Raw genomic sequence first — 288358 nt, forward strand, 5'->3', positions numbered from 1 at the left:
AAAGAGAAGCTGACAATACTGCCATTCTGAAGCAACAGAACTTTTCCATCTGATTAATAGAGGCTGAATCTAGCAGCATTTTCCTGGTGCTCAGGAAGAAACCTAGGTCAGTAGCTTGCAGAGCTGAGATTAGGTTTTGCTCTGAATCAAACTACTCTGGCAGCACTGAAAGCTTGCATGTCTCCAGTTTATCCCTGAGATACTTGAATAGAACAACCCTCACTATCCTGAGAAAGTAGTAACAGAATCATTTCAGTTCTTCCTTTGAAAGGTAGGACAGAATTCAATACAAATAACAAGTTCAAAATCAGGAAGTAAGCTGGACAAACAAAAAAGAAAATCCCACTATAATGTTGGCAGGGGTGCTCAAGACACATACAAAAGAAAATAATTCTAATACATCTATAAACAATGATTTACAGAAAAACATCATTCCTCAAAGCATTAGGCTGCAAGAGTTTTTATTTTTTTAATTTGTTAAATTTGTTTTAATTTAATTTAATTAATTAAATTTAATTTCTTTAATTTTTAAAAAAATTCTTAAATTGGAACATTTAAGGTAAAAAATTGGAAAAGAAATGAGAGTTATGGAAGAAGAATTGGAAAGGGAATTAACAGCTTGGTACAAGAGATACAAAATCTTGGCCAAGTCACAACTCCCTGAAATTTAGAATGGACCAAAAACAAGCTAATGACTTTATGAGGCAACAAGAAATGTTAAAGCAAAGCCAAAAGAGGGGGAGATGAAAAGAAGAAAATGGAAGCTCTATTATAGCAAAAACAACTGATTTGGGAATTCAATTAAAGAAAAAAAATAACAATCACTGGACAATATGAAAGCTATTACCCCCACCCCCCAAAAAAGGGATTTTTGATAATATTTCAAAAAAATCTTAAAAATAAAACTGTCCATATTTCCTGGACTCCAAGGGCAAAGCAGAAATGGAAAGAACAGAAAGAATCTTGAAAGAAACATTAGAATGAAAATACTCATGAACATCATAGCCAAAATCTGGAGCTACAAGGCAATAAATGGACATCTGAGGAGGTGTTTTTAAACTGGCATATAAATGTCATGTTATGGTGTGTGTGTGTGTGTGTGTGTGTGTGTGTGTGTGTGATGGAATACTATTGTGCTATGAGAAATGATGGAGATAATTTTGGAGAAACCAGGGAAGAGCTTTATGAACCGATACAGAATAAAGTGAAGAGAATCAGGAAAATGATTTCTATAGTGACAACAATATGGTAGAGAAAAATACTTTGAAATAATTAGTAACTGATCAGCTTAATCACCAACCATGATACTATAGTACTAAAGATGAAATATGCTGTACACCTCCTGATAGAGAAGTAAAGGATTCAGAGGAACAGAATGATTTTTTTTCTTTTTGAACATAGCCAACGTGGAACTTTGAATTATTTTGCTATACAATTTTTGTTTATTATAGGGATTTTGCTTTTCTTTTGTTTTCATTTAGGGAAGGCAATTAGGGTGGGAAGTGAGAAGAGGATTTTTGCTGTTCGAAAAAATTAAAATATAATATTAAAAAACATAATAAACAGTATGAATTAGATCTCAAAATTTTGCTCAATTCAGTGGTTGTGCTCTCTTCTGTTCTCTTTTCTTTTACCAGTAATAATCTAGAAATGAAACTTTTTTCTGATATCATCTGAGAGTTTTATATTGCCTATTTTCAATTTTAAAAATCAGTAAAATTTTAATTTTTATCTCTTAAAAAAAGCTAAACTTTCTATTCTTTGTGGAATATTTGGTTGTTATTTTTTTCTCCCTTTGATCTTTAATAGAAAACAAGTTTTTCTAAGTTTATCCCAAAGTCTCCAAGATCCTCCTATTAGTCAGACATCTTCCTAAGCATCTTTATTCTATGCTTACCCTCCTTTTCCTGCTACATTCTGCATCATTTAACCCCTCATTTTTTTTTACTATTATTATTTTTAATTGTGTTTTACTTTTCCAAGTGCTCATCAAGATAATTTCAAACATTCATATTTGTAAGGTTTTGTGTTTTATATTTTTCTCTCTCCTTTCCTTTTTTCCTCCCCTCCTCAAGACAGCAAGCAATCTGATATAGCTTAAACATGTACAATCTTTTTAAACATGTTTCCACATTTGTCATGTTGTACAAGAAAAATCAGAACAAAAGGGGAAAAAAAAACTAGAAAGAAAAGGCAAATAAACAAACAAACAAAAAAGTGAAAATACTATCCTTTGATCCACATTCACTCTCCATAGTTCTCTCTCAATATGGATGGCATTTTCTATCCCAAGTCTATTGAAATTGTCTTGAATCACCACATTGCTGAGAAGAGTCAAGTCTATCATAGTTGATTATCACATAATCTTGCTGTTACTATGTGCAATGTTCTCCTGGATCTGCTCATTTCACTCAGCAAGCAGTTTAGGTAAGTCTTTCCAGGCTTTTCTGAAATCAGCCTGTACATCATTTCTTACAGAATGACAATATTCCATTACTTTAATATACCATAATTTATTCAGCCATTCCCCAACTGATTGGGGCATTTCCTTGCCACTACAAAACAAACAAACAAACAAACAAACAAACAAAGCCCCACTGCTACAAATATTTTTGCACATATGAGTCCTTTTCCCTCTTTTATGATCTTTTAATATTACAGACCCAGTAGTGATTCTGCTACATCAAAGCATATTCAGTTTTATAGTACTTTAGGCATAGTTCCAAATTGCCCTCCAGAATAATTGAATAATTTTACAAGTCTACCAACAATGCATTAGTGTCCCAGTTTTCTCACATCTCCTCCAAAATTTGTCATTATCTTTTCTTGTCATCTTAGTCAGTCTGAGAGGGATGAGGTGGTATTTCAGAGTGGTCTTAATTTGCATTTCTCTAATCAATAGTAATTTAGACCATTTTTTATATGAGCATAAATGCCTTTAATTTCTTCATTTTAAAATTGTTCAATGTCCTTTGACCATTTATCAATTGAGGAATGACTTGTAGTCCTATAAATTTGACTCAATTTTCTATGTATTTCAGAAATGAGGCCTTTATTAGAAACACTGGTTTGTAAACATTGCTTCCTAGCTTTCTGCTTCTCTTCTAATCTTGACTGTATTGGTTTTGTTTGTGCAAAACCTATTAATTTAAAGTAATAAAAAAAAATTGTGTTTCTTACCATTATGTTTTCTCACATGCCTGATTTGGGAGTCAGGAGACATGGATTCAAATCCAGACTTTGCTACTCCTTGTGAGAATTTGGCCAAATCAACAAAACTTTCAGAGCCTCAGATTCGTTATATGTGAAATGAAGAAACTAACCTGGATGATGTCTAAGGCCACTAGGTGGCACAGTGGATAGAGCACTGAGCCTGGAGCTAGGAATGCCTGAGTTCAAATTTGATTTCAGATACTTATTGGTTGTATGAAACCTAAGCAAGTTATTGAACTATTGTATGCCTCAGTTCAACTGGAGAAATGAGGATAATAATAGCACCAATGTTGTTGTGAAGATCAAATGAGATAATAGTTCTAAAGCACTTAACATAGGACCTAGCATTTAATAAATGCTTGTTTCCTTCCTTCATGCTTTCTAAGATCCCCTTCAACACTAAATTTGTGATGTCATAATCTAATTTAACCTATATATATATATGTTCTGTCTATTCTCAAACGCTCAGCTATTTACTTATATATGTATATAAATGTTATCAAATTTAACTACATGTATAATATTTTACAAACCTGAAAGAGCTAAGTAAATGCTATTTCTTTTTTGGATTATATAGTATAAATAATTGTATATATTACATATTTAATTACATGTTACATATATAATTATATGTACAATGTAATATTATCCCATGTATAATTATATTGCATCACTCAGAGGATATAAGCTCTTTTAGAAAAAACTATGTAATTTCTAATATTGTATCCTCAGTATTTCACATAGCTTGCACATATTAGCCATCTAATAAATCTTTGCTAAATTGAATAAGAAAGGATTGTATTTAATAATTTCTCATTTACTTATTCCTAGTGATTCCTATGCCTAATATATATATATATATATACCAAAGAATTATACCCACTTCCATTTAGTCTCCTCATCTTTCCTTTGGCAGGTCACCATGAACAAATTTACTGATGCAAAGTATGCTAAAACAGTTAATTACAGATTAACAGATTCAAAGTCGGGCAGTAATATTGATGGAGAACTTTTGATATGTGATCAGAGGACAAAAAATATATAGAAGACTCAGGCTATCTAAGTGATAATCAAAAATGTTTTGTTCTCTGGTGGAAACACAGAGAACTTGGGGAGATCAAAGACACACTAATAATGAGGGAGATAGTAGGATCAAAGTTATATTGCTGGAAAGGTCTTGAGATGCCCATTAGCCCAATTCTCCCACTTTACAGATGAAGAAATCCATAAAGGTCAAATAATATGACTATCACTCAGATAATAAGTTGCAGAGACAAGGATTCAGATGTACCATTTCAGGATTATCCCAAATGTAATCAAAACCTTTGCCTCTCTATAGTTATGCTATAGACTTGTAGTCTGTTGCTGAATTGTGTTCTTAAGTCTAACCATTCTCTGAGGGTCCCTTCCATGCTTATAGTTAAGGGAAAACCCTTAACTGTCTCTCTGGTACTTTTTTTTTTTTTTTTTTTTTTTGTCTTCCCACATCAGTTCAAGGATGTCTATGCATTTAGTCAAGTTTTGACAAAGGGAAGAATTTCATAAATAATGAATCTTCAGACAACTATAAAAGTAATCTTTAGCTATCTATCTCTATATGTGTGCATCCATCTATCTATCTATAGGTATCTAGGTATCTATGTATCTATCCATAGGAATTTCTATCTATCTATCTATCTATCTATCTATCTATCTATCTATCTATTATGGGTTTCTCTGTTTTTCTATCTCCACACACCCATGCATTAAAAAAAAATAAGTTTTGGCCTAAATCCAAATTATGCAGTAGGTGTAATTAAAAGTGTATCCAATCAACTACCAAGTTTTATTGATTCTGCCTTCATAACATTTGGTATCTTTTCTTTTCTCCCCTCCCATACCCATTATCCTAGTCTGGGGACACATGGCTTCTCACTTGGATTGTAGTTGTTGTTCTTCATGATCCCATTTGGGGTTTTCTTATCAAAGATCATGGGGCAGTTTGCCATCTTCTCCAGTCATTTTACAGATGAGGAACTGGGGCAAACAGGGTCAAGTGACTTGTTCAGGATCACACAGCTAGTAAGTGTCTGAGGACAGATTTGAACTCAGGAAGAAGAGTCTTTTTGACTCCAGGTCTGGAATTCTGCCCTTTGAATTTTTGTAAGAACTACCTAATTGATTTCACTGCTTCTAGTCTCTCCCAGTTCCAATTAATCTTTGATACAGGTGGTCAACTGACCATATCACTGTATTCTCAAGAAGATTCAGTGCTGCCTATTGGCTGTAGGATAAAACATATATTCCTATTTCTGCAATTCAAGCACATCACAAACAGGCTCCAACCTCTGTCTTCACATTGATCTCATGTCACTTTTTATACATTTCAGTCAAATTTGCCCTCATGGGCAATATTCTGTAATATTCTCCCTTCTCACTCTCACTTCCTAGAAATCCTCACTTTCTTCCAAGCCCTTTTCAAATCTCATCATAAAATCTTCTCTGCCCTCTCCCCCCATTCTTAGTACTCCTTTTGTTACTGAAATAATTTTGAATTTTCCTTAAGTGTTCATGCATATATATGCAGACACACATACATAAATATATAGAGATGCACATGTATGTGAATATGTACACACACACACACACACACAGTATAAGTTCCTTAAAGTCAGAGACTGTGAGGTTTTTGTCTCAGTCTTTAGCACCCACAGTGCTTGATTCTGAGGCACTCAACAAATACATGCACTGAACTTTATCATATACTCAGCCTCACCTTTCCATGTCTTTTTTATTTGGTTTTCACGGGAATCTGCATCTCAGAAATGGAAAATATATACTACCAACAGAAAGGTACTTATGTTATTTTTAGTTTATATAAACAGAGATTAGCAGGAGACAGGAATGGCTTGAAGGGAACTGTTAGCATTGGTAAATGTGGGTAAGGCTAATACACATTTTTCATGTGCAATAAAAGGTTTGTAGTCCTAAGGATTTTTCAAAATGATTTGCAAGGCTACTTGAAGATATTTTGCTGCATTCCTGTCTTTTGCCTGTACCAGACTCACCTATTTTGTTATTGATCTTTATAGATTCAAAATGTTCCATTTAAGTTGTTCTAGCCACCAAAGAAATTTTCTGTGTATCTCTATGTGTATCTCTAATCGGTGTATCTTATTTCTCTTTGTCTCTGACTCGGGCTCTCTCTCTGTGTCTCTCTCTTTCATTCTTTCTCCACAGATAAATACATATGTATTTATATTTATATATTACCAAAAACAGGAAAGCAGAATAATTCTGTAACTTCAAATGTCAAAATGGATGTTATGTAAGTTGGTGTTCATTGCACCTCTTTTATTTTCTAAATCCATAGGTACATTGTCTTTGGGGTGAATCGATATGACCTTGAGAGGGAATCTAAATTTAACATTCTACTATAATGCTTTTCCATTTTGAACTATCATAGGGAGCTAGTGAAAGCCTATCTGGGAATCTTGGGCCCCTTTTAGAGTAGTGATAGCCATAACAGTATGTGATAGTATATAACTATGAGTTATATTTTTTAAATGCTACCTCATTTTTGTCCATCACTAGAATGTTGTGTCACCACTGAATTATTTTGTTATTTTAACAACCAGTTTCATCATTCATTCATTTCGTTAAGTGCCCTTTATGAACCAGACATTGGGCCATTTGGTGGGGTTAGAGTAGATCCTGCCCTCGAGGAGTTTATAGTCTATTAGGGTAAAATAACATATAATAGATAAAAATGTACAAAATATGTATAATATTTATAAGTTTGAGGTGTTTTTTAATTCCAAATCCTACTCTTACTGGCAAGACAGGTCTCTAGAGCAAGGCTACATTTTCCCCTCAGTGTTCTAGGCTTGTTTTTGTGAAAGTGAGGCTCTTCTTTCTAGTGCTATCAGCCTGAGCTCCCATTCTAGTGTATTCTCCCCAATGTCAATCATCAATTTTTTCTTCAATGTCAATATCCAGTGCCAATTAACATCTCCTTAGCATTATCATTACCTTTAGTACCCCCAATTATCATTTAAACAATTAACATTAATTAGCTTTTTACAAGTAATTTTTACAGAGAAGTTGTAGCAAGAATGTAAATACAAATATATCCCTCCTAATCCACCTTCCTTTTATCACCTTGTATTTGGGAGGAGTTTGAACTCAAAATTATAGCAGTTATTACAAAGTTTCCATTCTATCAAACTCATTTCCAAATGAAACATAACTAATGGATGGAACTGATCCCTGTCTGTATCAGAACATGGAATTTTGGAGGCAATCTTTTGCTGGGTTGGGTCAAACAAATTACTCCTCAAGTCCTTGATAGTGGGAAAGAAAAATGGAAAGAGGTGGTAAGGAAAAATCATACTCTGGGCAGGGAGATAGGCAACTGACAGTAGGAGGCTCCTGCCACCACTGCTTCTACTCTCTCCCCACCCAGAGGCTTAAAGTAGTTATTGCATTACTCACCACCAGGAAAGAGAAAAATGTCATCGACTCAGTTAGTTCCATTTGTATCAGACTAAGTTCCTTTCTAGTGGTCAGAAACAGTCATGGAATATCTGTTCTCGTCCTGAAGTGGAGAACAAGACCAAATCATGTGGGGAAGCTTGGCAATGGTCAAAATACTTTTCTTATATTCTGAAGATGAGCTTCCATTGGCCTGCCTGTTGCATACACACACACACACACACACACACACACACACACACACACACGTATATATACAGCTATACATGCATATATGTGTATATGTATATATATTTGTATATACATATACAACTATACTATATATTTGTATATGTATATACACACACATATATACACATTATATACATTCACAATACCCCCCCCCCCAAATTTTTCCTGGTAATGTCCTTCCTTCTCAACTTGGCCTTGTAGAATTACTATTACTGTAGAAAGCACCACCAGTTATTCATTTCAGACCTTTGTCACTTTTGTCTGGACTATTACAATAACTTCCTCATTAATCCTCCTGATTTAAATGTCTCCTCTTCCACAAAGCTGCCAAAATGATTTTAATAAAGCCAGGTTCTGACTATATCATCTCATCCACAATAAACTGCAATGTCTGTCTTTCATTTCTGGATTAAATTGTAGATTTCTGTTTGGTTTTTAAACCTATTCACTTTTTATCTTTTTATTCAGCTTATACAACACCCCCTTTCACTCATTCTACTTTCCAACACACGGAGTTATTTGGTATCCTTCTCCTATCTCCAAGTTTTTGTATTGGTCATCTCTCATGCCTGGAACACTGTCCCTTCTCACCTGTGTTTTTTTAAATCCCTGGCTTCCTTTAAGACTGGGCTCAAGCCTTAACTACTATTGAAGGTCTTTCCCTTTTTCCCTCCAGTTGTGTCTTCCTTTCTAAGGTTACTTTACATCTATTTTTAATGTAAGGTGTAGATACTTATTTATGCATTATGATGTTCCATCCATTAGAATGTAAGCTCCTTGAAGGCTGAAACTGGTTTTGCATTTTTGTTTTTATCTCCCATGTTTAGCACAGAACGTGACAGATTGGAAGCCCTTAATAAATGCTTCTCGAATGGTTGAATAGTTTGGAAATCCAAGAACCTGAAGAAGTAGGAAGCAAAGTATGGGTAAAGACAAAGAGAGACATAAAAGGTCTTGATAGAAATTGCCTCTTAAGAGGGGGGAATTGTCATGCAGACCTCAAAGCTAGAAAAGAGCTGTGTGTATGTGTATGTGTGTGTGTATGGGGAGAATGGGGGAGGAAGGGAGACTTCAAACATGCAGAAAAACCATTTTGCTAAATAAAGAGCTTCTGATCACTTCTTGGCTTGCTTTACTGATCTTTCATTCTTCAAAAGGCAGAGAAATTGCTGGAGCTAGGAAAAGTGGAGCTTGGAAAGAAGTGAACTTTGCTATTTTGTAGTAGGTAACAAGAGCAAAGCTAGAAATAATCTGACCCATAACTGATTAAGGGAATTCCCTCAACTTTGGAACTTGACTGTGGGCCTCCAAAGTTATTAATGGAGAATGAGTGCAAACTCATGTAATCCATAAAATCCAGTCCACCCCAGACCATATTTCTCACTTCTTCCAGTCATCTACCTCAAGCATCTTGCCATAGCTTTTGTTTCCACTTCTCCCCCGCAGTACACTCATTACCCTGGGAACAGTACTCTACCATGGTAATTTTACCATTACCATGGCTTCTGGAAATTGCATGACAATTACCTACTCTGCTCCATTCATCATCTGTGACTCTCAAGATTAAAACTCCCTTCTCTGACCACTGCTGCCCATATGCATTACCTTTCCTTGTATGAATATAAGCTCCCTTGAGGACAGAGATTGTTTTACCTTTGCATTTTATTCCCAGTGTCTAGCTCATAGTAGGTGTTTAATAAATGTCTTCATTTATTCGATCAGTTCAAGGAGTTCAGAAAAAAATATAGGTAAGATCTCTTTGCTTGAAATCTCTAAAAGGGAAATTCTCTTTAGATGATAAGTTCTTTTTTTTTTTTTTCCATTCTATTGTTTTATTTTGAAGAAGGAAAAAATAACTAACCACAACTTGATATGGAAAAGACATTTGGGGTGGGAAGGAAGATGACTGGAGTGGGGGATTTGTGTGATAAAGCCCTCTAAGGAAGATGAGGCCTCAGAGAAAATCTGCAGTCAACCAATCTCAGAATAAGATATCTTTAAAAAATTTCCAGTAAAAAATACACACACACACACACACACACATTTTGAACCCCTGCATGCTGTGTGAACTGGGATCATTAGAAAACCTAGGGTTTCATGCTCTGGAGTTTTCTTAAAATCAAGGAGATACTAAACCATTGAGCTGTTTTTTAAATATCTAAGGGTACTTCTACATTTATTTGAGTGTTTCATTGGTAATGCTCAGTCTTATGAGTCTTATTCCTAATAATCTATAATGTAATTAGTGCCATCAGAAAGACCAACAATATGCATTGAAATGAGAATGAAGCTAAACAGATTGCAGATTCTATGAAAACCTACCTACAATGCAAAACTGTAACAAACCTAAAGCAGGGGACCCCACATAAAACCTGTCTGATCCTACTCAGCCAAGAAATAAAGACTGCCACATGGTAGGAATAGCCATTTACATTATGGAAAAGTATGGTCTCAAAAAAACCAACTTCTCTTACAGGAAAATGAAATGCTAAAATCCTTAGAAGTTAGTTGTAATGTTCTGGCTAGCTTTCTGGAGATCTCAGGACCAGCCTTGGTTCAGCAGAATAATCACCACGAGAATAGTCAGTCAGTCTCCTCTTTTGTGGCTGAGTTTGTCCCCAGTTTATATACTCTATTATAATTAAATCAATTTATGATACTGTGTATAAACCAATCATTATATCACTAGGGAATCATTATTTGTTGTAAGATTAAATCAATCATACTGAACTAGAGAACTATTAATCACCATGCTAAACTAGATAACTATTGTCTTATCAATTCCACTGAGTTAATACCTTTCTCCAGAGTTCTGGCCCATTAGTTAATTATGTTGGGTGCTGGATAACATGATACATTCATGCACTGGGTAATTTGTACAGTTAACAAATGTATAACTTGGGTTCCTGAGTTCATTTATTTCAGAATCTTTACAAAACTATTGTTCCATTCTCGGGTCATCGTCTTCTTACTTTCCTGTGTGGGAGACCTCTGACCCCCACAACCGTAAGCTCACTGTCATAGCCACAAGTGAGCAGGATAGGACAGCCCCTGGGACCACCATGGTAGAACTGCATGAGAAGTTTTTAAGAAGGAAATATTAAGGCAATTAAAAACATTTCATTAAAAAAGAGAAAGGAGAAATGCCTAATATGGATGATCTCAGATTTTAAAAGGAAAAATGATAAAACAAGAAGCTACTTGAGGATGAAGAAAAAACCATTACAACTGTTCTGTTCTTCCCTCCTCAATTCTGGAAAGCTATCTTTCAGTTGTCACCTTCCTCTACTTTGGACAGTTTATATGTTCCCTGCAAGTTTAATTTGGGGATTATCCCTGTTTCTGTCAACTCATCCCATTGGTCAGTGTCAAGGACTACTGTTCTAGGTATGATAGTGTTCTAGAAGTTCTAGTGGGAGAGGTAGAGGGTTGGAAGAACTCCTATCTACTCATTATTTTCTAGAACCTCTTGTAGAACTACAATATGAACTGGCCAACAAGTAGGCTAGGTTCAATAAGTTATTATTGACACTCAATCACAATCTTTGGGGATAATTTTCACTTTACTAAAAATGTAATTAAAGCACTGTCACTGGGGAGAGAGCTCCAGCTTGGGATCATGCATCAGTTTGCCTTATGCATTAATCTGATAAAGTTATTATATCACACACATATTTTCATGGCTCCCAATTTTCTATTAAAAATATACAAACTGCTAATCATTCAAAGTCTTTCACCCTCAGTACCAAATTATTTTTACAATCTTGTTTACTGCCATTTTTCTTCATTTACAGTTGTTTTTGACAAGTTAGATGGATGATTCTTGTGCAAATATATATTCTTCCTCCACCCCTCCAACTACTATTCATTGTGGTCACAGCAATGCCCTTCAGGCATGCCATTAGTAATATTTGTTCAGTAAAATTTTACCTCTCTTATGAAAGACATTTCAAATGTCACTTCTTCCATGAATCCTTCCCAGATGTGCCCTGATTCAGAAATGTCTTTTTCTTCCTTCCCACTTATGTACTTTTAAAAAATTAATAATAGCTTATAAAATTGAACATAAATATATAGTGAAATGAAAGAATTTCATAATTTAATTAAAAATTTAAAAATGAATTTAATTTTGCAGAAAATCTCCCATAACAGAGAGAACTATCAACACATATTAAGTTAGTCAGTCACTGAACATTTATTAAGTATTTATTGGCCAAGCACTATGCTAAGTGCTGGGGATACAAAAAAAGGGGCAAAAGACTGTTCCTACCCTCAAGGGAAGGGGGAGACAGTAAAACAAACACAAGTGTACAAATAAGCTATGTTTATGGAATAAAAAGGAAATAATTCAACAAAGGGAAGGTACTAGAACTAAGAGACACTGAGAGAGGCTTCCTGTAGAAGATGAGATTTTAGAGTGACTATAGTTTATGTGTGGAAAACTAGAAATGGAAATTACTACTCATGAATGTTTATGATACACTCTATTTTGTGGTTGATCTATTATGGTGTAATTTATCTATTTACTCCCATTCCTCCTTCCAGAATGAATTCCTTCCATGCCATAATAGATGACTTTCATGAATTAGGGCTTTTTAAAAAAAGGATTACTTGATGGACAACGTTCAAGTGACAGAATCTCTGAACTGGTGCTTAGACAATACATGTACACAGTAGTGCTTATTAATTTTTTTCTTTTCAAATTGATTTGCTTAGTATTTTCCCCAATTACATGTATAAACAATTTTAACATTCATTTTTTAAAAATTTGAATTCCAATTTTTCTTCTTCCCTCTCCACCCTTCTAATTGAAAAGGCAAGCCATTAGATAAATGTGTGGTCGTGCAAAACATTTTTTAATTGAATGAATGAATGATGGATGGGAAAAGGCCCACATATCACATATGACAACCTATCTATATGTGACAAGCTGTCTTGATTATTTTTGGAGTTTTTACTGTGGAAATGGAAGCTGACTCAATAAAAATTTTCACTCAGAACAAACCATTTAATTACATTTCTCCCTTCTACTTCTGATTTTAAAGGTACTACGTGGAGTGAATAAAGAGCTGGCCTTGGAGTCAGGAAGACCCAAGTTCCTCCTTGGCTGCGTGACCTAAAGAAAATTACTTAACTTCTTAGTGTTTCAGACAAATTTTTGCATTAGTAGGAAGTTACTTATCAGTAAATGACTGTACCAATGAAACAGGGATTCTTGTGTTAGGGCTACACGAGGATACTGAAAATTTTATAGAGTGGTATCTGCTTTAGATAAAAAAAAAAATAGAACTATTATAGAGCCAGAAATTATACTTCAAAAATTGGTAAAATCTATAAATCAGGGCATGACTTATTATCTTGTCAGTTGTCTAGATCTAACAAAGTAATGGAGAAAATTGTAATCATACAGATTAAATTGAAAATTGTGTCCTCCCTGGCCATCTTCAGCAATGAGATGAACCAAATCAGTTCCAATGGAGCAGTCATGAACTGAACCAGCTACACCCAGCGAAAGAACTCTGGGAGATGATTAAGAACCATTATATTGAATTCCCAATCCCTATATTTTTGCCTGCCTGCATTTTTGATTTCCTTCATAGGCTAATTGTACAATATTTCAGAGTCCGATTCTTTTTTGTACAGCAAAATAACGGTTTGGACATGTATACTTATTTTGTATTTAATTTATACTTTAATATATTTAACATGTATTGGCCATCCTGCCATGTAGGGGAGAGGGTGGGGAGGAGGGGAAAAATTGGAACAAAAGGTTTGGCAATTGTCAATGCTGTAAAATTACCCATGGATATAACTTGTAAATAAAAAGCTATTAAAAAATTAAAAAAAGAAAATTGTGTCGTGTGTGTATGTGTGTGTGTGTGTGTGTGTGTGTATTGGAGACCCCGTTGTTAAACATTTACCAGAATACCACTGCCATAGGGAGTGAATTATGTTAAAAAGGAGAGAGAGGAAACCTTAGGAAATTTCAGTTTGCAGTTTACCAGATTTAATGAACTATTAACTCTGATCTATGTGGATAGCTTCCTCTGCTCTAAGAGATTTTCCTTGAAAAAATTCTATTAGTTATCAAGTTGGATAAGTCTCATAAGAAACCTCATAAGAAATTGGCAGAAAGTAGAAATAAATCTGTTGGTGTTAGGAAGGCAAAAAATACAAATTTTTCTTTAGTAATTAACCACACCTCTCTTCTCCCTCATTCTACATCTCCATGTCCTCTCTCTCCCCAACCCTCTACCAGAGATTTTGACAGCAACTACTCAAAGACATTTATTTTATTAAGCATATTTTTCTTTCCCACCTTTTATTTTATTAATATTTTATTAGATCATAGCTTTTATTTTGTATTTCCTCAGTCCTCCATTCACTATAACTATTGTAAATCCCATACATAGTGACTTGAGCTCTATAAAACTACGGTAACATCTTTCTTTATTTGTATTCCTTCCTTAGCAATGTTTCAGCAATATTTTACTATTCTACATCCAGTGCAGATTCCTGAATCTGACCAACTCTTCTTCATGTTCTGGACAACAGAGAACATTAGTTCTTTAGTTTGAGGAAGGGAAGGATTCAATGTAAATAGTATTTTATTTTATTTTAAAAGTTTATTGTTTAGTCAGTGTTTTCTTCTGAGGTTAGACAAACATAATGGTGGACTATTAATTACAGCATTTTCCCTGATATTGAACATGAATACATAATGATAACTTTTTTTAAAAAAAATTTCTTTTGATCTGAGTAGAAATTCATGTTTCAATTTCAAAAAATTCTGCTTATCATCAATTTTTATACAGAATACAATCCTAAATTTCCCTTTTAGAATATAAACTTCAGAAGGTAGAAAACCAAATGGTTTGTGTTCCTTGTGTAATTCCATTTCTCTCTAAACCAGGGGCAGTTTTCCTGAAGAAAAATCTTGGTGATGCTTTATGTTAGCTCACTACTTAATATGGAAGTAGACATGACACTTGATAGGCTGGGAGACCTCTGAGCTTGTGGCTCTGTGGAGGGTATATATGAGGGAGATGTGACTTCAGATTATTGGAAAACATTTCAGAGAAGGAGTTTGAGAAAGATAGGTAGAGATTATAAAGGAGAGACTTTTAAATGACAAGACATATCTTCTTGGAACCACAATTATATGGTAGTTGCCACTTTTCCCTTTGACGACCTGTGCCTTTCAAACCTGAGAGGATTCTCTCCTCACTCCCATTCTCTCTTTTAAAGAGCTCATTTAGTCATACATTTATTTATCTCTTCTAATATGTGTTTATTTCTCCATTTCAGTTTATTGTATACTTTGATAAAGATGTAGTAGGTATTTGTGATTGTCTTTTGTGTAACCAGTGGGAGCTGAACTAACAAGAATGGAAGTGATTCACATTGAATTCAGACTGGAAACAGTGAGGCTCTGTTTCCACTTTTTTTCTATTCCAATTAGGATTTTTGTTACACATCTATATTATATTCATTAGGTACTTTAATCTTGAATTGATTTACTGATTTTTTTTGCTACCTCTAATTGTTTACTCACAACAATGTTTACTTCAATTCAATAAATACTTATTAAGCACATACTAGGTGCAGAGCACTGTGCTAGATTTTAGGAAGATAGAGCAATTAAAAAAATTAAATTTTCTAAAGTCTAGATAAAAGATAAAAAAAATTTCTGACCTCATGGAATACAGATTAATAAAGTAATAAGACATTCAGAGTAGCTATAATACAGAAATATCCCATAGTAAAATATAATTGAAAATATTAATCCCTGACATATATTTAATGATTTATAACATGCTTTCTTCATGTAAATGGTCAGATGGAGTTGAAGAAAGGAAACTTCTAAAAAGTCACAGGTTACCAAGGGAATACAAACTAGGGGAATCATCATGGAGGAGCTGAGACTTTAGGAAAGAGGCTGCTTTGTCCAATTTTGTATAAAATGTGGGGACAGAAGCTATGCAGCTGAATCTTCTATAGAGATTTGGAAAATGGCAGTGGAATCTTCTTTTTTCTCTTCAGATTCTCAATGAGACTAGTCTAGAGTCTTTCCCTCTAACACAGGGAAACTTGTTCTTTATTTTAAATGTTTACTTTGTCTTTATAAGCAATATTAAGTGTAAGCACCTGCTGATAGATACATACTTATTGGAGAAAAGAAGAAGAAACAGTAATAACTTATTGGGAATACAGTCTCTAGAGAACAAATGATCTAACACTGAGGTATTTTGCCAAAAATGTTTGTAATAGCACCCACCTCTCAGAATCATTATAGAAACCAAAATAACACAATAAATGTAAACTTTTGCAACATTAGAATAGTTTATAAATGTGTACTGCTTATTATCAGATAGAAAACAAAATGGTTGTATGGTTTAGAAGAGAGAAAAATACATGTGGACTTGTGTAGGAATTAAAGTAAGTTTTGTAAGAGTAAGATAGAAAGGAGGAGCAAAGCCATTTCTCCTTTGGGAGATCTCGAGCAAAATCTTTGTGGAGAAATTTTTTCACAACTCCATGATTACAGGAGGTAAGTCCCCTGAAGGTGGGGAACATGTCTGTGTTAGACTTTGTTGTATCCCTCATACCAAGCAGTAATTGGGCCTAATCTAAGAGCTTAACAGGGCAGTTTGTCTATGTCATAACATAGACAATAACATAATCATCCCAGATGATAACAATCATCCCAGATGTTCTACTCTACTCCAACCTCCCAGGGCCAGCAAATCTTTTGTGGCAAAAAAAAAAAAAAAGTTACATGCATCCAACCCAAACATGTACCAGTAACAGAGCTATTGTTATTCAATCATGTGATTTCTTTGTGATCTCATTTGGGGTTTTCTTGGCAGAGATAGTGAAATGGTTTACCATTTCCTTCTTCAAGTCATATGAGAGATGAAGAAAATGAGGTAAATACAGTTAAGTTAGTTGCCAGTCTCACATAAATAGTGTCTGAAGCCAGATTTGAACTCAGGTTCTTCTGGCTCCTCATCTACAACTCTATCCATTGTGCCACTTAGGTTTTTACAGTGGGTTAAACTCTGTTCTCTAATCCTGCAAGGAAGGAGAGAAACATTTATTTCTTCTCCAGGGCTAAGACTGATCATAATTAAAAACAAGTTTTATTAATTTTTTTCCATTATAAACATTTATAGATTATCTGCATTTCATGCATAATGTAAACAAATTAAGTAAGATCAATATTATAGTGATTCCTTGGGAAAATGCATTCAACATTCTACATTGGTAGCAAATCCCTTCCATGCCTTTATTTAAAAAAAAAAAAATGACCAAAATCTACTTACTGAACTCTACATTCATTCTATAGAAGGAAAAAGAAAAATTCCTTATAACAAAGATGCATGGTCAAGAAAAATAAATTCCCCTAATGACATCATGCAGAAATGTCTTATTCTCTACCCTAATCTGTCACTCTTAGTTATGGACAGTTTATTTCATCAATGATTCTTTGGAATCATGAATAGTTATTCTATTGATCACAGTTCTTATGGCTTTCAAAGTTACAGTATTGTTGTTATTGTACAAATTGTTCTCCTGGTTCCATTCCTTTCATTCTTCATCAGTTTCATCAAGTGCCTTCAAACCTGGTTGTTGTTTTGTAATATTGATGTTACAGTATGAATTGTTGGTCATTACAATTTTAAATAAGTTTTTAAGATGAGAGGAAGATGAGAATATACAATAGCTATTAGAATCACAAAAATGTCAGGTCAACCCTGATATTTTCCAGCAAGAAACTATGAAAGTTATCTAGTCCAAATATTTCATGTTGCATGTGATGCGGGAAAGATTCCAATCTTTGATTCCCAACCCCCCCTAGCTAATGTAAATTACCCTTTGACTCACAAATCCTGGTCCCTTTGAATTCCAATAGAAGATCCGGACCTGTCCCAGCCCCACACAGATCTGAGCCAACTTTGGGGCTATACCCCAAAGCCCCTCGAGCTAAGTCTCTGACTTAAAAGGGCCACACTGGGAACCCCTTTTTGCAGAGATTCCAAACATGGCAGCCATGTGAGGCCCCTCTGTCCACTGGACCCTCTGTCCAGTGCCCTCCTTATCTCTACCTTCACCTATCTCCTACTTCTAAACTCAGTAATAAACCTCTTTTATTAATCTAGCTCTCGGGGCCAATAAATGCTTTTATTGGGAATTCCGCGCCGTTACTAGACCTCATATACCACCGCATCCTTGCGCCGAATCCAAGGGGATTGCAGGGGAATTGTTTGACTCTTTGTACCCCAAACCTGCCTCTAGACCTAACTAAACCCTAATTTCATTTAGGTACCCCAAATCTAGACCTCAGCATGTGGTCTACACCTCAACATTTGGTTCCTGACCTCAACACATGTGCAGAAATAAAGGTCCAGAGGAGTAGTTTGATTCTCATGTAGTTAGTAAGAAACAGAGCCAGGATCAACAAGCATTTATTAGCTGCTCTATATATGCCAGGCATCCTGCTAGATGTTGGGTATATGAAGTTAAAGATTTAAGTAATTCCTACTGCCAATGCTGTATACATGTTTATGTACAATAAATATAAAGAGAAAAAATGCAAATAAGAACAAGGATGTTGAATGCAAGGTAGTTCGTAAGGGAGTATCATGGGAATTAGACCCAAAATAGACAGCGCTCATACTTTTGTAAAGAAACTAAAGCTAATAGGGATGAAATGTCCAAAGTCATGCAAATAGTAATTATCAGGGGTCCTGATTTCATATCCTGAGATCCCTTCCACTTCTCACACTGCAAGGCAGAAATTCACAAAATGACTATGCTGTAAATTTCTGATTGTATACTCAGAATAACTCAAGGTTTAGAACTCTTTACATTAAAGGACTGATGGTCTTGGAATATGATATTCTGGAGAGCAATGGAGCTAGGATTACAACCAAGAATCACCTACCCAGAAAATCTGATTACAATTCTTCAGTGGAAATGATCATCAACAAGACAGAGGATGATTATCAAAAGATATGAACAGTTTTTAGATGGAGTAATCAAAGCTATTTATAGCCATATGAAAATATGCTCTAAAACACTATTGTTTGGAGAAGTGAAAATTAAAACAATTCTGAGGCATTATCTCATACCAATTGAACTGGCTAAAAGGACAGAAAAGGAAAATAACAAAAGTTGGAGGGAATGCGAGAAAAAAACAATGAAACATTACTGCATTGTTGGTGGAGTTGTAACCTCTCTGAAGAGCAATTTGAAACTCTATCTAAAGGGCATGCATACCCTTGACCTAGTAATACTAATACTACTAAGTTTGTATGCCAAAAGGTATAAAAAAACAAACAAGAAAAGGAATGATATGTACAAAAAATATTTATAGCAGCTCTTTCCTGAGGGCAAAGAATTGGAAATTGAAGAGATGTTTATCAGTTGTAGTATGTGATTGTGCAATAAGGAATGATAAGTAGGATGCTCTCAGAAAAATTTGCACAAACTTACAAGAGGTTTTACAAAGTAATATTAATATTGTAAGATGAACAATTATGAATGACTTGGCTATTCTCAGCAATACAATGATCCAAAACAACTCTGAGGGACTTACGATGAAAAATTCTGTCCATTCCAAGAGAAAGAACTTGGTGTGTGAATATAGATTAAAGCATTTTTAAAATAACTTGATTTTTTTTAATCTATGATTTCTTTTACAACATGACTAATACGGAAATGTTTTGTACTACTACACATATGCAACTTATGTCAAAATGCTTGCTTTCTCAATAAGAGGATGGGGAGAGAGGAAATGAATGTTAAAAATTGTTTTCACATGTAATTCAGGAAAATAAATTAAACAAAAGTTTATTTAAAGGTATTAATTAAACTTTTTTTTCCCCCAAATGTATGCTTGAAATGCATAATGTACTTTTTTACTTTGGGCTCTATTTTTAGATTTTATTTCCACATCATTAAACTGAAAATCATAAAAGCCTGCTTTCCTTTAAAATTTTTTTCATTTGTTTTTGTTCTTCCAACATATCTTCAAAAAACTTTTTATTCTTAATGTTAAAAAACTTACTCTGAATCTCTTGAATTTTTAAAAATATGCCTATTTTTTGTCATGTTTCATCTTTTGTATGTGTCCTTTTAAAATCTAAGCCAGAGATTAGTCTATGCAGTCATAGTGATTTCAGATAATTAGAGATGGAAGAAACCTCAGGTTAGTTCAAGCTTCAGTTTTTATAGGAGAAGAAATGGCAGAATCAGTCTTCTTGACTACAAATACTTTGCTTTTCCCACTAACCAAAATTCTCTCTTTAGATGTCTCCGTTGTTTTCCATCAGGAATAGTTAAAATATTTTGAGAATTTAATTTAATTTTTTTTTTTTTTTGGAGATGTTTCTATCCCTCTTCAGCCATCTTCCTTTTTAGTACTTTAGCATTTGTAACTGTCAGTCAACCTGTGACTTCTCTGAACTTTTTGAAATTGCTTTCCTAAAGTTGAAAAGATAATTTCTTAACCATGCTATGTCCCCCCTTTCTTATCACAAACTACAAAGCAAAATGATCATCTTGATAAAAGGTTTTCAATATTTTCAGCCTACTGCTAATCAACTTTGTCTTTAAAGTACTTAATTACTTCTCTTCTGACTTTTAAAAGAGAAAATCTTCACCAAGGTGTAATTTTACAAGACACTTTTCTTTTGTTTTTAACTTCTAACAGAAATACAGATAATTCTTATCCTGCTTTCATTATTACATGCTTACTATTGGTCTTCTCTGCCACTTTTGCTGCCATTTTCAGGAAAGTATCACACATAATTTCTATCAGCTCAGAAAAGTATTAGAGGTCGGCATGTCATGGGTTGATAGTTTTGTTGAATCTCAACACCAAAAAGTCACTGTCAATGGTACTGGGGAAAGAAAAAAGGGGAAAGAGGTCTAAAGGAGATAAGATATTGAATGACAGATGCAGCTCAACTCAGTAGAATTTCCATAAGATACTCTTACATTAGCAGTTATCACTAGTTATTTCTTTGCAAAAACCCCAGAAAAAACATCATATTTGTCTCCTGAAGGGTTTTACAAAATGGAAAAAAAAAGTTCTAAATCAGATGGCACTTCAAGTGTTTCCTAACTATTGCTAACAATGAGAAGAAATGTGGATATTACTCTCCTGTAGCTTTGATTTGGTTGAATGAGGCTTTATTAGCTCTTAACAATCTCCCCAAGTCATTCTAGGAATCTTCCTCCTAGATGTAGTCCTCTCACCCTACCTTCACCTAAACAGAGAAAGCTTTCTTTGGAAAAAAATAACTTTTCAGTTCATTTTTTGTTTCTCTAACTCATTAGCTTTGAATTTTCTGAAAACCTTTAGATGAACAAAACTGAAAATCCAGTATGTTCAAAATTTTGGAGAAAATAGTGGAACTTTTTCATCTGTGAAATGGTATAATTCCTTACTTTCCAGGATGTTAAAAGCAAAATATTTTACAAATTCTAGTGTTACATAAATAGGTATTATAATTACATTATTACATACACTTTAATTTTACCTTCATATTCAAGGAAGAACTGGGTACTTATTGCAAGAATATTTTGAGGCATTAATGTTTATTCCAATTTAGGTCGTACATATTTACATTTTGTAGTAGAAAAATATTTATAGGCAGAACTTGAAGGTATTCCTTCCCTTCTGCCTTTTTTCCTTCCAAACCAAATCAATGCTGCTCTAACCAAAAAATAATTCACAAAACAAACATAAATCAATTGCTTAACAGCTACTTTTTTTTATTTGACTTAACACTGAAAAGTCAACTTACAATAAGCCAATCACAAGAAAAAATGTTCAACTGTTCAGAATAAGCAGTGATTCCACAGTGCACATTAAGACTTTCAAGGAGTCCTGTGAAATAACAAATACTGACACTTATTTATTACCTTTGAGAAAATCAGCATTTCTCTCAAAGTATGATTCAAAATTATGTAACTGGATTGTTGCTTAGCTGAGGGTAGTCCATAGAATTTTACAGTCAATATCAAAACAAGACATAATTTTACAATTAACAAGAAAAATTCTCAAATTGAGGTATTCTTTTAAGAAATTTTTTTTTAACTGAATATTACTATATCATGTGAGATACAATTAAATTAGATTTGGACTATTTAAAAACTTGAGAAAATATATAAAATGTTCAAAGTTTCCAATGGATGTGCTTTTTCTATGCAATTTAATATAAACCATAAAACAAAGTTTTTGGTTTTTTTAAGCCACCAAAGCAATTAAATATCATTGGAATGGGAGGGATATAAAGATTAAGGATTCATCTATGGTCAAGCTTTCACCATTAAATAAGACACAGTGATTTTTTTTCTTTTAAAATTAATTATGAAATAATTTGATTCAGTGCAAGATTAGTGCACTTTTGTACCTGGGACATGGATGTTATTTGAGAGATGCATTTGTACCAAGGAATATCAATTATGCCACAGTAAAAGACATTTTTAAAAAGGGAGAGCTTCAAAAAGTACTCTGCATATACTTATCACCACATGAAACCTGATGAATTATTTTGAAATTAAAAAAGTAGTATGCTTCCTTAAATCACATTCATAGTCAAGATTTTAGTATAATGCTCCCCATTCCTTTTAGTGAATTAGTATATTAGAAAAATGCCTTAGACCCAGGAGACATTAACCAGAGGCAGGTGTCATGCACAAAACTCCTGGACTTTCTCCTCTCTTAACATAAAGACCATTCTAAATGGTGTCTTTGAGTAGTTCCTTTTTTTGGGGGTGGGTGGGTAGGGAGAAGGGATATATATAGAGACAAAGAGAACACAGAACGGAGGAGATATTTGAGTTGGAAAGAGATGAAGGAAAGTGAAGAGTATTTGACTAATCAACAATCATTATTAAGTGCCAAATGTATGCCAGGAAAAAAAAATTAAACAGTTCCTGCATTGAACAAGCTTACATACTTGATGTGAGAAAAAAAAAACTATAAAGGATTCAGATACGGCTTAAACTCTTCTTTCTCCATTGATACCTGTGGAACAGACAGTAAAAATCATTAGGAGTTTTCATTGCAAAGCATGATTGTTACCTAGGAATAGCCAGAGGATATTTGTTAGAAATGATTATTACATACAAAATATAGATGTAATTTAAATAATATCTACAGGGAACCATTAGCACAATATAATTTTGCCATATAGAACACTTCTTGGTAATGTTACTTATTATAAGGATTACCTATTATGGGTGGCTTCATCTTTTCTTTTAACAAAGATGAATTTTCTTAGGAAGAAAACTGAATATGATGGAGGAACCAAACATGTTGTCTCTGACAGGATGGAATTACCTCATGTAAATGAAGGAAAAGGTGTAAGTTTTTAATTTCAATAAACTGAAAGAACATTGGTGTTCCAGGAGGGGATAGGATCTGGATATACAATTTCACTGAAAATTGTGATCCTGTGATCCACTTCCTGGATGAGGAAATCCCTCTACCAATAAAGATACAACATATTCTTTTTCTATGATTAATGGTCTCAGTGGGTTGCCCAGAGCATTTTAAGGATAAGTCACTTGTTAATGATTACACAGTTGGCCAAGACACTACCAGATCAGTGGCAGCAACTGAATCCAGGTCTTCACTGGCTTTGAGACCAGAATGCAATCCATTATACCATCTTCCCTTAGTAGGTGCAGCATCTAATATTGGTTTAAAATATGACCCCTTTGTTAGATGCAGTGCAATAAAGAATCTTCAAGAGTACTGTTTCAAAGATAGTTGAATATTAAGAATATTTCAACATAAAGATAAATGTAAAGCACTTTTTTGGGGGAGGAGAGGGGATAATATAACTCCTGTTTGAGATTAGACTCTTTCTTATTGTTGAGTGTATGATCCAGTCCCAAGATAATTTGGGGGTTTTCTGTACCTTAAAGGAGTGGGGAATGAAGAAAAAAAAAGGAAGGATGCCACACTCACCTTTTTTGCATGAATACAGCAAAAATCAGACCATGATTGGAGCAAGGGGAAGCCAAAACAGTTTCACAGCTTGGACAACACTGCTATCCAATAGATTCATTATCATAGGGATAAAAAGTCTGTGCTTCCTGCAAGGGGAATATTGAGTTTTCTAGGGGATCAAGCTATATGGACAGCATGTTGCTGTAGAGATCTAAACACCCCACCCTTCAGTGAGCAGGGGACTGGTCCTAGTGGAAGAAGAAGTATGAGGCTAAGAGATGTTATTTAGGAGGTGAGTGGTTCCTGTCCTCCAGAAATAAAAACAAAGCTTATTGTTTAATTTAAAAAAAATTATCTATGATTAAATTAAAATCTTTTGATGAACCTAGAGAGAAATTAAGAATTAAAAAAAAGTTAAACTCAGAGCCTCAGTTACTATCCCAGAAAAAAATTATAGTGCTATATTACTGAAGATCATGGTATATTGTTAAAAGCTAGCTTACGTATAGTCATGGTTATTAGAAGACATTCTGTAGAAAGAGTTAAGTATTTCTGTTTCTTCAACATTTATAATTTTATAAGGGGCATCAGATACAGGACTGATATACTACCCTGATTAGATTGTTTAATGTAAACAAAGGACTAATATGATATTAGAAGCAGACAAACAGCAACTATGATGAAGTCTCAATCCTAGATACACAGTAACTTTAAAAAAAGGGTTCTAAATAGAATATTTCTATGGTTTTCCTTTTACATCCACACACACACACACACACACACACACACACACACATATATAAAATTGTTTTTGCTGTAAAATGATTCTTACATAGAAAAGTACTACTGTAAACATTAACTTTGGTTAAATTTGCCCTCCAAAATATATGAAACATCTAGTTTGATCTTTACAATAAAAGACAACATGTAACAAAATATATGTTTAAGTATATAAGATTTTTACATTTTATTACTTCAACATTTAAAATTCAAAATTATTTTTTGTGATAGACAATGACAAAATGAATGTGACTGTCCCCATTTATCCCCCACCCTCCCAACATATACATTCACAGGCTTCAACAGCTGTTTCATGCCTGCTAATTCTGGTTTTCAAAACCATGGTAGCATAAAAAGTATTAAAGCTCTCCTTTCTCCCCAACCTGACAAAAAGAGTCATTCACCTTAAGATTTATCTACATTCACAGTTCTGAATGCACATGAACTATTTAGCATTATTACATAAGAAAAACAGAAAATCAGGAGGTACAAACATTCAATACAAGTCTGTGGATCAGAGATTTTTTTTTTTTTTTCTGAATATGCCCAATGACATATATCATACAAAAATCACTTCATATACAGACCTGAAAGAATTGAGGCAACTTCAGAATTGGGCTTTTTTTTTTTTTTTTTTTTGGTCCCTTCCCTTCAGGATCTCAGCTCTATTAACTTCATTCATTTACCATTTAAAAAATACCATATTTGAACATTGGATCTTTCTTTTAAAGGACACAATGAATATTTATTCACTATATAAAATATCTACTAATAACTTTTAGCTACAAAGTCCACATCTGAGTTGTTTTGTGTCCAGTATATCCTATGAGGCGCTGAAATTCATTCTAGTAGACTTATTTCACCCTTGATCTGAATAAAAAATAGAAATCTACATTCTTATACAGAAATTAGCAAAATTCACAAAAAAATTTGACTGGTTATCTAAATAGGACTACAAATTTTAAAGTTTTCAAAATCCTTACTGGTAGAAAGAAAAAAACAAAAACCTCAAAGATCCTTAAAGAAAATGAGACTTTTACTCTATTTTCCTGGATATGGCATTTTGTAAAGAGATGCCTAAGATAAAAAAAAAAATCCAGTTCTGTTTATAAATGAAAACTTTAGTCCAGAGGCATATATATGCGTTAGGAAACATGCTAGAACATGTGACCAATTATTGGACTTCAAAAATGAATTTTTGCTTAATTATGGCTAGAAAGGAATGGAAAATTATGTACCACAAAAAGGATCAAAGGGGAAACCATATTATTCTGTCTTCCAAACTTCCTGGAAGCATCACTTGTATTTTTATCTCTCTGACACAAAGAGAACAATTAAAAAAAATATATATATATATATATATACATATACATACACAAACACACACACACACACACACACACACATATATATATATATATATATCTTTTTTTTTTTCCTATACACATATCCCAGTAAGACTTTTTCCCTCCCCCCTCCCATATATGAAGGAATTTTTTCATCTATTTTACCAGGTGACACTTAGGGTTCAACATTTTAGAAGGTAGACAGTTAATATGGCAAATACATAAGGTTGCACTAGTGCCTGCAAACCAAACTCCAGAATCTCTATGCTACTATATTTTCTTCTACAGGACAAGCTCTGTTTTGACATTAACCTAATAGACAGATTTTTCTCTCTCTTGGAAGACTGAACAGACAGGAAAAACATTTCTAGTTCATTTTCCTTCCACTCATTCCTAGCCCCTAAGCTTAAAAATGATCTGATTGCATACAAATAATTAATTAATGGGGAGGGAGGAGCCAAACTAATTTGACAGAAAAAAATTCAAGATATTTATTTTTCTACTCTGAATATTATTGCAGTTTACCAAAGCAATTAAAACAATACAATAACCTGAAATGTCTTGAACTCCTTTCACTGAGTTATCTTTCACTTTTTTCTTGCCTTATAGATAAGATTTTCAGCAATATGCAAATACTTTGATCAGGGATTAAGCTATATTGAATTAAATCAATTTACAACAGAATCCTAAAGTTGTCAATATGAAATAAAAATTCACCAAATAGGAATCCTAACTCACAATTAGTGAAAATAGCCAAGATATATTTGGTTAGGGGCTAGACTATTAAAGAGTACCTTTATGAGCCAATAGACTTCAAGTGGCTAGGATAGCTTCCTTCAGTAGAAATCTATTTGGAATTTTAAAACAAAGCCAAAATCAAGAGTTTAGTACATATACTATTTAAAAAAAAACAAAAAACAAACCCAGAACTATAATTAAATATTCCCACACTTTTATGGGGTGGGGAGGAGGGGAGGAATAGGAAAGGGAAGAGGGGGAACATAGAAAAACAACTCCCTTTCATAAAAGTGTTGAATATTTCCTGAAGTATCTAAATGAAAATTATAAAAATATTTATAAGCTCCCACACAGAATTAGACACACATAGAAAACAGAAAATGCATCCTCCACATTTTGTATTTGTGGAAGATGGCAAGTCTTTTAGACTAGCTCCAAAAACACACACAACAAATTAAAATTTTCAAGTGTAGACAAAGAGTGTCTTGGGGTCAGAGCTCCCTACCTTTTTGCACTACCGTGGAATGACAGCATAAAAGACTATTTGTAATGTTTTAATGAAAATTAAAAACCAGATTTTAGACCATTTTGTGCCTTCCAAAAACTAAACAATATCCTTTGCATAATTTGTTGAATTCAATACTCTAGACAACCTGAATTTAACCGTCCTCAAACACAGAAAAACACTAATCACCAAAGTGCACTTAAGACCACAGCAGCTACATTATTATTCTCTATACGTGCACACTCTTTTAAGACACTTTGTACATAAAATTAAAACAATGGAATATGAATTAGGATGTGCCTTCTTTTCAAATACACATAAATTATAAGGAAGGTAGCACATTCACAGTCTTGGTGCTCACAGACTTTTTATAAAGAAACAACAACAACAACAAAAATCCAAACCCAAACCTTTCCAGACAAGTTTGAAGACAATAAATTAACATTTTATGGGAGATTAAAAAAAAAAAAAAGGGAAATTCTCACAAATGACAGGAAGTATATATGTCATGTGTATTGGAATGATAATGGAACCTAGGCAAGGGCTTCTCCTCTTCACCAGGAGAAGGAGATGATGCTTCATTATTAGTTCAATTTCTTCTGAAAGGGGTTGCTCTCATCTTCAGTATTTTTAGGGCTGAAGTCAGTACAGAAACCATTAGGAGTTGGAGCAGAGGGTGTCTGAACACAGCTTTCAAAACTTGCTTGATCTGGATATAAATATTCTTCTGCAAAGTCTGGGTACACTTCTGCAAATCTGCTGAAGTCAGCTAGAAAAAAACAAAGACATTTTGTGTTATGTGGGCTCCAGGTAAAAGGCAAAATTTTAGGGTTATGGGAGAGTATCACTGTGTTTTGTCCATGTGCCTACTTAGAACACAGACCTTTCCTATAGACTGTGACTTCTGTGTCTTTTCAAGGGGACATGGAGAAAGAACATTTGGGATCCTTCCTTGCTGAGATACTTAATCTATCACCCAGGGTGCAATTATACTGTGCAGGCAGGATACAGTTCAATGTGCGAATGTAGATAAATTTAAAATATTCCTTGCTATTCTCTCTACTACAATCACACCTCAGTCTAATGCTGCAACGTTGCAACAGTAGTATCCATGAATTCTAAAAAGGTGCAACTGTGGAACACAATTCTGATATTGCCACCTATCCTTCATTAAGATTTTGTATCATCATTCACAAATTGGAGGGGCTCATCATTTAAAGGTATGAGATGTGGGGGTAAGGGAAGCATAGAAAAATTGTCATCTGTATCAGTGAGGAAAGATGCAAGTCATAGTAAACCTTCTAAGGATGCCATTTTGGTTTAGGTGCTCAGATAATGAGAAAGAATGTTAGTAGATAGAATGCTAGATTCAAAATTACCAAAACCTGGATTCAAATCCTGCTTCAGACATTTACTAGCTATGTAACCTTGGTCAAGTCACAACAACATCTAACCTTTACATAGTGCTCTAAGGTTTGCAAGGTGCTTTACAAATATTTCATTTTATTCTCACAACAACCTTGAGTAGTAGCTGGTATTTTTATCCCCATTTTTAGTTGAGGAAATGGAGGCAGACAGAAGTTAAATGACTTGCTCATAGCCAAAGAGTTAGTGTCTGAAGCAGGATTTGAACTCGGGATTTCAAATGCCACTTCTCTACGCTCTGTGCCACCTAATCATCTCTTTGAATATTAGTTTTCATATCTGTAAAATGAAGACAATAAAAATCATCCATCTCAATGGCATCTCCAACTTAGCATGTCCCCAAAAGAATTATCTTCTCCCCAGTTTTTACCCTCCCCCCTTTTTGAAAGGACTACTTTCCTCTTGGTCATCAGGAGTGCAACCTCAGGGAGCAACTCTGTATTCTAATCTATCCCTAATTTATCAATTGCAAATGTTTTTGCTTCTACCTTAATCAACACACATTTATTAAGTACCTATGTGCAAGGCACTAGAGAAACAAAGAATGAAAGTTACTTTTCACTGGAGCTTCCCTCTATAGCTCTTATATTTATCCCTTCTTTCCCTCTCCTCTCATCTCAGTTCAGTCTCTTCCCCTTACACTTATTCCAACAGCCTCGATATCTCCTTCAATATCTCTTCTCACTAAACTGTCTTGCAACACAGCTCCTAAACTCTATCTCCAAAGCACAGATCTAACCACTGCCCTACTCAAGAATGTCTAATACTTCTAGCTTCTGAGATAAAATACAAGGTTCTTTGGTAAAATTCTTTCCTATCTGATCCAGTCTTTCCAGATTTCACATATATCATTCTCCTTCACACAGTCTATGTCCCAATCACTTCCTGTTTCTAGTGCTTGACATCTAATCTCTCATATACCTGGCATTGCACATTATTTCTTACACCTGAAATTCACTGTCCTTACCTCCACTTCAGGGAATTTTTGGCTTCCTTATTTATGCTCAGCTCAGGTGTCTACAATGATAGGAAGACTTACCCAATTCCCTACTTGCCAAAATCCATTCCCCAAATTACTTTGTAGATAATTTGGATTTAATTTTCTATGCAGCTGTTTTTACTCAACAGAACATTAAGCACTCTGAGTGTTAAGACTTTTAAGTTTTTGTCTTTATATATTCATAGTGCCTATCATGGGTGTCTGCTATAGAGGAAGTACTTAACAGATATTTATAATGTCAAATTATTATAATATTTTGAAAGTAGGTTGGCAGATCCTTGAATTTTGGGGTTAAGTGACTTGCCTATAGTCACACAACTATAAAGTATTAAGTGTCTGAGGTTAACTCAGGTCCTCCTGCCTTCAGGACAGGTGCTCTATCCATTGTGCTATGTAGCTGCCCTATCCTTGAATTTTTTAAAAAGTCAAATGTTTTCCAGCTGCTGTGTAGCTAAATCTATTATTTTGCTAATTCTGAATCATTCTTTCTTTAAAAAAAAAATCATATATTTGCATAAATTCTCTGTGTCTCTATTTTCAAGTAGAGATACTTTTGAATTGTGACCACCATGAAAGGAATGATGTTTCCTATGTTAATAATCTATTATTGAATTAGTACTAAGGTTTTTTCTCTGCCTTTTCCTTTTTTAAAAATCAGCCCCTGTAAGTTATTTATGCAACCTTTGAAGTACAGGGCCCATAATGACATGAAATCTTAGGCAAAACTAATCCAAATGAAAAACTCAGATCTGATCAAAAAGTACATGAATTTTAGTTTAGGTAACTTGGTAGCTTCTGGGCCCATTGTATTTTAATTGGACAAGTCTGGCTATTAGTGGATTTCCCTTTTGTCAACATTATCCTAGAGGAGGTAATATGGATATAGAGAACTTCCTTTGACTAAGACTAAGTAATCGGGATCCTGTCCCCCATACCCTCATTAGAATAACCACCTTCATTCTCTCACTATTTATTAACCAATCAGAACTTAATACCATCAAGAAGGCCCACTCTTCTAAGGGCATAAGTGTTGAAGGGATTCCATGAAGGGTTTTTGGTATTTGAGAGCTTTTATTAATTCCATTAATTCCATAATTAGTAAAATGACTAATTACTCAGAAACGATGTCTCTCTCCAATTTTTTATATATCACAAACAGAACAGATAATAAAAAGGACGCCAAAGGGGGGGGGGGGGGAACAAAGCTTGAGCTTATGTGGCTAAAAAAATACCTAAGTTACTTTTTAAATGAAGTTGGGAGTGAGGGGATTTTGCTGCAAGCAGATGAGCTTCATGTTGTATATATCAAATGGACATTTTATACATCAAAGTAGCTGTCCCAAAATAAATACAATATCTCTCCAAAGATGCTAGATGGTATTCTTGGGTCAGCAGCTTCAATACCTGTGGTCCTTCCATTTTCCTCCATGGCATTCTCCAATATTCATAGAACCACAGTTAAGATGAGTATTTAGAAGTAACATTAATTCTATTTATCCCTTCAATCTGACATTCTGGTTGAGCCCTTGCCATGTATGAGCACTAGCTAAGGAAAGGCTGGGAGAAAGATTCTCAGTCTGTGGTGTCATGAGTAAGGCAAGGAGGATGAATAAAGGATCAGGAGCAGATCCAATCAATTGTGCTTTAAGTAATGTCAAAAAGAGCCAAGCGGGGAGAAAGGGGAAATGATTTTCAAAGTATAAAAAACAAAAGCCTTGAGGATACTGGCAATTTCTCACTTGCCTCTTTCCCTTGCAATATATTCAATGTTAAAAAAAAAAAAAAAACAACAACAACAAAAAAAAAAACAAAAAACATTCCCTCATAGCCCTATTCCTAATAATTGTTAAATATATTTATTTTTATTTGGTTAACTTATACTGAAAATGCTAGCTAGCTTGCTTTTAAGCTCATTTTCCTCTGGGAAAAAAAGTCCACTAAAAATAGTATATTGTGAAAAAACTGCTTGTGATGGTAATTGATAGTGTTCTTTAGTAACTTACAGTATAAACTATTTTTTGAAGAATATAATAAATCTCAGGTTATTTTACTTTTCTTTTGTGAATATTATCTAAAGAAAAAAATCACTGGTTTGGACTTTTACACTAATAAGCTATGTCATACCCAAACAGTATAGAATGACAAGCAGCAGCTGTTCCAAGCTTTCTTCATTGTCAGTGCTCTCTCCACAGGGTTTTGTACAGACATCTTCACCTCTTATTTTACTGAGAAAATTAAATCCATCCGTCATGAGCACCCTCATCTCCTCCACCTCAAACCCTTTCCACATTTTTTCTTGCTCTCTTCTCCTTTGTTTTACTTTCTGAAGAGGAGAGAGTTCTTCTGCTGGCAAAGATTAACCCCTCTCCTTGTGTTCTTGATTCTAACTCTTTCTATCTCCTCCAGAATTCCCTATTGTGCATTCTGTCATCTCTACTCACCACGTTCACTTGTCCTTCAAACTTCCCTATTTCTATTGAACACAACAATACTTTCTGAGTCACCTAGGTTCTCAAGTATGGAGCTAACCTGGAATTCTTCTCCTTCCTTTACTATACTGTACCATTCAGTGAGTTACCATGTCCTCCATACCAGAAGAAACTTACATGGAACCCACTCCTGAGAGCTGTAGGAATCAGATTAAATTGTAATCAGGAAATAATTAACACCATATAAAGAAAAATAGAATAAACATAAATAATGTTAATATGCAGTTTTTTTTAGGTCAATATGCAGTTTGTGGAGATCTTTTTTGTATAATTTACTGACTCGCATTTCTAATTGTTTGATACCATTGCTCAAAATAGCTTTTGAATCCATTCCTCAGTTTCTACTCCCACAGCTACTACCCCAATAAAATCCTCATTGCCTCTCTTCTCTATTGTTATGGTCTTCAAATGGGCACTTTCTTCTTGATTTCATTCTCCAGAGTTGTCAAGTTAACTTTCTAGACACAGAAACCCAATTAGGTCATTTTCTTGCTCAAAAATCTTTAGGAACTTTTTTTATCTTACCTGGTATTTAAAGTGTTCTAACTTTTATCTTTAGATTTACTTTCTATTATTCCCAGGCAAACTGGATTATTTGGCTGTTCCTTCCCATAGCCAACACTCCTTACTTCCCCCTCTCAGAGTCTTCCTGGAGGGTTATCAACCTCAAACTATCTGGGCTATTTGCTTCTGTATTTTCAAGGTGAAATTTAGGTAAGACTAACTGATTATCTGAACATCTAAGAAGTTGAATTTAGCTCAGATCTTTTTCACTATATACTGCTATACCACTTTCTCCTTCTGATATTAAGAATACAGAGATAAAATAAGATGCATATTTTGTAGTCAAGAAGCTTATATATACCTGTAATAATAGGGTCAGACACATAGTAAATAAGCCAGACTGACACTCCATTTTCCCTTCATAAATTACCTTATATTTATTTACTCATTTCTTTCTTTGTGTACATTTTGTATCTTCTTCCCTCCAGATTACAAACCATGTGAAGATACAAACTATTTGGCTTTTGGCAAGATCTTTGTATCTTTAGTGCATGACTTGGAGCCCTATAAATATATAAGTCCTTCATAAACATGAGGTGAGAAGTGAATAGAACTTAAACAATCCAAAGTGATAAATTCTACCTGGAATCTGTTATTTATTAAAGGTTCAATCAGCCATCAAACATTTATTAAGCATTTCATTTAGGTCAAACCTTGGACTTCTAGGTGGCACATTGGATAGAATGATGGGCCTGGAGTTAGGAAGACTCATCTTCTTGAGTCCAAATCTGGCCTCAGACATTTAGTAGCTGAGTGACCATAAGCAAGTCATTTAACTCTACTTCAGTTTCCTCATCTGTAAAATAAGCTGGAGAAGGAAACAGCAAACTACTCCAGTCTCTCTGCCAAGAAAACCCCAAATATGGTCACGAAGAGTCAGAAATGAATGAAATGACTGAACAATAATGGCCAAATACTGTGTTAAACACAAGGAATATAAAGATGGATAAAAACACAGTAACTGCTCTCAAGGAATTAAATTCTAATGGGGAGAGACATGTAAATAACTAATACACATACAATATGTATCAGAGTAGAAGGGAGTGATATATACTCAACTCTGGGAACAACCCACACTCCACAAAAGCAAGGGAAAAAAAGATTGTATTATGAAGTGGCCACAGGTTTTGCTATGGTCTCCAAGGTCATGAGGGGTCACACATGACTGAACAACAAACATGGAAAGTCATTTCAGAGAAAAAAGGAGAAAGCATCTCTATAGCACTGCTATTTATTTATTTTTGGCTGAGGCAATTGGGGTTAAGTGACTTGCCCAGGTTCATACAGCTAGGAAGTGTGTCTGAGGCCAGATTTTAACTCAGGTCCTCCTAACTTCAGGGCTAGTGCTTTATCTATTGTGCTATCTAGCTGCTCCCCACTATGTACTTTTTATAAATATTATTTCAATTAATTTCATAACAATTATAGTCCGTAGGTACTTTTATTATTCCTATTTTACAGTTGAGGCAACTGAGGCAAACAGGATTAAATGACTTGCCCATGGTCACATAGCTAGTAAGTTAGGTCGGATTTGAACTCAATATTCCTTTGGTCCAGTGCTTTCTCTCTTCACTGTGCCACCAGCTACCTTCGAGTTAAGGAAGGTTTCCTGCAATTTCCTCCTGCAGCAGGTGGGAGCTGAATCAAGTTTTGAAGGAAGTCAGGCAAGTCAAAAGGTGGGACTGAAGGGTAGAACATTCCAGTATAAAGTCACAGAGTCAGGAAATGAAGTGTCAGTCTGGCTTATTTACTATGTTATGTGTCTTACCCCATTATTATAGCTATGTATTTGTGTATATGTATGTGTGTGTGTATATATATATATATATATATACACACATATATTACAATATATTATATATATATATAATTATTATTATATTAATATTATATATGTGTGTGTGTGTGTGTATCCTTGACTGCAAAATATGTATCTTATTTTATCTCTGTATCCTCAGTGACAAGGGTAGCTGGGTGATATAGCAGAGAAAGCACCAGGTTGGAATGAGAAAAATATGAACTCAAATCTGACTTCTTAGATGTTTACTAGCTGTCTGACTCTGGACAAAGCATTTAACCTCTATTTGCCTCAGTTGCTCATCTGTAAAATTGCGACATACTTATGAAGGAATTGGTAAACCACTTCGGTATCTTTGCCAAGAGTCAGATATGACTGAATGACTGAAAAAAAAATATCCTCAAAGTCAAAAATGCTATTTTGTTTAAGTAGGCAGTTAATAGAAAAGGAGACAAAAAATGACCTACACCTGGGAAATATCTCATAAGATGCATAGAAGGAGGGAGGGATCAAACCAAATGCTCAGCATGGGGTGTGAATTCTTAAAGTCTTTGATTGAATTCATGACGCCTAATAGACTTTTGTTCTTTAGTTAATTTGCCACAGTCTAGAATAATTAGAGAAGAAACCTCTTAAAAGAACTCAGTCTAAGCCTGTGTGTCCGTATTAGTTGGCTTCCACTAGATAATCATGGATTTTCCACCAAAGGAATTTATGTGGCAGATTACAGGAATCAAAAATATCAATACAATTTTTTCACTGATGAAATGGTTTATAGCCAGTGACACCTTGTGGAAAACACTGAAATGATTTTGCTTAGAAACATTCCACAGTAACAACCTGTTAGAGTTCTCATCTTTTCAATGAGGGGGGAAGGAAGGGAGTAAAGAACAGAACTTGGAATTCAGAATTTAAAAAAAAAATGTTAATTTTTTTACATGTAGTTGAGAAAAATAAAATATGAAAAAAAAAATTAAAAAGAGAAATATTTCACAATAGCTCTCTTTTTGAAAGATTACCCAGCCATTTTCTTTGGGAAAATAGCAATACCCTGATCATTTGTCATGTAATTTTTTTGATTTCTTGAAGTATTGGTTGGTTATAGCTTGTGTTTACCTTGTGTTTAAATTAAGACACCATCATTTTTAACATTTAGAAAAGAAAGACACGAAGAAATCACTTTAGATATACTTTGTGGAAAATAGCAACTGCTTAATTTTCATTAGTGATTAAAAAAAAAATCATCTAATAAATGGTGGTGAGGATATCGATAAGTATTTTTCCTTCTTATAAACTTAAGTGGTAGTAAATTGAGTTCCATACTTCTCAGTTCTCTGGTGAAATCTCTGAGTACTTAGTCTAAACACAGCATTATCTTAAATTCATCATTATCATGGGTTCTTAAAATGATACCATAATTTTGTGACATTCAAGAATAATGACTACATTAAGAATTAGAAAACCTAGGATATAATTTCTGTTTTCCCACTATTAATGTTGAGTGAGTTCCTAAAATGTTATGTTCCTTTGGTTTCCTTCATGTAAAATAAGACTCTTGATCATCTCTTTGTAGACAATCTACAACAAAAAACCAACTCAAATCTCAAACGAGGCAATTTCTGCTGTTTAGCACATCCTGGGGTCACTTCCGCCTGGACCATTAGTTCCTATGTGGTCAGGAAGAACTGAGTCTTAATTGTATTATATAACAAATAAAGTACAATTAGGAAGGCATATTTCAGTTATAAATATAAGTAGCTTTCTCATTATGCATTTAATGAAGGGAACCAGTCTCTGATAAATTCTGGAAATCCCCCCATTACTTATTTCTTTGGAAATTCTGTCAAGGATGAAAAAAGTAGTATAAAGATAATAAAAGATATTTTTTTTTGGGGGGGGGAGAATTTCATTTGTTGGAGATTACCAACAACAAATAATTTGTAATAGAGACTCTCTGGGACTGCCTGGAGTTTCAAAAAAACTTTGGAACTTACCAAATGTGATTTTCTCCTTTTCTTCCTCATCTATAGCTCTAAAAAGATCAGTTACATTAAGCTCTGAAACACCTATGGCAGTTTTCAGAATACAAGCCAAATCCTCTGCTTTTATGCTTCCATCTTCCTGTGATTCGTACATCTGAAAAGGCAAACAAAGCTTCATTTATACTCTTCCTTTTCCCTCTATTCAAATTCTATCTATCCTTCGTGACCCATGCCAAATTCTATCCCCTTTGTAAAGCATTGCCTGATATTATCAGACTATATATATGGATAATCCCCTTTTCTACATGTATCTAACATCTCTACCACTCATTTTGGAACTTACTGTTAAATGGATATTTACTGAACATATAAATAATATGAGACTATCACTATACTACAGGTATGTAAGCTATAGTCTCATATTACTTATTTTATATATATATATATATTTCTTTTCCTCCTTCTCTTTTCTACCTCCCTCCCTACTTAATTTCCTTGTCTTTGTCTCTCTGTCTGTCTTGCCAAGATAGATGGACAAGGTCAAATCAAAAACAATTTTAAGATCAAATATGTCAAAAAATGTGTATGCCATGGATATCTGGGTTAAATTCTCTACCCACTCCCTTCCAAATGCTAAATAACATTTATACTCATATTTAAGTTCCTATCTTCCTTTATCCCAATCCCCACCCCCCACCCCCACCCAGTGGTATTTCATCATTGGGACACATAACGAAGGATTACAGGGTACAAAGGACTTGGGAACTCAGCTCCTTATATCTTAACAGGACCTTTTCCACCTCCTATCCAATGATTCTTCTGAGTTTAGAAGTTTGAGTTTTGTATAAGAAGGAAGAAGAAAGAGACTATCCTCATGAGATCCCAAACACTTCCAGATTCTTTTTTGCATGCATTTGGATCTCAGAATGTATATTGTAGACACACACAACAACTATTCTAGGGATATGTTGCCAATCTGCAAAATGGCCAGGATTGTGAAACAGAACTTGGAGGAGCTGGCTAGTAAGTGATGGTCTTGAAAGCACCTACTGCACAGAACAATCAAATGTGCTAGGGAAGACAAAATGGAGGGAGGAATTCACTAGGCCACATGATCCTGCCACTCCCTGTCCTGAGAATTTCCTACCTAGATACTAATGATGCTGTTGGCTGGCACCCATGACTTCAATGACCTAGCTTCCTCCACAAACTGCAGCTGAAATGCTCATACTGATCACAGTCAATCAGATTTTTTCCATATCTGAACTAGGCTCTAAATTTATTGACTAGGCTTTAGCCTTGTCAACAAATTCCAGTGGCTCTCTATTATTTCTAGGATTGGATATACAATCCTCTGTTTGTTTTTTTAAAGTCCTTCATAACTGGCTCCTTTTTACTTTTCCAGTCTCACATTTTACTCCCCTCTACCCACTCTGTGATCCAGGGACACTGGCTCTTTTGCAGTTTCTCCCCAAAGACTTTCTATCTCTCTTCATGCCTTGGTGTTGACAATCTCCCATGGCTACAATACTCTTCTTCCTTGTCTCTGTTACTTGGTTCAAATAAATACTCTCTCTTTCAAAAAGCCTTTCTAAGTCTTCCCTAATGCCAGTACCTTCCCAGTGAAATTTTCTCCAATTTATCATATATATATATATATATATATAGTATGTATATAGCTGTTTGCATATTTCACTCCCATTAGACTGTGAGTTTTTTAATGACAGGGATTGTTTTTATCTTTCTTGGTATTCTTAGCATTTAGCAAAGTGCCTGACATATAGAAGATTCTTAATAAATTCTGGTTACCTGACTGTGCAAACTTCAAGAAGACAAGAAATACAGCTTATGATTCTTTTATAAATCTCACAGTGCTTGGTACAGAACTAAGAATATAACAAGCTCTTAGCAGACATTTACTGATCTAGATAACACTAATTCACATTTTATGTTACAGCTAGATCCTGATTAGTGTGAACAGAATCTTCTGCAGTGGTTACCTGGGTTCACATTTACACTATTTGAAGTTATAATTATGTACTTTGTTCTAGCCCACTGGAAATAGTCAGTGAAAATTTAAATGATGTAGCATTTCAGTGGATTTATCATGTACACTAATTGAGATCTGGCTGTATTTTGGAAAAATTACTGCCTTACATTTTGTGTTATTTTAGACACAAGCCATACTGAGGGACAAAAGACTTACAAGGCAAATTAATGGTTTTAATAAGACAAAGGTTAATGGTGCAGTCTTCTTAAGAGAATAAATTTTTTTTTTATTTTTTTTATTTATTTTTTTTTTATTTAATAGCCTTTTATTTACAGGATATATACATAGGTAACTTTACAGCATTAACAATTGCCAAACCTCTTGTTCCAATTTTTCACCTTTAAGAGAATAAATTTTTACATTAAAAACAATTTCTTCTTTATTAAGATGGGGATAATAAAATCTGGCATCACCTGCTCCACAGAATTTTTTTGAAGAAAATACCTTGTAAAACTTAAAATCTTAATTATTATTATTGACAAAAATTAATGACAGCAATAATAATTATCAACATTATTATTGTTATTACTAGGTAGAATTGAGTGATTGCTTTCTATGTTTCTTTTCAAAAGCTCTTTAATCTCATTTCTAGTATCAGAGAAAGAGAAGTGATTAGAAAGAAGAATACAGAAAAAAGGCCTGGGAATTTTAGAGAACTGCAAGTTTGGAATTAATCAAAAGTATGATGTTATACCCACAAAAACTAATTGCTCTTAATCTGTGGCGTTAAAACAAGAGGGATGACAATGGACTGTATTTAGTTCTGGCTGTACATTTTAGAAAAATCATTTATAACAAGGAGAAAACTTAGCAGGTTAATGTGAGATGTGTGCCAGAGAAGGGAATGGGAATGGGAATATTTAACCTGGAGAAAATACAAGACGTGAGGTTTTTCTTCAAGTATCTAAATGGTTATGATGTGAAAGAATGGTGAACCTTCCAGTTTGACCCAGTGGAGCAGAATTTATGAGATACAAGGATAATATAAAAGTTTACAGAAGGAGATTTTGTCTTATTTTCATCAAAAACGTAAGAATTAATTAGAGTCATCCTCACATAGAATAGACTGCCTTCACAAGTGATGCTGATTTCTTCCAGGTGGTCTTTAAGCAGAAGCTAGAGGGTTAGTTAGAGAGGAGAGGGAATTCTTATTTCAGGTACAAGTTAGACCATATGACCTCTAAGGTCACCTTGCAGTAATAAGATTTTATAAGTTCTTAAGCATTCAAAGCTATGTATTCAATTTAGTTTTAGTTTTCAATTCAGAAAACATATATATAATATGTCTTTTCATGAAGCAAGGAAAAGGTAATGGACTGGAGAGCCTGGGTTCTAGCTACTGATTTACTATGTGCAAGGGCATTCATTTTCCTTTTGATGCAACTCAACAAAATAGGACAATGGAGTTAATTCCCATGAAGGATACCCTCTAGTTCTAAAATGCTATGAATCTACAAAGGTACAAAGGCATTATGATGAATACAGCTTTGTATTTCAGTTTTAGTTCCAGAGAAATTTTAACTTCAACATAATGAAGTCCTGAAAAAAAATCAAAATAAAGCTTAAATGCAACCTGGTAATCTAACTTCCCTTTACAAGGACTATAAACTAGCAAACTTGCATTTTTTTTAGCTTCTGTTACTAATATTGTAAGACACCTGGGGGATAAATGAGGTAACATATACTGTGCCCTGAGATTTTCAGAAGAAATGCATGATTTCATGAGTGTGGGATATTGAACAAGTACTTTTTCAGTTTTTTAACAAGAAGGCTATACCAAGAGCCATGAGATTTTTATTTTTTCTAGGATCGGAAAACAAACAAGTTCTGCTATTGTTCCAGAGTAGTTCTTCATTGTCTCCAACTGAAAGATCAAAATTTGGTGTGACTAAAGCAATGAGGCAGTTTTTTTTTTTTAATTTCCTTTACTAAAATATTCATTGTTTTTTATTCCTTTAAATTAACATTAGCTAATATTTATATAGGGCTTTAAAGCTTTCAACTTGTTTTATATACATCATTTCCTGTAGATTATAACAACAAAAGAAGAGAATATTATCCCATTGAACAGATGGGGAAATCAAGGTTGAGATAGGCTGAATAACTTGTCAGCTAGCATGCAAATATCTGAATAAGGATTTAAACTCAAGTCTTTCTATCTCTACTTTCTCCATTATTCTCTAATATGGAAATGTCAGCCATAAAAATTTGAGCTAGAGTATGATTAGTGATCTCATCCTTTCTAGACATTTTACTTTGAAAGGCAATGTTAAACATGTATAAACTTTTATAGAACTGTTGTTCAATAAAGTAAGGAAAGGCAAGAAAGCAATGGACACAGTAACTACTACAAAGTAAATGAAAAGAAAATGCGAACCAAAATAGCTGAAATTCATGTTGTTAAGTTAGAAAGGGAAGAGAAAAGAGAAGGAAAAGGCATTTATATAGGGTACACTGTGTTCCAGATACAGGGCTAAGTGCTTCTTACAAATAGTATCTCATTTGATGCTCACAATAATCATATGAGGTCATTAAGTGACTTGCCCAGGGCTACAAAGTTACTAAGTATTTGAGACTAGATTTAAAATTAAGTATTGCCAGGGCCTGCTCCTCATTCATTATGCCAAAAAAAGTATATGAGAAAATACCTTTCCCTATTCCCCTGCAGAGGTGGGAAGTCCATGGGTGTGGAACATTGTATTTTCACAATTAAAAAAAAAATTGATCAGTTTTGCTGATTTTTTTTTTTTTTTTTTTGGCTTTGTCTTTGTTTTTGTCACTCAATTTTCTTTTTGTTTTTTTTTTTTTTTGTGGGGAGAGGAATTTATAAGGAATGGCTCTATATACGGAGAAACTGAAATAATGTTAAAAACAAGATATTAATACAAATTTATTTTAAACACTAGAAGAAGGAAACTTATTAAATGTTAAGAAGAGTTACAAGATCTAACATAACAATAGTTTTACTACAGGATTTGATCCATTCCTTCTATCTCAGTTTGCTTTGTGAATAACTACTACCAGTCTTCAGCTTCTCTCATTTTTAGGGTGAGATTTATTGCATGGCCTATCTTAGCTGCTTTTTTGTTTGTTGTTTTGTTTTGTGACTTTCCTTTTTAATTTTTAATTTACAAAGTGAACACAATTTTATGGATCTATGGCAATTAAATATTAATATATAATACATATTCTAAAAGTCAAGCTTAAGTTGCTTCTTTCCGGGCTTATGTTTGTAAAAACATTCATATCTTAGGAAAAAAATGTGACCAGTACTTTACTTTTAGGTTTTCAATTTATATTAAAATAATACCACTTGCCTTAAAAGCCAGCTGAATTGTTTCCAAAGTCTTGGACGGTCTACATACTACAGATAGTGCAATTACATATTCCCGTAAGTCAATTTTACCGCTTTCATCCTGTAAAAAAAAAAGGAGCCATTTGAGTAATGTTTCACCACACATGTCAGAATTTAACAAATAATTAGTAATATTAGTAGTAAAATTAGTACTAATTAGTAGCATTAAAATTTAAAAATGGCTATTCATGCAAAACAGCTTATACATACACATAAATGCACACATACACATGTATATACACAAATATGTTTTTTTTTTTAATTCAGTTGCTGAGACATAACAATAGAGATTTAGTCTTCAAATTTAGAAGACATTTTCAAGTCAAACTTCTGACATGTATTGGTAATATGACTCTGGTCAAGTCCCTTAATTTCTCAAGTGGAACTGTTTTCCCCTTCCCTCTCTACTTCCAAGCAACTCTCTAAAACTATATAGTACAGTATAGGGGCTATGCTGAAGTGGTAGAAGGAGTTTTCTTAGAGGCAGTTGCTTATACTAATGTTATCATATGTTTGGGGCAAAATGTTTGGTTTTTTTTTTTTTTTCATTGTAATCAAGCATAACTTTTGAATTAGTCATAGCATTATAACTTCTAAAATGCATCATGTATAAAGATATGATTCAGGAAGCATCACAGTATAATAGAGAGGTTGGTGAATCCAGTCGGGGGACACTGGGATAATACCCTAGCTCTGTTGTTTATTAATCGTTGTGGCCTTAAAAGAGTCACAAATTTTCTGGGCCTCAGTGTCCCCATCTAGAAAAGGAAGTTGGACTAGACAACCTCTAACCTTTCTTTCAGCTCCAAACTTTGTTTTCTATGATTCTTTCCCTCACCTAAAAATGTCTTGTATATAGCTAGTAATATAAGATTAGAAGTAGATGGAGGGAAAAAATCATGGTGCACTTTAAATGCCAGACTGAGGAATTTGCATTTAATCAGTTAAAAGAAGTTAGGGATGGTCATTGTAGAAAAAAGATCTAAGAGAAATACAACTAATTTCAAACTTTTGAAAGGTCATCATGTGGAAGAAAGATTAGACACTGTTTGTTGGGCCCCTAAAGGCATAACTAACAGAATAGGTGTAAGCTATAGAAAAGTAGATTTCTGCTAAGAAAAAAAACAAACCTATAACTTTAACAATGAAAGTATTTTAAAAAGTCAATGAGTTCCTTGAAGCGATAGGAGTTCAAGAACTTAAAATATATATCTATGTGTTCATATATAATACATATAAAATATACATGTACACATAAATATACTTACATATACATATTATGTATATATTTATATAGGAATGATAAGTTATTTTAATCACATCTGATTCTCCACAACCCCATTTAGAGGTTTTCTTAGCAAAGATACTGCAGTGGTTTGCCATTTCCTTCTCCAGCTCCTTTTACAGATGAGAAAACTGAGGCAAACAGGGTTAAATGACTTGCTCAGGGACAAACAGTTAGTAAATGTCTGAGTCACATCTGAACTCCACGTTCTCTGTTCTATCAATTGCAACATTCTGTGACTAGACAAACACAGCCATATGTAGTAGAAAGAATATTACCATTTACTTACTAGCTATGTGGAACTAGGAAATTAACAATCTTGTTGTGCCTCAGTTTCCTCACCATGAAATAACAGTACCTCAATTTTTTTTTTAATTTAATAGCCTTTTATTTACAGGATATATACATGGGTAACTTTACAGCATTAACAATTGCCAAACCTCTTGTTCCAATTTTTCACCTCTTACCCCCCCCCACCCCCTCCCCTAAATGGCAGGATGACCAGTAGATGTTAAATATATTAAAATATAACTTAGATACACAATAAGTATACATGACCAAAACATTATTTTGCTGTACAAAAAGAATCAGACTCTGAATTATTGTACAATTAGCATGTGAAGGAAATCAAAAATGCATGTGTGCATAAATATAGGGATTGGGAATTTAATGTAATGGTTTTTAGTCATCTCCCAGAGTTATTTTTCTGGGCATAGCTAGTTCAGTTCATTACTGCTCCATTAGAAATGATTTGGTTGATCTCGTTGCTGAGGATGGCCTGATCCATCAGAACTGGTCATCATCTAGTATTGTTGTTGAAGTATATAATGATCTCCTGGTCCTGCTCATTTCACTCAGCATCAGTTCGTGTAAGTCTCTCCAGGCCTTTCTGAAATCATCCTGTTGGTCATTTCTTACAGAACAGTAATATTCCATAATTTTCATATACCACAATTTATTCAGCCATTCTCCAACTGATGGACATCCATTCAGTTTCCAGTTTTTAGCCACTACAAAAAGGGCTGCCACAAACATTCGTGCACATACAGGTCCCTTTCCCTTCTTTATAATCTCTTTGGGATATAATCCCAACTGATGGATCAGGCCCTCCTCAGCAACGAGATCAACCAAATCATTTCTAATGGAGCAGTAATGAACTGAACTAGCTATACCAGAAAAGAACTCTGGGGAGATGACTAAAAACCATTACATTGAATTCCCAACCCTATATTTATGCACACATGCATTTTTTGACTTCCTTCAAAGTAATTTGTCAATAATTAAGTCTGATTCTTTTTTTGTACAGCAAAATAATTTTTTATGTATACTTATTGTGTATCTAAGTTATATTTTAATATATTTAACATCTACTGGTCATCCTGCCATTTAAGGGGTTGGGGGTAGGTGAAAAGGAACAAGAGGTTTGGCAATTGTTAATGCTGTAAAGTTACCCATGTATATATCCTGTAATAAAAGGCTATTAAATTAAAAAAAGTAACACTGCTGGATCAAAGGGTATGCACAGTTTGATAACTTTTTGAGCATAGTTCCAAACTACTCTCCAAAATGGTTGGATTCGTTCACAACTCCACCAACAATGCATCAATGTCCCAGTTTTCCCGCATCCCCTCCAACAATCATCATTATTTTTTCCTGTCATCTTAGCCAATCTGACAGGTGTGTAGTGGTATAACAGTACCTCAATTACCTACTCCACAATGTTGTCTTGAGAATCTAATGAGATAATGGATTCCAAGTGCTTTATAAAACTTAATGTACTCCAAGATGTATGATCAAAAACATCCCATTTTATCTTTCCTTCTTTATTGTTCTTCACTTAAATAAGTATCTGGATAAGGGATGGGAAAAAAAATTCCCAACATCCCAATGGATTTCATATTGAATTATGCTCTGCTGTTTTCTGAACCATAATTATCCTTATTATTGTTATTGAAGTTGAAAACAACTGAATAGAAGGTAACTTCAATTTTTGATTGAAAGTTTTATAAAAATGCAATCATACTACCTGTCCTTTGGCTTTAGAACAGAAAGATAAGTTTAAAGAAAACAAACGGATATATAAAATTTATTTTAAAAACTGAATTTTACATTATGTTTGACAAAGTTGAGAATTAATTAAATAACAACTTAAATACCTACTGTGTATAAAACATTGTCCTAGGGCAATATAGATTTAATCCAATGAAAAGCCCACTCATAAAAATGACCCTGGGCTAGAAGGAAAATGTAGTATTTTCTTCCTAAGGATCTTAGTGAGATTTTCATTTTAAAAGGTCTATAGGAAAAAAAGCTTTGATGTTTTAAGGGTGAAACTTCAGAAATCAATTAGCCAGAACAGCTCTCTCATCATTTTGCATCATTAAAGTTAAATATTTTATATTTAACAGTATTACATGTAACAATATTACATGTATGTAACAGTATTACATTTTTCTACTTTTTCTTCCCTCATGACTGCTCAACTTGGAGAAGACAATAGGAAAACAAAATAAAACTCATCCTCCCCTAAATGTTCAAATATCAAGGGAAAGGATGGATTCCTTACTTTTTGTTGATGCTCCATTCTTCAGAAGTACTGAAGTAAATTCAAGTACTTATTCCCTAGCAACACCACTCTTGCAAATATCAGGATAGAAGGCAGTTCTATGTAAAGATAGTCCCCTTTACCTTCCAGACAGAGTTCTTCTCAGATAGAGGTCCTTTACTACTTATTTCTGCTAGAGATTTGACAGGCCTCACTGAAAGAGTCATATGTGTTTCTTTCTCAATACTGTTTAGAATGCATGGTGATATTACCCTTTTAATAATGCAATGAAATAACATTTCTCTGCAAATGAATAAATTTTTTTTTCTTCTCCTTGGCATCTAATTTATGCTTTAAAAATTTGTATTGATGTCTTTTGTTATTATATCATCTAAATTTCCCCTTGTATTCCTTCTAAACCATCCCCCACAAACCTCTGCAAAGAAGTAAGGAGAGATATTCAAAAAAAAACTTTTAATTGCGGAATAATGATCCATCTGACTGCTAACATGATTTGCTTTACCTAAGTACTGGACAGACTCATATAAAGCATGAAAACTATTAGAAAGCATTATAAAACAAAATAGAGATTTGACTAAGACTAGGAGAAAATTGTAGCTTTACTCTAAGAGCCATAATTTTCAATGTATCAATTCTAAATAAGCAACACTGCATCTTTAAATTAATTTTCAATGGTGAGCAATTATTCAAAATGTTTAGCATTTACACGTCAGTCCTGATATCACTTTCAAAGCAACTCAGTGATAATGTAATCACAGCTGTAGTTATACCAAGAAAAAAAAAAATCCAAATCCTAAAAAACAAAATCCTCAAACAATCCTCCCCTCTCCCCAAACAAAACAAAAACAAAAGAATGCAAAACTGTGTATTTTATTCCATAGTACCTAAAAGCTATCTTTTATACTATTGATGTCTGTTTTCAGGAGAATTTTGTCTAGATTATAAAGTCTCAACAATACACTGAATTATACACTGCAAAAATTCATTAGTAAAACAAAAGAATGCAGCAAATTTATAAGAACTACAGATTCTACCAAACACTTGGGGGGTTGAAGAAGAGGAGCCAAACTGCTTATTAGTGTGTACCCTGTGCAATATGTGATCTTCTAATTAGCAAATCAACTAGAGTAACATCTATGCTGATGCATTACATTCATTTAATATATTCAAATGATGCTTTCTTCATAAAAACTTCACTAATCCTTTCTCCACCAGAATAGGTGGAAGTGATTTCATGTCTCATAACATTTTGAATTAACCTCTCTCCCTGCACCCTCCATCCTTCCATTTCTCTCTCTGTATGTGTATGTATGTCTCTCTTTCTTTCCAAACACACATGTAAATTTAAACCTTTAAAATTGTATGTGTCTTCTTTCTATCTATTGGATCAGGAGCACTGAGAGCAGGAATTATGATTTATTTTTGTATCTGACACTAAGTATCGCCTATTAAACAAAATAAATAACAAATATTTGCTTAATGAATGAACAAAATAAAATACCAATAGGATCTACCATTATCCTGAGTTTACTGACACACTAATCTCCAAATTTTAGCATTGGTATGCTTTTGTTTTGTGCTAATATAATTCTTACCTCATCAAATAGAGCAAACATGTCACCCAATGTATCAGAAACTGGGACTTCCATGTATGCAGCAAATTCTGAAAGATTAATTTTTTCTCCATTCTTCATCTTAGCACTTTCTGAATATCTATCCAGATCTTTTTCAAGTTTTTCTGGTTTTAACCTATATGCAAAAAAGGGAAAGATTTTGACAATAAAATTTCAGGTTATTAATGAGTTGTCTAAATTTTGATAAAAATATCAACAAATGATTTATAATGTAGTTAATGAAACAGAACAAACATCAACAAAGAATATTTCTTCCTAGAATGATAATTTTAATAATTTTGAGCCACTCCAAAATGTGGTCTTTGATAATCTTCTATGAAAGACTGATCTTCTCAGGCTCTTGATTGATTCCAATTTTTTTAGACAATGGCAAATTAAAGAAGTAACAAGTTAACAATCCATCCTACATCTTTTATTGGTATTTGTACTTAAATAATGATCATTTCAACTCTTCCCCATTTCTAACTCTCCCTTAAATTTTCCCTTGTGACAAAGGACAACCATTAAATAAAAATACCCAGTATGATGACCACATTAGATATATATATACAATATTTTTGTTCCAGGAGCCTCCTACTATAGTGAGGGATGTATGTTTCATTATCTGTTCTCTGGAATTTTGACTGGTTTTTCAATTACTCAGTATTCTACTTTTCTTCACTGATATTGTTGTATATTACAATGCTCTTTTAACTCTATTCATTTTGTTCTATATTAGCTAATAGAATTTCTACCATGATTCTGTGAATTCATCATAATTGTAATTTCTTAATATATAATAGTTTATGACCATAGTTTTGTCAGCTGTTCTTTAAGGAATAAAACACCAATTTTGTTATTCAAACTTTGCTCCAACAAAGAGGAGTGATGCTAGGTATCCCACAGTATATAAAGGGTATGGTTAATTTAGTAAACTTTCTTACATAATTCCAATTTGAAATCTTGAATTGTTTAGCCACTTCACAGCCCCACCATTAGTGTTCATTTTTCCTCTTAGAACCTTAGAATCTCTTAGAACATTGCTTGCTGTGGTATAAAATTTCGTAGTTGTTTGAATTTGTACCTTTCTCAATATAAGTTATTTAAGCATTTTTCAAGGGATCATTTATATTTTGCAATTTTTGTTTTGAAAACTGTTCAAAATCTTTAAGAATATATCTTTTGATAAATAGCTATTAAAAATGTGTCAATACATATATATTTTATGTATTCAATTTTTTTCACTGTTAATCAATAGCACTTAATGTTGATAAATGATAAGTACTGGCTTCCATTAACCAAGGTATAACCCAAGTATTCCATGTATTTGTTGTTTTTAGTCATTTTCAGTTGGATCTGACTCTTTGTGACTGCATTTTGAGAGTTTCTTAGCTTCCAGGAGCCAAGTAGTTTATTGGAGTTGTTTCATTTCATTGTATCATTTCATTCTTCAGTTCATTTGAGGAATGTATAAGGATATATCTTATCCATAATAAAGCACTACTATGTGATCTTGGGGAAAATAATTAACTTGTTAGTGTCAGACAGCCTTTTAGGGCTATAAATTGAAGAACAGTATTCAGTCTGCATTATTAAAGGGCATTCCTCACTGAGATTTCCATATTCCAGTGAAATCACATGTGTGAATTAAAAAAGGACCTATAAATTTTGAAATTTCTCTGATGTAAATAGGGAGTTGTAAACAATGTAGAAATTTTTACTTAAGGAATTATTTAAAGATAAGATAGACTGGAATTCAGTTAGAACTACACAATTACCTTGTGAAGAAATTATAATTATAATGATATATAATTATAATAACTGATTATGGTGAATCTAGTATGAAAGCCTTTTTTTTTTTTTTTTTTTTTTTTGGCCAGATGTTATGGCTGATACAAAGACTGAAAAATGTGGTATCTTGCCCTCAAGAATCTTAAAGTTCATTATAAGAGATTAAAACTATAGGATAACTTTGTATATAAGCTACTTTAAACTAAGGCACAATGTCTTGAATAACAAAAGAAAAATTCAATATCAGAGAAGGGAGAGAATGAGACTAAGACAGATGGTAATGTCAGGAGAGGATAGCTCAGGTAAAGGAAGCAAGAGCTTTCTATAGGAAATTTCAACTTATAGACAGCTGTCATTTGTTACCTATTTAATTAAATTGTGGTGTACTTGAAAGATTTCCTAACTTGGGAGTCAGGAGAGACCTAATTTCAAATCAAATATATTAATTATGTGATCTTCGGTAGATGATAGCATTTTTCTTGTAAGGTTTTTCAAAGGCCAAATGATAAAATGTATTTAAAGCATTGAAAATCTAAAAGTGCTAGGTAAACATGTTATTTTAAATAGCATTATTATTAGTATCAATGCTTTAATCCTTTATATGTATTTATACTCAAACACAGGGCCCTGTTTAAGCATGACACAAATATATTTCCTACATGTTGTTACCTAGACACCTAACGACAATGCATTGTTTTTCTGCATTAAAAAAACAAAAAAAAACAAAAAACAAAACACTCTCTTAGGCATGGAGAGCTGTTCTCTTGATGGAGCACAAAAAGATTGCTCTTAAGACTTTTGATCTGTCTCAAAACATTTGTTGACAAGTTTCCCTCAGCAATAGGGTGGAATAGCTGTTTCGTCCAGGAAGACAAAAAGACAAATGGAGTAGCTCATTTCATATCAGGTCTCCAAAGAGAAATCAGGTAACAGGTAACAGTTGCTGCTTAGAGTTCCTCCTTTTTCATGTAAAATGGAAAAGGATTTCAAGATCATTATACTACAAACTGGGATAAGAAATGGAGGGAGGACAGAAGAAAAGTGGGAGAGGGAGAGAGGAAGAAAAAGAAAAGGAGAAGAGAAGAAGAGGAAAAGGAAGAATAAAAAGGAGAGAAAGAGGAAGAGGGAAAGAGAAAGGGAGGGAGGGAGAAGGAAAAGGAGTGAGAGGAGAGTGAAAGGGAGAGGGAGTAGAAAAGGGAGAGAAAGAGGGAAGGGGGAAGAAGGAAAAGATGGAAGGAAGCAAGAAAGAAGAGACTATGATGTGTGTAGAATGGAATCCATTCTATTTTTTCCCTAAATAGTAAGGAATATATCCTCGAAACTTTATTAGTACAATGGACTAAGACTCAAGCTTTGGATGTGATTTTCAAACCCTGTATAAATAAAAATCAGTCAGTGTCTTTCAGATTTAATAAATACACACTGAAGTGAAAAGTGACTCCTGGCAGAGTATCCTTTTCCATACTTTTGTAAAGCAAACTTTTTGTTAAGTGTCAGATAGACTATGTGTGTCTCATTTCATTCTAATATCAATCTTGAACCACCAAACTGTCCTGAGTCAGACCTGGTCCAAAATATTGTAAGATTAAGAAAGACTTATTTCTGGGTAAAATGCTTATTTATCTGGTTGTTACACCATCTTCTCCTTTAACAGATACCTTCTCTCCCCTGCAAAGTCACGTAAGGAGGAAAAAGCAACCAACCCAAACATTTTTACATACTGAATGAGGACTCAGTTAATTGCAAAATAATACATTTCCCCTCTAAGGAATAATTGAAACTCAAACCAAAAGTAGTTGGCAGCAAGGAAGCAGTCTGTAAAGGAACTGATGGGACAGATAATGGGACTGATCAAATGTGTAGAGTTCAACTCTAGAAAGGGAGTACCATGCAAAATCAAAGGAGCTGGAGAAAACCAATCAGAACTGAATAAAGTTGGCATGACTTCAGAGAAAATCTGTCCTTTTGACACTGGTTCCCCTGAGAGGTATTGGTAACATCTAAACCATTTTCAAAATAAAAAGAATTCATAACTTCACTGATCACACCATAATTCCACAATTTCTCAAATTTCTACTAATCTAATCTTTTATTAAAAATGGCATTTTATGTTTTGTCACATCAAAATGAATAGAAATTAGTCTTAATCTACTAATTATATTTAATAGAATGTAAGATCCTCGAAAATAGGGACTGCTCATTTTTGTGTCTGAACCTCATAGTTCATAGTACTACCTGGCACATAGTACTGCCTGCTTAATACATGCATATTGATTGGTTCAAATAACCTAAACTATAGACCAGAAGTGTTATAAAATTAGGACTGAGAGTTACTGCTAGTAGGATAAGTCTTAGAAACAAAATTTTGAGGTTGGCTTAAGGATAAATTTGGAAAAGCAAAAATTTGTTACTCTATCTATTCAGAGGTTCTCTAGTCTGAGAGTTCAGTCTGTTTGGGTCTGCACAGACCAATTCTAAACTCTGACTGCAAATTCTTTAGGAGTTGCTGCAACTCTAGAGGGGTTAAAGATACTTTGAATTGGATAAATATTTATTTTAACATCTAAGAGACAAAGATTACTTCTTATATTCAGGCCAGCCTTTAAACTGTACTACCAAAAGAAAAAAAGACAAAAAAGTAAAAGAGAATGGAATAATGCCTTGATATCCTTTTCCTCTTTCTTGAAATACTAATTTCTCTAGATTAATTTTGGGGAACTAGTAATGTTGGGTAAAGGAAATATAACTAATTTCCTCATAAAAAGAATAAGAACATTGCTCACCCAAGGCTTCTCACAAGCTTGGCAAATTCTAAAAGACAGGTGTTTGAAGGGAGACGAAGTTGTCCTTCAGCCAATGCCAGCTGGCAGTCTTCAAATGTGTAATCTGTTACAGAAACTCCCAAGGCCCTTTAAGAAAGAAGACTGGATACAGTAAATGCAATTTTCCTTCTGACAGCTTATATATCAAAACTCCAGGATCTTGATTCTGCACACCTGCCTATCTCTCAACAGTTATGTACAAAATTTCAAAAGTAAATAACTTACAAAACTGAAAAAAAAAGTTTAAAAAATGGAAAATTTAAAAAATGCAATAAATGAGAAGTTCCTAGGCAGGCTTTTTCTTATAGCTTGCTCAAACCTTATATCTCACATGGGAAGAACAAATTTTTGCATAGTCAGCATAAACACAAAAGAAACATGAATAAAACAAGGGCATATGGTCTAGATCTGTGATTTTACTCAAATAAGGAAATCCCAGGTGGGAAAACTCCCTCTACTAATTCAGGTCAGAACTTTTTCTGAAACTTAATCTTAAAGAATTGCCTAGATCACCGAGTGAGCAAATGACATGAGCGTGTAACACAGTCAGTAGTTATTGGAAGCAACACTTGAATCCAGGTCTTCCTGGCTCAAGGTTGGCTCTCTATCCCTTGTATCATACTGACAAAGTATATAAGACTTTGTCTGACAAAGTCATACTCTGATAAAGAAATAAACATTCAGAATTTTTAAAAATCCCTCCAAAGGTTTATCTATTTAAAAGTTTTAAATTGATTTTTAAAAATTAACAAGCATTTGCTTTCTCTTCATCTCAAATATGCATAGTCAAGCGAAAGAAATCGACAGATTAGCCATGCCCAGAATGTAAATTTTATTTTATATGGGGAGGGGAGGTATGAATAGGGAATAACCAAACAAATTATGGTATATGAATATAATGCTACACTATTGTGCCATAAGATGATGAAATGGAAAGTTTCAGAGAAACCTGGGAAGACTTGTATGAACTGATGCTGAGTGAAGTGAATAAGAACCAAGAGAATAATTTATTTAATAACAACAACATTGTTAAAACAAACAACTTTGGAAAACATAACTCTTCATAATGTAATGACCAAACATGATTCCAGAAACTGATGATAAAGAATGCTTGCTACCTACCTCCTTATAGAAAGGTGATGAGCTCAATGTACAGATGATTAGAAAATACAAGTTAACACAGTTGTGCCTCTCTCTCCTTTTGAGCTGAATCACCATTTTATTAAACAAGGTATCAATAGTAAAATAGAAATTCTATTAACTGGAACTTTTACTGGAGTCATGGATTTCATACACTTCCCCATAAAAATGTCCATAAAGGACCACATTGTGGGATTGCCTCGGAGGTGAAAGAAATCACCTACAAGGAAGTTGTTTTGTTGCTTCTGTGCCTAGACTTCTATGGAGTGCAAATAAATAAACTTTATAAAAAAAAATTCCAGCATTTAATGATATAAAGTGCTGAAAACAAGATCTCAGTGTACTAACTACCCACAATTTAACATAAAGTCAGATATTCATATTTAGAAACAGAGTTTACTAGATGCAAAAATAGTGATCTTGGTGCATTTAGGAAGCAAATTTATTATAAGCATCACAGAAAATAAATTTTACTAGCAATGTGAATTAAAAATGAATACAATTAACTGTGTGAGAAATTCTTCACTGGTACAATTATCTGGTTCAACATCAAAATCGAAGTAACAATGGTCAATGGTGAATTGTAAGAAGGAGCAAAAGGAAAATGGCTAATGAAAAATGACTGCTAATCAAAATATTAATCTGTGAAGAATAGAATATCTATAGATAAATAGTTCTTTGATTTTTTAAAGCAAGTTTTGATTATCCAAGGACTATTTATCCAGTTGGAGGCCCCAGAGTCTCCTGGGACTTTTGACCCCTTTTTCTTTTTCCTGGTAGTCTTCCAGTTCATTAGAAATTCTACCAGAGAATAGAAGAAGACAACTGAAAAGAAACTAAGTTTAAAATTAAACTAATGGAATTTACCAAAATTTATTCTTTTTTCAGAATTTCTTTATTTTTTTTAGCTATGCATGCCCATATGCTATATTTAGACTTCCTGAAATCTTCTTCTTTCAATTCTGAGGAATTACTTCTTCCATGAAGGCTAAATTCCTCATTTTTTTCAGTTGAAACAAAGTCCTCAAAGTTTTTTCTAGCTTCTTTCCCTTCACCACCTCATACACCTTCCTTAACTCTCCACCTGTCCCTCCTGCACTTGACTCTGCCTTTTTCCTTAAAGCTTACCACATCCTAATCTGTAAAATACCGCTGGGGAATAGAATTATGTGCTATATTCCTACTATTAGCTTCTTGGGGAAAAGGGCTACTTGTTTTTCTTTGCCTTCCCTTAATAGATGTCTGTAGGCATGAATGGGTACTATAGCTATTTCCAGATATCTGTAAAACTCTTCAGCAGACCTAGATCTTTGAAAATGAGCCAAAAGTTTTACCAGAAGAGTATTAAACGTTTTGCATATATTAGCCTTTTGAGACAATTTCTGCTATCCTACCCACAATACTAGCCACACAGTGACTTAAGTTAGCTATCCTAATTTCCTCCACATTTAATATTTTTTGTTCTGATCATTTTAAAAGGAGTGAACAGATCACATATTTCTTTAAATATTCAGGGTAATAAAACAGTTATCTCTTGAAGTCTGGTTTCCCCAAAGTGTTTGCATAGAGGAAGGAACAAGCATATTATTATATATAACAATTTAGTCAATATACACTAATATAAAAACTCTATGCACTCTCATACTTCAACTATTCCAGAAACTATTCTAATGATTGATTTGTTAAAGGCTGGTATCAAATGACCAACATTTCAAATGCTAGTATGAAGGGCAATCATTGAGAGGTGAGAGATTAATCAAAATAATTCTATTGATTTGGAAGATTTCTTAGAAATACAAAGTTCTCATGGAGGACATGGTTCTTAAATGAAAAAAAAAAAATCTAGAGAATAACAGTCAAATTCTGGCAAGATGCTAAATAATTTAAATGACAAAGATATTAATAACCTTGAAAAAGTCTGAAGAAAAAAAATGATACAACATTTCAATAAAGGATGTATGCAAAATGGCATATGTTTCTTTGAGATCAAATTAAAAGCTGAAAATGAGTAGGAAGTTGTCTCCTTGGCAAGTTCTCATGGTTAAGAATGATTTTATTCCAAGGAGTGGCAAATTTACACACCTAAGCTGTCATGGTTACAAAGTGAAAAATATTCAGGAGAATTTGGATTTATGGCAGTTATACGCACACATATCTATATTGAATTTCTAAAAAAATGTTTTTTGAGAGAAGGAAGAAGAAATATTTCTGTCTCACAAATCTGAACACCTACACTAATATTGTGACAGGCACATTAGATTTTAAAATATGGGTGAATTTGAAGAGAAAATTTGAATAAATGTTTGTTGAATTGGATAAATGAGAGTGATAACACTCCAAATTAACTCTGAAAGAATTTACAAGTCAGTCAAAATCTGTTCTATGCAGATGGTCTTGATAGAATCAATGAACTTTAACAATAGATGACTGAATTTATCCCCCTTTTCCTCCACCAGGAAACAAACAGTACACTCAAAGATGTTATAATTGTTATTAAGCAGTCTTCATTTGCAAATTCATGGTACATTTTAATATATAGCTAGTAATAAATCCTCCTCAAAAATATTTTTCCATCAAATTTAAAATAGCATCCACTACCAATCATTTTCTCAATTATCATAAGTATTTATTGAATATCTATGCTGTGTTACATACTAAAGACATAACGCCCCTAGTTTTGAGAGTTTACAATCAATTTAGGATAAGACAATTAATTAAAGTGTTATTAGTACTATTACTCTCGTTTATATGATGACTTAGTGTGCAGTTTTCCTCACCATACTCGTGTGAATGTGAAGTATTATTCATGTGGAGTAGCTAGATGGCACAGTGGATAGAGCACCAGCCCTGAAGTCAGGAGGACCCGAGTTCAAATAAGGTCTCACTTCTGGGCTGTGTGATCCTGAGCAAAGTTACTTAACCCCAATTGCCTCAACAACAACAACAAAAAAAAATTAGTATTTAATCCCCATTATATAGATTAAGAAATAGGCTAAAAAAGTAACTTGCCCAAAGAATGGGAAATAGTTAAGTTAGTACTCAAACTCAGGTCTTCTGAAAGGAAGTGCTTTATCTACTATCCCACAGGTAGTATATGCTAAATGCCAATTAAGTCATACAGCCAAGTGCTACAACAGAAGGAAAAGACCAGGAGCTGAGGGTTAAGGAAAGCTTCATGGAAGAAGTGAGACAAACTGAGCTTTGAAGCACGGTCATCATTAAATTCCCAAAGAAGACAGAAAAAATGCCTGTTCTTGCCTGGGAGGTTAGTGTGTATAATGCTGTGTTAAAAGTTTGGTAGGAATGGTACTGTGTGGGATTAAGTGAAGAGAGGTGGTTATAAAGATGGGTAGGTACCATATTATGCAATATCTTGAATAACAAGCTAATCAACCAAAAACATTTATTAAGTGCCTACTATGTGTGCCAAGTACTGTGCTAAACACTAGGGATATAAAAAAAGAAATGGAGCAGCTAATAATATTAGAATGCATCTTGTCAGCAATAGGGACTAAAATTCATTCTGTGTAAAGGTAGTAACATGATTAAAATGATGTTTTAGGCAGAGACTGCAGTATTATGTAGAATGGATTGGAGCAATAAGGGTCTGTAGATAAGAAAGAGATGACAGAAGGACTAGAATATAATTGTAATAGGAGGAACTAAAAGAAAAGGTTAGGTAATAGAGAAATTTTATGAAGTATAGAACTGAATGAATTAAAATAAAGCAAATAGGAGATACAAGATGACCAACTTCAGTATTTACCATGAATCAGAATTAGTTCTTAACAAGGACAGAAAAGCTTGGGAAATGTCAAAGAACTATAAATGGGATTAAGGGATTAGCAATAATATTTTATGAGGAAAAGTACATTTTATATGGTAAACTCATGAATAATGACTATATTTGATAATTCTTTGCATGGTGCATAATTAAATCTACTTACTGTATGACAAGGAATACAAATAAAGAAAGTTGCAGCCTGGAGACTGAGTAACTTGATTAACATCATGCCATGATGAAACTGATTGGAGTACTAGTCTCCTGATTCCTGAATCTAGTGCTTAGCAATTTAGCTAAATTACCTTCTTTTAAAGGATAAGGTAGAAAGTCAATTTAGTGTGTAGACCCACACAACTAAAGAATCATGACACTATGATATTAATGTAAAGAGATAGATGACTGACCAAAGAGCAATTATAAAACTCACTGCCTATGACTATGTACTTAATAAAATCCATTTGATTCAAAGAAGGAACAATTAATTTCAGCAAACTTCTTACTTCTAAATCCATGAACTCCTATAAAAGGAATCACAAACAAAACAGCCTAAAATAAATTTATACAGGATTCAGAGATACCAACCTTTTAAACTCTAAAGAATAATATAATCATGTTAAAATAATAGGAAGTCCTCTGGCATTTAAATTCTTTCATAAACTGGTACCTGCCTCCCTTTCCAGTTTTCTTGTACCTTACTTATCTCCACATAATCTGTAATCCGATAACTCTGACCTCTTTGCTGTTCCTTGCACAAGACCCTCTATCTCTGAGTATGGGGACTTTCAAAAAACTGTTCTCCACGCTGGAATTCTTTCCCCCCTCAGCTCCTTATATTTTTTTCTTTGACCTCCTTCAAGACTTAGCTAAAATTCTGATCCTGATTCTATCTCAATTCCTCAATTCTCTTCATGCTAGTGGCTTCATCTGGGGATGATTAATAATCTATCCTGGCTATCTCTTATCTGGTTAAATTGGTCTGCATATTGTCTCTTCCATTAAACTATGAGCTCCTTGAGGGCAGGAACACTTTTTAGCTTTTTTTTTTTTTAAATTCCCAGGGCTTAGCGCAGTCCCAGGCACATAGCAGGCATTTAATAAAAGCTCGATTATTTGATTAGTAAACTTGAGTACATGTGAAATGGCTTCAAATGTATTCATATGCCATTATTAGGCTTAAAAAAAGAATGAGATTTTCCTCTGTTATTAAGGGACCAGAAAACATAAAAGAGTCAAATATAATTAAATGTGTGTGTGTGTGTGAGTGAGTGTACACACACACACACACACACATTATACACTGTGTTCTAAGGCAGTGGTATCAAATAAATAGAAATGGGGGCTTCTAAAATGCACATAAGGATCCCTGCAACTGCAATTAGAATTATTACTGATGATTTATTGTATTTTTATTTTGTTAAATATTTCCCAGTTATATTTCAATCTGGTTCTAGAAGAAGACAGCATATCTGACACCTCTGTTACAGGGGATACCTTCCTTTTATCTTTCATTTGTCTTGTATTTATATTACCTGATTACCACAGCTCATACAATGGCTTTTCCCCCTCCATTTCATTTCTGTCTATCCCACAGAATCTAACTATTGGCTTTGTAGTCAACCAGTTACCAAGGTGTGAAATTCTATGGAGAAAAAGTTTCTAGGAGAATGAAAATATTATTAAGCACGCTTTTGAATATCCTTCTCAATAATAAAGTTCTGGTAAGGTAAATCTATGTTTTTATTTTTGAACAATTTCATTGTTTCTTAAAAATAACATTATGATCAATTAAGACAAAATAATTAAAATAATTTCCTTTAAAGAGTAAAGTTCAAAATGGGAAGATAAAACGTGTCTAAATTTAAAATATCCTTTCTTTTACATAGCTATGCTGTACTTCTCTGATATTTGTGTTTCTTGATTTTCTTTGATTTTCTTATAAGACATTCCTTCTGAATGAAGGAGACAGAAGAAATGTTAGCATGGAGTGTATTTGGCTCTGCCCCATTATTTTGCAAATAAATGAAATTTGGAAAGGGTATTTGCTAGAAATTAAGTGGTTAATAAGTGATAAAGAACCCAAGTTTTCTGACTTCTAATCTATTGCTCTTTCTAGTAGTACTCTACTTTACCTTTACTATATTAATAAAGTTACCTTATATATTATCTGTTGATAGCAGCTACCCTATAGATCTTCTCTATTAACATATAATTAACTATATACTTATAAAAATTGTCCTCTACCCTACACTTTTTAGAAAAAGAAAGTCATAGTTATGACATAGAATTTTTTTGAAAAGGTGAACTGTCCTGATTCCTCAAGAGGTTAATAAATTATTTAAAGAAGTACTCCTAAAGTTCAGCTAGCAAGTATATATTCAATAACATGTTCCACCTTTGAAATTAGTCTTTAATTCTGCAACATGATGAAGCATTCTAATTAAGGTAGACCCTTCTAACAGGAAAAAGGAGAAGGGAAAGGGAAAGAAGTACTGGAGAATGAAAGATAGACAAAGAAAAGAGGAGAGTATTTGCCTTAACTATGCCCTTCATGCCTACTTTCTAGGAAATTTATAGACATACAGAAGAATCATTTTCAATTTTTTAGTTCATGTATGTCACATGCCAACATCAATTACTTTAACTTAAAAATCTTTAAGAGATCTATAGAAATAGGGAATATATTAACTATAATGAGAATATGGAATTTATTTCAGAAACCAGGATAATTTATCACTTAAGTAACAGTATCACTTAAGCAATAAGACTATAAAGTCCACATCTCAACATAATGGGGCTATATTTTGACTTACACAATTTCTCATCTTCAAAGCTATCCCACAATTTTAAAGCCACTCACTGTTTTAGGCGCTGCTTCTGCTAGTCTCTCCCGGGAATGCGATGGGCCTAATTCGGAGGCAGCCCTTCCTGACAGTAAATATGAGAAGAGAAGCAAGGAGAAAAAAGGAGAAGGAAAAGGGAGAGGATGGGACATGGAAGGACGAAAGATGGTTAGAGAGGGGAGAGGGAGTCTTGAACTGAACTCTACTCAATGACCATAATAACTGAAGAACTTAACGACAGCAGGAACTGGGAATATTTTCTAAATTTCTAACTGCATGCAGTCTGTAATCTTAATGTCATAGTAATATTATCAAAATCACCTTTGAAATGCTATAAAAATATACATACAACTATACAAAGCCGAGACAATTAATCTATAAATATTAATGGACTTTGATAAAGTGATAAACTAGTAAAAGCGAATTTTGATTTATGCACCCCACAATCCCAAACTTGAACTGGCACTTAATGTTCTTGAAATGGTTCTTCCATCCTTTGTTAAAAAAAAAAAAAATGCAAATGATTTAATGTGGAAAACTTGAGTATGATTGATATACCAACAATGCTTTACCCTTGGATACAAGATTCTTGTGCTGTAATTTTTGAAGACCAACGGTATGTGAATATAAAAAAGTAAATCTAAATTACTCATCTTTCATCACTTCCTAGAAACTTGATGTTACTACATCAGATTGACATGTTACTTACATAAACTGTTAGACTCACTGAAATCTATGCCCTATTCTCAGAAGGGCAATGTCTTGTTCTTTTTGTATTAAATCCATTTCCCCAAAGAGTTACACTAAATTTTCCTTTTCTACAGCAATGCTACAGGGGGAAAATATAAGATAGACAAGAATTTCTGAAACCTTGTTTACAGTGATAAATATTATCAATCCCTGTAGTAGTCTTACAAAAATCACCAAAATAATGAATGATGTTCCTAAGAATTTATTTAGTTACTAAAGATTAATCAATAGGACAATAAAAATATTTAATCTAGACTGTCTCTCTTGAATGGTGATTTTTCCAGATGAATGTCAAGACCATAGCAGTAGAGTATACTTACTTAGCCATTATGCGTCTCACATTATTTGCATACAATGCTGGATTTTTCTTTTCTTCTTCTGAAGGTGTATATACTGGAAGAAACTAAATACAAAACAGTGAATTATAACTCTATCCTAACTGGTTTCTTACCACATGAGAACAAAACAATTCTATCTCTGCTAAGATTAACATGACCTGAAATCTGACAAAATAATTGTAATTATGTAGCACCAAAAATACATCACTGTCTTGAAACCAAGTAAAACTATTTTTTTTTTTTTTTGAAAAAAATGGACACAGAGTTGAATTTCTCCCTGTAGCTAATGACATATCCTCAAATCAGATTGGGGTTTGTTTTGAATTTCACAATAGAATTGCATATATTTGAATATCATTTTCATGGTCTAAAGATGTACTAAGTTTATATTTTGAAAGCTAACATCTAGGTTTTTGTTTTGGTGCTATCATGTCCTTTAAAGCTACATAAAAAATTTAAATGGGCTATAAACATTTTTTTCAGTTATTTGACATATAGCCTGTTTAGAAAGTTAGCACACATGAATATTTCATACATAGGTTAAAAACTAATATACACTTTTAAATTATAAATTTCTACAAATTTACAGATCTTGACTTCTCAAAACTTTTAAATAACCAGTCTTGCACTTATTTACATGGATAACTCAGAAAAAAGAGGAAAATGTTTTAAATACCTAATCTTATTTCACTAATTCTATAATCACAAATATCAAAATTTCTAAATTATTTCACTGATTTTCTCCAAAGAGATCTTATATTAGTTTTCTATAAAATCAACCCATTACAGGAAGTAGTAATGTAAGCCACATTTGTCTAATGAATAATAACAGTTACACTTACATAGCATTTTAAAATTCTGAATTCTCTTTCCATTAAAAGAATTTCTCTAAGGTCTACAAAGTATAAACTTTAATTTTCTATGACCTTCTCACTTCTATGTTAATATAAAAATAATTAAGAGTTTCATGAAACTTCCTTAATTAAAATCAGTAATGTTCTACTATTAACACCACTAAATAGAAACCAGCTTTAAATAATTATCTCATTCCACTAAAAAAGACAATGGATGTATGCAGTTAAAAGCTAAGGTCTGAAAAACATATGAGAACTTTTAAACCACAATTATGATGTTTATCAAAACACACACATTATACAGTTCTTAAACCCATTCCTTTGTATTTCTTTCAGATTTATTACTATCACATACTTATGATCCAAAGGATAGGATAACTAAATCATAGAATTTTAAGGTGGAAATGTATTTTAGGATAAGCAAGAGGACCACTTTTAAGGTACCCTTAAACTCTAAGTGCTATGATGACCTAGTTTTCTAATTGAAGATTCTAGAAATAAAGACATAAAATGATTGGCCCCAAATCCCACAACTACTAAGTGGTAGAACCTGTTACAAAGTCTATATCTCCTGACTTTTAGTCTAGTGTTCTTTTAACTATAAACAATCTCTTATTTCTTTCTTCCTATTATGATAGGGAACATCCTACTAAAACAATGAAAACAGACATAATATTCTATTTCTGTATGTAGAAAGATTGATTTAGATGGAAACAAGCAGAATTTAGCTGCTCTTATCGTCTGTATTTTTCAGGCTTAGGATCTTGCTTTTACCAAAATTCTTGGTAAAAACTTGTCCAGAAAAATGCTGACAATATTTAAAGGAATTCAGAGAATTTCATGAGTCTAGCAGGTCATGAATTGGCCTATGACACTGATGTATTATTTTTATTGTCTAATTAAAAAAAAACTTGGGAAATAAGCATTTCTTATGATCAGAAGCATGCAATGATGTCAGTATGTATTAAAAGTAGAATAATTTAAAGAATTATAACTTATTGCATAAATACCTACTTATTATATACATAATACTTACATCCACATTAACTATAAAAATCAAAATTTTAAAAAGGATAAGTTTAGAGATAGGCTTCCTATTTGGCTTTAAAAATCTTATCCAAATAATTTTAAGAATTAGAAGAGAGCTCCTCTTGAAATGTTTGTGAAACATCTAAAAAGTCTTGAAGAATATAAAGAATCTTTATCATGTCTTTTCTACTGACCTCAATTTCCACAAAATTGTGAAACTGACATAGGGTAAGCCATAAAATCTTCAACCTTAAAAAAAAAAAAGAAAAGAATAATAATGAACAAAAAGTGAGATATTTTAAATTCAGTTTAAACATTCTAAGAGCTGATGCCAGAATTTTAGGCACAAACTTCCCTCTAGATGGCACTGTTGTATATTGAATTCTTATGAATTCTGAATTACACCTTTAGCCCAAGGTTTAGCTGTTAAAATTCAATCAGTTGGCAAACAATAAATATAAGAGAAGTTCTTTATTGAATTAAAGTAACCACCATAGTATATAAAGCATTCCTTTCAACTCCTTTAAATGTAACAAATACTGAATTAACAATGTATTACTTCTCTTTTTCTTCCCACTAATATAGTGATAGTTATCTCCATTAAATAAATATCATCTTAATTAAACTTTTACTCAAAAGTCTCATCATGGCATAAAGGTGACCCTGGGTTACTAAATGCTATATTAGAAGAATGCAAGCTATAGCAGGCCCCACACAAATTGAAAAAAATGTTCAAATATAGGTTTGGTGATATGACAGATTATTGAATATGAATAGTGTCTAGAGATGAGTCTGTTCAGTTTTGGAGAAACTAACACTGGGCAATTATATTGATCAAGGAAATTCATGTAATCATCTGCTATAAGTGTGTGTGTGTGTGTGTGTGTGTGTGTGTGTGTACAATATGTATATAAAAAAGTATAAGGATAAAATTATAGATCTTTTGAAGCACTGAATAAATACACAATAAACAAAATTAAAGAACAGTAATTCTTATTCCTCATTTGGGGTCCATTTAACTTAAATCCCTAGAAGTGGGAAGTATAGAAACAAGTCACAGTTTAAGTGTATTCAACATTATTATTATGCAACAAGCTGTTATTTATTCTTTACTTCTACAAATAAATTTGTATGGTACACGAGAGCGTTTGAAAAAATATCCATAGTTTCCTTGTTACCTTTTTGACTTTTATATGACATTTAACATAAAAAGATCTGTTCAGTTTTGGAGAAACTAACACTGGGCAATTATATTGGTCAAGGAAATTCATGTAATCATCTGCTATACTGTGTGTGTGTGTGTGTGTACACAATATGTATATAAAAAAGTATCTATAAGGATAGAATTATAGATCTTTTGAAGCACTGAATAAATATGCAATAATCAAAATTAAAGAACAGTAATTCTTATCCTCATTTGGGGTCCATTTAACTTAAATCCCTAGAAGTGGGAAGTATAGAAACAATTCACAGTTTAAGTGTATTCAACATTATTATTATACAACAAGCTGTTATTTATTCTTTACTTCTGCAAATAAATTTGTATGGCACACAGAGTGTTTGAAAAAATATCCATAGTTTCCTTGTTACTTTTTTGACTTTTATATGACATTTAACATAAAAGGATGGCTAGTAACTAGATCTGGTTTTATTGATAGAGAATTTCCAGGTGAGGAAATAAAATCTATCAATGCAGACTGACTAACTCAGGGGTACAGCTAGTATGTCAGAGTCAAGACTTGAATTCAGGTTGTCTTGGTTTTAAGGTTATCTTATTATCCATGATATCACACTTCTCTGTGAGGGAAGTGTGGCAAAATGGAAAAAGTATGGGTTGAGAATTTGTCAGTGAGCTCTACTTGCTACAGATATTCCCCCTTCAAACACATCATCCCTTTCTTTGGAAGTAACAACACAGAAGAAAGAAAAGAAAATTTGGATTGACTTACGCTCCAGGTCCTTGCCATGTCCAGGTAATTGTATCCTAAAGATAAATTCAATTGAATACAATTAATTGATTAAAATTTCATGATTCCAACTTTATATTCTTTGTTGGGTACTATGGCATGACTGTGTTCTGGGCAAACTCACTTTTATTTCTGACCTATCTTTCACCCCTTCTTTTTATTTTCTCTTGTTAAATAAAAATTGCTTCCCCCATGGTCTTTTTTCACCTGCTTCCAAGCTGTTGTTTCAATTAGAAAGGAAAATGAAAAAGGCAATCAACGTCTTCCATATTTTTTAAACACTTCTGTTTTGTCACAGTTGTATTGCCATATTCTATTTACAAATGATGAGTTTATTTGAAGACTTTAACATTCATTTCTATGAACCTCTTCATACTACTGCCAATGTTTATTCTGGGAGCAACCCCTCCCCATACAGCTCACATCCTACTTCTTATCTCTACTCTCCTATCCCCAAATAGCTTTTAAAACTTCAGTATCTATACTGACCAAGCTGTCTTGCCTCTATAGCCCTTATCTTTATGCCATATTAGCTGCACATCAGTGGGGTCCCAGCCTATACCCTAGAATTTATCATGAACCTTTTTAAGATTTCTAATCCCTAATCCTTTTTAAGATTTCTAAGAGTTCTAATACAGAGTTCCCTCATCTGATCACTAATATATCTGCCATCTCTATCACAGATAAACTATTTTCTGACTGGGATAATCTCTCACTGCTAACCTTTCTCCATTTAACCCAGATAATTCCTTTTTGGCTTGAGGGGATTTAATTCTTATATCTCATTTCAAGGTCAATTATAGTCTTCTTGGCCACTTAAAGTTCTCCTATGGTTTTCTTCAGAGTTAACCACACAAATTCCCAATCATGCATCATGTTATTTATTTATTTTTTTTATTTCTTTCTGCTCAGTTGCTGTGAGGTATTGAAAGATGCATAACCATGAAGATTTGGACCTATACAGAGCCATCCTAATGACACCTTTGCTCTCTCTGCTCCTGAGCAATCTTTTTACCTATTTGTGTAGGCTAGTCTCTTTATGACCTCTCCCTCACTTCACTTCACTTTTATTATATAATATAGATGTATGTAAATAATATATAGGTAATATATAAATTTATTCAAGTATATATATGTGCATGTAATTAACATACACACACACACACACCCCTCACACATTTCCATAGTTATAGGCCATTATAGATGGAAGAGCTCTAAAGATCATAAAGCCAGCCACTTCATTTTATAAAGGAAGAATTCAAGGCCCAAGAAATTGTGAGAAGCTATAATGACCAAGTTAAGTCTAGAATTCAAATCCCTTCACTGCTAGTATAAAGCTCTTTAAAAAAGTAACATTATAACTAGAAGAAATCCATATTTTTACAAAGTAAATCTAAATGTAAATTATGATTACACTTAAGGAGTTGCAAAACAAAAAAAAATTTATAAATTAAAAATTTATATTTATTTATATTTATATTCTAAGGGAATAAGAAATCAGTGAATATGTGTGCATTTCTATGTGTCTATATATACACACATATCCACTCCATATAAAATATATAAAAGATTTATATAAATAAATAAGTTTATAATATCTAAAGTTTCATTTACGGAAGGGATTAATCAGAGTGTTTGGAGCAAAAGGTGTTTTCATTAATATATTACTTGTACATTATGAACAACAAAACCTATTATGCCTCTCGTGACTTCTTCTGGAAAGATGTGTTAAACTTGATCCACAGTACCCTAGAGGATTTCCTACAGTTTGTTTACTACTGTTGTGTAAACAAAAGCCAATAAATGCACCATGGATACATTAAAACTCATTATAACTCTAACCATCAATTTACTGGTCTCAATGTTTAATCCACAATTGAACAGAATTTACCAGTTTGTTTGGATATCGTAAAACTACAGGTTGAACAGGAACACCAGGAATAAAAGCACCTAGAAAGAAAAATCACACATATAAATTAGGTCTACTGTATAATATAAGATGACCTAAAATATTCCTAACTGATCCAATAGAATATTGCTGGCAGGATTTACCACCTAAGTGTTTATTTGAAAATTTTTTCACCCATCTTCATAAATGAATTAAAAAGATAGATTCAATAGACACACTGTAGATAGTCTTCAGCCTATGTTAAGTTCACTTAGACTTTTGGGACATTTTATATAAAAACACAACTATGGCACTATGACATGGACTTGAAACAGTTGGAAACCCTGCCCTCAGGAGGCACATTATCACTGAACATGCATTTTTACAAAAGTTATAAACAAAAATATATGAAGACAAAATTTGCATCCCTATCCAATCCCAAAATCATGCTGACAGAGTGAAATCATACATAGTTGGGTACCAAGGCATTTTTAATTTTTAATAGATGCAAAATTTTATAAATATTAGAACTCAAGGCTACTCTTTGGCATGTTTGCCATGTGAGAACTGAAATTAAGGTATAGCATCACATCCAAAGAATGGAGTCAAACAATGTTCATAGCTACATAATGCCAATATAATAAACACAGTAATACTATCTAAATTAATAGATTCAAATGAATAAAAACTTTATAATACTAAAAAAAATTAATTTGGAAGAATAAAAAGTTTAGATTTTAAGGGAAATAAATGAGAAGCAATAGGAATGCATTGGCCAGAGCTTTACTACACATAAAAACTAAGTCATACTGGTTAAAAAACAGAAAACTGTGTAACTCTGTTCCCTGAGGTCATGTGTTCCAACTGCTTTATGTCCATGCCATAGTGTCATAGTCTAGAAAGTCTATAATAATAATAATAATAAAAACCACCCTTGGAAAGATCCAAGGTAGATCTGCTATATCTTGAATTCTTTGACAAAGCATGTTGTGGTTTTATATAAGATGTCCTAAAAATCTAAGTGAAGTCTTAAACTTGTATAGGAATGGAACAAATTAGATAATATAAAACAGAAGCAAGTAAAATTAGTAGCTAAAAATTCCAGCTGTTGACTTCCTCAACAAAGACAAAATAGCCTAGATTCACATATCTATTTCAACAGAACTTTGAAATTTTTACCATATCACATAATGATCCCTTAATTGTTTTTCATTGTTACAATGGTGAGTTCAGTCTAGAGGGCAAGAAAGAATGACTTCCTTCCCCTGAAATGCTTGCTACAAAAGTAATAGACATCAACAAAACATTTTATTTTTTTAAATTAAAAGCAAACATGAATGGTAGCTGTCTGGTGTACAGTAATGTTTGCTGATTTGACTATATGACTGAAATATGAATTGGTCTTAACTTAAGCTTAGTCTGAAGAATATGACCTAAAAGTAATATAGAACTGGAATGCACTGGTATGTTACAAAAAAATAGTTTCCAATATAATAGAATATGTAAGATGGGTTTTAGACCTTATCCAGTAACCTTATCAGTTACTAAAATAACTAAAAGGATTTTATTATGACAGCTTCCCAGTATGATCTCTAAGCTCAGAATGACAAATAAATTGTAACATATTTCACATTTAACATACCACTCCTTGTCAGAATTGTTTATTATGATCACCCCCCATAGTAGCAACTGAATTGCTCACCAGACTATCAAAGCTGTCCAAGGATGCAGTTTCAATATGCTTTCATTGGTATTTAGAAGTAGTTTTGCCTAACATTTGCATTCTATGTAATAATAATATTTAGATAACTCTTTGAAGCTTAAAAACATTTTCTATATTATTTAATTGAATAATATTTACCTATGAAAATAGAAAATGATACCGATTTTCCCAAGATAGTAATCAAGTCTTTTAGGTGTAAACTCTTTCTTATTATGAAAAATCATCACAAATGATATTATCTACATTGTAAAGCCCTAAAGAACACGATGTATATTTTTCCTGCTCTTTTCTGAGTTCAGATTATTAAGAAAGACATGAGTAAATACTTATTTGGCAAGCAGTTTTTGACCAAGAGCCAAGTTTGCAACATTAGCCTTCTTTAACTTTAGACGGAAGCCTTTTTTGCAATGATCATACTGCTTAAGATTAACCTTATAAGAACAGATTCATTCTCAAAATGAATCTCTTGGACAATCCCAAATCAACACAAGAATGACACAAAGCAAACCAAAAACATCTTTGTAAATCAAACCCAAAGTAATTCAAATTAAAGTTGAGTAAATAATATTACAGATTATAGTTGCTTTTCCTATGTAATAGAAATTTAAGTAGCCCAAGTAATATAACATAAAGTCTAAATTAAGGCTGAGAAAAATAAGATTGCAAACAAAAGGATTTTAGAAATAATTTACAATGTGGACTTAACTACAGAGGTCATTAAAGATAAAGCAACTGTGGCAATTCTATGCAGATACAATATCCAAATTGGATTTCAAGTAACTAAGAGTTTGCTCTATGAACTGATAGAAGAATAGAAGTAAAAAAGAGGAGAGTGATAGACATACCTTTTCTGGATATTGCCTAAATTATTACTTTTTAAACTAAAACAATCAGTGAACATATTTTGCTTGTCTACACATAATAGTAGAGTACACTGGTATCCTATTAAAATCATTTCTTGTACAATATAATTCATATACATCTCACAAGGGTTTTTGTGAGATGCATCTGAAACCTTATTCAAGGGAGTTTAGTTAGTAAAGGACCTCATAATTCCCTAGCATATCCCCCCCCACACATGACAAAAATAACAAAGAAAGAAGCTGCAGCATATTTCACATCCATATAACATTATTTGTCAGTGTTGTTTATTACAACTACCACCCATAGTAGTAACTGGATTTCTCCCCAAACTATCAAACTTTATCCAGGGATGCAGGTTCTGCACATTTTCATTGGTATTCAAGAGATATTTCTGTTTACTTCTGTTTACCATATGAATTCTGTTACCTCTCTTTCCCCTTCCCTTTTTCATAATCTCATACCCTTTCTTTAGGAATAGATAAGCAGCAGCTGGGGAGAATATCATTAGTACTGGTGTCAGAAAGACTAGATTAAAAAACCACCTCTTACACTTGCTACCTATAGGACCATGGTTAAATCGCCTTTCCATATAAAATGAATGAGTTCGACTAACTGACATTCTTTCCTATTCTAGAACCACGATCCTATATTATTGGTATAATACTTAGCCTGTTGACCTACCAGAGCCTCCCTTGAAGAAACCTATGTTACTTCAGATTATTATTTTTTTTCTTAGAGAAAGATATGTTGTTTTTTTTTTTTTTCTGAAGAGCAAAGACTCTGCTATATTTTTTCTCCAGCAAATCTCTTTAGTTAGAACAGAAGTCTCCATGTTGGATCAGAATATAAGATTTTTTCAGGTCTTGGCAACATCTTCTTATCACATACCTATTAATTCATTACAATGCTGTAGAATAGATTTCTATATCTGTTGGAAGGCTGAACTAGATGACTTTTAAGGGTCCCTTTTATGCAATGATTCCATGAAGTAATTCTAAAATACTACACTTCTAAAAGATGGGAGTGGATCCTATAATAAACTGTAATTCTTAAATACTATACTTCTACTTTTTTGGGGAAGAGGGGGTGCAATTGGGATTAAGTGACTTGTCCAGTGTCATACAGCTAGGAACAGTTGTTATTAAGTGTCTGAAGTTTGATTTGCACCCAGGTCCTCCTGACTTCAGGTTCAGTACTTTATCCACTTACTATCTAACTCCTAAAATAATATACTTCTAAAAAGTGAAGAAAGATACTAATCAGCTGCAAAGGGATCTTTGCAAGTAGCAAATTCTAAGTTATAAGTTAGTTATAAGAGAAGTTATAAGGGAATTTAGAAAGAGGTACTGCTTCTACTTAAAAATGATTAGAAACTGGGGGAAGCTAGACAGTACAGTAGATAGAGCACTGTCTCTGAAGTCGAAGGAATCCAGTTCAAATACTGCCTTAGACACTTAATACTGAATCTGGGCAATTGCCTTGCGGTGCCTACTACCCTCCCCAACCTCCATAGATGTTTGAAAGCGCCAATTTAGGTCCCTTGGAAGGGGTAGCAAGGGATACTAGAATGAATGCCCAATTTGTGGCCAGAAGGTCTGTGGTTTGAATTATAGTTCTTTTATAGATTAGCTAATCTATAAAAGCTTATCATACCTAACTTTTCTAAAATTCTATTTACCTCCTTAACTTCTTACGTATTTATTTTGTGGTTTAATTTATCTAATTTTGAGAGCAAGTTTGAGATACTCCAAAAAAATAGTATAATTTTGCAGATTCTTCTTGCAGTTGTCTTAATTTCTCCTCTAGGAATGTGGATACTATATCACTTGATGCATATATGTCTAGTACTTATATTACTTTATTATCTGTGGTACCCTTTGGCAAAATGTAGTTTTCTTCCTTGTGTCTTTTAATTAGATCTATTTTTGCTTTTGGTTGATCTGAGATCAGGATCGCCAACTGTTTGTTTGTTTGTTTTTTTTAACTTCAGCTGAAGCTTAATAAATTCTACTCCAGCTTTTTAGCTTCACTCTGTATGTATCACTCTACTTTAAATGTGTTACCAGGTGGCAAACTATGTACAATAGCAAGTTGTCTATGTGATCCCACATGGACAGTATTGTTTTTGTTATATTATATAAAGGGGAAAGTCCTTGAAATAAACAGACTCCATTTTTCCACCATCTTCAGGAGTCCTGCTTCATCCTGCTTCATCACTTCTCCACTAGGAAGGGATATTTTAATCACCCCGGTGTGGGGGCTCTAGAAATCAAGACACAATAGAAATTCACTTGTTTCATTGAATATCTATCTTTTCCCCTGAATAGTTGATTCTTGATTGCAATCCAAGTTCCTTTGCCCTACAGAATACCATATTCCAGGATCTTTGATTCTTTAAAGTGGAAGCTGCTAGGTCCTGAGTAATCCTGATTAGGGCTCCTCAATATTTGAATTATTTCTTTCTGGCTGTTTGCATTATTTTTTTCTTTGATCTGATAATTCTGAAATTTAGTTATGATATTCCTTGAAGTTTTCATTTTGTTTTTTTTTTTAAAGAGGTGATCAGTAGATTCTTTCAATGGCAGTTTTCCTTAAAGATTGTTGAAAAATATTGCCTAGGCTCTTTTTTTCATCATGGTTTTCAAGAATGGTGAGTAGATGCTATGCTAAAGATCATGGGACACAAATTCTTTTTCTCCCAAGAATACACAGTATAGTAATTTTAAAATTCTATGAACTTTTATTTATCATAAACTTCCATGGGTATTTGGAATTTCCTGAAGAGAAAGCACTTTCATGCATTTTGATATCACTTTCAAGGGTAAAGGAGATAAAATCTAAAATAATTTCCTGAAGAGAAAGCACTTTCATGCATTTTGATATCACTTTCAAGGGTAAAGTAAAGGAAATAAAATCTAAAATACTTTACTTTCTTTCCCTCTCACACTAAGTTTGTTTGACTACATACATGTTCCTTCATTGTACAGATACTTGGTTTCAATAAACCTTTGTTAATTCCCTTCTTTGTGCCAGGCATTGTACTAAATGCTGGGAATACAAATAAAAAGAAAAGATCCTGCCCTCAACAAATTTACAATAGGGGAAACAACACACAAAAGGAGACTAGAAAGCGTGTGTGTGTGTGTGTGAGAAAGCTGAGTGGAGTGGGCTTTTTGCACTCTACAAAGGAAAGCATTGGGAACAGTTGGATATTCTACAATCAGAAGATAAGACTAAGGGGAAGTAGCAATATCAATCAAGGCTTGAGTTAGCAACATGGTGGTTAGGTTAGAAGCAATGAGCTGATCCTGGGAGGGACATCTTGTTTCTTACACTCAGCAAACAACAAATGCCAAGAAGAGACCTCCTCAAAAAAAAAAAAAAAAAAAAAAATCCAGTTTCTGCCCTCTATAAAAGAAGTCTTTAGAAGGAGTTTGAACCTTAATTCCCAGTCCTCCAATTGATTAAGTATCTACTATGCAAAAAACACTGCAACAACACAGAAAAAAGAATAAAAGAAAAATGAAATCATTCTTGCCATCAAACTACTTTATATAATCTGAAGAAAAGGTAGTATACAGAAAACTCTATTAACATCTTCCAATGAACTATCCCTACAGAAAGCAACCTATGATTGGTTAGGTGAGAAGCCCGTATTCCCTCAACGAATGAGGCAAGATGTCTCTTCAGCTTTGTCTCCTAACTAGATGTCCAGAATTAACCGTGGTAAAAGGAGAGATCCAGACTTTGGACTCTAAGAAAAATTTGGGAATGGGAAAATCAAGGAGGGATTTTTTTTTTAAAAAGAGATGGCATTTTAGTTTGTCCTTTATTGTTCTTTTTTTTAAAATAGCTTTTTATTTACAAGATATATGCATGGATAATTTTTCAGCATTGACAGTTGCAAAACCTTTTGTTCCAATTTTTCCCCTTTTTCCTCCCACCCTCTCCCCCAGATGGCAGGTAGACCAATATATGTTAAATATGGTAAAGTATATGCTAAATGAAATATATGTATATATGTCCATACAGTTATTTCGCTGCACAAGAAGAACTGGACTTTGAAATAGTGTACAATTAGCCTGTGAAGGAAATAAAAAATGCAGGCGGACAAAAATAGAGCGATTGGGAATTCTATGTAGTGGTTCACACTCATTTCCCTGAGTTCTTTCGCTGGGTGTAGCTGGTTCAATTCATTACTGTTCTTTTGGAGCTGATTTGTTGTATCTCATTGTTGAAGAGGACCATGTCCATCAGAATTGATCATCCTATAGTGTTTTTGTTGAAGTATATAATGATCTCCTGGTCCTGCTCATTTCACTCAACATCAATTCATGTAAGTCTCTCCAGGCCTTTTTGAAATCATCCTGCTGGTCATTTCTTACAGAACAGTAATATTTCATAACATTCATATACCACAATTTATTCAGCTATTCTCCAATTCAGTTTCCAGTTTCTAGTCACTACAAAGAGGGCTGCCACAAACATTTTTGCACATACAAGTCCCTTTCCCTTCTTTAAGATCTCTTTGGGATAGTAGTAACACTGCTGGGTCAAAGGGTATGCACAGTTTAATAACTTTTTGAGCATAGTTCCAAATCGCTCTGGCTGGATGGGAACACAAGGTTTTGCAAGGGCTAATGTTGAAGAATTGTCCATGCATATGTTTTGAAAAATAAAAAAAACTTTAATAATAATAAAAAAATCTTCTTTATAATATCCTATACAAGTGACTATTCAAGATCTTGTTGAATATTTTGTGGGATGGGAAATGTCCCAGCGCATGAGGCAGTTGACTACCCAGATGGATAGCTCAAATCATGAAAATTTCTTCTTCATATTGCAATTAAGTCAACCCTCTAAAATTTCCACCCACTGGTCTTCATTCTAATTTATTCTGCAAATTATAACATTGAACCATTCCTTTACTGGGATGAATATAAAATGAATGTCATAATAACTTATATGCAGGTGAGATGAAATGATTTTTCCAGCATCAAAAACCCAACATAGTTATCCCTTCTATATAATGGAGTAAGCACAGTGTTGCACAGTTTTCATGATGTGAAAAATCTGTGTAAAACCTTTTGGCTCTCCCATTATACAAGAGAAGTCTGATTTTTTCTTTTCTTTTTTTTTTTTTTTTTATAGAATGTTTACTGTACCTTATTGTGAAATTTGGGTTATATATTTAGTCATAGGCTTTGTGTCATTTGCCTTTGCCTGTCATCCTTGATTTCTATAAAATTTTCTATTAATTTCTTATGTTGACCTGTGATATAGCAAAACCATAATGGAGAAACTTGCAACGTAGAAGAAATAACTGTATATTTCAGAGGTAGGGGTTAAACCTAGGTCTTCCTGGCTTCAAGGCCAGGTCTCTATCCACTAGTGCCCTATATTTGAATGCAATATCCTTTAAACTAAAATTAGAGACTGAAAGATGGCAGCACAGTAGTTTTAGATCCATCTGACATTCAAGTAGTAGTTCAATTCTCAGGACTCCAATTAGAGCACAGTGATTCGCAATGGTTGGATTTATTAAGGACTAAATACTAACAGGGATGGCTAGGTTGCACTACCATGTTCATAGCTGTTAGTGTCCCTTGGTTGGGGTTGAAGATTTTCATTATTGATTTAACATTTTGTTAAGAAGAAATACATTGATGAAGAGGACAAAACATATTAATATCTTGTTTTGTCTTTGGACCCATGTTCACTCATCACTGAATAAATTAAGGCTAAAAATATTGTGCAGAATAAATTTGTTTCTCCTTACATTCAATACTCCCATGCCCTGTTTCCAACAGGATTCCTAGAATTTTTATTAAGAATTACAGTTATGGGGTAACTAAGTGGTACAGTGGATAGAGTATTAGCCCTTAAGTCAGGAAGACCAGAGTTTAAATGTGACCTCTGACATTTAATATTTACTAGCTGTATGATCCTGGTCAAGTCATTTAACCCCAATTACCTTGGAGGAGGAGAAGGAGGTTAAAGGGAGAAGAAGGAGAAGGAAAAGAAAGAATTAGAGATAAACAATAACTTAAAGACAACACAATTCTTAATATCATGGTATTCTTTCTGATAACAACAGTTTGTTTCTCCCTCTTTCCATCCAAATTCTTTCTGTCTTTCAAAGTCTACTAAAGTAAAGATTTGTTTTTTCCAGAAAACCTCTTCTGACTAGTTTCCATTCATCTTTATCTCAAAGTCTTACTGTCCCGGAAGAAGCTAAGTTACTCAAAATCAGAGACTACTTTTCTTGTACACAACAGCATGTTTTAGGACTGTGCTGGAGAAGTTAAATAAACACTTTTTAGGATGATAGGAAAACCAACTGATTATTAGCCAAACTGACAGTATGACTATACAAATCACATACCCCCAAAACATTACACTGATTTTTATCAGATTCTATTGGGAAGTAAGAAAAATTACATGTCTTATAAAATGACTGTAATTTTTAACTAATAAAGCATTATTTTAACAACTTCTAAAAATTTAATATCCATTAAAAAATTCTCTAAAAAATAAACATAAAATTCAGCATAAATGTTTAAAAACCAGGTGGGAAATAAAGCTTACTCTTGCTTATTGCAGGATCAAGAAAATAAAATTCCACATTCCTAACTCCTAGGGCCATGTATTGTCCTATTTCCCAAAACAGGCAAATGATTTTTTTTTTCCCAGTGAGATGAGTTGGTTGTAGTTAAATACTGTAATTATCTTTGTTTAGCTCAATATACATGACAAGGCTGTTCCCAAATTAACAGTCAACCCTCTCCACACCCCTCCTCCATTTTGCACTTACAATCTTTTTTTTTTTAAATCTTTAAAAAAATTCTGGTTTTTAGAAAGTGTTTTGGGATATATAAGACATTTTACACACATTATTTCACTGGGTCTCAGAACAATACTGTGAAACAAAATGTACATATCTATTTGAATGAGGTAACTGAATTCCACAATGGCTCAAATATAGTACATGGAAGGGATAGAATTAATACCCATGTCTTAATTATATCAACTTTAACTCTATTTTTATTATCTGCCTGAATGAATGACTGCATAAATGACAATTTAACTTTAGGAATTATGTGATTGCAATTTTGACCATTCTCATACTCCTACAATAATTACTGTCATATCTTTAGAGACAATATGTCTTACACTTCTGGGGGTGGAGCCAAAATGGTGGAGTAAAGCCAGAGAGCTGCTTCAGTTCTCTGTTTTCCTCAAAAATCACTTGAAACTAAATCTCTGAACAAAGTCTAATAGAATGAGACTTCCTCCAACTCAAGATAGACTGAAAAAATTTCAACAAAGTTCAATCTCACAAGGATGTAAAGAGCCCCGCTCAGACAGATTCTAGTGAAGCCTGGAGAGAGTCTTAAACTCAGCAAATCAGAAGTTAAGACCCTCAGGCCTGGCTCAGTAGAGGAAAAGATCAATAGGGCAACCTTTAACCCCAACAAAACCAGGCTGTTTCCTGAAAAGAGCATGCAAAGCTATCCTCTGCAAAACCAAGGAACACCTGTTGTCAAAGCCAAGGCTTAGAACTGCACAGGAAGCTTGGGACAGTGCGCTCTTTACCCCAGCAGCAAAGCTCAACCAAAAAAACTTTTTAGAAAAGAGGAAATACCAAAAGAAAAGGAAAGAAAATGAGCAAGAAAGAGAAAAGAAAGCTATTATGGTGACAGGGAAGACCAAAACACCAACTCAAATGAGGACAAAATGTCCATAGAAGAAATCTCAAAGAGAAATATTAATTGGAATTGAGCCCCAAGCGACTTCTTAGAAATATTCACAAAAGATGTTAGAAGGCAAATAAGAGAGGTAAAAGAAAAAATGAAAAAAGAAATGAAAGGTATACATGTTATACATGTACACGTACAAAGGTATGCATATCAACATCTTGGAAGAGGAAGGAAAAAAATTGACTGAAGAAAACAACTCCTTAAAAAATACAACTGGTCAAATGCAAAAAAACAAACAAACAAAAAACCCCAAATATGGAAGAAAACAGCACCTTCAAAAGTAGAATTAATCAAATTGAAAAAGAGATACAAAAGCTAACTGAAGAAAATCACACATTAAAAACTGGAATGGAGCAAATGGAAGCTAATGATTCTATAAAAGAGCAAGAATCAGTCAAACAAACTAAAAAGAATGAAAAAAAAAATGGAAGAAAATGTGAAATAACTCACTGCAAAAACAGCCAACCTGGAAAATAGATCCAGAGAGAAAATTTAAAAATTATTGGCCTACCTGAAGGCTATGACCAAAAATAAAAAGCTTGGATAGCATCTTTCAAGAGATCATTAAGGAAAACTGCCCCAATAATTTAGAAACCAAGGGAGAAATGCTCATTGAAAGAATCCATTGATCATCTCTGGAAAGAGAACCCACAAGGAAAACCCCATGGAACATTGTTGTAAAACTCTAGAACTATGATCTCAAGGAAAAATTACTGTCAGACAAAAGCTATTCCAATCAAGAAGCAACTGTCAGGATTACCCAGAATCTGGCAGCTTCTACAATAAAAAATCAGAGGTCCTGGAAAACCATATACTGAAATGCAAAGGACCTACAGTTACAGTCCAGAATTAACTACCCAGTGAAACTGAACATCATCTTTCCAGGGAAGTGATAGGTGTTCAGTGAAGTAAGAGACTTTCAATCATTTCTATTGAAAAAAAAAAATAACCAGAATTAAACAGAAAACTATATGTACAATCACAGGACTTAAGAGAAGCATAGAAAGGTAAACCGAGGGAAATATATATTATTTAAATATTTAAATGTTTACATGGAATGGGAAAATGCTATCTGTAATTTTCAAGGACTGTATCTGTTACTGGGGCAGACAGGGCGGGGCATCACATAGAGGGTGTGGTTGTGAATGGACTCTGCTGTGATATTAGGACATTAGAATGCAGAAAAAGACATTAGGATGCAGAAAAAAGGTCTGTCCTGAGAAAAGGAGGAAAACGGAGTTGAATAGGACAATTAGATGGCATGAAGAGGTGCAAAAGACCTATTACAACTGAAGGAAAGATGGGAGGGGAGATGTTTAAGATGAAGCTTGATCAGTTTTGACTCTCAGAGGGAATAACTTAATCATTCAGTTGGGTACAAAAATGTAGCAAATCTTAAAAGAGGTAGGAGGAGGGAACAGGTAGGTGGTGCAGTGAATAGAGAACTAGTCCTGAAGTCAGGAGGACAATTTAATTAATAAATAAATAGGAAAAATCCAACAAAATACAAACTATCCTTCTTTATTGACTGGTGCTTTAGAAAACTATACTAATCTACCAAGAAACCAGGAATATTATAATTCCTTCCAATGAACAAAAGTTATTGCTATTTTTTTTTCTGTTGTTGCTGAGGCAATTAGGGTTAAGTGACTTAAAAGTCCCACAGCTAGGAAGTGTTAAGTGTCTGAGGCCAGATTTGAACTCAAGTTCTCCTGATTTCAAGGTTGGTGTTCTATCTACTCTAATTGCTAAATTTTAAGCATTACTTAAATTTTTGTTAAAATTTTAATTTCTAAAGCAAAAAATTGGCAGAGTAACAAAAAATGTCAGGCTCTTTTAACAAATAAGTCTATTTATTTGACTAATAACAGATATCTTGCTGTTCACCGAAACTACTAATTCTAAATAGTAAATAAGATTGTACCCAGAGTAAACAAAGACATTGTATTTACCTTTTAATTCCATGACAAACCAATGTCCTACTATATCCTAGGTTTTACAAAATACTATCTAATCCTAGGTTGAATTTCAAAGATAAACAAGTTTAAAAATAAGTTGGAACTTTTTTTTAAATGTCTGTGTTCTAGAAGGTAGAGTATTTCAAATTACCACATAATGAAGACAATTTAGAAAAGCTTAAGAAGCAGGTCCAGCACCTTCATTTAGCATTCAACTGAACTTTTCTCTGTAACTCTATACTGGGAATGGACAACAGTGTCTTTCAGACTCTTACAAAGAACCTGGTGAACAGTGTTATTTCAATTTATCTTTGATAATGAAAGTATAACATTGAGAATTATGCTTTAAAAAGTCATTTCTTCTTAGGTCTACTATACCACATATGGAAGATCAGAGTCACGTGTGTAACTAAACATCTACTTATCCAAAAGTTGTGAAATAAAAAGCCAAATAATATATTTCTCTACTAGGGAAATATAGCCGTTTTTATTATCACATTCAAATCTTTGGAAATGTACATTGCATCCTTTAAGTCTCAAATAAAATCCTAGCTTCTATAAAAAGTCTTCCCCAACCTCTCTTATGTCTGATGCTTCCCCTCTGTTAATTATTTCCTAATTATTCTATTCATAACTTGTTTTTTGTATATTGTTTGCATGTTTCTTATTAGCTTATAAAACTCTTGGTAACAAAAACTGCCCTATGCCTCTTTTTGTTTTCCCAGTGCGTAGTAAAGTGCCTAGCACATAGTAGGAAATTAGTAATTCTGAAAAAGATAATCAACCAGACCACCCTATTCCTTAAATGTTGAAAGAAAAATGGGATTTGTTACATGGGTGGAGGAACAAATGTATCAGATCCCCGTTTTATTGATTTTTGCTAAGCTTCATTGAAACCACAAAAGACAAGGAGGAGATAATATAGGCAGGTAGTAATTCAGATCTGAAATAATGTAGAGGGAAAAGGCAATTAGGTGGCCAATAGATAGAGCACTGGACTGACACAGAGTCAAGAAACCCCGAGTTCAAATTTGATTTAAGACACTAGCCATAGGGGGACCTCGTTTAACTGTTTACCACTGTTTCCTCACCTGGAAATGATCTGAAGGAAAAAAAAGGCAAATCACTCTAGTATCTTTGCTAAGGAAATCTCAAAAGAGGTCATCAGTCAACTGAAAAATGACAAAAGAACAAAAAAAGAGAAATGTTTATATTTTATAACTTCTTTATTAGGTGTGTAAAAGTGCTGACTAAAATACATGAAATTAGATGGCAGTTAGCCATTGAATGAATCGCAATGACTGGCCATGTAATAATTCTGGTGTGTGTGTTTAAAGATATATCTAGCCCTTGTTTCTTTTCTCAGCTTCACATCTTTCTCACCATCTGCTTACTGGACATTTCAAACTATATATTCTTTTGTCATCTCAAGCTCAATATGTACAAAACAGAACTCATTGTCTTTCACTTCTTCCATCCTGAACTTCTCCATCAATGTTGAAAGCAACATTATCTTCCAACCACCCAAACTCTTAACCATGGTGCCATATATTCTGTTTTCTGCTAAATAGTATCACCTTCCCCTCATTCTCATCACTTCTCTAGTTCAGGATATTGTCATCATCTTAGAGGAGTCACCTCAACTATCGCAGTAGCCTACTAAATCCCTCCCCACTCCATTCCATCATCCACATTGCTGCTAAAATGGCTTCTCTAAAATGTAAATGTGACTGTACCACCTTTCTCCCTAAAGTGAACTCCCATGGCTCACTTCTACCTCTAGGATAAAAAAAAAAAAAATGGCTTTGGCTTTTAAAACTCTTTATAACCTGATCCCTTCCTATCTTTCCAGTCTTATTACATCTTATTTCTTCTCTATGGATTCTTCTGTCCTGCCATATTATCTGGTTTGCTGTTCATTTCACATTACACTGTCTTCCATTTTCCTTCAAGGCTATTTAAATGTCACCTTTTGTCAAGAGGCCTTTTCTATTCCACCAAACTGCGGGTACTTTTCTTCAGGGTTACTTTTCATCTCTGTGTATCTTTTGTATGTACATCTTTATTTACATGTTGTCTTCCAATTAGAATGTAAGTTGCTTGAGGAAAACTTGGCTTTCTTAGTTTTAGCATAGCTGCTGATCCATATAAGTGCTTAATATATATGTGTTATAGAAAGAATATAGAAAAGGATTTAAGACAGAACACTGGGGAATGTCCATAGAGGATGAAGATCCACCAAAGCAGAGTGAAAAGAACCTATCAAACAAGTAAGAGGAAAACCAAGAAAAGTGTCATCAAATTGGAGAGGAAACATATTTGCCATAAGGAGAAGGTAATCAAATGTATTAAATGCTTTAGACTGTCAATTAACTTAAAACCAACCCAAAACTCTTAAAAATATTTATTGAGTATTTACAATACTCCACTGAAATTAACTGAATAACAATAATAATAGCTGACATTTATATTGTGATTTAAGGCTTATAAATTGTTTTGTACATACTATTTCATTAAATGCTCAGAACATGACTATGGGAATAGGCACTGAAGATACTATTATCTGCATTTTACAACTAGGGAGACTGAAGCTTAAAAAGGGTAAGTGATTTTCTTGTGGCCAGACAAATAGTGCGTTTTGAGGAGTAGGATTTGAATGTGGGTCTTTTTCATTCTAAGTCTAATGCCTTGTCCCTTATTCTACACTGCTCTTCCAAAAAGCATATCTTTAAAATTTATATCTAAGCATAAATTAACATTTTAAAGCTATTTTGTGGCCAAATGAATTGTGTAACTAAATTTTCCCCATGACATTTTATTGTTGTTATTATGGTAAGCAAGTAGCATAACCCTATGTTACTTATCTGAAATATATTTTATAAAAATAAATTTGGAATTTGGAGAGAAAGTATGAGCCTATCAGATTCATTTCAGCAAGTATAATGTATGGAATGGCACTGAGAGGTAAAGGGAGATATAATGATACAGAAAATGGAGAAGAGATTTTTCTTGATATACAAAAGCTCCTGAAATTATATTATTTAAATTTTATCTGAAGATGAATAGAGGCTGGGTTTCTTGACAATGTGATTGAAACTCAAAGAAATAAAGAACACTAGTTGAGCAGTCAGATTAAGGGAATTTGATTATGTAGCTCTATTTAAAAAGTGCTGAGGATTTTTACATGTGTATATGTATGTATGGATGAATGTATATATGTACACACACAGAGAAAGAGAGGTAAAAGCTGAAGATGATTAGTTGGAGCTGAATGGATTTGCAAGAAAAAGACAAGTAACACTGACCATCAAAAGTACAGTGAACAAATATAAAGATTTATAAGCAACAATAGTGAATGAGAGCAAGAGAAATTTGCTGAAGGGAGGTACTTTGGGAACGGAAATGTGGATCTCAGAATTACTTACATAAATTGAGTGTAAAGTAATACTTGCTGACTCTACTTCCTCTCTTCACACTACTTCTCAATCCTTTGCAATCTGGCTGTTGAGCTCAGATTCAACTGAAATTGCTCTCTCTAAAGTTACCAGTGATCTCTTAATTGTCAGATCTGATAATCTTTTCTTAGTTTTACTCACCTTAGATCCATCTAAGACCACCCTCTTTAGAATGTACTCTCTTCTTTTTGTTGTCAAGATCTTATTATATCCTAGTTTATTTCCCATGTCTGACTACCCCTTAATCTATTTTGTAGTTCTATTACCAACATTCTCATTCTCTCTCTCATCTCCAATTTTTCCTCTGAGCTTCAGTCCCACATGACCAATTGTCTATGGGACAGATCTAAAACTGAACTCATTATCTTCTCTCCTCCCCAAAACCTCCTCTCTTCCAAACTTCTCTATTTCTTTCTAAGGCAAAATCATCCTTTCATGATCTTGGCATTATCCTCAACTATAATATTCTCACCCCACATGTCCAATTAATTTCTAAATCTTGCCATTTCTACCTTTGCAACATTTATTTCCTTATACAGCTGTGAACTCAGTTTAGTCTCTCATAATCTTTTATCTAGATTTTGTACCAGTCTCTTAATTAGTCTCCTTGCTTCAAGTCTCTCATCACTCTTGTTCCTTCTAAACACTGATGCCAAAGTAAATTTCCTTAAGTACAGATTTGACTGTGTGACTGACTTCTTTATTCAACCAATTCTAGTAGCTTCTCATTGCCTCATATATAAAATATAAATTCCTCTTTTTAGCCTTTTAAAATTCTATACAATTTGGCTCCAAAATACCCTTTTAGCCTTCCTGGATATTATTCTTTTTCCCTAATCTTCATTCTAGCCAAAAGACTGCCTTTTGCTTCATCACTCAAAATATTCCCTCTCCTTCCTTACTCCAAAGTTTTGTACTGGCAATCTTCCATGCACTGTCTCCTTACTTCCAGGGTATATCCCCAAGGACTTTCACCTCCAAGCTCCAGTTGTATACACCCAAGCACCAGGGGTAAATCCCCAAGCTCTTAGGCTTGACCTTCAAGTCCCAGATGTTTATTCCCCTAACTCAAGAATACATCCCCCAACTGCTATGCTCTCAATGTTAATACTCTCCCTTTCCTCAGAAGATCCTGAAAACATTCCTTCTCCTTCATCAACCAATTAAAAAGTTTTTTCTCCTTTCTTAGGATGTTAATTTTTATTCATATTACATCATTTTCCTAAATACAAATTTTGGTGCTTTCTTATAGTGGTTTGAAGTTTGTTTTCAACATTTATTAAATAGATTTCTACCTTGTTTACATTGAAAAAAAAAGATTCATAGAGTTCCTGTTTTCCTTTAAGATGCAATTCAGCAGAAGTGAATGCAAGGGACAATGTTGAAAAATTATCCATGCATATATTCTGTCAATAAAAAGCTATATAGATATAAAAAGATTCTAATAAAAATATAAAAAAGGGGAAAAAAGATGCAGCTCAGGCACCATTTTTTGAATGAAGCTTTTTTTCTGAAACCCACAAATCCCAGTATTCTCACTTTAAAACTAGTGTCTATGTATCACACATGCATCTATATAAATATATATAACTTCTTAGTCTCTCCTATTAAGATGTAAGATCATCATGAATAGGAATCATTTTGTCCTTTGTCTTTGCATCGCTACTGCTTAGGCACAGTTTGCTTGGCATATAGCAAACATTTAAATAAACATGTATTGATCAATAAATAGACACTGCTGGTAGCAGCTGATAAAATGCATATAGGGTAAATACCAGGAATGAAAGCAAAGAGCCTAAGTTTCATCCTAAGGCAACCCTGCTAATGGGGGAGAGAGGTTTCATGAATTGGGATAGAATGATGTCACACAAGAAAGTCATTTTGTAAAATCATAATAAACAATATGTCCTAGTAATTCAAAAGAATGCTTTCTACTAATCTGGAAAAGCCGTATATTATTTATTTTAGGATTTTGATTTTTATCTATCTAAAGTAATAGTTTAAATTGTAAAAAAGTAAAATGTCCCATTTTGGAACCTGGATGTGAAACATTGTAAGGTATGCCCCTTTTTATAATCAATTCTCAATGATCTACACCAAAGAAAAGAAGCACTGGGATAATAGAGGATTACACATATTTATCCTTGCACCTTTCTTCCTTCTATTTTTACTTCTGGAATCATAATCAAGTAAGTATTCTCCCTGCTACTGGAAAGGGCATGTCATTCTACTCTGCTATGTTACCACTCACTTTCTAACTTTACAAAACAAAATACCTCTCTTTCTGACCAGTTCTCTTTCAAATGAAAGATTTTTTAGAATTTTAATTAGAACTATTAGAATATAAATCCTTGATGGCAGATCAAGATGTTTTTGCATTCACCTTTGTATCACCAGTGCTAAATCACATAGTAATATGAGGTGGGAGGAAAAGTTGAAGATGAGAAAAATGCTCCAAATTTGGGCAACTAAAAGGATTTCAACACAAAGAGAGAATTTTGAATCAGGGGTAGTATTATGTGGAAAATGAATTTTCTTTTGCAAATGCTTATTTTGAAGAGTATACAGGTCATTTTGTTATAGATTTTCAAAAGGCAATTGTTGATATGATGGGAAATCTGCATTTTAAGCTTTTAACCCTTCTCACTTGGATTATTATAATAGCTTTCTAATTTTTCTCTTTGCTTGACATCTCTTCCCTACTTCAATTAATCTTCTACTTACACTCCCTTCATGTACTCTACAATCTAGCTAAATTGTACCTCTCACATATCACTTCACATCTTTGCATAGATAGTTCCCATATCTGGACTGTTCTCTCTCCTCACTAATGCCTCTTAGATTTCTCTTTATTCCTTCATGACTTGGCTCAAGCAGCAACTGGTACATAAAGCTTTCCTGCTTCCCATAATAGGTTGTGATCTTCCTCAAATGACTTTGTATTAATTTTGTATATATTCTTTATGCAGGCAGTTTTTGATTTATGTAAATCTGCATTCTGCAAATTCAACTTTATGGAAAAAATTTTGAAAGATATGAAAAATTGTAACAGAAATGTGCAAGAAGAGGCTGTTGTCTGTAGAAAAAGCTTAGGGCAATCTTCCTTTTGCCTTAAGAACAGACCTTAACCATTAAAAAAGAGCAAAAAAAAAAAAGCAAAAAGAATTCTGAACATAGATAGCTTTTATGGAGAAAGAGAAGAATAGACCTCAAACCCTGAGGATCCTCCTTAAAGGCAAATCATCTCCAAATGAAGCCCCAAAGGGTGATATGAATTGGTCCCCATCTTACAAGGCTTTCTTGGAAGAATTCAAAAAGGATCTTAAAAGAGAGTTAGAAGAAAAATGGGGAAAGGAAAGAAGAGTTTGAAAAAGGAAAAACAGAAATTATCTGAAGAAAACTCCTTAAAAAATAGAATTTGATGAAATTGAAAAAGCATATAACGCCTTATAAAATAGATATGAAAAAGAAATCAATTTGTTAAAAAACAGAATTTGTGAAACGGAAAAAAAAATGCAATGAACAAAACACCTCATTTAAAAGTTCAATTGGCCAAATGCAAAAGATAAAAAAGCCAAATGAAGAAAATAATAAATACCTTTCTCCAATGGGTCCTTTTCATTTTCTTTTTATCTCTTTGAGGTATAGACCTGATAGTGATATTGCTGGGTCAAAGAGTCTGCAAAGTTTTACACCACTTTGGGTATAGATTCATTTGTCTCCAGGGAGTTGGAACTAGTTCACAGCTCTATCAACAATGCATTAGTGTACCTACTTTCTCATATCCCCTCCAGCATTTGTAATTTTCATTTTCTATTATCTTAGCCAATCTGATGAACATGAATTGTGTACTTCAGAGTTCAAATAAGTCTTTTTGAATTTGTAAAACTTGTAAGTCAATGGCACTATCATATTAAATTTCACTTTTACAAATTACATGTAAGAAAGATTCTTTTCATGCCCTGGACTTGCAAATTCTTATAGAGGCTTGTAGAGTAGTAGCAAATAATGGCATGCCCACTTGTTTATAGCCTATGATCTCCTTTTGTCCAAGCAAATCAGCTGTTCCCCGACTATCACCATTTAGGCATTGTGTATATGGCATCTTCCGGAAAGCTTTGCTTAATATACCTCTGGCAAAATATATTCTTTTTCTCCCTCAATTTACAAGCTTTATGAAATCTAATCAAAATAATGCCATCTTTCCCCAGAAACTCATTTATGCATTTCTTATAGACTCTACTTTCTTATGTTAAAAAACAAAGAAATGAATCTCATTTGTTTACATGTGGATTTATTTGTATTTAAGATCATCCACCTGTGATAAGAAACTCATTAGCCTGAATTCAGGTAACATGCCAAGGAATGATAAAATTTCTTCCTTGCTCAATTTACAATCCATCCCACAGAATAAGAATTGTGGCCTCTGTTCAGACTTGACATTAGCATTATGGAAGCCACTATCTTCTTGCTCTCCTCATTAATGGAATAACAAAATGGTTTACCTTATTTTTGATGCTTCTCTCCATCAGAAGAACTAATTAAGTAATGCCACTATGCCTCAATATACTTCTGTTATTTGTCTTTTATTTCCACATATTGCTTTGACTCTTTCGAATTAAATAGTAAGCTCCTAAAAACAGCTATTATTTTCTTAATTCCATTAATAACTGAGACTGTCTTACACTTACACACACACACACAAATACATATTAAAATAGAAAATCACAAGAAAGACATTTACATTCAAAGTGAAGAAGTTTTTGAGAAATGAAACACAAATCTCCATTTACATATACACTTAGTAATATAGCTGGGAACAATTTCCCTCCCTTTATCCCCATTTGAATAGTTGTCCATTTTAGTTTTTTTGCCCTCCCATCCAGAACCTAGAGACCAACATTTAAGGGGAAACAACAATATTCTAGGAGAAAGACATTTCACAGAGGTGTTGTCTAAAATAATTTCAAATTCTATTACAAAATTTATGGTACATTAACTCTAAGTGTGTGACCATTGAAATTCTGCTGGTATGCCAGATCAACTGCTTCCTGTTAGACTGGCTCCATAATTATCCACTTTCATTGCCTTAGGTGCAAACAATATATCCAATTTCTCATTCTTACTCTAATCAGCTCTTCTTTATCCCAGGCTCAAGCCTCCATGCTTCATCTATCTCATAATCCATTTCATTGTTCTGGGCAACAATAAACAGTGTAAAGGATCAGAAGACCTAGGTTTGAACTGTATACTACCTGTGTAATAGTCAATCAATCTTCCCAAGCTTCTTGAAAAAAATAATCTATAAAATGAGGCAGTTAAACAAGATTTGTAATGGCTCCTTCCAGCATCTAGTTTTTTCCATTTTGCTTTCTGAAGCTCTGCTCCATGCTTGCTTTTTGGCCATATACTCTCTCCTTTGGTGATTTCATTCACTCTTATGTTTCTAGTTATCAGCTCTATTTAGATGATACCTACATCTTTATCTCCAGACCCAATTTTTATGAGTTCCAGACCCCACATCACCAATTGCCTTCAGTACATCCCTGCCTGGATAAACTACTGTCCCCTAAAACTCAACACATCCCAAAAATCTCTACTCGCTGTACTACAATTTATTAATTCTCTCATTTTTTAGCTTTGGAATTATCTTTGATTCTTGCTTTGTATCACTGCTCATATGAATCAGTTACAAGTCCTGCTAATTTTACTTCTCCAATATAGCTAGCAGCTATGCCTTCCTGTTTGTTTTCATCGCTAGCATTCTGATGGACTTAATTGTCACCCACTAGACTATTGCTATAGTCTCTTAACAGACCCTCTTACTTCTACTCTTTCTCTAATATATCTTTCAAGATATTACTGTCAGAATAATGTTCTTAAATTAATTATGCATTTTTAATGTCTCTTCAATTAGATGCCATCTTTTTTTTTTTTTATAACAAATTGATTTGTACTAAATTGCCAGGTTGGTTTTACATATTATGTTTCTAAAGCTACTAAATGGTTACTAGAAAAATGACCTGATTATAAGAAATTATAGATTGAACAACTAGCAATTTTAAAAGATTAATAACTAAAATGAAAATTGAGGTAATGTCATAGGTACTACTTCTTTCTTCTTTGCTTTATATAACTAAAATCAAAGCACAGCAGCATATAGGATATTACAAATTATTAGTCTAGCAGGGGTTCATCCTCTTTTCCAGTAATGATAATAGCTTTGAGTGTTTGAATGCTTCTGGTAGTTTATTACAATAAGATATAGCAACAAGTTTTAGTTGAGTGGGCAACTTAAATTGCTCTGTGGACTAAGAGGGTTCAATGTGATACATTTTAAATTATTCATATTTAAGTAAAAGTAGATATAAAAATAAGAATAAGTAAACTATGAAGACAAAGTAGAAGAAACATTTCTAAGCCGTTTAGTGAACTTTTAAAACAATAGACTTCAATGATGTTAGTGAGAAAAACTTTTGTGGAACTAATTTGTTCATGGACTAAACTAATTCAGATAGAAACAGTAGACAAACTCTTCTGACAGCCACAACATAAGACAAGCCTACATATGAAGTTATACTGGATTCAGAGTCATAACTTTGGTTATGACTAATTCATCTAATTCAACCCTCTTGTTTGATAAATGAGAAAACTTTGGCCCATAAAGTAAAGTGACTTGCCTGTGGTGTATGTGTTTGTATATACACCCATAATGTGTATATGATATATAAGTGATATATGTAATGATATTTAATATGTAATGATACATACAGTTATCAGGAAACAATGATGTATTACAATCAACTATACAATTTAACTCAAAGGGTTTTATTTCTACAGGTCAGCACAAAAAGCACCTGTAGTTTGCATATAACATTAGCTTTTAAAACGTCTTAACAATAACAGATTCAATAACAGTGAGTTGTGTAGATATCTGGTAAAAAAAAAAAAAAAAACATCAGAATCTTAATTCATATATAAGCAGACTACCATTAATACAAAAGTATGTCAAATAATATATATATATATATAAGCATCAAATAATAATTCATACTTCTTTACATTTTAGATCTAAAAGTGCTTTACTAATACCATTCAGAAAAGTACTTATTCATAAAGTGGTAAGACCAAATAAGAAACCTGTTGTAGATTGAAACACCAAGTATCTAACTGATTTTTAAAAATAACATAAAAACAATATAGTTTTAAATAGGGTCTATTTTCAATGGTATACTCCATACAACTATTGTAAAAAGAAATTTTAAAATTCAATAATTCTTCAATATACACAGTTTTATCTTTCTCAGCTGCTTATATATGATGCAATTCTTAAACCAAGTTTCACCATGTAGCTCAGCTCAGTAGTATTTCTAAGATAATTAAATAACTGCCAGGATATAAGATATTTTCACTTAGTCAATCATATTGTAAAATGATACTTTTAAGGCATAAAATCTTTGATAAAAAAATTAAAGAATATGACACTATAAGAACCAACATTTGAGAACAGTTGCAATCTATTGAGGGAAAAAAACCACCAATACCATTTAAAAACAGAAGATAATGCTTACCAGGCTTGAAGGTAATGAGGCAGGTCCTGTTAGTGCAAGTTCCTTCTGGGAATATCATTATCTTTGAGTAAAAAAAAAAAAATAACATTATACAACATATACTTTAGAATTTATACAAAATAATGTTGATGTTTACTTTTTAAATTATCCCTTTATCAAAATATTCTGTAACATCTGAATAGTTTCCAGTAAAAAGGAATAAATAGAAACAATGTAAATACTACTACATACTTGCATACACACTTTCATGATAAATAAAAGTATCATTAAAAGTTAGAAGCATCCCAAAGAAGACAAATCTAAATGTGATTTTTAAAAAATTACATCAGTCTGTATTACACTAGAAATTAAGCCCAGAACATATTTTCAAAGCTGAAAATTATTTTATGGATTCATTTCAGTCTGGGAAGCAACAAGAATTGAAGAGACTTTTAACTTTTAATAACTTTCTAAAAGAATCACATAAAGATGACTAATTGTAGCTATAACAAGAAAATAGTAACTTTGGGAACTCATATTACCATTGTGGTATCTATGGACTTTTCATCTAGAATTTTCTCCAAATTCAGTTAAGCAAATTATGCAAAAAAAACTAGCCACTGAATAATTAATATTTTTTAAAGTGTAGAAAGACTGTGATCTGTATGTTGGTAAAATCATAGATCTTCTGCATGGCTAAACTTCTAAAATTTGCTTGGACTATCAAAAAGCATTGAATTTAATTGCATTTCTAAATAATCCTTGTTTCACAACTAAAAGGTATTTATGTAAGAAATGCTCTGCTTCCTTGATCCATTCTCATTCTAATTTTAACACTTTTCAAGGACTATGTCATTCAAATTACAAACAAAATTCTGAGTTACCTGTGGCCATTTGCCATTAGATTGTGCACGTCTCTTTATTTCTTCAACAGTTTTCCTTCGAGAATCCTGGTCAGATCGGGATACAAATACTGGTCGTATATATTTTATTAGAGCTGCAAAAAAGTTATATGAATTATGTGTAGCATTTTGAGGTGGGGTGTTATTGGGGAACTAGGGGATTACTTTGTCATTAATCTCAAGATATATGAAAAAAGAAAGAAATTCTAAAATTTCTTGTAGATTTTTAGACAAACATCCAATAAAGTAAACAATTACAAATGGACTAAAGGTTTAAGAGTTAATGTAATAAAATTATGATAAGGTTATATTACTGAACCAGCCTAAGCTGGTCAACCCTCAATTGTCTACAGCGGTAGAATAGAACAGAGGTACAAAGATCTTATAAGAGTATATATTAGCAACACTAAAGCATATTTGCCTTTGAAATAAATCAATTATAAATGAGCATTTTTAATAACTCATGAAATGGTGATTGCAAAAATAAAGTTTATTGAAAGAATATTCCTAAGAATATTGGGGGGAGGGGAAGTATCTGACAGGCATGACCAGAAAGCTCATAGGAATACTTAAAAGTGGGCTTAAAGAAAGAACAAACATCAGCAGTGAAAACATTGTTATAAACGTCTGTGAGAATTTTAAATTATAATGACATCACCCCAATTTCTAAAACTAAAACTGGTGAATGTGATCTTTGAAAATCATTTTAAATGAGACTAGTTATGATACCAGTTATCTATACTATAATAATTTAAATATGTAGATATGTATATTTTTATAGATATGTATATTTTTGTAACACTACAAAGAATAACATTGTTATAGATAGTATCTAAGAATAAGCAAATAGACATAATTTACATATCTACAGTACAAATTCATTAAAGGAAAAAACAAGAAGTCACTGCCTTTGTGCAAAGAACTATACAGGTATTAAGGAATATAAAGACATTGGCAGGTAGAATATAAACTCTTGAGGGTTAGCATTGTATTTTTTTTTCCTTTCACTTTTCAGTATCTAGAACAATGCCTTGTACTTATTGATTAAAAATGGTTGAACTGAATTCTTGTCTTATAATCAAATAATCAACAAGTATTTATGAAGTATGTGCTATGTGTTAGACACTATAATAGGTGCTCTTATTTTAGGAAGCTAATGAGAACTAAATTGAAACTGAGTCATTAGAAGCAACCTAATTTTGTTTAGTGAGACAATAGTATTATTTACTAATCATATCATGTATCCTAAAATTTCAAATAATTTACTTTGAAAGAAAAGAATAACCTAATACATATACCTTCCTTAAGCAGCTCAAAGTAACTTTTTTTAGATACTTTGTCAAAATGCTCAGTTTTCTTTAAATGTAAGTCATCTGAAATCTGAGGACCTATTCAAATATTTTAAGAATTCACTAAATAACTGAGCTGCCAGTGGTTTGGGAAAATGGATTTAGTTCTAGACCTAGATCCAGGAATCTATCCAATGCATCATTAAGCTGCTTTACACAAACCCTGACTATAAGTTTTCCTAGGGAATTCACCCAAAATAAGGTCATTGGAGTCATCGTCGTCGTCGTCATCATCATCATCATCATCATCATCATCATCATCATCATCATGTAATAGCAGATAAGATTATTTACTTGTTTTAAAATTTGCAAAGTGTTTTACATGCATTATATTTTTTGATCCTCATGACAATCTTGCAAGGAATCAATTGTTGCTACCATTTTAAAACGTTTTTATGCAGTTAGAAAGTATCTTGGGTGGATTTAGCTCTTCCTAGCTACTTGCTCTGTATTAAATGAGTTCAAGGCTCCAATCTTACATGAAACATAACCTAGTACAATGAGAGAACTTATAACTGTGACACACTATTAATTACCTCTGAGAGATCATGGAGAATGAGATCATGGAGAATGAAATCATGGAGAATGAGGGAGGTTTTAGAAAATTGAGAAAGGACCAATGTTTCAATTTTCTAAAATGTAAGTTCTGAGAACTACAGACCAAAAAAGTTGAAGCCTACCACTAGGCAATATTCTGAAATATACTATTAAGCACAATTCACTATCATTTAGGGAACAAAGTGATTACTGAGTAAGGGAAAGCAAGACTTTTTTAAAAATCATTAAATAACACTCCACAAACAACCCTCTTCATTTTCTTTTGTAATGGAATTATTAGATTAGCCACAAATGCTAGCAAGTTATAAACTTTCCATGTATCTACTGTATCCAAATTACAATGAGCTACAACAGTATAAAGTGTTACCATTTTAGGAATGCAGAGGAGGACACTTTCCTCAGATTGAAGGTATAACAGAGAAGCTTATCAAAATTTACAGATAACAAAGCTGGGAGAGAGCTAATAGATGACAGAACTGAGGTTCAAAAAAAAAAAAATCAACAAACTACTAATTATTCCCAGAACTAATATAAATTAAATTGAACAACAGTAGGTATGCATTGTTTCAGTTTAGCTTTAATACACTCGGGGCCCAGCAGAAAGCCTGGAATGCAGTAGGTGCTTAATATTTTTAACTGAATTGTCAACTTAAAGACAATACAATAATGACAGAATGTCAGAAAGACCCAGGGATTTAGTTGATTATAAAGTTAGTGAGTCATTAGTTTGGCTACAAGTGCCCCTAAACTCCAGCATAATACAGAATTACATGCTTTCCATATAACTACAATATTCAAATCACAATGACCTACAGGAGAGTACATCTTGAGGATACTAAATAACTAGGAGAAACAGCACAAATGAAGATAATTTTAAATATACAAGTATATATTTGAATATTTGAAATGTTATATATGATGATTGAATATGTATAAATTATATCAAAATGCTTACTATCTCAGGGAGGGAGGAAAGAAAGGAGGAAGGTATAGAATTTGAAAGTCAAAACTTATTCTATGTATGTAGAGGATCAAAGGATAAACATTATAGGTAGATGAAATTGTACTCAACATAGTTTAACAATTACGACTATACAAAAACAAATAGGCTTCTGTGTGAAAAAATGAGTTCCACATTACTGACAATGTTCAGACAAAGGCTACATTTCCATCAGGGTGGGAGGTTAATAAAGTAGATAACCTTTATAGTCTCTTCATTGTCTAAAAGTCTATTATTTTTGATGGTCAAACTTTATGTCAACTCCAAACAGAAAGATATGGGATGAAATAGTACTGGAAGGGAGAGAATGAATATTTTTTTCAGCACTCACTATACTTATGAATCATTATAGAATAATCTATTTTTAAAGATAAATTTATTGCTTTATCCTGAATGGCCACAATTATATTGTTGAATATGTCTTTCATGTAGATAGAAAAATACACACATTTTATTCTATAGTATAAGTGAAAGCATTTAACAGTAATACCCAGGGTTGCAGATAATAATAGCTTTAAATAATGGTCTTTTTAAAATGGCTGGCTCTGTGCTTAACTTGAAGCCAAGAAAGCCTTGGAGAAGTGAAAAACTTCTGTCAAATGCTAAGACATCTTAAAGGAGGGAAAGGAACACACGTGCAAAAATGTTTGTGGCAGCCCTTTTTGTAGCGGCAAAAAACTGGAAACTGAGTGGATGCCCATCAATTGGAGAATGGCTGAATGAATTATAATATATGAATGCCATGGAATACTATTGTTCTGTAAGAAACAACCAGCAGGATGATTTCAGAGAGGCTTGGAGAAGCCTACATGAACTGATGCTAAGTGAAATGAGCAGAACCAGAAGATCATTATACACAGCAATAACAAGACTATATGATGATCAATTCTGATGGATGTGGCTTTCTTCAACATTGCAATGATTCAAACCAGTTCCACTTGTTCAGTGATAAAGAGAGCCAGCTACACCCAGAGAGAGAACCATGGGAACAGAGTGTGGAACACAACATAGCATTCTCACTCTTTCTTTTCCTTCTTTCTTGATCTGATTTTTCTTGTGCAGAAAGATAACTGTATAAATATATATACATATATTGGATTTAACATGTATTTCAACATATTTAACGTGAACTACCTGCCAGCTAGGGGAGAGGGTGGGAGGAAGGAGAGGAAAATTTGGAACAAAAGGTTTTTCAAGGGTCAATGTTGGAAAAATTAGCCATGTATATGCTTTGTAAACAAACAAATAAAATGTAAACGAATAAATGTGATGCTTTAACACTTGAGAAAAAAAAGTTTTTTAAAAAGTAATTGTTGTTATTTTAAGGCTCAAAAGGTCATAAAGGAGGGCATAGGAACATAGGATACTTTAACCCTGACCCCCAAAAAATTTCCTTGTGAGTTTTTCCAAATCAGTTCTTGTTCCTTATATTTCTAACCAATGTTTCTCAAGGTCTTTTAACCTTCTGCATCAGATGCTTAAAAAAACTACTTATTATTGTTATTAGTTCTACTGAACTAATAACATAGCATCAATTTGGAACTAGAAATGATTTTTACGAATTGTCTTTATTGGAAAATGATGCCTAAAGATGTTACATGACTTGTGCAGGTGACAGAGATAAGTATTCTAGCTAACATAAATTCCTGTTTAGCTAAAGTACATTACAGTCTCTTTGGATTCTTCATTTGTTATGATATAGTTTTCTACAGTTTCTACAAAAAGTTCAAGAGGTAGGTGAAGTCACTTATCTTTGTTTGGGAGATGGTGAAACTAAAGGTGCAATGGAGTCCACACTGCTATTGCCTTCTTGTAAGGGTTGTGGTAAAGCTCCAATGGAATAATGTAGATTCATAAACTATAAAATATTATTTAAAAAAAATGTAATTTTTTTCATGATAATTTTGTTCCTAAACTGAAAAGGTGGTATAGAGAAAAGAATGCTTTACTCTGAGTTAAGAAAGCAAAGTGTTTGAACTGGCTTTGCCTCTGACTCATTATATGATCTTAGGTAAATTTTTTAATTTTTCTGTACCATAGTGTTATTAATTCTAGAATGAGCCAATTGAAAAACATGATCTGTAAACTCTGACATCCTTATTGTAAAAGGCTGTATTTTTCACCATAATGGAGTTATCAAGCAGTTAGAACAGAAATATATAAAAGTTTCTGTGATATACTGAATAAAAATCCCTATATTCTAGAATGAGCAACCTTAGAAGGTAAATCAAGGGCATTAAAAAGTCCTCCCTAAGCAGAAAATTCTATTATTGAATCTTTTCAATAATACTGGTTAACTTTAGGATAATTAGGTAGTGGCTGGATTTGAATAAAGGATTTTCAAATTTTAAGTGTATTTATCAGTACTCATTAAAACTTGCTCAGCACTTAGTGAAATTTGCTTTGTTTCCTTTATTTCTGTCTCTTTCTCTCCTTTCCTCTCCCTTCCTTTCTTCTCCTTTAATTCATGCTATCAATCAATGAATACAATACTTAGAAATGAATGCCATAAAGGGTGATGGATTTCTAAAACATCTTAAAAGCATCTCTTCCTTGCAACATAAAAAGGAAAATCGGTATAAGAGATAGGAAAAAAGCCAAAGCATTATAAATATTTTCACTTCTGAACATATCTTTTTTTCTCCCATCTGTCCTTCAATCTGTCTCATAAAATGGTCTAGGCTTTTAAGATCTTGCAGTTAAACAGGTGACAAAATAACCTTTAGAAAACATATTTTGATCTAGTACATTTCTGAAAAGGAAATTCATTAGTAAAATTAAGTATTCTCTAAAAATAAAACAAAACAGAAACCCACCCTGTTTCATCTTATATCTACTCCAAAGATGTATAACTTGAGGGCTATAAAAATGAACTTGTTAAATAGAAATAAATAGAAAAGTTTTCTTTCTTAATTGTAATGTAGTGGGGGGAAGCATGATATTTTAAATCAGAGGACCTGTATTCTCTGATACTTAATACTGAGTAACTTTGGATGTATAACAACCTTTCTAGGCCTTAATTTTATTATTTATAAAATGAAGAGGTTGGACAAGATGAACTTGAAGGGGGCAGCTAAGTGGCACTGTGGATAGAGCACCAGCCCTGAAGTCAGGAGGACCTGAGTTTAAATCTGGTCCCAAACATTTAATACTTCCTAGCTGTGTGACCCTAGGCAAGTCACTTAACCCCAATTGCCTTAGCAAAAAAAAAAAAAAAAAGATGAACTTGAAAGCCCCTCCCATCTCATTTGATGTATACCTAAATTATCCCTAAAATAAAACTATAAGAAATTGCAATATGCATGCATATATAGACAGGAATAGAAAATGAGTGAGTGAGCCTTTGGAGTGGTGATAGGAAATGTCATTGCAGATTATTTGTGGCCTGGGCTGACTTGAATGGTATAATGAATATAATAAATAGTAAGACATAACAACTGACTGAATATAGGCAGTGAGGGAAAGAGCCACAGATAATTCTGAACTTCATGACCAGGGAGGAGTGGGAGAATGGTGGTGCCCTGAATAGAAATAGAATTTGGAGGAAGGGTTGGAGTAGAGAGAAGTGATGAATTCCATTTTGAAGATGTAAAATCATACAGGCTAGTGGGACATCCAGGTTTAGCAGGGAACTGGTAAATCAAAGTTCGGGGAGAGATTAGGACTAGATATATGGAATTAGAAATTAATTGCACAGGAGACAGATAATATGATGGGAACTGAAAGTATTTTTTTCCCATGTAGCAGGAAGTAAAATGTCCTTTGTTCACTTTACATTACTTTCTCCACTAACTAGCTCTTTCACAGCAACAGAAAAGGAAAAGTTCTGAATGAAGACTATTTTTGTTTGGTCAAATATATTGTTTAATTCTATACTACACTTCATTACAGTGCTCCCAAAAACCTTAAAATTCTTTCTAATTTTTCTAAATTTAAACAGGTATCAAATACTTAGAAGATAAGAAATGGGTCTGTCCTTTGATCTGCCACTGAAATAATCCAAAAAAGCAATACATTTTGTTTTCAGGTTCTAGCTCAATAATTTTATGTTGGTTTTAATCATTTTCCTATTATAGAATTAATGAGGGAAAACAGTGACATAGTTTAAAACTTTTGGATTTGGAGTGAATAGTCTAAATTCAAATCTTGGTGCTAATACTTTGTCCTTTAAGGAAAGACATCAGTTTTAAATTCCCATGATACAGTCTTTGCTTGTTGTTTTATGTTTGAGTCAAATTGCTTTATTAAAATAAATGTTTCAAGTTTTTTTTTTTCACAGTTGAAAAATAATTCTGTATTATACATATATTCATGAATGAAATCTTATGACAATTTGGAGTCAAGCAATAACAAACCAATTTACATAAATATGTGAGTTTTATGATTTCATCAGAAAAGGGAATTCTACCAAAAAAATACTAATATAATAAACATTGAAAAAAATTTAAAAATGAAACTATTATAGATTCAATAACCAAAAAGATCAATTAACATAGGGGGAAATAATTCTTTAGTTATATATATTCTATTTATACCATTACATTAAGCACAAATGTTCTTTGTCCAAATATAACTGAATTACTTACTTCCCCATATAGGAATGTCTCTGCTTTCTGCTTTCATCACGATAGAGGACATAGTCATTGTTACAGGAATGGCATCAAAGTAGGAGGAATGTGGGGCTAGAGTCAGGATTGCAGCTTCTGTTGGTAAGGCCTGTCTGCCCTTCACACTCACCCAGTGAAATCCACCAACAAACCACATTGTTCTCATGATGGCTTTCAGCAGAAAGTCTACTACCCTGTAAAATAAGATGATGATTATAATATTTCAAATAAAATAATCACTATATAATTCTAAAATATGCTAAGAAATTTTTTTTTTTAAAGAGGCCACAGCAACATTTTATAGACCTATACAAAGTATTTTCCAGAGTGATTTTGGGTCAATTAATTATAGTTTAGTTGTAACTTTAACTACTAGTTCACTGAAAAGAAGATTATTTCTTTTTTTTTTTTTATTTCTCTGTTGTCAGAGAATTCTGACATTATCTCTATGTTAAATTAAAGAACAGATTACAAATATAACTAATAACTTTGAAACTAGTACTAAACTATTTCGTGCAAACTGCCCGCAACTTAAAGGAAGCAATAAGCTAAATTTGACAAATATGATTTTTCTATAATTTATATTTAAATCTTATATGAAATATGGTATTGAGAGATTAAGGTCAGGAACCAAGATTTACTGTCATTATTAGATCACTAAAGCTGCTTCCTAAGGCACACAGAAACAAAAGTTAATAGCATCAGGTTTCTGGATGAAATGGAAAAGGGTAATAGGTTTGGAAAACAATTCATTTAGAACAAAACTTTCTTAATCATTGGAAACACTGTAAGAGAGCATAAAATGTGACCATTAAAAAATCTCACTAATATGCAATGCACTATGTGAATGTGAGTTCCTAGGTTGTAGAGATTGTCATTTTTTGTATTTAGATTCCTAGTACTTATTACAGTGTCTGGCACACAGTAGTGCTTAATGTATACTGATTAATTGGTGCAACAACTTATACACTGAAATGAATTCTATCTCCTAAAAAGCAGTTACCTGAGGGATGGGAGGAGAATACTCTTTTTTTTAAATGATACCACTGCTAAAAACATTTTTTTGGAACTTGTTGTTTCAATTATGTTTGACTCTTTGTGACTACATCTGTTTCCTTGGTAAAAATACGGGCATGGTTTGCCATTTTTTCTCCAGTTTATTTTACATATAAAGATTTTACAGATAAACAAACTGAGGCAAACAGGATTAAGTGACTTGCCTAGGAACACAAAGCTAATAAATGTCTGAGACTAGATTTGAACTCGGATCTTCTTGACTCCAGGTCTGGCATTCTGTCTACCATGCTACCTCTGTGCCCTCTAGAATTAGGAATTATTCTTCAACAACGATTAAGAACTAATTGTAATTTTTGTGCATGTACCCACTGTGCTTTGGGATTTTAATTAAAAAAAAAAAAAAAGAACTTTTCTTCTCACTCCCCCAATATAAACCAGCTAATGATCATTCGGAGTAGTAAATATGTAACTTTAACTTTAGACTGATTTTCTTATCTTACTCTAAAAGTGACTGTGAAAGTAATTCTGAAGGAGATTCAAAAATATTTTGAGCCCTGACAGTCTCCTTGATATATGTGATTATTCTGAAAGCAAAATTAACCCATTATGTATTTTACAAATATATAGTACAGAGAAGTACAGAGTTGGCCTTAAAATTTAGAAGATCTAAGTTCATGAACCATCTCTTATTTGTAGCAATTGTATGATTCTAAACAAGTCATTTAACCTTTTACTACCCTCTGCACTAAGACTAAATATAAATCATAGAGAAGGTGCTGTCCTGAACTGGCAAAGGCTGCTTCTTTACCCAGTTTTTCCTTTACCATTGAAATCACAAGTTCAATCCTTATATTGTATGTTTTTAAAAAATCATTTATTTTATAGTCAGTTGTGTTACCAAGATACAAAAATGGCAAAACTAACCAGTAAAGATTTCCAAAGTATCATTTATATAAAACAACTTATAATGCAGACAATGATATTTTAAAAATAAAAATAGAAAAAAAACATTTAATTTGAAGTTGCTATTTCCTGCTCTATCAAATATGAGTCTGGGGGGGCGGGGGGGAGAGGGAGGATGGGAAGAAAAGGAGAGGGAAGTGAGAGATATGTAAACATAAGAAAAAGAGGCAAGCTAATTGGTCAGTAAATTAATTAAAGAGCATTTATTGAACATTTGCCAAGCACAATGCTGAGCTTTGGAGTTACATAGAATGGCAAAAGACAGATCCTACTCTCAAAGTGCTTACAGTCTGATAGTGTAATAAGACTTTATTATCCTTCAAATTTTTTTTTCACATCCTTTTTCATCCCTTTAACACATCTTCCAGGGTTCTTAACTTGGCCTTGTTTAGTTAGATTTACCAGTTCCCTGCTAAACCTGGATGTCCCATTAGCCTGTATGATTTTACATCTTCAAAATGGAATTCATCACTTCTCTCTACTCCAACCCTTCCTCCAAATTCTATTTCTATTCAGGGCACCACCATTCTCCCACTCCTCCCTGGTCATGAAGTTCAGAATTATCTGTGGCTCTTTCCCTCACTGCCTATATTCAGTCAGTTGTTATGTCTTACTATTTATTATATTCATTATACCATTCAAGTCAGCCCAGGCTACAACTAAACAAAAACTAAACATATATATATATATAGATGCATAAAGACAAAAATGAAAGTCCTTAGCTTCAAAGAAGCTTTCATTTCAAAGGAAATGAGACAAATATTACATTTATACAGAGCATATACAAAATAAATATAAAATATGTTGGGAGGAGTTTTGGGGAGGCAAGGAAAAATTAGAAAAAGCCTCATGTAGAAGAGAAGGTGGCGTTTCAGCCGAGTTCAGAAGGAAAAAAAAGATTCTAAGAAGCAGAGGGGAAGACATGGGGGGGTGGAGGGGGGTGGATTTCAGACATGATGGAACTTTGTGAATGAGAAGCAGCAAAAAGAGCAGTATGCCTGGATTATACAATGGAATTTCAAGAAAAATTGCTTCTTAATTAGTGTGTACTTAAGAGAATGCTTAAGATTATGGAGATTTTGCTGGAAAGAAGAGCAAATGCCAAAACATTTAAAAAGCAATTCAATATCAAGCTACTTCCTTCCAGAGACTTTTTCTGATGATCCCTCTTCTAGTCTTTAGTATAACCCTATCCTAATTTTTGTTAATATATTTTGTACATATCCTGTATTTACTATGAACTTATTATGTCGCCTCTCAGTAAGATGTATATTCATCAAGGGCAGGGCTATCTCATTTTGCATTTTTATCTCCATGGCTTAGTATACTGTAGGTACTAAATTAATGATGAACATTTTATTATAAGTGTATTTACTGTGGGGAGAAGAACAGGAGGAATAAGAAAGTGGGAGGTGAAAGATAAAATGAGGGAAAAAAAAGGTTTGAGCTTCTGAGTATATTGATTTATTAATCAACACATACCAACTACTATAAATTGGTCCCAAGCCTCTTAGCTTTGAAACTGGAACCTGAATACAGGGATAGACATATGTTTATGTATTAAAAACACTGACTCAAATAAGACCAATTAATTAAAAGAAAATGATCAACTAGGACACAAAATTGTCCTGAAAAAAATCTGAATTCTAGTTGTGGGAAAGATTTGGTACCTTCTATGTGGGGAAGAGGAGAACTAACAGATGTATTTCCCTGAAATCAGAAAAAGAAGTGTCCCATTCCCCTAACATATCTGTCTTTAATCAAAAGAATATTAAAATGAAACTGATCAACACAGTTTTCAGTTAAGGCATATGGATTGCCTGAAATGCATAATTATGGAAAAATTCTTTGGACTCAAAAGACCCAGTGATTTTTAGTCAGCACAACCGAAGTCTTTAGGTAAGGGCCTCTAAGCAGCTAGCTGGTAGAGGTAGTCCAGCTTCTCAGCCACACAGAGCTAGATTTAAACAATGCAATAAAGTTTTCTTCAACAGTACCAACTGAATAAAGCTTTCTTATGACAGAAATTGAAATAGATCCATAATTGAACAAAAAGAGGTAACTTCAGAATTGAGTCAAAAGGTAGTCAGTGTAGTTCACTTAATTCCCATTACCATTTACTATTATGACCCCTCCAATAGTCAGACTATATTAGATAATTCCAAACTACATTTTTGTTAATCAATGGTTCAAGATACATAGTTTAAAAAGGATGTTGAACAATAACAAGAATCAGAAGTAGAATTTATTAGGGAAAAAAAAGTAAAGCTTGTATTCATTGATTTCAGACAAGGTCAAACTTAAATGATTCCATCAATAGAGAAATCTACATTACATGTCAGCTATATTAATATGTATATTATTATTATTTTACATTTATATTATTTATATTTACAATTATATTATTATACATAATAATATGTATAAATGCATATGAAAAAGAAGAAAAAGGAGGAGATGGAGCAGGAGGAAAAGAAGAAACTGCAATTATGTATTATTTGTATAACTGTTTAACACATACTTTTGTACTTTATTCTTAAGAAAACCCAATGGGGTTGATATGTTTAATTAATAATAATAATAATGATAATGATAATGATAGAGGCACGTAGGTGGCACAGTGGATGGAGCACCAGCCCTAAAATCAGGAGGAACTGAATTCAAAGCTGATCTCAGACACCTAACACCTCCTAGCTGTGTGACCCTGGGTAAGTCACTTAACCTCAATTGCCTCAGCAAAAATAATAATAATAATAATAACAACAATGATAATGATAATCACTTAAAAGGCATTCACATATTTAATAAAATAAAAAAAAAATTGACAAATTTTAAAATTTTCCATTAGAAAAGTTAGATTGGTAAAGTAACTAAAAGATTGAATTAAAGATTAAAATTGAATTAAATTAATTGAATTAGCCAATCTAATTTCTGCTTGGCCCTAGTGGGCAAAGCTAGGACCAAGTGGAAGTTAATAGATAGGAAGATCATATAAGATTTGAAAGAACTGTCTAATAAAAAAAAAAGTCTAAAATGGAATAAATTGCTTTGTGGGACAATGATTTCCCTATCACTAGATATAATTAAGAACAGGCCAGGTGACTGTCAGATAGTAGATAATAAAAGGAATTCCGTCATTGAACAGAGGTTAGTCAGAGATGATTTCAAAGACTTCTTTCAATTCTAGGACTCTCTATAGTTCAAAGTTACCTCAATCGTCAAATTATGACTTCATTGACACCACTATGGAATACTTTCCAGATGCCTCAATTCTGCCCACCCCCACCCAAAAATAAAAAATACGTAGGAATGCTTCTTTGTACATAACTTAAAATAACCTGTCTAAAAGCTCTTCGAGTTTCTTAAAGTGTTTATTTAAAATTATAGCTATTTCAGCTTGTGCTCATAAGTTAGTGAAAGTTTGGTCTGAAGAACATAAAAGAGGCATAGGGTTACAGGCTCTAGAGCTGTAAGAAATCTTAGTGATTGTCTAACTCAATCTTCTCATTTTACAAAATGAAGATATCAGAGAACTGGAAAGTTAAATCTTTGTTTTCTGACTCCAAACTCAAAGCTTTTACAGGACAGTTGTCTTCAACTATTGGAGGATTATTTAAGTGGGAAAAGAATTAGATTTAGTCTGTTCCAAATCACGCAGGTTGCTTTGCCCCACTGAAGTTGGTACTCTTACTGTGTTGCTCACTGCCTTCTTCAATAATCTTCAGTCTATTTTAACCCCACATTCTGCTCCTCCCTGCCATTCTCTCCCATCAACATCACATTTATTTATTATTTTTCCCTTTTAGAATGTAAGCTCTTTAATAGAAAATATAATTTTGTTTTGTTTTCTTTTTGTGTGTGTATGTGTGTGTGCCCATAGTGCTTGACACATAGACATTTAAGCATGTCTTAATTAAGCTAATCTAAACTTTGGCCTCAGTGGGCAGAGCTAGAACCAAGTGTAAGTTAATAAATGGGAAGATCATATATGACGTAAGAGAAGGCCTATTGAATAATAAAAAATGTCTAAAAAAGGAATACATTGCTATGAGACAGTGACTTCCCTTATCACTAAATATATTTAAGAATAGATCAGGTGATGATTTGTAAGGTAGTAGATAATGAAAAAAATTCCTTCATTGGACAAGAGATTAATCTGAGATGATATCTAAGTCTTCTTTCAATTAAAGGACTGGTTCAAAGTTAGCTCAATGACCCAATTGTGATTTCACTAATACTATTATGTAATCTCTTCCAGATGCCTTATATTGTCCCAAAGCCCTTCCGGTTTCTTGGGATTTTTAACTTAAAATTATAGCTATTTAAGACTTCATAGTTTGTGATGATAATGAATGGAAATGTACTTACTTATAAACATTTTTCTATTTAACATTTTTATCAATTGATGACTTCAAGATAGAGATGGTACATTTATCAAATATATACAGAACATGTGGTTTTCGAGAAGGGTATTTGGCTACATGACAACACTCAAAGATCTTGACTGGCTGAAATAATTGTTCTAATTGTTCTACATTTTTTGCCTATTTAATTTTCTTTGCCGAGTCAAAAGAAAAAATGCAGTTTAACAGCTGTTTTGGGCACATAAATTAGATGATTTTTTTTTCTTTCTTTTTTTTTTTCTGAAGCAATTGGGGTTAAGTGACTTGCTCAGGGTCACACAGCTAGGAAGTGTTAAGTATCTGAGGCCAAATTTGAACTCGGGTCCTCCCGACTTCAGGGCTGGTGCTTAACCCACTGTGCTACCTATCTACCCCTACTAGATGATATTTCTAAGGCCCCTTGCAACTCTAAATCTATAATCAGATAAAGCTAAGTAATACATGGTAAAGAGTTAACTTGCTTACAATTATCTGCTACCTGTGTGATATTAAGACAACTTATCTAACCTCTCTGGGTCGCAGTTTTCTTATCTGTAAGATGAGGGAACTGGAATAAGATCTCAGTTCTAAAACTATTATTCTATGACCTTTGCCAAGTTCTTCTTCCTCTATGGGGCATTTCTCAGTACTTCAACCCTCTTTAATCTTTTTATTTGAACATATATTACACTGGTAATCAGGTTCAAATTTTACTTAATCATCTCCTAATTATTCCATGTAAATTAATTTATCTTCCCAAGTCAATATTTCTTAGAAGCTTACCAAGTATTAGACTGAATGTGAAATATTGGAGATACAATGAAACCAAAAAACATTCCTATATTCAGGGGATTCACAATCTAATGGTTGGAGATGACATTCAAACAATGTAGAAGCAAGATATGTATAGGCTAAATTTAGGTTAATTTCAGAGAAAAGACCTTATCAACTAATCAATCAATCACATTAAGCATTTATTATGTGCCAGGATCTCTACATCATCATCTATAAAGTAAAAGACCTCAGAAGTTATTTTGTCCAATAACACATTAGGAATCCTACCTAAATCATCTCAAAGGTAGTAATCATCTAACCTCTGCTTAAACCCATTAGAGTACTCATTGCCCATGAAGGCATCACATTCCATTTTTATATAGCTCCATTGTAAGTCTGATATCATATTTTTGAGGGGAAGGGAGGCAATTAAGGTTAAGTCACTTGCCCAGAGTCATACAGCTAGTACATGTCTGAGGTTAGATTTGAACTCAGGTCCTCCTGACTTTAGAACCAATGAATTTTCATGTCATATTGAGGCAAAATCTACTTTCTTATAAATTCCATCTTAGTTCTTCCCTCCCAAGTTCTCACTAATTCCTCTTATCCATGCCAAACTTTCAAATATGTGACTACAATTATTATGTTCCTATCCTTTTTTTTTCTGGGTCAAAAAAAAAAAAAACAACCCTAAGTTTCTTTACTTGACCTTCATATGGCATTGTCTTCCGTCTGCTTAACTTTCTGATCATTCTTGCTCTGTATATGTATGCTATATGTTCCTCCCCAAGTTTTTATCCAGAACTTAATACAAAACTCAGAAGTATACTGTGTAGGGTAGAAAATATGAAGAAAATCACTTCCTTCACTCTTGAAAACATACATCTATTAATTCAGCAAACATTAATTAAGGCCCTACTATCTGCAAGGTATTGTGGTGATATAGCTTAAAATCAAATTTAGCTTTTTTGGGCTTGCACAATATACTGTTAAAGCATAATGAACTTTTAGTCTTTTTTATATAAACTCTTTTTGAGTCACAACTCCCGATTTTTTTTTTTTTTTGGTGAGGTTAATTTTTTAAAACACAAGTATTGAATTCCATTGTTATCCCAATTGAATTTCAAGTTAATTTCAATCTTTTGAACTCTCTTTTTGGCTCTCTTTTCTATCACCTGCTGGATTAACTATCCTTCCCCGCTTCCTTTGACCTACAAATTTGATAAACACACTCTCTAAACTCTCATGCAAACAGTGGATAAAAATGCTGAACACAACAGAATTAGAGACAGAAGAAATGTGGAAAACTCCATTAATAATATCCCTCCAAATCGAAAACAATCCACTACTGAACATTTTCAGGGTCTAATTATTCAATTAATTCCAAATCCATCAAACTGTACTATTATCTAGGACATAATTTTTATCTTGTCCATCAGGGAACTTACTAAAAGTTTATTAGAAACTATGTACCATGATAAAGGTGGAAGTTTAATCTGGTGGAAGTGTGCAGAATGAATTTAGGGAACAGAAAGATTAGCTAGAGAAATTATAATTGTCTAGTTGATGAGGTCCTAGATAAAGATTGTGGCATCAAAAAAAGGGATGGATGGAAAAGAAGATTAAAAAACAACAGCAAAGAACTTTGTGATTGACTTGATGCTTGAAGATCAAATTAAGAAGGAAGAATCAACATAGACTCCAAAGTTAAAAGAGTAGGAAAAAATGTTAATGCTATTGACAAGAATAGAGAAATTGATTTAAAAGGGAGTGCAATTAATGTTAAAATACTGTTAGAGAGAAGAAAATCTGTCTTTTCAATTTCTCTCATTTCAATATTTTAAAAATCTCTAATTCTGTCAAATAGTTATTCATTCCACCAAATCCCTCTGAGACTTAGTAAATTTGTTACAATCCAGGCTCATTTCTTAAAACTACTCTATAAATAACTAGCATCCATTTAGTTGTTTATGAGTTTGCCAAGTGCTTTATATACGCTAGTTCACTTAATCCTCAGGACTTTATGAGATAGATGCTATTATTAACTCTATTTTATAGATAAACTAAGGGGAGAAATGTTAAGTTACTTGTCTAAGATTGAACAGTTCTAAGTGTATGAAAAAGAGTCTGAACTCCTTTGGATTCAGATTGTCTTCCTTCCTGATTTCAGTTTTAATGCTTTGTCCATAACTAAATCTCTCAGTGTCTTAAAACATTCTATCTCTTTAGTACTTATTTAAACATACATACATACACACACACACACACACACACAAGTGTACTTTTCAACAGATTCAGTAACTCACTTTCTCCATAAAGCCAGGGGCTTTTCAAGTTCTTTCTCAGCAGATCCCAGTGAAGCAACAAATGCAAATGGCCATGCCAGTAACATCATAAATGCAGCAAACAAAAGTCGGATTGGAAATAGAGTCAAAGTCATGAAAGCAATCTGGAAAGACAAAAAAAAAAAGTATATTATAGTTATTATTAATGATTATTATGATATTGTAATGAGCAGCATTTCTATTTATAGCTGTTTCTCTTTTTACATAAACAAGACAAAACAGAGGTGGAAAACATTTGTCCTATTAAATATATTCTTTCCAGATCAAGAATGCCACCTTTTAGTCTAAAGATGCAAAATACCAAAAGATTTGCAGAGCATATATCTTAATTAAGAAGCATGCTTCATTTGAAACATGTCTTCTGAACATTTTTTTTTTTACTTCTAAACTCCTACCTCACCTCCTTGGTTTTCAGCTAAAAATATCTTTGACACACACAATTTTAGAAACAAGATATTGGTGTTTTTTCTCCCACTAATTTAATTTATACTCTTTGCCCTGATCGCTAACTCACAATAAGTAGCACTATAACTGGCAGACTTGACACAAAAACTGCTTTCACATGATCTGACCTAGCAAGGTAGTTTTACACATCAAAGCTGCAGCGCTGTCTCAGAAAATAAGCCCCTTTCTTCCTTAACTTTTTCCAAAAAAAGTCATTTAGGAGAAATAAATGAGCAAAGACCATACTAAGTAGCTATTTGAGGAATCATTAAAAAAAAAAAAATTATGCTGTGGAATTCTGAAGGTTTTAAAACCCAGAACAGAAAATTGGGACTCTACTCCTAGAATTACTTATAGTTTAATTCATTTTGCCATAATGCCATGAGTACAAACAGGTTGAAAAATAAAAAGCTCTTGGAAATCAGAGAGGAGAACTGGAAGGGAAAGCCTTAGTAGAAACAAAGATAACCCTTTATGAAAAATAAATAAACATGAAAAATGAAAAATCAAAACATAGTCTTCAGCTCTAAATAGAAAAGAGGAAGCTAAGAGTCAGCTGAACTTGACCAGAAAGAGGAACTGAACAAGGTGAAAAGGAAAATTCCATCTAAACAAGGATATGAAAAGATGGAAGCTAAATCTAAGGTAGAGACAGGATTGGATTAAGGAACTGGGGAGCATTTTAAAGTAAGAAAAACATTTAAAAGAAGAGATTATAGTTTTTGAATTACTATGGTTTCTTAAAAACTGAAAGTTATTGTATCCTTTACGTTCAAAATAAAAGAAAAAAACAAACTACATCACAAGTTTATAAAGAGAGTTAAGGTAATCTTGGACTGAGTCTCTGCTCAGTTATTGAAAGAAATCAATGATAATATATATAAAAATCTTTGCAATTTTAAAGTGTTATATAAGCAATTATCACTATGAACAAATCATCTTAAAAGTAGTACTAAGAAGTTATTAAAGTCTTTTAAAATTTAAAATATAATATTTGTAATTTTAGATATGTAAAGAGACTGTCACTACTAAGATCTCGATAATATCTTCAATAGTTTAAAACTGAATAAAGCAAACAGGATATTCATTCATCCCATGAAAAATGAGGAGCTACAGTGGAAAAGATTTAGTCATAAAACCTAGATTCAAACTTCCCTAATACTGTGAACTATATGACATTGAGCAAGTCATAAACTTTCTAAGCCTGTTTCATCATTTGTAAGCTGTAAGATGTCACTGGCATATTTCTGGAATAAGAATGAAATAGTATTTTCTATATATACTGAAGGTGAAATAGAAAGTATATACTATATAAAAGAAATGGAAAATGAATTAAAAACAAATGAATCTGAAAACTAAACTAAAGTAAAACAGTGTCAGCAGAAATTGTTATATTTGAAAATTACTCTTGGGATATTTAAGTAGTGTTAAATAAAAAAATCCACCATGTCTTTGGCTGATCCAAATGAAAAGATTAAATATTACATAAATCACATACTCATTTCCCTTCTGTCCTCCATTCTCTCCAGAGTTTGTCCTTCATTCTTGTAAAGGACCATAACAATGAGGAAGCTATGAAAAGTCACCAGCCTCACTCTTCCTCCAGAGCCATGTGGGTCCAGTGATAAGCAATGAAGCAAGACCACTGGAGATGACCCTGGAAGCAATGGGAAATCTTGTCATTTTTAGGCTAAAGTTCTTTCCCAGATTTTAGCCAGATGAAGGTAATGCCCATTCAATGATTAAGGCTAGAAAAGAACTAAGAAAAAGAATAGCTTTTTTTAATCGAGTTAAAAAAAAAAAAAACCAACAATCTGGGATGAAAGACCCCCAGGATTTCTGACTGACCAAAAAAAGAAACAATTTCTGTTTATACTCACTCTAAGCCATTAGAGTCCAAACGGTGAGACAAATAATGAAATAATTAGGTATATAGGATCTTCTATATACAGAGAGAGAATAGATATAAGGCAACAAGTTCTTGTACTAAGATAATAATTTTTCTCTTTCATTGCTTTTTAAAAAATCTCTTTGTGAATATCTCTTCCAAAGACACAGAATTTTAAATTTATACTAATTTATTTGTTAAAGTTAAAATCGCTACAGATTATTAGTAATCAACTATCAATAAAGACATAAATTTAGCTATTTCCCAATGGAAACTATTCTGTTTCTCTATTCACAGTGTCCAGAACTTAAGAAAATGGAGTAGTACTTATTCTGACAAGCTATTTGGCAAACTCTAAACTGGGCTGGCTTTATTGTGGGGAATGAGCTATATAAATCCATGATGCTGATCCCTTAAGCTCCCAGATCCAAATATCTAAAAAGAAAGGCAACAGATGAACCAGATGGAGATAAAGAATAGTTTGGGAATTACTATGTTAAACATTTGGTCTAACCTATTCCAGTATTATTTGATAAATATAATTTATCCAGAGGAGCAGAGGGTTAAAAATGGATAGAGATCTTGCCTCTCAGAAGGAAAGTCCTGGGATAAAGTCCCAGCTTTGGCACATATTGGGACTTTAGCCAAGTCATTCAGTCTCTTAATGGTCCTGGCAATTCTTCAAAACTATAAATGGCAGAGAAGATGATAATCTGCATCACTAGAAGAGATCTGCTCACCTGGAGTTCCCAGTACCAGTAAAATGTCAGAGCCAGATTAAAAAACAACAACAATTGTACTATGCTAGGCAATAAATGTTAAATGGCTCCTGTCCTCCCTAGCTGGGAAGTAGGAAAAAATTTGCTTTATTTTGTTAGCCTGTTTTAATTTGTGTGGTCTTTATATAGTTGTTTGGTGTTTTATTTATTTATTTTTTTAAGTGTGGCTATTTAAAAACCAAATGATAAAATGTAAAATCCAATTATTCAGATGTGGGAACAAAATTTGCTTATTAAGTGATGGCCTCTGTGGGCTTCATTTTATTTATTTGTAAAATAAAAGTGCTAGATAAGGTGACTTCTATTTCCTTCTTCCCCTAAATTCCTTTATTTTTCTATGAAAATTGCTACTCTTTTCTATATTTCTAATCTCATCCTGTTACTACCTATAGTCATGAGCTTTCTGGTACTGGAACTTGCCACATAAGTCATAGCACTGCAGTCAAAGTTACACACTAATATGTATGTTCCCATTTGCCCATGTATTGCCTGGAAATTTTAACTCTCATCTCTTAATGACTGCCTGACCTAACCCTCTTTTTCAGAGAGGCCCTAGTTATGCTATACTTCTTACTCCTAAATGGTCTCAACAATTGCCTTCCAACTGTTTGTAGAACTGTGCCTCTCAGACAACTCCCCCACCCCCCAATTTCTCGTTCTAAAACCCCGATCAAATCCATTTAGTCATAGCACCTGGAAAGGGCTAAGCCAATTTACTCCACTATGGCTCCATTCACTCTTCCCATTACTTTCTGGCTGGAAATGACCTTTCCTGGGTACTGCTCCCGTAAATATGTATATTGGCTCCTCCATTAGAACACAAGCACCTTGAAGGCAGGCATTGTTTCAGCTTTTATAGTTTTCTCCCCAAGACTGTGAACAATGCTTGTTCAGGACATAGTATGCACTTAAGAAATACTCTGTATACTTTAAAGGTGTGTAAACTAATTTACCTGAAAGGAACCAAATTGTGTGATTGTGTGATTTTGTGAACCCAAATTTTGATGGAGCCTTTCAGGTTCTTTTCCTGTATAGCAATTTAAAAAAAAAATTTTTTTTAAATTTATGTTAAACTAAGTACAAAATAAGAAAAGAAAAAAAAAAACTACTAAGTACATAGCAGAAGGAGGAATTGATATAAAGCAATACATTTCCATTTCAAGAAAACCAATATAATAAATACTACATATTGTTTTCAAAACAGCCCAGCTTTGCTTTATACATTTTCTTTTGTTCTCTACTTTGTTTTCTCCCCTCTCCTGCAGACAGGCATAATTAAACACAAAAGATAAAAAGATAGATGACTAGATATATAAATATGCACACATACACATATATGTATATATACAGATATACGCTCATGCCCATATATGACTGTACTACCCTTATGCCCAACTGTTATATGTTTTTCTGACAACTTTCTTCAATCCAAATCTCCCATTTTTTAAAAATCAACCTGTTTATCATTTCCTTTATCACAGCAATATTTCAACTTAATCACATTCTATCTGAGTGATTGTCTATGAAAGTCCCCTCCTCCCAATTTTCTGCATTCCTTCTACTTTTGGCTGCATAATTTTAATTACACAAAAAAATTTTAATTTAAAATAATAAAAATTATTCATCTTGCACTTCAACAATGCTCTTATCTTATAACATACTGTTAAATCTGCTTATTTTACATCTTTTCGCTCTGGTTTCTTTGAAGTTGCTGACTTTTTGTTTTTCTAAAAGAACTTTAATATTTTTACTGAGTTGTAAGAATTTTTTTTTAAAGAAATTTAATTGGGGCTGGCATTACAGAAAAAGGTTAGGTAAAATTCTTATTTTAAAAAATTATTTTGTCATTACCTGCCCATGGCTAATAATTATTACTCAACAAGATTATGTTATGATCAACTGTGATGAATGGGGCTTTTTTAAACAATGAGGTAATTCAAGGCAATTTCAATAGACTTGTGATGGGAAGAGCTATTCGAATCCAGAGAGAGGCCTATGGAGACTGTTAAAATTTGGAAGACAAGTTTTGCAAAGGTAAATGTTGAAAGCTATCTTTGCATGTATTTGGAAAAACAAAAAGCTAAAAAAAAAAAATATTGCTTCAATTATTTAGATCAAACTTTATTTGTATAAGTAGCATTTTATACTTATATTTGTATTAGTTCTTATGTCTATTTTAGCAGGTATACTTTCAGGTATTTTATACTGTCTAGTTATTTTAAATGATCTAAAAATATTAAATAATATTGCTAACACATAGTGTAGCTTTCCCATTTTTCTTTTTTGATTAACTCTATTTTAGCTTTAACTGTATCTAAAATCATGATTACTACCCTTGCTTTTTTTTTTAATATAATAAACTTTTTCATAAATCTTTATGTTTATATGTACCTCACATGATAAGTAACATTTTAAATTTTAATATGCTGGTTTTATGGGTAATTTCATTTCATTCACATTCTAAGCTATAATTACTTGGGTTTTTTTTTTCCCCTCTTCTTCCCATTTTCCCTCACAATTCTTTTCACCCTATTCTTATCCCTCCTCACTCTTTTGCTTTACTTCGACCTTGCCCTCTTATTCATTAATTACCCATTCCTCCAAGAATTTCTCTCCTACTGTCGCCTCCCCACACCCCATCACTTTGCCCTCTTATTTCTTTCTGAATTTAAGAGTCCTTTATAATTAATTAATCCTTAATATTTATATTTCTCTTGTATGTTACATGTCAAATTTCTCTTTAAGTTCTGCTGTTTTTGCGGCAAATATCTGAAAATCTTTCAATTAGTTAAATGCCCATTGGATGGCAACTTTTTGAGGGATATTTTGTTTTATTCAGATTTTTTATGCCCACTTTACTGCTTGCTGGTCCCTCTCCTGTAGATTGTGCTTGCCCTACTGGATGCCTGTGCTATTCACCGAAGGCTTTTGGCAGCTGTAGAATTTAGCCTAACCAGAAACTCATGCCTTGAGGCAGGTGCCCAGTGAATTAAAAACACATGAAAGTACAATAAGTTACATTAAATGCATCTATGATAAATAACATTTCAAAGGCAGTTAGAGAGAGGGGGAAAATTCAGAAGCTAGACTCTAGAGGAGATGTAGAAATAGTTTTCAGTAGGTTAATTTAAGAATCTGCTAAGATTTGCATGCAAAAACTGAGTAACAAAGATCTGTCACAGAGGAAGTTATGCCCCAAAGCCTTTTGCTGAGTAGAGATTGAAACAAAATAGGCCATAAATCTTAAAAAGAGCCTGTGGCAGCTAAATGAGAGAGATAAATAAACTATTAGTTAGGAAACCAAAAGTTGATAAGTTAAATTACAAAGTTCCCAAATAGATCCTTAGAAATTTTTCTCATTTATGTTTTAACTATAGTTCTTCAGAATTTATACACAAAACATGAGCTAATTTATGCAATTACTTCATCACTCTGGGCTTCAGTTTTCTTGTTTGAAGTAAATGACCACTTAGGTCCCTTTCAGTTTTTAACCTTTTAACATTTAACATTTTTAACATTCTAACATTTAACATTTTTAATATTGCTTTAAAGAATGGTATAATTTTTTATCAAAACTATGTAAGTACACATCAGGCCAGGTTTCCTCACCTTTCTATCAAGGCTAGAATTATTTCTTTAATTTTACATGAAGACTTATTAAGCATCAGAAAGGTTTAACGTGAAGAGAGTTGACAAGATCTGCCTGGCTATGTGTCTATGGGTATGTTTGATACCCCAGGAAACTTCAGATTAGGCATAGTTCCAGGGAGCTCCTTACTGGGAGCTTCCTATATTGATGAAATCACACCTAAGGTTAAACATACACAAATACACATATATACTCACACTCACCCTTATGCATACACATTGTGTCCCTTAAGAGAATGCTATTACTTTGAGGACATGGGCCTTCTTTTTGTCTTGGCATTTCCAGTGCCTAGCAAAGTGCCTGTCACATAGAAGACACTATAATGCTTGTGATTGACCTGAAATCATTATACAGTGGAAAAATAATCAAATAGTAATTAATGATGATGGCATCAGGAATGGAGCACAAGGAAAGTTCAGGAGATATTTAAGAGGAAAAACTGGCAACTCAAAGGAGATATAAAGAAAAAGAAATAATTTAAAGGTGACTCCCAAGGGTTCAATCATGGTTCCATTGAAAGTCATGAAAATTAGCATATGGGTAGTGTTGACTGAGCGAATTAAGTTCTGTCCCAGACAAGTTGAAATTGAGATTACAGTCATATACAAAGCAAAAAAGATGGCATCTACAGCTCACATAAGAGGAAAGGACTAAAAGGATAGTTTTAGGAATCAATAGGACAGAATTAATAACTGACATCATGAGAAAGGATAGATTATTTTTTAAATGACAAAACACTGGATTTATAGGTAATTCTGGATTTATAAACAATATAATTTTTTAAAGTGATTTTCAAATAACAAGAGAGTAAAGTTGTAAAGCAAGAGCCCACTCCAGCTGACCATTTTCTTTCTACTCATCAATTACAAAATCTTGAAGGAAGTTAAATGAGACATTTTCTCTGATGAATAATGTAGAAAATTAATAAACTATTGAAACCTAGTAATATTCTTTCTTAATCCTTAATCTATATCCCTGATCTTGTTTAAAGAAAGAGATATATCAAATAAACATATTTCATTTGGTTTTCAAAGTGTGGTCCAAAGGCAAAACAAACCAAGGGGGGATGATCCAAGAGTTTAAGGAGTGATCCTTTCTGCCAGGAAAGATCCAAGAGTTTAAGGAGTGAACCTTTCTGCCAGGAAAGAGTTAATAATGCCTATGGATAGACAATCAGATAGGCATATCTGGTAATGCTAATAACTATGACATATTGCTACAAAACATTACCAAAGTGGAACCATGCCAAACCTTTACCTAAAACATCAATACAAGTAATTAAACTTGCTTTGCAGTCATTTATAACAAAATGTCATAATTGTTTTTAACTATCAGGATTTTTTAATCCATTCTTTCCATGACCTTATCATTATGTGGTCATGGATAGGGTGTATTCTATTCATCTGGTATGACATTTTTGGAAAAATTTATACTACTATATTCTATTGTGTTAATACATCATAATTTCTTTAATTATTTCCCTATTGTTGGACATTTAGGCTAATTGTAACTTTTTTAGAAATTTTTAGAAATTATAATAATGCTGCTATAAAAAGTGCTGTTATGTTATAAAGACACTTGGGGAAGTACATTAGAGACACTAGGGAATCACAGAGAAAATTACCATTTCAAAGCTCCAGGGCATGATGGAGTTTGTCTCCCAAAGCACCCAGCTCTCAGGCAGTAATATGCTCCATGGTACAATCTAACATATTTTGAAGTCATTCTTCAAAAACAAGACATAGCTTCTAGATTGAAGGAAGATCTCTTTATATTCTAAAAATTATATCCATAAGTTGAATTCTTCTGATGTCTTCTAAATCTTCATGCAAAACTAAATAACTCACATTTATTTATTTGTTCTAATTATAACTTTTTTATTGACAGAATAACTTATATTTATTAACACATCATGGTGTTGCAGTATTAATATCCAGTATCCCAGATATGATCTGACTATGGCAGAGTATTAAGGGATTGTTGCCTCTTTGCTCCTGAAAGAAGTTTGTTTCTCCAAGTGAGCAAGGATTTCATTGTAAGGCATTGTTTGTAAGGATAAAGAGGTGATGGTTTTCTATCTTGATTGGACCATTTCTGAAGAACTGTCTTTATCCCTGGATAGTAAGAAGGGAGAGAACATTCAAAGGAAGATGTCCTTGAGGGTAAAATCTATGTCATATGGAGATTGGTTGAAAGACCTGGGAAGATTTATTGCATAAGAGAAGAGTAAGAGTTGAGAGGGGACTAATGATATGACAGCTAACTTAAGATATTTGGAAGTCACAATGAGAAGGAATTATTTTATCTTCTTGGCTCTAGAGGGCTATACCAGAGGCAAAAGGGTGAAAGTTACAAAAGGGAACATTTAGGCTTTAAGTCAGAAAAAAAAATCTAACCAACTAAATAGAACTTTTCAAAAGTGCAATAGGTAGAAGAGTTAAGCTCATCTTCATTGTAGTTCTTAAAAAAAGAAGTTCAGGTATATTGCTGTGGGAATTCTTACTTTTGTTTTCTATTTCTTTTTGGATTAGATAGATGGTCACTGAAGTTTCCTTCAATTTTAAAATTCTGTGATTCTAAGTACTTCACAATTACAAAGCATTTCATTATCTATTATCTTATAATAACTCTGTAAAATGACTACCAAAAGAATTATCACACTCATTTATGGAATAAACAAACTAAGAATTAGTTGGTCAATAAGCATTTATCAACTGTTTATTTAATGCTGGGAAGTCATAGATCTCAAAGAATATATATTCTAATAAAAAAAACAATATACAAACACATGGAGAACATATTTGGTAAATGAAGGTAATTTTAGAAGGAAGACACTAAGAACAGTGGGGGTCCTGGAAAGAGCACTTGAAAAAGATAAGATTTGAATTCTTTTTTAAGGAATCCTAAGTTGAAGATGATGAGGGAGAACATTTAAAGTGTGGCAGATAGCCAGTATAAAGATTTCGGAGTATTGTGTGATAAATACTAACAATTGTACATACACTGTAGAGTACATGGAGGGAAATTGAATATAAGATTAGTAACAAATAATAGGACTAGGTTATCAAGATCTTTAAAAACTAGACATAGAATTTCTATTTGATTCTGGAATTGGAAGTCACTTTAATTTACGAAGTATATATGGACAGATGGGGGAAGAGGATGACATACCAAGACCTACACTTTAGAAAAATCACTGGCAGCTGATTTGAGAATGGACCAGAATAGGAAGAAACTTGAGGCTGATGGACAAATTTTGAAGCTTACTGAAATGCTCCAGGAAAGAGATAAGGGTACATAATAACAGTGGTATGAGTGAAGATATACACATAAGAGAAGTTAAATGAATAATCTAAAATCATCATAGCTAGTGAGTGATAGAGCCAGAACCTGAAATCAAATTTCTATAGTCTAAGATCATATTATTTTAAAATCATTATTTTTAAAGCAGGGATTTTTAACCTTTTAGTTTTTGGGTCACTGACCCCTGTGGTAGTCTGGTGAAGTCTTAAGTATTACTACCACTATTCAATAACTGAAAAGAAAGGAAAAGGTCAATCACAGGTTAGTGAAAATTAAAATATGTGTAACACATAGACTATAGAATATAATTATATGAAACAGTCCTGTATTTTATATAACCCTGAAAGTATTAACAGGCTTGATAAATTATCTAAAATTCAACAAAGATCATTTTATTCAAATGTAAAAACAGGCATATATTAATTTTAAACAATGGAAGCTACTAGGTAAAAAGTCTTGCAGCTAAAGTACTCTATGATTACTTAGCACATTGTATTGCTCTGAAATACTAATGCCTTATTACTTCTAAATCTGCTCAGTTTTGTTACTTGTTTACATAAAAAGGTACATAATCAATTTAAATCAAGGTAATAAAGAATTTTCTGATCATATAGGCTTGATGTCAGATGATATCTTTACCTTTTTTTTTTTTAAAGAGGGTACACAATTACAAAACAATATTAACTAGAAAACAAAGAAAAGTAATTTGAATAGTTTATAAACTTCATGTATCTAGTACCCTGAATATATACATCCATAACTACATATTTAAAATAGAGGTATCAAGAGATGTTTCTTGTTCCGCAGTATTGGAGGTGAGCTCTATGGTATCTTTTGAAGTAACTTACTGATAAAAGCACTTTCACCTAACATCAAATAATTTCTTAATTTGAAACTTTTTGATTGGAGGCAGAGCCAAGATGGCAGAGAGTACACATGTTTCTTTCTGACCTTGTCCCACATCCCTCAAACTATCTTGTAAGCAAATCAAGCCTCTGAATTAGTTCTGGACTGGAAGAACCCACCAATATTGGGAGTGAAATAAATTACCAGCAGAAGATAATTTTGAAGCTCTCCAGAAAAGGTCTGTTTCAATTGGGCATGGAGGGAGACGGGCCAACCGCAAGCAGGCTGAACACAGACCCAGGGGCAGTGTGGGTGCATGGAGAATCTATGTGAAAGAATCTACAGCAGTGTTGGTTACTCTGCCCTGGTTGCAAGTCAGTAGATCAGCAGAGAATTTATAAAACATCCAACACAAACACAAAAGGTAAATGGTGAACCCCAAAGCACCAGAATTTCATAGGACCTGTCCATGCCCACCCAGCATTAGAAGTCAGTAATTAGTGACCCAGCACAGTCACTGATGCTTGTAGAAGAAGCTTGGAAAATCTCCCTTGTCCTAAAAGCAGATCTCAACCTTTTAAAAAAATGAGTAAAAAAGCAAAAAGAATCATGACTATAGATAGTTTTTGTGGTCAAAGATAAGATTTCAAACCCTAAAGAGACTAAAAGTAGATCATCTCCAGATGAAGCCCCAAAGGGTTATATAAATTGGTCCCCATCACACAAGGCTCTCCTAGAAGAAATTAAAAAGGATCTTAAAAGAGAGAAGAAAAAGGGGAAAGGAAATGAAAACTTTGCAAGAAAGTATGGAAAAGGCAACACAGAACTTATCTGAGGAAAATTCACTATAAAATAGACTTAATGAAATGGAAAAAGCATATAACTCATTAAAAGATAGATTTGACAAAATGGAAAAAGAAAACCACTTCCTGAAAAACAAAATTCGTGAAATAGAAAAAAAAAAAAAACACACACACACAGAACAAAACAACTCATTTAAAAATTCAATTGGACAAATACAAAAAGAAGTAAAAAAGGTAATTGAAGAAAATAATACACTAAAAATTAGAATTGAACAACTCAATAAGACTTCAAGAATCAGTCAAACAAAAATAAAAATATTAGAAGAAAATGTAAAATACCTACTTGGGAAAACAACTGACCTGGAAAATAGATCTAGGAGAGACAATCGAAGGGAGGAAAGAGAAGGAATTGGCTAAATAGAAGGGAAAAGCAGAAATAGTAGGGGAAAGGTATAAAAAAGAGGGAGGGACTCTAAAGAGGGAAGACTACTTGAGGCAAGTGGTACTCATAAGTAAAATACTGGGGACAAGGGAAAGGGGAAACGGAAAGAGAAAACTATAATTTGGGATAAATAAGATGACAGGAAACACAGAATTAGTCATTTTAACTGTAAAAGTGAATAAGGCAAATTCTCCCATAAAGCGGAGGCGGAAACTGGATTAAAAGCAAGAATCCTATAATATGTTGTTTACAAGAAACACATTTAAAGCAGAGTGAAACATACAGAATAAAGGTAAAAAAGATGGAGCAGAAGCTATTATGCTTCTGAAGTTAAAAAAAAAAAAAAAGGCAGTCATCCTGATGTCAGATCAAGCAAAAGCAAAAATTGAAATAATTAAAAGAGTTATCTTTTATACTACAGCTTGCAAAAGAAACAATACCTTGCTAAAGGGTACCATAGATAATATCAATACTAAACATATATGCACTAAGTTGTATAGCATGGAAATTCCTAAAAGAGAAGTTAAGAGCGCTGCAAGAAGAAAGAGACAGCAAAACTATAATAGTGGAAGATCTCAACCTTGCTCTCCCAGAACTAAATAAAATGAACTACAAAATAAATAAATAAATAAATAAATAAGAAAGAAGTTAAGGAGGTAAATAGAATACTAGAAAAGTTAGGTATGAGTATGATAGATCTTTGGAGAAAGAATTTTTGGAGAAAATTAAATGGAAATAGAAAGGAGCACACTTTCTTCTTGGCAGTTCATGGAACCTATATAAAAACTCACCATATAATAGGACATAGACCTCAAAATCAAACGCAAAAAGGCAGAAATAGTAAATGCCTTTTTTTCAAATCACAATGCAATAAAAGGCCAAAAATAATTGGAAGCTAAATTATGTCATCCTAAAGAATGAATGGATGAAACAGTAAGTCAAAGACACAATAATTTCATCCAAGACAATGACAATAATGAGACAACATACCAAAATTTGTGGGATGCAGCCAAAGCAATAATAAAGAGAAATTTTATATCTCTAGATGCTTACTTGCATAAAACGGAGAAAGAGAAGATCAATGAATTGGTAAGCAAATAAAAAAGCTAGACAAAGAACAAATTAAAATTCTAAAAATAAAAGGAGAGATTAATAAAATCGAAAGTAAAAATTAAACTACTGAATTAAATAAAAGGTGGTTTTATGAAAAAACCAACAAAATAGATAAACTTTATTTAATTTGATTAGAAAAAGGAAAGAGGAAAATCAAATTGTTAGTTTCAAAAATGAAAAGGGAGAACGTTCCACTAATGAAGAGGAAATTAGAGCCATAATTAGAAATTATTTTGCCCAACTTTATGCCAATACATTTTATAACCTAAGGGAAATGGATGAATACCTACAAAAATATAAATTGCCCAGATTAATGGAAGAGGAAATAAATTACTTAAATAGAACCATTTTAGAAAAAGAAATAGAACAAGCTATTAATAAACTCCCTAAGAAAAAATCTCCAGGGCCAGATGGATTTACATGTGAATTGCACCCAAAAATTTAAAAAACAATTAACTCCAATACTATATAAACCATTTGAAAAAATAGGGAAAGAAGGACTCCTACCAAATTCCTTTTATGACACAGACATGGTACCAATACCTAAACCAGGTAGTATGAAAACAGAAAGAAAAGTAGAGACCAATTTCCCTAATGAATACTGATGCAAAAATTTTAAACAAAATATTAGGAAAAAGATTACAGAAAGTCATCTCTAGGTTAATGACCATGTAGGATTTACACTAGGAATACAGGGCTAGTAGAACATTAGAAAGTATAGGAATAAATGAACTTTTCCTTTAAATGTTGTGCCACAGTTCTCTTTTATTATCCTGATTCAGTTTTTCTAATTATCCTGACCCTAAAAAGTCCTGCCTCAGTTTCCCTAATTGTTCTGCCTCAGTTTATAATTGTTCTGATCAATCCTGCAAAACCACCCCTCCCTCTTAATCAGAATATTTGACAAGGATAAAATATCTTATATTTTAGAATATCAGAATGCCTCTCCCCATCCCAAGCTATCAGAATATCAGATACCATCTTATCAAGATGCCTCTCCCCATCTCCCTCCATTATGTCATCCCCATCTGTGTGGGTCACCTGACCCTGTCAGACTCCCACTCTCAGCACCCTGACCACCCCTGCCTCAGTCTACCCTTAGTGTATATAGATCATTGAGAACTCAGATTATTTGCTGGATTTTTGGAATAGATAGTCCCATTCAGCCCTGGGACCAAACCATGGATCCATTTGGTCCCAGTAAATCTCTTCCTTTCAAATAAAATATTAAATACTCTCTAATCTCTATCTTGCCTCAGCTTCTCTGGCATTACATCTACAGGGAGTAGCATCTTTTTAAAACCATCAGCAAACACCATATGTAATGGGGATAAACTGGAACCACCCTCAGTAAGATTAAGGGTGAAACAAGGTTGCCCACTATCACCATTACTATTCAATATTTTATTAGAAATGCTATCTATGGCAATAAGAGAAGAAAAAGAGATTAAAGGAATTAAGAGTAGGTAATGAGGAAACCACATTATCACTTTCTGTAGATGTATACTTAGAGAACCCTAAAGAATCAACTAAAAAACTATTACAAATAATCCACAACTTTAGCAAAGTTGCAGGATACAAAATAAATCCACATAAACCATCAGCATTTTTATATATCACTAACAAAATCCAAAAGCAAGAGATACAAAGAGAAATTCCATTTAAAATAACTGTTGATAGAATAAAATATTTGGTATTTACCTGCCAAGGGAAAGTCAAGAAATTTATGAGCAAAACTACAAAACATTTCCATACAAATAAAGTCAGATCTAAACAACTGGAAAAATATCAAGTGCTTTTGGATAGGTTGAGTGAATATAATAAAGATGACAATACTACCTAAACTAATCTATTTATTTAGTGCTATACCAATCAAACTCCCAAGAAACTATAACAACAAAATTAATCTGGAAGAACCAAAGTTCAAAAATTTCAAGGGAATTAATAAAAAAAAAAAAAAAATCAAATGAATGTGGTCCAGCTGTACCAGATCTAAAATTATATTATAAAGCAGCAGTCATCAAAAGCATTTGGTACTGGCTAAGAAAGAGTACTTTAAGAGTACTTGATCAGTGGAATAGGTTAGGTTCACAGGACAAAATAGTCAATGACTATAGCAATCTAATGTTTAACAAACCCAAAGACCCAGCTTTTGGGATAAAAATTCACTATTTAACAAAAACTGCTGGGAAAACTAAAAACTAGTATAGCAGAAACTAGGCATTGACCTACACCTAACAGTGTATACTAAGATAAGATTGAAATGGGTCTAAATCTAGACATAAGAAATGATATTATAATCAAATCAGAAGAACAAAGAACAATTTACCTCTCAGATCTGTGGAGGAAGAGTGAATTTGTGACCAAAGAAGAACTAGAGATTGTTATTGATCACAAAACAAAATTTTGGTTTTATATTAAGTTAAAAAGTTTTTGTACAAACAAAACTAATGCAGACAAGATTAGAAGGGAAGCAATAAACTGGGAAAATATTTTTACAGTCAAAGGTTCTGATAAAAGCCTCATTTCTAAAACATATAGAGAACTGATTCAAATTTATAAAAATTCAAGCCATTGTCCAATTGATAAATGGCCAAAGGATATGAACAGACAATTTTCAAATGAAGAAATTCAAACTATTTCTGGACATATGAAAAGGTGCTCTAAATCACAACTGATCAAAGAAATGCAAATTAAGACAACTCTGAGATAACACTACAAACCTCTGGAATTGACTAAGACGACAGAAAAGACAATGACGAATGTTGGAGGGAATGTGGGAAAACTGGAACACTAATACATTGTTGGTGGAACTGTGAACAGATCCAACCACTCTGGAGAACAATTTGGAACTATGCTTAAAAATTTATCAAACTGTGTATATCCTCTGATCCAACACTGTTTCCACTGGACTTATATCCCAAAGAGATCTTACAGAAGGGAAAGGGACATACATGTTCAAAAATGTTTGTGGCAGCTCTATTGTAGTGGCAAGAAACTGGAAACTGAATGGATATCCATCAGTTGGAGAATGGCTGAATAAATTATGGTATATGAATGTTATGGAACATTATTGTTCTATAAGAAATGAACAGCAGGATGATTTCAGAGAAGCCTGGAGAGACCTACATGAACTGATGCTAAGAAATGAGCAGAACCAGGAGATCATTATACACACCAACAAGACTATATGATGATCAATTCTGATGGACATGGCTCTCTTCAACAATGAGATGGTTCATGGACCCACACTTAACACCGTATACCCAGATAAGATCAAAATGGGTCCATGATTTAAACATAAAGAATGAGAATGTAAATAAATTGGAGGAACATAGGATAGTTTATCTCTCAGACTTGTGGAGGAGGAAGAAATTTGTGACTAAAGATGAACTAGAGATCATTATTGATCACAAAATAGAAAATTTTGATTACATCAAATTAAAAAGCTTCTGTACAAATAAAACTAGTGCAAACAAGATTAGAAGGGAAGCAACAAACTGGGAAAACATCTTCACAGTTAAAGGTTCTGATAAAGGCCTCATTTCCAAAAATATATAGAGAACTGACTCTAATTTATAAGAAACCAAGCCATTCTCCAATTGACAAATGGTCAAATGATATGAACAGACAATTTTCAGATAATGAAATTGAAATTATTACCACTCATATGAGTGTTCCAAATCATTATTAATCAGAGAAATGCAAATTAAGACAACTTTGAGATACCACTACACACCTGTCAGATTGGCTAAGATGATAAGAAAAAATAATGATGATTGTTGGAGGGGATGTGGGAAAACTGGGACCCTGATACATTGTTGGTGGAGTTGTGAACGAATCCAACCATTCTGGAGAGCAATCTGGAATTATACCAGTTATCAAAAAAGTTATCAAACTGTGCATATCCTTTGATCCAGCAGTGTTTCTACTGGGCTTACACCCCAAGGAGATATAAAGAAGGGAAAGGGACCTGTATGTGCCAAAATGTTTGTGGCAGCCCTGTTTGTAGTGACTAGAAACTAGAAAATGAATGGATGCCCATCAATTGGAGAATGATTGGGTAAATTGTGGTATATGAATGTTATGGAATATTATTATTCTGTAAGAAATGACCAGCAGGATGAATACAGAGAGGTTTGGAGAGAATTACATGAACTGATGCTAAGTGAAATGAGCAGAACCAAGAGATCATTATATACGTCAACAACGATACTGTATGAAGATGTAATCTGATGGAAGTGGATTTCTTTGACAAAGAGACCTAATTCAGTTTCAATTGATCAATGATGGGCAGAAGCAGCTACACCCAAAGAAAAAACACTGGGAAATGAATGTAAACTGTTTGCAGTTTTGTTTTTCTTCCTGGATTATTTTTACCTTCTGAATCCAATTCTCCCTGTGCAACAAGAAAACTCTTTGGATCTGCACACATACATTGTATCTAGGATATACTACGACATATTCAACATATATAGGACTGCTTGCCATCTAGGGGAGGGGGTGGAGGGTGGGAGGGAAAAATCAGAACAGAAGTGAGTGCAAGGGATAATGTTGTAAAAAAAAATTACCCTGGCATGGGTTCTGTCAATAAAAAGTTACTATAATTAAAAACAAACAAAACAAAACAAAACAATGAGATGATTCAAACCAGTTCCAATTGTTCAGTGATGAAGAAAGCCATCTACACCCAGAGAGGAGACTGTGGGAACTGAATGTGGTTCACAACATAGCATTTTCACTCTTTTTGTTGTTGCTTGCTTGCATTTTATTTTATTTATTTAATTTTTTTTACTGGTTTGATTCGATTCTTCTTGTGCAGCACAATAATTGTATAAATATGTATGCTTTAGATTTAACATATATATTTCTGCCATGTTTAACATATATTGGACTACTTGCCATCTAAGGGAGGGTGTGAGGGAAGGGAGAGAAAACTGGAACACAAGGTTTTGCAAGGGCTAATTTTGAAGAATTGTCCATGAATATGTTTTGAAAAATAAAAAACTTTAATAAAATTTAAAACTTTTCTATCTGTTGGCTCAAATTTCAAATGAAAATACTTTGTTATCTTTTTAAGAGTAGACAATTCTGTTCCTAAAATAACTAAAAAAAACATTTTTTTTTAAAATTTCTTGACTGGAAAATATTCTGGCAAAAAATGTATTTTGTGACTAAAACATTGTATAGAATAAGGACTCAAAAAAGTTATGTTGAAATATTCTCAGATAACAATAATCTGGAGGGAAAAAATATATTTTAAGAGTTTTATTTTAAGACATCTACATGGTCTGTGGCAAGAATTTTTTTTTTTTTTGGCTAAGGCAATTGGGGTTAAGTGACTTGCCCAAGATCATACAGCCAGGAAGTGTTATGTGATTGAGGCCAGTTTTGAACTCAGAACCCCCTGACTTCAGGGCTGGTGCTCTATCCACTATTCAATTAGCTGCCTCTAGGCAAGAATTTTTTAAGCCATTGGGGAAGGGCAGGGGAGGGAAGGGAGGAAATACTGCCCAAAATACGGATGACAAATATTGCTATTTTAATTACAAGAATAACCACATATTAAATTATTTCAAAATTTATAAAGAACAAAGAAAGTAATAATTGCTATCATGTTCAATAAATTCAATAGATTTGGAAGGGTCTTCTGTTGCTAAGTCACTGTGAGCATGACGCTACTTCCCATGTTAGTCTGTGTTTTTTGGAGGTATATGGGAACCAGTTCAAAGTCTGACTATAAGTGTGGGGTTATAACAAGACAAATGTGATTATAAATACCTTAGTAGAGTCCATGGAAGAAAATAGCAAAGCTTTATCTGATATCATGTTAGTTTAAAGGATAACTATTGTTTGTGCCATACTATTTTAAAGTTTTTTTTTAATAACCACATGAAAAGATTATGTAGACATATACAATATATTGCTATCATTTATTTAGCATTTTCAAACGTCTCCCTAATTATAAGTTACCAAATTTATGCATACCCTATTTTACAGATGAAAAAGGCTGTGGAAACTGACTTATGAGATTTTAAAACCACCAACCAGCATCATTAGAATTGTTCTTGAACTCATGTATGAGTCCATTGAGATATTTGTATTGGAGATGTAAGTATTATGCAAGTACTATGACCCAAGAGTAATAAAAACCTCTCAAGTACACATCCTTTCATTCCCAAGTTCAAAGGGTAACATTCACAAAGGAGAAACCAATGGGCCTTCATGGTCAAATAAAAGCATAAATATCTAACATTCATTCATGTAGCATATTAAAGTTTGCCAAACCCTTTAAGAAGAAATACCTTTGGATTGCCTGAGGGAAGAGTGATGAAGATGTAAAACTGGGTTTTAAATATGCTAATATTTAACCTAAATTATAAATCCATCAACAAGTATTTATTAAGTGCCTACTATGTTGCAAAGGCTATGCTAAGGTGGGGATACAAAAAAAAAAAAAAGGCAAAACAGTCCCTACAATGTTCACAATCTAAAGGGGAAACAAAATGTGTGTGTACACACACAAACAAGCTATAATAGCAAAACAAGACAAAATGAACAATGGGAAGGTAAATTAAGAAGGATCAGAAAATACATCCTGTACAAAAATGGGATTTTACGTAAAATTTAAAGAAATCAGGAAAGCTAGTAGGTTTAAAAAAGGAAAAGAAATATTCCCGGCAAGGGGGAGAGCTAGCAAAAATACCCAGAGCCAAGAGAATGCAGTGTCTTGTTCATGGAAAAACAAGGAATCAATATCACAAAACCAAAGTACAAGGTAAGTAGTGAAATTTAAGTAGACTGAAAGGTGGGAGACTAGGTTAAAAGCACAGAAGGGCCATCTATCATCCATTATCTCTCAGAATCTGTTCAAGTTTATGTTCATTGTTTCCATGATATTACTCATTCTTGTCATTCACTGATGTGCCCTTTTCCTTTGGTCTTCAATCTTTTCTAACACTAGGGTTTTTTCAATGAATTCTGTCTTCTCATTATATTTAACTATTTAAGCTTTGGCTTCAGTATTTAAAGTTCCAGTGAATAATCTGAATTAATTTAAATACTGACTGATTTGACCACCTTGTTATCCAAGGAATTCTTAGAAGTTTTCTCCAGTATTACAATTCAAAAACTTTGATTCTGGAATATTCAGCTTTCCTTAGAATCCAATAGTTTTGATTATATCGACTTTTGTGGACAAGATGTCTTTGCTGTCTAGCTTTGCCATAATTTTCCTTTCAAGGAGCAAACATCTTTTAAATTCATGGTTGTAGTCACCATCTGCAGTGATCTTTGAGCTCAACAATATAAAATCTGATACTGTTTCCTTTTCTTCTCCCTCTATTTGCCAGGAAGTCTTAAGATTAGTTGCCATGATCTTACTTTTTTTCAATGTTAAGCTGCAAGCCAACTTTTATACTCTCCTCACACTTGCATAAAGGGATTTCTTAATTCTTCTTCACTTTCTGCCATCGGAATAGTATTATCTGCATAACAAAGATTGTTGATATTTCTCCTGGCAACTTAAATTCCATTTTTTTGCTTTATCTAGGTTGGCATATCACATGATATATTTTGCATATATGTCACTTAATCCCTATTTGCTTCAATTTTTCATCTGCAAAATGGAGAAACACTAAGAAATGGTAAATTTAGCACTCCAGGATCTTTGCCAAGAAAACTTCATGTTGTCCATGAGATCATTTAAGAGTTGGTCATAACTGAAAAAGTGAACAATCATATATATAAAATTAATAAAAAACAATTTTCAGTACTCTTTCTTGACTATGAAAGGGAAAATGCCAGATCATTAAAGAGAATGGTTAAGGAACAAAATTAAGGAGAAAATAAATTTCCCAACATTTAGGTAAAACACATTCTATTTTAATAATTATTAAAGTACAAATGTATAGTCATGGAAGAGATTATGGATCCTTCTTATGTAATCCTTGAGAAAATTTAAAAATAAGTTTTTTTTTTCAAAAAATTATGTATATTCTCTCTAGCTTATTTTCTGCCAATAGTTTTAATACTCAGAAATAAAGTTGAGTTGGGGGGAACATGTGATTCCAGCTAACATGCCATTCCACTCACTGTAATAAGTTTCAGGGCTAATGTCACCCATTTGAGAAATGTGTCTGTAGATGACCTTTTGAATAAAATTGTTAACAGTGAATTGTCAGATATCACTTAGGCACCTGATTCAGGAACTATTGAAGACCAGCCATTATCATCAAGAATAGCTTCTTCTAAAGATGCAGAAAGGTGCTCTTCTTCCTCTGAACTAATTTATTGAATCTAGAAAAGTAGAACTAAAAGCATGAAAAGGTAACTATTTTGTAAGCCTTGATAACACAGGGAATGGAAAGGAAAGATTATAAAACCCAGTGTTTCTTATGCTGAAAACTAAAATCCCATTTTAAAAGCTGCACACATTTCATATGCACTAAAGTACAGTAAACAATGATACATCTTATTTAATTGAGTTTAATGGCATATATTTATGAAGAAAATCAACAAAATACAATTATATACCTATTTGGGGGGATAATTATTGTCCCCTTTATACAGTGTGATTAAAATTCTGTCAGTGTTCTAATACTAAATAACAAATTGAAGATGTTTTCCATCCCACTAACTTTGTAAATATCTGTTCCAAATAACTTCAATTAATAATTTATTAATTTTCAGATTTTACTCATACATGTATTCACTTGATGTAAATTTAGTATTTACTTATACATGTACAGTTTAATTTTTGACTTTTGTATACTCAACACCAAGCATAATACCTACCCATAAATATTTGTTGGTAAATTAGCAAGTTTAATCTTAAAGCACATCAAAATAAATAATTCTTTTCAAGTGTGTAAATGTGTGTGTGCGTGTGTGTGCGTGTGTGTTTTCTAAGAACAAAAACTAGTTAGTTGGGCAATCTCATAATCCTTTTAATTCCAGAACTATCATGTACAAGCTGGATGATTTAGGGCAAATCAACCTCCTTTTAATGTCAATCTGTCTACCTGTTTGGGAAAAAAAAAAAGTAGGAAGGGAAAACTATACTACCTTTCCACTTATTGAATAAAATTATTTTAAGGACCAAAGGAGATGATGAATACCAAAGCTTTTTGCAAATTGTAAAGCAAAGGTGATGTTATACATGTTATAGGAAAAAAACAAATTTGAAAAAAAAAAAAAAAAAGACAGGGTTCACTTATACACCAAAGTGGAAAATCCCATAAATTAAAAATAAAATAAAAATTTAAAAGAGGAAAGAAACAAGTCATTTCAAAAAATAACTTTTAATAAATTAATTTATTCAAAGTAATTCCCCAAGTTATGATTATTTCAATTCTTTCTTACAAGTTATGTTTATACAAATTACATCTACTCCATGTGAAAAAGAATATACATCAGACAGAGAACGTCATGGGATTAAGAAGGATGTGCCAAGAATAAGTGTTAAGGAGCATACAAATTGAATGAAATCAGTCCAATTTTATATCTCTTTGTAACACCTCTCATATATAACCTTCTCCCACTTTTCTCCCTTGACACTGTTATAGGCTCTCAGACCTAAAGACTTAAAACCAATAAGCCTTCGGCTTGGTTGGCCTGCCACAAGTCTCTCTCTGCTCTAGTCCATCCTCCATCAAACCACAAAGGGACTTTCCCTCCCTTTCTATATTAAAGGATGTGAGGGCATGAAATATGATATTACAGAAGGCAAAGGAACTTGGATCATAACAAAGATTCAATTGCCCAGCAAAACTGAACAGAGGAAAAGATGGACATTCAATAAAACAAGAGACTTTCAAACTTTCACAATGAAAAGACCAGAAAATGTGATCTTCTAATACAAGACTCAAGAGAAGCATAAAAAGGTAAACAGGAACCAACAGCAACAACAACAACAAACCTCTGTCTGTTATTCAATAAGATTAAACTGTTTACATCCCTACATAGGAAGATGATATTTGTAACTCTTCACAACCCCTCCTTAAAACACAGCAAGCAATGTCATATAAATTATTCACATACAATCATATTTTAAACTATTTCCATATTAGTCATGTTGTGAAAGAAGGATCAGGAAAAAAAAGAAAAATCAGGAAAAAGAAAAAATTAAAAAAACAAATTAAATATATTAAAAAAATTTTTTTAAAGTAAAAAGTTAAAATAGTATGCTTCCATCTGCATTAGTCTCCATAATTCTTTCTTTGGATGTGGATGACATTTTCTACCACAAGTCTACTGGAACTCTCTTGGAACATTCTGTTGTTTACAAGCTTTCTTCTCCCTGTCTAGTCTTGGTTGCATTAGTTTTGTTTATGTAAAATCCTTTTACTTTCATGTAATCAAAATAATCCATTTTGCATTTCTTAATGTTCTCTATCTCTTGTTTCTTCATAAATTACTCCCTTCTCCAAAGATCTGACAGGTAAATTATCCCTTGTTCTCTTAATTTGCTTATATTATCTAAAGCATAAAGCCATTTTGGCGTTATCTTGACATAGTGTGAGATGTTGGCCTATGCCTAGTTTCTGCCATATTATTTTCCAGTTTTCCTAGCAATTGTCATCAAATAGTGCATTCTTACACTCAGAAGCTGGAGTCTTTGGGTTTATCAGACAATACATTTTTATAAACATTGACTGCTGTGTTTTGTGTATCTAATCTATTCCACTGATTCACCACTCTATTTCTTAGCCAATACCAAATGGTTTTGATGACTGCCACTTTATAATACAGTTTTAGCTCTGCTATGGCTAAACCAGTTATCTTATAGATATTGTGTTCTTCCAAATTAATTTTATTATTTTTTCTAGCTCTATTAAATATTTTTGATTGTTTAATTGTTATGGCACTGAATAAATAGATTAATTTAGGTAGAAATGTGAATTTCATCATATTAGCTCAGGCTACCCTTGAGAAATTGATATTTTTCCAATTGTTTAAATCTGACTTTATTTATGTGAAAAGTATGTGGTTATTGTGTTCATATAATTCCTGACTTTGTCTTGGCAGGTAGACTCCCAAATATTTTATACTATCTACAAACATTTTAAATGGAATTTCTCTTTCTAATCTCTGGCTGCTGGCCTTTCTTGCAATATGTAGAAATGCTGATGACTTATGCAAATTTATTTTATATCTTGCAATTTTGCTAAAGTTGTCAATTGTTTCAAGTGTTTTTTGGTTGATTCTCTAAATATACTATAATATCATCTGCCAAGAGTGATAGTTTTGCTTCTTCATTGTCTATTCCAATTCTTTCAACTTTTTCTTTTTTCAATGCTAAGTGAAGACTTTTAATTTATCCCCACTACATATAATGTTTCCTTACAGTTTTAGATAGAGGCAACTTACCATTTTAAGAAAAGCTCCATTTATTCCTATAGTCTCTAGTGTTTTTTAAACAGGAACAGATGGTATATTTTGTCAAAAGTTTTTCTTTGTAATCGTATAATTTCTATAGTTTTATTATTTATATAGTCAATTATGCTGATAATTTTCCTAATATTTCTGGCATCAATCTCACCTAGTCATAGTGTATTACCCTCCTGATAAACTGGTATAATCTCTTTGCTAATATTTTATTTTAAATTTTTGCATCAATATTCATTAAGGAAAAAGGTCTATTATTTTTCTTTCTCTGTTTTGATTCTTCCTGCTGTAGATATCAGCACCATATTTGTGTCACGAAAGGAACCTGGCAGGATTCCTTCTTTGCTAATTTTCCCAAGTAATTTATATAATACTGGAAATAATTTTTCATTAAAGACTTGGTAGAATTCACTTATAAATCCATCTGACCCTGGAGATTTTTTTGTTAGGGAGTTCATTGATGTCTTATTCAGTTTCTTTTTTCTAAAATGGGGTTATTATGAGTACATAAATAACTTATGTCAAATTGTTTGCTGTTTTGCGTTAAGTGAGAAAGGAAAAAATACTTTGAACTCAAAAATCTTACAACAATGAGTGCTGAATATTATCTTTACAAGTAATTAGAAAAATAAAATTAAAATTCCATCTTCTACAAGAAATCTTTTATAATTCCTCTTAATTTTAGTGTTTTCTCTTTATTGATTTCCTATTTACCCTATATATTGCAGTTGCTCATAATCATTTTCATATAATCTCTCATTAGTCTGTCACCTCTTTAAGAGCACAAACTATCTTTTGTCTTTATATCCCTAGAATTTAGCATAGCTCTGGTACATAGTGGGTATGTAATATGTACTTACTGACAGAATGGTCTCCCTGCCTAAAATTTCTTCCTCTTCCAGTCTATTCTCCATTGAATTATCAAAACCTTATACTCAACCCCTTCTCTACCATTCATATCACTAGGATCACATAAACCAGCACTTGGAATTAATAAGAGTATCACTGTTGTATGTCCCAGGTAGAATGTAAGCTTCTAGTGTTTTCTATCCTTGTCATCCTAGAATCTTGCATCATCAGTAGTGCTTAGTATTTTTATCAAATTGACTTGTTAATAAAGGAGGGATCTGAATACTTAAAGTGACCTATCTAAATACAATGACCTTATGAGATTCATTTAGTTTGTGTCTGAGCTAGGACTAGAAGGCTTCCTTCCTCTCTCTATGTATGACTTTATTAATGTGCCACAGTTTATTTATCCATTTCCCTATTTCTAGATATTTAGGTTGTTTCCAGCCTTTCACCATTATATATAACACTGGAATGAAAATCTTTATAGAGAATGCCCTCTAGTTTTTTCAGTGTCTACACTCAACAATGGAATATTGAATAAAAGAGAAGGAACAAATCCATTCTCTATTAGTGCTAATATTTATATTCTATTTCACTCCCCAATGTAAGTTCCTTGATAGCACATCAGAAACTGGATTGTTGTTCTTTTGCTTTTCCAGTAAAAAGATATTACTTTACAAATAATAGGGTCAATAAAAAAGTTTTTATTAAGTGACAACTACGTGTCAGACATTTGGAATATAATGAAAAAAAAACCTATCAACTTATTGAATTTGTTGAATCAGCTGCATCAGTTAATTAACTTTTTTAAGAAATGAAAACAAAAAATTACTCAATTGGTAGATCAAACTGATGGAAGAGAGTACATATTAAGAATGTTAGGTGCTGAAAGAGACCTTGGGATTTGACATCTGATACCATTAATAATATGAGTAGGACCATTCCAGCAGAATAGTATGGGGGAAAAAGTCAAATTGTAGAAGGATCAAGGAGTAATTGAGGGTAGGGAACATAAGGCAGTAAGTTTATATCACAAGTTTATATATAGGATAAGATGATCATTTCCCTCATAAAGAAATAAACTGAAATGGATAAAAGTTTTGTAACTTTCCAAGGGTCACAGAGGTTTTTAAACTCCTAACTCAGTACTCTTTCTCAGTCTGCTCTTTCTTACTAGTTTATTTATGAAGGGGAGAAGAGAGAGGGTCCAAGCTTAAAAGAATCAAGATATTTCCTTGGTTAAAGATATTTTCCCTGAATCAAGGGACTTCTTTTTTTCTTTTTTGGACTATGACTCGAAATGTTTTATTAGTCAACAATGTGATAGTCATACAAGTTTACAATATTTTATACTATGGGTGAAAGTGATTAGAGCCTGAATTTGAGTAGACAACATTCACATATTCTATTGTGTTTATATTTGAGGCAGAGAAAAATGCATTCTAAGTATTTACATAAATTTGTTATATTTTATCCTGATAAATTCCACAGAATTCTTCCCCTCTAGAATACTCTACTGCCTCTCTTTAATTCCTATCTTTCAAATATTAGATCAGGACCCTTTTTAACCAATTAAGCCTATAAAATCTCTCTCCCACTTATTTTTTGTACCTGTTTTTGGATATAAAATAACAATAACTTATGTTTATACATTCCACTGCATCTCTGACATAGGTAGGAAAAGTACTAATATCATTCTGCAGAGGCAGCTGAAATTAAGTGATTTGCCCAGTGTCACATAGCTTAAAACTAGGATTTAAATGCAAGTATGATAATATCAAGGCTATTTCTTCTATACAATGCATTGTATTCCTGGTTATCTTTCATGTCTCTATCCGCTGTTGCCTCAATTAGAGTCTACATTCACTGAAGGCAATTAGATATAGATATAAATATAGATGTAAATATATTCTTTTAAAACTCACAGCATTTAACTCTGGAATCAATGAATAGGGAAATGAAATTACAAACTATATAGATTGAAACCTCACTAATTTAGACTTCTTGAAGATATGCCTAGTCTGAAGAAGTAAAAAGCATGGATTATAAAAATTGTTTAAAAGAATAGTATATATACATATATATGCATATAAATATGTGTGTATATCTAATACATATATATCTTCTTTATGTATTTAAGTACATATAATAAAAGTGTTTTTAAAATTTTACTTTCTCTATTTTTTCTTGCTTTTCTTTTTGTTAACATGGCTTATATAAAAACATGTTTTATATGATTTCACATGTATAATATGTAACATTATTTACCTTCTGAATGGGTAGAGGAAAGGCTGCGAGGAAGAGAATTAGAACTCAAAATAAAAATAAATGAATGTTTAAAAAAAAGTCTATATTTATAATCCCTCTTTTGTCATATCTTTGCTCCCAAAACAAAAAAAGCACACTATTTAGTGTCTTCTCTACCTCTCAGCTCCCTATGAGTTCTGGTGGTTACTCCGAGAGAAACAAAGTGCCTGGCACATAGTAGGTGCTTAAAAAATGCTTCCTGAATTTAACTAAATTGAAATGATGACAGAGGAGAGCGGAATTCCTAGGAGAATCTCTGAAGTAGAAACTTCTGTGGCAAAGGTCTGGGATTTCTAGAAACTTGTGGGATTTTAAAGAAAGGCAATGAAGGTGTTCTGACAACAGGAAATGGAGCTGTAGCACTAGGGGAAGAGAGGAAAAGATGAGGACAAGCTTGTCAAAGGAGGTAACTCATCAAAACTTGACAAAAGGGTAGAGCTTTAACCTCTGGTGAGGCAATTATATATAAGAAGAATGGACAAGGCCCAGTCCAATGGAGGAAATGGCATATCAGTTGGAGGATCAAGTCATTTGCATTTTATTTGGGTCATGAGCAGAGAGAGAAGTTCAAGATTATTACAGATGCTAGAAATAGACCTTAAAGGCAATGGGGCATAATAGGCAGAGTACTGAATTTGGATTTAGGGTTCAAATCCTGATTCAGACATTAATTTACTTTTGTGTCCATAAGGAAGTCACTTAAGCTCCTCTAAGCCTCAGTTTGCTTTTCTGTAAAGAGAAGGGGAATTCATAAATCAACAAGCACGTCTTCTGCTGGACACATGGGATATAAGAACAAAAAGAGTTGATACTCTTTAAAGGGAGATAACAAATACATTCAAATATGTACAGGATATATACAAACTGGTTCTAAAGTAACTGAGGGGAAAGGGAATAAGCATTTATTAAGCACCTACTATGTGCCAGTCCCTATACTAAGTACTTTACAAATATCTCATTTTATCCTTATATCAACCCTGGAAGGTAGGTGCTATTACCACCTCTATTTTTCAGTAGAAGTTAAATGATTTGTCCAGGGTCACATGGCTAGGAAGTATCTGATTTGATTTGAACTCAAGTCTTCCTGACTCTAAACCCAAAGCTATATTCACTGCTCTGAGGTGGTATAACACAAAGACGGCAGAGTAATATGCAACACAACCGCAAATGTAGGTTAAAAACAGAATGTAAAAAGAATGAAATGACAAATAGAATTTATATTTGATGCTTGTGGTGATATAGGAAGACACTAGGGTTTATTAAGTTAAAAGGTCACATGGTCAGATATGTGCTTTAAGAAAATCACTTTTTCAGCTGTGTGGATGCCAAGGAGACCAGTTGGAAAGTTTTATAATAATCTCGTGAAAAGTCAAAAAGAGAGGGAGGCCAGAAAAAGGGGAGGAAAAGTATTAAGTGTTGAAAGATGGAAAGAAAGTGGTTTGCAAGGCTTTAGACCAAGGTTAGATAAGATAAAAGAAAGCTCATCAGGTAAAGAGCACACAGCAGAAAACAAAAGAAAACCTTGAAAGAAGCAAAGAAATGCTGGACAGCTCTGAACAAAATGTGTGGTATTTATTATAAAGACTTTCTCAAAATGGAAATTTACTGTCTCATATGTTGAATCCTCTCTTAAGTTCTGCTCTGAACATGGCAAATTTTTTCTTTTTCTATTTTAGTTTTAAATAAATAAAAATAAGAATAATTAACAAATTAAATAAATAATAATTTAATAAGATACATTTATTATTATTATTATTTAAAAGCTAAGGTTTGAAGAAGTATGAAATCCTTTTCAGAAATAACTAAGTATAGAAGAGTGATAAATTTGGGAGAAAGGCAATGACTTCTGCTTCAGACAAGCCAAGTTTGAGATGCTTGGAAGAAATCTAGTTTTAAATGTGAGACTGGCACTATATAAATATCTGGGAGTCATCTGTGAAGAGTTAAAAATAGAATCCATGAGATTCACTGGAAGAGATAATGTATAGAGAGAAATTAAAGGACAGGATATGAGTGCTGGTCCATCAAAGAAGGAATAGTAGCAGAAATACAAATCAAAAACTATGAGTGTCATGCGAATTAGTGGAAAGAATATCCAGGAGGAGAAGATAGCCAACAGTGTCAAATGCTACAAAGTAGGTCAAAAAGGACAATTAGTCCAATTAATGATAAAAAATTTGGCAATAAGATTACTAGCAACTTTGAATTGAGTATTTTTGTTCATAATGGGAAATAGTTGAGAAGGGAATGAGGCTAGAAGTAAAGCTACCTATTGTAGATGGTTTTCTCAAGGAGTTCAGCCATAAAAGGGAGGAGAGATGTGGAACAAGAGGATGGGGAAGACATAGGCTTGTTTTTAGGCAATAGAAAAGCAGTCAGAATACAGAAATAGTGAAGATTAGAGAGAAAATGAGGATGACAGAGAGGATGGTCTACTAGAAGTGACTAAATTTTTCATTCCTTTTGACCAGAGATTCTGTTACTTGGCATACGCTTTCAAGGATGTCAGTGATAAAAAAAAAAAAAAAAATCCCTATGTATCTCAAAATATTTAAGTAGCACAGTATTATTTATAGTAAGAAAAAACTAGAAACAGTAAGTTTCCAATGACTGAAAAATAAATAATAAAATTGTACTGAGTGATTTAAGAACTGATGAATATGATACAGAGAAGCATGGGAAGACTTACATTGATGCGGAATAAAGCAGAACCAAGGAAACAATATACATGATTACAACAATGTAAAGGACAAACACAAAACAATCAAAAATGAAGGGTGCAAAATTACAAAGAACACAGAGGTTTCCAAAACAGAAGTATGAGAAGACACCTCTTTTAATTCTTTATAGAAGTAGGAGGTGATGAAAGAAGAACTAGAGATCATTATTGATCACAAAATAGAAAATTGTGATTATATCAAATTAAAAAAACTTTTGTACAAACAAAACTAATGCAGACAAGATTAGAAGGAAAGCAATAAACTGGGAAAACATTTTTACAGTTAGTTAAAGGTTCTGATAAAGTCCTCATTTCCAAAATATATAGAGAATTGACTCTAATTTATAAGAAATTGAGTCATTCTTCAATTGATAAATGGTCAAAGTATATGAACAATTTTCAGATAATGAAATTGAAATTATTTCTACTCATATGAAAAGGTGTTCCAAATCATTATTGATAAGAGAAATGCAAATTAAGATAACTCCGAGATACCACTACATACCTGTCAGATTGGATAGAATGACAGGGAAAGATAATGTGGAATGTTGGAGGGGATGGGGGAAAACTGGGACACTCATTGTTGGTGGAGTTTTGAACAGATCCAATCATTCTGGAGAGCAATTTGGAACTATGCTCAAAAAGTTATCAAACTGTGCATACCCTTTGATCCAGCAGTGTTACTACTGGGCTTATATCCCAAAGAGATCTTAAAGAAGGGAAAGGGACCTGTATGTGCAAAATGTTTGTGGCAGCCCTTTTCGTAATGGCTGGAAACTGGAAATTGAATGGATGCCCATCAATTGGAGATTGATTGTACTTTCTGTATTCATCCTGCTATTCATTTCTTACAGAACAATAATATTCCATAACATTCATATACCATAATTTACTCAGCCAATCTGATTTTTCTTGTGCAACAAGAGAACTGTATAAATATGTACACATATATTGTATTCAAGATAGATTTTAACATGTTTAACATGTATGAGACTGTCTGCCATCTAGGAAAGGGGGTGGAGGGAAGGAAAAGTTGTAACTGAAGTGTTTGTAAGGGTCAATGTTGAAAAATGACCCATGCATATGTTCTGTCAATAAAAAAGCTATTAAAAAAAAGAAGTAGGAGGTCATGAGAATCAAACATTAATATAGTTTCAGAATTTCTAGATGTATTGTTTTTTGCCAACTCACTTCTACTTTTTCCTCTTTTTCTTTTTAAAAATATTCTTTGTTACTAAAGATGAGTAGATGAGAAGAAAGAAATTTATATGGAAATTTAGGTGCTATAAAAACAAAAACATCAATAAAATTTATTTTAAATTTGGAATCTTCAAAGAAAGTAAAAGTTACCTCCAAAATATTTTTAATAACACCCTATATAAATTATTAATTTTAATATTTAGCAAAAATTTAAAACAATCTTCCTCACTTCATATTGAATAACCAATTATCTATAAGAATCTTACTGAAATCCTTAAGAAAATAAAGTCAAGCAACATACAGATAACACCTGCATAATAAGTGAACATGAACTGGGTCCAGCCATAATTCTCATCTTATGGTTTCAGATTAATTGTGTAGGGTATCAGGCCCTGAGATGCTGGAGTTCAAATCTGATGGTTCTGCTATACTAGAGAAACATAGATTTGTTCTTTTCCTTTTATGAATATTAAATGGAACTGTACATTCCCATTTAAATGAGAGCCTAGAACAACATAGTTTTAGACTTAACAAAAAATGCTAAAACATAATCTTTCTGGCAATCTAAACCTATGGGATAGATTTATTTTCCTGGCAAATTTAAAGTTTCTGTAAGGGGAGGTACTTACTCTTGCATAATTCATCATTTCTACATCTTTGAAAACTGGTAGTTTCTTTAGTAGTTCCCATCACCTAAAGAAACCATACCAGTTTACAACCAGAAGAGTTAGAATACCTATGCCTGGCTTGAAGACTGAGAAGGTATGAACTTTAAGCTTTCATATATATACTCCCCCCCTCAAAAAAAAAAAAAAAAAAGCTATCAAGGTGGCTAAGGAAGTTTTCTTTTTCACTACTGCCAATCTGACAGTTGTAGAAGCTGTTAAAAAAAAAAAGCTATTTGGGAGTACAAATGAAGATAGGGAGTGGAACTTCTTAAACTTTTTCCAATTGCGATCTCTTTTCTTTCACCTAAGTAAGTTTTACATGACCCTGTCTCAAATCTGAGCTGAGGTGTTTCTGGCTGAGTTGTGTATGTGAAGTGCAAAGTGCACATGTTGTGTGTTCAGAACCAAGGTTGCAGTGCAGGCATGCAACACAACATAGGCAAGCACTGCCAGAAACACCTTGACTTCATTATATATTTGATTTTGAATTAATTTTGGGTCATTGCATTCAGAAATCTTTAAGTGTTGCCAAATTTTTGCGACATCTCTCTCCCCCAGTTTAAGAAGTTTTGTTCTAGAGAATGCAAGAGCCTATTAGAAAAAAAAAAAAATCCTCTTAAGAAGATAAAACAAAGATACTGAAATGTATCTTTTAGATACTACAAAATACATCTAATAGACACTATAAAAACTACAATTATGATTCTGCATCATCACTGAGCAACTTACTACAAACATGTGACACAATGGATCTAAAACTGTAAGATAAAAATTGTGGCTAAACTAGTTCACATAAAAACTGAGGGAAAATCTACACAGTCTCACAAGCATTAAGAAAACACTTTTAGATGACATCTAAGAAAGGGAACAATATTAAAATAAGGGGGGAAATTCAAAATAGGCAAATGAGAGAACAAATAATAAGTAATCTATGTGACTTTCTTATCTTTATAAATAAAATATTTATACTTAATATTTAAAAGGAGAATTTCATGTTATACACACATATTTATAACAATATATTTTGTATTAGCAAATAATTAGAAATAAAGTGGGAAACATATTGGGGAAAGTTAAATTGTGATATGTGAGAATATTGTTTCACAATTTTTAAAAATGACAAATACGAAATCAGAGAAAATCTGTAGGAACTAAAGCAGATCAAGGTAAATAGAAGCAGAACTAACCAGGTTAAGTGATAAGAAAACTGAAAGACATCAAAACTCTGGTCATTATCACCTTTAGAGGACTGTTTGTGAAAAATATTCCCCACTTTTCTTTTTGGAGGTAGGGGACTAAAAGAGCAGAAGGAGATATACATAGACTGCCAATGTATTAAGAGTTTGGGGTTGTTTGTTTTTTCCCTTAAATATAACTTTCCTGTCATAGGAAGAGTTATACTGAGGGAGACAGAACATTGGAAAATGACACTGTTATTAAAAATGAATCAATAAAATATTTTCAAAATGTGCCAGATTGATTAAAAATAGAAATAGTGGAGAAAATAGTGATTAAAATGGATAAATAGTGGAAAGATAGGCACAGAAATATATTACAGCTGAAGCTGTGAATTAACCCAATCATTCTAGGAAACAATTTGAAACTACACTAAGAAAATGACTAAAATGTCCATACCTCTTGACCCAGAAGTTCTACTGTTATAAAGAAGGTTAATGATTTTTAAAGTTTTTGTCTCTGTCTCTCTGTCTCTCTCTCTCTCACACACACACACACGCACAGTACTTTTGCTATAAGAAATGGCAAGTCTGATGAATTGAGAGAATGATGAGAGAATACAGAAAATAATACAAAGTGACACAAAAGCAAGAAAGCAGGAAAACTATATACAATGACAACAATGTAAATGGAATAATAAAGAAACAAAAAATACTGAATGTTGTAGAATTATATTGATCAAAATTAGCCCAATACCTGACTTCTGTGTGTGTGCATAGATGTGCATGTGTGTAGTTGTATGTGTGTAAGTAACTATGGCTGTGGAATTTAACACAGGAAATAGACTTGGCTAATATGTAAGTTTTGTTAAACTTTTCCTCCTCCTTTTTTAGTTTTTGTTACAAGTATCTGTTATATATGATATTTTGATAGAGAGAAAGAAGAAAGGTACGTATTGGGAAGTGTAGATGATGGAAAACAGAAGTTATGAAAAATATTTTTAAAAGATATATTAATTAAAAGTAAAATGACACAAAGATAAGAGATAATTAATACTACAGACAACAATTTTAAAAGATTGTGTATGTGAAATGACAAGGTGAAATTTTACAAAAAAATATAAAAATAGTTCTGCTTTTAGGTTCTAAAGTTTAATCTCCCACTGTGGGACATGACTAGTAAAAAGACTAACATAATGTTGTTTCATTAATCTATGTATACTTTCCAGGGCAAATAGGTGTCACAAGCAATAAGAGTTGCAGGTCTGAAGTCAGGAAGATTCATCTTCATGAGTTCAAATCCGGCTGGCAAATCATTTAACCCTGTTTGCCTCTGTTTTTTCATCTGTAAAATAAGCTGGAGAAGGAAATGGTAAAATGTTCCAGTATCTTTGCCAAGAAAACTTCAAATGAAGTCTCAAAGAATTAGACATGACTGAAATAAATGAACAGCAACACTGTTCAGATCATGGTGATGTAGTCTGAATATGCTCTACACTAGAGCTAAAGTTCATCTAAGGCATTATGTTCAATTCTGAAAGGCATATTTTAACAGTAACATTGACATATTTTGATAGAATGACTATGATGAAACTAAAGCAAAAATTATAATAATGAAGTTTATTCTGGAGCTAAAGACTAAAAGGAAGATATTAATAATCTGAGTTTCTGAAGAACTTGCATATAGATGAAAAATTGAGATCCCCAAGCTCTTCATTACCCCCATAAGGATGAACAGTTTAACTCTAAAATAATTTTCCACAATTAGCCCTGCCAAACAATAAAAAATATGTTTAAGGCAGTAGGAAGCTCCTCCAAATACCAATGAAGTGATAATAATAACATGATAATAACTCACACATATAAGACTATGGGTAGAAAGTTCTTCACAATAATCTTGGGAATTCAATAGTAAATACTATTCAATCAAATACCAGGTAATTGTTTGGACACTGGATTTGTACACTGTATGGAAATTATCACCATACACATTTATATGGCCACTCAGATTTCTTTCAATTTAGTAACTGTTCAAAATGCTCAAAGTTCAAAAGAATTGAGAAAAATTCTAAGAAAACTCAGGTAGAACATTCTAAAATGAATTTGCTTTATCTTTTACTTTACTACTTATGAAGTATGAAGATAAAATAAGATTATCTTCATAGTGCTCCAAAATAAGACTCAATTTAAAGGGGATAGAAATATATATAAATGTGCATGTGAATTTATATGTATGCTTGGTTTTGATGAAAATATGGGTTGTTGGGACAACTCTATCTACTACAGGCCAATTGGTATAGAAAGTGAATTCAGAGAAATATAGTATCTTTTTGGGAGTGAGAGGGAAGGAGAAGGTCAAGACCTATCATTTCACCTATAGGAAATTCCCAGTGAGGAATCTCCTCTACTTGGAGATCAGCAGCTTTTTTGATTATAGAGTTGTCTCTAAGTACTAAAAGAATAAGTGATTTGACTGGAGTCAGATATCCAGTCATCCATTTACAGAGAAATTCTTTACTTTAGAAAAATAATCACAGTAGGATGCCATTGAAAGTGACTTGCCTAGGATCACACAGCTACTAGCTGTTTGAGGCCAAATTTGAACTAAAGTCCTTCTGGCTCCAAGACTTTGATAGAAAATATAAAATAGTTCTCAAATGTGGATATATAGAATATCTTAATAAAATTATTTTAATATTTTATATGTAATAAATGTATTGATATTTTAAAGATATTATACTATGTAATAAAAAAAATAATGTTAATAAATGTGTTACCAAGTATATTTTAAGCTTTAGAACAAATTCTTTTATCCACTCTCTTTTTCAGTCAGAATAGCTCAGCATAGGTGACAGATAACGTGGCCAGCTTTGTAACCAAAAAGACTTGGATTCAAATCAGATCTCTAAATTCACCTTGGGCAAGCTACTCAACCTTTCAGTGCTTTAGGAAGGTCTCAATGATAAATTACTTGTCTTCCTCATTGGAAGTTCCCTATATGAATGAAATTAATCACTGGTGATTACACATATATAAAATTCAAAACAATCTCTTCACCATCCCTCATGGAACCTCCCTAGGCCTCTTCCTGTTTTTACCAACCAATTGTCTATAGTAATTAAGGAACAATATCAAGGAAGGGAAACTTCTCAAGTTCTCAGTTAATCTTCCTAAATCATAGGTTTAGCCATCTCATTCTTACTACTACTCAATAAACTCCAGTGACCCCCTCTTAATTCCAGCATCAAATAGGAATTCCTTAGTTTTTGTTTTGTTTTGTTTTTTTTGAAAGCCCTTCTCAATGTGGTCCCTTCCTACCTTTCCATCTTTACAGTTTATTTTCTTTTGGTTTTGTTTCCTCGTTTCTTGATTAATTATTGGCTTCTGTTTACTCAATTCTAATTTTTAAGAAATTATTTTTTTCACTCAATATTTTGTGTCTCTCTTTCCATTTGGTCAATTCTGCTTTTTAAGCAATTCTTCTCATTAGCTTTTTGTATTTCTTTACTATATGGCATAGTCTATTTTTGAAGGTGTCATTTTCTAGAAAATATTTTCATGTCTCCTTTATGAAGTTGTTGACTCATTTTATCACTCTCATTTTTCTTTCCAATTTTCCTTCTACTTTTCCTATTTGATTTTCTAAATATTTTTGAGCTCTATCATTACCATGGAACAATTCATATTTTTCTTGGAGGCTTTTGATGCAGGAGTTTTAACTTTGAATTATTTTTCTAAGTGTAAACTTTAATCCTCTTTGTCACCATTGTAACTTTCTGTGGTCAGAATTTTTTCCTATTGATTGCTCATTTCTCCCCAGTCTATTACTTAACTTTTGCTGAGGCAACTGGGATTAAGTGATTTGCCTAGCTTCACAGGAAGTGTTAAGTGTCTGAGAGCAGATTTGAACTCGGGTCTTCCTGACTTCAGGACTGTTGCTCTAACCACTAAACCACCTAGCTGCCCTTTTTCTTTCTTTTTTTTTTTATTATAATAACTTTTTATTGACAGAATCCATACCAGGATAATTTTTTACAACATTATCCCTTGCACTCACTTCTGTTCCGATTTTCCCCCTCTCTCCCTCCACCCCCTCCCCTAGATGGCAATCAGTCCTATATATGTTGAATATGTCACAGTATATCCTAGATACAATATATGTGTGCAGAAACAAACAGTTCTCTTGTTGCACAGGGAGAACTGGATTCAGAAGGTAAAAATAACCTGGGAAGAAAAACAAAAATGCAAGCAGTTTACATTCATTTCCCAGTGTTCTTTCTTTGGATGTAGCTGCTTCTGTCCATCATTGATCAATTCAAACTGAATTAGGTCTCTTTGTCAAAGAAATTCACTTCCATCAGAATACATCTTCATACAGTATCGTTGTTGAAGTATATAACGATCTCCTGGTTCTGGTCATTTCACTTAGCATCAGTTCATGTAAGTCTCTCCAAGCCTCTCTGTATTCATCCTGCTGGTCATTTCTTACAGAACAATAATATTCCATAACATTCATATACCACAATTTACCCACCATTCTCCAATTGATGGGCATCCATTCATTTTCCAGTTTCTAGCCACTACAAGGCTACCACAAACATTTTGGCACATATAGGTCTCTTTCCCTTCTTTAGTATCTCCTTGGGGTATAAGCCCAGTAGTAGCACTGCTGGGTCAAAGGGTATGCACAGTTTGATAACTTTTTGGCCATAATTCCAGATTAGCTGCCCTTTTTCTATCCTGGAACTGGAGACCTCATTCCACTGTGGCCACAAGCTCTGATGTGCCAGTTCTACAGTTTATTCTCCTATATATATATTACACAATCCAGTGTGACTCTGGCCTCCTTGTTCTTCATATTAATCATTCCATTATCATAGTACAAGAATATTTCCCTGGGCTCTTTCCCATACCTGGAACTCCCTCCTCATCTGTTTCTTGGCTTCCCAGGCTTCTTTCAAGTCTGAGCTAAAGTCCCACCTACTGCAAGAAGCCTTTCTTTGTCCCCCTTAACTTTGGTGCTTTCCCTCTAAAATTATCTTTAATTTGTTCTGTATAAATATATATCTGTTTGCACATTCTCTTCATTAAATTGTGACTTCCTTGAGAACAGGAAACATAAAAAAAACCACTTTTTTTTCCCTTTATATTCCTAATGTCTAGGACAATATCTAGCACATAGTTTGTAATTAATAAGTTCATATTGGATTTACTTAATATCCTGCTCTGCTAGGGGAAATCAGTTTTGAAAAAAGAAAGGAAAGGATAAAGGATTCATTAAAGAATGAAGCCAGAAGGAAGGCACATTTTGGAATATTTGGGAATGGGAAATTTGAGTAGGATGGGACAAGAGGAAAAGGAGCAAATAAGAAGTTAGAATTAGAAGAAAGTGATAATAAAGGGAAATTTCATTTGGCCATCCCAATGCCATCATTGGATCATCAGCTTTGGAAACTGTCTAGAACATAGTAAATGCTTGCTAAGTGCTTTTGATTGACTTTTGAAATAGTAGGATAAAGAGATAGATATTGAAAAGAAGGCTGTTTAATTATTAAACAGCCTAATCACATCATCTATCCATCCATCCATCAATAAATATTTATTTATTAAGGACAATCAAACACTGTGCTAAGCACTAAGGATACAAAAATATCAAAAGGCAAAAAGACAAAAGGCAGTCCTTGCCCTCAAGGAGTTTATAAACTAATGGGCCAGACAACATCCAAACAAAAATATACAAAGCAAGCTATAAACAAGATTAATGGGAAATAATTAAAAGAGGAAAACCATTGGAATTGAGAGGGTTAAGGAAGGCTTTCTGAAGGAAATGGGTTTTTAGATGAGACTTAAAGGAAACTAGGGAGGTCAGCATTCCATGCATAGAAAACAGAAAGAGTGCCCACAGCACCACTGAAGGCCAGTGTCATTGGACTGAAAAATATGTGTTGGGGAATAAGAAGAATGAAAAGGTAGAAGGAGGATCTGATTTTCCTCCACTTACTAGATTCCATATAACTACTTAACATTCCTTCATCTGATATGATCTCACTGAGGAAAAGTTGCAAGATTATTATGTGCCTTGTTCTATTAATTGTCCCATAGATCAGAATAACTCTTCTGGTAGTCATATCACACTACTATTAATGCCACTCCAGTCTTTTAAGACTTTTTTGCTTCCCAATTCTGTAATCCACTTTAATAATTACCCTTATATTTTCATGCCATCAGGAAATTTATTACTCATCTTCAATCATGTCATTGATAAAAATGTTAAATAAGACAGGATCAAGGACAAATCCCTAAGGGTATTCCCCCAGGACCAAAGAACTCTCATAGCAAGCTCAAATAGAAAAATTTTTTTGTTTTTTTTTAAGCAATATTCCTATGCTTTTAATTTCCCTCCAAAAGGGTAATACATTGGGAATCTATTAGTAGAGAAATTCAGCATGTGCTAAGATAAATTAATATTAATCATAATAGAAGGGGGAGGAAAGAACATTGCTAAAGAAAGTTATTTTAATTCTTAGTACATTAATTGTAATGTTTTCATTTCTTTTTAATAGCTTTTTATTTACAAGATATATGCATGGGTAATTTTTCAGCATTGTCAAATGCAAAACCTTTTGTTCCAATTTTTCTCCTCCTTCCCCTACCTCCTCCTCCAGATGGCAGGTAGAACAATACATGTTAAATATGTTAAAAGTATATGTTAAATAATGTTTTCATTTCTTAAGTGGCAGTTGAAAACAAGTATTTTGGACAGAACCTTGCCCAAACCTTGGACAGAAGAATGTACTGCTTTCAGAGAAATTAGTATGTAGTAATATGACAATTGGTGTCATTTTCAGATTGGGACTTTTTATTTCTAAGATCAAGGAAATCTTGTTATAGCTCAGGTGAAAATAATTTCTTTTCCTAAATATTAAATTTAAAATAATTTATTCTTAGGGAGGTAGTGGCAATATAGTACAAAGACCAAAGAAATATATGAAAAGATCAGAGTTCTAGTTCTGATTTGCTAAGACAATAGGGTGAAATGGGAAAAAAAAAAATCAACAAACAACAAACCCAGAATTTTGTAATCCAAAGAACTAGACTCCAATTCTCGTTCTATCACATTATTTGTGTATGCCCATGTAAACCACTCAGTCTTTCCGAGGCACCATTTCCATATATAAAAAGAAACAAATGAATTAGATAGCCTCTGAAATCTCTCTACTAAATACTACATTTGGGCCAGGTAAGATTTTTCCTATAAGGGAGAGATCTAGCTGCCTCTAGGTCATAGAAAATTAGAAAATTTCAAATGGGACAGGGAACAAGTTCTAGCAGACTATCCTTTTTCCTTCCTCTCCAGAAATTTCCAAAGTTCAGCTCTTACAGATTCTCTGATTCTTTCTCTAACTTGGCTTATTCTGTTCTTCTCTCTGAGGACCTTGGCTCTAGATCCTTGCTTTCCCAAGCTATTATGCAAAAAAATAATTTCTAGGTCCAGTCAAGCTTTGAATAGGTCACACTTAATCTGGAAGTTTATCTTTTGAGAAATGGGAGGAATAGATTTCACTGACAACCTCATTGACTGTTTAACCAAACTATTGACTAAATTCTGTTTCCCTCAGTTAAATTATTAGTCTCCTGATTCATGTAAATAAAAGGCTATTAAATTTAAAAAAATATATATTTTAAATTAGACATTTGAATATTTTAGCTATGATGTCTTAGAAAAAATTTTCCCAGAATGGAAGAATCTGAGCTGGAAGGGATCACAGCAGCCATCTAGTCCAATCCATATACAATGAATCTCCACAATGACATTCAAGAAGTTTCTGTGTAACCTCTGCTTGAAGACCTTAAAGCACATCTTGGAGGCAATGATTCTTCTTTTGGACAGCTCGAATTTTAGGCCTGTTTTACTGGCCTCCAGTGTAAAGTGACCTCTGTTTTTCCACTCATTGTTCCTGCTGTTACCCTTTGAGGTAAAAGAACACATTTTTCTTTGCCCCCATGATATCCCTTCAAGCACTTCAATATAGCATAATTGTCATATTCCTCTGACATCTTATGATGACATCCTCATCTTAATCTTTTCACCAGATTAAACATACCCAATTTCTTCAAATAATCCTTCTATATTCGGCCTCAAAGCCCGTTGTTGACTACCAGTGTTGACCTCCTCTGGACATGTTCTTCTTAAACCATGATGCCCAGAATTGCACACAATAATCCAGATGATTGATGTCTGATGTGGGCAGAATACAGTAGAACTATTTTATCCTTTTTTCCTTCAAGCTCTGCTCTGCTCAATGCAAACCAAGAACCTATCAATTTTTAATTGCCACATCAGCATATCAAGTTTTCAGTCCATTACAGAAGGTTGGACTTGGAGCAGGAAAATCTGAATTCAAATCTAAGCTTAGGAATTAATTATATGACTCTAGGCAAATGACAATATCTCTCAACTTGTTTTCTCATATGTAAAATGGGGATATAATTCATAGGGTTGTTATGAAGCTCAAATGAAATAAACATCTGTAAAACACTTTACAAACTTTAAAAAAATATATTACTGATAGCTACTCATAGTGATTGTCATTATTTGCCCATTCCTTTCCCATCTTATAATTGTAAAGTTATTTTTTTTTATTCCAAATGCAAAATTAATATTGTGTTTTCTAAGGATAAAATTCTCAAGATGAAGGGGAAATTTTTCTGAGATGGCTCACTTTTTTTCATATAAATCATATTCAATTTGGTTTTCACATTCTCATTTTCTATTTGACTACATGTGGGTTATTAATGTCTTAATGTGACATATTTATCAAAAAAGCTAATGTGATTTAAGCATGCATTAATACATAATCATTAAGGAAGTACAATTATTTGTGTTAATGCTTTAAAAAATTTATTCATTTAATTTTTAACTTATGGAATAAAACAATATTTCTATAACATAGTATAATAAAAACCATTATATATCAAATTACAAATCTACTATATACAACTTGCTATTCATTTTAAATAGAATAAAATTATCATGTAATCCCCCCCACCCTTTTTTTTCTTACTCCCACCTTGGAGATGGTTACCATTAGACATAAATATGTATATACAGACATATATACAAATCATTCTATACATATCTATCTATCATGTCTTTCCCTGGATGCAGGATAAATGTTTCTATTTTTAAAGAGCGTAGTGTTCAAATTTATGAGAAACTGGACTCCTGTCCCAAGTGTAGTATAATATTCTACATTGTAAGGATGTTAAGGAAACAGTTTAGAAAAGTGAATAAGATGATATAAGGGATAAAAAGTACTGCATGAAAAAAGACAGAAGTGAATGAGATTGTTTATCCAAGAGTGGTATATGAAAAAAAAAATTGAAAGTCATGTGCTAGTAATAATAATAATAAAAAGAAAACTACTTTAAAAATAATTTTAAGATTTCATAATTTAAAATTTCAAAGTTCATACAATCTGATTATTTCTATGAAACAGCATGCAAAATAAAAACTATTTTAAATCTACAGCTATTTTACTTATAAATATGAAATATCCATTGTTTTTCTTTTTTGAAAAATTAAGGTCACATTTTAGCCAGGTAAACATGAAAATACACTGAATTATACAAAGAAATATTCTTTCTGCTTTTTTAGTTTTCTTAAACATTAAAAAAAAAACGACTTTTAAGAAGAGAATTAACAGGCACTAGACTTAATGAGAACCCAATAACACCACACACACAAAAAAAAGAAATTGACTAGATCTTTATAGGGAGACCATATTTGGTTATAAATATAGCAGTAATTTTAGAATCATTGTGTATGTCAACTCCTATATTGGTTAGAGTAAAGTCAAAAGAAAATATCCAGTAAGAAAAGCTAATTATGAGAAGGATATCTGCAATTATAGCAGTCACAATCCAAACAAGCAGTTGATTCTCCAAAATGGAAAACAGACAAATGGAAAGATACAGGCTCTGCACAGCACCATTACCTTCAGAAGTTTTTTGCCAATTCAAAAGTGTTTACAGAGAATGAAGAAGCTATCTTACTTGATAGATACTCAGCATGTTTACTATGTGGAGAGACATAACACTGAAAGATAATATAGGCTTCCAGTATAAGCTCCTTTGGAAATATGGAAGATGTAAAATAGAAAAATCTTTTATCACACAATATAGTGAAAAGTAGGGGAGAAAACATGTCTGCAGATAATTTGTGCTGAGATTCAACTAAATCAGAACCACTGGAATATTTTTAACAAGACAAAAAAAAAATAGAATCAAAAATTAAACAGAAACACTATTGTTTTTATAGTACTCCACTCTTTTCAACAATAAGGGAACCACAATATTGAGACTTTATTATTCCAGAATCCAAAGAACTATATGAGAAAGTGACAAAAGCACTTAAGTAAATCATCAGAAAAAAAAATCTGTATCTGAGCAAATTTATAAGAAGAAATTAATTCTACTGTCAATTCAATTTTAAAAGTAATCAAATATTAATTTTTCAAGGTATTGCCAATAAAGAATGATTCAGAAGAATGGAAAAGACTGCTTTTTACCAATTTTTAAAAAGGCTTTCTGGAACACAACTTTGATGACTATGAGAAGGAAAGAGGCAAATTTCCCATAAAAATTGACTCAGAAATAAACAGAATAAGATTCTACTCTGGGCTTAAAAAACATACACCCAAAACTGATTAAATAGGACAAAATTTCAGTTTTAAAAACTCTTCTTAATCCTCTGAACATACAAGATTAAATGACAGAACTAGAAATAAATTTTTGAACAATGTCATGAAAGTTAAAATTGAAGTCACATAAAACAGGGAGATTTATTCACCTAAAGTGTTTAATATTGTCATGGAAGATGTCTTCAGAAGAGTCACAAAACAAAAAAATTTAGAATCAATGGAGAAATTCTCTAAACTCTATGGGCAGATATTAACACATAAATCACACCCGTGCCCTAAAACAATGCAAAGCCTGTTTTGTGAACTCAGTTGCCAGTCTTTTTTGTTTTTGGCTATTGTTGCTTTTTTGAAAGTTATATGTAACCATGTCACCCTGGATTTCTTGACTCCCAGTCCAGACCTCTTTATACCATAGCACACATATGACCCTCCAAAGCTGGAGAATTGGACACATATATAAGATAATGATTATTCTGCCATTCCTAATTGGATAATAATATTAAAGGCATCCTCCTAGATTATCTATTTTTCTGTCTTATCCAAGTATTGAAAGGTTGGCCTTCCTTTCACATTCAATTACTTCTGTTATTCTTCCTTTCTATCACTTTGTTGATCCCAAATCCCTTAATCCCAGTGCAAAAAGACAAGATGAAACAAAACAAAACAAAGTAATAACAAACTTTTTTGGAGAATGTTTTCTTTGCTTCTGTTTTGAATTTCCTATCTTTTTTTATTGCTAGTAAATTTTTTAAAAGTTAGCTTCTTAAATAAGGCTAGAGACTAAATCTTATTTCTATTGTAATATTCTCTATGTAGTAACCACTAAACAAAAATGTACTCATAGTGGTAGTTATTTTAATCATCTTTTCACCTGAATTCTGTCTTCTAACATTTTGGTTGGATAGTTTCAAAGCATCTCTAATTTATTTTTCAATAAAGAGATGGTACCTTAGGACCGACCAGTAGGCAAAGTAAAAATCAAAAGCTGTTACCAGTCACCTCCTGAAAGAAACTCTAAAATGAAGACTCCAGGTACATTATATCTAAAATTCAGGGCTCCTAAGTCAAGGAGAAAGTACTTCAAGGAACCAGGAAAAAAACCACTCTATGTAAGGGGAAAAAAACCAGAACAATTAAAATAAAGTTGGCGTTATATGTATATTATTCCTATATAGAAATGTAAATTGTTTAACTTTATAGAATCTCTTATGATTTCTCTTTCAAGTTTACTTCTTTATTCTTCTGAGTCTTGTCTATGATAGTCAAATTTTCTATTCAGCTTTGATCTTTTCAAGAAGAATGCTTCAAAAGGTTTAGCCACACACATTTTTTAAAAATATTCATTTTCTCTTGTAGGATTATATTCATTTTTACTGGGGAGGTTATTTATGATTGTAATCCTAGCTTCTTTGCCTTCCAGTATATCATATCCCAAGCCATTCTTTTAACAATGGTGGTGGCTGCTAGATCTTGTGGTTCTCCAGATCTTGTGGCTGTGGCTCTCAGCATATGACTTATTTCTTTTTGGCTGTCATGTTGAAGAAAGGAATTAGAATTATTTTGTTTAGCCATATAGAGCAGAAGGAAAAGTAACAATGGAAAACTGTATGGAAAGTTTCAAAGACTTACAAAAAGTTGCAAAATGTCACGAAAAACTTATAAAATTTAACAATTGGAAATGTGCAAAGATGGAATGGTTTTGTCTTCAAAGATAACTAAATACTTTCCCCCTGGAGATCTTTAATAGAAACATATGAACTCGATAAGAGGTATGTTTTAGTGTGCAATCCTTCATGTTTGGATTGAACTGAACAATTACTGATGTGACTTAAAATTCTCAAACTTGATGATTTTTATTAGAACCAAATAAGAACAACAAGAATGAACTTAAGGACACATCTATTACACCCTATTCTTTAAAGATTTTCTTAAGAATCTTTATTTCTTGATAATGATTTAACTCATATATATAGATAGCTATATGTAGATCAATATGGAAAGTAACAGAAAGACATGATTAACAAAGGAAGACAGTGAGCATTTATTATATTGGCTCATTATATATTTTTAAACTATATTGAATCTTTGAATATCTAATAATTTCTGAAAACTATGAAAAACATTTGCTAAGAATCTCATTAGTTTTAGGGCTATCTTAAAACTAAAAATTACGAGCACTATAAATGTGAGATCCATCTCCAGTGACCAAATTGGTGTAGTACTAAAGGAATGGAATCATATCAATATTGACATTCTAAACATAAATAAAACTGGAAGCTATAAGAAGCTGAAGCTAAATAGAAGGATAGTTCACAGGTTCTTCTTGGCAAAGCAAATGAAGGAGCTGGCAGAATTGGTTTTATTGTGCTCCTTAAAATTAAAAGAAGCATCATTTCATGAAATACTTGATCATCTCCCTCTGCTCTGTTAGTCATAAGCATAAGCAAAATGACCTCCACGATGTAGTTTATGTGCTAATATATGCTGTACAAGATGAGAAGATAGTGTTTCCTAAAATTTCTTATTGGCACTCCAAATTAAATCAAATTTTATTTAAACAAGAAGCAATACAAGCTGAATATACTATACAGCTACAAATAATTAAATATTACAATTTCTGAGGAATAATTGCTAATTGCCCAAAAGGCAATAGTTAAACATAATGGGCATAAACAGGCTTGTAGCAATTATAAACAAAGTTTACACTTTTAGTGATATATAAGACATCAAAGAGATGTATGACTAGAAAAAAAGATAGATTCCTACAGATGTACCATGAGCAAGGGTTAACAGATAGAAAGCTCATGTTACCTCACTGACTCTAAGAGACATAGAGGAAGCCCCCACCATTCTGGGCAGACCTCTTAAGGAATAGTTTGAAGAAGACATGAAAAATAGTCAAACAGGTTGAGAAGGTGTGGGTTGAATATAGTCTTTACTGTAAGAAGGACTTATTAATCCACTGAATTACGCACAAAATTTGTTTGATTACAATAGATCATAGGTCATATGGAAAGGCTATAAAAACAATTAAAATTGGCAGATGATCTTATACAAAAATAAAATGGCTTTACAAATTATGCAAATAGATCACCACTTATAATAGATATAATGTTTAACTTTAAAAGTTTCCAATGATTAGAAGTCTCTGCAAGTATATGCAAATTTTTGAAAATGAATATTATCATGGCCACATATTTTTACAATCTTTATAACCCATCATATAATGGGATGTTGCCCTCAACAAAAGTCTAATAGAAACTGTCACAATATTTGAGAAATTTAAAGATTTTAATTAGAAGTAGGAATCAGTCATCTTTAATAATAATAATAATAATAATAATAATGAATAAGTAGCCACTAAATTATTCAGATTTATAAAAATAAGAGTCATATCCAATTGGTAAATAGTTAAAGAATATTATCAGGCCATTTTCTAAGGAAGAGATTCAAGTTGTCAATAGCAATATGGAAAAAAAAAATGCTCTGAATCACTAATTAGAAAAATGTATATTTAAACATTCTATCACACATGTTCTATCTCATACTCTAGATTAACAAAGAAGACAAAAACAGAAGACAACTATTGTAGAAAGGGCTGCAGGAAAACATACATATTGAAGCCCTGTAGAGTTGTGAAATGGGTCAGAAAATAACTTGGAGTTGTACCTGAAAGTCACTAAATTGTGCATGTCCTTTTGCTAAACTATGTGGTATTCTCTTCTTTTGTAAAATATAAAATGGTTCTCTGTAAGAGCAGGTTTCTTGGGAAGGTTTTCTGGAGGCAGCCTTAGTTTCAGTTCAGAGTAATAATCACTCCAAATACAGCCAGCTGATAAAATCCAAATATTTATTTCTTATCTCTTTCCTTGGACCTGGTTAGCTTTCTTAGAGGCCTATCTCTCTGCTTGGTTCCAAGAGCTCTTTGCAGCTTGTCCTTTGCCTCTGATTTCTTCAGCCTCCAGCTAGCACAAAGGAGGAAGATGAAATGAATCCGACTTGGCCTCCGAGAGTGGGCTTATGGGCTTCTGTATCTCCCAGAGTGCTCTTTGGCCTTGAGAGCTTCTTGCTTATATGCTGTTCACTGAGTACACACCAATCATTGGGAAACCATTATTTGTTGTATGATTAAATCAGTGCTAAACTAGATTTAAAAATTTTCTCCTCAATTCCACTTAGTACCTTGTTTCAAGTTCTGGCCCATAACATCTCTTCGTAGCATCAGATCAATCATACTGAACCATGCTAAATTAGATAATTATTGTTTCTATCAACTCTAATGAATTAACACTTTGTAAGGATTACAGCAAAGCTATATCATTATTGGCTTTATAAATGAAAGAGGTCATAGAATCTAGAAAAGGACTAGTAAGTACAGAAATATACATAGTATCTCTTTTTGTAACAGTAAAGAACTAGAAATAAGATAGAGTAATAGTGCTGCCCATCAATTTGAGAGTTGCTGAAAAAATTATGGTATATGATTTAATGGACTATTATTTTCCTCTAAAAAAATTCATGGAAAAATTAGTTTCAGAGTAACCTGGGAAGACTTATGAATTGATACAGAATGAAATGAGGAAAACCAGGAAAATCATTTATACATCAACAATAATACCTTAAAAGCAAACAACTCTGAAAGAGTTAAAAACTCTTGTCAAAAAACAATGATTAAAATTGATTTCAGAGAGATTATAACAAAGCATATTACTCATCTTTGTAATAAACAATACGAGAATTTGTTTTCTCTCTCCTTTTTTGTTACTTTTTTTTTTTTTGGAGGTAATTGGGGTTAAGTAACTTGCCCAGGGTCACACAGCTAGGAAGTGTTAAGTGTTTGAGACCAGATTTGAATTCAGATCCTCTTGACTTGAAGGCTGGTGCTCTATCCACTGCACTACCTAGCTGCCCCATTTCTCTCTCCTTTTTAAATAAGATTTACTTTTTCTTTCCAGTGGGGATATGGAGCTGACAAGGTTGGGAGACAGAGAAAATAAAGGCTTTTTAATTGGAAAAAATAATTTTAAATACCCCCTCACGCAATACTTGAAGATAACCATCATGTCCTTACTCACTCTCCTCTTTTCCACAATAAACAAGATGATCCTTCCAGCTGACTTTTAAATTACATAAATTAAGTCCTTTTACCACTGTAATTTCTCCCCTTTATGAAGTCTCCAGCTTATCAATTTCACTCCTAAATTATGATGTCCTTGTTGATGTTCTCTCAAGATACTATAGTCTCTTGGTTCATCAACTTCCAAAATTCCATTTTCCTTCTACCTCAGTCACACATCAGGATGATTTTTTGCTTCCATGATTCAGAATTATTATCCTTCATCATAACCTATGAACTTCCACCACCCCTTCCCTCTACTCTCCTAGGTCATCATGATACTCAACACTAAGTGCCTTTCCATGCCACTCAGTTATGACCTTATTCATGACCAATTCAAACATATATTGCCATTTACCCCCAAGTATCTTTTCTTTTTGATTTATAGTCTGCTACTCCTATCCTGGGTTCTCATCATGATCTGTCATTTCTTTTCACTGAATATTGCTTGAAAAAGTCAGGTAAACGTGCTGAGTAGGTTCACAATAAATTAATGATAACTAATTTCAGCCAGTCTCTCATAAGGCAATCCATTCATTCCTCCCTGATGAACTTTACCATTTTCTCTCTTTACCATAGCACCTGTTCCATACTTTCTTGTTTCTATAACACTTATAATTCCATCTCCTCTCTGCTCCTCATCAGAGAGTATTATCATCATCTACTTTACTGAGAATATAGAGGTCAGTTGTTTCAAGAACTTTTCCCCGCAATCAAAACCTCTTATCATTCTACCTTTCTTACCTCTGACTCCTCGGCTAAAGTTTCAATTGAACAAGTGCCCTTCTTGCCAAGGCTACCCCTTCCACTTTTGTTTTAGTTTTCATCTCTTTTGTATCTTCCAGGATCTCACCTCCTCTCTCCCAGTTGTTCTCTCTTTACCTCATCTTTAACATTTCCATAACCATTGATTCCTATTTTATACATATGTGTTCCAGGTCTCTCTCATTTCTAAAACAAGCAAACAAACAAAAAAGCCTTTCACTTGATCTGGCATTCCTTCAAACTATTATCCATTTCTCCTTCCTTTCCATAGACAACCTTCTATAATGATTGTCTAGTAAGATAGAAAGCAAGTCTAGAATTGTTGCCATCATTTCCTCACTTTCCACTTCGTACATTGCTTTGCAAACAGACTCATGACCCTGAAATTACTCTCTCTGAAATTGCCAATAATGGCCTTTTTGCAGTATCATTTTATGCAGCTACTTACCTGACTTCTCTATGGCTTGGCATTCAATAGTGTACTGTTGGAATGCTTCTTCCTTTGGGTAGTCTCTCCTTTGGATTTCCATAACACCTCTCCTTGCTTAATTCTCCCCTTGTCTGACCACTCCTCAGTTACATCATCATTTTCTTTTGGCTGAATGAGTGTGAGCATTCCCAAATAATCTGTTCTGAGTTTTCTTCACTTCTTTACATTAGTGATCTGATGAATTCAAATGGAATCAATAAACCTCTATGCAATTGGCTCAAAAGTCCATATTCAGCTCCAAATCTCACTCTTGAACTCTAATCTAATAATTCTAGAAGCCTGCTACACATCTTCTAGATGTCTTGTAGGTAACTTAAATTCAACCTGTTCAAAAGTGCTCACATTATATTTCTCCTTAAATTTATTTCTCCTTCAAACTTTCCCATTTCCTTTGATAGTACTCAAGTTCAGAGGTCCTGATGTTACCCTCATCATATAACTTCTACCATAGTTCAGGTATACTTCACCACTGACCTAAACTACTTCAATAGCATCCTAATTGAAATGCCCAGCTTTAGTCACTCTCTCCTTCAGACTTCTCCATATAGTGGCCATCTTCCCAAAACACAAATTTTATTGTCTTACTAAAAAAATCTCCAGTGACTCCCTCTTGCCTTTAGGTGAAAACTCCTCAGACTGGTATCTAAAGTCTTAACCCAATCTGGCTTTCACATTCTTTTGCAGAATTATTTCACATTATTCCCTGTTTACTATTCCCCTTGCCTTTGTACAAGTGTATACAATTCACTAACTCTTCATCTCTGCCTTGTAAAATCCCTAGCTTTCTTCAAAATATAAATTAGGAGGCACCTCCTCCTCCTAGAGCAGATCTTTTCTTTTCTTCTTATTACTGTTATGTTTTATTGCCCCCAATTACATGTTAAAACAATTTTTGACATTTAAAAAAATTTTGAGTTCCAAATTATATCCTTCCCTGTCATAGACGATAAGCAATCTGATACAGGTTGTACATGTGCAATCATATAAAATGCTATCCTATGACTAATTTTATACATCAAAGTTTGGGGGGGAAATTCAATATTTGACAAAAACTCCCAGGAAAATTGGAAAATGGTATGACACAAACAAGGTACAAACGAAGATCTCATAAGACAAGGTCAAAAGAGGGTTAGGGTTAGCACATAAAGGGTGATACCATAAACAAATTAGGAGAGCACAGAATAGTTTGTCTGTCAAAGGTATGGAGAGGGGGAGAATTTAGAACCAAACAACATATAGACAGCAGGCTTTTTCTGATCACCTTCTAACCACTAGCATTCTTTCTGTCCTGAAGATACTTTTACAGATTTTGAGGGGATAAAATTGTTTCATTTTTGTTTTTATATCCCTGTGTCTTCCACACAGTAAATATTTAATAAATGGTGGCTGAATTTAATTAAAATTTGTTAATTATTTCCTTAAAGTTCCTTCAATACATTCACACAAAACCTATTGAGTGGCCATGTGAGTTAATCTAAAATTTTTTTTTCAATATTAAACTATATTAAATCATAGAACATGTGTGAAACTTGTAATGTTTAAAATTCCAAAATTTCTAACAATTAAATAATTAAGAGAAGGCTATAAAAACTGAAGCATCCATATGCTAATTAAATTCATAATAATAATTTTTAAAAAGAGAAAAAGACTTCCCTGAAAAGTAGTTCACTTTCTCATTATCAGCAACATCTCTTAGAACCTATTTACAGGATCTATCCCTCAATATTTAGCTTTCATCAATTTTCTTGATCACCTACCTCTAGGCTGGAAGCCTATCAACTTTCCAGGAATGAAAAGCAGATTCATTTGGTGCCTTGAGTTCACATATCTGCATCCAAGTACAACTCCTAATGTAGTTACTGCCTGCGTCTGTGGATGCCCAAATTTTAGAACAAATTTCCCTCTTTTTCCTTCTACCCCCTATCTTCAGACAGTGACCACCACAATAATGAGTTTCTTAGGGCTAGCTTACAAATGGAAAGAAGAATATCCAAACTAAAAAAATATTCTAAAGTATGATAGTTAGAAGAGCTTATTTTAGAAGTCCATTCTACAAAAGACAGGCACCAAAATTTGACACAGAATCTTAATAGCATGAGGCACACAGGTAATCTCCAGAGACAGAACTTGAAACCAAGTCCTCTGAATTCAAGTTAAGTGACTTGCTTAAATATATAGTAGTTTACAGTTAAGATATGAAATCAAGTCCTCTGATTCTAAATGAAGGGCTGTTCCCTAGGCTTCAACTTATTTAAGATCCTTTACAGATTAAAAACCAGATGCACTACTGTCCATTTCCTTCTTGGCCACTGAAGAGAATAATAATGTCTTGTCTGTCTCTCAGGATATTGCAACTCAAGATGGATCTATCTATTCCACCAATTCTCCCATTTGAAGCTCATTTTTAATCAAGGAGGAAACCTCCTATAAAACATATTATGACATTTTAAGTAACTGATACATCTCATTCTTCTAAAACAATGAAAAGAAATAGATATTTTTCACATTACCTCAAAAAATCTAATTAATTGCAACCTAATAGATGGCAATAGATTCTTCTTTCTCTATAAGAACATGTTCAGAACTGTTTGAAATTCAGGCTGGTTTTTTATCTTTATCTGGCTGGTCTAAGACTTAAATTTAGATTTTCTCTAGAAATCTGGCCATTCATCTTGGATTGTTTGCAAACAGGCAATCCAGATGGCATTTGGACAGAAATTTCTAAGTAGAAACAACTAAAGGCAAATACATAATCTTTCAAACTGATCATCTGGATGTTGACAAATTCTCTTGATTTAGTACCTGCCTTCTATTTCTTCAACTTTAATTCACTGGGAATAATTAAACCATATTAATCATTTTGAATGCCACTTTACCTAGATTCTGTTACTCAACCATTGCTCAATTCTATCAACCTATCTATATTGAAGAGATTTTCAAAATGTAAATAGTTCATCTCATAACTATGGGCTAAACTAAAATGTTCCCTTTCAACAAAATAAACAAGATTAGCTCTCTTTATCTTCCCTTTTATGTCCTCCCACTTAATCAAATATTTTTAATGCAGTGGTTTCAATAACCGCCTCTATGCCCAAGGCACCCAAATCTATTTCTTAGCCCTGGCTTTTCTTTAGAATTCTAGACTCATTCTTTCCCCATGACACTCAAATTTAACATGCCCATAATATAATTTTTTCTTCTTTCCTCTCCCATTCTCTCCACTCCCCACCCTCTCACCTCAGCCTACCCTCAGGAAGTCCCCAACAGTTCCTCTTGCTGATTTCACTATTTCTTTCATAAAGGCCAGTTCACATGATGAAACCAAGATGTGAATTTTTAATGTTTCTTCTCCTTCACTTCTATCCAATCATTAACAAATTATTTCCAACATTGCTCAACTAGCCCTTTGCAAATCTGATTGTCCTTTCAACCAAAATGATCAAATGAAATAATATTTGTAAAACACTTAATAGTGTCCAGCACAAAGAGGCACTTAATAAATACTTCTCCCTATCCCATTACCACTCACCTAGACTACAGAAATAGTCTAACTGCCTCTACTCTTTCCCTACCACAATCCATCTTTCATTTCACAGACCAATTTTTCTTATTTCTCCCATAATTCCTTTATCAAAAACCTTTAATTGCTTCCTGTTGTCTGCAGGATAAAATTCAAACTATTATATCTGGCATCCAGGAACTTCCACAATATGATATCATATCTCCCCAGTTATTGCACACATACTATTTTCTTCCCTGGATCTCAATTTTAGCAGAACTGGATTATTCTTTGTCCTTTGCCCATTCCCTATATTGTCCTATCTCTCTGCCACTAATTTAGGCCTGTTTCACTGTTTTCTAGGCTTAAGATTCCCTCTTTAATTGGTTAAATTCTTATTTTAAAGTTCTCTCCATCCTCTCCACCTATAATCAATCATGTTTCCTTTGTACCTCTTACAGAAGTGTTTTTTGAACCTCTCTAATGGAATGGCATATTGTTTATTATACTTACCTTGCTAATATTAATCCTATGATTGAAAAGATCCAGTCTTATGTAAACTTTGGACTTCTATAGCACCTAAGTCAGTGCTTAGTATACCATCAGTAATGCAAATTTATGAATTAGGCAAATGTTGATAGCATAATGTTGTTAGCAAAGGATATATAAGGTTATAATAGCTATTATTTCAAATAAAAAAAAAGGTTGTGGCTATCTTATTTAAGACAAAGTATGAAAGAAGCTCAAGGGACATTCATTTTTATCATTAGACTACTAATCAGAACTTTGAAGAAGAAAAAGTAATTAATCACTAAGGGAATATGGGTTTTCAAATATATATTCCTTTCATAGGCTTATGGTAGGAAGAAACAGAGAAAAGTAAAAGGTTTTGGGTTTTTTTTTTTTTAAAGCAAAACTTATAGTTTAAGGTAAAAAAAAAAATAAATCCCGGGTTTGCTATATATCAGTTAAATGACCTTAGCCAATTTACTTCCCCTCTCTGATCTTCATTTTCCTCATCTGTAAAATGCAATGGTCTCAGACTAAAAATCTGAATCACTATTAAAAAGAAATTTAGTTTTGAAAGCTTCTACCAAAACAGAAAGGTATTTCTTTAGATTTTAAATATCTTGGTTCACCTATTTAACAATATGTGAAATAGTAACTTCCTTCCCACGAAGTTGCTAAGAAAAAAATCCCCAAAATTAGAACCATTAGCAAAGATTACAGAATCTCCTTCCTTTAACTGAAAAAAAACAAAAACAAAAACAAAAAAAAACAGTACTCTAAGGAGATGAACTAACTAACCCTTCCCAATTCACTCTGCTTTATTCAATGGTTTGCTCCCTTCCTCCTTTTAATTTTTTTTTTGCTCATTTCTATCTTTAACATTTTTTTAAATATTTTTCCCCCCTGAGGCAATTGGGGTTAAGTGAATTGCCCAGGGTCACACAGCTACAAAGTGTTATGTCTCTAAGGCCACATTTGAACTCAGGTACTTCTTACTTCAGGGCTGGGGCTCTATCCAGTGCACCACCTTGTTGCTCCTTTTTAAAAATTCTAATAAAAAAAATATTTCAAATTTGTCATGATCTTTTTTTTTTTCTTGGGTGGGGGAGAATCATTCCTTTTGCTGGAGAATAATGATCTCTTAAGCCACTTAAGGAAATTAGTTTTATATCCTCTTTTATCTTCTTTACCTCTCCAAAAAAGTTCCCTTATTTACACGCATATGTACTGAAAAAGAGTCAGTTCATTATGTGTATACCACAAAAGGACTAAAATGGAACTACCTCTAAGGGAGTTGGGTGGTATAGTGAATAGACTGCAGGGCCTGGAGTCGGAAAATTTCATGTTCCTGAATTCAAATCCAGTCTCAGACACTTTCTAGCTATGTGATGCAGGTAAGTTACTTGACCCCGTTTTCCTTAGTTTCCTCATCTATAAAATGAGCTGAAGAAGGAAATGGCAAACTATTCCAGTTATTTTAACTAAGAAAACCACAAATGGGTTCATGAAGCATCAGACAAAATGACTGAATAAAAACATTCTTAGTTCAAGCAGGATGAAATTAAACAAACTTACCTTTATAAAGAAGTTGTATATGTGTATATTTAAGGTAAACATACTCTCCAGCATGGAATGAAAAAGTATTGTGCTAATAAAATAAAAACAAAGATAACTAGTACTTAATCATTGCTCCACAAATAAAAGCTTGAGAGCCTATCAAAATTTCTTTTTGAAAACTGTATTTAATTTTTAGTTATGCAAGTTATTTTGAATATGTTTAAATCGTGTCATCTTAAATTCAATCTAATTTAAGTGATTTATTTTTTTAAAACATATAAAGAACCTGAATTTATAAAACTAATAAATAAGGAAATAGTTTACTTTTTTGCAAGAACAGGTTTGCTTCAAATTTATGTAGCTCTTTTGATGAATTCAGAATAATTTACTTTATAAAAATTTTACTTAACATTCTATGAAAAAGATTACTTAATATGTTCTTTCAGTAGTATATTTATTACATAAAGTGAAGAGTGCCTGTAGTAATTTTATATCAATTTTCTTTTAAAACATAAGAACTCATACATCTCTATCAAAAGTATGTACCAGACTTTAATTCCAGATTGAGGGTTGATGAATGCTTTAAAAAAAAACAAACCCTAATGTGACGTACAATTATGTGATAATATTTAACTAAATAGAAATCCTAAGAATGATAACTAAAAGACCAAAGGTGCTGAATTAATTGTTTGCTACAGAAAATCAATTACTATAATCTAAACCCTAGAGGATAGTTATGCAACCTGTTCTAATCTCACTGCATTTAAAATATTGTACTATAAGAGATATGACAATAACTACAATATCTCCTTTAGTTGGTAGGGCAGAAAAGTAGTCTTTATCCGATATCATCATCAATAAGCCTCTTCTATGGATTAGAGTACATCTGGGGGAGGAGGGGAGCCAGGAAATAGTGGTTATCAGCAAACACTCCTTGAGGTAAAATATTTCATCTCCAGCAAGAGATGAATCTTATCTCTTTAGGTATTCAGCTCTCAAAGCACTGTAGGCAGAACATTTTCACTTCTGGGAAAACACACTTTAATCTTTTAATGTTAAATGTCTTCTGAGTAGCAAGGAACAAGAGAATGAAGGTTCCTCAACAGAAAATCTGGAATAAAATATGATTATAACCATTTTAAAAGGGGTTGTTTTAATGACAAAATCACTTAAATACACCAACTATATAAAATTAAAAGAGTAGCATTTTATTCTGAAATTTTAACTGAAATCACTAGAATTCCATTTTATTCCTACCTTCATATTCTTTTTTTTTTTTTTTTTTTGGTAAGGAACAAAAAAATTGATGTTTTATGTCAAAAAGACTTTTTCAATATTTTATTTCAAATGTTACAAATGGTTTTGATAGCCCTTTTGAATTATTTTTGATGTTTTGTTTCTCCAAAGAAAAGCTTCAGCTCCTTGCTAAATCTGTATTTAAAGAACAGATGGGTAACTCTGGGGTAAGAAATAGACCTAATACAGTAACATCCACAGCCAGATCAATGGTGCTATTTACTAGAGTACCCACAGATACAGCGAATAAATATTTGGGTGATTCAAGGTTTCTCATTGCATAAAGTAATAGACCCAGGTGATGTATGTTAGTTTTGATGAACTGTTCCCTCAGATGTTTCTTTTTTTTAATGTTTAAAAGGTTTATCTCACTGAATAGGATTGGAGTACATACTCAAATAATAAAGGTGACATAAAAACAAAAAAAGCAATACAATTTTGTAAAATGAGAATAAGTTCTGAAAGAATAGTAAAGGAAATCCTTGTTTCATATCACATATAGGGAATTTTGTGATTTTATTGGCACTGGTGACTCTAAGGTGAGGAAACTCCAAGTCAGCACCTATCTTTTCAGCCATTTTTTTTTTTTTTTTTTTGAGAACTTTCGAGAGCACCAGAGAAGTAAAATGACTGATCCAGAGTCTGGGACCCAAATATGTTGGAGATGGGATTTCAATCCAGGTCTTCCTACATTTTAAATCAAACTCCCTAACTATTTACTGCTATTCTACTTTACAGCTGTTTGGCTGCAGGTCCCAGTTACATAAGATTTTACATATTTACAAAGCAATTTCCTCACAATCTCAAAAGGTATTTTGCTGATGAGAAAATTTGAGTGGATTCAACTTTGCAAAGGATTACAATGCCACAATGTAGGAGATTTAACAAGAGAACACAACTCTTCTAATTTCAAGGTTAGTATTACTCCCAATGCAGTAAACTGCTCTAGGAAAGAGAAAGTAGTTTTCTTAATCTAGAAGACAATAAAGTATGGAAACACTGTACTATGACATGAATTATCTGAAGTTTTAGCTAACATTTAAGAGATTATACATTGGTTTGACTTTGCTTACTGACTCCAGAAAGAAATGATCCATCCACTCATAGAATCTCTAATCACTGACTTCTCTACACTTACTCTTATTCTAATTTATATTATGGCTATTTGTGTACATTCCTTACTCTACCATAATCAGACTCTTTGAAGGCAAGGACAACAGTTTCCCCCCTTAATGCCTGTCTAGACCTGACTGATACCAAGTAACATATCTTTAGGGAAAAGGCATCTACATATTGTCCCCAAATATGGACTATCTCCCAACTTTCCAACACAATAACCAACCTCTCAGGATTTCAGTTACACTATCAGTCAAATGGGAATAACAATGGTTCTTCCAATGTTTACAACAGGCAGAAACAGAGATCTGAATCTTTTTACTATGATTCTGCTCCTTCATTTTTAGAACAGTGAAAATTTATTGATTTCCCTGCATTTTCCCCAAACCAATGCATACACTGGAGAGAATTGGAGCTATGTGGGGGAAAAGGGAGTAAGGAGATGGAAGGTAAAGAGAGGGAGGGGCTTTCCGGTTTCCATTCTCTTTTCCTTAACCTCACTCCAAAGAAGTACCTGTATATTCCATAAAATGAGTAACATTCATGAAACAGTCCTAATTTCACAGAAGAAAGTTCTGCATAAATTTCTGCTCATGAAAAGCTAATTAATTTTGGGGAAAAAATTTCACATATGCTTACAAAACTTTGAAGAATTTCTGAACTTTGCTATCTAAAATATGATTCTCCATTGAAAAAGCCTTTTAAAATAATCTAACAAAAATCAACTCAAAACAGTCTTTGAAAAAGCCAATCATTTGCAGTAATCTTTCTCCACATCAAACTCATACAGTTGGAAATGTCTTTCCCACAAAGCTGAGTTCTGTTGGTGCCTTCTAGAGTTCTTTCATCTTTAAAACTATATGTTTTGTCCAATCAGAAGGAAGGCCTTTTTCTGAGCCACCTCAAAGAAATACAAACACAAAACAAATACTATCAGGATGCCAAAATTGAAGTTTCAATATATTCTAGCCCTTAAATTTTTTTTAAAAAAAGAAACAAACACCAATGCTAACCATGATCTGAATTCTAACAAAGGTCTGAACCCACTTCATGAAATAAAATATTAAATAGTTAACATTTTGGGAGAGGGGATACTGGGGGGAATTTCAGAGATGTGAAAAGCAAAAGATATCAGTAAAATTGTAAAAATAAAAAAGATAATTCTTACATTACTTCCTAAAGGTACCTATCTTTATTTTCCTCATTCAAAAAAATGAAATAAATCACCCGCAACAACACACTAGAAGTGCACGTATTGAAAATATAAATGATATAAAAATGATTCTGACTTCAATCAGATTACCGAAATCATAAAGTGAACATACACATCACTTTCTAAGGAGAGGCTATTTTCAGAAAATACTAAATATACTTCACATTACAGTAAAGGATTATGTTCTGATTTAGTTTTTAAGATTGAGGAGGGAAAAAGAAAAAATTCTCAGTCTTCCTAATCCAACATACCTAAAACACCCCAAGCAGTTGTCCTTACACGAAAAGGGCTCTACAAATAAACCTGTTCCACAGCACCCTCATTACTTTTGCAGTAAAAACCTTAATAACAAGTTATTTCTTTTTTCTTTTCTATTAATGTGATCATAGACAACTGCACATGAAAACAGACATACATCCAATCTGATCTTGGAAGCAAGGGTCTGAAAACCAGAAGACACTATTCACTGCGGTGGAAAGGAAGCAAGCAAAAAAGTAAGCCACAAGGGGGGTGTTTTGAAGTGATGCCTAAAGATATACTTAAGAAAAGGGGGCCCCGGAGGTATGCAGGTTTCTTCAACATACACTTCCCTTCAACGGCCAGAAGAGGGGATATACACCCTGGAGGCAAAGATGACTCTCTAGAAGTGGGGGTGGGGCATGGGGAGGGGGCGAAGAAGGGATCCTTTCCAGAAGCCACAGAGTTAAATACCTTCCAACCACTACCCCTCAGTGAGGAGAAGTGTAGGGGGGAGGAGGGGCGGGGAGGGATCGAGGAGCTTCCGCTGCCATGGAGAAGGGAAAGAAGCCAACAGCACCTCCTCAATGGAGTAGGGATGAAAGGAAGGAGAGAGGGCGGGAGAAAAGGCATGGAAGGTAGGGAGATGCCGGAGGCAGCAGTGATGGGGCAGAGGGAAACCCTAACCAAAAAAAAGATGCAAAAGAGGGCAAGGTGGCCACGGCTGGTACCTACCTGGACTTTTTGTAACGGGGTGAAGCGCAGGTCATGAACGAAGGGGTTCTTCCCAGGAGGAGCCAGCCCCTGCTTCTCTTCGCCCCCCGCCCCCGCCGCCGCCCCAGGGGAGGAGGAGAGGGTAGAAGAAGGGGACCGGCATCTCTGGACCAACCTCATCGCAGCCCGTCCCCCTCCCAGCAGCAGCAGCGGCCGCTGCCCCCGGGGGTCCCCCGGTTCCCGCCGGGCGGTGGGAGGGGGGAGGAAGACACAGAACAGAGAAGACCCAAAGGCGGCTCCCGCTTGAGTGAGGAAAGGAAGGCAGTAGAGCGGCTGCAAGGAAGGGAAGCGGGGAGGAGACGCTGGGGAGGCGGAAGAAGAGGAAGAGGAAGAGGAGGAGGATGCCTGGGACGGCAGTGGCGGTGGCGGCGGCGGCTGCTGTTGCTTCTCCCTCAGAGCTCCGAGGAGCAGCAGCTCCAACCTCCGCCTCCCAAGTCTGAGTTGAGCCGAGCCCCGCGCACGCGCCGTGAGGGGGAAGTGGCTGCGTGACGTGTAAGAGAGGGAGATGGGAGGAAAGGGGGCGAGTGCTTGCTTTGCTGTGTGTGAGTGTATGCGTGTGTGTGTGTGCTCGCGAGCAACGTGTAAGTCTGTGTCTGTGTTGGGTGGAGGGTTGTGATGGGGTGAGTAGATCTCTGATAGTTTCCCTTACCTCCACAAGGCACAACTGCAACTGCCCCCAGCTCCTAAAGACATTGCTCACCTACTGGGTTCGGAAGAGAGGGACTGGGAAGTGGACCCTCCCATGCCTGCTCTGGGTCACTGCAGAACTTGAGCGTGAAAGTCTGGGTTCTGTTGTTCTTGCTGTGGGACAGGGCGGAGTGGGTGGGAGTGGGGAACTGGGAAGAAGATTGATCTCTCTGCCTCCCTTGGCAGGGGTGTGTGAGTGCTATAATCCAATTATTTTTGAGTTGTCATTTTAGTCCAAAGGAAGGGGGGATGGAGAGGTTGGAGAGGGGCTTGCATTCCAGAGCTAGGATGTTGCGTGGCTTCCAGGAAGAGTGTGGTGCTGCACTTGGAAGCGGCACCAGGAAGATGGGGGTATCAACAAAGAGGTAGCAATCTTACTGCTGCTCCCCAGCAAAGGGAGATGATCCTAAACGGAATGTGGAATGGGAGGAGACCAGTACTTGTGTTTTTGTTTTTAAGTCCAAGCAATCACTATTTGGCTAGTTCTGTAAACTACAGCTGACTATTTCAATATAGCTCACGGAAAAATTATTGAATGATTTATATGCTGGTCAATGAAGGCAATAAATAAATAAGACAAAATCCTGTGGTGTAATAAGCTTATTTTTTCTTTCTCTTTATATATTTGTAATGTTGGAAGGGACCAAGCGATGTTATCATCATCAGATACTTTGCTATGAAATTCTATGCATGTTACCTAAACTGTATAATATATTAGATAGAGATATACCCAGAACTCTAAATCCCCTTCTGAGTTGCATTTCTTTCTGGAAAGAGCACCCTTCTTTAAAGGACCTAGGTTGAAATTCAACCTCTGACACAACCTATGTTATCTAGGTTAGTTATTTAACTTCCACTGTTTTCAGTTGCTTCATATGTAAAATGAGGGGATTGCCTTGATGGCCTCTGAGATCCTTTCCAGCTCTGTCTTTGATCCTAAGATCCTAATGACTCATTTATTTTTATGAGGGTGAGACCAAAGCGCCATTTCTCCCCCACTTTTCTAGTAATGTATGTATGTACACATACATATGCATGCAAATATTGTTCCTACATAAATGTATATATTTTTGCATATACTTGTGCTTATAATCCTTAAAGTCTTTGTGTAATGTTAAGCTTTTAACATTATACAGATTTTTGGAACACCCTATAAATATGAAAAAGGGAAAGACAATGACTGCCTAGTTTTGTCTTTTGTCTTGGTTGATGGGAGGGCTACTACCAACAATTCATCTACATGAGAAAGAAGAAAGGATTTGGAATCCCTAGAAATGGAGAATGTTATACTCAAGAACTTTTTGGCAGTTGTTAATTGAGTAAGAATTCAATTGAATATTATTAAAATTGGGAAGCATATAGAATGTTCATTTACCATAGTTAGCTTGAATTCTTTCACAGAGACCCAAGCTCCTGTTCCAGGAAATTTGAGAATAAAAGCTAGCTGGAAGAACTTGCCTCAGTGTCTGATTAATTTTAGTAGCTATGGAAAAGACTCTCCTACTGAAGATGGAGTGTAACATTTCAGTAGATGTGATTGGGTTGGTACCTCAGGTTGGAGGTTGGAATAAAATGACTCTCTTCCATCTAATAAAAGGTAAAAGAAAGTTTACTTCACTATATTCAAAGCATATTCAAGGCATAAAAAGGGTATTCAGCCCAAGGTACACCATTAATTCAATTGATTTCCCTGCCTTTTGTGTTACCCATGATAGGCTGCTGGTCAGCCATGTGTTGGAACTCATGCTTTTGGGGGATTGTTTTGTTTTGTTTTTGTTTAGTACCTATATATTGACCCTGAGCCAGTCAACTGTGAAAAACATTTTCATTGCATTTTGAGGAAAAGAATTATTCCAGACCACATTTTTGGGAATTCTGCTAAACATTTCAACTATGACATGACTAGAACTCTGGAAAACAAAACATTTACTCCTTAATGGAAAAAAAAAAAAAAAACAGAAACAGTCCTTTGCCCCCATACTTTTGTTTGTACTATGGATGAGGTAAAAGCTCTTACTTTCCCTAAAGAGCTGAAAAAATGTTTTGGGTTATTAACTGAAGAAGCTTGACAGAATCTACTCTTCTCATGAGGAAGAGAGAGCACTAAAACTAAGCACATCAGCTGAAACTAGAAATTAGCAGCAGAAAAAAAGCTCTATAGCAGATATCTAATGGGGCCATGATATGCCTGGTGGCATTTTGCAGAGACTGAATCTAATGGAGTTGCACAATGACATTAACAAAAGATATTAGCACTCCTGTAGCAACTGAGGCATGAGTCACCCTACTGTATATATTCCCTTCCACACATATTTCCCATACATGTGTCTCTCCATACATGTCTTTTATACATGTCCATTCTTCTCACTGACAATATGTTCTAATTATGTGGATGAAATTTGTAGGGGACAAGAGAGGGAAAGGTTACTTTTGCTACAATATTCTTTCATTAAATGTCTGTATTTTGAATTAATTGAGTCCTGTTAATTGTGACTATTAAAGGTAAATACATCAATGGGGTTTCATAAGCTGGCTTCGCACTGAACACAGATGCATAGATTACTTTTTTACTAAAGGGAAAAGTAACCCTTTCCAGGGTTATTACCCACTTGAACTTTTTTACTAAAGGGAAAGAGAAAAAGTAAAGAGAGTCTGAGAGTAGTGATGTCTATCCTTGTTCTTACTTGAAGACTTGTTACAATAACATTTGCCCTATGCAACATAATTTGGCACTTGGTTAAATAACTACTTTGGATTGTTGCTCAAAGGAAACAGTTTTTCCTTTGAGACAGATTACTCCTCCACTCAAAACTCTTCTGTGGATCCCTGAGACCTGCTAAATTAAACCTTAATGCATGAACTTTAGTGTTCTACTTTCACCACAGTTTGATGATACCCTATCTTTCTCTTTATTTTAAACAATACACACCCATTTTAAACAAAACACATGCACACACATGCACATTCAAAACTCTAAGTGCAAGCTAAATTGTGGTACTCAAATCCCCCTCCCAATGCTGCCAAAATCTGAAATTTTCTCACTATTCTCTTGGAAGAATGGATAGAGCACTGAGACTGAAGGCAAGAAGGCTTGAATTCAAATTCTACTTTAAACATTTACTGTGTGAAAAATCATTTAACTATTCATAGCCTTCATTTCTTCATCTATAAAATGGAAATAATAATAGCAACTAACTAACAAAGAGTTGTGAAAATAAAAAGAGATGCTATATGCAGAATAACTTGCAAGTTTTATAATACCACAAAAATGCTGGTTATTATTATTGTTATGTCTAGAAGGTCTTGTTCCCAATTTCCTATTATTGAAAATATTAATCATCCTTCAAAACCCATATCAAGCATTATGTCTTTAATGGTGCCTAATATCTCTTCCCTATCTCCCCCTCAGAAATGATCTTTTCTTATTTGGTCCTGAAAGAATGCTCTTTTCAACTTTTAAACCTCTGTGTCCTGTTTTATATTATTTAGATGGTGTGTTTATGTCTCTTATAATCCATGTGCATTGTCCACTCAATAATACAATTCTTTGTATCCTTACAGTGCCTAGAACAGTGCTGGAATTTATAAGTGAATATGAATGTTGGTTAGTTAACCAGAATGCAAGAATTATGAAGGGTAGAAAAGTCCCTGGGTTTTCTTGTAAACTTTTACAAGAAGGAGATGGCAGAGGAAGGCAGTCAATGTGTGAATAAGAGGAAGTAGAGGTACCTTTATTTCTATTTCCCAAATGCCTTATGTACATTGATCAAGAATTATTCTAGTTGGTGAATAGATTTTTTAAAAAAAGAATCTCATGTGCAGCACAGAGAAACCAATAGGGTAAAAACTCTACTTAATAATTCCAAGCAGATTTATAGAGATTTCACAACAGTAGGAAAGGGACAGAATCTCAATCTCTCTCTCTCTCTCTCTCTCTCTCTCTCTCTCTCTCTCTCTCTCTCTGTGTGTGTGTGTGTGTGTGTGTGTGTGTGTAGCAATAGTTGAATTTTTTTATGTGAGGTTCTGGAAAATGGAAAATGGTACAGCATTACTTAGGATGAACTTCTGAGGAAGGAATGCAGAATTACTGAGAAACTAACCAGCCACAAAAATGAGAAATATTTCCTTTTGTGTCAATTACTTTATCCATTGTCCTTGGGAAATGAAAGAGAAACTGTCCCATCCTTGCTCAAATCTCATGCAAGGATACTGGGCTCATGTTAAATTTTTATCCTCACTTTTAGCCCAAATCAAGTCAGAGGAGAAATAAACTTTTTAACAGTAGCATTCTTCAAATCCCTAAATTTCCTGAAGGAAAAAAAAAAAGATACAGCAACTATCTTCAGAACTGATGCCCTTTCTTGAAAGGTAAGTTCAAAAAGCAACCTCCTTAGAAGATTCCTGATATAGGGGAAAATAATTTATTTTTTTTATGCATAACAAAAAAAGAGATGTCCATAGAACATAGAATTGGAATTGGAAGAGCTGGTTTGACTTCCAGCACTGTCAGATCTCTTCACTTCTCTCCAAGTCTCAGTTTGTTCATCTGTATAATAAAGAAAATTATATTTATACTTCCTATTTAGGAGAACTAATCTTTGCACATTTGTGACCCAACAAACTTATTTTTGATAGACTACTTAATAATTCAGGAGCAATATTCATGATAACTATCCTTGCCATTTTCTGGAGTTGCTTCTGTCTTGTGTACCTAGCCTCTAGAAATATGTTACTTAGTGTAATGTCTACCCTGTCCCAGATGTGCCTTTTAGGGTGGCTGATGCACATAGCATGACCATAAAAGCATAGTCTCCTTTGAGAAACTTCATAGACAAAGTTCCTAATGCTGCCCCTTTGTTGAAATGCTTTCTGTTTCTTTTTTTAGAAAAGCTATTGTAATGATAAAGCCTGAAGGTTCCAGGACCATACTTTTTACTATATCATTAACTACTAGAGAGATATAAAAAATGTGTACATTCAATTAGCTCACTCTGATTCCTAAGTTATATCAAAGCCAGAGTAGCATCTCTGAGGGACTCAGAGAACTCCAATGAGGTCTAGAGTTTTGACAATTTTTGGTCCTCACAACAATCAACCTTTCTAATCATTCTAGTTTCCATAGCAGCCACAATATTTCATTTATCTGTATGTTTAGGCATCTGGTACCTTGCAGTGAATTACCCAAGTACCTTTGCTCACCTGAGTTGTGAGTGTGGATTCCTTCTTTGGCTCACAATACAAAAAGGCCTATTGGACTAGAATAATTGACACTGTTAGCAGTCTGCTATCTCTGCTAGATAGGCATATTATATTTCACAGAACTGTGATAATCAAATAAAATAGTATATATAATGCATGGATGTAAATGCATTTATACAACACATATAAAACACCATAATATCCACAGAATGTAATATAAAAATAAATAACTCATAAAATTTGTAGTTGTCTTTTAAAATGTGGTAATAAAAGAGTATTCTTTTACTTCTACAGCATCTCTTAAATTCCAGATAATTCAAGTCAGGTTTAGGTTTTTGTTTGTTTGTTTGTTTCATTCTGAGTCTACCATTTTAATTTACTCCTCTGTAGTCTGACCCTTAACTTTGTGTTGATTTACTTGGTGTTTTTGGTGCCACTTACTTTATTCTCCTCTTCATTTTGCTGGCTTTTGTATTTAAATGATTTTGTTAAGAAAGTCATGTGGGAAGTTAATCATATTTTTGCAATGTTCAAAAAACTTTTCAATATCTTTATATCCTGTTGCTATGTGTGATATTTATTAGGATTAATTTTTCACTGAAAAAAAATCCTGATCACATAGGTTTGTGCATCCTTAGGAATTGACTCTAATTATAGAAAATAGGTACAGTGTTTTTAGGCTGGATTAGGTAGGGCACAGGGTGGGCAAGTGCGCTAGTATTTTGAGAAATTAGATATCAAGTAAAATTTTCACTGGGAGTTGTTGGCGAAGAAAGATGACCACTCGCTAAGATATTGCAATGAGGATTAATGCATCAGAAAGGAATTTCAATTAGATAATGTTCAGTTGTCTTTTGACTTCAAGATTCTGAAATTTTATAAGTAATTAAGTTGGGCCTAAATATACAATCCTGATGAAGAATCAAACAAATTCATCTAATAAATTTAATGCATGGCAAAATAATTTATTTTATTGATTGCCTGTCCTAAATAGAATTAAAGTTTGGAGAGAGATTTTGAAGTCAGAAACAGTGATAATTTGTTAATTAATTATTATAGGAATAAAGAATAATGTGGGAAAATAGAAATTTCAGAAGAGAAAAAAATACATAAATATATATGTAATTGAAACAAATAGAGCAAGTAGATATAAAAAAAAATTAGTGAAGACATAGTGAAAGCTGAGTTGGTAGAGGTTATTGAAGAAAAAGACAGAAAATTTATACCTGAGGTGGAGTCCATGAAGTAAGTAGCCAGTAAAAGTGATTAAAGAAGACATTTTTCAAAGCACATTTGGCCTGGACAGTAAAGTATTTTGCTAAAAGAAAAAAAAAAACTTTTTTTTTCCTCCAAAAAAATTAGAAGAAAATATATGAAAAGGTACAAAAATAAAAAAAAAATAATTTAAAAGACACAAGCAAACTTTTAGAATACCAAAAGAGCTCTTCCTGAATTTTGTGGGAAAGATATTTCCAAATGTAAAAGAAAGTTATTTAAAGGGGGAAAAAATTACAAATTGTTTTTTTTAAATTGGCTCAAGAAGATTTTTTTAATAGATAATTTTTAAAAAGTCTTCCTTTTTAGTCAGATATTATTACATTTTTGACAGTAAAGTTCAGAAATGTATTGCACTTTTTTTTTTTTTTTTTTGGTTATTGAGATGCTACAATGATACTACTTTTAAATTATGGAATTTTGCAAAAATTATTGGATTTATGCAATAGTGAAGATTTTTGAAACATACTTTTCTTCTGTGAAGACTAAACTGTTTTAGGAATACTATTCCTATGGAATAATGAATATTTCAGGGGACTGAAGGAGAAGAGGGAGAAGGAAAAAAAAACTGGAGCTATAATAATTCTATTCTCTTCCTCACCTGCGTCTACCTTCATATATATGTTTATATATGTGTGTGCATATATATGTATGTGTGTGTATACATACACACATATGTATGTATTGTTTGTGGGAAAACCAGAAGAGGAAAATAAGTGGATTGATCCATTGTCATGAAGTTTAAAATGATGGAGAATTAAAATGAGTTAAAGAACCACTTTGCAATTCCTTCTACTGAAAACATTAGATGAACTGGTATTTATTTTTTTTTTTTTAGTTTTAGTTTTTTTAAAATGCACTTATTTATTTAAAACTTAAAAATGGGATAGAAAAAGAAAAAAAATTGCTATGTGCACAGCAGAACATAAGAGGATTCAAAATATGAAACCATAAATTTCCACTTCAAGAAAGCCTATATAATGCATACTACACATTATATTCAGAGCTGTCCATCCTTTCTTTGCTTCCTTGTAAGTTTTCTGTTGTTCTTTGCTGTTCAATTTTTATGTTCTTTTCCCTTTTCCTACCTTCATCTTCACTAAGAAGGCTACAATTAAGCAATGATAGATAAACAGATAAATAGGTAGAAATACCCACATATCTATAGTTATATACACATAGATATACACATAAATATTTATTTTATGTACACATAAATCATACACATAAATATTCATATATATCTGTGTAAGACCATTCTATTCTTGTTTGTACTCTGTTTCTCTGAAGGTGGATAACATCATCCTTCATAAGTCCGAGTCATCTCCAATTTTTCTAAGTTCACCAATTCATTATTCCCTATATACCACAGCAATATTCCAATCTTATAGTATCTAGTTATTTTAAATAGCCTGAAACAATATTGATTAATATGGCTAATATTTACTGTTGTTTCTTTAGTTTTCTCTTTTAATTAAATCTATTTTAGCTTGAACTTTGTCTGAGATCAATGATTACTACCCCTGCTTTTTTTTCCCTAATAAATTCTACTCCTGATCATTATTATTATAGTTGTGTGTATCTATTTCCCATTCTTGCTGACTCCTCTGCTTTATTTCTACTAGCTGCTTTGCCTTGCTATTATTTAACCTACTCACACCCCCAAGAATCCCTCCCATATTTTCTCCCCCAATCTTTCCCCTCACACTTTATCTTCCTTATCCTATCCCATGTCCTTCTTATTTCTTTATAAATTTAGAAGACTTTTATACCCTTCTAGATATTTATGTATTGTACCCTCTTTAACCTACTTCTGATAGGGTAGGATTCCAGAACTAACAGTCCTCCTCTCCCACCTAATTCTCTTGTGTCAGTTCTTATTCTTGTACATCATTCACATGACATAATTATTCTTTTTATCTTTTTCTACATGGTTTTGGCTTTTTTAAAAGCATACACTCAGCTATATACCAATCTTTCTTTCAAACTGCCTGATTACTAATGACAATCTTATACATATGTTTACATTTCCACTTCTAAAACATAAAGTTTGTCCTTATTGAGTCCCTTGAAATTAGTCTTTGACATTTACCATATATTTCTCTTGAACCTTATATATCAAAATTTCTATTAAGTTCAGATATTTTTTTGGAATAAAACCCTGAAAATCTGGCAATTCATTAAATATTCTTTTTGTTGTTGTTATTCAGGATTATGCTTAACTTTGCTGGGTTTGTAGTATTATTTCCATGCGATGGACAGTATAACTAAAGTTTAAGGAAAATTGATGATACAATTGAAAAGTTGGGATACTATCCAAATTTTTTGGGTATTCAATGCTTTTTCAGTTAGATATATTATTTGGTATTAATCAGTACTAGAGACCATTACTAACAGATTACAGAACATTACTAAATAATTGAACAGTAATTCAATTCAGCAAGCATTAAGCTCTTCCTGTAACAAACTACAATACTTGTCATTTACATTTAATTGGAGGATGTGACATACACAAATAAACAAATAAGATTAATTGTACACTATTTCAAAGTCCAATTCTTCTTGTGCAGCAAAATAACTGTATGGACATGTATACATATATTGTATTTAACATATACTTTAACATATTCAACATGTATTGGTCTATCTGCCATCTGAGGGAGTGGGTGGGGGAAAGGAAGGGAAAAATTGAACAAAAGGTTTTGCAGCTGTCAATGCTGAAAAATTACCCATGCATGTATCTTGTAAATAAAAAGCCATAATAATAATAAAAAAAAGTAAATAGAAAGAATAAAGAACAAACAATAAGTAAATAAATATTTTGAGAAGGGAAAGAGTACTGTTAATATATATTGGGGAATTCTAACCAGAGCTGAGCCTTCAAGGAAAATGAAGATTCAGATGTTGAAATGATGAGGGAGTGCCTTCCATGCATAATGAGTATAGCTTGTATGAATAATTACATAGAGACTGAATAAGGTCCTGTTATATGCCAGGCACTACAAAGGAACCCAAGATTACAAAGACAAAAGCAAAAAAAGTCTCTGCCCTCAAGCAATTCACATATTAATGGAGACAGTGCATTTATAAGCACACATACAGGTATATAAAACACACACAAAGTGGATTTGATATGACCTTATGGATCAAATGTATTTTCTCGGATTGTATCTGCTATAAACAGTATCATATAAATACTTTTCAAAGAGATTAAAAATATATATTTTTTTTCAATCTCCCTGAAATATGGTATTTCATGTATACTTTGTTTATATATTTCAATTTGCCATTATGAGACTAATTCACTTAATGTCACCATGTCTACTCTATGCAAGGAACTGGACCTGGCTTTGAATATACAAATGCTGGAATTTTTATGGTATGACTTTAAATCTCAGTTGGAATCTCTACCCTGCCAGTGTAATGCTGGAGAAACTGAGGCAAAATAGAGATTAGAGAGTATTTAATATTTTATTTAAAAGGGAGAGATTTACTGGGACCAAATGGATCCATGGTTTGGTTCCAGGGCTGAATGAGACTATCGTCTCCAAGAATCCAGCAAACAACGTGAGTTCTCCATGACATATATACACGTGGCTCAGATACAGGGGGTAGAGTGAGGCAGGGGCAGAGTCAGGGTGATGAGAGCAGGAACAGGACTCTGACAGGGTGGGGGGAGCCACTAGAGATGGGGATGACATAATGGGGGGAAGCACACTGGAGATGGGGAAAGGCATCTTGATAAGATGGTATCTGATATTCTGATAGATTGGGATGGAGAAAGGCATTCTGATATTCTAAAACATAAGATCTTTTATCCTTATCAAATATTCTGATGATTAAGAGGGAGGGGTAGTTTTGCAGAATTGAGCAGAACAATTGAGGCAGAATAATTCAGGAACAATTTAGGGAAACTGAATCAGGACAATTAGGGAAACTGAGTCAGAATAATTAGGGAAACTGAGTCAGAATAATAAAAGAAAACTGTGGCACAACACCAGGTAATACTTGTGTAACATGAACAAGTCATAATCTCATTGTATCTCAGTTTTTCATCAGTAAATTGAGGGAATTGAACTAGATAACCTTATAGCCCCATATCTACTATCCTTTTTAAGAAGAAAAAAACTAACAAAATTAAACCTGGAAGAGTATCTTCAATATTTGAAATAATTATTGAAGGATCTGTGATGTTATTCACATAAATATTCACTAATATAGGTGGCAAAAAAGGGCCATGATGGGAAAATGTTATCTGAGAGAAAATTGATGAAAAGTGAGTAAAGAATAAAGTATATTTTTCTACTTTCTTTTTCTTCCTGTGTTTTTTTTTAAAGCCTGCCACATGGCTTATATAGAATTATGTTTTATATGACTTTATATATATCATTGATACTGTATTGTGAGAAAGATAAGAGGGGCAGGAGAGGGGGAAAGGATTTGGAACTAAGATTTTTAAAAACTGAATGTTAAAAATAAATAAAAATAACAAGTCATTGACAAATTAGTAGTCAGTTTCTTGATATTGACAATAAGTAAGTAAATAATGAGAGAGTAATTAATAGATAAAGTTCAAATGGAGGAATAAAGAATGTCACCTAATTATAAAATCTAATGAGTCTCTTTGAATTTAGGTGGATACAGATTTACAATTCTCTAACCTGTTCTTGAAGATTTTCCAGTTTGTAAGGAACTTCCAGGTTTTGTAGTCTACCAGTAAAGAACCTTGAAGAGCCTCAATGCTATGGGGATCCATCAGCTATTTTCCTGACTGCAAGTTCAGCACTCTGTCCACTATGCCATGTCATCTCTAAAAAAAGGAGAATTCAGCTTCCTCACAGATGTTAAAAGGTTCTGCTTTTTCTTAAACAAGAATTCTTCAATCACTTTTTTTATTCAACACATATGGCATCTTTTTTCAAAGCCATAAGTCAAAATATTGGTTTCACTTTTTTAGATTGATTTTGCCTATCTCACCCAGACTTGAAGTGCAGGGGTTATTCACAAGTCAAATTACACCATCAATTGGCAGAGGAGCTATAACATACTCTACTTCCAATCTGAGTGGGTTTACCCTTCTTTAGGCAAACTACTGTCCTCCCTGCTCTTGGGTGGCTTATCTTGCTAATGCCAAACAGTGCAAACCTCAGTCTTCACCGCCTGGTTCTATAGCTCAGAATTCTCAATCTCATGTAACCTGCTAGGTTCAATCTTCCTGTGGCTGAATGTATCACCATGCCCAGCAAAGAGTTATATTTCTAAATGACTGATTCTTTTCTAGTCCCCCAAATCCTAACTTGAAGTTGTTTACTATGTGCATTTTGTTTCCATAACTGAAAAAATCTAATAAAGAATAAAATAGCTCTTCAAATAAGAATCATCAACATTTAAAACATATTCTTCATTGCTGAGGTGATAAAATTGCTGTTGCTTGGATTTCTTTGTTGGACAAAGTTTCAGGAAAAAAAGGGAGTAGCAATGTAGTTGTAAAAAAAAAAAAGGCATTTGTCTGATTATATAGAAAAGCTTATATTCCAATGACATGCTGATCAGTTGATTAGCTATGTGATCTTGGGCAAATTATATAATTTGGGAGCCTAAGTGTGTTTATCTGTTCATCTCACTGTTCCCAACTTCTCTCATTACAAACCAGGGCCCCAAACAAAGTACAGCTTACTACTCTTCCCCTCAAGGTTCTAGGGCTAACTTTAAAGGGTTGTGGCTTCTGAAAGGATGAGTCCTCATCTCAATTTCAATTGAATTAATATCTACCCATTATCAATTAACCTCTTCATAACAATTAACCTTTATAAAGGGACATTTACTGAGAAGGCATAGCAAAGATTAAAACATGAAAACATCCTTTGAAATTTGGAGGCATGCTCTCATAAAAGAGCATAAAACTTTACATAAAAACTTGGTCCTTAGAGAGAATGAACCTAAAAACAAAAGTGTTTGCTATAAACATTCTACCTCCCAGTGTTGGGGTTGAAGAGGAAATGTTTCCTGATTCTGGAAATCCTTGCTTCTTTCAGCTGAGAGTGTGTACCAAGTTTACCTCTTGGTATGGCATAACCCTTGCATAAGTGCTTTCTTGGTCAGCTTAGAATATGTCTTCCTAGGTTGGGTGAAGCAGGCTGCTTCTCAGGTTTGTTGTGCATTCTCCTAATTATACTCCCTATTATTTTCATTGACTAATTATCTCATTATCATTGGGACATCAGATGGCTTTGGTGGACCTCCTGAACTTGCTGGTGATCTCCCAGTCTTATGTGTGTGCTTATCTCAGGGTAATCATTAACCTGATTAGGAAATAAGAAACATACCAGGCACAAAGATACCTTAATTTTATACACACCTGATGACTAGGTGAGAAGATGAGGAAACTGAAGCTGTTATCCCTCCTTTCCCTCAGAGCTTTACAATGGGTTTTCCTCTTCCAAAATCATCAAGCAAGAGAGCAAAGAAATTTGTCTGCCTGAAACTTTTGTTTCATTTGTACATTTAGTTTCAGCTTAATAGCCAGTTAAAACCACATAATATAGATCTTTATGTATCCTGAAGTAAGAGGGAGTGCAGTTTCCTTCATTATGCATGTCCTGAAACAGGTTCATTAAACCTCCATCTGGATTGGAACCAAACAGGATCTATAATGTGCCTGCTTTGAGAAACTGACATTATTAGGCAGTCCACCCAAATAATGTGACACAACAAACATTTTTAAAGCATTTACTATGTACCAGGCATTGTGCTACACATTTCAGGAAAAAAGGAGAGAGTAGAGACATACTTAAAAAAAAAAGATACTTGCCTAAGTTGGAAGGTTTAGATTCCAATGCCATGCTGATCCATTGATTAGCTATATGATGTTGGCAAATATAATTTTGGGGCCTAAATGTGTTTATCTGTGTAGTATCCCTATTAAAACCCACCCTTCCCAATGATATGAAACAACAAACATTTTTAAAACATTTAAAGGCATTGTGCAGTGTGGGTGATGCAAAAAGAAAAAGAAAGACATTCTCTTTCCTCAAAGAGTTAACAATTTCTCATGAGAGAAAGACAATACACAAGGAGAGGCTGAAAAGGCTGGAGGGTAGTGACAGAGGGTACTTGGCCCAGGACATGATGAAAATTATTATATATACAATCAAGCAGAGCAGCTGATGGTAAATGAAGATGGCTGGCATTTTGAACCCTCTATAAAGGGAAACTTTGGAAGGAATTTTTTGCTTCACTCTAGCTTTACAATGAGAAAGGCAGGAACAATTGAGGGCACTTGAACTGAAGTATCCTCATCCAGATCATGTCCTCTAATCCTAAGTGTCCCACAGGGCTTTGTCCTTGGCTGTATTCTCTTTTCCCTTTATACTATTTCTCTTGGTGATCTTATCACCTCCCATGGATTGATGCTGATGACTATATTTTGATCATGACTTTCAGGTGGTCCAATAATTCTCAAATTATTTCTCTTCAATCTATTTTCCAGGTCAATAGTTTTTCTTATAAAATAGTTCATATTTTCTTTTATTTTTTTCTTCTTTTGATTTTGTTTTATTGTTTCTTGATGTCTCATGGAGCTATTACTATCTATCCAATTCTAATTTTTAAGAAATTATTTTCTTCAGTGAGCTTTTGTTTCTCTTTTTCCATTTGGCAAATTCTACTTTTTAAGGACTTAATTTCTTTAGTAAATGATTGCATATCTTTTTGTATTGTCAAATCTACTTTTTTTTTTGTATAATAAATTTTTATTGACAGAACCCATGCCAGGGTAATTTTTTACATTATCCCTTGTACTCACTTCTGTTCCGATTTTTCCCGTCTCTCCCTCCACCCCCTCCCCCAAACGGCAAGCAGTCCTATACATGTTAAATAGGTTACAGTATATCCTAGATACAATATATGTGTGCAGAACGGAACAGTTCTCTTGTTGCACAGGGAGAATTGGATTCAGAAGGTATAAATAACCCGGGAAGAAAAAACAAAAATGAAAGCAGTTTACATTCATTTCCCAATGTTCTTTCTTTGGGTGTAGCTGCTTCTGTCCATCCTTGATCAATTGAAACTGAGTTAGATCTCTTTGTCAAAAAAATCCACTTCTATCAGAATACATCCTCATGCAGTATCGTTGTTGAGGTATATAGTGATCTCCTGGTTCTGCTCATTTCACTTAGCATCAGTTCATTTAAGTCTCGCCAGTCCTCTCTGTATTCATCCTGTTGGTCATTTCTTACAGAACAATAATATTCCATAACATTTATATGCCACAATTTACTCAACCATTCTCCAATTGAAGGGCATCTATTCATTTTCCAGGTTCTAGTCACTACAAACAGGGCTGCCACAAACATTTTGGCACATATAGGTCCCTTTCCCTTCTTTAGTATCTCTTTGGGGTATGCCAATCTACTTTTTAAGGAGTTCTTGTCTTCAATGGATTTTTTAAAATTCTTTTTTTTTTCCATTTAGTTTATTCTGGTTTTTTAAGGTGTTATTTTCTTCAGTATTTTTTTATGTGCTGTGCCTCCTTTACCAAGATGTCAACTTTTTTTTCATTATTTTCTTGCATTAAACTCATTTCTTTTTCTTCTGCTTCTTTTATTTGATCTTTAAAATCCTTTTTGATCTCTTCTAGGATCTGATACAAATTCATATTTTTCTTTGAGGATTTGTTTATAGCTTCTTTGATTTTGTTGTCTTCTTCTGAGTTTGTCTTGATCTTCCCTGTCACCATAGTAACTTTCTATGGCTAGGTTCTTTTTCTGTTGCTTGGTTATTTCTTGATCTTTAACTTTATATTAAAATTCAGTTTTGCATTCAGGGTGGAACAGGCATTATCTCAATTCCCTGGAATTATGAACAAGGCCTCTGTTCCTGTTGCTGATCTTGCCCTGGAACTGTGACTCAGAACTATGTATGGACAAGGTTGTAGAGTCATGCTCCTAATGCTAGCAAAGGGTCCCCTATAATCTTCTTTTGACCAAATGTCTGACCCCTTTATCATCAATAACCCCTGTTATGAAGAGGTTAATTGATAATGGGTAGATATCAATTCAGTTGAAATTGAGATGAGCACTCATCCTTTCAGAAGCCATAACCCTTTAAAGTTAGCCCTAGAACTTTGAGGGGAAGAGTAGTAAGCTGTACTTTGGGGCCCTGGTTTGTAATGGGAGTAGAAATTGAGAACAGTGAGATGAACAGATAAACACACTTAGGCTCCCAAATTATATAATTTGCCCAATTAGTAGTAGCTACTACTACCGATAATAGCTTCCATCCATGTGCTGGAAGGTACTATCACTAAGTCAGTCATCCCTAAGGTTTGCTTGCTGCTAGCTTGTTAGGTATGCTGATGATTCTTACAACTATCTATCGTGTCCTAACTTCTCTGCTGGCCTCAAATCACTCTCCAGTCTAATCCATTCTCCATTCAGCCACCAAAATCAGTTTGGTTCAACCATATGCAACACGAATGGCTCTCCTATTTTTCGAGTCTTCTTATAGCTTACTCGCCACCATATATTCTTTGATTGGATGACACTGGCCTCCTGATTGTTCCCTTGAACAAGACATTGCATTTCTAGGCTCTAGGCATTTTTCCTAGCTATCCTCCATGCCTAGAATATTCTCCCTCATCATCTTCGCCTACTGGCTCCCCTGACTTTTTTTTTTTTTTTGTATCCTAACTAAAATCCTATCTTTTACATGAAGTTGTAGTTCACATAATTTAACTGTAATGAAATGAATTGTCGTGTCTTCTTTCACTTACTTCTGGTTTGTCCTATATCTAATTTGTTTGTACATATTTGTCTGCATGTCTTATTTTCCAATAATTGTAAGCTCCTTAAATATAAACTGTCTTTTGATAGTACTTGGCAAAATACCAAGCACATAGTGCTTAATAAATGTTTATTGGCTGACTGACTACTGAGAAGTATGAATAGAAAAGTTAAACATCATGATAATATCTCCGTTCCCTTTCCTAGTGATAAGATTATCTGATGATAAGTTATTTTGTTTAGGGCACAATTGTTAAGATCGTGTATTTTAAGATCAGCACGAGACAGGAATTCAGGTTAGGGGAAAATTGTCAGTCTTTATTCTCAGTGAAGAAGGATCGGAGGTGGAAGAGAATCGGCGATAGCAATGTGTGCAGCTGAGTCAAGAAGCTAGCTCGACCAGCAGCCACACAACCAGCAGCTGGGAGTCTCGAACTCAGCCCAATCTCTCCCAGCTTGTCTTCTTCCCTCTCTGCCTCCACCCACCAAAATCGTCATTTCCTATACAACACATCAGGACTTGCAAGGAGAGTGGGCAGGGACCATTCTTAATCCAATCATGTATATTAATAGAGTATAGCCCAATTACTATCTAGCCTCATGTACTTGGGACCTCAGTGCATCAGCTCAAACCTCAGCCCATTACACACAATGAAGATGATGATTATATCAATAAAATAAAAAAAATTGGACTATATCATTCCTTAGTTTTGAAATCTGATTCTATGATTCCAAATAAATATAATTTCTTCCTTCCTTCCTTCCTTCCTTCCTTCCTTCCTTCCTTCCTTCCTTCCTTCCTTCCTTCCTTCCTTCCTTCCTTCCTTCCTTCCTTCTTTCCTTCCTTCCTTTCTGTCTTCTCTCTGTCCATATAGAGTATTGTACCTTACTAGAGAATGTACTTTTAAAAATTAATTTTTTTTTTAATCACTGAACCCTCCTAAGATATGGCGTTTACTGGTTAGATGTCTTTCTTAAGGATCATGCCTTAAACACAAATCACTCTGCATATCATTGATTGGCCAACAATAGGTACCAAGACAAGCCCCAACTGGTCACTGATTCACTCAGAGTGAATGCAAATAGCAAATATTTTTGCTTTGACCAGAAACTCTAAGAGTCTTCCTCTCCCAGATTTATTTTATTCTTTTTTTTTTTTTTTTTTTTTTGCCTAGATGAAAAAAAGCTATTCTTTGCCTCAATTAATACCTAGCCTTATTTATTTAATAGATATGTGGTCTCACTCAAATTGAGACCTGTTGAAAATCTTAGCTAAAAAGACCAATGTCTCCCATTGCATCCAGGGCCATTTCCAGTCATTCTAATCTATATCTTGTCACTGGCTCCAGATGGCTTTGTAGAGAAAGTGAGGCAGGTGACCTTGCTCAGCCCTCCCTTACTTAAGTCCAATTCATTCACAAATGTCATCACCTTTCTGATGTCCTCTTTGAGAATGAAGAACAACCAACCAACCAACTGAAACAGGAGACATCTCCAAAGCAGTTAATTGGCATAAACAAGCTCAAAAGTAAGATATGTCAGAGTGAGGCCTAGATAAAACTCACAGATAATTTAAAATTAATTGTAATCAATGTTATGTGTTGTATCTCTCAGTGCTTCAGGAAACTCTAAGGACAAAAATTATAGACAAGTTGCTAATCAGCTTTGGTTCCATGATTTCTCTACACTAAAAATTCTTCATACATAAAATTGTAGGTATAAACTCACTCAAAAATGATACCATAAAATAACTAATACAAAATTACACATATTTTCAGTTTTAAAATTATATTCTTTACCTTTTTTTTTTTAATCAATAATTGACTTTTATATAGCTTTCTGTTAACTCAAAAATTATACCTTAATGCTAACTTAAATTATACCTTAAGTCTATTTTAAAATATTTTTCACTTGGATAAATTACCTTGAGACTTCTCTGACTGACTTCTACACTATTACCCAGGAAGATCATTATTGGAGTAACATCATCATCCCATATGATCTCATCAACCTTAGCTGTAGTGTTCTCTTTGGACTGGTTTCCTGGAGTCTCTGGGAGTCTTAGAAGCAGCCTTTGTTTCAGTTCAGTAATCACCACAAGTGCAGCCAGGTGTTAAAAGTCCAAATCCTTTATTATCTCTTTCAAAGTCCTGTCTCCTTCATTTGGGGCTCGGCTAGTTTTCTTAGAGGCCTACCTCTCTCCTTGGTTCTGAGAGCTTGAGCTCCTACCACCACTCCTTTGTCTTCTGTGCTTCTGCCTCTAGCTCTCTCCGAATCAATCTAGCCAAGGCTTCTAGCTTATATGCTCTACACTGAGTATAAACCAATCATCATGTCACTAGGAAACCATTATTTGTTGTAGGATTAAATCTATCATACTGAACCATGCTAAACTAGATAATTATTGTCTCTATCAATTGCACTGACTTAGTACCTTGTAAGAATCCTTTGTTTCAACTTCAGAGTTCTGGCCTATAACACTTGGCACTCATCCCCCCACTTTCCTCTACTTTTCTTCTTATGGTAGAACCATAAACTGCAAACTTCCACTTAAGGAGAGAATCCATTACTTACCTGGATATACTATTTTGGGGTTTTTCTGACTTAATTCTTTTTCCATGATTAGGGTCAGATAATCCCTTAGTTAACCACTTCTCAGCTTTTCAGTTTCCTTTTATGTTTTGTCTTCCTCTATTAGATTGTTATCTACTTGAGGCAGGAAATAATCTTTTTTTTTTTTTTTTTTTTTTTTTGTATCCTTAGAATTTGGCACAGTGCCTGACACATTGTAGCACTTAATAAATATTTATTGACTATTAACTTCTATGGTATTGACCCTACCTGCCCAACTGGTTTTGAGTGAATAACATCAACAACAATGAAATCTTAATGTTTTTTTTTTCCTTCTACAAAAACACTTTATAAAATTAGAGATATTTTAGTCATGTATTAGCTCAAGATCATCAAAAACATAAAAAAATGAAATGTCCCTTCCAGCTTAGAGCCATAATTACTCATTGAGGACTTCTAGTCTTCTATTTTCAAAGATGGTCATTGTGTTGATCAAAGTGTTGAAGTCTTTCAGAGTTTCTATCTTTTACATTATTGTGGTTATAGCTGTTCTGATTTTATTTTATTTTGTATCAGTTAATTAAAAATCATCCCAAGTTTTTTTCTGAATCCTTTATATTTGTCATTATATGTGGTACAAAAATGTTCTATTATTGTATCTTTTCATATAACAATTTACCTGTTTTCACATGGATAGGCAATTTCCTGCTATGACATAAAATGTTGCTTTTCATTTTTTTAAATATATAATTTTGTTCAATATATAATCTATATCAAATTACTAGCCATCTTAGGGATGGAGGAAAAAAGGGAGGAAGGGAGAAAATTTGGAACTCAAAATTATATAAAAATGAATATTAAAGCATCCTTATGTATAATTGGAAAAAAGTATTATTTTTAAAAACACAAAATAAATATAAACGTTTATCTGGGTCCTTTCCCCTTTTCTCTGACCTCTTTGGTATATATGCTTAGTGTTGATATTTCTGAACCACCTGTTATATTCAGTTAATATTATTGTCAAAGAACATCCAGAATAGTTGGGAAAGACAATACACATACATGAAAAATAAATATAATGCAAGACAGCAATGCAAGAGATGTCAGAAGGTATTATATGATTAATTGCCAAAAAACTAGTACCACCAATGCATAATATGAATTCAGAGGGAAGACAGACTGCTGAAGGCTGAAACTGTTAAGGGAAGCAATGTCTGGTGGATTATGAGAGAGTGAAAGCATCATATTATGGAAAAAGCACTGGATTTTAAAATCAGTAGTGTTATTTCTACCACCAACCAGTGAGCAATAATGATAGTAATAATAATAGCTAGTGTTTACATAGTGGTTTTAGTTTTGCAAATTACTTTACAATTGTTATTTCATATGATTTGGCAAGGCAAGAAATTTTCTTGGGCATCTCAAAGAGGATAGAATTCTCAGCTAATAACAGAAAAAAAATTAAGCTTTTCTTGAAGTATTTGGTTTTTACATTACAAATATTTATAGATTACCCATGCCCTTCATGAGTCTGACTTAATTGCTTAACATTCTGCACCTGCATGATACTGTTTTTGAACAACAATATTCCAGATGATTTAATATCACTGCTATTAATCAAACTTTATGATCATCAATCAATCAAATTAATAAGCATTTATTAAGTGACTGATATGTTCCCTATAAAGACAAAAGTTAAATAATCTCTATTCTCAAGAAAATATATATTTTATCAGTGGACTTATGAACCAGTATAGATACAACTAGGTCTATATTAAAGAGAAGGAAGGGAACAGGCATTTTACCAAGTGTTTTTATTTTCTCATTTCATCCTCACAACAAGATGTTGTTATGATTCCTATTTTGCAATTGAAAAAAAAAGCAGACATAGGTTAAATAACTTACTCATGGTCACACAGCTAGCAAACATCTAAAGTTGGATTTGAACTTGTTTTCCTGTCTCTGATCCAGTGTTCTATCCACTGTGACATTTCATATTTTAAAAATTCAAGGTAATTTTCTATTTTTGAAGAGAGAAAGCAATAGTAGTTGGAAGGAACAAGCAGACTTTACACAGATTCATTTGGTATTTGAACTGACTCATAAAGGAACCTAGGGATTCTAGGAAGCAGAAGGGAGTAGGAAATGCTTTATAGGCATGGAGGGGTGCACCATAGGCATGGTGCAAGGTATAGACATAGAAAATAGATGAAAATAATATGAAAAATAGTAGGAGGGTTAGAGGACAATTTTTCTACCGAAGAGTGTGTGTGGAAAGGAATAATGTATAGGAAATTTAAATTGTAGCCAAGTTACAAAAGACTATAAATGAACAAAATTTATACATGATCTAGAAGTAATAGGGCACTGCAGAGATTTATTTTGTGAGAGAGTGGCATGAGCTACATACCTGTGCTTTTGGAAAATCACTTTGGCACCTGTATTAAGGATGCATTGGAGATAGATTTGAGGTAAGAAAAGCAATTTGGAGGTATTGCAGTATCAGTTATATAGTTCCTGTCTTTTAAATTTTTTTTGTTAGCTGAGACAGTTCTATTCTCTTTGGCATAGTCAAGAAAGTTTATAGTCTTGTAATTCAGGACACACCAGAAAAGGAAGATATTCAAAAATAATTCATAATCTACAGCCTGTCCTTTTAGTTTCATTTCTTCCTGAATGGCAGCTTTATGGTGAGAAAAAAAAAAGAGATAAAGTTATGAAGGGATTAGCCTCAGATATTCTTCATCCAAAGACAATAAGCACCCCATGAATTTGAATCTTTGTATTTTGCTTCTGCATTTGTTCTTTCATTTTTAAATTGTTATTGTAGATATTACTCAATATTTGAGCCTTTGACTATGTTATATCTATACAGGACATTTGGAATTTCCCCTTCTTCTGGTATTATTTTAAATAAAAATGGAAGGCTATGGATGAGTCATCCAGAAAAAGAAGGCAAAAATGAAATGGAGTCCACACAAGGGAAGAGAATACCAGAACAGTGAAAGCATGTTCTCATTTAAATATTTTGAACATCTTTCGATTTATGGTCACAAAACAAAATGAAAAAAAAAGGGGGGGGGATCAAATAATAGTTGAAATGCAAGGGAAGGAGAAAAGAAGTATGGCTTTCTTGTTACCATTTTTCTTTGCAATTAGGGAGCATATTTGCTCTATGGAAAACAATAAATGCTGCTAATTCTTGATCCTTTAGACCTGATGAAATCAGTATTATTTGTGAATAAACATGAGCAAAAGAAGACTTAAAGGAGAAAGGAAATATTTGTCAGCATAGTATGACAATATAATAACAGAAATCTGGGTCCTTTTTCTTTTTCTTTGATGCATGCTGGAATGCCTCCCTAACTAACTAGGAAAATCAATATGACACACCAAATATGATACCTGGGGACCATAGATGCCAAATTGCCTAAAGGTTCTGGAAAGGAGATACAATTGGGAAGCTAACAGATGAATGATGGTCTAGTGCCCTACTCCGATCCTTACCCAAACTTGATACTTACTGTGAACCTGAACTGACATTTCCCTTTGCCTCAAGGTAAGCTTGTGACAAATTGGTGCATTTAGCCTGAAAGACTTATAATTGGTCAGCAAATTCAACAGATGGAAATATTTTTATTAGCAAAGTTAAGAGGTAATTATGTTATAAATGAATCCCATATTGACAGGGCTAACATACATGAATTAGGATTTTTATTCTATTGGAAAAAATCTAGGTTAATCTAAGACTTATTTGTGCATGAAAACTATCATTGTCACCTAGGGGCAAATTAATAATGAAGCCCTCATGGGCTTGGAGAGACATACATGAACTGATGCTAAGTGAAATGAGCAGAACCAGGAGATCATTATACACTGCAAAACAATATTACATGATGATTAAAACTGATGGACGTGGCTCTCTTCAACAATGGGAGGATCCAAATCAGTTCCAATTGATCTGTAATGAACAGACTCAGCTACACCCAAACAAAGAACACTGAGAAATAAGTATGGACCACAACATAACATTTCCAACTCTTTCTGTTACTGTTTGCTTGCATTTTTGTTTTTTTCTTCTCAGGTTATTTTTACTTTCTTTCTAAATCTGATCTTTCCTGTGCAACAAGATAACTGTATAAATATATATACTTTAACATATTTAACATGCATAGGACTACCTGTCATCTAGGGGAGGAGGTGGGGGGAAGGAGGGGAAAAGTTGGAACAGAAGTTTTTGCAAGGAAATATGTTGAAAAATTACCCATGCATATGTTTTGTATATAAAAAGTTGTAATAAAAAATAAAATTAAAAAAATAATGAAGCCCTCATGGACTTAAATTCATAATGATAAGGATATTTTCTGTAGCTATATGACTGAAGCCCCCTATCCTATGTGAAAATGGTGACCTATAAGGTAGTTTAAGTCTCAAAATTCAGTTATTAATTTACTAATAAAAACCTGGTTAAACAATAGCATAGAATCAGCAAAGATAACTATTTAGTTGGAACAGAAAATATGAAAAAAAAAGTTACAAATATCCTATTAAAATCTGCTCCCTCTTCTCCTCCTTAAGTACAACTGCTTTCTTTTTTTTCTTTGAGATAGCTGGAGAGGAAGTTCTTCTCTATCCAAATTTCTACTTGAAAAAATGGAAGATGGGGGAAAGCAGTGTAATATTTTGTCAACCATGTCAACCATTTAGAGTTCATTACTATAACTAGTGTATCAGACCTATACCTCAGACATGGCAGAACCAATTCAGTGTCAAAGCTTCTTCGTCTCCAATAAGAATCATACCACAAGCCAGAGTTTCTAATTGGAACAGAATCTGATTTATGTCTTGCAAAGGAACCTCACTTCTGCAGGCATTTAAGTTATGAAAAGGACTAGATGTAGAACAGTTTTAATAAAATCAGAAAGGAACCTAGAAATTATTCATATATCAATCAATAAATACTTAATACATATTTATTATAAATAAAACATTTATTAAGTACTTACTATGTGTCAGGCATTATGTTAAGCATTGGAGATACAAAAAGAGGTAAGAGATAGTATATGATCTCCAAACACTGTAAATGTTAGAGTCTATACTGGCAAGTCCCATTTCTCTTCTTGAATGTTCAACATATGATTCCTACAAACTCTAGAACTACATAGTGAAGACCTTTTCTTTTACATGGAATTGAGGTTCTGAGGTTGTTGTCTGTGTCACTTTGCCTCTTTCACACTTGCATCTAGATACTCTATAGGGGGTTTGCAAGTGATTTTCTCATTCAACCATTCCTATTTCTCAGCATGAAACTAGAAGTTTGTAAATCTGGGTTTGCTGATCTGTGCCTGTATATGTAGCACCAAAAGCCATTAGCCTGTGATGGGGTTATTATTGCAGAAGCCGTGCTAAGGGTTTAGCGCATGTACTAACTTACAGGAGGGGAGGCACCTCTCCTCCCATTGGTTCTTGTCTTCCACATAACATATGCTGTCATCTTAATAAAGAGTTTCTTCTGATATAAAAATAAAGTGATTGGATTAGATTTTTGTTATTGTTATTAATTGTTTGATCATTATTAATTAACATATTTATAATATATGAATAATAACTCTGAGACAAGGTAACCCTATCCCAAGAGATCCTTAATACCCAGTTACTTATGTGTAGCACCCCCTAGTGGCCTCCTTATTAGAACATTTCAGTTATGAACATGGATTTCCTCCAAGGGTGTGCTAGGCAGATTCAAGGGAGCTATTTTTCATTATGTGCATTTATATCCACAAGCACCATAATGTGGAATTTATATTATTGTTTTGTTGATAGTATAGAAGAAGTAATGGAGAGAATGTTTAAAATGTAGATTAAATTTTAAAATGTATTATGTATATACACACATATATACATACATGTACGTGCATGTGTGTAGTATGTATATGTATGTGTCAGTTTACAAACATTTACCAGCATATTCCTACCTCCTCCTCTTCCCCGGCCCTCAATCTTGAAAGATTGGGAAGGTTTTTTTCTGCCTTCCCCTTAGGAATGTTATAGTAATTTGTATATGGAAGGTGTTCCTGCCTGTTTCTGAGTAAGTATGACTCATTACCAGGTTTAGTTCACCCAGTTTGTTAATAAATCCCCAAAGCTGATGATTCAGGCATCACACCAGAGTAAAAGGGGTGATTTCCAGCTGATTAGTGTCTTGGAGATAGTCACTCAATATGACTGGTGGAGGGTAAGAGCAGAATACACCTTTCCTACTTTAGCATGAAATCTCTTTTCCTCCCCTCCCTACCCCCCAAGACCTTATTTCTCCACATGGAGCTGACTCAACTAGCCAGGCTTATAGCAGAGACCTCTGGTTTTTTCTTTCTTTCTTTTTTTTTCTTTTGTGTTTCTTTTGCTCTAGAAGCAACTTTGTGAACACTAAAAGGTCCTAGAAAACAAATAAGGGCTTAGTGATTGTAACAAGGCCAGCATCTATCTGAATAGTTGTGGAGGTGTCAGCAGTAAGTAGTACTAGATTGATATCAAAAAAGGAATTGACATCAAAAGAGAAATCAAAGCCACTGGAAGAAGATTCTTATTATTTAATCAGGATGTACTCAATGGAGGAACACTATGAAATAGATAGACACTTGAATTATACTAATTGTGATGTTATTGGATTATGTTTTAAATATTCTAACATTCTTTATTGCTTAGCATTCCCTTTTCTTTTTATTTATTTATTTTTTAATAGTTTTTAATTTACAAGTTATATGTATAGGTAATTTCACAGCATTGACAATTGCCAAACCTTTTGTTCCAATTTTTCCCCTCCTTTCCCCCTCCCCCTCCCCTAGATGGCAGGATGACCAGTAGATGTTAAATATATTAAAGTATAAATTAGATACACTGTTGGTGTTCTTTTTCCAAAACACAGTCAGATGATAAAAGTTCTGAACTTTTATTGTGTCCTTCAATACAGCCCGGTTAGCTCAGGCCTCTCTCTCTGCTTGGTTCCAAGAGATCTTGCAGCTTTGTCCTTGGCTTCTGCCTCTGCTTTCTTCAGCCTCCAGCCAGCACCAAGTTGGAAGATGAAATGAATCCCTTTTGCCTCAAAGATAGGGCTTGTGGGCTTCCTCCCAGAGTGCTCCTCTCCAACCCTAGTCAATGTTCCCAAGAAACTCTCTCCAGCTCTAAGTCCTTCCTGTATATATATGATCTCCCAAAGGTTAACTCCTCCTTCTGGAGAGAGAGGGATTCTGGGTTATCTCCCAGAGTGCTCTCTGGCCCTAAGGGAGGTATGAATTCAGATATCTCATACTAAACCTGAAAACCCCCAAACATGTGAACTCCATTGAGTACTTAGATACTTATGAGCTCTCTAAAGGTGTGAACACAAGCATCGTTTCTATCAGTTGTACTTAGTACCTTGTTTCAAGTTCTGGCCCAAAATATCTCCTTCTAAGATCAAATCACTCATATTGAACCATGCTAAATTAGATAATTATTGTCTCTATCAACTCTAATGGCTTAACAGTTTGTAAAGATTCCAACAATACACAATAAGTATACATGACCAAACTGTTATTTTGCTGTACAAAAAGAATTGGAATCTGAAATATTGTACAATTAGCCTGTGAAGTAAATCCAAAATGCAGGCAGGCAAAATTATAGGGATTGGGAATTTAATGTTGTGGTTCTTAGTCATCTCCCAGAGTTCTTTTGATGGGTGTAGCTGGTTCAATTCATTACTGCTCCATTAGAACTGATTTGGTTCATCTCATTGCTGAAGATGGCCAGGTCCATCAGAATTGATTATCATATAGGATTGTTGTTGAAGTATATAATGATCTCTGCGCTGCTTGTTTCACTCAGCATCAGTTCGTGTAAGTCTCTTCAGGCCTTTTTGAAATCATCCTGTTGGTCATTTCTTACTGAACAATAATATTCCATTATATTCATATACCACAATTTATTCAGCCACAATTTAATCTCCAATTGATGGGCTTCTACTCAATGTCCAGTTTCTGGCCACTACAAAGAGGGCTGCCACAAACATTTGTGCACATACAGATCCCTTTCCCTTCTTTATGATCTCTTTGGGATATAAGTCTAGTAGTAACACTGCTGGATCAAAGGGTATGCACAGTTTGATAACTTTTTGAGCATAGTTCTAAATTGCTCTCCAGAATGGTTGGATGTATTCACAATTCCACAAACAATGTATTAGTGTCCCTGTTTTCCCACATCTCCTCCAACATTCCACATTATCTTTCCCTGTCATTCTAGCCAGTCTGACAGGTGTGTAGTGGTATTTCAGGGTTATCTTAATTTGCATCATATGGCCAGAAATAGTTTCAATTTCTTCGTCTGAGAATTGTCTGTTCATATCTTTTGACCATTTATCAATTGGAGAATGGGTTGATTTCTTATAAATTAGAGTCAATTTTCTTTTTTGGCAATGAGTCCTTTATCAGAACCTTTGACTGTAAAATTATTAACATTCTCTTTTCTATGTGGAAATAAAGAATATGATTTTATCCAATGTATGTTATTTCTGGGCTACTTCCTTTTTCTTCTTTTTGCAGGTATGAGTTAAGAAGAAAGAGAAACCCCAAATTAAAAGTCAAGGTAGATTTGTTCTTCAGGAATGTTTGTCCTTCAGGAATTCCATGTATGGAATAAAACACTAGGGAACTTAAGTTCTCCATTGAAAAAACAAGCAATTCTTAAAAAAAAAAAAAAAAACAACTCAGAGCAAACCTTGAGAGTAGAGTAGATAAAGACCTGTGATCAATGCATATTATCACCTCTTAGCAGCCTAGACATTGGAATTTTCTTGATACCAATCTAGTCCAATCTGCTGCTGACACCATTATAACCACTCAAGTAGATGGTGGCCTTGGATGGTGGCCTTGTCACAAGCACTTGGCCTTTACTTGCCTTCCAGGATCTTTCTAACTGGGTTAGAGATACATAAGAAATACCTAAATAGTTGATCACATACAAGTTGACCAGTGGGGACCCCCCATAAGATACTATATAAATGCAAGTTATTATTATTGATGTTCAAAAAAATACAAAATAGTTTTATCTGTATCATTTAAGTACTTTGATTCATAACTGTTAGAAAACATAAATTCAATTCACTCAGCACCAGCATAACAACATTTATTAAGCCCTTGGTATGGGTCAGGCATTGAAGATCCAAAGAGAAAAATAGAACTACCTGCCTGGATCTTGCATTCTTGCTGGCTGAAACAACAAATCCACAGAAAGGTAAATAGGAAGTTATTAGAAGAGAAAGTGGATGATTAGGACAGGTCCCTTATTCTAGGGTGCACTTTAGGTGAACATAAATGAAAACCAGAGTTTTTGAGAGGAAGAAAGTTGGAATGAATATCTTCTAGGCAGAAAGTAGCCTGAGAAAAGGCATGATGATGAAGATGGAATGTTGTTAAAGAAAAAAAGACTAGTTGACCGGATAATGTAATGCATGAGTGATCTATGGTATATCTAGAAAGTAGGCTGACGCTACAAGGTTAAGGGTTTTAAATGGCAGAGGAATTTGTCTTTTATCTTAGAGGCAATAGCGAACTATTGAAACTTCTTAAGCAAAGGAGTGACTGAGGAGAGGAATCTTCAATTCCACTTAAATATTTAGCGTAAAGGTTAAACCTTATGATTTAAAAAAATATCAGCTTGCATTTGTATATTTCAGTTTTGCATTTTCATACTCTTTTTTGTTTGACCTTTTAGAATATAAGGCCATCCAGAGCATAAGCTTTTTTTTTTTTTTTTTTTTTTTTTTTTTTTTTTTGTCTATGATACTGGGGCTTAATTTCCTGTACTAAGCAGAGTGAAATAGGAAAATTATCTGCCTGGTTTAACAAATAAAACTATAAGGAAATCTCACGTTGACCTTCATTAACTTGTAAAGAGAAATTTTGCTTTATGTTTGCTTAATAATAAATAATTAACAAATCAAAGAACATGGCATTCTGAGAGAATTTTTCCTGAGCCATAAGAACTCTTCTGTGTAGCACATTCACAACTTATTCTGTTATATATTTAACAAGAGACAACATAGGAAAATGTATATTTAGCAAAGAAAAAAAAGGCATTGAAAATAAAGTAGTTGAAGAAGATTGCCACATTGCTGATACTGTTGCAGTGTTTACTCAATTTCTTATCTCAGATTGTTGGAGAATTTTTTTCACAGTTAATTTTTGTATCATGATTCTTAGATTTTAATCAGATATTTAGAAGCTAGCAGGGGTCTTTTTAAATAGGGGGCCAGTTCACTGTCCCTCATACTGTTGGAGGGCTGGACTACAATAAAAACAAAAATTTTGTTTTGTGAGCCTTTAAATAAAGAAACTTCATAGCCCTGGGTGAAGGGGATAATTGTCCTCAGCTGCTGCATCTTGCCCGTGGGCCATAGTTTGAGGACCCCTGAAATGGATACACTAAATAGTCATTTTTAACTCAGGCACTTATAATTTGGTACTTCCTTGATTGAAGTGGTTAAATTTTGGGGAAATTCAACAGTTGTGGACTTTTAAGCCAAATTATTCCTCAGAAAGTATAATTTTAATGATGGGCAGCTAAATAGTGAAGTAGATAGAATGCTTGACCTGCAGTCAGGAAGACTCATTTTTTTTTTTTTTTATCATTTTAATTATTTATTTAATATTTTATTTTTCTCTAGATATATATAAAACATTTTTAAAATATTTTTAATACTTTTGAGTTCAAGACTTTCTCCCTCCCTCCTGACTTCCCACTCCCCATTAAGAAGGCACATGTGAGGTTATGCAAAAATTTCCACAAAAGTCATGTTGAAAAAGAAAAAAGATCTCTCCCTCAACAACCCCCTCAAAAAACTTCAAAAACCTTTCAAGAAAAATAAAGTTTTTTTTTTTTAAAAGCTTTTTATTTACATGATATATGCATGGGTAATTTTTCAGCATTGACTCTTGCAAAACCTACTGTTCCAACTTTTCCCCTCTTTTCTCCCATCCCCTCCCCTAGATAGCAGGTAGACCTACACATGTTAAATATGTTAAAATATATGTTAAATACAATATATGCTTACATATCCATACAGTTATTTTGATGCACAAGAAAAATTGGACTAAGACATAAGGTAAAAATAACCTGAGAAGGAAATAAAAAATGCCAAGTGGATAAAAACAGAGGGATTTGAAATGCTATGTAGTGGTTCACACTCATTTCCCATAGTTCTTTCATTGGATGTAGCTGGTTCTCTTCATTACTGAACAAATGGAACTCATTTGGTTCATCTCATTGTTGAAGAGAGCCATGTCCATCAGAATTGATCATCATATAGTATTGTTGTTGAAGTATATAATGATCTCCTGGTCCTGCTGAGTTCACTCAGCATCAGTTCATGTAAGTCTCTCCAAGCCTAAGAAAAATAAAATTTAAAAAAGTATCCTTCAATTTTATTCACACACAATCAGTTCTTTCTCTGGGTATGGATAGCACTTTTTATTATAAATCCTTCAGAGTAGTCTTGGATCATAATATTTCTGAGAATAGCAAAGTCATTCACAGCTGATCATCCCACAGCATTATTATTACTTTGAATACAATCCATTTCACTTTGCATGAACTCATGGAGAACTTTCTAGATTTTTCTGAGAGAATCTTATTAATCATTTCTTATAAAACAATTGTATTTCATCATAATCATATACCATATTTTATTTAGCTATTCCCCAAATGATTTTCTAATCCTTTGCCTTGAGAAAAGAGCTGCTATGAATATTTTTGTACATATATGTCTTTTTCCTTTTTTTTTTTTAAATCTGTTTTGGGATATAATCCCAGTAAGTGGTATTGTTTGATCTAAGGGTATACATGATTTTATAGCCTTTTAGGGCATAGGTAATAAATAGCTTTTGATTATTTATCAATTGGGGACTAGCACTTATTTTTTTAATAAAAGTGACCATTTCCATATGATTTGAGAAATGAAGCCTTCATCAGAGACACTTGTTTCAAAACTCTCTCCACAATTACAATTGCTCACTGTATTCTTTCTCATTTATTCTATTTTCCCTCTCCTTTCATCCTGTTCCTCTTAAAAGTATTTTGTTTCTGACCACCGTTGACCCCAATATAACCTCTCTTTTATTACCCTTCCTCCTTCTTTTATCCTCTTGCTTTTCTATTTTCCCACAGGGTAAGACAAGTTTCTATACCCATACTGAGCATGTATGTTACTTCCTCTTTGAGTCAATTCTGATGACAGTAAAGTTTACTCTCATCTCCCTTCCCCTCCACTGCAAAATCTTTTTCTTGCCTCTTTTATGGCAGATAATCTATACCACTAAACCTCTCCCTTTCCCTTTCTCTCAGTACATTTGTCTCTCATCCCTTAATTTTTTTTTTTTTTTTTTTTTTTTTTTTGTGCTGAGTTAATTGGAGCTAAGTGATGCTTGCCTAGGGTCACACAGCTAGGAAGTGTGAAGTGCCTGACACCAAATTTGAACTCAGATCCTCCTGATTTCAGGGCTGGTGCTCTGAAACCACTGTGCCACCTAGCTGCCCCCCCCCCTTAATTTAATTTAAAAAAAAGATATCCCTTCATATTCAACTCACATCTATGCCATCTGCCTATATACACCTTCTAATTGCACTAATAATGAGAAAATTTTTGTGAGTTACAAGTATCACCCTCATCTGTAGAAATGTATATAGACTAACCTTTTTAAATTCCTTATAATTTCCCTTTCCTGATTAGCACTTATAGTTCTCCTGAGTCCTGTATTTGAAAGTCACATTTTCTATTAAACTCTTGTCTTTTTATCACAGATGCCTGAAAGTAATCCATTTCACTGAATATCCATCTTTTCTCATGAAGGATTATACTCAATTTTGCTGGGTAGGTGATTTTTATGGTAATTTCTAGCTCCATTTCCCTCCAGAATATCATATCCAAGCTCTCTGATCATGTAAAAGCTGCTAAATCTTATGTTATCCTGACTGTGTCTCCACTATACTTGAATTGTTTCTTTATGGATTCTTACAATTATTTGCTCCTTAACCAGGGAGTTCTGAAATTTGGTTATAATATTCCTGGGAGTTTTCATATTGGGATCTGTTTTGGGAAGTGATTGGTGGATTCTTTCTATTTTACCTTCTAGTTCTAAGATACCGAGACAATTTTCCTTGATAATTTCTTGAAAGATGATGCCTAGGATCTTTTTTAAAATCATGGCTTTCAGATAGACCAATAATTTCAAAAATCATCTCTCTGTATCTATTTTCCAGGTTAGTTGTTTTACCAATGAGCTATTTAACATTGTTTTCTATTTTTCATTCTTTTGTTTATGTCTTATTATTTCTTGATCTTTTTTGAAAGTCATTAGCTCCCATCTCCTTTCTTTTTAATTTTTAAGGAATTATTTTCTTCCTCCTTTTTGTCCCTCCTTTTCAATTTGGCTATTTTTGCTTTTTAAAACTTTCTTCTCCTCATTATCTTTTTGTATTTCCTCTTGAATCACTCTCATTTTGCTTCCTAATTTTTCCTTTATCTCTCTTACTTTATTTTCAAATTTTCTTCTGATCCATTCCATGGCCTGAGACCAATTCTTATTTTTCTTGGAGGCTTTGATATAGAAGGGACTTGGTTATCTTCTTCTGAGAGTGTTTTGATCTTTTTTTGTCACCATAGTAATTTTGTAGGATCCAATTTTTTTTCTTATTGTTTAATCATTTCCTTAGTCTATTACCTGAATTTTAACTATTTGTTAAAATAGGGCTCTAATTCCAAGGTGGACGGTGCAATGTTGCAAGCTTCAGGGGTTTTCAGAAATCCTTCTAGGGACCTATAAGTTTTTCAGTTCTTCTAAGTTGGTATGATACAAGGATAAATGTATTTAGTACTCTCTTGGCTTATGCTCTGGTCTATGATTACAAGCACTTTTTTGTGCCTTGGAATTGTGAGGGGTGTCCCAGATCTATTATGGCTGTAAATTGTATTGTGCTAGTGCTCCTCTCCAGATCTGTATAGGCAAAGCAACAGAGTCTTGTCTCAGTGCTAACAAAGAGAATAGTAATTGCCTTCTGACCAGCTGCTTGAACCCCTTACCATCTGTGGGGTGAGTCCTATGGATACTGCTGCCCAGATGCCACTGCCACTGTTGCTGTTGCTGCTAATGCTGCTAATTTGTTGATTCCCAAGGTCTGCCCCTGTTTTTCTAGGCCTCCCCTTATACCCTAGTATGACAAATTTTTTCTGATGACCTTCTAAGTTGTCTTTGGTATCTGTGGGCTAAGAGGTCTGGAAATGACCATTGCTTCCATTGATTTAGAGACCCCCTGCCCGCTCCTGGTTTTCTGGGACAGGGGCTATGTTAGCTTGACCTACACTGGGACTGAACTCCAATTCCATTCTGGTACAACAGACTTTTCCTTCTGATCTTTTAAGTTGTCTTCAGCCAGAAAATTATTCCACTTCGTGTTTTTGTGGTTTCTGAAATTTGTTTAGAGTCATTATTTAAAGGCATTTGGGGAAGTTTGAGGGAGAACTGAAGCAAGTTCATATCTTTACTCTTCCATCTTGGCTCTGACTCTGAAAACTTATCTTCTTGAGTTCAAATCTAACCTCAGACATTGCCAGTTGTGTGACCCTGGACAAACTCTGTTTGCCTCAGTTGTTCTGTAAAAACTGGAAAAGTAAATGACAAACCACTCCAGTATCTCTGCCAGGAAAACCCTAAATAGGGTCACAATAAGTCAGACACAACTAAAATAACTCTAAAATAACAACAAAACTTGAGAAGCTAACCAATTAACTTCAATTATTGAAGATGAACTAAAAGCAGTACAAGAAAATTGGGGCCCAGAAATCTAGGGGTACTTTCAAAATGTTCCCATTTGATAAGATACTTTAATCAAATAAATGCTAATATTCTTCTTTACTATTTCCTTTGTAGACACAGTTTTCATTTGAATACCTTTTCAAAACTGGAATTCAGAAGTGAGCCTAAAAACACTGTTTAAAGCAAAAAAAAAAAAAAAAAAGAAGAAGAAAAAAGGGTTAAGTTAAATGAAATAGAGCTTTATATTTTTATGAACATAGGACACCAAATGGGATGAATTTAGCTATTTCCAGAAAATCTTTATTTTCTCAAAATAGAGAACATTCTACCCCCACTGATGATATTGAGTAATCTTTGTTTCCAGCTCCCTACTTCTGCCAAAGACATTTTCCCTACATTTCTCTCTCAAGTAACATAGTCCAAGAATTGTTATTGTTAATTGTTATTGTTAATATGGTTTTTCCAGGAAAATATAAATCTCAGTAGGACATAGTATGTACTACTCTGGCCCCTTAATTTAGATCACTCTGCTTTGAGATTCAACAATAAATATTAAGTTCCTTAAATTTACATCACATTTACTAGGTGCTAGGGATATAAATATATTTTAAAAAAATCAAACTATTTCAACTATTAAGGAACTTACAGCACATAATCATGTATTGGGAGATAGAACATTTCCATCATTAAGGAAACAGAGGAAGGACTGGTCCTGCCAAGGCAAATTTATCACCTGCTTTGAAACTTATAGCCTTGTCACTGGAAGCCCAGAGTTGAGGTGACTTGATCTTGAACCTGGTTTTTCTTTACACCAAAGTAGGCTTTCTATTGATTAGTGTTCATTCTTTGGGCACAAAGATATTTACAGAAGAAAACAAAGTAACAGGTGAGGAAGTACTGCAGAAATGTCAAGTACTCATAAACATACAAAAAGACACTAAAAATTGTCTGCTTGAGTTAATACACAGTTAAGTACTTTAAAAGTTAGAATTTCATTCAAGACAGGTTTGGGGGAGGAGGTTATTTTATTTTATTTTTTTAGTTCAAAGAAAAGGAAGTTACTATCTATACAGAATATCTGTACTCAATAATCAATCAAATATAGTAACCAACAGAAAACAATCTTTTTATTATAGTCAGAAATTGGTATTATATAGCTTTATAGAAAATATTCATTGTGTTTGGACTTTATAACATTGTGGTGCTTGTGTGTGTGTGTGTGTGTGTGTGCAATGATCATTATTGAAAAATCAGGAATTACTTCTCATTTCTCCTTTTAGTTTAATATGTTTTGGCATATCAACATATTTTGGTATACAGAATTACTTTCAGAACTAAGTTTTCCTGCCTACGTTCACTAAAGGAAAACCCCAGTCAGTTCCATTAAAATGGTTTTATTAGGTATGTCAAGATTCATCTAATATTCTTATATTGCTCCAGGTTATTCTCAATAGTAGAAATTCAAACTGTCACAATAATAAATTAGAAAACATAATTTCATACTATGATTTTATTAGTTTAGTACAAATAACCTTGAACTTTTTTGTAGCATAGGAAAATATGCTTTCTCTATTTCTCTTCTGTTTGCTCTGCCAAATTAGAAAATAAGTATAGCATATCATTTTTTTAAAAAGGAGGGATACAATCAAATTTGTATAAGCAATCTATTGTGTCTATGTAGAAAACACCATATTCTGTAGGATATTTTCAAATATGCCCTTGGAATTTACTAGTATACTTTAAGGTCCAGTAGTATTCTTTATGACATGGAATAATTTTTCATGAGTTATAGGATGCATACACCTTTCATACTTATGACTTTGTATTCTTTTGGCATAATTCTTTGGTGGGTTCATAGCTCTATTGATGCAGAAAGTAGCCTTTCCTGAATTATTCCTATCCCTCCCTTAAATCCCTATAAATCCTTCATAAAGGATGTATCCAAAATTCTAAAGACTTTTCTTTCATTCTTCCAATATCTTGTGAATATCAATATAGTCATTATTTTTTCCATCTGTTGCCTCACTACATGAAGAGTTCATTTTCTTTTCTAGTATCATATATCCTAGATCAGCAACTTTTAAAATGTGGTCTGAGGATGCCTGGGGGGGGGGGGTGTCCCTGATATTCCTTCAAGGGATTAAAACTATTTTCATAATAATACTAACATGTTATTTACCTTTTCTATTCCCATCTCACTAGTGTACAGTGAAGTTTTCCAGAGGGTATATGACTTACAAATTCAAGATTTAGTTGTAAGCATATAGATTGAGTTAATATCTTGTCTAAATTGTACAAATGAATAAATCTATAGATGTTACTAGAGTTGTTTTGTTTGCATTCATCCAGTATCAGCATCACCTAATCATAGAACATATCTTTATATATGAATGTTTGTCAACACAAGTGGTACTAAAATATTCAAAGTGTTAAGCAACTTTTTAAAATCTCATGGTTTATCCTTAGATAGCTCTGTTGATATTTGCACTGTGGTACAAAAACAATTTTCAATTTATTGTTGTTATTCAATTGTTCAGTCATGTCTGACTCTTTGTGATGGACCAAATCACACCAAGCGCTTCTGGTCTCCACAATCTCTGTATATCTGACCAAGTTCATATTTATTGTTTCCATGATACTATCTATCTCATCTTCTGCCCTCTCTATTTTCTTTTGCCTTCAAAAATTACTATTTTTTTGTTTTGAAAAATATATTTTAAAATAAAATGTTAATATATTAACATGTAATGGGTTTATTATTGCTATTTTAAATTAATTAATATTTTAAAATTCATCAATTTTAATTACTAATATGATAAATGTCAATAGATGCAATCCACATAAATAAAAACTCTCTGGGTTCCTCAATAATATAAGGATACAAAGGGGTCCTGAAACCAAAAAGTTTGAGAATTACTCCCCTAGATAATATATTTGCCCTATTTCTCACTCCAAAGTCATCTTTGGTAATATGTTTCAAACTACTTATACCTAATATGACTTTTCATTGTTTTTTGGATTATGTGTGATTTTGATTATTCTGAGAATATTATTTCATGCTTTGGCACATATAACATCAGTGGGAGACTATTGATGTTAAAATGATGTAATGTAAACAAAACATCTAGATATTCAAATATCTTTTAATGCTTCCTTTGTGCAATTCCCAGCATAGTTCCATATTCAATTAGGCACTTAATTTATTTTCAGCATTGTTATTGGTAAATAAATTACACTTCCATTAAATGTCATTTTCATTGACATGTAGATTTTAAAAATATTCTTAATGCTGGACAATGACATATAATCAACACATCTCACATAACAGTGGTCTTATATGACTTAAGTCATCTTGTTTGACATTATATAAGTAATCCTTGTGGCAGAAAATGAGTTCTAATGAATAGCTAATCAATATAACATCTTTTTTTCAGAATAGACTGATTTTTGAAAATTATAGTGGTAGCAGCATTTTGGAATATTATAATTCATTTCTTTTGACATTCAAAAATTGCAAGATAAATGCTTGGAGTAATTTTGCCACTGAAATGTCAAATACAACAAGAATGTGAAAACAATTATTCTCAACAGATATGGTTGGTCTTTTTAATGTGAATAGTACATTCAAATGCTATTTTTATGTAAGGCTTTAAAAATACTGTATCAAAGTATTATATTCAATTTAAAATATAGTATTATAGTAGTTGAACCATCTGGATTCTCACAAGGTCAGTTTAATGAAATTTAATTTTCACATAATGAAGAAAATGTTATTAGAGTTGTACATTTCTCTCATTGTACAAGAAAATCAAAACTTGCTAATCTCTTCTGTGAATCATATCTTTCCTGCCATGTATCAAATATTATATTTTCTATAATCTTGATTTATTAGATCACAGAAACTACCTTTTTATAGGTATACAGGGCAAAGAAAAATTCAGACTTAGAAAATAGTGCCTATTAGATATCATTTCTTATGTAATACTTCTCTCTCCCCCAACACCCACTCCCCCACTATACCATTTCTTACTTACTCTGAACAGAGGAGACTGATGGGAATGAGATTGTAGATTCATTTTGATACAATATTGAAAAATAATGGTAATAGTGGGCAATCTTGCTTCATTCACTCCATATCTTACTGGGAAAGGTTCCAGTTTTTCCCCATTGCATATGATGCTTACTGATGGTTTTAAATATATGCTCCTGACTATTTTAAGAAAAAGTCCATTTGATTCATTTTGAAAGTGGAGAATGGAGTGAGAGTAGGTAACAATTGATCAAATAGGTAGGAGATTAATTTAGGAGGAAAGACTTAGGTCATAGGATAAAGCAAATTTTGATAAGATAAAAGAAAAATGATAAAATGGCAATTAGCAAGGAGCCATCCTCTCCTTTAGCCCTCTATACATTATCCTTCAATAAGATTGAAGATGAGGCCAAATGTCATTTGAACATAAATCCAGGCTCAGAGACCAATGAGGAATGGAGCTCTGGCAGAAGGAAGGTCATACTTAGGATAGCGTTATCAGAATCCTGGAGACATCAAAGAAGGTTCTAGAACCAAATGAATGAGGAAAAGCAGAAACAAGGAAGATTTCAGAGGATGTCTGTTGGTGTTCTTTTTCCAAAACACAGCCAGGTGATAAAAGTTCAGAGCTTTGTGTCCTTCAATATAGCCCAGTTTAGCTCAGGACTATCTTTCTGCTTAGTTCCAAGAGCTCTTGCAGCTTTGTCCTTGGCTTCTGTCTCTGCTTTCTTCAGCCTCCAGCCAGCACCAAGGTGGAGGATGCAATGAATCTCTCTTGCCTCAAAGATAGGGCTTGTGGGCTTCCTCCCAGAGTGCTCCTCTCCAACCCCTGGAAATGTTCCCAAGTAACTCTCTCAAGCTCTAAGAGGTTCCTGTATATATATGATCTCCCAAAGGTTACTCCTCCTTCTGGAGAGAGAGGGATTCTGGGTTATCTCCCAGAGTGCTCTCTGGCCCTAAGGGAGGTATGAATTCAGACATCTCATACTAATCCCTGAAATCTCCCAAACGTGTGAACTCCATTGAGTACTTAGATACTTATGAGCTCTCTAAAGGTGTGAACACAAGCATCATTTCTATCAGTTGTACTTAGTACCTTGCTTCAAATTCTGGCCCAAAATATCTCCTTTTAAGATCAAATCAATCATGTTGAACCATGCCAAATTAGATAATTATTGTCTCTATCAACTCCAATGGCTTAACAGTTTGTAAAGATTCCAACAGATATCTAATACCTAGTATAGCCCTGAGACTGGGACTGTATGGTAGTTACATCATTTTCTAAGAGGGATCATGGGATGATGTATTGATTCTATCCTAAATTGCATTTAAGAGAGGCAGAGTTGCAGAAAGTCATCAGCTTCACTCTCCTACAGTCAGCAAAGCCCATTGGTGAGACAAAAATCTAGATGACTGGTAATAGCTTTGGATTCTGAGGATGATCTTGGTGTCTTTGAAATCTGATCAAGCACTAAGTGCACAACACCTGCTTCAGCCACCTTCATGACCACTAGAACAAACTTCTCCCTCTCCAGAAATATTCATATGCTTGGGATATATATCTCCTTAACTCACCAACAGGCCTGTGGGTTACCCTCAATCTCATTTATCTCATCAACTGAGATAGTTTTAGGGGGGGTGGGACTGCTGATCAAGCTATTGCTTCTTTAGGATAGTATAAAGGGTTGACTTCCTATGCTCCTTAACAATATGAATTAAGAAACTTTGAATTAGAACATTTGGACAGTATAGACTGAAAAGATGAGATTTAGGTATATTATACAGCCTAGTATGAACAGGATTCAAAGGTGGAAAATTGCTTGCTTTGTGTACTTTGGGGTACTTGAGGATCTTAAAAAATCCCTTTCTAACAATGATTACAAAACTGAATATAACATTTTTGTTTATGTTTTGAATATAAACAGTTCTGTATATGTTTTAATATAAGTTATGCAATGTGGCACAATGAAATCAAAGCTTACTCTGATGTCAGATGATTTGGATTCAAATCCCACCTTTAATACTTCTTCCTTGTTTGATCTTGAACCCCATTTCCCTTATCTGTAAAATGAGAAGTGTAGACAAGATGGCCTCTGAAGTCCCTTTCAATTTTAGATCTGTAATTCTAGAATTTATGCCTTTCTGAATTATCTTAGTTGAAACACAATAGTGACAAAAGATGGATTTTTTTTTCAAGTAGGTAGGAAGTGTTCTAACTAATAGTGCATATTCCTAGACTAAGAAAAACTCTGGGACATCATCCACAAAGGAGAAAGCTAAAGGATGAATCACAGCAGCAGATACAAAGCCTGAGAGAAACCCTAAGAGTTGTAGTTTGTTGGAATCTTTACAAACTGTTAAGCCATTGGAGTTGATAGAGACAATAATTATCTAATTTGGCATGCTTCAATATGATTGATTTGATCTTAGAAGGAGATATTTTGGGCCAGAACTTGAAACAAGGTACTAAGTACAACTGATAGAAACGATGCTTGTGTTCACACTTTTAGAGAGCTCATAAGTATCTAAGTACTCAATGGAGTTCACACGTTTGGGAGATTTCAGGGATTAGTATGAGATGTCTGAATTCATACCTCCCTTAGGGCCAGAGAGCACTCTGGGAGATAACCCAGAATCCCTCTCTCTCCAGAAGGAGGAGTAACCTTTGGGAGATCATATATATACAGGAACCTCTTAGAGCTTGAGAGAGTTACTTGGGAACATTTCCAGGGGTTGGAGAGGAGCACTCTGGGAGGAAGCCCACAAGCCCTATCTTTGAGGCAAGAGAGATTCATTGCATCCTCCACCTTGGTGCTGGCTGGAATCGGAAGGACAAACCTTTGGATTTGGAGACATTGGGCAGAGCTCTTAGAACAAAGCGGAGAGATAGGTCTCTGAGCTAACTGAGCTATATTGAAGGACACAATAAAAATCTGAACTTTTATCAGCTGGCTGCGATTTTGGAGTAATTATTTACTGCAACTGAAACTAAGGCCGCCTCCAGAAAACCTCTCTGAGAAACTATTGTTATTATTTTAAAGAAGAGAAAAACACCAACAGTAGTTGGTACCCCAGAGCTTCCACTAGTTACATAAAGGAGGGTTAGAGCCAGTGCTTCCTCATTTTCTTGATTGTATGTACCCTGATCCTTGCTATTGAATGGAATCAGGCACTGTTCACATCATCTCCTCTCTACCCTCATCTTACACACATATATCCCTGCAATAATTAGAACAACAAATAAACACATTAAATGGTGAGAGGAATAAAGTATAAAAACCATCACATAAGGTTAGGGATTAAATATAACATGAAGAAATATAGTGTTACATTTAGGATTTTTAAAAATAAATCACACAAATACTAAGTAACAGAATTGATAGCAATTCATGAAAAAAAAAAAATGACCTGAATCTTTTTGAGGACTCTAAGAAATTTAATGTTTGATGGAGTAACTAAAGTAGCTAATACCATCCTAGTATCTGAATTGTATTCCCAATGTACTTGACACTCACTATATTTTTGTTTAGTCCTTGGAAAAACATTTTAGGAAGTGTAAATTAATGACTAGAAAGACATAAGGGGAGAATAAGAAGATGCTTTAGAACCTATCCTTTGAAAAATGATTGAAGGAGTAGAGACTCTTCAGGGTCAGAGAAAATAAGAAAAAAAAAACTAAACAGAAAAACAAGAACTGTTTTCAAATATTTGAAGGGCTGTGGCACAGGAAAAGTAGCAAATAGGTTTCTGTTATCTTAGAAGATCCATTGAGTGAAAATGATTCACATTAATAGCTAGCATTTTATATAGCACTGTAAGGTTTGCAAAATGATGTATAAATATTATTTCATTTTTTCCTTATAGCAATCCTGGGAGGTAGGTGCTATTATTAATTGCATTTTATTAAATAAGGACATTGAGGTGGATAGAAGTTAAATGATTGGTTCAGGCTTTCACAAATATCTGCAGCTGGATTTTAATTCAGGTATTACAAATTATTATAGGGAAGACACCTATTGATTTTCTATCTACCCTCACTTACCACAGCAGTGATTTTAAATCTTTTCTCTAGTTTTCCATACCATCCACTCCTTTCATACTGTCAACTCTCCTTACACTGTACCCAGAAAGTAGAAATTATTTATTTTAAGCTAGCTCTACTCATCTCTATTCATTATGAATTCCAAAGTTCCCAGAAACCTGAATGTATCTTTGTATCATTTCTTCTGACCACCATATGAGCATGAAGAGTCTGAGGACTGACATAACTGAACAACTTTTTTCAATGGGTTCAATTACCAGCTGATCCACATATTTAGCCCTATTTGTAATTGACATCTAAATGGTAAAACTCCCTGAGGGCAGAGACTGTTTTTTTTTTTTACCTTTTTAAAAAAATTTGGTATTCCCAGTGCTTAGCACAGTATCTGGCACATAGGTGTTTAATAAATATAGATTATTTGACCTTAAGCTCTAATTTCCTATCAAAAGGCAACTGTCTATTGGACATTTTGAACTGGATATACTATAGATATCTTGAACCCCACATGTCCAAAATAGAAATAATATTCTTTCTCTCTAAACCCATCACTCTTTAAAACTTTTGTATTATTGTAGATGGCACAGCTATCCCTCTAGTCCATCAGGTTTCTAGTCTATCAATTTCTTGACTATTTACTTTTGCTCATTCCATATATCCAATCAATTACCAAATCTTGTCGTTTCCATTTCTACAAAACTTGAAGACAGTGTAGTAGTGAATTGAGAACTGGCTCCAACCTAAGACCTGGATTCGTGTCCTACCTTGGATACATACCATCTTTGTGATGTCATTTAACCTTCAAGTCTCAGATAAAATCCCACCTTTTTCAAGAAACTTTTGCTAATCTTCCTTAAAGCTAATGCTTTCTCTCTGAGAGTGTATCTAATTTATCCTGCATGTAGCTTGTTTGTACATAGTTTATATGTTGTCTCTTCCATTAGATTGCAAACTTTTTGAGAGCAAAAAATGATTTGTTTTTCTATGTATACCTAACACTTAGCATAATTCCTTGCACATAGCAGGCACTTAATAAATGCTTCTTGAGGTGACTTAACCTCTCAGTGCTATGGTCAGCTCTTTAAGATTGTAAGTTATAAAGAAGGGCCTAACTTGCATTGGTAGAGGGAGTTTTTTCTCTTGGGAGTTCTATATATCAATGAATTCACAGGCCCATTCCCTATCCCTAATCCTTATTAAATATGTATCCTTCTATCTATTTGTAGTCTAGGTCAAGTCCTTATAATTTCTTACCTGGAACATTGCTCCAACTCAAGTCTCTCCCCATCCAATCGATTTTCTCTCCATATAGCCACCAAAGTGGAGTGGGAAATTCTGATCATATTACCCGTTTACTCAACAAATTCATGGTTCTCTATTACTTCTAGCACTAAAGGCAAACTTATTTACTCGGCATGTAAAAATCTTTACATCTTCACCCCTTTCTCCCTCTCTGGTCTTTTTTTTTTTTTTTTTAAAACTAATTACTTCCCTCCATGTATAATATTTAGCTCTACTGGCCAACTTGCTGATTTTCAACAAAAATATTCCATCTCTCATCTTCATGCTGTTGCCTCTATCCAATGCCTGGAATGCTCTCTATGTTCACCTTCACTTCTTGAAATCCCTGTTTATGTCTAAAAATCAAAGGCTCCATCTACTTCTGTCAACTTTCCCTGGTTTTCCAGCAGCTTGGGACTTCTCATCCAAGATGACCTTGTATCTGTTTTGCATATGTCCTGTATATAAAACTATATGGATATGTGTTATTTTATCCATTAGAATACAAATTTGTTGCATGCAGGAACTGTTCTGTTTTTATTTTTGTATCTCCATGCTTGGCACATGGTAAACACTTAATAAATGCATGTGAATCAATTGAATGCTTGGGGAGAAATCCAAGGATGTTGTAAGTCTCAAATAAGACAAAGAATATAAAGCACTTTGTAAGCCTTTAAAGCACCATATAAATGCCATTCATCATCATCATCATCATAAGACAATATTTGGGCCACCATTGTTGTAATAACTGAATTTTCTGACTCTTCTATTGCATTCCTGTAGAGCTCAATCTATGTTTAAAGAACAATATTGATACATGTTTAACAAACAATCCTCTGAGGAAAATATATATACACAGAGGTAGCTAGGTAGTGCCATGAGTAGAGCACCAGCCCTGATGTTAGGAGGATCTGAGTTCAAATCTGACCTCAGATACTTACCCTTCCTAGCTGTGTGACTTTGGGTAAGTCACAACCCCAATTGCTTCAGCAAAAGACAAAACAAAACAAAAAAACCAAACCAGAAAATATATACACACTTTTAGTTTAATAGGCATTATTAAATCTAATACAATCAAGAAAATAATTAATCAAGCTCTGATTTGATTGCCTTTTTCCAAGTAAACTCAAATACTGAAAATTTAACAATGGGCCCTTGAAAGTCAAGTTGATCTGGTTCCCTTGGTTAAATTTAACACAAGAAAAAAAACTATCTGACAAAAAAGAATCATTCAGTTGTAGTTACTATTGGTTTAGGATCATCAGATCATATATTTAAAGCTGGAAGGAAGCTCATCTATTCCAGTCTCCTTATTTAACAAATGAGGAAGCTGAGCCGCTAACCTGTAAAAAAAAAAAAGTTAATAAGTGGTAAAATACTGATCTAACATTCATTAATGTAAGCTAAATCATTTATCAAAGAAAATAAAATTATATAATGTAATTTCATTAAGTATTTAATGTGTATATTCTTTTCTTTTAATGAAAGAATGTTCTAGAAAGTATTTGGAAATTTATTGGAAGAATAAGGACAATAAATTTTAAAGTATTCTTATTTGAGTATATCCTACACTAATCAAATAAAAAAAAAAAAAAAAAACACACTCCCTATCCTACATACACATAATATAGACCAGACACACTCACATACACAAAATAGGCCAGATACACTCATATGCACAGGGACTTATAGAAAAGCTATCTTAAGGGATAAAACAGCATGTGGTGTGTAGAACCTAATACACACTGAAAATACTATTTTCACTGGTCCCTCCCTGTGGTACTAAGTACTTTAGCACTTAGGCTTAAGGTAAGCACTTAGTAGTTTAGTCATGTTTATATTGTCATCAAATTGTGCTTATCAATTATTTTATCAAGCAATTTTGAAATTATTCATTATTCTTTAACTTTTTTATATATTTCTTCATATTTTGGAAGGTCATTCCCCATTCTGTATATTTGCCAAATTTTATTGGGATGAACACTGCTAAGTATAATTTTATGGTAATGTAAATATAAATTTTCTTTACACATATTTGGGGAGGTTCAGAATATCAACAGTCCAGTTCAAGGAAAGGTGGAACAGTAAAGCAAATTATCTTTATTATGTTTAGATACTCATAAAACAAAGGGTAATCAGGCAGAATTATAACAAGATCAACTGGGCTTCATAGGGGAGTTCACACCTCCTGGGTAGAATTAGTTGACTCATGGGGTCCCAGGAAGATTAGGGATCCCTTTCCCAAATCATAAAGCTTGGTGGGTTTCAAATAGAATTCTTATCTAGAATCAGCAGAATTAGGCACTGGGAGAAAAGAAGTAGATTGGTCCTGATTCATGCTAGTGAGCAGGATGTAAAGACATTTGGTTGAGATTGAGGATGGTTGATATTCAAACTCCCTTTCACTGTGAAAGGGACTTTGCACTATTACTGCAATTATTACTGACAGAATGACTCAGACATTATTGAATTTCCCCTAAGGCTTCTTGGAAGTCCTTCCTGATATAGCAAGATGTTAGTGCACCCCTCCTTAAATTTCCTTGTAGTTATATTTTTATGTCCATGCTGTATTTCCCAAGGAGAATGCAGATACTTTGAAGGCAAGACTTGTTTCATTTTTTGTTTGTTTGTTTGTTTTTACCATCATCATATTGTACAGGGTCTTGCCCATGTTGTTTAGTCATTCTGTTATGTTCAACTTTCTGTGACATCATCCACCATATTCTCCATGGAGTTCTCTTGGTAAATTTTACTACTAATTAAGGCAAACAAGGTTGACACTTCCTCGGGGTCTGAGACTACTATGTGTCTGAGACTACTAAGTGTCTAAGACTAAATATGAACTTACTCTCAGCCTAGCACTTTTTACTGAGCCACCCAGCCCATAGTAGGAGCTTAATGAAGGTTTATGGTTTGTTCCTGTCTACCAAGTCAGAGTCACAAATACTGTGGCCAAATTGCAGTTGTAGACATACTCTCATTTGGGAATTAATCTTAGTTGACTTAACATAGGTAGGACAATGATTTCATTACTGAGAAGAACAAAGATTGACAATTCCACCTATAGCAAATCCACTCAGATCACTGAGTGATTTGAATGTGTCACCTTAGGTAAAATAGATATGGAAAGATATGGAAATATGGAAAGATATGGAAAGAACTCTGAGGACTTTTCTCTGAATTAAGTGCTTGGGTATAATTAACCTATTAACTGCCAGGAGAACAGAGTAATTAAAAAAAAAAAAAGAAAGAATAATAATGAAGAAAGGATATAATGTGCGATTGAGGCAGCTTAACCCTGAACTATTTAAAAATATTTGACATCCCTAGCAGGCTGCAACATATAACTAATGAATTCCAATATGTTACTAGGAATTGCATGAGAAAAAGAGAAAATGGATGCTAGGGATAAACAGTTGATAGTCAAAGTATCTACCAGATACCAGGAGAAAGCCTACAAAACTTCAAGCATGTTCAGTAGTCCCCCTGTGGTGAACTTTTGGGAAGACATGGATAAAAGAGATACAACAGAACCCATGCCTGAGTTCTGATCTGCTTCATTAGAGAAATTTTTTAAATTGATCAGATCTCAGATCTATTTGTATAAATCAAATAGAAAACTGATCAAAGACTAGGTAGACATCAGAAGTGAAAAGATAGAATTCATACCTCTTGTCTTGTCTGGTACTTTATAGCATAAGTATGAAACACAAAACCTTGAAATAGCCCCTAGGAATTTGATCCATTAGAACTGTGAAGTCCCTCTTCCTACAGGATATATGATTATACAACATGAAAATAAGCATATGGCAACACAGAATAGTAAAAGGCTTCCAAGGAGCTACTCAGTTATGGAAGATCAGCACATGGTAATTCAGTGTAAAAAATAGTTTGGCAAGGCAGCCTAATAGTCCTACATAGCAGCCTTTGATGCAGACAATATCAGCAATAATTCAAGGGGAAGGTGACAATATCAGCAGCAGACAATATTCCACTGGGACATGTGAAATATTCTGCCTCAATGTCCCCTTTGCACATGAATTTCTTCTCCAAGAGTGGTCCCTATGTAATTCTTCTCTTTTCAATAAAAGATGGCATCTGAGAGAGTGTAGATTCTTGAATGGCAATAGGGATAGGGGAGGATTTTCCTTACAATTTATTTTGCAGTGCTTTTGAATTAAGCATCATTTACTTTAAACTAATATGTCTTCTATTTATTCTTGAAAGAGAAACATTTGTATAATGATCTTGATCTTTGATTTTGAGAAATAGTTGGCCCAAAATGTGCCTTGAATTTGGAGGCTCCAGTCTACATTAATTTGACAATTTGTAAATGAATATAATCTCATTAGAAATGCAGGAATTGTCTAAATCATGTTTTAATAAGACATGTTTATTAACAAAAGCAAGAAAACAAGCAAGATTTTGCTTTCGACATTTTGTATTTAAAAAATTTAGCACCAGCCTTGAAGTCAGGAGGACCTGAGTTCAAATCTGGTCTCAGACACTTAATACTTCCTAACTATATGATCCTGGGCAGGTCACTTAACCTCAATTGCCTCAAGAAAAAAAATTAAGGAAATCTATGAGTTATATGTCTTATTTCTTCACTGATGACATACTTTAATCATTTTAGCCTGTATATTACTAGGGGATATTATCAAGAAATAGTAAGAGTCATATAAAAAATACCTTATGAAGAAATGGTAAAAGGCACAGTAAAGCAACTGTAGAAAGCTAACACTGTCCAACTTGCAAAACATACCAAGGAAAACAGAAAAATAATCAATTTGGTGTTCTTCATATAGATTATTCACATTCTTTGGGGGCCATTTCCTTTTTTCTCACTGGTTTAGTCATACTTTTCAGTACCTTCAGAAGCATTTCCTTGCTTTATAGGGAGATGCCTTACTAGACCTATCTATTTGAATGACTCATCTACTAGTATTAATTATCCACAATAACCCCTTTCTGTGGGGCAAGTAACAAAGATGACCTCAGCTAAAGAACACAAAAAAGAATAAATGAGAATATCATCCCTTTGTGAAATGGAAGTGAGAAAGGAAAAGTTAATCATACACAAAAAAAATTTTAAACAAGGCAGGACTATGTGGCATGCCAATAGAGACTACCTACTTTAAAAAAAAATTGTATTTTGTTTTTCCAAATACATGTAAAGATGATTTATAATATTCATTCAGTTAATAATTTGAAAATCCTTTTGTTTCAAATTTTCCTTCTTCCCTTCCCCTTCCCTCCCACTTACCAAGACAGCAAATAATCTGTTATAGGTAATATATGTGCAGTGCTTCTAAACATATTTCCATATTTCTCATGCTACAGAAGAAAAATTAGATCAAAAAAGGAAAAAAAAGTCATGATAATAAACAAACAACAATAACAACAACAAAGGTGAAAATACTATGCTTTGATCCACATTTAGTCGGCCATAGTTCTTTCTTTGGATTTGGATGGTACTTTCAATTCCAACAGACCACCTACTTTACGTATAATAATTTGGGGTTCACAACTAAAGAAAGATATAAAGACCATATGCAAGGTCCAGAGAAGAATCAAAAGATTCAAGTCAATTCCAAAACTCATTTTTTTTTTTGGTAGTTACATTATATATGAGGTCCTTTACTAGAATCTAGAAATTGTACATTTTTTTTTCTGTGATTTCATTTATGTAGGGAACTCTCAATGTGGAAATTACACAGATTGGTAACTATCTACCATCACTTATAGTCTAAAAGTTTCTTGGGACTAAGTGACTTATCCAAAGGCACATGGTATACATCAGAGGTGAGACATGGACCAGTTTTTCATGGTTCCAAGGCCAATAACTCTAATTATTATATGATTATTCTTTTCCCTATAGACACAAATACAAAAATGTCCCTGTCCTCCAGAAGTTTACATCTAGTGGGAAGAGTTAAGTGGGGCTTATATCACTCACTCAGACACGTGTAATACAAGACAGGGACTGATGAGTGCATTAGTAATATTCCATTCCACTCCTGTCCCGTGATTGTTGATTCATTCTTCTTTGGAGAAGCATTCATTTTGTTGCTAATTATTTGCTACAACAAAAAGGGCTGCTATAAATGTTTTTATTTATAAGAATCATTTACCTCTTTCGGGAGTTTTGTATAGCAGTGGTAACTAAGACTATGCACAATTTATCTCTATTTACTTTTTTCTTTTATCTCTTGGAATTAGCACAGTATCTATAGAAGAGATGCTTAATAAATGTCTGTTGGATTGTATTGTATTACATAGTCACAAAAAGGAATGCAACAAGTCATTTAACTTTCATCTGTCTCTGTTTCATCAGTTGTAAAGTGGAAGTGATAATAACACCAACCTCCCTGGGTTGTTGTGACGATAAATGAGATACTTTTTATAACGTATTTATCACAGTACCTGTACACTTAGTAGGCACTAAATGCTTTGCAGATGTACCACACATCACACACACACATACACATATACATACAAACCACATTACTCCCCATTCCCTCGCCCTCTCTTCCCCCCAATACACATGTGTACACACAATCTAGGACTTTATCATTACCTTGGGACTTTCTCAGAACTCTCATTTCTGCTACTTTTAGACACAGCTTTGGAAGCTACAATTAATTTTCCCTAGTTTATTATTCACACTGGAATTTCACTTTCTTTGCCTATACTGACTTTGACTTTGATTCTGGCCACCTTTTCTATTGCTTTTAGGCTTCTGACTGGTTTTGTGTATAGTTCTGGTTAGAAGAAATGACTTATCTGATTGTCAATTGTATTGTAATCTTAAAATACTATAGTCTGAATGACAATTAACATGCACTCATAAATATGACAAATATAATAACCCAGTAATATTCTGCAAAAGTATCATGCAGAGAGCTCGATGAAACTAAGCTAGGTCTGCCTCATGAGGATCTCTACCAGTCTATTTAAAAATTGATTTACAATTCTTATTTCCTCATACAAATATCCTTTAATTATTCATAGGGTTTCAGAGGAAGGGGAATCAAATTCCAATACTAATTGGAAGAGCTTGATTTTTTTTTGGGGGGGGCATTAATTCTCAGTGGTATAAAACATTCTGAAATACAGTGAAGTTTGTTTACTTATTACTTTACTATTTTTCTACAGAGGGAGAGTATTGAGAGTAGTTGTCAGCGTTTTGGTCATGTATACTTATTGTGTATCTAATTTATATTTTAATATATTTAACATCTACTGATCATCCTACCATCTAGGGGAGGGGGTGGGGGGGTAAGAGGTGAAAAATTGGAACAAGAGGTTTGGCAATTGTTAACGCTGTAAAGTTACCCATGTATATATCCTGTAAATAAAAGGCTATTAAATAAAAAAAAAAAAAAAAAAAAAGAGAGTAGTTGTCAGTACTCAAACTCTTTTTAGCTTCATCAAATCTGTTAGGGTTTAAGTTGCTCTTGCATAGCCATTGAGAACATAGTATAAAACTTGGTTCTGTAACAGGGAAACACTTAAGTGGAGGAAAGTGTTAAAATAATTTCCCCTATATCTCCCTCCCTCCTTTCTTATGAATAAATGAGAAGTTCTCAGGAAAGGTTATAGAGCCATAGTGATTTCCCCCAATTTCATTTTACCTGATAATACATACAATGGATATAATTTCCTTAACACTTATCCCTCAAAATGACTTTCCATTTTTCTTACACATAATATCAAGTTTTCATTTCACTACCTATTTATATTTGTTAATTGTTTTGATCAGGCATAGAAGCATACTTATAGAGAAAATTTAATTTCCCTCATTTACAAATATGGAAATGGAGGCCAATAGAGGTGAAATGTCAAGAATATCCAGGGAGATAATTTTAAAAATGGGAAAGAACAGTGCCTAGCATTAATTATAATAAATGATATTTAGATTGTGCTTTAGAGTTTGTAAAACATATCACATGCCATTTTCTTATGAGGACCTAAAGGATTATGTTTTCTAGTTTTTCTGAACTTTTTGAAATCAGCTTTTCTAAAGTTTAAGGTCCTTGAATAACTATGCTCAATCTCTTCCTTCTTAGTTATCACTCGCAACATATAGGGTAAAATAAACATTTTGACATTAGGTTCCCAACATTTATTATTCATTTTTCCTTAATAGGCTTTAAGTGAGTCATTAATTTCCCCTTCATTTCCAACCCTCTACATTTTGAGAAATGAGAACAAGAAGAACTGTAATGTCCCAGCTAACTTTTTGGAGGTCCTCCAAATGGGCCTTGGTTTCAGCAGAGTAAACATCACGAGAATAGTCAGGAATAAAGCCCAGTCTTTATTATCTCCTTCACAGTCTGTCTCTTTGTCTGGGGCCAGACTAGCTTTCTGGGGGACCTTCAAAAGGGTCTTGGTCTCAGTGGAGTAGGAGGCAGGAGAGCCACCAGGCTAGTGGGAGATGGAATGTCTCTTTTCCAATCCTTGTTGGCTCTTATATACCTTCTTGTAATTACATCATTACAGCATACTGATTATGTGTGAACTTAGAGAACCATTACATCACCATGTTAAGTACTAAGTATATATGTAAACTAGAACCATTGTCTCATCAATTCTTCTGGGTTAACACCTTGTTTCAAGGTTACTTCTCCAGAGTTCTGGCTCTCTACAAAGAACAATAATAGCTAGCATTTATAAAGCATTTTAGATTTGTAAAACATTTTGTGTACATTTGATTCCAAAAACAACTTTGTGAGGGAGGTGCTATTGTCTCCATTATAGCTTGAGAAACTGGTTACTTGATCTCCTTAGAGTTTTAGACTCAGGTTCTGTTACATAAAAGAAATACAATTATATGGTTTTATAATTTATTTCCCACTACAGCTATTAAGTGTCTGAGGCAGGATTTGAATTTGGGTCCCCTTGACTTTAAATTTAAATCTGACATTATGGTCACTGTGCCACCAATCTTGACTTATGCTATAAAGGAATAATAATCAAAATTATTTGATACTATTTTTAAAAGAGATTTTTTTTTTTTGGGCTGAGGCAATTGAGGTTAAGTGACTCTCCCAGGATCACTCAGCTAGAAAGTGTTAAAAGTCTGAGACCAGATTTGAATGCAGGTCCTCCTGACTTTAGAGCTAGTGCTCTATCCACTGTGCCACCTAGCTGCCCCTGAAAATAGATTTTGATCGGTGGAACAGATTAGGTCTCAAGACATATAAAAGCAAATAAATACAGAAGCATAGTATTTGATAAACCCCAGACTTCACATACTGGGGTATGGCTAAGCAAAGTATGGCATATAAATGTAATGGAATATTCTAAGAAAAGACAAAATGGACAGTTTCAGGCAAAATTGATAAAACATATGAAATAAAACAGGGAATAAAATAAGCAGAACTAGGAGAAAAAAGTACATACATACATACATATACAAACTTCAAAAGACTAGAATTCCATCAATGCAGTAATAAAACATGATTCTAAAGCACTAAAAGATGAAGAATACTATCTACTTCCTGACGAATAGATTAAAAATGTAAAATGAGACATACATTTTTGAACATATTCAATGAGAGAATTTGCTTAGCCTGACTATGCATATTTATTATGAGAATCAGTTGTAGTTCTTCAGTGAAGGGATAGAGAAGAACTGAAAACAAACACTTGTAAAATATATTAATAAAATAAGTGGAAATGGAGGATTAGGGAAATCAAGTGATTTGTGAGATTGGCATCATATAGTAAAATAATGGCAATGCTGTCACTGTAGCCTAGAGTTCTTGATCCCCCAGTCTAAGGCATTGGCTACTATACCACACTTCCTTTATAAGCTTATTTTAATTCTTTTGTTTTATTTTTCCAAATATATACATATATACATACATACATATATAATTTTCAACATTCATTTTTGTAAAACTTTGGGTTCTAAATTTTTATCCTTCTTTCCTTTACCTTCTTCTTTCCCAAGACAACTAGCAATCTAATAGTTAAAAATGTATAATTTTTTAAAACACATTATGTAAGCTACTTTAGAAAGAGGTAGAATTTTGTGTCTGTCAAACTGGATTGAGACCAGAGACAGGACTGGGGGTAGGCAAGATAGACAGCTAGTAAGGATGGGGCATGCATTCTCTAATTGATAAATGGTCAAAGGATATGAACAGACAATTCTCAGATGAAGAAACTGAAACTATTTCTAGCCATATGAAAATATGCTCCAAATCATTATTAATCAGAGAAATGCAAATTAAGACAACTCTGAGATACCACTACACACCTGTCAGATTGGCTAGAATGACAGGGAAAGATAATGTGGAATGTTGGAGGGGATGTGGGAAAACAGGGACACTGATACATTGTTGGTGGAATTGTGAACACATCCAGCTATTCTGGAGAACAATTTGGAACTATGCTCAAAAAGTTATCAAACTGTGCATATCCTTTGATCCAGCAGTGTTTCTACTGGGCTTACTACACCCCAAAGAAATACTAAAGAAGGGAAAGGGACATGTATGTGCCAAAATGTTTGTGGCAGCCCTGTTTGTAGTGGCTAGAAGCTGGAAAATGAATGGATGCCCTTCAATTGGAGAATGGTTGAGTAAATTGTGGCATATGAATGTTATGGAATATTATTGTTCTGTAAGAAATGACCAGCAGGATGAATATAGAGAGGATTGGCAAGACTTACATGAACTGATGCTAAGTGAAATGAGCAGAACTAGGAGATCACTATATACCTCAACAACGATACTGTATGAGGATGTATTCTGATAGAAGTGGATTTCTTTGACAAAGAGATCTAACTCAGTTTCAATTGATCAAGGATGGACAGAAGCAGCTACACCCAAAGAAAGAACACTAGGAAATGAATGTAAACTGCTTGCATTTTTGTTTTTCTTCCCGGGTTATTTATACCTTCTGAATCCAATTTTCCCTGTGCAACAAGAGAACTATTCGGTTCTGCATATGTATATTGTATCTAGGATATACTGTAACCTATTTAACATGTATAAGACTGCTTGCCACCTGGGGGAGGGGGTGGAGGTAGGGAGGGGAAAAATCGGAACAGAAATGAGTGCAAGGGATAATGATGTAAAAAATTACCCTGCCATGGGTTCTGTCAATAAAAAGTTATTAAAAAAAAAAAAAGGGTGGGGCATGGCAGGAGAATGCAATGAAGGACAATTTTTATATAGTTAAAAAAAGAAAGTACATATTTTTAATTCATGACCATTTCAATCTTTGTGGCCCATAGGTATTTATTCTGTGGTAGATAAGAAGGCTCAAAACTTCTCACTAATAAAAGAAATACATAGGCAACAATTTTCAAACCTTTCCAGGGAACTCAATTGCTTGTCTCAGCTGTGATTGAGAATCAAATTTTACTTTTATAAAAAGCACATTTTAGCTGCTTCTTTCCCATTTCAAGAATACTCCTAAATCAGTCTCTCCTTTATTCAGTAGCTGAGAATTCTACAACTGAAAAAGCACTGTGATTTTGAAACATTAAAAAAATTATATTACTACAAACCTGAGTTCTCTTCCTGGTTTCATTCTAGACTCACTGGTGTCTGTAGCTAATGATTGGTCCCTAGTTTAGTTTCTTTATCTGTAAAACCCATTATCATTATAAATAAATGTACCTAACATCTGAATTTTCAAAGTACACTCTGAGTTGGATCATGTTTCAAGTGAGAATGATTAACTTGAGTGAGTTGTGGTGGAACAGTTAGTTTACATCTAAAACAGAGAACATTGACATAGATGCTCATGTAAAAAACATTCAACCACCAAAGTAAATTCATTAAATCAAAACATTAACAATCAGGAAGGAATCGGTAGCAAGTTATTCTTGTTACATTTTCTTGTGCAGGTTTGGGAATAATGTCATAAAAACAATGAATTAAAATTGAGAAGTAGTAAATCAACCATATTTTTTGTTATTCTATACCACTGAAAAAAGAATTAGCCTCATAAAATCATTTCTCTATCTGTGGCTTCTTTATTCCCTTCTATAGATCCATTTCTTTATTCTTTTCCTACTTAAGATAGTTTTTTGTGACTGTTGCTTCTGGATAGATTTGAAAAGCTGGCAGAGCAGTTTTCCTTTTTTGGGTACTTTTTTCATAATTCTTGATATTCCTTCCTCTTTATCTTTGCCCTTTCCAAATCAAACTAAGAAGATTTTGTGGGGAGCAGGGATTTTCTGAGGTTGATGAATTCATAGGAGTGATTGTATCTTCTGATTAGTTAATTAAATTTATTATGTTAAACAAAGTCTGATCATTATTAGCATGTGTTATATTATAAAAACATTTATTGTTATAGCTTAAACCCAGAAGAATAAGTTAATGATTCCTTTGTGATTTATCCCTCAATCAATTATCCCTTTTCTTATGCCTGAATTCTGCTCATACATGAGCAACTCTCATTAAATCAATTAAATACTAATGGGGAGTATTAATTAAGCTTTGATATTTATATTTTTATATTGATATCTACTTATGACACATTTAGTTGAAAATTAGTGAAAAAATGAATGAAATTATTATGATGATCTATTCAAGAATTTTGTTAATAATTATTGTCCCTGAATTATTTCTGCTTTTTGATGTTTCCCTGGTTTTGGAGGAGTCTGTTTTGTATTTTAGGAAAGGTTTCAGCAGAGCAGAAGTCAATGAAGAAAAAATCTATAACTTTTTTTTTAGATTTTTATTGTCACCTTTTGTTATTATATTACTTAGATTTTCCTCCGCATTCTTTTATTTCCCTCTTCCCCAAGAGCCATAGTGTAACAAATTTTTTTTTTAAAAAAAGGAAAAATGAAGAAGAAAAATATTCAGTCAAACCAAAAACTTTCTTCTATATAATGTTCCATATGTATGATATATACCTATCTCCCTCTCCTGATCTCTATCCCCTACTTCTAAAAAGAAGCAATGAAAGATGAGGTTTTTTTTTCCCCTTATTTATTTTCGAGGAACATTTTCTATATATTTTACAATATTTATTTTAAAATTTATTATTTTTTTTAAATTTACATCATCAAAATCATTGTGCATGTTGTTTTCCTGGCTCTGTTAGTTTCATTTTCATGGAAGTCTTTTCAGGTTACTATATATTTATCATGATTGTTTCTTATAGCATTGTAATATTTTATTGCATCTCTGTATTAACATTTCTTTAGCCATTCATAAATTATGGGCATATCTTTAGTTCTACTTCTTTTATATCACAAAAAAATGCCACTATAGATATTTTATAAATTTCACATTAAGTAAAACTCTCTCTCTCTATATATATATATATGCATATGCAATACATATATATGTTTTATCATGTTTAATCAATTAATTTTTCTCTTCTGGCTCTCTTCCTGCCTGCCTGATCTTTCTATATCTTTTGCTGCATAAACATCCATGTCTCATCTTCTGCTCTTCTCTCTCAACCCACTCTTTCACTTGGTCATCATATCAGTTCCTATGTATTAAGTTATTATTTCCATAAGGATGACTCCAAATTTATATATCCAGCTCTCTGTCTGTCAGTCTGTGTCTCTGTCTGTGTCTGTCCCTCCCTCCCTGCATCATTACCTATTTATTGCACATCTCAACCTAGATGTCTTCCCTTAAGGTAACAGTATTCTTCTCATTGCCTATGTTTATAATGTAGGTGGTATCCTTGACTGTTCACATTGGGAAAATATTCAAAGAGTTTCCAGTCTTGTCTATCTCCATACATTTTCTATATGCAGTTCCTGCTTTTCACTTACCTGATCACATCCTAAACACATTATATTCAACATAAGAAGTACAGAAAGCACTTAACCTATGATCTTCCAAATTACCATCTATATATCTTTTTGTACACAGTACAAAGTAAATTGCACATGGTTGTTGCATATGTTGTCCTCACTTTTCCAATATATTGTGAACTCCTTGAGGGCAGGACTATTTTTGTCTTTTTTTTTTGGTTTGTATCCCCAATGTTTAGGATAGTGCCTGGCAACAAGTACTTAATAAATGGCTTATTGATTTGACTCTTTCCTTCCATTAAAGGAGAGTAAATTTATAATTTCTATAGGGACAATAGCCTAATAGTCTGGTGAAATCCTTCCTGCCCATAAGACAGAATATTCGTTCCAGACATATTGTCATCTTTTCCTTTGTATTCCCACTGGAAAGTGAACATACCCAGGTGACTGCTGAATCAGCAATTCCCTTTACTTTCAACTGTATTGTCTTAGTAACTCACTTGGGTTTTTGCCCAATTAGGACACTGGCAGAAACAATGTGTACTTTTCTCTTCTTTTTCCAAGGAGTACATTGTATCAGGAAATCTTTTTCTAGAGGACCCAGTGTCCTAATTTTCAAACTTTGGACTTTTAGAATTTTAGATTTTGGGTTTACCAAAGCTGGAACTACCTTTTTTCGTTAAGTAGTGATGGGACAGGTTTCTTTTTTCAATTAGATGAACTGGGAAAAATTGTTGTTGCTTTTTGATATTGTCACATTCTTTCCTGTATACGTTTCTCTTCTTCCCCTACTTAGTGACCCATTCCTCATAATAATGGCTTAAAATGAGAAGAAAAAAATCATTTCAGCAAAATCAACTTACACTCTGATCAAGTTTAATAGTATACAGGAAATATTATATTAGTATATTCCATATCCATAATTCTCTTTTTCTTCAATAAAAGGAAAGAGGTATATTTCCACAACTCTTTTCTAGAGTTAAGATTATAATTAAAATGTTCAATTTCACTTTGTCATTCCTTCCATTTATGTCATAAGGACATGGAAGTCTTCCCATGTTTCTCTGAATTCTTCATATTCTTCATTTGTTATGGCATAGTAATATGTAATTGCATTCATGAATCAGAATATGTTTAACCTTCCCTAATCAAAGGGCATCTATATTAATTCAGTACTTTGCTACTGCACAATATTGTTGCTGTGAAAATTTTACTCTAAGAACTTTTCCTTCTCTTCCTCCCCCCCTCCTCCTCCTTTTTCGTCCTCCTCCTCCTCTTCCTCTTCTTCCTCCTCTTCCTCTTCTTCTTCCACTTTGTCTTCCTTCTCTCCTTCTTCTTTTTCTTCTCCTTCTCTTCTTTCTCTTTCTTCTTCTTCCTCTTTTTCTTCATCTTTGTCCTCCTTGAGACATATACCTGGCAGTTAGATATTGAGATCAAAAGGTATGGACATTTTAGTCACTTTAAAAATCCTAAATACCAATTGTTTTTCAGTATGGCTAGACCAATTCACATCTCCATTCTAAATATCTTAGAATACTTGTATTCCTATCATATCTCCAACATTAATATTTCCATATTTTATCATCTTTGACAATTTTCTGGGAATGAGCAGAAATTCCTGAGTTGTTTTGATTTGTGTTCTCTTCTTTTGAGAGATATGGATTAGTGTTTCATGTGATTGTTAACAATCTGCAATTCTTTTCCAATTGCCATTTTTCCTTCTTGTCTGTTGTGAGAATATTTTAATGCACCTTTCAAGCAAGTTAGATTAGTTTATCTTGAAAAGGTATTGAAACAGTCCTTGATATCTAATTGACTCAGGGGACTTAGGCTGAAATAGCTTCCAGATCACCTGAGAACAAAAAACATTGAGGACAGAAGGAGCTAGAGCTCTTTCTTCAGGTTTTGGACTATAGACCAGGAGCAGCTTAAAGAAAAAGGTTTGCCAAACTAAACTAATTTTATCTTCAATAACATCTTTTCCAGACTTTGAATGTCCTCTCCCAAATATGTATCTGTCACTGTATAACAAGAAATCTTGGTTTTCAAAAGCTTTGTTAGCAGGTCCTAGCAAACTGGAAGGGCTTTGAGTAGGTCTGGTGATACGTAGTGCCTACTCCTACAAATTCTTCTTTTGTTAATTATTAGATGAACTAGGATATCTCATTTCAATCCAATTCCATTTTTTAAAAAAATCTGAACTTAAAACACATTTTTATATGTGTTTATACACATATATATCAAAAACATAACAGAAGATTGTAAATTTAACCATGAATATGCATTGTATACAGTTTGCTTTTCATTTAAACTTAATAAATTCAAGATGTAATTTTCAAATCTTTCCTGTTAATCTAAAATTCTTCCTGGTTTTCCTTCAGTATTCTTCTGTGCATTTTAAAAAAATATGTACTTCAATGACCTCCTTTTTAAATGCCACCTTATTTCATACTACCCTTTCCTTCCTACTCTATCTCACATTGTAAAAGAAAGATAAACAAAGGATTTGTGTGGGGTGGTTAAGAGAGTTATGAGTCAGGATAGATAGGGTCTAGTTTCAGGTAGCTGTAAGAGCTTGACTAAATCATTCCACTTCTGAAGTCCTAATTTTACCCTCTTTAGAACAAGAGGATTGTACCAATGGTCTCTAAGGTCTCTTGCAGTGCTTAAAAATTTGTAATTTAATTACATAGCCATAAATTCCTAATTTGTAAAAGGGTGCATTTGTGATTTGGGGCCCTACTTTCATATGCACCCAACACCAAAGGTCTAGTTGGTCACTAGTTGTGCCTTCAGTTTAGGGCTATTTTCGGCATTCATTTAGAATCAGAGATAGAGGACTGAATGAGAATTCTTTTAGAGAAGAATAGTTAATCTCATGGTTTCATTGAAACATTCCTCCAAAAATTGCCTCCATATTTCATCACTGTATAACAAGGAATCTTGGTTTTTAAAAGCCTTGTTAGCAGGTCCTAGGAAACTTGAAGGGCTTTGAGTGGGCCTGGTGATACATAGTGCCCACTGCTACTAATTACATTAATGTTTACCTTGGCTCTCTGGCTTCAGTGTGAAAGAGACCATAAATGAATGGGAAAACATTCTTTTAGAAAATATGTCTTTTGGTTATCTAACAAAAGCAGACTACTCAGAAAGCTAATTCATGTACTTAATAAATATATATATATATATATTTTGTGGAAGAGAATTGCTCATTGTTATTTTTAAATGACATTTCCCAATGTTTCTATGATTTTTTCTTTGCTTTACCAATTCTCTAAACTTATTCTTTAATTTATTTAAAATATTTTCTTCAAAAACCTTTTATTGAAAATCCTTCCTCTATCTCTTATATTTTGGATATGAAGCCTTTATCAGAAAAACTTACTGAAAAGACTTTTTTCCCCTACAGTGTCCTGTTAGATTATGCCATAACAAAAGAATTATTTTTGAAATCCTTGGATTCTGAGTGATTCATACTCCAGTTGCAGAATAGTTATTTGGATAAATGCTTATCTAGCTACAAATCATCATAATCTCAGATTCAAATTGTAATCAAAATTGTAATTGATCCAGAATGCAATGGAAAAGCTATACAGTAGGTATAGTTATGTATTATACAGCATATTGTCTTTTTTTCTCAATAGTATTTTATTTTTCCAATTACATGTTGTCAACATGTAAGATAGTTGTCAACATTCATTCTGGTAAGACTTTGTTTCCTAAAATTTTCTTTCCTTGTCTCTCTTCCTTCCTCCCTCAGACAGCAAGAAATATGATACAGTTTATTCATGTACATTTTAAATGTATTTCCATATTTATCATGTTAAGAAAGGAAATCAAACACAAGAAAGAAAAAGCAAACTAACCAAAAAAGGTGAAAAAAGTATGCTTTGATTTGCATTCAGTTTCCACAGTTCTCCCTCTAGATGAAGAGGGCAGTTTCAATTACAAGTCTATTGAAATTGTCTTAGATCACCACATTGCTGACAAGAGCTGTCTGTTGATCATCACATAGTCTTGCTGTTGCTGTATAAAATGTTTTCCTGGTTCTGCTCACTTCAGTCACCATCAGTTCATGTAAATACAGGTTTTTCTGAAATCAAGCTGCTAATCATTTCTTTATTTTATTTTTTTCTACTCATCATTTCTTATAGAACAACACTATTCCACTACATTCATATACCATAACTTGTTTAGCTATTCTTCAATTGATGGGCATCCACTCAATTTCCAATTCTTTGTTACTACAAAAAGAACAATACAGCATATTGTCAATGAAGATTTGCACATGAGAAGTTGTATGACCATATCATTAAGGATATACATAACTAAAAAAGGAGGTAGAAAGATTGTGACAAAAAATGAATTATAACAAATGAACAATCCAAGTTCTGGCAATGGTATCCATAATATGTTAAGGAGCCATAAGAAGTCTTCTAGCACATTAGGGATATTCTCTATTAAGTCTTTATGTAAAGATATAAACAAGACTCAAGTGGGATGAGAACATATAAATAAGTATGATGTACCCTAAAGGGGAAAGTATCTCTATCAACAAAATCGTAAATCCAATGAAATACTGAATTATCAAAGTATTTTTGACAGTGTTTAGGTCATTAATATAGAGCAGAGAGCCAGGCCTGTTACACTAAAGCAAATCTCTCTAAATATAGGAGATTGAGAGGGAGATAAATAAGAATATCAGGCCTATACAAGGACTTAGAAATGTATGTAAAAGGCTGATCACACGGCCTAGAATTTGGTGATCAGTCCAGAATGGGAAATTCCTAAAAAAACTTAAGGTCAGTGTAGGGCTATGAGTTAGAACCATGTTGGCAGGCCAGAGTCAGAATGAAAGATGGCAAGAAATAGATTAGAGACCAGATAGAGAAACCAGAACTAGATAGAACAGAAACATGGAAGGACAAAACAAAGTGAATTCTTCACAATTTAGGCAAATAAGCAATACCAGAGGAACAGGAACTGAAAGAACAGGAGAAAAGTAATCAGGAGAACTCTCATGATGCATGACTCCAAAGAAGGATTTTGACGTAACTGAGGCTGTTTTGTGTCTGTGGCTCAGAGCTTGTAATTAATGTGGGGGAGGCAGAATCTTTGCATGGTCAGCCTGCTCAGCTAACTTGGGAACACCTGGATGAAGTGGAGGATGTGTGTGGGTAGAGACAAGTAGCAACTCCTGGCAGGCAGATTCTGACAATTTTAATGACAGGTGTGTAATGAAACAAAACAGGAACTCCTCAACCAGAAATCACTTTCTGCCATTACCCGGGGAAACACAAATTGGGTGTATGTGTATGTGATTTCTCTTGCAAAGACTATGCTACAGGGATTTGTGACTTCCTTACCTTATATCTCCCCTGATGCTCTTCTCTGATCTTGACCTTTGTAATGTCATTCACAAGTTAATCATTCAAGTAAATTATTTTATTTTATTTTTTTGGCTGAGGCAATTGGGGTTCAGTGACTTGCCAGGGTCACACAGGTAGAAAGTGTTAAGTGTCTGAGGTCACATTTGAACTTAGATCTTCCTGACATCAGGGCTGGTGCTCTATCCACTGCACAACCTAGCTGCCCACCCCCCTTTTATTCATTTTTTTTTTAAATCCCTGAGTAAGGGAATATAAAGGATCAAATAAAAATATCTAAAATTACACAAATTATAGATAAAATCTCATGAAATAATTTGACACAGGCTATAAGCATTAATCAATTAATTCTCCCTAGTCTTTTCCTCTTTAATTCTTTTGCTGGTTAGCAAGATCTTGATCTTACTGTTACTCTCCTTTTTTTTTTTTTTTCTACATTTATTATCCTTTCTTTCAAGCTTTCCTCAGTTTCAGCCTTATAGCATTTTTCTTCTAAAGAACTAATGTCTTCTATCTGGGCTCCAAGTTTACCCCCTTTAACTTTGGATCACAAAGGCTTTCCTGGCTAATTATGCAAAAAATACATAAAAACAATAATTCATAGAAAGTCCATCCACTGATTGCCAAATTAGTGGAAGAGGCAAAAATGAAGTTTAGAAATATCAGAGATCACCTTGGATTTCACTAGTCAGGAAAGCAAACTCTCCCATAAGAGATGATATCCACTAGTGTCTCTGGAAGGACCTAGATTCTTTAAACCAGGGGTTCTTGATCATTTTTGAGTGTCAAGAGGGGACTGAGAAGAATGGCTATAGTAGTGGCTTAATTTAAACCATTTCTAAGTGACCGTGGTCATCTTGCTGCTGCATATAGTGGCTATGGTAGGGATGTGTGGCAGGTGCATGTCATCAGGTATAAAAGGTAATGAAATAAAAGATCAGCTTCAAAAGTTCCTCCTAAATTCTTACTGTCTCTGGGCAATGCCTATCTGTTTGCTATATTAACTATGGAGGTGGAGGGGTTTAGTGTTTTATTTGGACCTTGCAACTTTAAAAAAAATTTTAAATTAAATTTATTTTAACTTCATGTTTTGATCCATGTGTTCCTTTTATTAAATTTAATCCCTTGAGCCTAAAATTACTAAGATTACCTTAGTCCTGGCCCAGAATAATAGTTGAAGTAGGGAAATAGATCTACCACTCTAAGACAGGCTTCTATGAGAATCACCTTGTATCAACATCTTATGATAAGATTTCCAGACTTCTGGTTTTATACCATAATATGACTTTACATGAAGTTAATCCAGATAGGACAATTTTGAATGTTCTGCTTTATTTAAGGATCATTTTAAAAGGACTCATTAATATTCAGCTTGAACTAATACTTACTCCATTTCATTCTCTATATTCTGGTGGTATTGAATATCTGGCTGCTGAAAAACAATTCTTTTTTCCCTATTCTAAATTTGCATTTTACTGAAAATATTGAGAGTGTTGGCCCAAGAATTTCCTCTTTTCCACATCTCATATCTTTCCTATATCACTAAGACCTCATTCATGTCAGTGTCTGACAAAGAAGTATCTTTTCTCCTGGTCAAGAAAGTGTTACTGACATCATTAAGTAGTGTATAACTAGAAATTAGATTATATTGAACTATTCTTATCAGTCCACAATAATAAATATTATAAAAAACTGAAAATGGCCCTTTTTGCAACAGCATATGTTGAAGAATTTAATAGAATGAGTAAAAATTTCATTGTAGATAGGAACAAGTTTTGGTGCGTTTTGTGTAAAAAGAACCGTATTTCATAAGAGGCCCTGATAATGATATTTATTTTCATAAAATAGATAATTTTTAAGGATAGTTTCCTTATACTAAAGTTTAAATTGTTATTATTTAAAAGTTATTGTATTGGCAGTGTGAGAAACAACAAACAGTTATGTTCCTATAGTGGAAGAAAACTGAAAGTTTGGGACCAGAATTAGTCCAATGGAAGTCCAGTAACACTTTCTTACAATGAAGCTAAAAATATTTGTGATATTTTGAGGGGACTACTGGCAGTTTAGAAGTGAAGTATGCTGTCTTGATATAAACTATTTTCTTGGAATATCTGAAGAATATTGTTTTGAACAGCTAAAAGGAAAGGGACTTAAATTTGCTTTTTATCCAACCAGTTGAAATCAGGTAAAACTGGACAGAACTAGTTAAGTAGTTAAAAAAAAAACAAGCTGAAAATAGAACAAAGGCCATAGCTTAACTAAAGTATGCTTAATTGCTTCATAAATATTAACTTCTTCCCAGAAGGAGCTAAGACTAATTTTAATAGTCATACAAGAATACAGACAGATATTGAGAGGTGTATGTAAGTCTATCCTGTACCCAGAGTTCTAGAGTAATATGAGGGCTTCTTACCTCTTAATAATGCTTATATTCTGACCTGTAGCTCCAAGAACCTGTAGGAAATACAGCACCTATACCCTAGTAAAAGCATCTCAGCAGATGGAGTAAACCAGGTTGAGGGTAACCAAAAGCTTGTTGGTGATTTAGGGAAATGTCCACCCCAAAACATGTGAATAGTTCCTTGAAGAATGGATGAGTGAGAACAATTTGTTCCAACTGAAGGCATGAAGGCAACTGAAGCAGGCTCAGTGGAGGGCTTAGACTTCCAAGATGCCAAAATTATCCACAGTGTTCTGAGTCATCACCAGTCACCCTGACTTTTGTCCTGCCAGACAGTCAAAAGAATGGGATTGATAAGTTTATGTAACTCTGCCTCTTAAATCCAATTAAGAATCAAGTCAAAACATCACCCTGTCATTGCTACTCTTTGAAAATGAAATGAAGGAAAAACAACAAACTAGCCTGCGATGAATAGGGTGTCCAAAATATGAAAGCCCCTGTCTCTAAGGAAAGTGCTGGTTGAAGGCCCCATTATCCTCTCAGTCTGCCAAAGATAACTTCAGTTTTCTCCTTGATTTCCTTTTGTCACTCATCTAAACAGATAGTACTTCGTCATTTCTACCGTTATATAATTTCTGATATATTTCCCCTTCAATTTAATCTACCCTCTACTTAGCTATCAAGGTGATTTCCCCAAAGCACAGGTCTAGCATTGTCATTTCTCTGCTCAATAAAAATCAGTGGTTTCCTATTATCTATCTTCAGGATCAAATGAAAAGAACTCTGTTTGGCATTTAGTCTTCTCATGCTTTAATTTCTTTCATATATTCTGTGGTCTATTGATATTAGCCCACCTGCTGTTCTTGAACAAGATACTCTGTTCCTTTATAATGGCTGCTTTTATTCCTGGAATGCTATTCTTTCCCCCTCTCTGCCTCTTCATCTTCTTGTCTTTCTTTCTAGACTTGGCTCATATGCCATCTTTAGCACAAGTCCTTCCAGTTCCTTTCTAAGTCTTCCTCTTTTCCTTCTATTTTATATCCCTATATATAATCATTTGTTTACCTACATTTAGCATATTAATTCCTTGAGGGATTTTGGCTTTCTTTTTATCCCCAGGATTTAACATAGTGCTTGGCAGTTACTGGTAGTAATAAAAACTTGTTGATTTATTGGTTACTTAATTAGTAAGTAATTACTGAGGCAGTTAGATGGCCAAGTAGATTGATTCAAGTACTGAACCAAGAGTCAAATCCACACCTGACTTCATTTGCTTATTGTGTGATCCTGGGTAAGTCACTTAACCCTATTTGCTTCAGTTTCCTCATCTGTAAAATGAACTGGAAGTAACTCGAGTACCTTTGCCAAGAAAACTTCCAAAACTTACAAAATTCCCCAAAAAGTTGGACATGACTGAAAAAAAGACAATAACAAGATGAAGCTATTAGCTACCAGCTTGATCTTATTCTCTAAGAAAGCTACAGACCTGGGGATTCCCAAGTCCATCCTTGTATTCATATGAATGCCTGACTCTCAGTGGTATTAAGAAAATCCCAAGTTCCTCATGAATATCAGAGAGTAGACAAGCTTCTACCTCCCCCCACTCCTCCCACCACAGCACTACCTATTTCTTTGGGGGGCAACACTAACTTGTTATCTGTGGGATTTGAATTATTACGAATTTATCCATTTAGAAATCAGCTCTCAAGCCTATACAAAGGCAAAATTTGCCTGCCCTCAATTTGATGTGTTTTCTGAATCTTATCAACATGGTATAATTGACAAATGTGCTTAATAGCATATTTTGCTTTTGGATTTGGCATAGAATCAATAAGCAAGTCAGTAGTAAATAGCAACAAAAACATGGTGTTGGACAATCCAGAAGGCTTAAAAGTTGATGCTTTTCTTGGTCTCCACTTTCTTGTCATTGATGGATAAACTAGGCTAATAACATGGGGAAAAGAAGAGAGGATTCCATCATTAGGGCCTGCTCATAAAGGACTTTACGATCAAAACAGCATTTTCTATTCCATCCTAGAGATGATACGGAGCCACTAAATCTTTTTGATCAGGGAAGATTGGTGTGGTTGTATCTAAGTTTTAGTAACATCCAACTTTAGGGCAACTTGGATGATGAAATGGATAGAGCATTGGTCTTAGAATCAGGAAAACTCTTCTCCATCAATTCATATCTAGCCTCAGACATTTGTCACTTAATTTTGTTTACCTCAGTTCTTCAACTATAAAATGAGGTGAAAAAGGAAATCGCAAACCATTGCAATGTTTTTGCTGTGAAAACAATAGATGGAGTTACAAAGAGTCAGAGAAAACTGAATGATAACACCAAGGAAAGTTTCATGGAGGATGTATTAATTGGGCTGGGAGTTCAAGATATGGATACTGGAGGAGAGGGTAAGTAGATGGGAGTCCAGTACCTATATAAAGAAATATGGAGAAAACAAATGAAAAGAGATGGGAGAGGGCAACAATGGGAGATGGAGAATATAAAAGGAAAGAATACATGACAGGAAATGTTGAAAAGAGAAAAATAGGTTGTATTCAGATTATAAAGGGCCTTGAATAACAGGTTTCTATTTTACTCATTAGCCAATGAACAATCACTATTTTAACAAGAAGAGAAGAAATTTAACTATAATAGTCCTTTAGGAAAATTCCTGGGACCTTGTTAAGAAGAATAAATTACAAAAGGGACAGACTGAAATTGAAAATGCTGATTGTGAGGTGCTTAGAGTCATCTAGAAGAGATGAAAACCTGAACTAGGGTTGTTACAGCAAGTGGCAGATGAATCAAAAATTGCAAAGGCAGAATCAAGGGACTTTCAGGGCTGATTGATAAGAAAAAGATGAGTTAAAGACAACTGAGGGTTTGATCCTGGGTTCCTGGTAGAATGCTGAGAAAAAGAAATAGGGAAATTGGGAGGAGAGGAAGCTTTAAGGGGATGTGAAAAGTTTAGTTTGGGGTATGTTAAATTTTAAAAATGTCAGAGAGGAGGTAGAGAAACACCTGGATTGAGATCCCAAAAAAGATAGTTTAAAAAGAGGGCTAGAACTCTGCTAAATAGAAGTGGAGATGTAGTTGTCTTTCTATGTTCTGTCTCTTGACAGTTGATTTCGGTATCTTTGTGAAATTAGCATTCCTCAAAATACACATTCACATTAATATACAGCATAATGTCTGAGCAGTAAGTAGGGCAGGGCTAGGGGGACTTACCCTGAGTGGGCTGTAGCTTTGCCTCAGGGCATAGACATTTAGAGGGCATCAGAGTCCCTTCAAAGACTGACTCTGAAAAGGAGAGTGAGACTGATGACTGTGTAACTATCTCAAATCCAAATTCATGCAGGAGTCACCCCATGAAGTCTTTGGTCCTCTTTGAAAATGGAAGAATGCAAAAAAGAACTTGTAGATAAGCTCACTAATCTGCTTGAATACTCAAAAAAATCTGTGATCTCATAAATTCAGCATTTTCTTCAATCAATACATTGCAATCAATATATTCTGTATGATTGTTGTCAGATTCCAAGAGTCTGCAGGACTCCATCCTACATGCTGTTTGACTTACTTGAATTTTTCTGACATTGAGAGATATCATTTTGGCTTTCTACCTGTCCTCCTTTGCTTTTTCTATCTGTTAAAGAAAAAAAAAGATGAATACTAATACTGTACTTTATAACTTACACTCATTTGTCAGAAACAATCAGAAACAATTTTATTTAATTGACATTAATATATTTTAATTTATTTAATTGACATCTATATCAAACTTGGAGGGGGAGAGGGAGATGGAAAAGGAAATGAGAAAGAGAGAGAGAGAAAGAGAGAGAGAGAAAGAGAGGGAGAGAGAGAGAGAGAGAAACAAAGAGAGAGAGAGAGCGAGAGAGAGAGAGAGAAATTCAGAATGGCATAGTCCCTTGTACGCTCTGGTATAATTCTTCCCCAAGAAGTTTTCAAGAATTTTGAACAGGGAAAGGATATAGTCTTTAATTAACATTCCATTCATTACTTCTGGATCACTTCCCTTCGGGGATTCAGGGGGGTTTCTTTTAGAGATCTAGTTAGAGAATCTAAACTGAAGGCAGTATAAGTACCCCCAAATGAATAGAAGAATATGATTCTCATTGGGTGGGCCCTATTGCCCATCAGGTGGGTTTGATGATTCAGAGTGAGTGTAAATGGCAATTGCTTCTCTTCTGATCAGAAACTCTGAGCGTCTTCCCCTCCTAGATTGATTCTTTTGTGAAGGTAAATAAACCATCTTTTGCCTCAGTTCTTACTTAGCCTTTAATTATTTAATGAATATTTGCCTAAGACATACTGGTATCTGGGAAAGATTTTAGATTTAAAAGGTCAAGTTCTCCCACTGCATGCTGGGCTATCACCAATATAATATGTCTTGCCACTTGACTGATAACTGTAGGAGAGAATGAGGCTGAGGACTTAACACAGCTCTGCCTCAATTCAATCCAATTCAATTGCAAGTAAAGACATCACCCTCCTGTTGTCATGGTCCTTTTCAAGATAGAAAGACAAACAATAAACAACAATTTTTTCAATCTTGCTCCTGGCCTGTTCTTCCTTCCCTGCCTCCCTTCAGAAGTTTCAAGGAATCACAGGGTTTTGGGTTGCTGCTCTCCCTCCCTCTTTTGTCTAGCTTGTCCTAGGTGTAACAATTCATAGTGATGGCTCTGCTTGAACTAACTTTTTGTTGTAGTAAAATCTACTGGATTTGGCTGTACTTCGAACTAATGAGGGGACTGTATTCAGCCCACATTCTCTGGAGGAGAATTTGCCTCTGGGAGCTGCTTCTAGATCATTTTCCTTGGAAGACAGCCTGAAAACCAGAGAGTCAATTTAATTCCTGGTAAGAACATAGCTAGAAAAGAAAAATCTGGCATTTGAGAGCTAGTTTTGGTTGCCAGATATAAGAAATTTTGGAACCAGCTATCATTTCTAGTTTTTATTTTTCATCTTTAATTTGACTTTTGACTATGTGCCAGGGAAATCATTTTGTAAGTATAGGGTGCCTAATGATGGGCTGTTTTTATGTCTAAGATCATTAACAGTTCTCTGGTTGCAAAGCACAGCTTAGTGGTTAAGCTCTTAAATATTGCCAGGCAAGTTAAAGTGAGGATTAGTATCACATTTGTAGTTCTATATTTCCAGCATTGTCAGCACTTCCATTATAGTCAACATTAGGAAAGGTTTATAGTGTCAGCAAAAACATATTATTTCAGGCTGAAAGTTGGTGCATGCACTTCTAACCTAAAATTTGCGGGGGTAAAATTTGATAAAACGATTCAAGACAGTTTTTTTTTTTTTTTTTTTTTTTTTTTTTTTTTTTTTTTTTTTTTTTTTTTTTTTAAGGGGGGGAAGAAAATAAGACTATGTCCTTGCTTTTGGAGCCAGAGCTATTTTCCCCTCATTCTGAATACAACAACCATGGCAGACAATTAACCTTTAACAAAAAAGGACATTTTAGTGATTCTGAAAAGAAAACATTTAAACTGGATGAAGTTTTACACATGGTCCAACCCTGCCTTTTGACAAGGGAGCCTTGCTGTGGTGATTATTGTTAGGCTGCTAACATAATAAATTCCAGGGCGTAGAGTCATGAAGACTTAAATTTGAATAGTACTTTAGTTTTCTAGCTACATGATTCTTAATATCTTAATAATGACCATTTAATATCTCTCATCCTTAGTTTCTTCATCTGTAAAATGAAAATAGTAACAAAACCTATCTCGTATGGTTTTATGAGAATCAAATGAGATAACCTGTGTAAAACCTTTGGCAAAGCTTAAGGAACTACATAAATGTTGTTGTCATTATTATCATCCAAATCTAACTATAGGTCTTTTATGTTCAACTTATGAAGACAAAGAAAGCAATCATCTGCCTGTATGGCAAGAGGACTTAATATTTAAACAGAATTAAAGCACTTAAATTAAATTAATTAAATTAAAGTTTTAGGAATCACATAAAAAGATTTATTCTAATAATGATGAGACTAATACAAAAAGAAGGTCCTTCTATGATTATGACAAAATCGCAGATTTAGAATCTTTTTCTTTTTTTATTATAACTTTTTATTTAAAAAACATATGCATGAGTAATTTTTTCCCTCCTTCCCCCCACCTCCTCCCCTAGATGGCAGGTATTCAAATACATGTTAAAATATATGTTATGTATACTTATTGTGTATCTAATTTATATTTTAATGTATTTAACATCTACTGGTCATCCTGCCATCTATGGGAGGGGGTGGGGGAGTAAGAGGTGAAAAATTGGAACAAGAGGTTTGGCAATTGTTAATGCTGTAAAATTACCCATGCATATAACCTGTAAATAAAAGGCTATTAAATTAAAAAAAAAAAGAAAAAATATATATATGTTAAATCCAATATATGTATACATATCCATAGTTATCTTGCTGCACAAGAAAAATCTAATAAGAAAAAAAAATTGAGAAGGAAAACAAAAATACAAGCAAACATCAGAAAGAATGAAAATGCTATGTTATAGTCCACACTCACTTCCCACAGTCCTCTCCCTAGGTATAGATGGCTCTCTTCATTACTGAACAATTAAAACTAGTCTGAATCAATTCATTGTTGAAGAGAGCCATGACCATCAGAATTGATCATCTGTAGTCTTGTTGTTGCCATGTACAATGATCTCATGGCTCTGCTCATTTCACTTAGCATCAGTTCATGTAGTCTCTCCAGGCTACTCTGAAATCACCCTGCTGGTCATTTCTTACAGAACAATAATATTCCATAACATTCATATACCATAATTTATTCAATCATTTTCCAATTGATGGGTATGCATTCAGTTTCCAGGTTCTAGCTACTACAAAAAGGGCTGCCACAAACATTTTTGCACACGTGGATTCCTTTCCCTCCTTTAAGATCTCTCTGGGATATAATCCCAGTAGTAACATTGCTGGGTCAAAGGGTATGCACAGTTTGATAACTTTTCGGGCATAGTTCCAAATTGCTCTCCAGAATGGTTGGATTTGTTCACAGTTCCACCAACAATTTATCAGTTTCCCAGTTTTCCCACATCCCCTCCAACATTTGTCATTATCTTTTCCTGTAGTCTTAGCCAATCTGAGAAGTTTGTAGTGATTAACAAATTTAGAATCTTGAGGCATAATAGTATTATATGGACTTTTTTTGTTTGCTTTTTCAGAGATGTCATTAATATGCTAAGACACAATAAAGAATGACTTCTTTTTTCTTTAATTTTTAATAGTATTTTATTTTTCTAAATACATGCAAAGATGCACAATAAAGAATGACTTCTTTTTTCTTTAATTTTAATAGTATTTTATTTTTCTAAATACATGCAAAGATAATTCATCTTTGCAAAACTTTGTGTTGCAATTTTTTTTCTTTCATTTCTTCTTTCTCTTTCACCCAAGATAGCAAGCAATCTGATATGGGTTAAACATGTGCAATTCTTCTAAACATATTTCCAGATTTGCTATGCTGCACAAGAAAAATCTGATCAAAAGGGGGAAAACATGAGAAAGAAAGAAAAAACCCAAACAAATAACAACAAAAAAGTGAAAATACTATGATTTGATCCACATTTAGTCTCTATAATTCTTTCTTTGTATATGTGGATAGCACTTTCCAAGGGATGATTTTTCAATGGTTAGGGTATGATCATAAATGTAGAATGTCAGTTAATTTATTAAGACAGTTAATTTATTAAATGCCAAGAACTATGCTAAGCATTGTTGAGTGAATAGAGGCAAAACAAAAAAAAAACAACAAAAAAACTTCCCTATCCTCAAGAAACTCACAACTTAATGGGATAAACAGCAAATAAACAAATATGAACAAATAAACTATACATAGGTTAAAGAGAAAATAATTAAAAGAGAGAAGATATTAAAATTAAGAAGGGATGGAAAGGGCTTATTGGAGAAGAATTTTAATTGTAATTCAAAAGAAATGATAAGCCAGTAGACAAATATCAGAACTAAGAACACTCCAGGCATAGAGTATGGCAAAAGACAAATGCTTGGAGCCAAGAGATGGTATCTTGAGTTCATGTAACAGTAAAGAGGCCAGTGTTATTGTACAGAAGAATATGTGGTGAAAAATAAGGTTGAAAAATAAAGTTTAAGAATACTGCAAAGGTGGGAGGGGCTAGATTATGAAAGACTTTGCATGCCAAACAGAGGATTTTGTATTTTATACTGGAGGTAATAGGGAATCATGAAAGGTGTGTGTGTGTGTGTGTGTTTGTGTGAGTGTGTGTGTGTATGTAATAATCAGACCTGAACTTTAGGAAAATCATTTTGGCAGTAAATGGAAGATAGATTAGAATGGGAAAAGATTTGAGGCAGGCTGACCCACTAAGAGATATTGCAATACTCTGAGCGTGAAGGCCTGTTTCAGGGTGACAGCAATGTCAGAGAAGAGAAGGGTAGATATGAGATGTTGCAAAAGTTCAATTGACAGACCTTTGCAACAGACCCCATATACTAGGAGTTAAGAAATAGTGAGGAGTTGAGCATGAATCTCAAGCCTGAGGGATTTGGGAGGATGAAATTGCCTTTTAACAACTGAGGAACCTGAAGTCTTGAGAAATGAAGTGATTTTGCATCCTTGATCTAGAGCTGAAAAGAATGTCAAATAGTATTACCTAATCCAACCCCCCTCTTTTACAGTTGAGGAAACTGAGGCTTGGGTTGATATATGGATTTGTTTAAGATTATACTGGTAATATAAGAGGGAGGATAGGACCCAGGTTCTCTGATTCTAGAGGCAGTGAGAGTTCTTTCCACAGCACTGGGTGGTTAGACAGTAAATAAAAGAAGCAGCATTTGAACACCAAAACCAGCATTATTTCCAAACTTTAGCCCATGGTACTTTTTTAGGAAATGTTAAAGATTTTTTTTAATGTGTTAAGGGATGTATATAGATCTACTGATCTTTTCCCTGGATTAATGCCTAACAATACCTGTTGGAATACTCTGGGTCACTTTAGACAGTGCAAAGAGTGAGTACTACTATTTGAATCTTCCTCCTTCTTCCTTCTCTATTCCTCCCCTCCTTGCCCCACCAGCTTCCCTCCAACCCAATCCCTTAGCAATGTTATTCAGCCAAAAGCATACTGCTTATAGAGTCAAAGGTTGCTATTCAGGCATTTCAGTTGTATATGACTCTTCATGACCTCATTTGGGGTTTTCTTAGCAAAGATATTAGAGTGGTTGGCCATTTTCTTCTCCAGCTCATTTTACAGATGAAGAAACTGAGGCAAATAGGACACAGCTAGTGAGTAGCTGAGGTTGAATTTGAAGTCAGGTCTTGTTGATTCCAGGCTTAGCACTGTACCTACTGATCTATGTGGCTGTCTGGAGTCAGGCACATGGGGTTTAAATAAGTGCCTCTAATATTTACCTGTGTCATTCTGGACAATTCATAGAACTTTCCTGTGTCTCAGAAATTTCACCTATAAAGTGAAGAGTAAATGGTCTCTGGGACCTCTTCATGTTCTAGATGAATGATTCTTATGTCTTTTCTGAACATCTTTGTAGGGGGCCACAGATAGTGGGGGAACTTTGGGTGAGGTATAAGACCCTTCAGCCCAGAGGGAACCTGCTGACAATTTCTGGTTTGGCTCTCCATCTTCCCTAAGGTCTCTCGGCCTTCCTGAGTCAGGGGGCGGTGACAACCTGTGTTGTGATTGAAGCAGGTGGCAGTGTGATACCAGGTGGCAAAACTATGTATAATAGCAAATTGTTTATGTGGTCTCATGTACGCAGTATATACTTGGCACATGCCCGGTTTTGTTTTTGTTACATAAGGGTATGAAGTTATAAAAAGGAGAAAGTCCTTGGAATAAATGGACTCCATTTTCCCACCATCCTCAGGAGTCCTGCCTCATCACTTCTCCACTAGGATGGTATATTTTTATCACCCCATTATGGGGGCTCTAGAAAGCAGGACACAACCCATCTTTATTCTCTTTGAAGAGTTCTTTTTCTGACCATCCTCTCCAAGTCCAAATATCTTCTGTGATAAAGAGAAAAATAGAAGTTCCTAATAGACTCCAAAGGATTATAGCTCTTTTAAGAGATTAAAAGGACCCAGAGATGACATTTCAACAGCTTTCCAGTTAATGTTTCAGTCCCATAAAGAGGGATGAGGCTAGCTGTCATTATTCCTAAAAATGCCCTTGTACTATGTTGACTGAAATGTCTTATTCTCTTCTTAAAATCCTTCTAATTTGTAGGATCAAGTTGTTTGATTATTTACTTATTCATGCAGTTACATGGGAAAGGGGCCTTCAACTAGACGACAAAATGTTTCCTTTTACAGAGACTTAGTAGCTCCTTGAACATAGGCACGGAAGTAAAGGCAGAAATTAGAAAATGTTTTTATATTCTCAAATTAGGGTCTGTGTTATCATAAGAAATATGGATGAAAGCCATTCCTATACAAGACAAAAATCACAAAATTTTCTACATTTTAAAAAGGGATTTTTTTGAAATACATACTATAAAGTTACTTTTGAATGTCTGTGCTAAATTGTAATCCTTGAAATTAGTTGGATTTTATTTTAAGGAACCATTTAAGAATTTTTTTTAAAAAAGATATATTTTTATTTATATTTATTATTTTAAAATTTATTTTATTAGATAATTTATTATATTGTTATAGTACATGAAACAGCAAATCTATTATGTATATCTTGCTATTCCTTTCAAACATAACAAAATTATCATGTTCATTTTTCATCCTTTTCCCCCTCTTCTCCTTTACTCCTATTCCAGAGATATTAGGATACTGTTTTCTTAAACACTAGTTCAGTGAAGCACCATTTCCCCAAATGCTATTGTTTCTATATTTTCAACTCTTTTCTCCCCACATTTCCCAGAATGAAACCAGATCCAAATAGATCCTAGATGAACAAAGAGTCAATTGAATTAACTCCAACAGACATTATTGTCTAAAGATGAATTGAAGGAACTGGTTATGGTTAGCCTGAAGAAGAGAATATTAAGGAGAAGAGAGAATAAATTGAAATTCTTTTTAAGGATCATCTAATAGGCTCAGAAAAATTAGGACAGATTTAATGGAAAACAGTTAAGTGGCCCCAAAATAGTTACCAGTATATATTTAGGATTGGCCTTAATGATAAACAGAATAGGCTTTCTGTATTTTAGACCCGTTTCTTTAATTTTAAGATGAAGAGGTTGGCTCAAATCAGGTATTTTTAATCTAAGACTTATTAAAAAATATTTTGACAATGATCGCAATATCGACTTCCTTTATAATCCTTTGCATTTAAACAATGCACTTAAAAACATTATTCAGAGGAGCCCATAGGCTATACTAGATGCCAGAGGGGTCTGTGACACAAAAAAAGTTAAGAACTCCTAGACTAAAAGGCCTCTAAGGTTCCTCTTAGACAGCAATGTGCTAGTAAATGTTTAACAATGGACTCTCCAAATAAAAAGAAAATGTACATAACACAAATGCAAATTTAACATTTTCTCCATCAACAAAACAACAAATCAAGTCTTGATTTGTAACTCACACTGAAAGAGTATCATTTTTTTAAAGTAGTTTGAACTGATTCCAGTACCAATCCATTCTTTAGTTTTCAAACTGCAACATGGCTGAAATTTCACTTCCAGAAGTTATTTCTTTTGAGGGGAAAGCTTTGAGTACCAGGATGTTCTCTATTAAAATTAAAATGCCCTTGGGAGAAAAGAGACTGTGCTGAGCCATTTTGACTTCTTAAGACCTAGACTTGGATTAGTTAACCAGATAAGTGTCTGCTCCTGAAAAGCAAAGATCAGGTCCATGCAGACATATTATAGAGAGCTGGAAGAGGAGTGTGGCTCAGAACCTGGGGCACATATCTGAACCTTGGCTGAAGGTAGCAGCCACAAGTAGAAGGGGACTAAGGCTTTGATTCTCTTATAGTCCCTTGTTAAAATTTAAATACCCTTGGAGTTTTAACACACAAAGCCACTGACATGTTATTAGCTGCCAAAGTAAAGCAGAAAAATAGGCTTTCCAGTTCAACTGAGTAGGTATTAGGAGATAGGAGAGCTCTCGCAAGACAAATTATTTACTTCAAAACTTTTCCTTTCTTACTTCGATCTACTCTCCCTAGTTTGTCAGGTTTTCTAGAGGTTTTTCTAGAGTCCTTTTGGTAAATGGACTCTAAGGGAATGTAGTCTTTTAATCTTTGGGAAACAGTAAAAGAAATGCATCATTTAATCCAAGAAGAAGTAAACTATAATGGTTCAGGCATATGTTCATGTGGCTAGATCCTTCTTCTTACCATTCAAAAGGAATATATTGAATCTAGCAAGAATCAGTGTTCAATGACACATTTCAGTAACTGGAAATTTTAAGTGCTGTATTAATATTTGCAGATTCATCAGATGTGGCTTTCCTTCCCCCAAAAAAGTTTCTCAAGTATTTACCCAATTCAGAACAACTTGAGCTTGCTGTGGCCTGTGTAAATAACATTAAGCCTCTGATTACAACATCCTTTGATTTTCAACACACTTCCCCTTAATCTAAATGATTTTTCTCCATCTTATCTCTGCAGAAGTGTCCTATATCATTGTGGTTTCTGTATAGCTGTTTAAGTCAGGATATTTGCTTATGGCTAATGAAGGAATTAGAGAAATCTGTTTTTAGAAAGATGGAGGTATTAGAGCAGACCAATTTGAGTGTAAAGAGACATGTGTTTGCCCACTAGGCTTATGTCTACACCACAAAAACCAATCAGCTAAAAAATGCAGGATTTAGGCCATTATCCAGTTGTTCAGGTCATATACAGACAATTGACTCATGGGACTTTTGCTTTGTAACATTAAATGGACACAATTAATTGGATAGCTTGATGTTTTGTGACTATAAATGACCTTCACCTATTCTAATTAGGTGATATGAATTATACTTATTTAAAAGTGTAGTTTTACTGTGCTTACCTTTTACCCCAGCAGTGTTTCTACTGGGCTTATATCCCAAAGTGATCTTAAAGGAGGTTAAGGGACCCACATGTGCAAAAATTATTGTGGCAGCAACTTTTTTTTGTAGTGGGAAGAAACTGGAAACTGAATGAATGCCCATCAATTGGAGAATGACTGAATAAGTTATGGTATATGAATGTTATGGAATATTATTGTTCTGTAAGAAATGACCAACAGGATGATTTCAGAGAGGCCTGGAGTGACTTACATGAACTGATGCTAAGTGCAATGAGCAGAACCAGGAGATCATTGTACATGGCAATAGCGAGATTATATGATGATCAATTCTGATGGATGTGGCTCTCTTCAACAATGAGATGATTCAGGCTATTTCAATGATCTTATGATGATGAGAGCCATCTATATCTAGAGAGAGGACACTGGGAACTGAATATAGCTCACAACATAGCATTTTCACTTCTTTTGTTGTTATTTGCTTGAATTTTATTTTTTCTCATTTTTTTCCTTTTTGATCTGATTTTTGTTATGCCGCCAGATAATGTATAAATATGTATGCCTATATTGGATTTACATATATTTTTTAACATGTTTAACATATATTGGATTACTTGCCATCTAGGGGAAGATGTAAGGGGGAAGGGGAGAATTGGAACACAAGGTTTTAGAAGGGTCAATGGTGAAAAATTATTCTTGCATATGTTTTAAAAATAAAAAAAGTTCAATTAAAATGTTTAAAAGTATAATTTTAGAGCACAAAAGGACTCAGAATGAATTAGATTTTTAGATTCAATATTTTCTTTAAAAACTACAACTGTGCTAATTCAGAGATAAATCAGCATGTCTTTGTCAATATGATAATTCTAAAACCTAGGATGCTTGATCCTGAAAAGAAATTAAAAGCTTTAATCACAAATTTCTGATAATTTCTCTGACAAGGTAAAATTTTGAAAATGAAATAGACCTTTGGACATTTGAATCTAACATTCTTGTTCCAACAACAAATGGAACTTGGAGGATATTGGTATCATTATCACATTTTATAAAAATAAGAAGATTGGGGCATATAAAAAATGTGAATCATTTTCATACCAGTAATCTGTGGCAGTCAAGATTTAAATTCGAATCCTCTGACTAACTTTCCAGTCCTTCATTTTCTCTATTATGTCATACTGGCTCTCATTCTTAGAGAAAATGTGACAATTTTCTAGGATATAGAACTATGAGGTGGAATTCTTGGTTACAGTGAAGCTAAGGATAGTATTAGATGACTTCCAATATTGGTACTATCAGATACTGAAAGTGAAATAACTCTGATCTACATGTCAATACTATTTGGAACTCATTCTGGGTAGAACCATGTGGTAGACTAGACATGAAAAAGACCTGAGTTCAAATCCTACTTCACCTACTTACTATCTATGTTACTCTGGGCAAGTCACTTATCATTTCTCATCTGTAAAATGAAGATATTGATAGCATTTAGTTACCAGCATTGTGAGAATCAAATGAAATATTTGCAATGCACTTTGCAAACTTTAAGGTTTAGGTAAGCTTTAAGATAATATTGGTAGGGGGCAGCTAGTTGGTACAGTTCATAGAGCACCAGCCCTGAAGTTAGGAGGAGCTGAGTTCAAATCTGACTTCAGATACTTAATACTTTCTAGCTGTGTGACCCTGGGCAGGTCACTTAACTCCAATTGCCCCAGGGGAAAGAAAGATAATATTGGTAAAGCTTAAGATTTATGAAGTGTGATACAAATATGATTTCATTTGATCCTTACAACCCTGGGTACTAATTGCTATTTTTATCTTTATTGAGGGATATTAAGGCAGATAGAGCTTAAGTGACTCATTAACTGTAGGCACACAATCAGTAATTGTCTAGGGCTATATTGGAACTTAGTTTTTTGTTTCTTTGTTTACTTTTTAATTCAAGGCCAGAAATTTATCTATTGAATCCTCTAGCTTCCCAGATAATAAGAATTATTAATTATCAGTTGGAATACAGTGAAACGAGACAGAATTAAGTTAAAAGTTTATATTGTTAAAAGTTATATATAAAACACAAAATGTTAATTATTACTCACTTATAATTATTAAAGCAGGTTACTTTAATAGATTTTACAACTTTTTTTAGCTTTATATGAATTACTTTATGTGTTAGAAAACAACAAACTATACTTCTTTAAATAAAATTGATATTTTCATAGGGTTTTAAAGTTTATAAAGTGATCTTGTACTTTATTTCATTTTAACCTCACAATGGCCTTTAGTATTACAGGTTTTTTTTTTTTGTTTTTTTTTTTTTAATCTTGTAGATAAGAAAGCAGGTTTAGAGAGGTTATGTGACTTGAATGTGGTCACATAGATAACAAGATTCAAGCAGTCAGTAAGATTAAGGGACTTAGGTCCTTCTGAAACTAAATTCAAGTCCCTTTCCACCAAAATCAACAGTTTCTAATCTGGGGTCTATAAATTTATTCACCTACTATGTTCTAAACAAGCGAACATTCAGCTTCTGCTTAAACATGGAATACAATTTTTTTTTTTAATTTTGATTTTATTTCAATCACTAATATTGCTCTGGATACTCCTAGAAGAAACATATGAAAAAGGAAGGTGTTCAAGACTGTTGATGTTTCTAAAGCCAAGAAACAGGTAATGGGGATGGGGGTAATGGGGAACAGGGAAAAGTTAGATTGTGTGACTGAGATGGAAAAGAAGATAGAAGAAAGCCTAGGAAAGTTTAAAACATGTTAGTTCATCCACTTATCTTGCCCACTTCCAGAATTCCTTGTGGTCAATGGAAATTCATGATTAAGACAATAGTGAGTACACTAGATACTAACTCACCATACTGAGCAATTTCTAATTTGGCTTCCATTTTCTGATAATCTCATTTATAGTAAAAAACAAACAAAAACTTCTAAATCATGACAGAAAAACTTTAGTTACTGAAAAGTCAACAATTATTGACTATTCATTATATTCAGACTATCATTTTAGACTTTATATGGAGAAATGAAAAAAATAATACTTAATCTTTTATAGTTTACTATGTGCCAGGTACTGTATTAAGTACTTTATAATATTATCTCATTATAGTCTGCCTTTCAGTATCCTATCCTCCTGGGGAAAGCATTGGAGGACATTCTAGGCAGAGACTCGGGGACAAAAGTGAGCAAGTTTTAAACTGGAAAGAGTTTAAGTTTTCCTTCAGTATGGAATTCAACTGAGGCTAAGAAGTAGATGATGCATAAATAGCCCCTCAAATCCCATGACAAGGTATTCTAACTTCAAGAATAAATTAGGTACAAAGTAGGTTTCTAAGTAATCTGATAATATGATCAAAATAGTATTTAAAAAAAGATTCTTCTTATCCCCCTGTGCAGTATAGTTTGAAGAAGAAAAGATGAGCAAGTAGATTGCAGGATTCTAGGAAATAAATGAGTATTTAGAGCCTAGGCTAACACTGTGATGGGGGAACCGATAGGATGGACCGAGTCCAAAAGGTGTTGTACAACAATATAGAAGAAATATAGAATACAGACAATGTTATGGAATATAGGAAAATGTGAATGAAACATTCTGGATGGGGCAGTGAAGAATAAAGAAGACACTGACTCTTAAAGTAATTATCTTGAGGGACCAAGAGAAGAGATTAAAAATAAATATGAATAGAGAAGTTTGGGCAGATTGACAGTTTTAAAGAAAAACAGTAAACACAATTACATCAGTTAGAGAGCCAAATATCTCCGAAATATCATAACAGATATCACTGAAAAAGAACGGAAAGTTCTAGTTAGAAGAATTTGTACTTAGTGACTTAGTGTGATTGGACATAAATAGATATAGAACACTATCTTGGGTGTGGTGTGGGGGATGAAGGTGCAAAGTTCATCCTCAAGCAGACAATGAGTGATCATTAGCTGGCTATGTCATAGAGTATATTCTTGTTCAGACATGGGTTGAAATCAATGACCTCTTATTTCCTTTCCTATGTGGCAGTCAATTAATACAATTTTATTAATTATTTACTATATGCCAGACACTGTGCTAAATGCTGGGCATACAAAGAAAGTATGATGAAGGAAAGGTTTGAGAGAAATAATTTCTGGGTAATGATCATTTCATTAATTATGACTAGTGAATAATCAATAAAAAAGATGAATCATGGAGAGCTCTCAGCATTTATATGTCCTTGAAAGAGTAGGTGTTCCCGAAGCATAAATCAACTCTAATTAGTTAACAATTAATGAGAGAATGAATATTATAATGAGAGAGGAACCTATTTTTTTTTATTATTATAACTTTTTATTGACAGAACATATGCATGGATAATTTTTTACAACATTATCCCTTGCACTCACTTCTGTTCTGACTTTTCCCTTCCCTCCCTCCAACACCCTCCCCTAGAAGGCAGGCAATCTTATACATATTAAATATATTATAGTATATCCTAGATATAATATATGTGTAAAGAACCATACAGTTCTCTTGTTGCACAAGAAGAATTAGATTCAGAAGGTAAAAATAACCTGGGAAGAAAAACAAAAGATGCACACAGTTCACACTCTTTCCCAGTGTTCCTTTTCTGGGTGTAGCTGATTCTATCCATTATAGATCAATTGGAACTGAATTAGATCTTCTCTTTGTCAAAGATATCCACTTCCATCAGAATACATCCTCATATAGTATTGTTGTTGAAGTGTATAATGATCTCTTGGTTCTGCTCATTTCACTCAGCATCAGTTCATGTAAGTCTCGCCAAGCCTGAACCTATTCTTTAAAAAAAAAAAAATTAATAATAATTTATTTTACCAAATTCACGCAAAGATAGCTTTTATCATTCACCTTTGCAAAACCTTGTGTTCCAAATTTTTCTCCCTTTCTTCTCCCCTCCCACTTCCCCTAAATTGCAAGCAATCTGATATTGGTTAAACATGTGCAATTCTTCTAAACATATTTCCATATTTGTCATGCTGCATAACAAAAATCAGACAAAAGAAGAAAAATAAAACACCATCAAGAAAAAAAAATCCAAGCAAACAACAACAATAAAAAGGTGAAAATAGTATGCTTAGATCCAAATTCAGTCTCCATAGTATTCTCTCTGGATGTAGATGGCACTTTCCATCACAAGTCCCTTGGAATTGCCTTGAATCACCTCATTGTTGGAAAGAGCCAAATCTGTCACAGATGATCATCACATAATCTTCTTGTTACTGTGTACAATATTTTCTTGGTTCTGCTCACTTCACTCAGCATCAGTTCATGTAAGTCTCTCCTGGCTTTTCTGAAATCATCCTGCTGTTTGTTTCTTATAGAACAACATTTTTCCATTATATTCATATACCATAACTTATTCAGCCATTCCCCAGCTGATAGGCATTTACTCAGTTTGCAATTCCTTGCCACTACAAAAAGGGCTGCTATAAACATTTTTGCATATGTAGGTCCTTTTCTCTCTTTTATGATGTCTTTGGGTTACAGACCCAGTGGAGTCGCTACTGGAACAAAGGGTATACACAGTTTGATAGCTCTGTGAGCATAGTTCAAAATTGCTATCCAGAATTGTTGCATCATTTCACAACTGAGGTGGACCTGTTCTAATGATGGGCTGAGGGACCATGACTTTGATCATGTCACTCTTATTCCTTTTTACCCAGACTACTGCCAGCCTTGGGCAATCTAGACAAAGGACTCTACCTCCCACTCAAACCTGTCTCTTAAGCTTTTCTTTCATCACACTTTCTTTGTATACCAGTACTTAGCACAGTTTCTGGCATATAATACATAATTAATAAAATTTTAACTGACTCCCACATAGGAAGGGAATGGGCTAGAATCTGCCTAGGTTAGGTTCTCTTTGTAAGATGTAGTTGGGTAGGATAAGAATTCCACCAAGATAAGATGATCTAGATGGAGTAAATTTGGGGTGTGAGTGAGGAGACACTTAAAACAGACACCAATGAAAAGATGATGAAGGCCTAAATTAAGGTTATGATTGTATGGGTAGAGGGGAAGTGTAGGATGTGAGTGGTATTGTAGAAGTAGAATTGATAAGACTTAACATATTAATATTTGGGAAGAAGCTGAAGGAGGAATTGAGGATAACTTGGAGGATATTTATTTATTTAAATGGTAGTGATGCCTTCCACAGAAATAGGGAAGAAGGATGTGGAGGTGAAGGTATTATAGATGTACTGAGTTTGAGATGCCTCTCTCTAATTTAAAATGTCTAATAGACTGTTGACAAGGGAATTGATTTTTCTGCATAAAGTCTTTCATTATTCCCTGTTTCCTCCCCTTCCCCCAACATCTCAACTAAAGTGCTCTCTCTTTCAAATTACTTTGTATTTAAATAATATATTTATTTTACATTTGTGTTCTCTCTCTCTCTCTTTTTCTTCCCCTCTCCATTTCCTCTGTCTCTCTCTTTCTCTTCTCTCCCCTCCCTTCCACATTTCTTCTTTCTCTGTTACTGTCTCTGTTGCTCTGTCTCTGATAATTGTAAGCTCCTTGTGAGTTGAGATTGTTTTTTCCTTTGTACTTGTATCTCCAGTAGTTGGTCCGTAATTGGCACTTCAGAAACATTAATTTCATTAGTGTAGAGTGAAAGTTCTTGAAGAACTTTGCCTAACAATAAGGATTAGTACCTTTTAAGCAATGTTTAATGTTACAGAATTATCTAGAGGACTCAGGTCAAGTGATTTTCTCAGAGACTGTTTGGAGGTGTCACAACTTGGACTTAAGACATAAATACTTTTGGCTCTGAGGCTAGTGCTCTATGCACTCTGTTACTTTATCATTTATACAGAGATGATGTGTATCTGAGAGAGACAGACAGATTGACTAAGAGAGACAAAGATAGAAAGGATTAGGGAGAAAGGAAAAACAGGGAGAAAAATAAAAAATGAAGATGGTCTAAGGCAGGACCTTGGTCTAGATGCACAACTAGGGAGGCATGATATGGATAATGATATGGCAAAGAATGAGAAGGAGAACAGAGTGGTATCAGCAAAACACAGCAAAAAAAGAGGGTGGATAATGATGTCAAATATTGCAGAGAAGTTAAGAAGGCTGGGGATATCACAATAACAATTGATATTTATAGAGTAATTTAAGTTTTTAAGTGTGGTGTAGTGTAGAATTTCTTAAATTTTTTCCACTTGAAATCTGTTTTTGACTAAGAAATATAGAGGGTATAGAGATATATAAAATAGGTATACAAATAAATCATTAAAATATTTATTTTAAAACAATTATTTGGTATACATATAATTTTACTATTTATTAAAGATGAAAGCAAATTTGCATACCGATGAGATGGAATAAAGAATTAAATCATGGTGGGATATTCAATATCTTTTACTGTTGACAAATTTTTTCTAACACCCACATTCAGTTATGCAACCTCATATGGGAGTCATAAATCACAGTTTAAGAAGCTTTGGTGTGGTGATAAAAAGAGTTAGTTACAAGATAATTTAGAAAAACCTGAAAAGACTTCCATGATCTGATGAAAAGTGAAGTGAGATAATCTGCAGAACATTGTACACAATAATAGCAATACTATATAATGTTCAACTGTGAATGACTTATCTTTTCTGATCAATGCAATGATCCAAGACAATTCCAAAGCACTCATGATCAAAAAATGTCATCCACCTCCAGAGAGAGAACTGATGGGGTCTGAATGCAGATCGAAGCATACTATTTTTCATTCATTTTTCCCCCATGGCTTTTTTTTGGAGGGGGAGTGGGGGTGGGGAGGGAAATCTTTTTTTTTTTTAAGCAACATAGCTAATATGTTGTTATATTATATTATATTATATATATATAACTTATATCCAATTGTTTACCATCTCACAGAAGGGGCGGGGGCAAGAGGAAGACAATTTGGAGCTCAATTAAAAAAAAAAGGATGTTAAAATTATGTTTAAATGTAATTGGGAAAAATTGAAATATTTAAAAATAACCGGTTTGATAGGTAGTGCAGTGGTTAGAGTGCCAGGCCTGGTGTCAGGAAGACTTTTCTATGTGAGTTTAAATCCAACCTCAAGATACTTAGTATTTGTATGATCCTGGGCAAATCACTTAAACTATTTGCTTCAGTTTCTCATCTATAAAATGAGCTAGAGAGGAAGATAGCAAAGCCCTCCAGTATCTTTGCAAAGAAAACCCTAAATGGGATCATGAAGAGTCAGACACAATTGAAAGAATTCAAATAAAGCATTTGGTTAAAGAGCTAGCCTGGGAGACAGGCACAGTTGGATTCAGATCCAGTTTCAGCTGCTCATATCCTTTGCCATCTTTTTATTGTGCTGGTATTTAGTGACCTGAACCTTTGAAGAAGTTAAATGTACAATGCAGCCCTAGGCAACTTCCTAAGACAGTAATTTGCAGAGCAGATGCTGGTATGCTTTGGCAGAGGAAGTAGTCTCATCTGGGAGTTCCCAATGATTACAAAACCACTGCTCCAGTCCAAGTCCCAAACCTTTAAGTTTGACTGTATCATCTTGTTTGAAACTCATAATAACACTATGAAGGTAGGTACTATAGGTATTATTATCAACTTTACAAATGAGTAAAACTGAGGTTGAGGAAATTAAGTGAATTTGAATGAATGAAATAGAATTTGAATGGATCTTTAGGTTCACTTCAGGGATAGGGAGGAATCTAAGTGTTCCAGGAAAGTAAAAAACCGATAAGCAGTGAAGAAAGGCTTGATTCCGATATTGAAAACAGATAGCACAGGACAGTGTTTTAATTTAATTTGAGAAGTTTTGCTTTAATTAATTGCTTGTACTTGAGTGCCTCTATGACTCTGACATATTTATTCATTGTTTGAATAAATATAACTTATTCTAATAAGGTAGTATCCTGGGTACTATGGAAACTACTAAAATGAATGATAGTTTTGAGAGAGTTTACAGAATTATAGAAATGACAAGATGTGTGCACAAATGATTATACTACATGACAGTATTCAATAAGACTGCAAGTTGTAAAGTAGATATAAAATATTGTATCTGTAAATAGAGATTGTTTCACTCTTTGTATGCATATTCTTAGGTCTCAGGACAGTGCCTGGCATACAGTATTTAATAAATGCTTGTTGATTGATTGATTGACGTTCATGAGAGGAGAGGTCACTTCTGGATGGGATAATCATGGTAGATTTTACTGAGGAAGTGCCATCTAAATTAGATTTTGGAGGATGATTAGGAGTTCTTTTAGTGAAAGTAGAAGATAAAAATGAAAGCAGTTCAAGTTAGCTAGACAGATTTAAGTAAAGCTATGGAGGCAGGAAAGGAAAATGAGTGGTAAGAGCCTGACAACAGAATAATTGGTTGGGACTGAGGGAATCTACTAGAGAAGTAAGAGGAAATAAATTTGGAAAAGTAGGTAACAACAGGTCTTGTGGAAGACCATAAATGCCAGACTAATAAGAATATATAGTTATACTTTAGCATCAAAGAAACTCATTAAATATTATTTCCATCCAAGGAGGAATATGCATTTCTTAACCCATTTCAATATAGTAAGTAGATTCTGCTTCTGCTTTTTAGGGATAGGGAAAGGAAACGAAGGAAGAAACTTTCAAACTGGGAGAGATTTAGCTAAAATCTATTGATGAATCCAAATCCCATAAAACTCCTTTTGCCTCAAGAAGAATTTTATAATTGACCTTCTGATCCTGTGAATTCTAACATTAGGCCCATAAAAAGTTCTCTGAGACAGAAGAGACTTCCTCTTCAGGGCCTGCTGCCAATAGCAAACACAGGCCATTTATTTTACTTGCAGCTCATCACAGGAACACATTTCAGTGTCCTTCTGCTGTGCTGTATGACTTGCACCCCCTTGCAGAGAATTGAAATATATAAGAACTATTATGTATTATACATAGAGATGCTAGTCAGCCCATATATTCATGTACTCTGTCAGAATTCTTAAAACTCTTCACTATAGGACGCTGCCATTTCAATGTCTTCTCTATTCAGAAGAATGGAGTAGAAAGGCAGAGGGATGGAAACACACACCCAGATGTGTCTGCAGAGGAAATCACAGCTGGCACTTCTAATTTTAGCCCCCCCTTTCCTTGACAGCATTGTTGAAAACATTTATTTGAGTAGCAAAAACAATGGTAGTAGTTGAAAGTATCATAACAGGAACAAGATATCTGAACAATGTGTTTTTGATGGTGAGGAGATTGTCAGTAGAATATAGTAAGAGATAGATTTGGAATATTTTTTCTGTGAGACTCAGAACTAAATTGTGGGTGAAGAACTCATTTCCCCTGAAGCATTATAATAACAACTTCCTTTTTATATAACTTGTTACACTTAACAAAGCACTTTAGGCTACATCAATCTTGGGAAGAAGGTATGGCTAAAATTATTATATTTATTTATTCTACAAATGAGGTACCTGGAAAACAAAGAGGTCACACAGCTGGTAAATGACTGAATTAGAACTCAAATCTGCTGATTCAAACTTGTTTCACTATATTATGTAGATTTGTTATAGTTTGGTTTCTAATAACAATTACTTATATTATATGGTGCCCACTATAGCCACTGTGCTAAACACTTAAGAAATATTATCTCATTTGATTCTCATAGCAACTCTGTTTTAATCTCCATTTTATAACTGAGGAAACTGAAGAAAACAGATTTAGTGACTTGCTCAGGGTCATACAACTAGTGTCTGAAGTTGGATTGGAACTCAGGTCTTCTTGTTTCGAAGAAGACTTTCATTTAGAGAAGGAAATGGATAGAACTGCATTTGAAACTCACTGATTGATGGATTCTAGTCATTTCCCCTAATATTTGAGAAATATCTCTTGGTAATACCACTCTAGAGGTGATAAGAACTTGACAGAAATAATTAAAGTCATAAATCTTGTGACAAAAGCATTATCACCACAATTTCTTTTTTGATAGAGAACTAACATGAACAATCATTTAATCATTGTAGTTTATGTAACACGGTGACTTGTTTAGAGCATTGATCTCGGTTTTCATTTCACTTCTGTTCCTTCTGGCTTATTTGTAGGCCTTTGCAAATGGAGGCTGCAGCAGACTATATCTTTACAGTCACAAAAGTAAATGAAATGAACAGTAAATGCAAAATCCCACTGTGCTTCTTGTTTGTTAATTATAATTTTTTAAATTTAAAAGATAAAAACCTTACCAGGAAGACCCTCCTCCAATAAAATCTCTTATCTGTGTATTTTAGTCATGCAAGATTGCATGAAGTTTGTGACAATAGATATAAGCTTGTTTGAAAACCCTTTGATGATAAAGTATGGTAGTCAGTGAAAGAGCATTATTAAGTTCCTACTATGTGACAGGCTCTGTGCTAAGGACTGTTCACAAAAAAATAAGGCAAAAGATAGTCTCTGCTCTTCACAGAAATTATTTCTGTCAAGTTCTTATCACCTCTAGAGTGGTATTACCAAGAGATATTTATCAAATATTAGGGGAAATGACTAGAATCCATCAATCAGTGAGTTTCAAATGCAGTTCTATCCATTTCCTTCTCTAAATGAAAGTCTTCTTTGAAACAAGAAGACCTGAGTTCCAATCCAACTTCAGACACTAGTTGAGCAAGTCACTAAATGTTTTCTTCAGTTTCCTCAGTTATAAAATGGACATTAAAACAGAGTTGCTGTGAGAATCAATAAGATCTTCCCCACAATCCAATGGGGAATATAACATGTAACTAAGATATATAAAATATATAAGATATAGAAAACATAAATGGATTAAAATTTTAGAAGGAAAAGCATGAGCAGCTGGACTGCTCATATATAGAGATTATTTAAGTAGAGTCTTGAAGGAAGTCAGAGAAGTTAAGAGTACAAGTGAGGAACTCCAGGCATAGAAGTAGGCCAGTGCAAGAGCATAATGTAATTATAGCATGGAGAGAGGAACAAAGTATGAGAAATGGAAAGGGGTCAGATTTTAAAGGGTGTTAAGGGTCAAATAGAGGACTTAATTTCTGGTTCTTGAAGTAGTAGAGAACCACTGGAGTTTATTGAGCAAAGAGTGAGATGGGATGGACCTATAGGAGAATTACTTTAGTAGATGAGTAGGTTGGAGTAGAAACTTGAGGAAGGGAGATCAACTAGAAGACTTACGTCTTAAATGTAAGATTATGAGGGCCTCCATCTTGGGGTTAGTTGGAACAAAATATAGGAGAAAGTGTGAAGGAAGAAATGACAAAACTTGACAACAAATTGGCTATGTGAGGTGAGTATGAGGGAGAAGTTTGAGGATAACACTGAGGTTGTGAGCATAGGTGATTGGGTGGATAGTGGCTGGGCTCTCTCCTTGATAATAAAAAGGAAACTGAAAAGAGGGAAGGGAAAGATGATGACTCTGTAAGGCTTGTTGACTTTGAGATATCTGTGAAACATCCAGTTTAAGATATGCAAAAGGCAGTTATGATAAAGACTGAAATTTAGGATTAAGATTAGGATTGAATATTAAAATTGGAAATCATAAACTCAAAGATTATAGTTTAATCCATGAAAATTGATGAGATTATTAAAAGAGATAGTATAAAGTGAAAAGAAGAAAGAATAGGACAGAATTTTGGAATATATTTATGGTTAGTAGGTATTACCTGGTTGAAGATCTAGTAAAGAAGACTAGGAAAATAGTTTTAATTAAATGGTAAGATATGAAGCCAGACTACAGAAGATTTAATAAGAAGGGAGAAAAGTAGAAGAACAAAAATGGCTTTCTTAAGATTTTTATCAGATAAGGAGAAAAGAAATAAGATAACTAATGATGATGATCAGATAAAGTGAGAATTTTAAAAGGATGGGGGAGACATAGGTATATTTTTAGGTAGTTGGGAAGGAGGCTATAGCTAGGAAGAGACTGAAGAAAGGTGAGAGTGGGGGATGGTATAGGTAAGGTACAAGAAAAGGAAGGGGATGGGATTATGGGTAGAAGGTATATCAGGTAAAAGATGACATTGTTATAACAATGTCCATTCTCTGTCTTTTATATAGTAAATTTCTTTTTTTTTTTTTTTAATTTTTTTTAAATTTTTTAATAGCCTTTTATTTACAGGATATATGAATGGGTAACTTTACAGCATTAACAATTGCCAAACCTCTTGTTCCAATTTTTCACCTCTTACACCCCCACCCCCTCCCCTAGATGGCAGGATGACCAGTAGATGTTAAATATATTAAAATATAAATTAGATACACAATAAGTATACATGACCAAAACGTTATTTTGCTGTACAAAAAGAATCACACTCTGAAATATTGTACAATTAGCTTGTGAAGGAAATCAAAAATGCAGGTGTGCATAAATATAGGGATTGGGAATTCAATGTAATGGTTTTTAGTCATCTCCCAGAGTTCTTTTTCTGGGCATAGCTGGTTCAGTTCATTACTGCTCCTTTGGAAATGATTCGGTTGATTTTGTTGCTGAGGATGGCCTGGTCCATCAGAACTGGTCATCATATAGTATTGTTGTTGAAGTATATAATGATCTCCTGGTCCTGCTCATTTCACTCAGCATCAGTTCGTGTAAGTCTCTCCAGGCCTTTCTGAAATTATCCTGTTGGTCATTTCTTACAGAACAGTAATATTCCATAATATTCATATACCATAATTTATTCAGCCATTCTCCAACTGATGGACATCCATTCAGTTTCCAGTTTTTAGCCACTACAAAAAGGGCTGCCACAAACATTCATGCACATACAGGTCCCTTTCCCTTCTTTATAATCTCTTTGGGATATAATCCCAGTAGTAACACTGCTGGATCAAAGGATATGCACAGTTTGATAACTTTTTGAGCATAGTTCCAAAGTACTCTCCAAAATGGTTGGATTATAGTAAATTTCTTTATCAGAGCAGGTAAGCAATATAAATTTTCAATAGGGTTTAAAGATAGAAACAATAAGTGATATATAAAAATAGAAATACCCTTAAATTTTTAGTTTGGGGAATTAAATTTAAGGGATTGCCCTAAATCATATTGAGTCTTATTACTAATAGATTTTATCAGCTTCCTAGGAATCTCTACAAGTGATTTGGAACCAGAGAAGCAGATCTCCTTCAAAATTGTCCTGAGAATGAGGCCTTTTCCAAAATGTCCAAAAGAAAATATCCAGGGATATCTGGGATTCAAACATGCTTATTAAATGAACATTGGGAGTGGGTTACCAGGATACAAGGAGACTTGCTGTTACTTACTATTGATGATCATTATTGTATTGTTTCAGCCTTTTGTTTAGTGGTATTTATTTTTATGTTTAAGTTTTCTTAGTTATCTTGGTGATATATAAATCTCGCTTCTCAATATAAGTAGTTTGATCTGTAGCTTGACTTACATAGTTCTAACTGTAAATATGCAAAACAAACAAACAAACAAACAAACCTACAACCTTATAGATATTGCTTATAGATAAGTACCTGGGCAGAATGGGTTGCCCCTTTTCCTTACCAAACTGGGGAACAGAAAGGCTTGGAAGAGTAAAAATGGTATTGGGAATTGAGTGAACCACGTTAACTCAATTTTGTGACTCAATTCTGGAGCTCAGTTCCCTTCCTATTCAATTAAGGGTCTAGCTAATTTCTGTCTTGCAAGCAAACTTTATTCAGGTGTGAGAATTAGGATAAAATTGTATTACATTGCTTGGACCTAACCCTACATGGCTGGGAAGATGAAATACCTCCATCTGTTGCTTAGAGATCCTTAATTAAGATTATGCTGACCACAAACTCAGATCAAAAGACTGATGCAAGGAGTTTCCTCACAGTTACACATCTCAAATAACCTATATGTCTTATTTGAAACTGGCCTTTTATTGGTCAATCAATTATTGTTTCCATTTTCCTTTGATTATTTTCAGTCACTTGGGTGAGTGGTAAACCATTTTTTTTTTTTTCAGAATTCAGAATATCGTATCTATTACCTCTCTCCTCCTTCTAACTTGGAAATCCCTAATCTTCCTTCCAATTTCCAATAATCTGATTGTTTTCTCTTAAAGGCCTTATTTGATTAATTGTTTTTAATGTGTAAAAGTATGTTTCTCACTGTATTTGGGATCAATCCTTAAGCTGAGGAGATCTGGTCCCAATTTGTTAGGCCATTGGCATGCATTGATTATTAAATCAATAGACCCAGAAGCTCGAATATTTGTTTCCTCAATCATTTCATCTGAGCAGGTTAATTTTGGCAAATATGAGTCACTTATTCATGTGAGACAGAAGTGAAAGAGGCGATAGTGGGGAGAAATATTTGAGTTTTGTGAAATGAGGAGGAAATGAAAAGAGGTAATTCTTGAAAGAATCAATAGATTTCTTGAAGCATGAGGTTCCAAACAAAAGGTTTGAACCAACTTCTATGGAGGATAAGATAGTGAATAAACTGGGGAGAAGTAGAAATCTTGCCTTCTGTGGAGTAATTTAATTGAGTTTCAAGAAAATAAATCTGTAGTGAAAAAATGAAGAATCTGAATGTAGTGAACCAAATCATCTTTTTTTTTTTCCTGGTGACTTTCTCCAGTTCTGTTTAGTAACTTATCATTAGACCTGGAAAAGGTAAATGGTGAGAATAATCCAGCACTGTGTTTCAGAAAAATGTTATTGAAGATATGATGAAGGGGAAAGGAATATGGATAAAAGATAATACAGATTAGACCTGGTCCACCAAAGGGTGTATGTTGAAAAAGAAGAATATAACTTGCGCAAATGTAACAGTCTAGAAAAGAATTGAGATGGAAATGAATTGGACATCCTAGTAAGTACTAAGAATAGATTTAGGGTTGATAAGACAGAAGTAAAAATAAATGATAAAATGATTGTGACTAGATAAAGGTATTTCAGAGTTCATGAACATATAAGTGGAATGTTTATGTATATTGGCAAAATGAAGGATTTGACCATCTCTGTATATAGCTAAGGTGACATGGAAATTAAAAAAGACTAATGAGTCTATTAATTACGGAACAGAAATTGCAGAGAGCACAAAGGAAAGGATATCCAGATTTGGAAGAATACAAATACACTGAAGTGAGGAGGGTAAATGGGAGTAAAGGAGTGGATAGGTGGAAATGATGAACAGGATTTGTAAAGAAGGAACTAGGAATTTAGAGTCCCTGGGATAAAGACAATGTAGGAGGATACTAATATATTACCTAGCTGTGGCTCAGTGGATAGAGTGCCAGTGGATAGAGATCTGATTTCAAATTCAACCTCAGACACTCATTAGCTGTGTGATTCTGGACAAATCACTTACCCCTGTTTGCCTTAGTTCCTCATCTGTAAAATGAAATGGAGAAGGAAATAGCTAACTACTCTAGTATCTTTGCTAAAAAAATCCCAAATGGGTTTAGGATGAGTTGAACATGGCTGAACAATAAAAGTATACTAACCACATAGGAATGAGTTTATACAAAGTGTCTAAAGAGATATCAGTTGATCCAGGAAGGTGGTTATACTCTTCAAGCCCCTTCCTTGGTATCTATTCTCTGATGTCTTGTTTCTCATGAGGCAAGAATGGGCTGAAGTAAGGTCTTTGGGATCTGGGATCTGGGTTAGGTAGAGGAGGCTGTAGAACAAGGAGGGATAATGGAAAAGATCCCAGAGAAACAATACAATGGTTGTCTGGATCTTATCCCTTAGTTGGCCTCCTTCCTTAGGCTAGAGAAGTCTCTGGAAAAGAAAACAGAAGGTGAGACATGAATGATTAGATCTGGTTTCTGGAAGGCAGTATTTCCTATGCTGGAGTAAGTGCTGGGAATAAAGCCAGAAACCAGGAAGAGAATATATTTACAAAGAATGTTTGCCTCATTGGAGGATATCTCATACAGAGTCCAAACCAAAGAAGGGTGTCCTATAGATGACAAGATCTACAGACAACTTTTTTTAATGAATCACATTGTGCTGATTTCATAAACATCTAGAACATTGTAAACCAACATAATCACTCAAAAGGGTTCAATCAACTATCCATACAGAAAAAAAGTGGATGAAGAATGTTTATTGTCTACTCCTTTCATTATGATGATGATGACTTACATTTACAAAGTTTACAAAGTACTTTACACATATTCTCTGATTTGATGATAACAAGTCTTTCAAAGTGGGTAGTGAAAGCAATATTTTATTTTTTTTATTCATCTTAAATTTAAATACAAAACTAGAAAATAAGCAAAAACATTGCCAAGCACATAGCAGAACAGGAGAGGATTCAGTATAAAACAATAAATTTCCATTTCAAGAAAACCTATATAATAAATATAACTCATTGTTTCCAAGTTGCCCAGCTTTTCTTTGCTTCCTTGTAGGGTTTTTGTTTGTTTTCTGCTGTGACTTTTACTTTTGTTTCTTTTTCCCCCCTCTCCTAAAAAGCTACAATTGAATGTGGATATACACACATACATATATAAACATAGATATCTATAAACAGCTTGAACTCATATCCATATGTGTAAGACCATACTATGCATAATTCCACTTGAAATGCATAATTCCATTTGAAAGATGGTCTATGAAGGTTTTCCCCCAATTTTCTTTATCTTCTCTATTCCTTGCTACATTGATTTTATTTGTATGAGAAAATTTTAATTTAAAATAATTGAAATTATCCATTTTTCACTTTAACAATGCTCTCTTCTTATAATATAGTTTAAGGTTGGATACTATTGAATCTATTTCCTTTACAACATTTTCCTCTAATTTCCTTGAAATTCCTTACCTTTTGGCCTTCCAACTGAACTTTGTTATTATTTTTTTGTAAATCAGTAAGGTTTTTTCCCCCCTTTTTTAGTAATTTAATTGGGATGGCATTCAATAAATAGATTAGTTAGGTAAAATTGTCATGTAAAAATTATATTAGCTTTATCTACCCAGGAACAATAAATATTATTCTAATTATTTAGATCTAAACTTATTTGTATAAAAAATGTTGTGTTTATGCTCATATTGATCCTATGGATATCATGGCAGGCATATTCTTAGGTATTTTATTCTGTGTAATAATTTTAAATGATCTAAAACAATATTAAGTAATATTACTGACACATAGTATAGTTTCCTCTATTTTCTCTTTTGATTAAATCTATTTTAGCTAGTTTTTTTGAGATCATGGTTACTACCCCTGATTTTTTAACATAATAAATTCTATGGTTGCCTTTTATTTTATCTTTGTGTGTATTTCCCATTTTTATAGTGTCTCCTGAAAGCAACATAAATATTGAATTCAAATTTTTAATCTTCTATCCATTTATGTTTTATGGGTAAATTTCTCCCATTCACATTCTAAGCTATAAAGACATATGGTATGTTTGACTTCTTCATATTTTTCCTTACTATCCTTCTTACCCTATTTACCTTCTCACTTCTCTGCTTACTTCTACCTGCTACCTTGTCCTCCTATTCCTTAATCTAACCAGTTCTCTAAGCATCCCTCCTTTATCCTCTCCCCCCCATCTTTTTATTTTTTTCTGAATGTAAAAGACTTTTATACCCTTCTGGTTATATGTTGTCCCCTCTTTAACCCATTCCTGATGAGAGTAAAGTTCCAAAAACTACCACTCTCTCTCACTAGTAGTTTCTTTTGTATCATTTCTTTTTATGCTTCATTTGTATGAGAAAATCACTCTTTTTTACCTGCCTCTACATAGTTTTTTTTTTTTTTTAGAATCACCCTATCATACAGCAAGTCTTTCTTTCAAACTACCCTAATAATGATTTCTGCCATAAGAACACTGATAATTTTGTTGTATCTAAGAAGCAAACAATTTGACCTTGTTGAATTCCTTATATTTGGTCTTTAATATTTACCTTATATTTCTCCTGGATCTTATATGTAGAATTTTCCCCTAAATTCTGTTGTTTTCATCACAAAAACCTGAAATTCTCTGAGTTCATTAAATTTCCTTTTATTTTTTTTTTCATTCATGCTTATACTTAACTTTGCTAAGTGAATTATCTTGGTTATAAATGTGGTTCTTTTGCTGTACAAAATATAGTACTGCAAAACCCACAGGGTTTTGATCTTGTGTGATACTTATTATAACTCTATGATATTTAAATTCTTTTTTTAAATTTGTTGCTTCCAATATTTTTTACTTAACCTGGGAGCTTTGAAACATGATTATGATATAACTGCAAGTTTTCTTCCTGGGATCTCTTTCAGAGGGGTGATTGGTGGGGATTTTTTCCTATTTCTGTTTTGCCTTCTTATTCTAGAATTTAAGTTTTCTTTGATAATTACTTATACTATTGTATAAATATTTTAAAAATTGTAATATTCAGAGAGTTCAACTGTTTATATTATTTATTTCTGATGTGTTCTCTAGATCAGTTATTTTTTCTGATGAGGTATTTCACATGCTTTTCCAGTTTTTCATTCATATGATTTTCTTTTATTAGTTTTTGGTGTCTTAGAAAGCCACTTGCTTTTCTCTTGTCCAATTCTAGTTTTCAAGGAAATATTTTCCTTTTAAAGTTTTTTAATCTCTATTTCAAGTTGGCTGACTTTCTTTCCATGATGTTACTGATTTTTCTTGGTTTGCTATTCTTTCCCTAATTTTTCTTCAATCTCATTAATTTGACTTTTAAAGTCCCTTTTCAGTGCTTCCAAAAACTTGTTTTGTGCTTGGTTCTTTTCTTTTAAAAGGAGAGGGTTTTTTTTTAAGCTCCATTATTTTCCTCTAAATATGAACCCAGATCCCTATCCTTATGGTGACTGTGGTTGGATTCTTTCTCCTTTGCTTACTCATTTTTTCTTTTTTTCTTTTCTTTTCTTTTCAGCAGATCTTAGTGTAGTCAAATTCTAGTTCAAGGGACATAAAGGGAATGATACCCCAACCTTCAGGTCCTTCTTCTGTTATTTTCTGAGATCTATCCTAGGACCCAACATTGGGCTCTCCTTCCTATTCCTAAGCTACCATTAGAGGCCCAAGACATGCTGTCTCACAAAGGTTTTTCCCAATCATCCTTTGGATTTTTTTCCTTGGAAGTTGGGGTTTTCCTGGGGTCTTTGCAACTTGTCTTAGAAGGACAACTGCTTCACAGAATTTTGTTTTCTTTTTCCTGCTGTTCCTGAAATGATGTTCTGTCTTTTTTTGAACAGCTGAAAGTTTTATGACCTACTCCACAATCTTTCCAGATTCCTCTCCTAGTGAAAATAATATAATTATCCTGCAAATGAGAGGGAGCATAGCATAATCAATATGCATCTAGCCTCAGAACCAGAAACAGTTAGATTCAAGAACTGTCATTGATATATTCTTGATGTGACAATGGGTAAGTTATTTAACCTTGTAGTGAAACCAGGTAGCATTCTCTCTTTTTAAAAATTAGTTTTATTTTTTCAATTATTAAGCATTTATTTTTTTTCCTTCCTACTCTCAACCACAACTGAAGAAAAATAAAACCCCAGCTTTCATTAAGCATATTCTAAACAAATTTTATTAGTGTTGTTCAAAAATGTCTCATTCTGAATATTATTCCTGACAGGTATCATACTTCATCACTGGTCATTGGAAATCATATCTGATTGTTTCATTTATTATAAGAGTTCTTTAGTCATTCAAAATTATTTCTAGTTCTACTGTTGAGGTATTAGGTATGTGTTGCTATGTCACTTCCAAAAAAAATTCAGGTTCAGACAGTCTTCAAACCAAGCAAAGGTATTTTAATGAGATTGATGCACTCTGAGATGGCCAACCTCCCTGGAGTCATCAGCCCAGCAAAGCAAGGCAAGGATTTTTATAGAGTTGAGTGCTGCTACACACCTCTCAGATTGGCTAAGATGACAGGAAAAGACATGGACAAATGTTGGAGGGGATGTGGAAAAACTGGGACACTAATACATTGTTGGTGGAGTTGTAAACAGATCCAGCCATTCTGGAGAGCAATTTGGAACTATGTTCAAAAGGTTATCAAACAATGCATACCCTTTGATCCAGCAGTGTTTCTATTGGGTCTATATCCCAACGAGATCCTAAAGGAAGGAAAGGGGCCCACATGAGCAAAAATGTTTGTGGCAGCCCTCTTTGTAGTGGCAAGAAACTGGAAATTTGAGTGGATGCCCATCAGTTGGAGAATAGCTGAATAAGTTATGATATATGAATGTTATGGAATATTATTGTTCTATAAGAAATGATCAGGAGGATGATTTTAGAGAGGCCTGGAGAGACTTACCTGAACTGATACTAAGTGAAATGAGCAGAATCAGGAGATCATTGTACATGGCAACATCAATATTATATGACAATCAATTCAATGAACATGACTCTTTCCAACAATGATTGATACCAATTCCAATGATCTTGTGATGAAAAGAGCTATCTACACTCAGACAGAGGATTGTGGGAACTGAATGTGGATCACAACATAACATTCTCACTCTTTTGTTGTTGTTGTTGTTCACTTGCATTTTGTTTTCTTACTTTCTTTTTTTTTTAATCTCATTTTTCTTTGCCACTAAGAGAATTGTATAAATGTTTATACATATTGGACTTAACATATATTTTAACATGTTTAACATATACTGGATTGCTTGCCATCTAGGGAAGGGGGTAGGGGGAAGAAGGAGAAAATCTGAAACACAAGGCCATAGGTCAATGTTATCAAATTATCCATGCATATGTTTTGAAAATATAAAGCTTTGTTATTATTATTATTTTTGCATTTCAGAAAATTTTTTTCAGCAATTTAGAATTACAGAATTTTCAAAGCTGAAAGAAATAATCAGAGACCACCTGGCCAAAACCATGTCTTCAATTAATGCTCCACCTTTAATCTTTTTTTAAAAAAATATTTTTATAGCTTTTATTTATAAGACATATGCATGGGTAATTTTTCAGCACTGACCCTTGCAAAACCTTCTGTTCCAACTTTTCCCTTCCTTCCCCCCACCCCCTCCCCTAGAAGGCAGTTAGACCAATACATGTTAAATATGTTAAAGTATATGTTAAATGCAATATATGTATACATATTTATACAGTTATCTTGCTGCACAAAAAAAAAATCGGATTTAGAAATAAGGTAAAAATAACCCAAGAAGGAAAACAAAAATGCAAGTGGACAATAACAGAATGAGTGGAAATGCTATGTTGTGGTCCACACTCATTTCCCATAGTTCTTTCACTGGGTGTAGCTTATATAGTATTGTTGTTGAAGTGTATAATGATCTCCTGGTTCAACTCATTTCACTTAGCATCAGTTCATGTAAGTCTCTCCAAGCCTCTCTGTATTCATCCAAGAAATTGGTCATTTCTTGTGGGGAGCCAGCACTAATCTACAGCCACATAAGGCCAACCTTGAATAGGTTGAATCTCCTAATCACATTATATCAAAGACTTCCTGAATAGGAATCTCCTAATCACATCCTAACTTTGAATAGGCAGATATCTAGGCATCCCCTAATCACATCATAGAGCTTCCTGCCACCAGAAACATCTGAGCAGCTTATCCTTGGGCGGGATACCAACCCTTTGTCTAGGACCCTCACCCTGTACTGTGTTTGAATAACCCTGCCTTCTTTTCTGCTGCTATATATATCTGTACTATTGCACCCATTAAAATGAGGCTTGATCAGATGGATTTGCCTTGCCTCCATTTTGCCCGTCCCCTCTCTCTTGCCCTTATCTCTTTTCTTCCAGGGTCCACACACTCTGCCTGGCGGGCCGAGGCAATTTCTTACAGAACAATAATATTCCATAACATTCATATACCAGAACTTATTCAGCCATTCTCCAATTGATAGGTACCCATTCAATTTCCAGTGTCTAGCCACTACAAAAAAGGGCTGCCACAAACATTTCTGTATATATGGATCCCCAAAATGTACACAGAAGAACCCACTTGGGGGTTATCATCATGGTAGTGATAGTATAATTCACCTACTTCATCATTATTTCACTCAAAGGACAGCAAAGGAGAGTACTCAGGCATCATGTTGGGGAACAAATTAATTGAAGTTTGTGGTTTAATGTCCTGGTCTACATCCTGTTGGTGATATTGATATTATTGGTTGATATCTATGGTTTAGACTTAAGGGATGATGGAATTATAGACTATATAGACCTGTACCTGTGCCTGTCAGCTAGTGATTTGAGGGTTTTTGTGGAGTTTGGGTTGGGGAGGGGACAGATCTGGGCTGGCAACAACAATTAGAATCCCATCACTATTACAAAAAAAAAAAAAAAAAAAAAAAAAAAAAAGAGTTTTGTTCATATAGGACCTTTTCTTTTTTGATCTCTTTTAATCTATAGCCTCTTCAATATTTGTCAAACTTTGCCAATCTGATGAGTGTAAGATAGAACCTTACAGTTGGAGCAACTGTATTTCTCTACTTAATGGTGATTTGGAACAGGTTTCCATATGGTTATATATAGTTGAATGTCTCCCCCAGGCAACTTTCTAAGATAATGAGTTGCAGAGTAGGGACTAATCTGCATTGGAAGAAGAAAATTCTCACCAAAGTTGCTTATACCAATGAAATCACAAACCCAATCTCTATCACTTTATTGGGATATTTCTTGTTTAAATCACTCTGGCTAGTAAATGAAAGAATTTTATTTCAGGCTTATGTAATTTCATTATATTAGGCTTTCATTGCTTCATTTCTCCTATATAACTGGGGATCTTATTTGCAAACTTATTCGAGCACATTTACCTAATATAATTAAGCTCCTGGTATGCATAAAGTGCTGTGCTAAGAACCTTCAGGACACTAAACTGAAGCTCTTGAATTGAAAAGTTTAATAAGACCTGCCACTGTCAAAACATCACATAACATACGAGTTCTAGTTTGGCTGGAACATTCTGCAGATTATCATTCACGCTTGTGACGGTGGGATGGGGCCTGCAAAATGCTGGAATTGTATCCATGAAACACTTTTAAGTTTAATCTGCATTAAAATTAAATTTTTCTTCACCCCTTTAAGTTTAAACAAATAACAAAATATTATATCAAGCCCTGCTTTGCAGTATTTACTGTTTTCTGAAATGTGGATACTCATACTAAAACTTTAACAATCACTTCTCTGAGCAGGTTAGAGCTGGTTCCAGTGCACCCCTAAATGGTAAGGAGAATTGTATTAGAGAAGGCAGTTCTCTCCTAGGGGATTTAGCTAAGTTTCATGAGCAAGTCAAAGGAAGAGGAAAAGAAGTGCTGGAATCTATACCCAGAAAAAGAACTCTGGGAGATGACTAAAAACCATTACATTGAATTCCCAATCCCTATATTTATGCACACCTGCATTTTTGATTTCCTTCACAAGCTAATTGTACAATAATTCAGAGTCTGATTCTTTTTGTACAGCAAAATAATGTTTTGGTCATGTATACTTATTATGTATCTAAGTTATATTTTAATATATTTAACATCTACTGGTCATCCTGCCATTTAGGGGAGGGGGTGGGGGGGGTAAGAGGTGAAAAATTGGAACAAGAGGTTTGGCAATTGTTAATGCTGTAAAGTTACCCATGTATATATCCTGTAAATAAAAGGCTATTAAAAAAAAAAAAAAAAAAAAAGAAGTGCTGGAATCCAAAGGGCATAGACAAAAATAGATTTCCATACCAAAGAGGGTCAAATCTACAAAAAATTAAATAAGCCAGACAAAAACTATAGTGAAATAGAATGAGGGATGCTGTCAGATATGCCTGATCCTTCTTAGCCTCCTGCAGTCTTTGATTACTGTGGACAGTTCTTTCTTCCTGGACATTCTCTCCCCTCTGAGACTCTGCTGTCTTGATTTTCTTTCTATCTATCTGATTCCCCCTTTTTAATTTTTCTTTGCTTAATCATTATTGACATCATGTCTCTACCTGTGGGCATACATTAAGGCTCTTTTCTATGCTCCTTTCTCTTATCTCTCTATACTCTTTCATTTGTTGAACTCATTACCTTCCTGGGATTCAATTATTATCTTTCTGCAGATGATGCCCATTTCCACATATCTAGCCCTATTCTTTCTTTTGAATTTAGTCATTTATCACTTTGTTTATTGGATATTCCCAATTTGATGTCCCATGGACATCTCAACCTCAGCATATCCAAAGCAAAACTTACTATCTTTTCCACAAAACCCACATATCTCTTCTTTATTTCTCTCGAGGACATCACTGTCCTTCCATTATCTAGATTTGCCATTGTGCTATCATCCTTGAATCTGACCCCACATATTCCAATCAGTTACCATATGTTGCTAGGTTTACCTCCACATCCTTCATCAGTTTCCTTCTTTTTACTCACATAGCCACTACTCTCATCACTTTTTACTTGAGCTATTTCAATAACCTCCTATTAAGACTCCCTGTCTCATTTCTGTGTGTGTGTGTGTTCAGTTCTATTCTCCTTCACATACATCATACGGTTAAAACTGGAATTCATATTATTCTTTGCACTTTACATTCTTTCTGTCTTCTTAATATTGTACTGGTGTCCCCAATGCCTGGAATTCAGTCCTTCCTCATTGTACTTTAGAATACTAGGTCTCCTTCATGACTCAGCTCAAGGTTAGGTTCTCAATGAAGCCCTTTCAGATTCCACAAGTAGCTACTTCATATCTTCCTCCCATAATCTTATATCTATTGTGTATTTATTTTGCATACAAACAAACTATCTTCCTAATAGCATGTGAGCATCTACAGAGAAAAATCTGTTGCATTTTTGGTTTTTGTAACCCTGGAACCCTGGAACCTTGGTAGGTATTTAACATGTTATTGTTGATTGATTGACTGGCAATGTAAAATTGTCTGATGATAAAGTTCTGAAGTTTTTAGTCTCCTTGTGACTAAGCAGAGGTCGTTATTTGCCCTGGCATCTTAAAACCTCCATTACCTGTAAGTTTATTTCCTAATAATGCTATCTTTCAAGAAGCTTCCTAGTCTATAAAGAGAGATAAAATATACACATGTGACCACAATACAAATGAAGTCATGAAAAGTTCACAATAGAGCTATTAAAAATATGCTATGGGCATTTTCTAAAGTAAAAAAGTACTTCCCATTGGTGAGTAAGGGAAGATTTCATAAAGTGGATAGCAGATAGGGAAAGAGGATCACCATAGCATAGAATCAAATGAATCTTTGTTAAAATAAATTCTACTGGTCTACTGGTACTGCATCTTTAATATCAGAAATTATTTTTTCTTTTATTTCCTATGGTCCAGTCAGTAGGAAAAGCAATTTCTTATTTCCTGTGGAGGGGAGAAAGAGAAGGGAATACTTAAATACCTCTCTTTTTCTTTTAAATGTAGAGATGGCCATAAAATGCCCTCCCAGATATGTAAGGAAAAAGCCCTCTTCTGCTCCCATCCTGAATTCTTTTTTAGTGGATGGTTTGTTCTTGATGTCAAGAAATACTTTGCTGTCAGGAGTCTAGAACTGCTAAGTAGAGACAGAAATTTATTACTCTCTTTTCAAGTTAGTACAACAAAAAATTTTGTTGTGATCTTAATGATATAGCTAGAAATTCCAATCCTTAAGAAAAATGTCAAAAAGCAATATAATACCATGGAAAGAATGCCCAAGTTTGTCTCTGTGTATCAGTTTTCTTATCTGCAAAATGTGGGTTGAATTAGATGACCTTATAGATCCTTTTCAATTTCAGATTTATGATCCCATGAGTCTATGATGTTACTGATAAGTGTTTACTGGTCTTTTCACTCCAATTTATTTTCCATTGTTCTAAGTATACTTTCTTCACATAGACCAGAGAACTCACATAATTTTCTCTCAAGTATCTGAATTAAAATGCTTGGCTGAATGCAAAAGTAATGATTTTGGACTCTTAAATGTTTTTCAAGTCTTTGATTCTTAGATCTGGAATGGAATTTAGAGCTCGTTTAGTCTAAACCTTCAACTGTATGGATGAGGAAATGTGACTAGTAAAATGATTAGTCCAAAGTAACACAAATGAGATGAACAGCTACAGATGGAACGTAGGTTTTCTGACTCCCAATCAAGTGATTTTTTTTTTTCTGCATCACACATTATCTTTGATTACATTCTGGAAATATCTTTCCCTAGTAAAACTTCTCAGAAACTGATTGTATGAAGGGGACTGTTATAAAAATGATTAATAGTGTTTTTAAGGTTGTCAAACTTGAAAACTTAGAAAGATTATTTGGACAGTAGCACTAATTCTTCTGGAAGCCCAATAGTGCCTACTATATGGTAATCAATTAATCAACTAATCAATCCATTAACAAAAACTTACTAAACTCTTACTATGTTCCAGATACAAATTGTAACTAAAATTTCATCTTCTACAAGAAGTCTTTCCTAATCCCCCTTAATGCTAGTGTTTTCTTTCTCTTGATTATCACCAATGTATCCTGTATTAATCTTGTTTGTCCAAAGTTATTTTCATGTTCCTTCATTAGACTGAATATTCTGAGAGTAGAGAATTTTTTTTTTTTGGCCATTCTTTATATTCCTGGGGCTTAGCACAGTGTCTGGCATATAGAGGATACTTAATAAATGCTTATTGATTGATTAAATATTACAAAGACAGAACCACAAAAATGGTCCTTGTTTGCACAAAAACAGGAGCTCACAGGGAGACAACATGTAATGTAAATTCTATATTTCCTATACATAAATAGGTACATATGAGTACAAATAGGTCCATAAAATACATATAAAACAGAACAGCAGGAGATGAAGTGCTAAGAATGGCAAGAAGGCCAGTATTATTGAACCATAGAGTGCGTGTGAGAGAATACCAGAAAGGTATGAAGGAACTAAGTTGTAAATATCCTTAAACACCAAATGGAGATGTTATATTTAAAGTACTTTACAAATCTTGAAGTATAATATAAGAGCATAGGATTATCATTTTAGACCTGGAAGGGAACTTAGAGGTCATTAAAGTCAACATCTTTATTTTATAAGTTAAGAAACTGAGGTTCATAGAGGTTAAATAATTTTTCAGGATCATATAACTAGTAAATTACCAAGATAGGAATTATATCCAAGTTTTTATGAATCCAAGTCCAATGTTCTACCTACTTTTATTATTAATATCATTTTTTTTTTTTTGGTACCATCTGTATCATCCCTATCTATACATATAATCTTTAATGGACCTACTTTCTCATGCTGGTTATGCCCTATAGGTCAAAGCACAGGGTCAAGGGGGTGGCTGTTCTTGTGTAATTATAGGAGTTATATTAAATTCAGCTAATTTTGGTTAAAATGATTCATTTTTATTCTGGTTTCCAAGGGCCTTTTGAAAACTCATCATGAGAAATAAATGTGACATAACAAGGACAGAGAGTACCTGCAGTGCTTAGTGAAAGAATCATTACTTATATTTAAGTAGTGCTTTAAGGTTTATGAAACACTTTTTTTTTTTTTCCCACAGAGATCCTATTACTTAGATTTTTGACAAGTATTATTTTAACGCAAACACACACACACCCTATCTGGGATACCAATCTTTCACACTTAGAGCCTCCAAAAGAGCTAGTCCAGATTAAAAATTCACTGTGGGTCCCCATCTGCTCAAAACTCTAGGTCATGATTCCCTTATATGTTTCTTTTTCTCTTCCTCAAGTCGAGAGGGACACAGTTAGTTCATAGAAATGGCATTTAATAAGACCCCATAGTTAGATGAGTCATAATAAATGTGTCCCCCATAAATGTGTATGTATGTAGGGATCATAAATGAGGAAATCTGCATAGGGAACATATGGCAAGGGAACATATATGTGACTAATTTCTCTAGTGTTGCAAGCCCCTTTGCATCTGCTCCCCACTTGGATGTGACATCTGTATAAGGCAATTCTCTCCCTCCTCCCCATGGGGTCTTTGTGTGACTGCTGGGCACACAATTTTAGCTGGATGCTGCTCTGTTTGTCTCTGGTAATAACAGTGAGGCTTCTGGGTCCCCTGTGTATTGACTGAGTCCTTCTGCTCTCTATTTCAGACAGAAATACCACCTGGGTTTAGACCTTCCCAACATCCTCTCTGGCTTAACATGTAAATGAATGGAATCAGACAGAAAGGTGATATTAGGGAAAGAAGCTAGATGATTGTTCTAGTTTGCATTTCTGCCTTTTTTTAATGCATATTTGCCAGCAGCAGAACTTAGCTGTTTCAGTGACAGATTTTGGTCAGGGAAAAACCTCTCTTTCTCCATAAATATATATGAGGAAAATAAGATAGAGCAATTAAATGAATTGTTTGCATTTAATCAGCTGAAAATGTTGACAGTCTAGGCTTGAATGTAAGTCTTCTAATTCTGGAGTTCCCTTTTCACTACCTCATGCTATTGTATCAGGATATTTAATTGTCATTTCCAAGGTCAAGACTTTGGGAGTTATTTCTTAAATAAATAGCTCCTTTTCTTTGTGGTAGTTCGATACAATTAAAGTTTTTATTTTGGTAGAAAAATAAGAACTTACCAAGGAAAGTTTCCAGTTCCAAAATTAAATGTTATTTCATTGTGGAAGAGACTCTATTATGGCTAGTCTCCCCAGTCACAATCCTTCTTTCAGAATTGCCCTCCAGGGAATTATCTCTTAGAATTCTCATTAAGATACTTCCTCTAAATATAAAACTCCTCTCTCTTGGGAAATTTTGTTAACTCATCAAAATCAGGAAAGTAAATGTGCTCAATGGCCAATCCAGGAACTGCATCTTAAACATTATCAACTAATACTTTGGTGGGAGGTTACTATTCTTTTTAAAAGCTAGCAGAAAATTGTTAATGCTGTAAAGTTACCCATGTATATATCCTGTAAATAAAAGGCTATTAAATAAAAAAAAATAATAATAATAAATAAATAAATAAAAGCTAGCAGAAAGCCAGCTGGTGGTGAAATGGATAGAGTATTGTAATGCCAAAATTCACTTTTAATGGGGTGACCAGTTCCTCCATTTGTCCTATTTTGTAATTCTGCCTTAAGGTTATGACTGTCCCCTCTTAATGGTTGAAATAAAGGTGTTATAGACATTCCTTAATGTCATTAGAATATCAGTAAACTCCTTCTATTAGGTTATCCCCACCTAGGTCCCTCCATTGTTGTTATTCCATAAAAGGCTCCCTGCCTTCGGCATTATAGTATTGTCCATAGGGTCAAGAGGACTTGAATTCAAATCCAGTATCAGATATTTGATATGTACATGTACTTTAGCCTAGCCAAGTCATCTAACTTCGATTGCCTAACCAACCAACCAACAAACAAAACCCCCCTAAAAGCCAATAAAGAAAAGGCCCTTCAAACAATGAGGCATAGAACAAATTCTAGGTAGGAAGAATATGGGGAAAGATGGGCTGAGAGAAAACAAAACAGCATTGATCGATGATGCAGGAAGAATACATCTAAGAATTTTCTCTATATAAGACAAGACACTCCCCTCATAATCTCTTACAGTTCTAGATGTATAATCTTTTCATAGAACTTCCCTCATGTAGATTATAGGGACTTTCCTCCAATCAAAAGGAAAGGGAGTTTGATAATTGAATGTTTAATTTGGTGAAGAATTAGGTTCAAATTCTGCCTTACACACTTGCTAGATGTATGATCTTGAGCAAGTCATTTAAACTTTCTTTACTTTTTTACCATCTGTAAAATGGTGATAATAATAGCAGCTATCTCACAAAGTTGTTGTAAGGTACCAGGAACATAATGTCTGTAAAATACCTGGAGCAGCAAAGTGGTGTAAGAGTAGCTAAGTGTGAATAGGATGCCACATGGGGGAACATGAAGTCAGGAGGACATGAGTTCAGATTTTATCTCAGACACTTAACAGCTATGTGATCTTATCTTTCCCATCTGTAAAATAAGCTGAAGAAGGAAATGTCAAACTACTTCAGAATCTTTGCCAAGAAAATCCACATGATGTCCCAAAGAGTTGGACACGATTGATTAAAACTTTAAGAAGTCATATTAACATCTGTCGTGTCATAATTATTAGGAAAGGCCAGGGGTGGACTTTGTAATGCCAAAGAAACTGAGCAAGACAGAGATTAGAGACCAATTCAATAGTTTATTAAATGAAGAGAAATACTGGGATCCATGTTGATCCCAGGGCTAGATGACACTATCATCTCAAAGAATCTAGCCCCGAGTCTTGGGGCAGGGAGCCTTTTATGGAATAACAAGAACAATGGAGGGACCTAGATGGGGATAATCTAGGATAGAGAGGTTACTGATATTTTAATGGCATTAAGGAATGTCTATAAAACCTTTATCTCAACCATTAAGAGGGAACAGTCATAACCTAAGGCAGAATTATTGAAATAGGACAATTGGAGAAACTGGTCACCCCATTAAAAGGTAACTTTGGCATAACAACTTTACCCCTATATTCTCTGATTTCAAAATAAATGACCTTCCACTAAATTACATTGGCCCTTATTTCTGGGCCTTGTTAGTTTCAGGCCTTGGAGGGCATAATATTTGCTGATACCTTTACAGATACAGATGAAATTTGAAAGACTAGTCTTTCAAAGATTGTTTCTTCTTGGGTTTTATTGATATAGGGAAAAGATCACTTGAACCAGAAGCTCCTGACTCCCCAAATTCTAAATTCAGCCATTAGTTTTTTTTTTTTTTTTTTTTTTTTTTTTTTTGTATGAACATCACTCAGCTCCCTAACCTAGTTCTTGCTTTCTTGTTCCACAGGCTCTCTGCTTGCTTGTTCCACAGGCCCTCTGCTTGCTTCCTAGATGTTTTGTTGCTAGATCTTATCACTTGGGCTTCTAATCTATACATTACTTTTCTAATTGAATTTAATTCAATAACTTTCTTGACTTACACTACCTACAAGCTTCTCTCTTGTTTGGCAAGTTTGGCAAGTGATAGTGATATTTTGTAGGACTAGACACCAGAAAGACCTGAATTCAAATTCAGCCTTAATAGTGATGTGACTCTGGGCAAGCAACTTAATCTAAGGCTAGGTTTCCTCATCTGTAAAACAAAGTTAATAATGTAGTATCACAAGCATTGTGAGAATCAAATGAAATAATGTATGTTAAATGCTATATAAATTTTTACTATTATCAATGTTTTACTGGATGAATGATACCTTCCTTTCTTAGCTAATCCACCAGGCAACTATCCTATTCCAACTGCTGCTCTGTTGTTTGTCCTTCATTCTCAAAAGAGAACCATAACATGAGGGAGGTTATGTCATGACATGCAAGTGAATTGGAAGCCAACTGCTAGCTTCTCTCTGGTCACATCAAACTTTTTTTTTTTTTTTTTTTAATGTTATAAAGAATAATAGAAAAGAGAAATTTTGAATCCTTAATTTCAAAAAGTACATAATAAATTCAACATGTTTGTTTTAAAGTTGACCTTGCTTGTCCATGATACCCTTTAAAATTCTTGTCTTTCAAAATTATTTATCTTTACAATGTTGTAGTCATCAAATGTATTATTCTTGCAGTTCTGCTAATTTCATTATGTATTAATTCACGCAAACCTTCCCAAGTTTCTCTGAATCTATTTCTTTTGTAATTTCTTACTGTGTAATAATATTCCATTATATTCCTATACCATAATCTGTTTGTTTATTCTCTACCTAAGATCACTCATTTTTCTAGTTCTTTGTTACAGCAAAAGATACTTATATAACTATTTTTGTTCCTATGAGTTTTTTTTCCTCTTTTTTTTCTTTGTTTTGGGAGATATGCCTAGTAGCAATATCCTTGAGTTAAGGGTATATTTTCTGTTCACTCATATCTCTACCTTCAGTTCTTTTTGCAGGGTTAACCTCTGCTCCTTTCCATACTCATGCATGGAATAGTCTGTTCCTATAATGTGCCTGGCCTTGGTTACCTGAGCCCTTGTCACTGACTCCAACCATTGCTGATGTTTCTGTGCTCAGAACAGTGGGAAGTTTTGAGCCCTACAGCTGGGATAGTCTGCTGGCTTCCAGCCGCACATCTGGGATCACAATGATTGGAGTGTTAAGAATATATTTATAATCCCTTTTAGGCATCCCTCTCCAACCATCTCAGATTTCCTGTCCTCTGGGAATAGAGTTTTGGGAGCTTTGAGTTACTTAGGTCAGAATTCTCCTTTCCTTCCCAAAGCAGGGTAAAAGTAAAACTTGTTTCTGCCTTCTCAGTTGGAGTAGCTAGAACACCTTAGGTTTCCCACCCCTTGGAGATTTCTGATCATTCTTGGATTCCCAGCCCTTGGGATGTCCTTATTTTGTCCTGTTCTGTTCTTAGGAGTTTAGCACTACTAGTCCAGAATGATAGGAACTCGGCATTGGAAGAAAATTCAAAATTCATCTAATCCAATAAATCACTGACATTTGATACTTTATGAAATACTTTGTATACTCTCTGTAAATATATACTTTGTATATTTTATATATACAATATAGATAAATATATTAATATACAGATAAATCTCACGTGATCCTCATTCTGTGAAATAGATAACTTCTATTTAATAACTTAAAATTAATAATATATAATAAAACAATAAATTAAATTAAATCAATAATTTAATAACTTTTATTAATCTGCAACTATTAAAAAACTCACCCTGAACCGTTTCAAAGGGTTTAGTACATCAGATTGGTTCAAGGAGTAGTTGCCTAAGGCAATTTTTTTCTTAAAAATAATTTGCAACATATTATTAATTCTTTGTTTTATACTTAATACTAACCAATATGATTATTTTCACACTCAAAGAGAATTAGGAAAAAAATCTTTTTACTTTGAACAGCCGTGTCCTCTAGACTTTGGAGCCAATATTCTATCCACTATACCATCTAGCTGCCCCTTTCTTTTTTTATTTTAAGTATATCATATTCAGCATGCTACTTTCAAAGTTGTTGTCCTCTCCTGTGTATTATTTTAAATCTTTCGCTATTATTACTTTCTCCTTCCATTCCTTTCCTGAAATAAAAACAAAACACAACAACAACAAAAAACACTGTTAAAGGAGATTTTAGGTAATTTATTTCAAGAGGAAAAAAAAAGACATCTCAAAATAAAAGGAGATGCATAAAGATGAGTAATTTGATTTTGAAGACCTCAGTAAACTGGAGTTTTAAAATCATTTGCTGCCATCATCATACTTATATAATTAAAATAAATTCAAATGCAATTTACATAGAAATCAGTTACACTTTAAATTCTTGATAGATTGTTGATGCCTCATGGAATCATGAAGGTAAAGAACCTTTTATCCATTATTGTTGTTGTTTCTAGCCATTTTAGTCATGTCTGAATCTTTATGACCCCATTTGTAATTTTTTTGGTAATGACACTGGAGTGGTTTGCCATATCATTCTCCAACTCATTTACAAATAAAGAATTAAAGCAAGTGGCTTGCCCAGGATCACACAGCTACTAAATATCTGAGGCTGGATTTGAACTTGAATGTTCTCGATTCCAGGTGTAGTGCTCTATCCACTGCATCTAGTAGTCCATTCTGCCTATTACCCCTCTATTGCAATTTCACTAGATCGATTTGAAGATAAGTTGCTTTCTTTGGGATTTGTTATTTCAACCATAAGACAAGTTAATATCTACCTATTAGTTGTTTTGGCCTAGCACTATTGATGTGGTCTTCAAGGTTAGGTGTGTTTAGCAGAGGAATTGATAAAAAATAATCCCTGAGGCAGACAAGGGAGAAAGCACTGATAGAGATCAGTTTAGCACTGTGGTTCCACCCTCTGGGAAGGTTGTCCAGTCAGAAATCCAACTTATGTCAAATCCCTGAGGTTCATCCTCTATTGGGATCTTGGACAGCCTCATTTTGCCATGTCCTATCAGAAATCCCAGTGAATGAGATGAGGTGAGATCCTTCAAGACAGTTGTGAAAATTGAGTAAGGTTTCATCTACTTCAGAATTTGAGTAGGCCTAAAGGACTTTGAAGATTGAGTCAAGGGCATACTTAAGTCCCCTTCCTGCTATCCTCCCATGACATCATTTTCTACCTGTTTCAGTTAAATATGGGCAACCATGTATTTATTGATCAAGTACAATTTCTTGGGTAGTTCCAGCATTTAGAATGTAAGATCCTCAGCCAATAAGGATGAGGATCAGTGGTTGGAGGGGGTATTTGCTTTAGGAATTAAAAGTATTGACTCTGCCCTCGAAGGTGTTTCCTCCCTTAGATTGTCTGCTCGATGGGTGGGTAGCCCTTTGCTTTGCTTCTAGAGATCTCTCCAGCTTTTTTATTAAATGGTGAACCCCTCCTATTTCTGAACCACACACCAGTCATGTCCCTATAAAATCTACTTATGTGCCATGACTTCACTGTTGCCCTCCTTTGAGTCAGTTTACCACAATACTCTGCCTCATGGTATATTTCCCTTTCCCCTTCCCCCCTTGCCATGTAGTATCTCTCTTAATTCCACTATACTTCTCAATCCCATTTTCCCTCCTTACAGTTAACTCGATCTTTTAGGTTACTAAGTCCTTCTCAGGATTTAGTCTGACAATTACAGGCATGCCCCAGCCTCATGGGGTTGCTTCCTTTCTACTGGGTAATTGTGAGTTCCACTGAGAAACTTGTCTTTCACATGCCTTCCCACTCTATTTCATATTTTCCAATTCTGGTATCTATGTGTCCCTTCATTTGTCTACCTTTTGCCAAAGAGAATGTCCATGTAAATTCTTCACATGACTAAACCCCATTTTGTGGTGCTTACCATCATCTGGTGTCAACATCACCCATATCACCAGGAGGTATGAATAATGTTTATTTAGACATTATTATGGTGCAATCATATTAGTATGTACAATACAAAATGCAAATGTCCATCTTGTAGAGGTTACCTACAGAGGGTCATTTATTTTTGCAGAAGAAGCAGTTTTCTCATTTGATAAGTTTATTTCCACATCTCTACCTTGCAAACTGTTCTTGCCTCAGGGCTCTGTCCTTGGCCTTGTTCTATTTAACAATTTTATCAATTGTTTAGAGGATGACATAGATTGCATGCAGATGACAAGCTGGATGGGATAGTTGACACAACTTGATAATAAAAGCTGCATCTAAAACCAGTCCTATGCCTGGAAAATGGGCTATAAGTGATAAGATAGAATTTAATAGAGATAAATGAACATGGATTGAATAGCATGTTTATAAGATTGCTGTGTATATGTTGAAGTAAGAGGGCAGATGGGATAAAAGAAGTGACTAGAAAGTAATTTATATGAAAAGGACTTGAAATTGAGTACAATTCAAGCCCCAGCAAGAGTTCAATGTGTTGATGTGACAACTAAATAGGAAATCCCAATTTGAGATCTCTTAATGAAAAAACAAGGCTCAGAATAAGTCCTGCATTATGCCCTGGTCAATTCTAGGAAGCACATTTTACAAAAAACATAAAAAAAAAACAACAGGGTTTATTGAGGGGATATGGCCAGGAAGATGAAGGGTCTTAAAACTTGTCACACCCATTCTCCAATTGAAAAATGGTCAAAGGATATGAACAGATTCTCAGATGAAGAAATTGAAACTATTTCTAGTCATATGAAAAGATGCCTCCAAGTCATTATTAATCAGAGAAATGCAAATTAAGACAACTCTAAGATACCACTACACACCTGTCAGATTGGCTAAGATGACAGGAAAAAATAATGATGATTGTTGGAGGGGATGCGGGAAAACTGGGACATTGATGCATTGTTGGTGGAGTTGTGAACGAATCCAACCATTTTGGAGAGTAGTTTGGAACTATGCTCAAAAAGTTATCAAACTGTGCATATCCTTTGATCCAGCAGTGTTACTACTGGGATTATATCCCAAAGAGATTATAAAGAAGGGAAAGGGACCTGTATGTGCACGAATGTTTGTGGCAGCCCTTTTTGTAGTGGCTAAAAACTGGAAACTGAATGGATGTCCATCAGTTGGAGAATGGCTGAATAAATTGTGGTATATGAATATTATGGAATATTACTGTTCTGTAAGAAATGACCAACAGGATGATTTCAGAAAGGCCTGGAGAGACTTACACGAACTGATGCTGAGTGAAATGAGCAGGACCAGGAGATCATTATATACTTCAACAACAATACTATATGATGACCAGTTCTGATGGACCAGGCCATCCTCAGCAACGAGATCAACCAAATCATTTCCAATGGAGCAGTAATGAACTGAACCAGCTATGCCCAGAAAAAGAACTCTGGGAGATGACTAAAAACCATTACACTGAATTCCCAATCCCTATATTTATGCACACCTGCATTTTTGATTTCCTTCACAAGCTAATTGTACAATATTTCAGAGTCTGATTCTTTTTGTACAGCAAAATAACGTTTTGGTCATGTATACTTATTGTGTATCTAATTTATATTTTAATATATTTAACATCTACTGGTCATCCTGCCATCTAGGGGAGGGGGTGGGGGGGTAAGAGGTGAAAAATTGCAACAAGAGGTTTGGCAATTGTTAATGCTGTAAAGTTACCCATGCATATATCCTGTAAATAAAAGGCTATTAAATTAAAAAAAAAAAAAAAAACTTGTCACACAAAATCTTTTAAAATAACTAAGAAAGTGGAGGACAAAGAGAAGTCTTGGAGAATTATCATAGCTGTATCTAAGTATTTGAAGGACTATCACAGGGATCATCGAGGTGGCACAGTATAGAGAGTTCTGGGTTTGAAGCTAGGAAAACTCATCCTCTTGAGTTCAAATCTTGTCTTAGACACTTACTGTCTGTCACTCTGGATAAGTCCTTTAACCCAGTTTGCCTGTTTCCTCATCTTTAACTGAGTTGGAACAGGAAATGGTAAACCTCTCTAGTGTATCTTTGCCCCCAAAAAACTGCCAAATGGAATTATAAAGAGTTGGACACAATTGAAAAATGTTTGAATAACAACATGGGAGAGGGGTTTTCTTTTTTGTTTTCTTGGCCCATAGAACAGAACTAGATGGAAACTGTAGGAAAGAAAACTTCCTAGTATTGGGCTCCAAGTAAAACAGTCTTGAGAAGTGAAGTGGGGCAGGGGTCCAGGGATTTTCTATCAAGTGATGTCAGTCCACAATGAATGGGAAATTTGATATTTCTTCAAAAGGAAAACTATAAATTAACCAATCTATGGGATCAAGTTCCTTTTTTCCCCTGCTTTCCTCATTGGCAAATAGTTCCCAAGATATGGGTGGATGGAGCAGTTCTGGGAGGGTGTAGAGCAGACTGACTCAGCCCTAATCTACCCAGCTCATATGTTGAAAGCACGTCTCAGGATCAGTAAAATTCATGTCTTTGTTTAAATTTGAATCTATCTGTTGCTTCCCCATTCACTGTAGTTTTCATGCTTAAAATGTAAGGTCACATTCTCAGTCAATGTGGATGAACAGGGGTTGGGGTGAGGATGGGGGAGGATTAATGTTGCCTTCACTGTCTGTTCTCAGGGCCTCACTTTCACCCCTCATATGGTGAGAATGATTGCCTGCTTCTCATGAGAAATGAATACTCTCTCCTTATACCTTGAGAGATTTATTGGGCGAGATAGATACTATACAAAGTGAAGAGGTTTAAACTGAACAGAATAGTTTCAAAACACAAATGCATGATGAGACATAAAAAACTACACCTTATTCGTGCTTCAGATATTGGGGACTCACTTGAATCAATTTGCATCATTTCTCAGGATTCTGGTTTGTTCTGAGTTTGTTTTTGTGCATCTAAATACTGGGTGGATGGTATTATGTTTGGTATGGTTTTCACATGTTCAATGTGTCTTTTGTTTCAACAGTAGTAATGTGGCATCATAGCCAGAAATCTTTCCTATTGATGAGGTCCTGAGTAGTTGGGTGTGTTGGAAGACAAAGGCTGAAGTTTTGATGGAATTGTTCCCTTGGCTCAAGCAGGCATGGAACCAATGGGAATAAGTTTAACCTCATAATTCCACCTCTGTGTAGGTTATAGGCACCCTTGCCTTGCTGTGTCCATTCAGAAATCGGAGTTCTGTCAAACCTCCGAGGCTATATTTCCCCTATGAATCTGTCTGTGGCTCACTTCTTTTGGGTCAGACCACCATGGTATTCTGCCTTGTAGTTTCTTTCTCCTCTCTTCTCTCCCCATGCCATGTGATGTGTCTCCTCTCATCCCACGATAGTCTTTCTCCTTCTTATAGCTAACTCTTGTAGAGTGCTAAACTCCTCCATAGATTTAGCCTGTCATCTAAGGGTATACTCCAAACTATGGGATGTTTCCTTTCTCCCAGTTAATTGTTTTACTAGGGAACTTGTCCTTATCATTAATTGTTAAAAAATCTTTCCTTGCTAGCTATATGCTCTCCCAATTCTATTTCATATTTACCATTCCTGGAGTCTATTGTATCTCTTCATTTTGTCTATAATTTCTTTTCCTAAACTTACTTTTAGCCAAAGAGAATGGCCATTTTGAATTCTCCACATGATCAAACCCCAACAGACCTGAACCTCAATCTCATCATTTGGTACAAATCCCAAACATATTGTTTGGAACTAGCAATTATTCTCCTAAATCACATCACTATGAATCAAATGAATACCTCTTTGGGATAATAAAATGGATAATGGTTAAGAGAAGAGTGGTGCTTTAATTTATCAACTATTCATTGATCCTGAATTTATCTTCACTTTGAGTTTCAGTTTAAAATTCCTAAAAATAGAAATCACTAATGATTTAGAATGTATAAGAAACAAAACATCTTACCAAGAACTCCACTGACTGAGATAGATACAGGAAAGGTTTATTTTACATTCTTTCAAGAATGGGTGCCTAGAATAGTAAGACATGCCTTTGAAACTCCAAAGGCAGTATTTTTTCTATCCCTCCCATAATATTACATTGGATTGTTAATTGAATGTTACAGAATTAATTAATTGGATGTTATAGAAGAACACAATCTGAATCTTCACCCTTCATTACACAGTCAGTTCCTACCCTCAAGGAGCTTACATTCTTTTGAGGGAAGATAATCTCTACCCTTGATTATTCTTTGATGTCATTGTAGATTTCAATTTTTAAATTTGTTTCATTTCTCCAATTTTCATAACTGAAAACAAAATAAATGCCCATCTTTCCTCACAATTGCATAAAACAAAACAAACAACAAATAAACAAAAACCTAAACCCCCCCCCCAAACAAATAATTCCTAGTCTAAGCCCCACAAAGACATCAAAGAACAATCAAGAATGGACGTTTTCTCTCCCAAAAGAATGTAAGCTACTTGGGGGCTGAGTTTTGTAATTGGGGTGGTGTCCAGAGGTTTGAAATGATTTTTTTGTTCTTTGTCTCTAGTTTTCCACTGTTATTTTCCCCTTCTAGAATGGAAGCTCTTTTAGGGGCAGGGACTGGATTACAGGGGTAACACCCTGACAAATTAAACATTTGATAGTCACAGGCTCATCATATTTTTAGAAACTGCACTTTAAAAACCCCAGGCAATGGAGAAAGTAGCTGGTAGTTGGGGAGGAGAGCTCCCCTCTGTCCCTTGTCTGTGTGTGCCTCTCTCAAACCATGCTTCTGTGTGGTTCAGACAGCATTTAACAAAAAAAAAAAAAAAAAAAAAATGCTGGAGAGATATCTAGAAGTAAAGCAAAGTTTATTATATGTTCTCTCGAGAATCGGGGAATCCCACCCATCTAGGGAAGAGAGGAGGCACCATAGGGGGTAGGGTCAACACTTTTTATCCCTAACTCAAATACCCCCTCCACTCCACAAATACCACTGACCCTCATCCTTATTGGCTGAGGATCTTACATTCTAAGCGAAGGAACTACCCAAGAAATTGAACTTGACCTATAAGTACAGAGTTCCCCACATTTGACTGAAATAGGGAGGATAACAAGAAGGGGATTTAAGTATGCCCTCAGGAGGATAGCAGGGAGGGGGCTTAAATATGCCCTTGACTTAATACTTAAAGTCCTTCAAGCTTACTCAAACTTTGAAATTGATGAAGCCTTATTCGATTTTCACAACTGTCTTGAAAGATCTCACCTCATCTCATTTCAATCATATGTTCAATACATATTTTAGGCCAGAACTTGAAACAAGATACTAAGTGGAACTGATGGAAACGATGCTTGTGTTCAAACCTTTAGAGAGCTCATAAGTATCTAAGTACTCAATGGAGTTCACACTTTTGGGAGAATTCAAGGTTGGCTTAGTCTGAATTCACACCTCCCTTGAAGTTCTTAGGACCAGAGAGAACTCTGGGAGATAACCCATAATCCCTGCCTCGAGAAGGAGGAGTTAACCTTTGGGAGATGATATATATGGAGGAAGCTCTTAGAGCAAAGGAGAATTTTCTCCGAAACATCGACTGGGGTCGGAGACAGAGACTCTGGAAGAAAGCCTACAAGCCCTATCTTCGAGGCAAGAGAGATTCATCGTATCTTCTACTGTGGTGCTGGCTGGAGGCTGAAGAAAGCAGAGGCAGAAGCCAAGGACAAAGCTGCAAGAGCTCAAGCAGAGAGTTAGGCCTCAACTAACCGGGCTATTTTGGAAGGAGAAATAAATGTTTGCATTTTTATCAGCTG

General features: G+C 33.8%; 1 protein-coding gene across 1 annotated transcript; it reads right to left on the minus strand.

Moving 5' to 3' along the window:
• Positions 1 to 26163: 26163 nt before the first annotated feature.
• LPCAT1 (lysophosphatidylcholine acyltransferase 1) lies at positions 26164 to 169108 on the minus strand. The gene is made up of 14 exons (XM_031946103.1): positions 168610 to 169108; positions 107758 to 107900; positions 98295 to 98509; positions 90784 to 90896; positions 89921 to 89981; positions 66593 to 66651; positions 64684 to 64718; positions 62929 to 62983; positions 60834 to 60916; positions 51961 to 52086; positions 47369 to 47522; positions 41885 to 41983; positions 36530 to 36671; positions 26164 to 28028 (listed from the first exon to the last, which is right to left on the minus strand). The coding sequence occupies exons 1-14, from the start codon at positions 168766 to 168768 to the stop codon at positions 27844 to 27846; spliced, it is 1629 nt and encodes a 542-aa protein (XP_031801963.1). The 5' UTR covers positions 168769 to 169108; the 3' UTR covers positions 26164 to 27843.
• Between the last annotated feature and the right edge of the window lie 119250 nt (positions 169109 to 288358).

Source organism: Sarcophilus harrisii, chromosome 1 (genome assembly GCF_902635505.1).
Source record: "Sarcophilus harrisii chromosome 1, mSarHar1.11, whole genome shotgun sequence".
Lineage (NCBI taxonomy): Eukaryota > Metazoa > Chordata > Mammalia > Dasyuromorphia > Dasyuridae > Sarcophilus > Sarcophilus harrisii.

What these genes read in the sequence shown, in the direction of transcription:
- LPCAT1 (XM_031946103.1), bottom strand. Translation starts at nt 168,768, where the DNA reads ATGAGGTTGGTCCAGAGATGCCGGTCCCCTTCTTCTACCCTCTCCTCC. An exon ending in ACATGGCAAGGACCTGGAGC is followed by an intron (nt 62,984 to 64,683) that starts GTAAGTCAATCC and finishes TTTTTTTTTAAG; the next exon opens with GTTGAAGATTTTATGGCTTA. An exon ending in GTGAGACGCATAATGGCTAA is followed by an intron (nt 52,087 to 60,833) that starts GTAAGTATACTC and finishes TCTTTCTTAAAG; the next exon opens with GGCCTTGGGAGTTTCTGTAA.